Source organism: Natrix helvetica (assembly GCF_964273705.1).
Source record: "Natrix helvetica genome assembly, chromosome: 1".
Classification (NCBI taxonomy): Eukaryota; Metazoa; Chordata; class Lepidosauria; order Squamata; family Natricidae; genus Natrix; species Natrix helvetica.
Window position 1 is genome coordinate 26,604,042 of NC_138548.1, and position 288,358 is coordinate 26,892,399.

The 288,358-nt window shown below is 40.7% G+C and overlaps 11 protein-coding genes across 22 annotated transcripts; 6 read left to right on the forward strand and 5 right to left on the reverse strand.

Annotated features, from left to right (window-relative positions):
• Positions 1-69,203: 69,203 nt before the first annotated feature.
• LOC309384725 (small ribosomal subunit protein uS14) lies at positions 69,204-70,773 on the forward strand. The gene is made up of 3 exons (XM_081938462.1): positions 69,204-69,357; positions 69,619-69,718; positions 70,491-70,773. The coding sequence occupies exons 1-3, from the start codon at positions 69,296-69,298 to the stop codon at positions 70,497-70,499; spliced, it is 171 nt and encodes a 56-aa protein (XP_081794588.1). The 5' UTR covers positions 69,204-69,295; the 3' UTR covers positions 70,500-70,773.
• A 2,847-nt stretch (positions 70,774-73,620) lies between these two features.
• LOC309385007 (uncharacterized protein) lies at positions 73,621-80,342 on the reverse strand. Of its 5 annotated transcripts, none has more exons than XM_081939039.1 (4): positions 80,127-80,342; positions 78,438-79,342; positions 77,499-77,619; positions 73,621-75,456 (listed from the first exon to the last, which is right to left on the reverse strand). In XM_081939039.1, the coding sequence occupies exons 2-4, from the start codon at positions 79,233-79,235 to the stop codon at positions 74,750-74,752; spliced, it is 1,626 nt and encodes a 541-aa protein (XP_081795165.1). In that variant the 5' UTR covers positions 79,236-79,342; positions 80,127-80,342; the 3' UTR covers positions 73,621-74,749. The 5 variants fall into 5 exon arrangements, with proteins under 5 accessions (XP_081795165.1, XP_081795161.1, XP_081795162.1 ...); XM_081939035.1 differs by having other exon boundaries at positions 73,621-75,459; positions 80,127-80,341; XM_081939036.1 differs by having other exon boundaries at positions 73,621-75,459; positions 78,438-79,259; positions 80,127-80,340.
• A 3,744-nt stretch (positions 80,343-84,086) lies between these two features.
• Positions 84,087-86,509, reverse strand: LOC309385009 (small ribosomal subunit protein uS14). Its single transcript, XM_081939041.1, has 3 exons — positions 86,351-86,509; positions 86,004-86,103; positions 84,087-84,335 (listed from the first exon to the last, which is right to left on the reverse strand). Exons 1-3 carry the CDS (start codon positions 86,410-86,412, stop codon positions 84,327-84,329), a joined length of 171 nt encoding a protein of 56 aa, XP_081795167.1. The 5' UTR covers positions 86,413-86,509; the 3' UTR covers positions 84,087-84,326.
• A 9,343-nt stretch (positions 86,510-95,852) lies between these two features.
• LRR1 (leucine rich repeat protein 1) lies at positions 95,853-106,421 on the forward strand. The gene is made up of 4 exons (XM_081937868.1): positions 95,853-96,167; positions 101,971-102,069; positions 102,857-103,584; positions 105,764-106,421. Exons 1-4 carry the CDS (start codon positions 95,994-95,996, stop codon positions 106,014-106,016), a joined length of 1,254 nt encoding a protein of 417 aa, XP_081793994.1. The 5' UTR covers positions 95,853-95,993; the 3' UTR covers positions 106,017-106,421.
• Positions 106,422-107,755: 1,334 nt separating this feature from the next.
• Positions 107,756-109,643, forward strand: MGAT2 (alpha-1,6-mannosyl-glycoprotein 2-beta-N-acetylglucosaminyltransferase). Its single transcript, XM_081937867.1, has one exon. The coding sequence runs from the start codon at positions 108,084-108,086 to the stop codon at positions 109,452-109,454; it is 1,371 nt and encodes a 456-aa protein (XP_081793993.1). The 5' UTR covers positions 107,756-108,083; the 3' UTR covers positions 109,455-109,643.
• Positions 109,644-109,784: 141 nt separating this feature from the next.
• On the reverse strand, positions 109,785-129,903 carry DNAAF2 (dynein axonemal assembly factor 2). Of its 2 annotated transcripts, none has more exons than XM_081937865.1 (3): positions 125,752-129,903; positions 115,621-115,764; positions 109,785-112,650 (listed from the first exon to the last, which is right to left on the reverse strand). In XM_081937865.1, exons 1-3 carry the CDS (start codon positions 128,401-128,403, stop codon positions 112,165-112,167), a joined length of 3,282 nt encoding a protein of 1,093 aa, XP_081793991.1. In that variant the 5' UTR covers positions 128,404-129,903; the 3' UTR covers positions 109,785-112,164. The 2 variants fall into 2 exon arrangements, with proteins under 2 accessions (XP_081793991.1, XP_081793990.1); XM_081937864.1 differs by having other exon boundaries at positions 109,785-112,653.
• A 106-nt stretch (positions 129,904-130,009) lies between these two features.
• Positions 130,010-153,166, reverse strand: POLE2 (DNA polymerase epsilon 2, accessory subunit). The gene is made up of 19 exons (XM_081937866.1): positions 152,761-153,166; positions 149,891-149,991; positions 148,013-148,088; positions 147,350-147,427; positions 147,088-147,181; positions 145,410-145,481; positions 144,826-144,909; positions 144,455-144,511; positions 144,101-144,149; positions 138,492-138,564; positions 137,193-137,365; positions 135,443-135,532; positions 135,155-135,209; positions 134,493-134,552; positions 134,302-134,379; positions 133,528-133,636; positions 132,707-132,883; positions 132,167-132,234; positions 130,010-130,182 (listed from the first exon to the last, which is right to left on the reverse strand). Exons 1-19 carry the CDS (start codon positions 152,826-152,828, stop codon positions 130,164-130,166), a joined length of 1,581 nt encoding a protein of 526 aa, XP_081793992.1. The 5' UTR covers positions 152,829-153,166; the 3' UTR covers positions 130,010-130,163.
• Positions 152,458-168,907, forward strand: KLHDC1 (kelch domain containing 1). Of its 2 annotated transcripts, none has more exons than XM_081937875.1 (13): positions 152,458-152,612; positions 156,601-156,671; positions 157,408-157,525; positions 158,941-159,059; positions 159,464-159,542; positions 159,656-159,739; positions 159,842-159,925; positions 160,685-160,743; positions 161,603-161,715; positions 162,662-162,734; positions 166,426-166,510; positions 167,384-167,436; positions 168,303-168,907. In XM_081937875.1, exons 1-13 carry the CDS (start codon positions 152,601-152,603, stop codon positions 168,460-168,462), a joined length of 1,110 nt encoding a protein of 369 aa, XP_081794001.1. In that variant the 5' UTR covers positions 152,458-152,600; the 3' UTR covers positions 168,463-168,907. The 2 variants fall into 2 exon arrangements, with proteins under 2 accessions (XP_081794001.1, XP_081794000.1); XM_081937874.1 differs by lacking the exon at positions 152,458-152,612 and adding an exon at positions 154,201-154,431.
• A 1,945-nt stretch (positions 168,908-170,852) lies between these two features.
• KLHDC2 (kelch domain containing 2) lies at positions 170,853-186,771 on the forward strand. 4 transcript variants are annotated; one of them, XM_081937870.1, is made up of 15 exons: positions 170,930-171,002; positions 172,312-172,366; positions 173,024-173,196; positions 173,748-173,827; positions 175,352-175,469; positions 178,190-178,305; positions 179,581-179,662; positions 180,794-180,877; positions 181,845-181,925; positions 182,009-182,067; positions 182,616-182,725; positions 183,920-183,992; positions 184,719-184,806; positions 185,953-186,005; positions 186,421-186,771. In XM_081937870.1, exons 3-15 carry the CDS (start codon positions 173,044-173,046, stop codon positions 186,542-186,544), a joined length of 1,221 nt encoding a protein of 406 aa, XP_081793996.1. In that variant the 5' UTR covers positions 170,930-171,002; positions 172,312-172,366; positions 173,024-173,043; the 3' UTR covers positions 186,545-186,771. The 4 variants fall into 4 exon arrangements, with proteins under 4 accessions (XP_081793995.1, XP_081793996.1, XP_081793997.1 ...); XM_081937871.1 differs by lacking the exon at positions 170,930-171,002 and adding an exon at positions 171,122-171,277; XM_081937872.1 differs by lacking the exon at positions 170,930-171,002 and adding an exon at positions 171,145-171,162.
• Positions 186,772-187,582: 811 nt separating this feature from the next.
• On the reverse strand, positions 187,583-221,105 carry NEMF (nuclear export mediator factor). Its single transcript, XM_081934175.1, has 33 exons — positions 220,901-221,105; positions 219,689-219,757; positions 218,855-218,957; positions 216,937-217,062; positions 215,959-216,107; positions 214,692-214,759; positions 214,336-214,419; positions 213,685-213,758; positions 212,318-212,388; positions 212,159-212,234; positions 211,699-211,761; positions 210,573-210,650; positions 209,489-209,697; positions 208,773-208,955; positions 208,468-208,531; positions 207,467-207,555; positions 205,268-205,371; positions 204,694-204,756; positions 202,597-202,709; positions 200,158-200,215; positions 199,916-199,974; positions 197,714-197,834; positions 197,107-197,365; positions 195,244-195,286; positions 195,088-195,137; positions 194,437-194,584; positions 192,389-192,466; positions 192,117-192,296; positions 191,971-192,003; positions 190,379-190,485; positions 190,248-190,291; positions 188,971-189,050; positions 187,583-187,797 (listed from the first exon to the last, which is right to left on the reverse strand). The coding sequence occupies exons 1-33, from the start codon at positions 220,957-220,959 to the stop codon at positions 187,720-187,722; spliced, it is 3,183 nt and encodes a 1,060-aa protein (XP_081790301.1). The 5' UTR covers positions 220,960-221,105; the 3' UTR covers positions 187,583-187,719.
• Positions 221,106-229,400: 8,295 nt separating this feature from the next.
• ARF6 (ARF GTPase 6) lies at positions 229,401-232,078 on the forward strand. 3 transcript variants are annotated; one of them, XM_081939485.1, is made up of 2 exons: positions 229,401-229,814; positions 229,935-232,078. In XM_081939485.1, the coding sequence occupies exon 2, from the start codon at positions 230,406-230,408 to the stop codon at positions 230,931-230,933; it is 528 nt and encodes a 175-aa protein (XP_081795611.1). In that variant the 5' UTR covers positions 229,401-229,814; positions 229,935-230,405; the 3' UTR covers positions 230,934-232,078. The 3 variants fall into 3 exon arrangements, with proteins under 3 accessions (XP_081795611.1, XP_081795612.1, XP_081795610.1); XM_081939486.1 differs by having other exon boundaries at positions 229,401-229,808; XM_081939484.1 differs by having other exon boundaries at positions 229,401-229,735.
• Positions 232,079-288,358: the final 56,280 nt, after the last annotated feature.

Here is a 288,358-nt window from a genome sequence, read left to right on the forward strand (position 1 = left end):
TCTTTCTCCCAGCTTGGAACTGAACCCAGATGGCCATTTCTCCCAACTATTTCCTATGTCCAAAAGAAGAGTTTTGTTATAAGCCATGATTCAGAGTCTGACTCTGCCCTGGACTATGGGAATGTTGCTCCAGCTGAGCCTGTACTTCAGGATGGTCAGCTGCAGAACTTAGAAAGCCAAAATTCAATGGCAGCTGATCAGCCACAGGCATCTCCTATTCAAATGGAACAGTCTGATGACAAGGCACCAATCCCCAAGCTCGAGTCTAGGCAAATCCAGAGGTGAGCAGACCAACGTTCCTTAATGAGTTTTCTCACTTAGCAAAGGGCGAGGTATATGGAATTGCAGCCAGCTGGCTGCAGAGATTTAGCTAGCCTCTTAGCTTGCTGTCTTGGTTGGAGACCACTGTTTGACTTCTTAGTGTTTGCTGCTTATTCCTGCTTCTTGTTTGTGACTTTTGACTATTTGACCATCCAATTAACCAATTTGGCATCCTGTGACTCTTGGACTATGCTATGTTTCTTGGATCGTATTCAACTCTGTTCAAGTGAGCTCTCTTGATAGGCATTTGACATGCATTGTTATCGGCTGTTATCTGCCTTAAAAGTGCAATAAATATGCCAGCTTTGAATACAGTGTCTGTCAACAACCTTGAAGCAGAACAAGCTTTCTGACTTGGGCCAGTTCAAGATGTCTGCCTGCTTCAGCTACTGGGCTTCATTTCATTGTAGACGGCTCCCTACAATCCAATTAACTATTACACAGCAAGGCAGGACTGTCCCTCCCAGGGGTGAAAAATATCACAGAAACCTGGGGTGAAAAGTGGGGTGAAAATTTTTTTGTGGGTTTTTTTACATCTTCAATGATAGAGCAATGAAACATGTTTAATTACTTAGTTTTATACAGGTGAAATTCACAAGATTTCTGCCACTTTCCCTTTCCACCCCAAGTGACAGAATAAAAAAATACTGTTTCCTTTTCTTTAATTTTTCTTCAAATTGATCCAGGAGGGGTAAAGAAGCAAGAGAATCTCCTGGTCAGGAGACTTAGTAAATACAGTCTGGATCAAAAATGGGCAACTATTGGCAAATTTATGATCTCCGGGGTTCAACTTCCTGGGCATTTTCGGTTGGTGCCATCACACCAGGGATGGGTTCCTGTTGGAATTACTACCGGTTCGGCGCACAAAAAATCCGTGCACATGTGCATTTTCATCTAAAACAGTCAGCACATGTGCACAGCATTAGAAAAGGGAAAAAATTACATTTTTTTCAATGAAGATTGCTCTGCGCATGAGCAGTACCAAAAATCAAGATGGCGGTCCCGAGGATAGAATTGGTTCAGGCTCGTGTCCGGCTGAGTTACTACCTATTTGGTCCAACTAGTCCGGACCAGTAGGAACCCACCTCTGCATCACACCCTCTTCCTTCTCTCCCAAATTATTCTACTTCGGGCATTGGGAGGGTCTGATTCTTTCAAATGGTTTGCTTCCCCTAACCAACTGATCCACGAACCAAACTACACCTCAAAACTTTCAATAAGCCTGCACAGTAACTGACCACCTGCTGTGAGGGTGTCACACTGAGGGGGAGAAATGATAAAAGAAGATTGAATCTATGAACATGGCTATTTTTAATGCTTCTTCGTGGTACAGCTCTCCTGTCCACGTGGCAAAACTCACTTCTTTCCTCAGCTTCTATTAAGTGGTGTTTGATGGAAATTTTCAGCCAAGCCAAGTGGTAGTAAAATATAGAAACCCAGTTCAGTTTTCTGCTGGTTCAAGGACTGGGGTTCAGTATTTTAACTCAGTCATGAGCTAAACATTTAGGAGCCATTCAAGTTGATAGCTCATCGGGCCAATGTAATATGAAATTCAGAGTTGAAAAGTTACACACACCTATACAGATCTACATCTGGCATTCCATGAATCTACAAGGAACTAAGCCCTGTTTAATTAGTGTTGAATGGATTTCCAGAGAAAAATTGCAGACTACAGGAATATTTGCTCTACTCAGATGAATCTCCAAGTGGCCTCAACAGCTCTCTAAAAAAGGATGCAAATTACCAGCTGCCTGCAAGGAATATAAACGCTTTCATTCCTCACCAGTCAGAGCTGAAGAAGCTTCTTGGATGAGAAGTGAAACGTCGTCAAAAAAAAACAAGAAAAAGTCCAGTTGCCTCCTGGAAAAGCACCTTTGGGGCAACCATGACCTGGATGACTGAGAATCTCCATAGACTTCTTATTCTACAAATTTATGTCCTGATCTTCAAGTATTATGTAATGCAAAACCAGAAGTGATACAAATCTAAAGAATCAAAAGAACAGATAATAGATGGCAAATTATTATAAATGAACACATAAAATATCAAGTAATGTGAACATCCATATTAGATAAAAATCACCATTTATAATGTCTGAGGAAGTAAGAGATCTTCCTTCTGAACTGAATTTGCCTTCAGTATGCTTCATTGGGACAAAATATGTCACCATTAGAACATGGTGAATGCTCATCTCATGGTTATACCATGATTTCAAAACCAACCCATCTGTGATAAAAGCAGCATCCAAAGAGCCGCTAATGATTTCAGGAGAAGCCTGTCATGGAAATAGTCCACCTTTCACATAATTTGTTCTCAAGTTGCTTTAACAGAATCATAGGATTTTCTTGAAAACCTCCAGTGATGTAGCACCCACAGCTTCAGGAGGCAAACTGGACAATTGATTAATTGTTCCAAAAGTCAGGAAGTTCCTCCTTAATTCCAGGTTGGATCTCTCTTTAAGAAGTTTCCAGACGTTGCTTCTTGTCCTGCCTTCAGGCCAAGGGTGGGTTCCTACCAGTAGTGGGTTTCAAATTTTTTTAGAACCTCTTCTGTAGGTGTGGCCTGCTTTGTGGGAGTGGCTTGCTGACCATGTGACTGGGTGGGAGTGGCTTCCCTGCTATGTGACTGAGTGGGAGTGGCTTGGCAGTCATGTGACTGGGTGGGCGTAGCCAACTTGTAAAATGTGGTGAAACTCACTTAATAACGCTCTTGCTTAGCAACCAAAACGTTGGCTCAGAAACTCTGGCATTTGAAGCACGCAAGTCTTAAAGCTGTCAAGTTACAAGACCCTTGCACCCCTAACCCTTTAGAAAAAAAAACCCAGGGATGTTCAAACTTGACAGCTTTAAAACTTTAAGGTTTAGATAGGACTCTTAGTGGTGGGTGGGGCGATTGGTGAGCCAGCCAATCAGTGAGCAGCAGCTGGGGCAAACGTGGTGCAGATGGGTGGGGGGAGGGAGCTGGAACTGGTTCTAAACCTCACAGTAGATTTGTGGAACCTCTTCTATAGAAGAGGTTAGAACTGGCAGGAACTCACCCCTGGTTCCTACTGGCTGAACAACTAGTTCACTTCATGCATGCCCGACGCATGCTGTGCTCCTGTGCACAGTTCAGCAAAAATTGAAGTTCCGCATTGCAAACAAGGAAAGGAACAAGGAAAACAGCTGAGGAGCAGCAATTCAATCTGCCACCACTGATCAGCAGGGTTTTGGAAGCAGAAATAAAAGTCAGTATAACCCGGGGTGGGCGGGCGGGCCCACTTTCACACAAACAGAGAACTGGTTCACTCTCAGCTTTGGGCAAACCAGTCGGAACCAGTAGGAACCCACCACTGTTTTAGGAGCTTTGAAGAATAGGTCAGCCCCTCGCTTCTCTGTGGCATTCCCTCATATACAGGAAGACAGTTACCATGTCACCGCTTATTCTTACAATAATACAATACAATACAATAGTAGAGTTGGAAGGGACCTTGGAGGTCTTCTAGTCCAACCCCCTGCCTAGGCAGGAAACCCTATACCATTTCAGACAGATGGCTATCCAACATCTTCTTAAAGACTTCCAGTGTTGGGGCATTCAAAACTTCTGGAGGCAAGCTGTCTTCTCTTTGTTAGGCTAGATATAATCTAATTCCCTTAACCATTCCTCATACAATTTTTACTACAGACTCCGTATCTTCTTGGTTACTCTTCACTGAACTCTTTCTAAGGCAGGGGTGTCAAACTGGATTTTTTCGAGGGCCGGATCAGCATTGTATTTCTCCTCTGCGGGCCAGCTGGTGGGGAGACAGGATGGATGCCTCCTGCAGCACTCTGCCAGCCAAAATGGGGCACAGGGAGGATGCCTGTGGCCCTCAGGTGCCCCGTTTTCAACCTGGAAAGCCTCCTTCAGCAATTTGCCAGCCAAAACGGGGCCCAGGGGTCCATGTGTGGCCCTCCTGTGCCCCATTTGGCTGCCAGAGGCACCATTGACCAGACATTTGCTATTTTCAGGCCAGCCCCGCAGGCCAGATTTAAGCACCCCGCGGGCTGGATCCAGCCTGCGGGCCTTGAGTTTGACACACCTTTTCAGGGGTGGGTTCCAGCTTCTTTTAATGGCGGTTCACTCCGGGATGTGCTTCGGGCACAGGTGCACTTTGGGCATGCATGCACTTTCTGTGCGCATGCACTTGATGCAAGCTACATGCGCATGCAGAAAAGTAAACAAATTGGAAGCAAAAAACAAGATAGCGGCATCTACAGCACCCCAATAGAACCGGTTCAGGCACATGGCCAGCCGAGTTACTACCTACTCGTCCGAACTGGTCCGAACCGGTAGGAACCCACCTCTGCCCCTGTTCTAGGGTTTTCTGTTTTTTGGTGGTGGTAGTGGTGGTGGTGGTGGTGATAGTAGTGCTTAATTTAGTATTAGAAATGTTTTGCCATTCTCCAAATTATGCAGCAATTTCTCAATTCATTCCAATCTATCTCACTGCTCTATCCTGTTTATTTTATCCTTGCTAGATTTGCCTACCATTAAACCATGAAATTCGCTCTTTTCAAGTATGTGAATTTTATCTGAAGGCTCTCCTTGAGCATGGGTGCAGGTTTTCAGAAAGAGCTCTTTAGGTCAACTTTTGAGACAGATGTTTTGTGCCTTCTAGACCCCCATTCGTACTCAGCGTAATGAGATCTTGCATCCTTTCATGTCTTTCTTTGAAACTCACTTCCTATTTAGCATTTTTAATTAAATCGGTTTGCATCTTCTTGGACAAACTATTATATCCACAGATATTGCATTTCACTCAAGTAGATGAAATTAGATTTAATTAATTTCTACTAATTGAAATTCAAGTAGGATTTGAAGGAAGTTGAGGCACAGCAAGGCTTCCTGTTCAAAAAAACATTTGGGATGAAGAGGATTGTAAATATTATACGCTTCCTGTGCATTTTCATTCACGGCAAAAGGGAAAGGTGTCGAATCTCATCTGAAAACAATCAGATTTAGTAAATGGATGATAAACCCATGTTTGAAAAATATTGAAGTTGTTCCCTTTGCAATAAAAGTCCTCTGATGTGGATGATTCATTTTTAGATGAGTCAATTCAGTGAAAAAGTTGGAACAAGCATGGCTTTCAAGCAAATGAAACCATTGTTCCAAATTACATGATTTTAGGAAACAGAGAAAGTTGCACAGCAATTATACACTTAGCATTGTTTCTACTAAAAAGTAGCATTCTTCCAGGTTATCTTCTAAGACAGGAGTCGGTTCCGGCAGTCACTACTACCTGTTCACTTGTTGCTGCGCCTTGTGTGGATGCCCACTTCTTGCGCACTGTGCGCGCATGCGCAGTACAATAAAAATTGCTCTGCACATGCGCAGAAGCAAAAAACAAGATGGCAGTGCCGTAGGCGCCACCAGGAGAACCGGTTTGGGGGCATGGTAGGCCTGGGTCGCTGCCGGTTCCAGCAACCCAGACCGTCAAACCACTACTAGTTCGACCGAACCAGTCCGAACCGGTAGGAATCCATCACTGTTTTAAGATAACTATTCACAGAGGGTTCCACATGGAATCAAAAAAGGCAAGATGATGTCTGCCACTACATGATCAAAGGATGTTGTTTTTTGTGTACATATGATGCTTGGTGCTGCTACCACCTCTTACATTTTTTAGCCTCTTCTGTGAATGCCCCTGTAGTTTTCTGTCCACACATCTGAGACCATGTCCCATTTACACCTAACCCAAACATAAATATGTCCTGGAAACCATAACACTGTTAAAGTACAGGTAATCCTCGACTTAAAACAATTCATTTGGTGACTGTTCAAAGTTACAACAGCACTGAAAAAAGTGACTTATGACCATTTTTCACAGTTACGACCTTTCCAGCATTCCCATGATCACATGATCGAAGTTCAGATGCTTGGCAACTGGCTCATATTTCCGACTGTTGCTGTGTCCCAAAATGTGGTCACCTTTTGCGACCCTCTGATGGACAAGCGAAGTCAATGGGGAAGCTAGATTTGCTTAACAACCGGGTTACTAATTTATCAACTGCAGTGATTTGCTTAACAACTGAGGGACAAAAGGTCATAAACTGGGGCAAAACTCACTTAACAAATGTCTCACTCAACACAGAAATTTTGGGCTCAATTGTGGTCATAAGTTGAGGACTATCTGTAGTATCCATCTTAGGTCAGCTTCAAAGAGTGTAAAATTTGTGGATTTCCTCACTCACCACCTTCTCAACTATTACCTCTGATTATGGGCAGTGATTGAGGACAGAGGAGTAGAGAGAGGAGTAGAAAGGAGTAGAAAGGCTGCAAATGTAATGTAAACATAACCTTCTATTGACTCTGGGACATTTGTATAGTAATTTGACCCAGCAGTGAGGAAACCACATCAAAATTCTGCATTCCTAGGACTTCCAGTTCCGGCGGCTGACAGCGACGGGCAACTTGTTGCTCGCTCCGGCTCCCCGGTGGGCTTCCCCACTTCTTGGGGGGCACAGGACACCCCGCAGAGGCGTCCTGCCGGAGGGGCAGCATTGCAGGAGATCCCTGCATCGGCGGCGGCCAGCGGGAGGTCCCCCACGCGCCCAAGGTACCGGGGAGCAGATCAGAGGACGCGTGGGCGTCTTCGCTGAGAGGCTGTTCTGAGTGAAAAAAGAAAGCTGAAGGATGCGGCGGCGGAGCGGTGAGGTGTAGACTTCCTTCATTCCTATTACCAACTTTAAAATCTGTCAGCTGTGCAAATTTGAACTTTTGGCTTGATTTGGAGAGGTGTGGCTGGAGGGGAGGGGGATTTCCCCCCCCCTTGGACAAGCAGCTGGAAACAAGTGAGCTCTCGGCCCCAAGGGAAGGAGGATGGGGAGAGCCAAACCAAAGATGTCACACCCCTTCTAAACGGATTTTCAGATTTAAACTTTTAAGTTTTAAGACAATGAGATCTGGAAGCCCTGGGAACTTTGAACTTTGAAAACTTTATTTGTTGCCTCAATATCCGAAGCTGGCAGGGCAAGATGGCACACTTCCGTTGTCTTCATGAAATGTGAAACTTGACTCCACCTTTTAGCTTCAGGCTTCCGGTCTTTGTCTCCGTGCTACCTGGATAATTCTCTTGTGGATTGTTTGCTTCTGAACCTCCTGGAGTGAAAAATGTCTGCTCTTTTGCCAGGGTGATTAGAAAACTCCCCTGTGCCTGGACTTTCTGTCTCCTGGACTCTCTTGGCTGGTCTACCCCTCTGACTGATCCTTCTTTATACTGACTGGACTCTTTACTTTATAAACAATGGCATCTAAAAGACCACCTCCTGGAAAGTCAGGCTTTGCTGCCTCTGCCCCAACATCTGCAACCTCCAGTCCTAGCACACAATCAACGTTAACAGCCTTCAAGCAACCTAAATCTACGGACCTGGAGTTTCATCAAATGTTTCAACAAATTCTACAGGGACAAGAGGAAATAAAGAGACAATTGAAGGAGATGAAAGAAGAAATTAAAGAGAACCAAGATAAAATTAATAAGAACTCACAGAGACTGGATCTTTTGGAGGATGGGGCGGCTGAGATGAGGGAGGGATAGAGGGCGTGCAGAGGGGAAACAAAGAACTTGACACCCAACAAATGAAAATAGAGTTTGAGAGAATGTCTTTTTATCTTAGATTTCAGAATGTGATGGAGACAGATGATGAAAACATAAGGGACATCATGACAACCATTTTGGCTGAGTATATTCAGAAGGAAAAACAACAGATGGGGTGGGAAATAGACCTGGCTTATAGAGTGAACTCAGCGTATGCTAGAACACACAATGTCCCCAGGGAGGTACACATTAAATTTCTTAGGAAAAGCACAAGAGATGAAATCCTGAATGCACAAAGGGGGCAAGCCTTGACATACAAAGATAAGGAGATAACCATTCTGAAACAGATCCCCAAGAAAGTGAGGGAGAAAAGAAAATCTTATTCGCAATTGGCGAATAAACTATACCAGAAGGGGGTGTGGTTTCAATGGTTACTGCCTGAAGGTATGCTAATATTCTGGGAGGAGACAAGAGTTAGAATTAATACACCCATAGAGGCGCAGGCCTTTATGGAAAAAAATAAACTACTCCTAGAAAAACCAGAAGACACTTCAGTAGATATACAAGACACGGGAGGGGCCGGAGCACTGCCAACGGGGGGAGATGGGGCGACACTAAGAAAGCTCAGATCACACAAATGAGTAAGAAAATCCACGTGATATAAACTGACCGAAATTACCAATTGAATTTACCACACTGACTATATGCTATTATGTAATATTTGAACTTTATGCAAATGTATACTATGAGTCTGGAGGGAGGTGCACCTACTGCATTTCGCGGCTGCCAAAATTTGTAATCTTTCCCATACCTTTTCCCTTTGTAAAATATTAAAAAACCAATAAAACTTTGTTTAAAAAAAAATTCTGCATTCCTACTTCCTTCCTCCATCTTTCTCAACAGCAAATCCATGAGCTGGTTTAAATATGAAATATTTCTTAATATCTTAATCACCAACCCAAACTTGTGAATGTAGATTGCATGCCAGACGAAGGACTGCAGATACGTATTACTCACTTGTTCACATAGCTTAGTTTTTCTCAACCTTGGCATCTTTATGAGGGGAAGACTTTAACGCTCAGAATCCACCAGCCAGCAAGGAATTCCGGAAGTTGAAGTCCACCTTTCTTAAAGCTTCCAAGGTTGAGAACACTGACACGGTTGCTCTGCCATAATTTGCTTCCATCTCAAGGGCAGGTAGAAATCATGTCAGGATAAATCATGTTCTTCCATAATTTGTTAACAGAATAGGGTCATGCTGTGCTGCTGTCCGCCCAACTCCTCCACACTACAGTGTAAGAGCAGCAATTGGCAATTTTCCTAGGCTGAAATTCAAGCATCCTGAGCTGTGGGATGAGCCACCTCTACACTATACAGAAAAAGTATCAGAGTCATACTTGTACATTCTGGAATGTCCTGCCCAACCTTTATTTTCCTTTTGTTTTTTGTTGTCTATCAAAGGCCTGTTAAGCTAAAACTGAACATTAGGGTTGAACTTAATGACCACTAAATACTGGTAGCAGCAAAAATGTAAATACCTTATATTCCGCCGTATAAGGCGACTGGGCGTATAAGACGACCTCCTAATTTCAGGTGCCCACGAGCCGGCTGAAGGCCTCTGCGCTTCTGGGCTTTTGTAGTTTGAGCTCAGCACCTTCCTCCTCCAGACCACCAGCCAGACCTAATAAGCCATCCCAGGGCTGATCCATCCACGTGCCCAGGCGAGGAGCGCCGCGGTTAATGATTGAAAGGCTGGCATCTGCACTGGTGGCAGCGCGGATTTTTGCTTGGCGGCATTGCTTTTTCTTTTGTTTTGGTTTTTGGGTATGGCCTTTGTTATACCCGGCGTATAAGACGACACCTGATTTTTGAAATAATTTTTGGGGGTTAAAAAGTCATCTTATACGCCGGAAAATACGGTAATGCTACCTATATTTGGCCAGTACAATACTCCTAATTAAGCATTCTTGGCACTGGAATTCAAGAAAGGGATTTAGATGTGTGTGAGTGTCATAAGAATACCCAACTTGGTGTAGTAGTTAAAGCATTCATCTAGAAACTGGGAGAGTGTGAATTCTAGTCCTGCCTCAGGCACAAAGCCAACTGGGTGACCTTGGCCAGTCACTCCTGCTCAGCCCTGGGAAGCAAGTAATCGCAAACCACTTCTGAAATCTTGCCAAGAAAACTTGTTAGATGGCTGCCAGGATTCTCCAAAACAACTAACAGGTATAAGTTGTGTATCAAAGTATCAAAAACGTTCAGGGACAGGGTACTATGAGGTATATTCATACAGCTTCTCCAAAATGATTATTGACTTTTGACTGACTAACAAACCTCAGGTTCAGCAAAAAAAATCAATACTTGTTTCTCTGAATTCCCTTTTATCAATTGTCCAAATGTATGCAGCTGCTGGATAAATGTTGAAAATGAAGTTTGAGAAATCACGTTGCTTATTCTTATGTAAAATCACAGTATGTATACACCTCTGTCATCCAAAAGAATAGGAGAGAGGGTGGGGGGGAATGTCTTATTTCCTTTGGAAATTAGTTCATCTGACATATATTTTGTAGCAGAAAATTCCATAAATTACTTATGTGAAACATCTTCCTGAATGAAGAGCCAATTAATTTATTCCGATTACCTGAAATTCTGGTCTTATTAGAAAAGGAGAACAATTGTTGCTATCTATTTTTGCTGTATTATACATATTTTAAACTTTAATCAAGTGCACTAATAATTTCCTTAGGGATAAAATACATGATATATTAAATATGTAACACAAAACTGCCATTGTGAATTTTCATTATGCTACAAAAGGAATACTGTAACCTGATCTGGATTAAAATCAGTGAAGGGGGAAGCAGGTTAAAATCAATATTCGTTTTCTATTTAAATCTCTGCACAGCTTAAGGAATTTTATAAACCTTCTAGCAAATTAATTAATTAATATATTAAGTTCCTGAAGACTTGCAGAGTGATCTAAATTCAGATTTTCTTTATATTAGCTTACGCTGGATGCCAAGAACTCAATGTATAAGCATCCCTTAATTATTTAGTTGATTTATGTCACATTTTCCCCTTAGGGCCTGGCCTAGATAATAATACCCTCCCTCCAATTTTATCAACAATCTGGTAAAGTATTTTAAGTAGAAAGAGTGAGTGATTGGCCCAAGTTACTACTCAACTTCCACACTGAGTTTGGCTTTAGTAGAGACCCTAATTAAGTTTGTCTGATCACTTGGCAGAAAACATTGCCAGGAAAAAAAAAAATTCAGTAACTGGACAAGACCTGCACTAAGATTAAACCAAAGCAGTTCCACCTAATTCGGCATTTTATTAAGAGAAGCAGATGGCTTGAAGCTACTTACTATTAGCTATCATGGGTAGATTTGTTCTGAAATAAATCATTTTCAGTCAGGACTGAAAATTAAAGAAGGGACCATTGGCTGAGATCATTGAAATAGAGTAAAATGTAGGAATTTTGGGTTCCATTGGGATTTCTTCACAGAAAAAAATCTAGCTTTAGACAGTGCGATAGTCAGAATTCAGCAAGAAGTTATTCAATGACTCATGGTTATTATATCTTGTGAGGAGTTATAAGGAGTGTTTTCTGCTCAACAGCCATTTTGTCTTGCTCACTTATTGTAGATGTATTTCTTTCTTTCAGCAAACCACCACAATGAATAAAGTGAGACCATTCGTAAAGCAATATTAACAGAACAAAGCCATTCGAAGAACAGTGAAATCGATCAAACACAGACATAAACAGCATTGAGAGAACAAAACAGAAAAGCTTTCCCTTTTTAAGGCCAATAGAGAGAACAGATTTCAGGAAAAAGGGACATTTCGGGCCCAAGAAGGCCCTAACTCCAAGTCTCAGAGATCCAACAGAAACAAAGGCCACCAGAAGGGGAAAAGATAGGCAACTGCATTGTGACACTGCAGTGCAAACCATGTAACAAAAGTATTTCCATCTAATGTTGGGATATAGGTAAGAAAAACTGCAGCTTGCGTTATGATCTTGTAATGCACATTTCATTATTTTTGCATCGCGGTTTGTATCAGATGCCTAATTGCTGTGGCCCAGCAGGAGCCGTTGGAGCTGCCACCAGACTCCGACAGCGTGGGTCCCTATGAGTCGGCTCTGGAGGATGTGGAGGACCCTGGACATGGTTCCGACTCCGAGCAGAGATCAGAGAGGCTGGTTGGCCACCAGGAGGCGCCTGAGGCATGGAGCAGTGGTGAAAGCCAAAGGGAGTGTGCTCCTGACGGCATGCCTTGGAGCAGTGGGGAGGAGACAAGGGAGTGGTTTCTGGATGCCCGGCAACGGAGAGCTGATAGACGTAGAGAACAGCTACGCAGTTACAAAAGATGATTGGACTCAGGTGATCGTAATCAGGCTCCTCTCAAGCCTATTTAAGGAAGGACTTTCCGAAAGCTGTTTTTGCAGGAATCAACTTATCATTAGAGTTGGAGACGCTCTCAAATCTGTGTCGTACCTCAGCAGGCTGGATTGCTGCCAAGGTGTTATCTGTACCTCGGCAGGCTGGATTGCTGCCAAGGCGTTATCTGTACCTGGATTGCTGCCAAGGTTTAAACTGTATGTAAGTAAAACATCTTGCAGAGACCTTGTTTCAGAGTGCTTTGGTATACGAGAAGGGGGGGGGGTCAGAACACCTAATCATCCAAAATATCTAATGCAGAATGGAAATCCAGTGAATGAAGAAATCTTCACTAAGGTATCTTTCCCAATCCATTGCTCTGGAGAACCAGGTGAAATGAAATCCAACAGAAATGTTCAGCATTACATTGGGGTTATGGTCCCTCTGAGGTCTATCCTACAACGTAAAAGTAAAAGTAAAGTTTCCCTGTCCAGTCGTGTCCAATTCTGAGATGCAGTGCTCCATCTGTTTCTTGGCCAAGGGAGCCAGCATTGTCCGAAGACATTTCCCATGATCATGTGGCCAGGATGACTGTACATCAAAGGTGCACAGAACACTGTTAGCTTCCCACCAAAATGGTATCTATTAACCTACTCACATTTGCATGCTTTTGAACTGAAAGGTGAGCAGGAGACTATGACACAACTGTACACCAAAGGCCAAAGATATGGCTGCAAAATCTATCTGCAGAAATCCAGACAAGAATTCCATGGCACCAAAGAACCGCATTATCTTTGCTCCTTGTGGTTTTCCAAATCTTTGCATTCCAGGAATGGTTGCCATACCAAAGTAAACTTTATACAGAGCTCCATATCATAGTAACTTTCGTAGAAAGCGGTGAGGTGAGGAGTTAACACTGTGTTTTAATCAAAATCATCTCTGGTTTAGATTTGGTGAAATATAAGTGAGACTCCAGGCACTAAAACTGTTTTTAAAAGAAAGATGAAAAACCTCTGCCCACAGGTAGACACACAGGTAGGAGAAGGGGGTATTTTTCCCAATCCTAGCCCTGGCCAAAGGTAGTGTTGAGCCATTGAAGAAATTGATCTTAATCCTCTCTCTTGTAATAATATTTTTGCTCAGAAATACTCTCCCCTAAGTTACATATCTTTATTTGCAAGATAAATTATACAGGATCCCTCTATTTTTATTTTTCACAATGGTTGGCAAAGAATTGCAGAAAAGAATTGAGTCTTGTCATGAACTGGATGAATGCTACCAGATTCTTTCTGACTTTCGACTACCATAAATTAACACAGCTCTCCTCCCCCAGTGAGTTCTACACAAATGTTTTCCAATTTGGCACTCTTCAAATGTGTTAGGTAACAGCTTTTTTCAAGAATACCAGGCTGGGAAGGAGCTTTATCATTATGTCTGATACAGTCCTTCATCACATCTACCATGCCAAAACACCTAAACAACATAGACCGAAGTGCTCTGAAATCAACAAAAGAACTGTTAGCTGATTTACGGAATGATTAATTTGTTTGCCATGATGAAATCAGGATATGCAATTAAAGAACAAATTCATTGTTACAATGTGTTATTTTGTTTAGGATTAAAAGCAATTTTGCACACTGAGTGCTTAGTGAGACAGATGTCTCAGGAACAGCAGCTCTGGTGATTTATTTCAGCAACCTCCTGATCAGATGTGAAATGTGGATAAAACAATGAATAAAAAGACTCAGGCAAGGAAAATAGGTAATTAGCTATGCTGCATCTTTCTTGCATTGCTACACATTTCAAATGGATTGATTGATTTGTGTGTTTATATTTAGGCACTGCCCAGCTCCAAACTGACTCTGGGCTGCTCACAATATAATAAATAGTAAAAACATAACACAAAGCAAATAAACAAAATGGGATCCAGTTGCTCAATACAAAAAAATTAAGAAAAATACATCCATTAAGAGATTCCAACCACTCAATGGAGGAAAGAAATAAGAATCCTAGGCGATAAGTAAGTAGAATGTGGTAGCTCCTATAGATGGTTGTCGGTTTTAAAATGTTTATTCGTTGGATAATATAAATATGAATGATTCTAGATAAAAGTACTTTCAAACAAATATAGTTAAATGAGAATGTTGGTATATTGACGGTATAAAGATTTTTGATTTAAAATGCACAATTCAATTTGAATGAAATATAAAGAATGATTGTAGTAATGCACGGAATTTAATTGTAACCAATTGACATGCTTGCTGGAAGATGTATTGAAGAGTGTTTTTTGTGTGTGTTTTCTGTCTAATTAAAACAATATTTTTTTTAAAAAAAAGAGAGATTCCAACCACTCTAATGCCAGGCCTGGGGTTTATATAAAAACAATTTTTATACCAGTCTTTTAAAACAACAGGGGGAGAAATTGTAAAAAGAAGCATTTAATAATTTCCTCAAACATCAGGTTGCATAATATACTCTAAAGCATGTCCACTTGCAAAAAATATTCTGAAATTTGACATGGGATTTCAGCATTATTCATGAAGTTTCATGTGCAAAGGTTCATGAAATCTCAACCAAAATTGCCGCAACCATGGGACTTTACAATCCTATAAGATTTGGGCCCGTTTTATTTTTTAAAAAATAAATATTTGTTTTTTGTGAATTAGTTTGGTGTAATGGCATCAAGCTAGAAACTGGGAGACTATGAGTTCTAGTCCCATCATAGTTATGAAGTAGTGGTGGGATTCAACCAGTTCGCACCTATTCGGGAGAACCAGTTGTTAACTTTCTAAGCAGTTCGGAGAATCGGTTGTTGGAAGAAATCTCATTTTGTTTTTGTTTTTCATTTTACAGGGCTAATCCTGTAAGGAAGGCAGGAAGGAAACATTCTGGTGTTGTTTCTAGCCTAATCTTTATTACCCTGCTTACAGAAACTGCCTCTCCGGTTAACCCTTATTACATTGTTCACAGCTAATGTGAAGCGCCCATCAATGTGAGTGACATTGAGTTGGCCACACCCACCCAATCCATGACCACTGAGCCATGCCTACCCAGCTGGTCATTAGGGCAGAGGACCAGTTGTTAAATTATTTGAATCCCACCACTTTATAAAGCCATCTGGGTGATTTTGGGCCAGTCATTCTCTCTCAGCCTTAGGAAATAGTAGATAATGGCACATCATTTCCAAAAATATGGCTATGGAAACAACATGAACTTGTCCAAATACTCATAAGGAGTTGAAGGGATCAATCAAAATTACTTTTTTAAAGAAAAAATGAATGTAGAGGGAAATTGTAGGCACCATCTTGGAAAACAGTAGGTACCCTGATAGCCAATAAAATGATGCTCCTTTCCCTCAAGGCAAGCTTGTACACTCAGAAAGTTGGTCTTTGGGTTGAGGGTGGGGATGGGGGGGACATAATATTTTCAAGATCGGTTTGTTTCTAAACACAGGGAACATCTACCACCAAACCCTGTTTTGTCAAGTATTCAGTTTTTGTCTTTCAGGTCTTCCTCCAGACCATTTTCAAATCCAGACACAAAATTCACATTTTGAGCATCTTCTCTGACTTTGAAAGCAAGACGAAATGCAGCAAGGGTGCAGATATTTTCAAAAGCTGAACAGCATCTTCAGAATGTGCCTATTAAAAACTGTAATATGCTTCTGTTATGGAAACCCGTTTTACATATTTAAGAGAAAGATGAAAACTTCTAACTGGTTTAAAGCCTCCAGCTGATTTCTTCCCTGTCATCCACCATTGAAAGAAATGTCTTTAGCAGGGAATACAAAAGAGTAGAGATGACTGCTAAATAACTTTTCGAAAGAGTTAATAACTCAGCCATTCATGCTAAGCAGATTTCGTGGAAGGGGTGGATTGAAGTTTCTGCAATTCTCTGCGTGTTCACCACTACAGCAAGTAACTAAATCTTAGTAACAGATATACTGTTGAGACATTATTCTGAACTGCCAGAAAATGAATTTTTGGAGTTGGGAGAGTTTTGAAACCCCAGATAAAGATTTCAGCGCTGGTGAACCAAGGTGCAATTGTTCTCTGCCTATAAGCAAAAGAACGAAAGGATATGGTCACATTTAATATGCAGCTTTTTCTGGACCTTATGACCACAGAGGGAACTTAGCAAATACCTTGGGCAGAGCCTTGTCAAATGGCTTGGCAAACATACCAAGCTGGTTTGGTATAATAATGCTATGTGAGACAGATCAGTGGAAACTAAGAATTGCAGACTAGACAATGTCATGCAAAGGGTAGTCTTAGCGCACAGAAACAGAAGCGGTGTAGGGCCCACAAGGTTCTGTAACTGTAATCTTGACAGCCAGCTTGCTGTAGTGGTTAAGGTACGAAGCTAGAAACTGGGAAACTCTGAGTTCTAGTTCCACTGTAGGAAGTTAGCACCCACCCTCTCCTAGAAGAATGAAATATCCTAGGCATCTGGAAACTCAATCTTGGCCCCATGGGAGTCTTACAACCAATCAGAATACATTTCTAACACAGGAACAGGAAACAGAGAGGTGGGGCCGAACAGAGAGTATAAAGCCAGGAACTTTCAGCTCTTCACTCTTTTTCTTCTTCTTTACCCAACATTGAAGCATGTCACCTTTTCTGTTCAGGACTCAAGCCATGTGGTCCTGTCCACCATTAAACCATCTTTCCAAACAGCCTCCATGTCTCCTTAGTTCTTAGTTGCTTCTCTCCTTGATTAATTTCCACCCATTGCCTCTTGTTCTACCCTCAGGTGCCTTGGAGAATAGTTTGACTCCGTCTTCTTTGTGGCAACCCTGGAGATATTGGAACACTGCTATCATGTCTCCCCTAGTCCTTCTTTCTCTTAAGCTAGACATACCTAGTTCCTGCAACCGTTCTTCATGTTTTAGTCTCCAGTCCCCTAATCATCTTTGTTGCTCTTCTCTGCACTCTTTCTAGAGTCTCCACATCTTTTTTACATCGTGGCGACCAAAACGGAATGTAGTATTCCAAGTGTGGCCTTACCAAGGCATTATAAAGTGGTATTAACACTTCACGTGATCTTGATTCTATCCCTCTGTTGATGCAGCCTAGAACTGTGTTGGCTTTTTTGGCAGCTGCTGCACACTGCTGGCTCATATTTAAATGGTTGTCCACTAGGACTCCAAGATCCCTCTCACAAATGGACTTGCACAAATGGACCTGCACATGTGCATATGCTCATCTGCCACTCACACGGGACCATCCCCGTCACACACACCCCAAGTCCACAAAGCCGGAAAGGTTGGAGAACGCTGAATTTGACCACTGAATTTGCCTAGTATCACTCCTTCTGTTAGTATTCCTCAAGATACTGACTCAGGATACTGCATGTTCTTTTTTTTTCTTTTTTTTTGTGCAGAAGCAGATAGGCTCACTTTGGAACTTAAAAATAAAGGGGAATCAGAATATTTTGAGGTATGGAATAGATTTTATGACTGGTATAAGTTAAGATGACAAGACTGGAATAAACGTATATATGGCGATCGAACAGAAGGATAGACAATGTATTAAACAGAATAACTGTTAATGGTTGAAACTAGCTGTACATAATGTGAATATATGATCACCCTGACCCCGCAGCATTGCATTGTTTTAAATGTAAAAACAATAAAAATATATATTAAAATAATAATTTAAAAAAAAGGATACTGCATGTTCTATTGGTAATGACTCTTGAAAGGTTCAGACAAAGGAGGGTTTTTTCTAGCTGGGATGACCATAGATAATGGGCTGTGAAAATAATATTAAGGAACAGGAGGAAGAGCTGCAAGCAAGACAATATTTAGATAAATGAAATCTGAGTCCAAAATAGAAATGTAATTTGAGAAAAAGTTTCAGGTAGGGAGTGGACATACAAACATTCAAATTTTAAAATTCTGGTACTATTACCCTATAATAGCAGTAATATTAATATTCATAACTTTGGTTTCCTAGTCTTGTCTACTTGTCTACTACTACTATAGTGCTAGTATAGAACTTACTTTATAGGAAACCGGTATCACTCTATTTGAACTAGTGGCATTCAGAAAAATATTCTGGCATTTTTAAACCAAGTCTCATTCAGTGTGATGATAAGGAATCTTCTTTGAGCAAGTCTTTTTTTTAAAAAAAAAAGATTTTTGGTAAAATGCTCTTGAGTAAAGTACAGATAGTCCTCCACTTGCAACCATTCATTCAGCAACTATTCAAAGTTATGACAATGCTGAAAAAAGTGACTTATGATCATTGCAACGACCTTGCAATCACGTGATCAAAATGCAAGCTGGGCAACCTGCATGATTTTAATATTGTTGCAGTATCCTGGGATCATGTGATCGCCACTTGCAATTTTACCACCCATCTTCTTGCAAGCAAAATCAATGGGGAAGTTGGATTCCCTTAACAACCATGTGATTTATTTAATGACCATGTTGATTTGTTTAATGACTGTGGGGGGGAGTGTAAAATCAGGTGCAATTTACTTAACAACTGCCTCACTTAAGAACTGAAAATTGTAACTCAAGGATTACCTGTATGCTGCTGTTACGCATATTTAAGTACAGAGTAAAGTGTCTTGGCTTTTATTACTCAATGCAGCAAAAGGAAACAATGACTCCCAACTTCATTTGTAGCGAAAGGAATTCTTTTACTAAAACCCAAGTGGTTACGTAAGGCAAAGCTGGATCTGAAGTTTTGCAGTCAAACCCCCTGGTAAACTTTTCCTTTCTCCCCACACTTCCTTTAGTTATCTTTAACTGTCTAATTGCATTCAAAGAAATAGTTTTGGTACCAGTCCCTAACTGGATGGCATCACATTCCATTACATGACCTTGAAACTACCAGAAGCTCACATGGGATGGCAGAAAGAATAGTTTCAATATCCCCTTATCTCAGCCTCCCTTCTACCTCCCCACAGCTCCCTCTGTGGGCAATTCAGAATGACAAAAAGTTTTTTTTTTTTAAATAAGCAACCAAGAACAAAATTTGGTACTATTAAAAAATCCAAAAGGATTTTTTTCAGACATTCAGATATTAAAGCATTTTTCTCAAGGAAGGAAACCTTTCCCATCTCTGGAGCATCCTCCTGCCTCAAGAACTTAATGAGCTCCCTCTGTTGGCTTTGTAGAAGTTGGTTAAAGAGGAACATTTCCAGAGAGAATTTAACAGCTATTTGGGGTTGTTTTATTGCTCTCTGTCATTTATTGATTTTACTATTGACATTTCAATATTATATATTTACTTCAGACTTTTTTTTAATTTGCTATTAACTGCTGGGAATCGTTTGAGATTATAGCAGTATTGATTGATTATTTACTATCAAGTCATTGTCGACTCCAAGTAACCACATAGATAGGGACAGATCACCAGGAAGGAAACCTAACGTAGTCTTTCAGGTCTTCCAACAGTTCACTCATTGCAATGAACCTGAACCTGTACACCTTGCTGCTGGTTGTCCTCTTTTCTTCCTTTTCTTCCACCTTTCCCAGCATTAGTACAATATTTCTTTAAGTCTTTGCACTAGCAGTGAGCAATCTGCTCTTCTTGTCTGCAATAAAAGTTCTAATCTAGCCAAGCATTTTCAGCCAAATCAAGCTGTGAAGTGTCAGAAGATCTATGATTTAATTCCAAAGCCAGGTCAGGAAGCCTAACACGATGGAACTATTACCTCCTGTACTCTGGATGCTGCTCTGGTTCTATTAATGAAGCCCCAAGACTGCATAAGCCTCTTTAATTGCTGGACCTATTGCTTGTTCATGTTCAACTGGGGATCCACTAGTATTCCTAGATCCTTCTGTTACCCACCGGACTTCACAAAACTATTCCTTTTTTTCCGAAAAGTTTTTTTATTTTTTATTCTCTTACCCACAATTATAGGTATACATTCATATAGTTATTCTTCTTCTTTACATTTGTCATTCTTATACCTTTATTATTCCATTTAAAAGATTATAATATACAGTTTGGGTTGCTTTATTTACCATCCCACCCGTCTGTTTTAACACCACCTTATTTTCCCTTTCTTTTCTCCCTCCCTCCTGTCTCTACTTTCTTCCTTCCTCCTCTCCTTTCCCTTCCTTCTTCCCTTACCTCTCCCCTACTCCTACTCTTCTTCTTCCCCTTCCTACCCTCTCTCCTTCTCTTTCTCTCCCTTCCACCCATCTCTCCTTACCTCTTTCTTCCTTCCCTCCTCTTCCTCTCCTCCTCTCTCCCTTTCTTCTGTTGCTATACATGTCTCTTTCAAATCTCAATTTATGTTTTCTTGGGATGGTATTTCCGCAAACCCAAATATGGTTTAGTATCATTTCTTATTCCCTTCTTTTCGCTAATCTATCCTAACTGTTTTTCCCCTTTCTATCTCACTCTTGAATATATACTTGTATATTTAGTACTTTCTTTTCTGTTTTCCCCCTCTTCCCCCCCTTTCCCATTCAATAGTGTATATCGTACTATACACTATTACATTACACTATACACTATATAAAGGTAAAAAAACCTTTACTTTTTTCATTTGATTTTTCCTATCCAGAAACAGCACCTTACACTTGTATGTCTATGGAGATTCTCAGTCATCCAAGTCATGGTTGTCCCAAAGATGCTTTTTTCAAGAGACAACTGGACTTTCTGGCTTTTCTTTGAAGACGTTTCGCTTCTCATCCAAGAAGCTTCTTCAGCTCTGACTGGATGGTGGGGAATGGAAGAAAAAGGAGAAGAACCAGAAAGTCCAGTTGCCTCTTGAAAAAAGCACCCTTGTGTTTACACTTATATATTAAATATCTTTCTGTTGGATTTGCCCAGCATCCAAGCCTGTCAAAATAATTTTGTCCTACAAGATATTCACCAACCCCCACGCCTGGCCCCCACCCTCACCCCAGGTTTGTGACATCTGAAAAAGTTTCAGCCTCGAAGATGAACTTAGATGATTCCACAAATAAATTGAATGAGGATTGTGAAAATATCTCAATCTGTCATCTTTTTCTTTGTTGAATGCAAGACATTTGAGTTATTTTCCTACTAATTTTTTCTTTGCACACTGGAACACAGCACAGGGGGTGACAAACTCACATTCACTCTGAAATTCATATTGAAGTTCATTGATTTTCACCATATTCCTGCCAGTCACAGCCGTTCCTGGATATTACATAAATGCTTTGTGTTCCTTCAAATTATTTCAACTGACTTCTGACCCTGAGGTCAATTGCATTTGTTTCGCAATTATTTGTCACTCAATAACAAGGGGAATTGTTTCCATTGCTGCGGCATAGTTTCTAGAGAAGGCTGGTTTTGCACCTGCATTTGGCATTTCAGAACTTACATTCGGGTACAAGCCATGTCAAGTAGTATTCAAAAATATTATATTTATGTGTATCTATAAATAAACATGCATATTCCAAAATACCCGTGGATTTCTAAGAATGGGATGGGATGGGATGGGATGGGATGGGATAGAATAGAATAGAATAGAATAGAATAGAATAGAATAGAATAGAATAGAATAGAATAGAATAGTGTCATTAGACACACAACGAATTAGTCCTTGATAGGGAAGCTCTTGGTGTACATGCAAAGCAATTAAATAAAAATAATCATAATAATGATACCAATAAGAGGAGGTAGATGAGAAGGATAATAATAGTACTACAGCCATACAACATGGGTGAATATACTTAGACATAAGATGTCATTCCAAAAGTTTTCAAGTCTGAAAAGCACCATAGCAGTAGTATTAGGGAGTACACAACAATAGAAATGTGTATCACCCCAACTAAGTAGCGGTGATATTCATTTGTATTTCCAATTTCTAGCCACCCAGCTCTAAGCACTCAGGTCATCTGATCATATAAGGAGGCAAAAGTCATTAGAAAACCCCAAAGATACCTTCATCCAAAAGGAACAACAACCCACTCTTTTCCTTACCCACAGAGATAAAAACACAACACAAGCCCCACCACCACCATATCACACTAACTCAAAATCTGGGGCGTGAGCCACATTTTTAATGGCCAGGAAGATGAGGCCATGCACGTCCCCAGGGAGGGAGATGCTGTTCCAAAGGGCTATGAGTTTCTCCACCCCACCAAAATAAGCTAGCAGTTTGTTTTGTGCTGCTGCTTCTTTGCTGTGCCCCGAAGAGTTCGCAGATATAGAAAACTCACTCTGAATGGATTCCCTCCCTGTGTGCAGAAGCAGCATTTTGTGCCCAATATGACCATTAATGAGAGGACACTCGCTTTCCTCGTAGCACAGATGCGGGGAGGAGGGGGGGCTGTCATTGAATTTTTATAATCACTCACAGCATCCTGGCTAAATTTACTTTGCCTCTCAGAGCCTAATTATAGAAAATAACTCTTGCCATCATCAAGAGCTGTTGGGGACCAGAATCAAGGTAAAATGAGATTTTAGCATGTAGGAAAGATGTTTGGGCATAGAGCTCTTTGCCTTGTGTTTGCTGTGGAGGGGATGGGGCTTGCTTAAGCTGTTCCCTTAGGACCATGATGGCGAACCTATGGCACACATGCCACAGGTGGCACACGGAGACATATTTGTCAGCTTGGCAGTCCTCAGTTCTGGCACGCATGTGCCAGCTGATTTTTGGCCTTCCGGAGGGCCAGGGGAGGCCATTTTTGCCTTCCCCAGGCTTCAGGAAAGCCTCCGGAGCCTGGAGAAGGTGAAAAATGGCCCAACGGGTAAACCGGAAATTTGTTCATTTCTGAACTTCCAGTTGGCCCTTTGGGCCTGTTTTTCGCCTTCCCTAGGCTTCAGGAAAGCCTCCATAGCCTGGGGAGGATGAAAATTCCTGGGGAGGATGAAAATTCCCTCCCCGTGCGGAGGTCACCCGCACATGCACAGGTGGGGGGGTCACTCACGCATGCACATAGTTTGGGCACACCTTTAGAAAAAGGTTAGCCATCATTCCCTTAGAGAAACAGAGGCATTTCACCTGGTTTATGACCATGGGTTATGAAGTTCACAGAAGCCAGTACAGGGACTTCTCTGGAGTAGGGTCCAAAAAGTCAAGATGGCAACTGAATCTGAACATGTGGTGCACATTTTGAAAGGGGCAGAGCATCAATCATGTGTCCCTAAGCACCATTTTGATTGCTTTGAATCCCTCCCCCCAACCACCATGGTTGTCCCTACTCCCTTGCCCTCCAAACCAAAGGTTGGAGTCTCACATTACATTTAAACTGCTCACTCGGTCAGCCTATTTTCTGGGTCTGAGCAATACCTTAGCTTAGAACAGGGGTATCAAACTTGATTTCATTGAGGGCCACATCAGGGTTGTGTCTGAGCTCGGGGGGGCAGCGGGCATAGCCAGCATGATGTCACTTGTGTTGGGGGGGCACCTGTGATGGGCCGAGCGTTCTACCAGCAAAAACGGATTCCCAAGCTCTGTTTTCAGCTGTGACAGCCTCCTGCAACGCTCTGCCAGTAAAAACGGAGCTTGGGGGGGGGGCTTGCGCGGCCCTTGCAAGCTCTATTTTCACTGGCAGATGTACCGCAGGCTGGTCCTTCGCTATTTCCAGAGCAGCCCCGCGGGCCAGATCTAAGCACTCCATGGGACAGATCAGGCCCCTGGGCCTTGAGTTTGACAGCCCTGGCTTAGAACATAAACTAAACTAGCTTTGGGGAAGATCCTCTCTTTCCAAAATGAGGTTGTCTCCATTCCTGTTGATTTACTGGAAATCTTTTAAAACGTAGTTATGCCATCAAGCCTTGGGGCCCGGCGTGGTACTGAGGTGACTCCATTGTTGTTAATATCTACTGTCCTCTCTTAGTGCATTTTAATTTTTTAACAATAATTACTAAACTATATATTATCTGTTTTATAATCTTGTTGTAAGCGACCAGAATCTTTTTTTCATGAGATGGGCAGCCATATAAACGTGATGAATGAATAAATGAATAAATTTGCCTAACACACTAGCTTTAAAAAATAAAAAAAATCCCTCACTGTTAGCATTTAACAAGCTGCCAAAGTGTGCCAAAGCATCTGAATTTACCTGACTTGATTAAGGGTTGTTATGAACACAGTCAAGGAGGAGGTTAACTTTGGAGTGAATAGGCATTACTGATTTATATTGCTTATTTCTCAGTAAATAATCACGGGCAAGATGATAGCAATCTGGCTGAATTATACTGATTTCAAAAAACTGAAGCAGGATTGCAACCGGTTAGTAATTCAGCCTGTCAGATGGACTAGGACAGTGGTGGGCAACCTTTTTTTTCAACTGAGCCAAATCTCGCCAAAACCACGATTGAAATTTACTTTGAGAGCCACATTTTTAAAAACGAAAATACATAGGATGGTACACTGTTTTTAGTTTCAATAAGTTTTTATTGAGAATATTCTGCATGCAAGTATCCACATAGGTCGGGAGGATACAAATAACACAACTAATAAAACAAAAACTTTAGAACGATATTATCGATAACGTTAAATTCCGTAAAATTTGCCTTACAATGTAGAGAAAATTACATCCTGACAATGGCTGACAAAGTCACAACCACTAATGTGAACATTGGCCTTGCATTTCCTTGGATAGTTTGAGTAAGTCAGGTTTGTATGTTGTTGTTTTTAATTTCATCTCTCTCTCCCACTTTCTTTCTTTTTTTCTTTTTCTTTCTCTCTCTCTCTCTGGCTCTTTGTCTCTCTCTCCCTCCCTCCCCCATCTCTGTCACTTTGTGTGTGTGTGTGTCTGTCTGTCTCTCACTCACTCTGTGTGTGTGTGTGTCTGTCTCTGTCTCTCCCTCTGTCTCTCTCCCCTCCCTTCCTCTCTCTCTGTCACTCTGTGTATGTGGGTGTGTCTGTCTCTCATTCATTCACTTAATCACTCACTCTGTGTGTGTCTCTCTGTCTGTCTCTCTTTCTCTCCCTCCCTCCCCCTCTCTGTCTCTCTCTGTCTGTGTGTGTGTATGTGTCTGTCTGTCAGTCTCTCTCTGATTCCCTCCCTCACTCCCTCTCTCTGTTCCTCTCTCTGTCTGTCTTTCTCACTCACACACACACACACACACTGTGGTCACCTTGTTGAGTGTTCCAATCACATTTGAAACACTCAACAACTGGCTTGCATTTATGGTATTTTACAGCATTCTGCAGTCATAGGACCAAAATTGGGTGTCATTCGCCCGGGCTTTTGCAGAAGCTTCCCTCCGAAGCCCGAGAGGAGGGAGGGGAGCGGGCACCCGGCACACAGAAGAGCCGCATTAAAGGGTGTAAAGAGCCGCATGTGGCTCCCGAGCCGCGGGTTGCCCACCACTGGACTAGGACAACCCAAAAGAAAGCAATGCACAATTGTGTCCATATTATTTTACTTGTCCTTGAGATAAATAACCAAGCGGGATGGAGCTCATTAAACGGCTCGTGTGAGGTGCTGATGAGCGGTGATATAATGTAATATATAATATAATATAATAATGATTTTATTATATTAATTTATTATATGACTTTTCTTTTATTAGTTTTATTTTTTATATGAGGTTCTATATTCTTTAAGCCGCCTTGAGTCGCCATATGCAAATAGGTGGCTAAATAAATAAATAAGTAAATAAATAAATAAATAAATAAATAAATAAATAAATAAATAAATAAATAAATAAATATCAACTCAAAGGAGATTTTACATAACCATATTAGCTGGGCAAATGGAGGATACCAGGCTGGAAATGCTATCTTAATTACATGTATTCAGCCCATTTTCTCTTAATATTAACATTGGGCCATCATTAATATATTGGCACATGCCAAAGTGGTCATTTAGCGTGTGCCAATTTCAACCTAAATAAAAGATTAATCAGTAATCAGTCCTCAAGCTAATCATATCTACACCATTTCAAAACCTTTCCTGCTATCAGAATAAAATATGCAACTTTGTCAGTTGCATATGATTAAATTCAAATCAATGTACCATCAAGCTTTCCTTTCCCCTACTCTTAATTGTGGCAATTTTAGCAAAGATGAAACAAACTGCTCTCCTGTTGAGAAGATTTCTAGTATTCTTGATTTCTGTGTTTATGTAGTTTATTTATTTGATTAGGATTTAGACACCCACCGATTTTATCTGATACGGAGACCAAAATCTCCTCCTGGGAATCTCCCCAAATGAAGCCACTTTCTGCTTCAAGCAATATTTTAAAAGAGATCCGTGGCTTGCTCATGGTTTATTCCCTTGCAGCTGGGAAAAGCCTTTGTCCCAAAGTTTACAGATGAAAACCTCATTATCCACAGTTCAAATGTAGTCAGTGAATAGTCGGATTTAGTGCAGCTGCTCTTCTGAAGACTTCCCAAATAGATATGTCTCGGCGTGTAAAATGAATTCATACAAGCCCATTTTCTCCTACGCATGGAAGTTTTCTTCCTGTGTGATAAATAGGAAGCAGGTGGGCTGGGTTTGTTACACTGGCAGGGACAGATAGCGCTGATCAATTATGGTTCAGCATTCCAGTTTTTAGTGTCTTTTCTGATTTATCACACTTAGATCAGACCCGCAGCTGGCATTTCTCCCTTGCACTTTTTTATGTATTCTCAGCAGGCAAAGCAAAAAAATTTCTTGTTGCTTTTTTTCCCCAAAGACCTCATTTAGGCAATCCCAGCTTTTTAGTAAAATGATTTCATTATTTCTAGTTCTTTGGGGGTTTTGGGGTGGTGATTTAATAAATATTGTAAAGAAAAGTACTTTTAAAAGCTCATCTCAGTATGATTGCCTTATCAGAAACAGGTTGGTAAACAGATCAATAGCATCTATTTGATCTGTTATTATGTACCCCCCAAATGGCCAAAGCTGAAACACGAACACATCTGGAAGGCACCAGAGTTCTGTAGAGTTATACATGTAAAACTCTGAAGTCCTAAACGTAATGCTAACCCTTTGTCAGCTCTTACTACAGTCTGGCTTTAAGAGTTCAGGAACTGTGTTGGGAAAAATGGGTTCAAACCCCAGATAACCCTGGGACTTGCTTGTGTAGGAAGTTAGAACCCATCCCTCTCCTAGGAAAATGAAATATTCTAGGAAATATTAAAAAGGCAGAATATTGCATTTTCCCTAAAGGAAAAACATGTTTCTAAAGACAAACTCAAAGCCTCAGCTCCCTGCCACCACCACTCCAGCAGATATTTTGGTGCCAACCTATCTACAAGATAAAGACTGGGCCAGCTTATCTACAAAACAAAAGACGGCCCTCTGGACATGATAGAATTAGCCCTCACTCAAGATCCAAACCAGGACAAATCCATTAAGCCATAAAAGGAATTGCTCAAAGCCCCTTCATTACATCATTACCCAGCATGTTTCACCCTGGGACTCAAGACAACCTACAAAGTTACCCTGCATGGCCCCATGGGAGTCTGACAACCAATCAGAATACATTTCTTACACAGGAAAAGGAAGCTCCAAGGTGGGGCCAAGAGAGGGAATAAATCTCTCTCTCTCTCTCTCTCTCTTTCCCACCCATGTGCTCTTTTTGTCCCGGACCTCAAACCATGTGGTCCTGTCCACCATTAAACCATCTTTCCAAATAGCCTCCATGTTTCCAGTGTCTTTCTCCCCACTTGGAACTGAACCCAGATGGACATTTCTTCCAACAATTGTGAGTCACAGGCTCAAAAAGATAGATTGGCTTTGCTGAATCAGGCCAAAACCCATCTTGACCATTCCCCTGGTTCTAGAATTAGAGTTAAATGCAAGAGAAAGATTGAATATTGCAGACAAATAATGGTTACTAACCTAAAAAGCCTGATTCTGTGAATTCTAGTATACAAGAGCATTTAACTGGGAGAATGTCTATAGAGATTCTCAATCATCCAGGTCATGGTAGTTCCATCTTTGGGTTAACTGGGAATGTTTCAAAGAGACAAGACCTCTTATCAGCTATCAGCTATCACCTCATGAGCAGATGTTATGGTATAGGTGGATAGTGGCCACAGTCTTGAAGCTACTCCTCTCTGGATGTTGTAGCGGAGTATAGAGATGGCTTGGAAGAAGTAATTCACTCTTAAGTGATTTCCAACTTGGCCATGGAAGAAACTCTTGATTGCCCTGCCTTGATTCTATTTCAGATTTCAGTGATCTACTTTGAAGGGCTGCCACTACCGGATACATTCCTAAGCAAACATGCTGCCCAGAAGTGCACTGAAGAATGTTCTTAATTCTGAAGTAAGATCTACTCAGCTTTTGTAGATAAACAAGGAGATATCATCTTGATCTTTGCCTAAATGCTTTGAGTCAATCCTGGTTCCAAAGTTACTGCAACTAATCTCCCAGTTTGGCGAGTTTCCTTTTATTGAGTTCCTTCAGCCTTTCTGCTCTGGGTGGAGTTTATGCTTAGATTCCAAAATCTCTTTCAGCCACCTACTATTCTTGGAGATGTCAAACATAAGCCAACCTTCTTGTATTTGAACAGCATTAGCAAGATATGGAATCATGTCTCAAAGTTCGCAGGCTAATGATGTGAATGAGAGCTTCCCATTCTATGGGAAGAATGCTGGGATAGATGGACCATTGATATGATATAATAGAATCTTTGTGGTGTTTTGTTTTTTTTAATTCTTAATATTGTAAAGGACTCATTACAAATTCTACTAATTATTACATCATTCAACATGAATTATGTAAAAATTCATGACAGTTAGTATTAAAGTTTCACATTTCTAATTTTACAGCACTCTGGTCCCTTCCAGATGTGTTTGTATTTCAGTTTTGGTCATTTTGAGGGTACATCATAGAATATCAAATAGGCTCTATCAATCTGTTTACCAACTTGTTCCTGATAAGGCAATCATACTAAGATGAGCTTTTAAAAGTTACTTTTTTTGCAGTGTTTGTTAATTCACAATCACAAAACCTCACAATCACAAAACCTCCAAAGAACTATCCCATTTCAGTGAGATGCAATATGCAAATATTAAGAAATACATACTGTTAAACGCTTGAAGAGGCCATTTCAGCTATGTTTACAGTAAGAGATTGATGGTACAAGTCAACATTATTATTCACATGAATTGCTTCTGGATAATCTCAAAGATTTTTTTTCAAGTATATAATAATAATGTCAGAAAGTAGCTTAGGAATCTTGTTGAAAAGGAGTTCAAGTTAAAATTTAGAGCAGTTGTAAAGCATTTTTCTATGTGAGCTGAAAGGAAAAAAATGAATAGCCCATTATTTCATCTACAAAATAGGTGATGTTCTTCAACAGGAGCAAAGCAAATACATCCAGAGCAATGACGCAACTGCAGCCTTGGTGATTGATTCTGATTGAATCAGTCAATCAAGATGGAGGACCAATGCTCTACCACGTTTCATTTAATCTTTAAAACAGGGGTGTCCAACCTTGGCAACTTTAAGACTTATGGATTTCAACTCCCAGAATTCCCCAGCCAGCTATGCTAATCACGGAAACTGAAAAGTTTCACATCACTTCCTTCATGCCATAATCCATCATTGATACGGCATTCCTTCTTCCAAATGTACACTACTGGAGTGGAAAGGAAATACCTTTACAGTATTGTTGGATTTATTATTTATTTGTTTATTTACTCAATTTATATGAGTATAATTAATACACTACTTGGCAAAGAATAATTAAAACATCGGTTCTTATTGTGTCCCTAAAACTTTGATAAAGATCAGGCAAGATCAAGCAAAATAACAGACGTTCATAGAACCATGGTCCCTAAATGTTGTGACCTGAGGTAATTTCCAGGCATATGATATATGTAAAAATAAAAAAAGGATTTTGAGGCTTGGAAAAAGACATCCAGGAGCAAGAATCCAATAAAAAGAATTGCCAACCTTGCTTACTCAGGGTGCTTTTAGATTGTTTCATTCATTTGATTTTCTTCTAGATTTATGATACTGTAGAAATACATAAGAAGGATGAAAATACAGTGACCACAAGTTTAAAACCTCACCTGTATATTAGGTGACAGGTGCACAGCTTCAGAAATGTGAACAAAATTGGAATGTATGTATTTATTTATAAAATGTATCAGCTCAAGGCTTATAAAATGAACAAAACAAAATACAAAGGACCACATCTAACCAAGAAAATCCAGAGAAGCAACACCAACTAAAAAGTGAAAGTGTCACCCATTCTAATATAGGAATATCCACAGAGTGTAATTTAAGAACTCAAGATGGTTGGCCATGTTGATGCAATTGAATTTCTGAAATGTATGTGTATTTATGTGTTACATTTGTTTATGTATATCGCACTGTCACAGCTGCCATCTGGTCTTTTTTGACAACACCCTACTGACGTAGGGTGGAAAAGCCAGAATTTGAGGGCTCATTTAAATAGAATCAAGGTTGGGCCATATGTCATCTGCACCTCTATAACTGTATGGTTTGGTTCTGCAACCCAACAAAACAGGCACAGACTTCCGAGGATAGTCAGAATTGCAGAAAAAACAATTACTGCCAATCTGCCTTCCATTGAGGACCTGTACACTGCACGAGTCAAAAAGGGGGCAGTGAAAATATTTATAGACCCCTCACAACCTGGACATAAATTATTTCAACTCCTACCCTCAAAATGACACTATAGAGCACCACATACCAAGACAACTAGACACAATAACATTTTTTCCCCAAACGCCATCACTCTGCTAAACAAATAATTCCCTCACCACTGTCAAACTATTCATTAAGACTGCATTACTATTACTATTAGTCTTCTCATCGTTCCTATCACCTACCTCCTCCCACTTATGACTGCAGGACTGTAACTTTGTTGCTTGTATCCTTACGATTTATATTGATATTGATTGTTTCCTGGTTGCTTATTTGTACCCTACGACTATCATTAAGTGTTGTACCTTATGATTCTTCATGAATGTACCTTGTCTTTTTATGTACACTGAGAGCATATGCACCAAAGAAAAATTCCTTGTGTGTCCAATCACACTGGCCCAATAAAGAATTCTATTCTATTTTATTTATGAATCCCAGGAGGAATTTTGCTCCAGAGGCCTCCTTCTTAGGTCTCACCAGATAGCACTGTTGACTTGATGGGACCCAAGGCCTGCTATAATAAATAAAGAAGCAATGACATTCAATCTGGATAGAAAGAATTATCTTGTGTTTTCCTCTTTCTTTCTTTTTCCTTTTGTTAATTAAAATTTTAATTAAATTATGACAAATATAAGCAAGATTTCTGTAATAAACGTGGCTCATCTTCTGAAAAGGAATAAAGCTGACGTTTTTATAGGACAAGAAACGAATGACTGAAGAATGAAGCCAGATGCTTACCTTTCCATGTAGACGAAACACGAAGAAACATTTCCATAATCACTGCTTTCAAAGACATTTATTATTGTTCAGAACCCATAAAGAAAGATACTTAGGCATTAGAAAATTTAGAAAACAGATGACAGACTTTTGGAGAATATGTTTATGGGATCTACCTCACCAATTTGGTTGTAATGTGGGAGCAATTGGAATTGCTTTATTTGCATTGAAAAAAACAGCAGATTTTAAAAATCAGGTATCTTTTATTAAAATATACATCTCCAGATGCTAAATTCCCTGCACACCATGCCTACTGCTTAACTTCCCACCTCACTGTATAACATGAGACCTGTTTAACTTTCTATAACATTTCAACCTCTTCTCTCTATGATACCATCAGGTCCTTACTTCAGGGGAGAAGCTAAAAGTCAGTGTGGCCTAATCAATGCTAAAGGAACAAGAGATAATAGGGAGCAGAGGTGCATTCAGTGATGCAAACCAAAGTTTAAGCATAATACAAAGGTCTTGAATTCTTGAAAGTTTCCATTTGGATTGCCAGAGAGGGATGGATGGAAGGCGGGAGAGCAGGATGGAGGGATGGATGCATACATGGAAATGTTGTTAGAAAGAGGAAAAGTTTGTTGAAGCAGTGAATAACACCATGGAGTAATGTGCCTAAATGCATTATATAGGGCAGCAGCCCCCAACGTTTTGGGCATCAGGGACAGGTTCCACAAAGAGAGGTTTGGTTTCGTGTGCTGCACTTTGTAGAAAATCAGTAAAAACACAAAAGCTTGTGAATATCAGAAAAAAAGTGGACTCCCTTTTCTTAAAAAATTGAGGCGGTCCATTCAGATGAAGCTCACTCTTAGATAGAAGAAAAGCAGGAGAGTCTTTGCCCTGTCTGTCAGTGGCATTTGTGTCCCAAATATTTTGGCAATCTTCTTTAATTATAAATATTTGTATTCAATAAAAAGGTAGCTTTGATTGGATTTTTAAATAATTATTAAGTATGTCCAGCCATTGTCCAGCCATGCTCTCTTTTCGTTATACAAGGGCATAAGATTTTGCGTAGGGATTGTTTCCTTTTAAGGGGCTCTGAGAGTCCAGGAGGGATTCTTGGGAGCTGCTCATTTTCATTGCCTGTCCTAGTTCAGTTCCTTCTCAACGAGGAAATGTTGCTACGCCACCAGTTTGCCATGACTGTGCTTCTCTCGTGGAGGAAGCCTCCACAGGGACTTGCTCCAAGACGGCTGGGCGCTTCAAAGTTTGGCTTTTTTGAGGTTCCAGGCAGGTCTGTTCCAAGTCTCTGCTAGTGCCTGGAACAACTCAGTTTAACAAACAGTCCATCCAAAGATATGGTGGCAAATGCATGAGGTTACCTGTTTGCACAGCCCAGTTTCTGGCATGCCACAGACTGGTGCCAGTCCACAGACCAGGGGTTGGAGACCCCTTATATAGGGAACCTATTTACAAACAGTGCATAAGACAAATCTGCAAGAAAAAAATAATTACTGTCTGCATCAAAGTACAATTTCTGCGAGGATTTTTTTTAAAAAATACTTAAATCTGATGTACTCAGCTTGACAAGATATGCATACAGAAGAAACTTAAGAGAAACCAAAATTGCCAAAATTAGCTTCACTATTGGAAGAAGTTGCTTTTAATTTAAATATATTTGATGAGGAATATGGGTGCAGAAATCCTACTTCGGTTCGTGGCCATTGTGGAAAACAGAACATTAGATCCAACCGTGGGGTTTTCCTTATGTTACTATCAACTCTAGCAAGCCATTGCATAATTTCCTGCCCAATAATGATTTTCATGAATCACACATTTGCAATGCATAATTAATTTGCGTTCATGGTTATTTCTTTTCTATAAAACTGTGTCATTAAACATTCTGCAATTTTCAGCATTCTTACCATTTTAGAGAACTCATGCTTCCTTGGCAGAAAAGATAAATTTGCATGTAATATAAATATATATTTTTAAGAAAACCACCTGCATGAGAAAAGATGGGGGGAAACGGTGAGATTCAGGATTTTTCATAGTGGAAGAAAGCGATTATCTCTTTACTGGACCATAGACTTCCAATGTGGCAACCCCAGACTGGGATGGAATCATTTTTCAAGTGATAATCTTAGACATACATATAGATTTATATTTAGTCAGCTTAATTTGCCACTTAAAGCTGGAAGAATCCATTTTTCTGGGAGGCCGGAAAGTCAAGTTCTCCCAAATGTACTTGCCTCTGTTGATTTCTTATTTCAAACTCTTGTTGGTTTTTGTTTTCCAGAATTTCAGGAGGCATTTCAAAGTTTTTCTTTGTTTTCCAGATACATTTAGCTTATTTCACAGCTAATACACTCGTTTGAATGTGCTTATGCACCAGGCCTGGTAGAAAATCCTTTCAGAACACACAATATTTAAGGAATCAAGACTAAAAAGATCTCCAGGGCCATAAAAATGTGATTGGAGATCACATTTGTGATTCAAATCCACCCAACTTTCTATCCTTAGTCTTTTGCCTCTCAATGTGGGATCTGGGATTATTATTTTTTCACCAACAGGTTTTGTAGCCTGGAAAAGTTTGGAATTGAAACCCACCTAAGAAATAACAGATTACATGATGCTGTCCAGATTTTCTGTAAATTATACAGTTACTTTATCTTTAGTCTTGTTTCCATAACACAACAAACAAAACAAACTCCATTGAGACTCCATCTCACCAGTTGCTCATAACATCTTTTACTGTTTTCCAACAATTGCATGCTGATCTAACACTAAAGGTAGTCCTTGACTTACAACCTTTTGTTTAGTAAACACTAGCTGATAACCCGGCGTTCCCCGGGTATTTATTTATAGGGAGGAAATGTCTGGACCAAACGTAACTTCGAATGTTGAATTTTCCCCCATACCAGAGGGAGCCCCCTTGTGGAATACTGTGAAACCGTTACCATGGCAACTCCACTGCACTGTACAGTAGAAGCCATTTACAGTGGTACAGTAGAAGCCATTTAAGGCACAACAGGCTATATCTTAACAGAACACACACACACACCCCAAGAGGTTTTAGGTCTATCTTACCCCCACAATATTTTTTCCATAGAGTAAGTCATCTGTGTACCAGGTTTGGTTGAAATTGCTCGAGACGTTCCAGAGTTGTGCTGAAACACACACACATACACACACACACACACACACACACACAGAGGGAGAGAGAGGGAGAGGGAGAGAGAAAGAGATTTATATATGTATATAGATTTGACATTACAACAGCACTGAAAAAATGACTTCTCATTTTTCACACTTACACATTGTAGCATCCCCACGGTCACATGATCAAAATTCAGACGCTTGCCAACGGTCCTGTATTTATGATGGTTGCAGGGCCCAAGATCAAGTGATCACTTTTGACAAGCAAAGTCAATTAGAAAATCAGATTCACTTAACAACCGTGCTACTAAACACTGCAATGATTCACTTAACAACCATGGCAAGAAAGATGGTAAGATAGGCCAAAATTCACTTAACAGTTGTCTCACTTAGCTACAGAAATTTGGGCTCAATTGTGGTCATAAATCGAGGACTACCTACCTGTAATGTATATCATCTCAGCAATGGCTGGGTAACACTGGAAGTCTTTAAGAAGATGTTGGATAGCTATTTGTCTGAAACGGTATAGGGTTTCCTGCCTAGGCAGGGGGTTGGACTAGAAGACCTCCAAGGTCCCTTCCAACTCTACTATTGTATTGTATTATTATTGTATTGTATTGTAATACTAGAAGACCCTATAAATCCTTAGAGGGGATGTGGCCTTCAAAAACTCCTATAAATTCTGAGCACTTACATTCTGTCCAAGGTTGTCCCACTCATAACTGTGTTCAGAACTCATGCACACACAAATACAAACTCACACAGCTCAGCGAAATCCATTTCTCCAAGCTCCATTCAGGAAGAGACCTGGAGTTTTAGACTAAGGGGAAGGGTTTCATTTAAAATAGAAAAGCATCCAGGGACAAAAAAAATGAGGCTAAATCTAGCTGAAAAGGCCAGATAAAGCATTCCTTGCATGCCAGAGTCTTCCCTACTCTGATTAATTGGAAACTGTTTGTTGGCTGTCACTAAATTTTATGGGAGAAATTAGCTATTTGAGTGGCTGTATATCTGCTACGAGATGAAAAGAACTCACCTGATGCATTATTAGGCAGCATTAATCCTTCTGGGCTTCAGAGACGAAACAAGAATATGAAGGCAGAAATCAGTCCATCGTGTATTCATGCAGTTTTATTGTGAAGTCTGGGATGGTTAATTTGATCTGCCATATTTCTTTCACCCACTATCTAAAAGGTAACAAACTGGTCACACAAAAAGGAATCTGGACAAAATACAGTTTAAGAAAACGCTGAATATTTTTTTCGTCAACATGGATTCTCTAGTCCAGACTAAGATTCGTCCCTCAAAAGGTAAAATTTCAGATTCAGCACCAAGCGAGACTACACATCCTGGAGGCATAGCAAGAAAGAATTTGAATGCCTGAACCAAGGTGTTTATTACAAGGGAAGTGCTCCTTCCACCCTTGGTAAAGGTAAAGGAGTCAGTGTGGATTTTACTCCTCTAGTCATTGCTGACTATAGGGGTTAATGCTCATCTCCATTTCAAAGGCCATTGAGCCAGTGCTGCCTGAAGACATTTCCGTGGTCATGTGGCCAGCATGATGTCATGGAGCGCTATTATTTTCCCACTGAAGTATCTATTTATCTACTCGCATTTGCATGCTTTCACACTGCTAGCTGGATAGGAGCTAGGTGAACACGGGCGCTCATTCCCTCATGCAATGCAGAGGTCTCGAACCTGGGCTGTCGGCTTTCCAGCCAACAAACCCAGGATCTTCACTGCTGAGCCATTGCACTGCTCCACATTCCACCACTGAAAAGGGGCAAATAAAACTCCAGATTCATGGAATTGCAAAGGCCAGTAAAACAACTATACCAACTTCCTGGTCAGTTTAGGAATCTAAATTTTAACCAATGGTCCCCACCTGTCTGAGATGGAGATGTATAACTGAGTATCATCAGCATGATGATGATACTGTACTCCATACTGGTGAATGAGGTCACACAGTGTTTCCGTGCACCCTCAGCAGCAACTGAAAATGGCCATGAAAAAGCAGAAGAGCCACCACAAAACAGTGTCTCCCATTTATGCAAGTCAATGAATCAGTGTTTCATGGGAGACTATGTTGTGCCTGATGGAAAAATCCACTTTCCTGCCAGATCACTTTGAATTGGCTGAAGTCTACTGCGAAATGAAGGCGGTGTTGTGAGGACACGTCTTCAACAAAAGGTTGACAGAGGCAAGGAAGGTACGTGGATGAAATCTCTGTCTTCATAGGACTTATGTTTCACAGTAGTCCCTTGGTGACTTCAATTGCCCTTCTTTGACTCAGTTCCATTTTTTAAAATTATTCTCCCGGTGGACAGGACTGGACACAATACACAAGGCAGGAACTGATCAAAGCAGAATAAATAAAACAATTACTCTCTGTGATTTGAAAACTGTTCAATTGCATCATACATTTGTGTTTGCTTTTTTTTCAACCGCAGCACAGTCCAGATTCATTTCCAATGTGCAATCAGCTACTATTCCAAGATCTTTTTTTACAAATACCATTATCAGATTCTTCATTCTATACCTGTATGATTGATTTTTCTCTCCAAGTGCAAAGCTGTGCCTTTCCCTGTGTTAAATTTCATTCTGTTATTTTCCGTCCATTATTCTAACCTATCAACTGTTGTTTTCAGGCAGATTTTATAGCTAAATTTTTAATACAATCTGTTAATTATAGCAGTCCCTTCACTGGCTTTGCTCACCTAAGTATGACTGTGAAGAGTTCAATGCCCAGCAAGCCTTTTCACTTCCTAGATGGCTGACTTTAGGTTAAACAATCCTGTTTGTATTTTGAGGGTTTCTTTAAGAAGTGTTGCGTCAAAATACCATTGCAGTTTCATTTTAAACTACAAGGGCAGATAAATTGTAGATAAAACATGCAATGTTTTATTAAAGCAAGAGTATCTCCAATGGGCATATGTGGGTTGTTAAGAGACTCCTATGGATGCTCTCACAACATGGATTTCTGGCTACATCACTCCTCTAGCTCACCAGGATGCTGTCTACCTTCTCGACCTACCTGCTTTCCTGTGCAGATGGGCCCACTTTTAAACAAAGCCCTAGGTGCAGCTACTGTATTTTCCTAGGCATCCAGAAGGACACAAAGAGTCTACCAGTGAAAAGCACTTGTCCCCAAAGACCCATCCAATGGAAAAGTAAATGATTGGTGCTTACAGGTACTTCTCTGGCATGGAGGAAAGCAATGAAGAGTTAGCAGACCCACCAGCTGGAGGTTACTATAATTTCTATCCAGAGGGAACATCAATGCTGAAGAAATAGCAGACAGAAAAATGGGGTATAGGACAATCTTGTTGCAATGAATTCAGTGTGCCTTAACCTTGATAGGTTGTGTGGACTTCAATTCCCAGAATTCCTTGCCCAGCCATGCTAATTGGGGAATTCTGGGAGTTGAAGTCCATGCATTTCAAAGTTGCCAAAATTGAGAACACTAATAGCTGTTAAGTACAACAAAAGATGTGCAGAACAACCCTTAAATCCCAGGTCTTTTATTAAATCTTCCATTTTGGCATGCACTGGCCAAACTGATGACGAAGCAACCAAATCAGTTTTTCAAGAGGAAGAGAAGAAAGAATTTACCTAGCAACCCCAAAATCACTGTGAATAATTAACTTCAAAATTATATATTTTTCAACATCAAGCATCACTTCTCCAGAAGAAGGAAATTGCGAGGGGAAATGTTACAAAGCCTGATCCCAGTGAATGTGTCTATGGCAGCTGTAAATAGTTTGCTCCTTACAAACAAATTGAATTTGACATTTCTATTATCCTGGATTAGTTGTGACCACTGATGTTAACAGGCACTTGTCATTTATGTCTCATTTAATGGAGGATTTGTGTCATTCCCAACCAGAGTATTAATACATCAAGACTGAGCCAGTTTTTGAAAGGTGGGAGTATTTGGAAGGATAGTAAGAAAAGAAGCCTCCCCATAGGCCCTATATCTTGAGTGAATGGGTCAGGTCAGTCCAGATCTAGCACTATACAAGTGTAATAAATAAATATCCATCAAATGGCAGCAAACGTCTCCAGCCCACTGCTCTACGACTCCTATTCCATCTCCCAACAACCCTGGCCTGTGGGATTATTTACCCAAAAAAAGAATGCATAATGCCACAAATATTTTCAAGAATCTAAGTGCATTCATATAGTATGTATGTACTCATGGTATGTATTCATATACATATTGTAGGAAGTTAAAACCCATCTCTCTACTAGAAAATGAAATATTTTAGGAAATATTAAAAGGGCAGAATATTTCCTCTAAAAGGGAGGCCTGAACCAGTCTGTTCTACATAAAAAAGATCTATCCCCTTCAGGCAGACCCATCTAGCAAACAGAAACTCCCCACAAGGCACCTGGGGAAATTACATCAGCCAACAAGGCAAACAAGCTTGGGTTTCGGGACAGCCTACAAAGCTAGCTGACCCCCCGCCCCCGGGAAACTGACAACCAATCAGAATGCATTTCTTACACAGGAAGGGGAAGGTCGGGTGGGGCCCAGAGAGGGCATAAAACCAGGGCACTCTCTGCATCTCCTCCCTCTTCTGTTCAGGAGCTCAAGCCATGTGATCCTGTCTACCATTAAACCATCTTTCCAAGCAGCCTCCATGTTTTCCATGTCTTTTTCCTCACTAGGGACTGAACCCAGAAGGACATTTCTTCCAACAATATAAAACAAAAAGTTAGAAAAACCAGTTTGTTGCAATTTATAACTTTCACTATTATATGCAATTTTCTACACAAGCTTATACATACTTAGGAAACTAATAATTGTGGGTTGGGTGGGAGGACTATTAAATGCAGAAATTGTAATCAGGGATTATTCATCAAGTGTTCCTATTCAAGCTGGAATGAAACATTGAATGGAAAGCTGTAAGATAGCAGGTATTCTAGAATATAGATATAAAATTCAAAATCTGGGAAATGGAGTGAAAATGGAAAAATGAAATTTAAAAGTGACCAATTCAACGTTCTTTGCTTAGTAAATAGAAATCAAGTGTCCAGGAATAGAAAAGATGATAATGGCTTGATAACAACTTATGGAAAAGATCTTGGATTTGCATATCAAATATGAGTGCACAATATGATGTGCCTGCAAAAACGCCAATGCAATTGCAGGTTGCATCAACAGAAATATAGTTCCCATATCCTAGGGAATAATTGTTATCCTTGGGGCTAAGAAATATATCATGGTTTAGACTACCCATTTTAAAAAGGATTCAGGCCAGTTATAACAGGTTCAGAGGGAGAACAATAAAGATGATTGGCAGATTAAAAACTCTGAATAGACACTGGAAGGCAGAAAGACTAAAGGGGAAGCTAATTGTGCTTGCATTTAAGTTACAAAAAGGCAGATTCCCAGTGAATGTTAGAAAGAATTTCTCACTAAAACAGTTTGACAGAGGAACAAATTACATTTAAAAAGTACTTGGTTCTCCTTTGTTCGATATGTTCAGGAGGTGTCAGGCACCCAAGAACCTAGAACCACATATGGCATTACATAAGAGTAATTTCCTTTATTGTTCTTCACCCATGGACAGAATCCTGCCAGACTAAAGAAACAATTTGCATAACTGTACTGTTTCTCTGAAAATAAGACCTCCCTGGATAATAAGCCCGGGTTTTTGAACACATGCACTAAAATAAGCCCTCCCTGAAAATATTGTAACACAGTAGTAGCCATGAGGTGGCCATGCTTGCCACCTCCTGCACCTCAAAAATAATAAGACCTCCCCGAAAATAAGGGCAAATGTTTATTTCGGGGGTCAAAAGAAAATAAGATCCTGTCTTATTTTCGGGGAAAAGCTAGGGAGGAGCCTCTTTCTGCTCACCAAATTTCCATGCTCCGCTGCCTCTTTGCCTTTGGGAAAGTGGGAATTCAGACTACATTCCACCACATCAGGCTTATCAACCATCTCTGGAAGACTTTCATTTGGATTCCAGCACCGATCAGGGGGTTTCATTCGGGAGTTTCAATTGTCCCCGTCCCCCCCCATAATTCCTGATTGTGCATTTTTTTAAATACAACGCTAAAATATGTTTTTCTAGATAAAACTATCTCCAACACAGCCTCTTTTATATGAAACTTCCCAAAATCCATCCTTTTTTAAAGGAATCTTTCCTAAAGAAATAGCATTTGCGTGAACCGGTAGCTGTGACGATCAGGTGGGAGAGAACCAGTTCTCTCCGGCAATCAGGTAGGTCCACCCGTCCTTGCGCTTTACTGACCTGTATCTTCTCAGTTGATTCGCACAGCAGAGCGAATTGCTGCGCCCAGGGATGGGTTGCTGCTGGCATTACTGCCGGTTCAGTGCCTCAAAAATTTTGCTCGTGCATTTGCATGTAAAAAGATCTGTGAATGCATAAAACCTTAAAAATGAAAACAAAATTATTTTTTTTGCACTGAAAATTGTTCTGTGCATGCGCACAACCGAAAAATAAGATGGCGGCGCCATAGGATAACCGGTTCAGGGGCATGGCGGGCCTGGGTCACTGCCAGTTCCAGCAACCCAAGCAGCCAAGTTACTACCGGTTCGACTGAATCAGTCCAAACTGGTAAGAACCCACCTCTGGCTGCGCCTCAGCTGTGTTACTCTCCAGCAGTAACGCAGAAGGTACGTTTTCTTAAAGCTGCACGCGGGCGAAACATGCGATCACCAAACAGGTTGTTAAACCGGCAGGATCCCACCACTGGTTATAGGCCTGCCCTTTGAGGCTACGTAAAACAAGTCCACTCCTTTTATACAGTATGATAACCTTTAATTATAATTCACACTGATTTCAGGGACAGCTCTGTCTCTCCTCCCTGCTCCCCCCTTCTCCCCCAAGAGAGAAATACCGAAGAGAGCGTGTGATGATCCCACATACTACCCAGACTGCCTCATTCCATGGCACTGTCAGTTGGAATTATCTCCCTGTTTATGTGCTGATTTAATGAATTGCCCGCAAGGCAAGGTTTTATCAGCTTTAACATATCATTATAACATTCAAATGCTATCAGCTGATATTGGAAAGCATCCAGGAACCAAATGTGCTTTATAAACTCTTTATCCTTCTGCCTCTCATCAGGTGTTTGAAGCATATGGAACCTTGGTTAGCCTTCAGGGCCATATTCAATGTCAGGGATTTATTCTCATTTCATATAATATCTGCTGTTTATAAATATAAGCCGTGTTAGAATATTTATCAAACAATAAATATATTCTTTGCTCAAGATTTTACTACCACCACCCCAGTTGTCCTCCTTTGAATGTCTGGATACTGGAAGGAGAAAATAACCATCTTGCCGTTTCCACTTGGAATAGCTTAGCTCTTTCTTCCTAAGATATAGGAACCCAGAGCGAGATGGACTCCATTAAATGGCTTGGGTGATCTGCTGTCACTGGGGTGGGGGGTGATTGTATTGTATTGTATTGTATTTTTATTAGTGTTATTGTTTTAAATGAGATTTTGTATTCTGTACGCCACTTTTGAGTTGCCATGTGCGAATAGGCGGCAATATAAATTTTATATATATTACAACCCCTAGTATGCCCAAATATGGGAGGGAGCTCACTACTCCCTCTTTCTGTCCTTCGGCTCATTACAGAAGGCCATTCAGGCAGAAAACCATATTTTTTTATTTTTAATGTTGCCTTTTTATATTTGTGTTGTATTTGTGTTGATAAATAAATAAAGGGAGACTAGTATAGATCTATTTCAAGCTATTTATTTATCAGCAAAAATACAACACACACACACACACACACACACACACACACACACACACACACACACACATATATATATATATATATATATATATATATATATATATATATATATATATATAAAATGATTATAGATTATATATATAAATCTTTCTAAATTAGAGTCAAGCTGCAACAAATATAATAGAACAGAATGAGCTGGAAGGGAACTTTGAGCAGGAGACCCTATACCAGTGATGCAAACCTTTTTTGGCTGCCATGCCAAAAGCAGGGGGAGCACCAGGGCGTAGTGCGCCAGCATGCCACATGCATGTGATAATGCTATGTGCATGCCCCCTCCCAGCATGCACACATGCATGTGATCAGCAACAACACCCGCTTTTGCCATGTTTTTTTTTTTTTGCCTTCCCCAGGCCTCAGAGGCTTTCAAGGAGTTTGGGGAGGGTGAAAATAGCCCCCCCGCCCCCTCCCGGACACCCTCCGGAGGTCTCAGAAGCCTCCGGAGGCCGAAAAACAGACCTACGGGGAACTCGGAAGTTCAGGAATGGCGACTTCCGGTTTTCTCCCTAGGGCCGATTTTCAACCTCCGGAGCCTTCAGGGGCCTTCAGGAGGCTTCCCTGAAGGCTCCAGAGGGGAAAATACACTCCTATGAGCAAACCAGAAGTCCATTCCTGAACTTATGCCTTTCCCGTAGGGCCGGTTTTTCACACTTTGGAGGCTTCAGGGAATCCTCCGGAGGGCGAAAAGCGGCCCCAAAAGAAGGCCGAAGTCATTGCCTCGCGTGCCCTGTCAAATGGCTCCATGTGCCGCCTGTGGCCCGCGTGCCATAGGTTCGCCATCACGGCCCTATACCATTCCAGACAGATAGCTGTCCAGTCTCTTCTTAAAATCATCCAGTGATGGAGCACCCATAAGTTTGCACGATGGCTGACACTGAAGTCAAGCTATTCCCCTGATTAATTGAACTCTCTGTTAGGAACTTTTTCCTTAATTCCAGGTTGTATCTCTCTTTTATTAGCTTCTAACCATTGCTTCTTGTCCTGCCCTCTGCAAACTGGCAGTAATGCCTGCTGGAACCCACCCCTGCATGTCACCCATATTTAAGCAAAAAGTGTTTTCCCTACTTCTGCAGTGACCCATCTAAGCCTCAGACATGTAGCTCAAGCACTTTATTTACAATGAATACCTTTTCATTTCTCTTAGTTCATATTGGCACGATTCCTTTACTTACCTGTGTTTGTTTAAAATGCAAATCAAGCAGCTCTAGCCCCACTGAATACAACCATAGGACTTTTTTTAAAGCGCCTGAACTGTGGAGATCAACCTGAAGGAGATGGCTGACATGTAAAATTGTGGAGAATCTACGCCACCAAGTGGTGGAGGCAGGTACATTACAAGTAAACTTGGAATATTTTGAAGTAGCTTACAATTTGTGTTTGATTGTAATTGTGCCAATGCTTTAAAGCATACTTTCTATTCTGTTGTTTGATAGTTATGTTGAAATTCCATCTCCTGGGCTTTTTAGCCAGCATCCTGTACAGTTACCCTTCTGTTATATATTCTGGTGTGTGTGTGTGTGTGTGTGTGTGTGTGTGTGTGTGTGTGTTCAAGTATAAAAGTATGGTACCCCACCTAGAACATTAAATTAGATCAGAAGCTATATCTAGAGAACTGAAAAATGAATCCTTTCCCCGGTTCTTTTGTTAAGAAAAAGAAATCAATTCTATACCAACACAGAATTTTTTAAAAAATCATTACTTGATTTTCTATGAGCCAGCAGTGTGCAGCAGCTGCCAAAAAAGCTAACACAGTTCTAGGCTGCATCAACAGAGGGATAGAATCAAGATCACGTGAAGTGTTAATGCCACTTTATAATGCCTTGGTAAGGCCACACTTGGAATACTGCATTCAGTTCTGATCGCCACAATGTAAAAAAGATGTGGAGACCCTAGAAAGAGTGCAGAGAAGAGCAACAAAGATGATTAGGGGACTGGAGACTAAAATATATGAAGAACGGTTGCAGGAACTAGGTATGTCTAGCTTAAGAGAAAGAAGGACTAGAGGAGACATGATAGCATTGTTCCAATATCTTAGGGGTTGCCACAAAGAAGAGGGAGTCAAACTATTCTCCAAGCCACCTGAGGGTAGAACAAGAAGCAATGGGTGGAAACTAATCAAGGAGAGAAGCAACTTAGAACTGAGGAGAAATTTCCTGACAGTTAGAACAATTAATCAGTGGAACAGCTTGCCTCCAGAAGTTGTGAATGTCCCAACACCAGAAGTCTTTAAGAAGATGTTGGATAGCTATTTGTCTGAAACGGTATAGGGTTTCTTGCCTAGGCAGGGGGTTGGACTAGAAGATCTCCAAGGTCCCTTCCAACTCTACTATTGTATTGTATTGTATTGTATTATTGTATTGTATTGTACTGTATTACTTCCAATGAAAAAATATTATTTTAACAAAATTCTAAGCAAAGGAAAGGAGGGAAAGGATTAGGTACGGTATGTCCCATCCTATGACTCTGATCCACATCTGTCCAAATCCAGAAGAGCTATTCTCCACTATGTATTGTAGGTATTTTGTCTTGCTTAATCTTCAGTTAGTCAATATTTACATATTGACTGACTAACACATTACCTTTCTCTTTGTGGGAGGATGTCTTCTTCCTTTCAGCCCGTAGTAATCCTTTCAGTCTGTAGTAATCCTTTGCTGGGCTTTTTTTAGGACTTAAATGACAAAATATTTGCATTGCAGGTAGTCCTCGACTTACAACTGTTTATTTAGTGGCCATTCGAAGTTACAACAGCACTAAAAAAAGTGACTTATGACCGTTTTTCACACTTACAACCATTGCAGCATTCCTGTGTTCAAGTGATCAAAATTCGAATATTTGGCCCCATGACCCATATTTATGATTGTTGCAGTATCCCAGGGTCATGTGATCACTTTTTGCCTACTTTTGGCAAGCCAATGGTGAAGCCAGATTCACTTAACAATTGTGTTACTAATTTAATAACTTTCTTTCCTTTGCAGGACATCACTTATCAACTGTGGCAAGAAAAGTCATAAAATGGGGCAAAACTCACTTAACAAATGTCTCATTTAACAACAGAAATGTTGGGCTCAATTGTGTTCATAAGTTGAGGACTGCCTTTATCGGCCTTCCAGGCTAAAATTATATCTAAGATAGAGTTTTGCTGTTATTGTAGCATCTTGGTCTGGCTTATCTGTTGTTAATTAAAAATTACTTTTTATAATGAAAAATAACAACCAAAAGAAAACAAGAGAAAAGAGGAAAACAACAATGAAGAGTCAAAAAGATTTTCAATAAGAATAATGCTTAATCAAAACACATGTTTTTGTGACATCCTTAGATTGTTGTATTCTCAAGAAGTCTATACTCAATTATTGAGACAAGACTTTAAAACAGATCATGCCAGACTAATCTTATTGCATTCTTTGACAAAGAGACAAAATTAGTGGATCAGAGAAATGCCGTCCATATAGGACTTCAGTAAGGCATTTGATAAGGTAGACCATAACCTACTACTAGATAAAGTAGAAGAATGTGGGTTAGACAGCATCACCACCAGATGGATTCATAACTGGCTGACCAACCACACTCAACGTGTAGTCCTCAATGGAACTGCATCTACATGAAGGGAAGTATGCAGTGGAGTCCCCCAAGGCTCTGTTTTAGGCCCAGTACTCTTCAACATCTTCATCAATGATTTGGATGAGGGAATAAATGGGGAACTCATCAAATTTGCAGATTACACCAAGCTGGCAGGAATAGCCAACCCTCCAGAAGATACGCTTAAGATACAGAAGGATCTTGACAAACTTGAACATTGGGCACTAGCTAATAAAATGAAATTCAATGGTGAAAAAAGTAAGGTTCTACATTTAGGCAACAAAAACGAAATGCACAGGTACAGTATAGGTGGTACCTTGCTCAATAGTAGTAACTGTGAAAGGGATCTTGGAGTCCTAGTGGACAACCATTTAAATATGAGCCAGCAGTGTGCAGCAGCTGCCAAAAAAGCCAACACAGTTCTAGGCTACATAAACAGAGGAATAGAATCAAGATCACGTGAAGTGTTAATGCCACTTTATAATGCCTTGGTAAGGCCACACTTGGAATACTGCATTCAGGTTTGGTCGCTACGATGTAGAAAACATGTAGAGACTCTAGAAAGAGTGCAGAGAAGAGCAACAAAGATGATTAGGGGATTGGAGACTAAAACATATGAAGAATGGTTGCAGGAACTGGCTATGTCTAGTTTAATGAAAAGAAGGAGTAGGGGAGACATGATAACAGTGTTCCAATATCTCAGGGGTTGCCACAAAGAAGAGGGAGTCAAATTATTCTTCAAGCCACCTGAGGGCAGAACAAGAAGCAATGGGTGGGAACTAATCAAGGAGAGAAGCAACTTAGAACTGAGGAGAAATTTCCTGACAGTTAGAACAATTAATCGGTGGAACAGCTTGCCTCCAGAAGTTGTGAATGTCCCAACACCAGAAGTCTTTAAGAAAATGTTGGATAGCTATTTGTCTGAAACGGTATAGGGTTTCTTGCCTAGGCAGGGGGTTGGACTAGAAGATCTCCAAGGTCCCTTCCAACTCTACTATTGTATTGTATTGTATTGTATTATTGTATTGTATTGTACTGTATTACTTCCAATGAAAAAATATTATTTTAACAAAATTCTAAGCAAAGGAAAGGAGGGAAAGGATTAGGTACGGTATGTCCCATCCTATGACTCTGATCCACATCTGTCCAAATCCAGAAGAGCTATTCTCCACTATGTATTGTAGGTATTTTGTCTTGCTTAATCTTCAGTTAGTCAATATTTACATATTGACTGACTAACACATTACCTTTCTCTTTGTGGGAGGATGTCTTCTTCCTTTCAGCCCGTAGTAATCCTTTCAGTCTGTAGTAATCCTTTGCTGGGCTTTTTTTAGGACTTAAATGACAAAATATTTGCATTGCAGGTAGTCCTCGACTTACAACTGTTTATTTAGTGGCCATTCGAAGTTACAACAGCACTAAAAAAAGTGACTTATGACCGTTTTTCACACTTACAACCATTGCAGCATTCCTGTGTTCAAGTGATCAAAATTCGAATATTTGGCCCCATGACCCATGTTTATGATTGTTGCAGTATCCCAGGGTCATGTGATCACTTTTTGCCTACTTTTGGCAAGCCAATGGTGAAGCCAGATTCACTTAACAATTGTGTTACTAATTTAATAACTTTCTTTCCTTTGCAGGACATCACTTATCAACTGTGGCAAGAAAAGTCATAAAATGGGGCAAAACTCACTTAACAAATGTCTCATTTAACAACAGAAATGTTGGGCTCAATTGTGTTCATAAGTTGAGGACTGCCTTTATCGGCCTTCCAGGCTAAAATTATATCTAAGATAGAGTTTTGCTGTTATTGTAGCATCTTGGTCTGGCTTATCTGTTGTTAATTAAAAATTACTTTTTATAATGAAAAATAACAACCAAAAGAAAACAAGAGAAAAGAGGAAAACAACAATGAAGAGTCAAAAAGATTTTCAATAAGAATAATGCTTAATCAAAACACATGTTTTTGTGACATCCTTAGATTGTTGTATTCTCAAGAAGTCTATACTCAATTATTGAGACAAGACTTTAAAACAGATCATGCCAGACTAATCTTATTGCATTCTTTGACAAAGAGACAAAATTAGTGGATCAGAGAAATGCCGTCCATATAGGACTTCAGTAAGGCATTTGATAAGGTAGACCATAACCTACTACTAGATAAAGTAGAAGAATGTGGGTTAGACAGCATCACCACCAGATGGATTCATAACTGGCTGACCAACCACACTCAACGTGTAGTCCTCAATGGAACTGCATCTACATGAAGGGAAGTATGCAGTGGAGTCCCCCAAGGCTCTGTTTTAGGCCCAGTACTCTTCAACATCTTCATCAATGATTTGGATGAGGGAATAAATGGGGAACTCATCAAATTTGCAGATTACACCAAGCTGGCAGGAATAGCCAACCCTCCAGAAGATACGCTTAAGATACAGAAGGATCTTGACAAACTTGAACATTGGGCACTAGCTAATAAAATGAAATTCAATGGTGAAAAAAGTAAGGTTCTACATTTAGGCAACAAAAACGAAATGCACAGGTACAGTATAGGTGGTACCTTGCTCAATAGTAGTAACTGTGAAAGGGATCTTGGAGTCCTAGTGGACAACCATTTAAATATGAGCCAGCAGTGTGCAGCAGCTGCCAAAAAAGCCAACACAGTTCTAGGCTACATAAACAGAGGAATAGAATCAAGATCACGTGAAGTGTTAATGCCACTTTATAATGCCTTGGTAAGGCCACACTTGGAATACTGCATTCAGGTTTGGTCGCTACGATGTAGAAAACATGTAGAGACTCTAGAAAGAGTGCAGAGAAGAGCAACAAAGATGATTAGGGGATTGGAGACTAAAACATATGAAGAATGGTTGCAGGAACTGGCTATGTCTAGTTTAATGAAAAGAAGGAGTAGGGGAGACATGATAGCAGTGTTCCAATATCTCAGGGGTTGCCACAAAGAAGAGGGAGTCAAATTATTCTTCAAGCCACCTGAGGGCAGAACAAGAAGCAATGGGTGGGAACTAATCAAGGAGAGAAGCAACTTAGAACTGAGGAGAAATTTCCTGACAGTTAGAACAATTAATCAGTGGAACAGCTTGCCTCCAGAAGTTGTGAATGCCCCAACACTAGAAGTCTTTAAGAAGATGTTTGGATAGCCATTTGTCTGAAACAGTATAGGGTTTCCTGCCTAGGCAGGGGGTTGGAATAGAAGACCTCCAAGGTCCCTTCCAACTCTGCTATTGTATTATTGTATATTGGCAGGCACCCGTAATCATTTGAATTATAATCTTTGACCTATTACATGGAAATTGACAATTTAGCAACACAATGGATGCTCTGCACCCTTTTTATTGCTAAGGAACGTCATTCGAAAAATAAATTTAAGTCCTAATTCCTTGGTGGCTTGAAGATCCGTGTTACCCTGTGGCATCTGAACAAGTTACACACTGATGTGTGGATTGTGTATGGACAATATAATGAAATATAGTCATCATTTATTGCAAAATCTTGTAAACATGTATGAGAGGCCCCGATATATAATATTTTTGTGTTTCTTTTGGTTTTTAATTCTTGGCATCATGCAACAAAGGCAGGGGTGGGCTGCCACAGGTTCGCCCAGGTTCGGGAGAACCTGTAGCTAACATTATGGCCAGTTTGGAGAACCTCCAAATCCAACCCCTGGCTGCCCATGGCACCCCGCCCCTACCAGGAGTCTCCACACGGCCCGTTTTGGATGCGAGGTAAGTGCCCGGCCCACACGGAGGCTCAGGGAGGGGGGAAAACAGGCCTCCCAGAAGCCCAGGGGAGGCAGTTTTCGCCCTCCCAGAGGCTCGAGGAAAGCCTCTGGTGCCTGGGGAAGGCTAAAACGCTGACTAGGAGGCCGATTACGCCATACACACCATGGCACACGCCCACCCAGCAACCAGGCAGAGAACCCGTTTTCAGTCCCAAACAGTCAGATTCCTTGTTGCAATGCCTCCAATTTGAAATTGTTTGCAGCAGAGCAGAACATTTTACAATCCCCCTAAATTGCTACTGTAATCATCGGTATTGTCTGTATCTGTATTGTTCACTTGAGAGAGCCCTATATATTGGTTGCATTCAGAAAGTAACTACAAACTAGTTAAGGTTTATACGGGTCATATAAATCTTGTTGAGATATTAGATTTGGAGAATCCTTCCCCTTCCAGAAATAAAGCTCTAACAATGACAGAGAAAATATCATACAAAACAACCAGTACAAGAATAAGGAAATCAATTTAATTCCCCTGCATGTATTTAGCCATGACTTGAGACTGTTGAGAGAAAGAGAAAATAGCAGTGTTATGATACCATGGGCAGAATAAAAGGGGAATGTTAAATTCACTATTATAGCTCACGACTTTGTTGCAGAAGAAAAAAGGGGAATGGGAAAATCCTATTGTTGCAGAAAATCAGGAGACTCGGACTGCAAGATCAAGAAAAGCTTTATTTGGCCAAATAGTTCAGATAGAGATAGCAATTTCTAACATCTGAGCAGCGTTCTGATCGCAACACGCATTCTTATAGTGTGTTCAAAGCATCAAAAACACGGAAATAAGTTAAAGCATTTCTATTGGCTGAGTTCCTTATTGCTGAGCAGAGAAGCAGATTATATTGTGATGCCCTTTCATGTCTAGGCTACAGTTGGCATGCAGGAAGCACAAGTTTCATACTGACTTGTGTGGTTAAGCTCTACGTCTGACTCGCAAGCAAGAACTCCAACTGACTTGGCCTACTTACAGCAGGTGTTGCGGTTTGACATTTGAATTCCCTGAGTTCAAGTTTCCTGGTCTTCTTCAAGACTAGAAACTGTATAACGAGATAGAAGGGATAAATGGGGAGCCCAGGAGATCCTCTAGTCTGACCCCGTTTCATGTTCACTCTTATGTCCAAATCTCGCTTTATGTCCTGCCTTACTATTCTTATTAAAGGAATCCCTACAGATTTTATTCCACTATTTGTTGCCGACTATAAGGGGCAGTGCTCATCTCTGTTTCCAGACCGTTGAGCCTGCACTGTCCAAAGACATTTCTACAGTCATATGGCCAGCATGACATCACGGAGCTCTGTTATCTTCCCACCAAAGTGGTACCTATTTATCTACTTGCATTTGCATGCTTTTAAACAGATAGAGAAGTGGGGCCAGAGGTGGGTCACTCCCGGTTTGGCCAAACCGGTACTGGAATTCAGGCCTGGGTTGCAGAACCGGCAGCAACCCAGGCCTGCCATGCCTCTGAACCAGTTCCCCCGCCACCTCTGGGCTGCCACCATTTTGGTTTTTCATGACTGTACGTGCACAGTTCACTATAAATTGTTGTGCGCATGCACAAAGAACAATTTACATTGAACAGTGCACACATGCACAGCGTGCGTCCGGCGCACGGGGGTTTCGAACCAGTAGTAAAACCGGCAGCAACCCACACCTGTGCAGGACCTAGGGCAAGTAATGGGAGCTCACCCCATCATGCGGTGCTCCAGGGTCTTGAACCTGTCAGCTTCCCAGCTGACAAGCCCAGCATCTTAACTGCTGAGCCACCGCACTGCCCTATTCTTATTGCTACCACTTTAAGGAAAGAGAAATCTTTTTCTTAAAGACCTCACCTCAAACAACCCGTCACCTTTTCCTCTCTTTTAAAAGCCAGTACTGATGCCATCACCTTGACAATTCTAATCCTATTAAGATTCAAAAGGAAAGCTTCATAATGTATGCTAGCACATTCCAAGCTCTTCTCGGAGCATGTAAATCCCACAGGAGCTCTTTCAAAACTGCCTCCAGTTTGCTGTATGTATGTTTACAGGCACAGACCTCATTTGTCTTATGACTCTTATGGCAAAGTGGTATCCACAAATACCAGAGAGGACAAAATGTGCAAACCCAGCATAAAACACACTCAGATTTCCTTTCTTAACTCCCAACCCTAACCCAAGCTCCTTTTTTTTCATTCTGGCTTATTCTTGTGTGCATTAGGTAAAAGCTGAATTCATGTGTTGGAAGTTAAAACACACCCCTCTCCTAGAAAAATGAAATATTTTAGGATATACTAAAAAGGCAGGATATTTCCCCTAAAAGAGAAATAGAAACTCAGAGAAGCAGAAACTCAGTTGCCCCCACCTTTGTGAATGGGCCATTAAGGCCTGATCCAGTCTATTCTACATAACAAAGATCTCCCCCTTCAGGGAGACCCATCTAGCAAACAGAAACTCAACACATGCCACCTGAGAAGATTACATCAGCCAGCAAGGCAAACAAGCTTGGGTCTCAGGACAGACTACAAAGTTAGCTAAGACCCCCACCCCACCCCCTGGGAGTCTGGCGACCAATCAGAATAACATTTCTTACACGGGAACAGGCAACAGAGAGATGGGGCCCCAGAGAGGGCATAAAGCCCAGGGACTCTCAGCATCTCTGCCCTTTTCTGCTCAGGAACTCAAGTCATGTGATCCTGCCCATCATCTTTCCAAACAGCCTCCATGTTTCCAGTGTCTTTTTTCCCCACTTGGAACTGAACCCAGATTTCTTCCAACAATTGTAAGAATTTTTGGTAAAGATTTTTCCTCATAGAACTGCTTCTATCAGTTTCCGCAAGACTCAAGGCACAGAAAAGGAGGTTGAATTATTCTCCAAAGCACCAGAGAGCAGGACAAGAAAGAAAGGACAATAACTAATCAAGGAGAGAAGCAACCTTGAATTAAGGAGAAACTTCCTAACAGTGAGGAGAACTAACCAGTGGAACAGCTTGCCTTCAGAAGTTGTAGGTGCTTCATCACTGGAGGCTTTTAAGAAAAGACTGAACAGCCACTTGTCTGAAATGGTATAGGCCAGGGTTTCCTGCTTGAACAAGGGGTTAGACTAAAAGACCTCCAAGGTCCCTTCAAGCGCTATTCTGAATTTGAATTTGACTCTAGCCACATTTACTTATAGGAAGAATTCAGGACTACCTGTCCTGAAAGCTGAGTAGACCCTGGGCAATTTCCATTTTGTAATTTTCCTCTCTATGAATTAGAAATAGTTCATTGGTTGGAGTTGAATCTTTCCAATTTACATGCCTACTCTATATAGAAACCAAAATGCAATCATCTTTCTACCTTTTCCCTTTTTTATACGTAATGCAATTTCCAAAGAAAAACAATACTGTATGTGTATATTTGAGAAATGCAGGAAACAAATGTATAAATTGGCAAAAAGAATATTTAAGAAGTCTTAGAGGAAATCACTTGAGAAAATGCTTGTAAAGAGAAACAAAAAACTGTAAAACAATAAAAGAAATATGCAAGATTATTTCTGCTAACATTTATTTTCTTTTAATGGAAACTGACAAAAGAAATAGAGTGGAATATACTTAAGCATAAAAAGACAAATGAAATCAAACGTTGTTTGTTTTCTATTTAATATGTGCAAATATTAGATCAAAGGTGACAGGTGACATTTAAATATCTAAAATGAAGTTGGAAGGTAGATCACTTAAGAATGAAATGATCGTGCAAATTAAATTTACTTAATCAATGAGCAATCTCCAATTCACAGTGTTCAATTCAAAAGATACTTTATTTTGCTCTACTTAATGTTCATTTGAATGATATATTGATATTAACCTGTATTGCAGGGTTCATTGAATGTAGAGTCTTAAAGTCAAAAAGTATTTTTTTTATTCCATGCTCATGCTTCCAAACCAGCACACTAATGTGAAGAAGAAAATTGATCATAGTCTAAAACAACATTAGTGTCAATATGTCTATAACTAACTCTTTCCCAAAAGGAATATGACAATTTTCTAGTTCTTTATACTCTTGAAATATAGTTTCTCGTTTCCAATCATTGTCGATCATTTGCCACTAATGTTTTAGAAGTATTAACAATTAACTAGAATTTCTTCACCTGCACTTATGTATGAGAAATTGAAAAAGAGACAGACAGACAGACAGACAGACAGACAGACAGACAGACAGACAGACAGACAGACAGACATTTATGAACACATTCGATTATTTTAAAGGAGAAAAAAATGTGTCATATGTACAGGATGTTTTAGAACAGAGGTCTTCAAACTTGGCAACTTTAAGACTTGTGGACTTCAACTCTAGGAATTGAAGTCCACAAGTCTTAAAGTTGCCAAGTTTGGGGGGGTCCTGTTTTAGAATCTTATGACATGAAAGATCCCACAGAGAAATGAGACTAAAAAGCTGATCACTTAAATCTCTCAAGGAGTTGGTTTCTCTAACGAATTATTGGATTTGCAGTAAAGCAGATAAAAGGCATATAAAAGCAATGGTCACATTTATTTTTAAGAGACGCACACAGCAAATTGACTTCATAATGTATATGTCCTCTTGAAATGCACTTACTTTTCTTCGAAGAAAGATTAAGGTTGAGTAACTATACAGCTTTGCATATACAATACAATGCAATACAATAGTAGAGTTGGAAGGGACCTTGGAGGTCTTCTAGTCCAACCCGCTGCCTAGGCAGGAAACCCTATACCATTTCAGACAAATGGCTATCCAACATCTTCTTAAAGACTTCCAGTGTTGGGGCATTCACAACTTCTGGAGGCAAGCTGTTCCACTGATTAATTGTTCTAACTGTCAGGAAATTTCTCCTGAGTTCTAAGTTGCTTCTCTCCTTGATTAATTTCCACCCATTGCTTCTTGTTCTACCCTCAGGAGTTATATATCCGGTTCTTGTGATTCCCCCCCCCTTTTTTTTTCCCTCTCATCACTGCATTTTCTATTAGAAGCACTTTGTGGCAGGGATCTTATTTTTCCATATTATTGTACTCGTTATTAATGAAAGATTATGTAAAAAGCTTGGAGATTTATTTGATATTCATTTTTGTGAATGAAGCTGATTTTTAAAAACAAAAATTGAGGTCTCATTCTCCTGAAGATTCCTTATGGTTATCATGTCCATCTGCATGAATATATATGACTCTGACCACTTGGGAGTTGCTGATACTAATTCCTATGACTTCATGTTGGCCCAATTGCTATGTGGGATCCAGAGCTTCATACTGCCTGATTTGCTCTAGGGGGCAAAATGCCTCAACTACCTGGGAGATACCAAGGAAATATATAATAGACATCATCGTCAATGCTATTGCTGACATATCGTCTCAAAGCTCAGGGGTATCAAACACAAGGTCGGCGGGCAGGACCCGGCCTGCGGGGTGCTTAGATGCGGCCCATGGGGCCACCCTGAAAACAGCTAAGGATCGGCCCACAATACCCCTGCCAGCGAAAATGGAGATTGAGGGGCCCGCGCATAGCCCCGCGAGCTCCATTTTCACCCACAACAGCTTCCTGCAGCCGTCTAGCAGCAAAAATGGAGCCTGGGGGGCGAACTCCATTTTCGCTGGCAGAGGGCTGCAGGAGGCCTTTGCGACCAAAAATGGGGCCATGACGTCAAGCTGGCCACGCGCACCCTGGCACCGCCCCCCCTTCTCCTCCTCCCCGAGGTCAGACACAACCCTGGTGCAGCACTCAATGAAATTGAGTTTGACACCCCTGTCATAGCTGAATCATGTTATTATGGCTAGACAGTGTTAACTTCTGTGATTGACAATCATTGCTCAGGAAACAGAATTGCAGGCCTCATTTTACATCAGATGAGTAGCTGTTATATTCATGAACTACAAAGAGGTCCTGGAATTGTTGTTGTTGTTCAGTTGCTAAGTCATTGCCCAACTCTGCGCAATCTCATAGACCACAGCACAACAGGATCCCGTGTCCTCCCCCATCTCCTGGAGACTGCCCAATCTCATGCCCACTGAGTTAATGACACAACCTAAGCATCTTCTACCAATCCCTTCTCCTTTTGCCTTCAATCTTTCCCAACATCCACCTCAGGGTCTCATTTTTCAATGGGTCCTCTCTTATCATTTGATGGCCAAAGTATCTGAGCTTCAGCTTCAGTATGTCTCCTTCCAAAGAATAATCAAGGTTGATTTTCTTTAGAGTTGGAATCAATGCAGAAGAGAACAATAATTACAGCACCATCATATTAAGCAACTGATTTCTCACTGAGCGTCAGTCCATTTCTGCCAAATCTGTCTAGGGGGGAAAGTCAAAAGTGCAGGAAGCAAATACCATAAGAAATGTTCCTCAAATGCAAGAGTTGTCCATAAAGAGTAGAATCACAGGAACAGGAGAATAGCAGAGCAGGATGGTCCTTGAGCTGGATATGAAAATCTAGGTGACTTACTTTCCCTGGATATCTCCATTGAACAGTTAGTAGTTTACAGCAGGGGTGTCAAACTGAATTTCTTCAAGGGCTGGATCAGCATTGTAGTTCTCCTCCATGGGCTGGCCAGGAGGGGGAGGGGGGAGACAGGATGGATGCCTCCTGCAGCCCCCTGCCAGCCAAAACGGGGTGCAGGGGGCCCACACAGGGCTTCCCCGTGCCCCATTTTGGTCAGCAGAGTGGTCCAGGAGACCGTCCAGGCCGAAAACGGGGACGGTCCTTTGCTATTTCCAAGCAGGGTCCGTGGGCAAGATTTAAGCACTTTAAGCCTTGAGTTTGACACCCCTGGTTTACAGTGTTATAATGAATGTCGGCCTTTGCCTACTTTTGGGGTGCTCTGTTGTAAAGTATATAGAACAGCCTCATAGTTCAATGCTCATTGCAGTTCCTAAGGATGCAAAGCCAACATATTGTAAGGAACTCGACAGCTGAAATTGAATCCTCTGCAATTACAGTTTTGTTCATTAGAGGCATGGTTGTTGCTCTTGAAGCTCCAACTTGTCAAAAGAATTTATTCTATTCTGGATTCACTGTTTTAACAGAATAATCGGGTACATGATTCTGAGTTCCTTTTGCCGTTAAAATATTTCTTTCATCTATACCATCTGATGTTGAATGAATGTCATTTCCTGTTGTTAAGGGAGGCATTTGTTAAGTAAGTTTTGACCTACTTTATGACTTTTCTTGCCACAGTTGTTAAGTAAATCACTGCAGTTGATAGGTTGGCAGCCAGGTTGTTAAGTGAATCTGGCTTCCCCATTGACTTTGCTTGTCAGAAGGTCACAAAAGGTGACCACATGACCTTGGGGCATGGCAAAGGTCATAACTATGAATCAGTTGCCAAATATCTGAACTTAGATCACATGATCATGGGGGGATGCTGCAAAGGTTGTAACTATGAAAAACACTCGTAAGTCACATTTTACAGTGTTGTTGTAACTTTGAACGATCACTAAATGAACTGTTGTAAGTCAACTACCTGTACCTCGTTGTCTTGTTGGCTTGGCTAGATATCTGGACTCCTCAACATGATGTCACAGAAATTCATATTCTATGTGTAGCTCAGTTCACAGCTGCCCTTGTGATGAAATTTCTGCAGTGCTGACCTTCAATCTGCAGGAAGCAACTATTCATACTAGCTGGGGATGATGAGACTTGTAGGGAACACCTCCAGGAGGTAGTAGGTTGGGACAGCTATTCTAGACTATTTCTAGCCATTCTTGGTGAAAAACTGAACAGTAACCTGAATTAGATAAAACTAAAAATTGCCTAAATCCCAGTGTAGAAATACACTATAAACATCACTACCTAGTCAAAACAGGCTTTTGAATAATATATATATTGCTTTCTTTATTCGCTATGAAACACATATCCTCAGGGTCATGAATATCTGAATTATCTTTTGCATTTATTTTTATTATTTATTATCTAAATATTCATTTTCAAGTTATTGGTACTAGTTTATCTTTGGTTCCTACAAAGGTCAGGCAAAGACTTTAATGGCATCATTATATTTTGATGAGATAGATGAATAATTCAAATAATCAGAAGCAAATAATTCCTTTAGTCTTGTCTATGTTAATTAGAATTAATTACACTTTATAATATTACTCCAAACTAAGTGAAATGAAACATAAAATTAAGATGGTGATTAATGGAAACCACACAATATGTGGCAAATAGTTTTAAAGCTACATCCAATGATAGCTGAGGTATAACAGTCTGGTGTAGTTGTTAAAGTGCTGGCCTAGATACTAGGAGACTGTGAATTCTAGTTTTGCATTAGGCATGAGAGCCAGCTGGGTGATTTTGGGCCAATTACTCTGTCTCTCAGCCCAAAACACCTCACAAGGTTGTTACTGTGGGGAAAACAGGAGGAGGAAGGAGTATTGTATATGTTTGTTGCAGGGGTGGGTTCCAGCTGCTGCTACTGCTGATTTGATCAGGGATGTGCCGTGTATGCTTGATGCGCGCTACACACGCATATGCAGTATTCTGCGCATGCGCAGAAGCAAAAAACAAGATGGCGGCAGCCTACAGTGCATCCGAGAGAACCAGTTCAGGGGCATGTCAGACCGAGTTACTACCTACTCAGCTGAACTGGTCCAAACCAGTAGGAACCCACCTCTGGTTTGTTGCTTTGAGTTATGTATAAATTAATAAAGGCAGGATAAAAATCTAATAAAAATAAATAAGAGTCCTAAGTGACTGAGAATCTGAAGGAATATTTAATGCCTAATTTCAAATATACATTGAATTAATGTTGTTTGCTGGGAACCATAGTATTATGTATTCCTTGATTGGGATCATATGCTGTCTTGTTTTAATCATGCTATATTGATCATGATTAGCTGAGTTCACATATCATGTCAAGCCAACCCCAAGCAAATCAGAGTGTAGTATAATTCACTGTGTGATCCAGGCTACCATCCCTCTAATGCACGAAAAATAATAGTTGTGATTATTCCAAAATAAAAATTCTAAAAATAGTGTGATTAGACTTGATCATCATTTTTCTGCATTAATGACAGTTGGATTACTCTAAAGATACTATGTAAATCTTTGGAAACCACTTTGAAATTTTATCCAATGAGTCTGATGATGTTTGTCTGAGGTAAAGACTCCCCTCCATATGACTTTTATATTGCAATGCAATGCAATACAATACAATACAATACAATACAATACAATACAATACAATACAATACAATACAATACAATACAATACAATACAATACAATACAATAGCAGAGTTGGAAGGGACCTTGGAGGTCTTCTAATCCAACCCCCTGCCTAGGCAGGAAACCCTATACCGTTTCAGACAAATGGCTATCCAACATCTTCTTAAAGACTTCCAGTGTTGGGGCATTCACAACTTCTGGAGGCAAGCTGTTCCACTGATTAATTGTTCTAACTATCAGGAAGTTTCTCCTCAGTTCTAAGTTGCTTCTCTCCTTGATTAGTTTCCACCCATTGCTTCTTTTTCTAGTCTCAGGTGCCTTGGAGAATAGTTTGACTCCCTCTTCTTTATGGCAACGCCTGAGATATTGGAACCCCTGAGATATCATGTCTCCCCTAGTCCTTCTTTCTCTTAAGCTAAACATACCCAGTTCCTGCAACCGTTCTTCATGTTTTAGCCTCCAGTCCCCTAATCATCTTTGTTGCTCTTCTCTGCACTCTTTCTAGAGTCTCCACATCTTTTCTACATCGTGGTGATCAAAACTGAATGCAGTATTCCAAGTGTGGCCTTACCAAGGCATTATAAAATGGTATTAACACTTCACGTTATCTTGATTCTATCCCTCTGTTTACACAGCCTAGAACTGTGTTGGCTTTTTGGCAGCTGCTGCACACTGCTGGCTCATATTTAAATAGTTGTCCACTAGGACTCCAAGATTCCTCTCACAGTTACTACTATTGAGCAAGGTACCACCTATACTGTACCTGTGCATTTCGTTTTTCTTGCCTAAATGTGGAACCTTACTCTTTTCACCATTGAATTTCATTTTATTAGATAGTGCCCAATGTTCAAGTTTGTCAAGATCCTTCTGTATCTTAAGCAGGAGGGAGAATTATAAAAGCTAAGAAGCAAAGCTGATAGAGAAACCTGTAAAATTATTGTATATTGTTTGTATGTTCTGTGTTTTGTTTTGTCTTACTGTGTTTTTTTTCTTTGCTGTGTTTTTCCTATTGTTTTTAAAGATCAAAACATTTAATAAAAATTATTTATTTAAAAAAAATAAAAAAAGATCCTTCTGTATCTTAAGCCTGTCTTCTGGAGTGTTGGCTATTCCTGCCACCTTGGTATCATCTGCAAATTTGATGAGTTCCCCATTTATTCCTTCATCCAAATCATTGATGAAGATGTTGAAGAGTCCTGGGCCTAAAACAGAGCCTTGGGTATTTCACTGCATACTTCCCTCCATGTAGATGCAGTTCCATTGAGGACTACACGTTGACTGCGGTTGGTCAGCCAGTTACGTATCCATCTGGTGGTGATGCTGTCCCACCCACATTCTTCTACTTTATCTAGTTTATCTATTTTATTAGTCTTCCTCAATGGCACCACAACGTGTGTGAATTTTCTTGCCTCTTGAGATCAGAGATTCTTTATTTATGAGCCTGTCGCATGTTGGAGATTTGTGTCCCCTAGCTTGTTGTTATAAGGCTTCGGGATTGGAACTAATGAGTCAAGTTCACAAGAATCCAAGAAAATGCTATCATCGGTTGTGGAGTCATTCTTCACTGACTGCATGAGAATTAATACTTCAAATCCATTTTCTAATCCACTGATCTGATCCTTTCCTGCATGCCGATTCCAAGGAAGGAAAGTGAATGGGTGAGCATCATGGCAGCATGTGACTGGAGGGTCCAATCAAATAACAATAGCACTTAGACCAGACGTGGTATTCTGCTGGTTTGCCCCGGTTTGGGCGAATTGGTAGCCATGGCGGGAGGCTCCGCCCACCCACACAGAAGTCATCATGGATGCTCTGCGCATGCGCAGAAGCGCCACGCATGAACTCCTGATTCCAAACTAGTAGCGAAGGTAAGAGAAAACCATTACTGACTTAGACGTATAGACCGCTCCATAGTGCTTTACAGTGTTTAAGCCAGGGGTGTCCAAACTTGGGAACTTTAAGACTTGTGGACTTCAACTCCCAGAATTTCCCAGCCAGCCATGCTGGCTGGGGAATTCTGGGAGTTGAAGTCCACAAGTCTTAAAGTTCCCAAGTTTGGACACCCCTGGTTTAAGCAATTTACAGAGTCAGCATATTGCTCCCAACAATCTGGGTCCTCATTTTACTTCATTTTTTACCTATCCTCATTTTACTGACTTTGGAAGGATGAAAGACTGAGTCAACTTTGACTCAATCAGAATCGAACTCCTGGCAGTCAGCAGAATTAGCCTGCAATACTGCATTCTAACCACTGCCCACCACAACTCTTCACTAATCCTTTCTGTTTCCTCTCATCTTGTTTCTTTACCTGTAGGCAGGATGCTTTGGCAAAAGTGTGCTGTTTCAACCTCAAAAAATTGTTTTGGACTGAGCTGAAGTGTAATAAACAATACAGAGATCACTCAAGCACATCATCAAATTAGCAACAACAGTGCAGCACACTGAAGGATTGAGAAAACATTTCAATGAGTTAGGATCAAAAGGCTACCTGCAAGTTGAAACTTTTTAAACAAGCATTTGACTCTGCTGCTTAAATGTTGTTTATATCTTGCTTTTTGCTGCCATGTTAAACTTGGTGATATATTTTTATTGCTTTTTCCATCTTTGTGTTGCGAGTTGAACAAAGTGCCAGGTCACTTTCTACTTTCCACTTTCTATACTCAGGTTCCTCCATGAGGATAGATGAGAGGTTAGGAATTTTTCGAAAAACTGAAAAATAAATCAGTGGTTCAAAAGCATTTGTTAAACAGGCCTCTGGGAGAAGATGCACAGAAAATGTTTTGCTTAATGTTGAATTTATGTTCTAAGTCCTTTTCCCATGCCTCCTACTTGATAACTGTTTTTCCTCTCCCAACCCTTCTCAAGATTAGAGCTAAATTCCTCTGCAGAAATGGAGGTAATAAAATTGGGTACCTGAAGGTAGACTACTCTGGGGTATGGATGTTCTACTAAAGACAAAATACAATGGAGCAAATATGACCAATTTACGCACATCACTGAGCATATTCCTGACTCCCTTTGCGCTGCAGAATTTACTGCATCAATTTGATTTCCAGTTTGTTTAAAGACAATTTCAATCCCTGACAAATAAACATTTACATAAAGGGAGTGAAGCTTTTCTTTTTCAGTTTAATCAAGGAGCAGCATCCATTCAAAACTGCCATAAATATTCAGTTATGGTAATGATGAGATTTTAAGCAGATTTTCATACATGCCATAAATAAATGTCGGAGATGAACACATTCTTTCAAGCTACCAGCACGCACTAAAGACCCAATAATGTCTGCTGATAATACGAAAAGCAAAATGCATTCTACATTGCCCACACAGAGAGACAAAAGACAGCTTGGCGTTTTCGAATCTCGCTCTCAGCTTCTTATCCAGGTCCTTCAAGGCAAGGTTTCTTTCCTGGGAAAAAGACTGAAAGAGGCAGGTTTGATTATAATTATGAGATTTTATTAGATTTGGAGGCTGCCCAACTCCCATTTGACTCCGCCGGGTTTACATCCAAGGACAAGAAACAAAAACATAATGCATATCTGGAAAAAAATACAACATGCACATACACACAAAAACACCCCAAAAGGAATTGTCAGGGATTCAACAATTAGGCCTGGAAAAGATCTACAGAACAACTGAAGGGCAGAAGCCCTACAGATCTCTCTCCAGGGGGACACTGTTCCAGTATCCACCACTCACAGAAATGGAGTGCGTTCACACAAGTTAGTTCGCTGCTCACTCAAGTGGGATGCATGCACCTACACACACACACCACTTCTGTGGCCTGGTTCCAAAAGGCTCAAGGCCTAATAGTGGGACACAGCCTAGGGGTTGGGGACCCCTGTTCCAGAGGACAGATGGCATGAGAAGCATGCTTTCTGGGTCCCAATAAATGACACAGTTTCATCATAGGGGCATGGAGTCTACCCATTCCTGTCAATCTTAATGGACAGTGTGGTTGTACTTTGCACACAGGTGAGCTGCATCTTCTACCAACCCTAGGAATCATATCCCAAAGATATTTTTGTGTTGAATTTATATTTACTGACAAAGAAATAAAGGGAGACTAGTATAGATCTATTTCAACACAAAAATAGTTTGTCATGGCTGCGTAGTATGCTCCGACAAATATTTGGATAGACCAGTTGCCAATCTCACCGGAAAAAACATCCCAAAGATAGTACAGTTGGCACCCGGACTTAGTAGGAAGGGAGAAGGTCACATTTGTCTAAAACCAGAGGTGGGATTCAGCCAGTTTGCACCACTTCGGGAGAAGTGGTGCGAACTGACTGAATCCTTAACTTTCTGAGCAGTTTGGTGGTTGTTTGAAGAAATCATTAGGGCAGAGAACCGGTTGTTAAATTATTTGAATCCCACCACTGTCTAAAACATCCCAATGATATGCTGTAATTAACACTTTTTCTTTACTTTACTTTTCCTTCCCTTGTCTTTGTAATGTAATGGGCCAAAGGTATAACCTATGATTCTGCTTTTCTTCAGGACTTCTCAGCAAGCAGTCCATGCTTTGCTGGGAATGGTGCACTATTGTTATTTACATGTTTAATACATTTCCTGTATATCAGTGATGGCGAACCTTTGGCATGCGTGCCACCGGTAGCACACGGAGCCATTTGACAGGGCACACGAGGCGCTGCCCTGTCAGCTGGCCAGTGCGCATGCGCGTGCTGGCCAGCTGAGTTCACCCTTTTTTAAAGCCATTTTCCCCCTCCCCAGGCTCCAGAGGCTTTATAGGAGCCTGGGGAGGGCGAAAAGAGCCTCCCGGCCCCCCTGGAGGCCTTCCGGAGGCTTCATGAGCTTCCCTGAAGCCTCCGGAGCACAAAAATCCGGCCTTACGGGCAAACCGGGAGTTCGGGAACGGATATCCTGTTTGCTCGGAGGGTCGTTTTGACTGCTCTGGAGGCTTCAGGGAAGCTTCCTGAAGGTCCCTGAAGCCTTCGGAGCGCTCAGAGGGTCGTTTTGAGCACTCCGAAGGCTTCAGGGAAGCCGCCTGAAGGTCCCTGAAGCCTTCAGAGCGCTTAAAACGACCCTCTGAGCAAACTGGTTTGCTCAGAGGGTCGTTTTGACTGCATCGGAGGCTTCAGGGAAGCCTCCTGAAGGTCCCTGAAGCCTCCAGAGGGCTTCCGGGGGGGGGGAGGCTGTTTTCGCCGTCCCCATGCTCCTCTAAAGCCTCTGGAGCCTGAGGAGAGCAAAAAAAGCATGCAAAAATGTGGGGGTTGCATCTGTAGTGCACTCATGCACACTGGGGGGGTCGTGCATAATTATTTGGCTGCTTAAGGTAAAACAGGTTTTGGCCACAATAGTAGAAGGAACATAGGAAATCACCTCAAATAACAAGGCTATTTGCCACAGCCTATATCAGTGATGGCGAACTTTTTTCACCTTGGGTGCCAAAAGCATGAACGCGCCTACCCCCATAATTTAATCCCCTTTCAGAGGCTACTCAATTAATCAGAATCACTGCCTGGTATGATAGCCAATGGCAGGGGAGACACTAGATTGGCCCTATAGAGCAGTGATGGCGAACCTATGGCACGCGTGCCACAAGTGGCACGCGGAGCCATTTATCAGGGCACGCGAGGCGCTGCTCTGTCAGCTGGCCAGTGCGCATGCGCGTGCTGGCCAGCTGAGTTCATCTTTTTAAAAGCTATTTTTCGCCTTCCCCAGGCTCCAGAGCTTTATAGGAGCCTGGGGAGGACGAAAAGAGCCTCCTCCGCCACCCCGGAGGCTTCAGGGACCGTCCGGAGGCTTACCTGAAGCCTTCGGAACGCTTAAAACCACCCTCCGAGCAAACCGGAAGTCACTTCTGGGTTGCTCGGAGGGTGGTTTTAAGCATTCCGAAGTCTTCAGGTAAGCCTCCGGACGGTCCCTGAAGCCTCAGGAGGGCCTCCGGGGGGGGCGGGGGAGGCTCTTTTCGCCCTCCCCAGGCTCCTATAAAGCCTCAGGAGCCTGGGGAGGGTGAAAAAAGCATGTAAAAATGGGGGGGGTCGCGCATTGAGCACGCATGCGCACTGGGGAGGTCGTGCATTGCATTATGGGTGCGGCACGGCCGCACACGACCCCCCCTGCGCTCCCCCCACTTGTGGCACACGAGCCAAAAAAGGTTCGCCATCGCTGCTATAGAGGAAAGCATCCATTTTTCATAGGAAAAGAAGAGCAAGTCCAGAGTTGACAAGACTACTTGGTACTCATACAACATGACAGCAACAAGTACACAGGTGCCCACAATGGCAAGCAAGAATTTCCTTCAGGCAAAATTCAATTGCTGATATCATCACATATATCAGCATGTTGGCAAAAAATACACAGAAATGGGCCGGAGGTGGTATTCAGCAAGTTCTGACCAGTTCTGGAGAACCAGTAGCAGAAATTTTTAGTAGTTCAGAGAACCAGTAAATACCACCTCTGACTGGCCCCGCCCCCATCTATTCTCTGCCTCCCGAGTCCCAGCTGATCAGCAGGGAATGGGGATTTTGCATCAACTGTCCCCTGGAGTGGGGAGGGGATGGAGATTTTACAGTATCCTTCCCCTGCCATGCCCACCAAGCCACGCCCACAGAACTGGTAGTAAAAAAAAATGAATCCCACCACTGAAATGGGTGGGTTGGGTTCTTCCAACATATATTTCTCAACTTCCTAGGCTAACTTTTTATAGGTTATAATTTCCTCCCCAAAAGGATTATCATGCATTCTGCACTGAGTCGCCTTTGGCTCTAGTCTTGAAACTTCAGTGTCTAATTCAGCAGCCAGGTTGGTTCTGAAGATGGTCAAGATCTCTTCCTGTGGGCCACCCCATCCCTCAAACCCCCAGTAAGATCAACAACTGGCGTTTACCTGCAGGCACTCCAGATCTTTATAATGTGGCTTTATAACAACTTCTTCACCACACTTTTACCATTTCATTTTGAAAAATGTCTTACTACTGGTTTTAGCTTCCCTTTTATTTATTTTATTGAAAACTACCAGGGTACAACTGTACATGACAACATTATGTATGTAATAAACAAATGCATCCAAGGAACCTTTTAGCAGCCTCTTTAGCAGTCGTGAAATTGCCACAAAACATCAGTCATGAAACTGGAGCATCCCCACCTAACATTCCCAGCCACCATCCAAATTCTCAGCCTGCAAATCCTCTTATCCCTAGGCTCCTTCTGCCACCTAGCTTCCAAAGAGAAATATGAAATATATTTTTAAAAAAATTACAAATCTCATTTAATTTCAGCGCAGCATTGGCATCCCTGGGAATACGAACTCAGCATGCCATGCTTGCAGAATATTTATTGCCATGGGTAAGAAAGTTTTTTTTCCCGTTTTAAATTTAAAATAGCGATTTGAGCATCATCTCCGAATCTCTTTGCACTGAATATCAGTTCCGCAGTTGAAAATAATTTACAAAGCACGGGAAGAGGTGAGGTTGCTAAGCCAAGTGGTCATTAAAATGCAGGGGGGAGGGGGGCTCTCATGTTCTGCGTCTCGCAAAGTGTCCCTTGGCTCCAATGCTTGACTGGCAAAAGGAAAAAGAACAAATAATACAAATAACACAATAGCAGAGTTGGAAGGGACCTTGGAGGTCTTCTAGTCCAACCCCCTGCCTAGGCAGGAAACCCTATACCGTTTCAGACAAATGGCTATCCAACATCTTCTTAAAGACTTCCAGTGTTGGGGCATTCACAACTTCTGGAGGCAAGCTGAATGATGGCAGAAAGTGTACAGAATAGAACCTTGCAGCTTTTTTTTACAATCCTGCAAACAATTCCCGCTTTCCCTTTTCTCCTGCCTCTCCTCTTCACTCACTGGTCCCTTGCATTTGACTGACTGAAGCTAGTATTGAAAGAGCAAGCAGATATTGACTGGGTTCCTCCTTGGAACTAGAAAATCCTCGAGTTGTGATTCCAAAGTTGAAAGAAGGCAACAATAGAAATAGAGGCACACACAGAGGTGGTATTCAGCCAGTTTTCCAGTTCTGGAAAACCTATAGCGGAAATTTTGAGTACTTCGGAGAACTGGCAAATAGGCTGGCCCCAACCCCGCTTGCCTCCCAGCTGATCTTCTTTTATTGCCCTCAACCGGAGAACTGAGCTGGAAAGCAGGTTAATGGGGCGGGGAGGGAATGGAGACTTTGCAGCAGCCTTCCCCTGCCACACCCACAAAGCCACGCCCACAGAACCGATAATAAAAAATGAAAAACCTGGTGAGAATCATTCTCATTCAAGTAGGTCTCTTTAGGACAGGTCCAAAAAGGATCCCAAGCCTTTTATAATCTAAACCCCCGGCTTGCTGCACCACTATTTAGATCCAAGCTGGCTGGAGAATTCTGGGAGTTGAACTCCACAAGTCTTAAAGTTGCCAAGTTTGGGGACCCCTGATTTAGATTGTCTAACCCCCACCCACCCCCCACTCATGATGACTGCACCAGACTTCTGCCAGCAAGTAGGAGAAATAGCACTTTTCCTACCTGAATTTCTTTAGCTTCCCAGACACCAAAATTTGCCTTCCGAGCTAGATTTGTGATATTCTTTCACCTGTTGGCTATCAGTGTGCACCACAACCTGTCTGGCCAACAACTTTCAGGCCAGTAAGGCAGGCCATCCCCATCTCTTTGCTTTCTAATGATAGAGTCACTCCCCACCCACTCCAATCCCTCCTGGTAGGAGCAACCTCTGCATTGCTGTGCTACCCAGAACTGGGACACAATCAGCAACACGGATGTCACCTGAGGATGCTACCTTTGCAGGGACCTCCGCTCAAAAAGTAGAGATGGAGGCTGCATCTTCAATTAAATAGAAGATAGGATCTCCACTCCATTGTATACCCTGCCATTTAGCTAAGGTTATATTTATTGCCCTACTGGTTAATCGTTTACAATTATGGTTTTATCGGATTGTAAGCAAGACAGCGAAATGGACTGTATATAAATTGAACAAATCACTAAAATTGATATATGAATTAAAGATGTGCCTCTTTTGAAGGATATCGTGTTTTGTGCTATTGGGAAAAAGGCCGAACTTGGATCGCGGGGTCACACACACACACACCCCGTCTCAACCTTGTTTGCGTCCCACCGGCACTTCTGCTGCCTTCGAGGGAGACGTTCCCTCCACCCCCTCCGAAGAGGCAGCTGGTTCCCACGAAGCACAAAACCGCAAGTTTACATTCGCCACTCCCGGGCAATATACCGAGCCGCGTTTTCTTGCGGCTGACTAGTGTTCTTCTCCGCATGACAACGCGGAGGATCGCCTGGTTCCCACGAAGCACAAACCCGCAACTTGACACCCAAGGGGCATTTGCAATACCCCGAGCGGCGTTTTCTTGCTGCTGACTGTCCAACTGGTGTTTTTCTTTCGATTGGCACTGAAACGTGCAATTCCTTTCGCTTTCTTCCCCCGCCTGGCGATTCAGTCCCAGGAGGGAGAAAAAGCGGTCAGTAAAAGCTTTTTGGCACTTCCTCGCTCGGTTCATCGCTCTCGGCTCCCGCAACGGCCTCGAGAGTCACAAACTCGGCGCAAAGAGCAGCCCGGCTTGGCGCTTCGCGATCCTCCTCACCCCGCGTGTGAAGGGGATGGTAGGCAGAGGATCGCGAAAAGGTCGATTGGCGTAGTAGAGCGACTCCTGCTGGGGAAAGTGGGGAATCGGCGGCGGCGGGAGCAGCGATTGGTGTCCGCTTCCGCTAGGAGGTGCTGCGGGAGTCGCGAAATGCAACGCGGGAAGCAGAGCGAACAGAAAGGCAACCCGGCTGGTGGGAGGGGGAGCAACCTCCGCGACCCCCCCATCGCCCTCCATCCTAATCGGGGGGTGGCGGGGGGAAAAAAGGGGGTGATTTAGTGGCGGGTGCAAAAGAGTCTGGGTCTCGCTGTCTTGCTCAGGCTACGCTGCAGCGGCTATTCACAGGCGCTATCCCACTACTGATCGGCACGGGAGTTTTGACCTGCTCCGTCTCCGACCTGGGCCGGTTCACCCCTCCTTAGGCAACCTGGTGGCCCTCGGCTCCCCGGGGATCACCATATTGATGCCGAACTTAGTGCGGACACCCGATCGGCATAGCCCACTGCAGCCCAGAACTCCTGAGCTCAAGCGATCCGCCAGCCTCAGCCTCCAGGAGTAGCTGGATTACAGGCTCGCGCCACCGCGCCCGGCTGCTGCTGCCGCCCGCCCGAGTTTACTAGAGACGCTTCGCTCCGTGACGTCACATGAGGGGGGGAAGGAGGAGGAGAGTGGGCGGCTCCCTCCCACCCTCCCTTTCTCTGCTGCGCCTGCGCCCTTCGCCCTTTCCTTTCCTTCTCGGCGTCCGAGACACGCGATTGCCGCCATGGGACACCAGCAGCTCTACTGGAGCCACCCCAGGAAGTTCGGACAGGGATCGCGCTCCTGGTGGGTCTCCGCGCCTCCCCGGCCTCTCAGCCACCATTCCCTCGGGCCCACGACGGCCTCTCTGCACCAGGGGCAGCCGGGACCGGCAGGAAGCTGCGGGAAGCAGGGAGGGGGGGAGGGAAGGGGGGGAGGGGGAGGGCGAAGGGGCGCCCGGTGGCGGAGAGGGGAGAGGGTGGGTGGGGGGAGGTTGTTGCTTCTGGGACGAGGGGAGCCAGGAAGCGCCAGGCCCGCCTCAACCGCCCTCTTTCCTTTCTTCCGCAGCCGCGTCTGCTCCAACCGGCACGGACTCATCCGCAAATACGGCCTCAACATGTGTCGCCAGTGCTTCCGCCAGTACGCCAAGGACATCGGCTTCATTAAGGTGAGGGGGGGCTGCCACGCAACGATCAATCAACGGAGCAGCTCCCCCCCCCCCAGTTATGGGGACTCCCATCACTGGAGGTTTCCAAAAATAGATTGCACAAACCGCTTGACTTGGTGTGGTATATAAAGTCTCTTGCTTTAAACGGGGGCTGGACTAGATGACTTCCGAGGCCCCTTCCACCTCTGTGATTTTATGTTCATACACTTCTGGAAGGGTTGCCCCTCAATGCCCATGACTCCTCATCGCTATCCCGACTCCAAGCGCTGTTAAAAATGTAATGGAAAAAGTACAGGTGGTCCTCGACTTACAACAGTTAGTTTAATGACCATTCAAAGTTACAAAGGTATAGAAAAATGCAACATGACCCTTTTTCACAGTTAACGACCTTTGCAGCATCTCCAGGATCATGTGATCAAAATTCAGATGCTTGGCAGCAGCCTCATATTTATGACCATTGCTGTGTCTCAGTGTCCTGTGATTCCCTTTTGCGACCTTATGGGGAAGTCAGATTCACTTAACAAACAGATTGCTAATTTACCAACTGCAGCGATTCAGTTAACAACTGTGGCAAGAAATGTTGTAAAATGTGGCAAAAATCACTTAACAAATGTCTCACTTAACAGCAGAAATTGTGGACTCAATTGTGGTCATACGTTGAGGACTACCTGTATTGTAAAAGTTCAAATGAGCACAGATAACAAGGAGATGTAGAATTGTAGCCTCTGAAGAAGGAATATTAAATGTGATTGTTTCTTTTATCTCCTTTTAGTTGGATTAATTCTACAGTAATAATTGAAGATGGCTTGAAAACACATAGGAAGCGGTTGGCATTCCTGGAAGAGTTGGCTGGATAAGAGTCTCTCATCAAGACTTCTACTGTGCAACTGTATACAATAGAAGTACTAGGCTTTGTTTTATTCCAATTATGGCAGTGTTTCCTATTAATATGTTACAATCACCATAATTCTAGCCATGTGGACATGTCATCTGTTGCATATGTATGAGAATCTATTTTGGGGGGTTCTGAAATTAAAAAAAAGTTAAAATCCAAAGTTGTGTTTGCTGAATGAATCTGTGACCTAAAGGGCATAATATAAAGATGACACTATAATTAGATGTTAGTAGTATTAGAAGTTTTTAAAATCAAAATCTGAAAATCAAGTGTAAACTCACTATCCCCATTGGTTTATCCCTAAAAGTTTGCTTCAATGAGAATGAAGGGCCACTGCATTTGGTTGAATTCCTTATGTACAGATATGTGTAACTTTTACTTGTCTCATAATTATTGATTCTTCCAGAGATAATGCACCATTTTCTTCTTCTTGAACCTTGTTGCGTAGCCATTCTCAATTTAAACCGTCTTAGTAATGGTGGACTGTAGTCCACCATGTTTCGATTTAGAGAATCTAGCATGTATGGCTATTGTATGGTTTAGTGTATTGCACCAGTACTTATAAACTCTGAGGACTTTTGTGTCATTTGCATCCTATTACTAACCTGTGAATAGAAGTTTGTCCTGCTCATTGTCAACCTATTTCATGTTTTTATACAACCTGGTAGACCTCTTTATTTCTCTTGAGGATGTTACTTGAGTTCAGGTAATTGGCTGCTGTGTTGGAAACAAGAGTATTCTTCAGCCAGGATGAAAGGAAGAAAGCCATACTCTAATGCTTAAAAGAAGGAGCAAATCATAATGGTTCGTTAGCTTGCATTAATCTGATTTCAAATGACATATTGGAATATAGTTCAACTAACAAAAATTAAACCATGGTTATATGGTGGCATGACATGCCAATTCAGGATTAATTTAAATATCACTTATCTGTGTTAGAACAAACCCTACAAATTGAGTTAAATATAAACTAACTCTCCTGGATGGGTTGCAGAATATGTCAGATTAAAATGTGGTTTCTTGTTGGTGGGTTGGCATGTCTTGTGAACGCAGCCATTGATTTAAGTTGTCAACTTAGTCTGACTTACGATTTGGATTTAAACACTACAGTAAGCAAATCATAGTATGATTTAGTGCAAAGTTGATGAATTTAAAATTTTCGGGCTATGTATAACGCACTCCCCCCCCCAACTTCTAATAGTTATTATCAAATTGCATATGTTATTGTAAACGATTTCTCTTAGCTTTTGATTTTTAAAATTGATAATTTTTTATGCTTTCACATAATGCATTCAAACAATGATTCTTTAAGGTGGAGCCCCACAATGAACAGGGAGATGATTTCACTGGGCAAAATGACTTTCTTTTTAATTTCATGCTCCTTTAAATGTTTGTTCCTGTGTCATACCAGCTACATATACAATATAAAATAACTGAAAAATGTGCAGGAGAGTCTCAACTTCCTATTTATATAATCTGATGATGAATAATTCATGACAATAAAGAAACCTGCCGGGCATTATTTATCAAACCACAATTGCATCTACTTTGGCGACTCCTGTCACTATTCTGGCTTTTAGTATACAGGGGAAACTTGAAAAATTAGAATATCGTGCAAAAGTTCATTTATTTCAGTAATGGAACTTAAAAGGTGAAACTAATATATAAGATAGATTCATTACATGCAAAGCAAGATAGTTCAAGCCGTGATTTTGTCATAATTGTGATGATTATGGCTTACAACTCATGAAAACCCCAAATCCACAATCTCAGAAAATTAGAATATTGTGAAAAGGTGCAATATTCTAGGCTCAAAGTGTCCCACTTTAATCAGCTAATGCTCTCTCAGTCTGGTTCAGTAGGAATCACAATCATGGGAAAGACTGCTGACCCGAGTCCCTTTGGGGAGAGGGGGCGGTATAAAAATTGAAAATAAAGGTAAAGGTAAAGACCTGACAGTTGTGCAGAAAACCATCATTGACACCCTCCATAAGGAGGGAAAGCCTCAAAAGGTAATTGCCAAAGAAGTGGGATGTTCCCAAAGTGCTGTATCAAAGCACATTAATAGAAAGTTATGTGGAAGGGAAAAGTGTGGAAGAAAAAGGTGCACAAGCAGCAGGGATGACCGCAGCCTAGAGAGGATTGTCAGGAAAAGGCCATTCAAAAGTGTTTGGGACTTTCACAAGGACTGGACTGAGGCTGGAGTCAGTGCATCAAGAGCCACCACACACAGACAGATCCTGGACATTGGCTTCAAATGTCGTATTCCTCTTGTCAAGCCGCTCCTGAACAAACAACGTCAGAAGCGTCTTACCTGGGCTAAAGAAAAGCAGATCTGGTTTGTTGCTCAGCGATCCAAAGTCCTTTTCTGATGAGAGCAACTTTTGCATCTCATTTGGAAACCAAAAACCCAGAGTATGGAGGAAGAATGGAGAGGCACACACTGCAAGATGCTTGAAGTCCAGTGTGAAGTTTCCACAATCTGTGTTGATTTGGGGAGCCATGTCATCTGCTGGTGTTGGTCCGTTGTGCTTCATTAAGTCCAGGGTCAATGCAGCCATCTACCAGGAGATTTTGGAGCACTTCATGCTTCCTTTTGCAGACAAGCTTTATGGGGATGCTGACTTCATTTTCCAGCAGGACTTGGCACCTGCCCACACTGCCAAAAGCACCAAAACCTGGTTCAATGACCGTGGAGCTCGCCTGACCTGAACCCCATAGAGAATCTATGGGGCGTTGCCAAGAGAAAAATGAGAAACATGACACCGAACAATGCAGAAGAGCTGAAGGCTGCTATTGAAGCATCCTGGTCTTACATAAAACTCAGCAATCCCACAGGCTGATAGCTTCCATGCCACGGCGCATTGAGGCAGTAATTGCTACAAAAGGGGCCCAAACCAAGTACTGAGTACATATGCATGCTTATACTTTTCAGAGGTCCAATATTGTTCTATGTACAATCCTTGTTTTATTGATTGCATGTAATATACTAATTTTCTGAGATTGTGGATTTGGGGTTTTCATGAGCTGTAAGCCATAATCATCACAATTATGACAAATCACGGCTTGAACTATCTTGCTTTGCTTGTAATTAGTCTATCTCATATATTAGTTTCACCTTTAAGTTGCATTACTGAAATAAATGAACTTTTGCACGGTATTCTAATTTTCCGAGTTTCACCTGTATATTGTATCCCTTTTATCTCAAAAATGCAAATGAACTTGGACATATTTCTGGAGTGGAGAAAAAGAAACAGCATAAATACCTTAACATTTGTGTTAAGCAGGAATGATGCCTCTAATTCCATATAAGTTCTATTTAGAATTATTTTATTTTTATACCTATGGTATAAACACAGCACCATCATAAAACAACCCATTTAAAACCATGTTCCTCCTTAAATAATGAACATCCTAGAGCCGTGATGGCAAACATGGCACACGTGCTGAAAGTAGCACACAGACCCATCTCTCCAGCCACACGAGCCGTCGGCCGTTGCTCTTCCGGGTTCCAGGGCGTCGGCCAGCTGGTCTTCACGCATGCGGGAGCGCTGAAACTGGAAGAGCAGTCGCCTGGTGCACATGCATGCGCCGGGAAGATGATCTGGTTTGCGGCATATGCATGCGCTCTGGCCAGCTGGTCTTTATGCGCATAAGCATGCCAGAAACCGGAAGACCAGGTGGCCGGTGGACATGCATGTACCGGAAACCGGAAGATCATGTTCTGCTCTTCCAGTTTCCGGCAAACCCTCCCCCTCCCCATTTTGGCACTTGGTGCTGAAAAAGTTCGCCAATACTTTCGTAGAGCTTAACATCCAGAACAAGGTCTTGTTCCATATGGGAATGATGCACCTAATTGCACAGAATGTACAGAAAGTCATGACAAAGATACTAGAATTCTATCTTTTCCCAGTCCAAACATTCAATCATTGAAAATTTGTCAGTACCAGACCAGAGAGTTGTGGCTTTAGAAGCCTCCATCTCTTTCCGCAATCCTTCACTTCATCAAAGCCATCAGAAGCCCAAAGAGATTCTTATGGCTGGCACATCAATTGAGTACTCCGATTTCCCCCAAGTGTCCTTTCATAATCCAGTTTTTTTTACCCGGTTCTCTCTCATGACATTGTAGTGAGGTTTCAGCTCATACTAAAATGCTCCCCACTTGTCCCTTTTACAGAATGAATTTTATAATGCTTATTAAGGGCGCCCTTCTGAATAAAGCTTTTCCCACAATCTGAGCATTCAAATGGTTTCTCCCCAGTGTGGATCTTCTGATGTCGGTTAAGATTTGAACCACTACCGAATCTTCTCCCGCAGACAGGACATTTGTGCGGCTTCTCTCCTGTGTGGACTCTTTGATGACGGTAAAGTACTGAAGTGGACTGGAAGGTTTTGCCACAAGCAGCACATTCATATGGCTTCTCCCCAGTGTGGGTCCTCTGGTGAATGATGAGCTTGGAGCTAGAAAGAAAGAATTTCCCACAGACCAAGCACTTATGTCCTTTTCCTCCTGTATGACGGTTCTTAACCACTGTGGAGCCCCGATTCAAATTTCTGCCATAAGCTTGGGAGGCATTTTGCTTCTTACCAGTGTCATTTCCTGTCTGGATTGTGGCTACAATGATAGCTTTGTAGTCTCCCACATAAGGGACAGGTGCATCAGCTTCACCTCCTGCTAATGTGCTCTCTGGACCTTCCAGTCTCTTCTGATTAATTGAAGGCTTTTCCTGCACACAACAGTGAGGAACAATCTCTTCTGCTTTCCAGAGGGACACCTCACAGGGCCCTGCTTTTGTGGAATCTTCAGCCACACCTGTCTCGTGTATAGTCATCCCGTCCTTACCTGCTGGAGAAATTAAGAAAACTCCAATAATTCACACATTGAACTTGAGAAAAACATAACTTGAAAACAGGGAAGATTATAGATAGTTAAGAAAAACTAGCTTCTTTGTTAAGATCTCATTCAGAAGGAAAAATAGAAAGACATCACAGGACACTGAAGAAGCCTGGCATTTGCATATTTCTAACAACCTTCTATTGAGCAAAATTGAACAGACAGTGCTAGGATCCTAGTTTAATTTAACATATATATTTATGAGCCAAATTTAGTATCTCACAATGCTTCTCCCATAGAACCACGTTTCCCTGATTCCTTGTCATGTTTCAACTTCTCATGTTCAAATCCAAGACAAACCATGCTCTCCTGGGAGGGGGGGTTATTGAGAGTGACTTGCTAGCATCCTATCTGAGGAAGAATCTCACAATTGACATGTTGATCCATCTTACTGAGCCCAAATGAGAAGCCTGTTGGGTCACATGCAGCCTCTGAATTCTTTTTTAATGACCCTAGAGGCTCCTTGGATCACACCATTGAATAAATTGGAGTGGCTTCCTACTTTTTGAAGCATGAAGGACTCATGCAGTAGCCAATCACCTGAAAAAAGTGGAACACTTAAAACCAAAACAGAATCATCTCAATAAAAAACCAAGACAGAAAATCTCTGTTTATGTGCATGGTACATCACTATCCTGCCCAAGAGTAGGTCTGCCAGAAACAATTAAATGCCAGTCTTAAGCATTTTTGTAACTATAAAGAACTGGATTAAGAAACAAGGCTTTCCAGGACTTCAAGGTTTCTACCTCCAAATGTTGAGATCCACTTCCTCTGACAGGCAACTTTGACTATCTTCCCTTTTTTTTTCGTGGTCAAACCTCCCTCTATTACATATCAGCCTATTGCCTCTCAGGACTGATGGAAGATGGTACCACTGAAGCTAACAGCCAAGTTGGGGAGGTATCTATTTAATGCAGAGTGGGAAGTATTCAGATCAATCTGGTGCTCTTAAGGCCACACAGAATGCTTTGAAGTGTGTTTCCAACATCATTTGGAAGACTGCATAGAAAAGGAAACAAAGGGTTGCCACAAAGAAGAGGGAGTCAAACTGTTCTCCAAGGCACCTGAGGGTAGAACAAGAAGCAATGGGTGGAAACTAATCAAGGAGAGAAGCAACTTAGAACTGAGGAGAAACTTCCTGACAGTTAGAACAATTAATCAGTGGAACAGCTTGCCTCCAGAAGTTGTGAATGCCCCAACACTGGAAGTCTTTAAGAAGATGTTGGATAGCTATTTGTCTGAAATGGTATAGGGTTTTCTGCCTAGGCATGGGGCTGGATTAGAAGACCTCCAAGGTCCCTTCCAACTCTGCTATTGTATTATTATTGAAAGTCCAAGAGAAAAACGTTGTAGGATCAATTTGCCAAACCTCAAGACCATTCCTTAGATTCCCCCCTACATCATCATTTTCTTAGAAAGTGATAGAGAAGTTACTAAATGCCAAATCTTTATAGTAACAATTAGGACTGGAGAAAAACATCCAAGGAACAATCTCTATGATCTCAAATTAATATGATTTATTAGGAAGAGGTTGAAGTAGGAGTACAAGAATTCTGGCAAGTAACCTTGCTGTCAAATATGGAGGGTAAAGAAGGAGTAGGGTTGTTGCAAAATATGATGGAGATGTGGGGTGGCATGAAAGTGATCCCAATTGTGTTTTTTTATATTTTTAAGCAGATTGTGATAAATGCTAGAAGTTAACAGATAAATGTTAATCGTATTTATGAGAATGTGTATTTGTGAAAGTATATGGAAAGGAAAAAATAAAACTTTTTATTAAAAAAAGATAGGCAATTCAAAGATGTTAGATTCTCCCAGTGTAACCACTCTCTTCTTAGAAGACAGGCCAGGCTATACTTGAGTTTAATTTACTTACTAGTTCCTAGTTATATGATCAGTGTGGGAATCCTCTCTTCCATCAAGCTCTCTGAAAAGAAACCTTATCAGAAAGTAGTCCAGCAGGAATTCAGATTCAAGACATTAATCCTTACCAAATGGGCCAGCATCACACTCATCTTCCTGCTTGGATCCTTGGTAGAGCTGCTTCTGTTGAGTATCAGCTGCAGCCAATTCTACCTCAGAGAAATTCGCAGCCACTTTCTCAAAAGCGCCCTGCAACAAAAACGAATTTTGAAAGTGTAGGACTAATTTTACAACCGTTTTTACCACTGTTAAGCAAACCACTGCAGATACTAAGTGAATCATGCAGTTGTTAAGTGAATCCAATTTCCTCCGTTCGTTTTGCTTGTCAGAAGCCAGCTGAGAAAGTTGCAAATGGCAATAACATGATCCTGGGGCACTGCAGCCATCCTAAATACATCTGATTGCCAAGCACCCACATTTTGATCAGAAAGACACTGAGGATGCTGCGATCAGACATAAGTCACTTTTTTCAGTGAGATTGTAACTTTGAATGGTCATTGTAATGGTTGTAAGTCAAGGACGGCCTCTACAATCAAGTTAAAAAGCACTTGTTCCAACACAGGTTTTTAAGAAATTCTACTCTTATTCCTCTCCACTGAGGAGTAATTTTATTCCTGTGTCAGGTAATGAGGATATGAACCCCAGCTGATGTAAGGTTGTAAGCTGTAAACTGTAAGCTGATGCAATGAGGATGACACAGCAATACAGGTATAGCCCATTTAAGAATCTGGTGGGGTCCACACAAGTCATTTACTGTTTTAAGAGGTGTCTATATATATAGGTGGCCCTTAGAGGGCGTTTCTCTGGTCGTGTATCTCATTTCTCTCCTTGTGTCCGTAGCTGAGTGGTAAGTGATTTATCTACCATGTATATGTCTGTATATATGTATATATAAACCACTATTAATTTTCTAAAGGCTCTGTGTGCTGTGTGCTGTGTGCTGTGTTTTTGCTCCTGAGTTTATCTCATAATAGTCATGCTGCCAAAACTCTGACAAAAGGCCTCACCTGGTTTGCATGTCTTTCAGGCTCCTGCTGTTTATACAGAAAATCCTCAGCAAGACTTACAGCCTGAGCACAAGTTTCTGGGCCATGCTGCCTCAACCAGCTCTGGATTTCTGGAGGCAGGATCATCAGGAACTGTTCCAGGACCAGCAGTTCTAAGATCTGCTCCTTTGTGTGTCTCTCAACCTTCAGCCATTGATGACAAAGTTCTTGGAGTTGGCCATAAACTGCCCTTGGACCCTCGGCCTCCAAGTAGCAGAAACATCTGAAGTGCTGGCGACTTTTCTCTCTGCTGACAGCATCCCCTCTCAATAGGGCTGCCTTGACCTTTCCATAATCTCCTCGGTCTTTGCCTTCCAAGGCATTGAAGGCCATCTCAGCTTCTCCACTGAGAGCTGGCAGGAGTTGAATCACCCATTCTTCTTTGGGCCACTTACAGGCTTTGGCCACTTGCTCAAAGGAAACTAAAAAAGCTTTGGTGTCATTCCAAGGTGTGGATGCTTCAGACAATTGAAGGATTTTCAACCCAGAGGAAGGAAATTCCACTGTTTGCAGAAACTCTTGCCACTGGGCTTCCCAGTGAGAGGCCAAATAGTCTTCTGGTTCTTCTTTTACTTGATGAGGAATTGCCCTTGTGGCACATCCTCCATTACATACAGACTGAATGGCTTCTGGGCATTGATTTCCTCGCTCTATGCCCGGTTTACAATCTAGAGCATCCTGGAGAATATTAAAGGCTTTTTCTGTTCCTGTGGATTCCAGCCTTTGTGGATTGCCTGTGGCTTGCTGTTCCATTTTCATCCTTGGGCACGCTTACAAAGATAGCTGTGGGATGGTGGGAAACAAGCCTTTTGCAGGTAAATGTAGTAATATGGGCAGTTATGCTAAGCTTTTGCCCAGAAATAAAGCTGGAAACAGTAAGAAAAAAATGAATGGCCCAGGTGCTACTATTGTTGATACTGACTATAGAATAAATACATTTTAAAATTATATAAAAATTTATTTTTAGAGCTCATAAGTTTATTTCATGCTTTAAGTATGGAATTTTTAAAGCATGGACAATATATATTCAGTATACCAATCCAGTTGCAGGCTACTACATGACAGATTAGCAGTGCCATCTTCTAGACCAGGGGTCTCCAACCTTGGCAACTTTAACTTTAAGGCTTGGGGCGTTCCTTAGCCAATGAAGCCCTAATATAGTTTACATTATCATTTAAATAATTTAAAACATTAAAATCAACAGAAACTCACAGTAACACCATTCAAATGCATGAAACCACCTTAAAAGCTCAATGAATTAAGTAGCCAGAAAAGCATGGATAGAATATGAAACAAGCATTACTGTACGTTTTACACGCTCTAGCAGCTTTTCTCAATCTTAGTAAATTTAAGGTGGATGGACTTCAACTCCCAGAATTCCCCAGTTAGTCCATCCATCTTAAACTTGTTGAAAAATACTGCGCTAGACAGACAGACATCGTCGGTCCTCCTCTCACCCAAACCCTCTCATTGCAAACCGCCAATGCAAACCAAAGAGTTGCTGAAAAGGTTGGGGTAGAGAGGTCTTCCTTGCTCAGTATAAGGAGCTTGAGGAAGCGTCGCTGCCCTAGACAGGGAGGTGAGTGAGGGGGCTGGGTCTCTCCTTTTCTCTCCTCCTCCTCCTCTTGGAAGGCAATTCTTTCCGCTCACCTCTCCGCTCTACCGCCTCATTCAGATCTTCCTCGTCTGTTGCTCATTTTCAGACAAGACCCTGACAGCTCTTTGAAGCTTTTTTTTTTCAATGAAAGGGCATTCGCTGGTGAACATAGAGATAGGAAAAAGATAAGAGTCACCAAAACAGAACTTGCCATTAAATTTCCGGTTTGCTATACACGTCTTTTCCTTAACTTCATCAAGGGCGGAAGTAGAGACTGCATACTCTACTTTCAAGGTAGATTCAACGGATTTTTTCCGTTGGTGATGGGTTAAAATTAAAACAGGTTCTCATGTACTGTTATCGCGTTAATCTTAATTTTCCTTGTTATGTTTGATTTTCCAGTAATTTAATAATTTGCATTTTTAATCAGTGAAGTCCTTGGTGCTCTCTGAGATTGGTTGTTTGCTTGGAAAGATTTCATTGCCCAACAAGGTAACAGCATCAATGCCCATGTAACTAATCAGTACACTTATTTTTTTTTATATTGCAGGGATTTGGATTGTACAGCATCACTGACTGGACTACAGCATGCTCATACAGGAACACAAAAGTATGGGGAAAATAACCGTTAATGCTTTTAATAACCACATATTAATTTTACCCGAAATTTATCAATAACTGTTGATCATTATTATAAAGTATAATTAACAATTGTATTGATAGCAAGTGGTTAATAATTGATTTAATATTAATGTTATTTGCTCAAAGATTAAAACATGGTGCAAGAAAAAAATAGGCTTTCATCAAAAGCTTCATAAGAAGTGAGAAGAGAATACCAAGTAAAACTAACAGTATTAGAATGGCCGCATTGAATCCTACTGAGCAGCTAATGTACTTTGGGAGAAAAAATAAGAGTGGCCTTAGCTGAACCAGAACCAGATGTAGGCACTGTACAGGTCCTGAGTACTAATCTGAAGACAATTTAACAGTGTAGACTTTTGCTTATGTAGGAATCAGAGATGAGTCTGAGTTGGATATAGCTCCCCATTCAATTTTTGACTAGTTTTGACACCCCCTTCAGCCCAAATCCAATTATCATTCTTCATGAGCTCTCATTTGTGCATTTTGTGCTTTTAAATGCAGACTCTTAAGAAAATTATCAAGTTATGGTGAGCAGATCTTTATCCCCTGGACATTTTCTAAATTACCAGGTAGCCAGATCAGAGGTGATAGATGTTCATTTTGCCCTCTTTCATTTAAATAAAGCAAACTTTGAATACATGGAAAAGCACGGTGGCATTATTTTCATATTTATATTCTTAATTTGCATGCACTTCTCATTAGGAAAGGATGAAGACTTTCAAATTAAACTCAAACTATTCTGTGGATAAGTCAAAGATTTTTCAATAAATTGTTCCTTCAACTTTTATTGGCCTTTCCAATATTTTGTCATTTATTTTTAACAAATATTGAGCAAGACGAGATAAGGTTTGTCATTCTCATAAAAAACAGAATTTTAATATTACAATTTTAACATATAATCTAACTTCTTTATCATCTTCAAAGCGCTCCATGGCACAGGACCTAGCTATCTGCGGGATCGCATTCTGCCCCATACATCCCTGCGACCAATTCGCTCTCACAGAGAGGGACTCCTCCGGGTGCCGTCCACCAGGCAGTGTCAGAGGGCGGCGCCCAGGAATAGGGCCTTCTCTGTGATGGGCACAGCCCTTTGGACAACGACCAATCTCCGCTCCTTCCGCACGAAACTCAAGACCCACCTGTTCCAACTAGCCGGCCTGGCTTAACTAGAACTTTCTAACCTCCCTGGCAATTTTAATATTTTAATATTTTATACGTAAATTTTGGGGTTTTTAACTGTTTTAATTGTTTTAATTTATTGTTATTTATTTGAACCTAGTGGCTTCCATTTGTATTTGACTGTTAAATATTGATGTCACCTCCTCCATGCCACACTTGTATTTTGATTTAATTGTACATCGCCCCGAGTCCCTTTGCGGAGAAGGGGCGACTGATAAATCGAAATAAATAAATAAATAAATAAATTTATATTTTTTGAACACATGTTTAGATACAGGGCCACATTCAATTTCCAATTTCACTTTAAGATGGCTATGACAGAAATTAGCGAATTTAGAAATATGGAATCTGTAATTTCTATTGCCAATTTTTGCATACTTTGCCAGGCCAACTGGATCTATGGGAATCTATAGCTCTGCCATATCTGGAGGGCAAGTTTCTCATCCTGCTTTACATACTGAATACTACTGAAATAAATCACACACTTTGAAACCAACATCACTGAATAATATTAAACAGGACACACTCCAATTTTCTGTTTGGACTAATCTTTTGAAATAGTGCGTCCCGGAGATGCTGAACTTCAACTCTTTTGGTGATGGGAGAGATAATGAGAACTTAAGACCAACACTAAGATATCACATTAAGGGTGATAAGTTTTTATAAACTCACTAAAGTCTGAATTTAAAACCAGCTCTTGTTCGCTCTATCTCTAAAAGTCGAAACTGGCATGAGTTGTGGACTATAGCAACTTGTTTTTTTCTTGTGAATTTATCAAGATTTAGAAGGCATGTGGCCCCAGTAACATAATATGAATAAAAGACTGAAATTCAATACAAGAGGAATAATTTTTCATTTAAAGAGAAAAAGACTTACAAAGATCCCTTTAAGTAAAAGAAAAAATCTTTATGAAGCTAATTTAATTGTTGTTAGACTGGGATGCAAAAAGTGATTATGGGGGAGTTTTGACCACCATGTTGTGGAGAAAATGCTCGCTTTACACAAGGAACTGAAATGTTTGAAGATAAATGAAATGCAATGTTTTTAATTGGCCTGCACTTGAACATTGGGCTTCTGGCCAAGAGATCTGCTATAAGCAGATTATGGGCTATATAACTGAGTCGTTACATAAATTTAAAAAGGGTTTTGTAAATCATATTGTGAGCTTTATAGTGAATGAAGCATCTGATAAAAACATAGGTTGACACTATGGTCTGAGCCTGAGGCATTGCCTTTAAATGCTACATCCGTGTAAGAGCTCCAAATCATCCACTTCTGATATTAGCAACTTCTAACAGTTTTCTTTATTGTACCCATGTATTCTCTCCTTTCACATCTGGGGAAGGGCAGCTATCTGGTTTCTGTTATCTAGCCGTTTCCTTTTCAGATCATCAGTTTATTTCAGTTCTGATTTGCCTATATTTCAGAACTCCAAAGGAAGGGTGAAAAGTTATTTGTTCCCCATCATCCTGAGCAGAAATATTTTATCCCAAACCCTTGTTGATCCAAGGTTCAAGGTCTGGGATAAAACATTTCTCAAAACTCTTTTGCAAGTATTTAATGTGTTTATAAATGGCTATATTCAAAATATATGATCAGGGGGTGCAAATGGGTATAGAAAATATTGCCCTAATATTTCTTGAAAAAATACATTTATTGTAGGTAACCTAGCCATGTATACATTTTCATCCACAACTACCAAATAAACTAATGGCTTATACTAGTGTGTCAGCTTCTTTTATTACCCCTCAGAACTAAGTTTCAAAAGAGGTAGCCAGTTTATCAAAGCAGACAACCAATATGTACAAGAAAGGAACTAGAATCTGTCCCATCTATTTCAAGATCTGAGCATTCAATTATTTGTAAATGGATGCTAAAAGGTGTTTCTTATTCCCATAAACATTGATCATAACCACTGAAGCAATCAAATGTCCAATCATTTCTGTAAAACTTTCTAAAATATACTTTTTTAAATGAAATGATCATACAGTATTTGCTGTTCAAAAATAAGTACGTACTTGAAGTAACTCCTTCACGGTTACTAGATATTTACAATGATTGTAAATGTAAATGTAGAGGAGCATTTAATGATAGTTCAGTAAAAATATAGGTCTCCAAAAATATTTTACTCTTCTGTTTCTGTGCTCTAATTAAATGATACTATACAAAGACTACACTGGTTTCTTCTCAAATACATTTGAGGAGGACTGCTTTTTATTAAAGAATCAAAGGAAACCAAACAAGCTTCAGATATCAAGCTGTGTTAAATATGACTGTCACATAATTAACACTTCAGCATTAACAAATAGAAACAACAATATTTGAGAGTCTGAGTGGACAACTCTCCATGATGGTAAGGATAGCAAGAACAGTTCATCCAGCCACATATTCCAGCTTGCCAGTTGCCTCAAACCACTTCTGTAGACAGGTATTTAATCCAACTGAAATGACAAAAAAGCTGTCAATGTGACATGTGATAAGCTTACCAACATACCTTACTCAGAACATACAGCTGCTCCTCTTTTATATCACAGCTATTTTGTATAAACAAGCATCAGTTGTTCATTCCTCTTTTAAGAGCTCCATCCCTTTTTAAGCTACAATGGCTGCCATTGCACTCTCATCTGTGAAAACTTGTCAGTGTGTCAGTTTTCCCCCACCTCAGCACACATATACCGGCATTTCCTAGAATTCCATAGGCACCACTGGCATTCCTGAGAGTATTGGGAGTTGAAGTCCTGATCTATGGAGCAGTCTCAGCTTATATATGCCAACCTTTTTCAGTCGTTGTTAAAATGCAAGCCCCAGCAGCAAAAATAATTTAATTCACCGCTTTGCATACTGTTATCAAGAACGGTTTTCCATGATGGGTGGGGGAAATCCTTTTAAGTTTATTTATGAAGACCAGTAGTTTAGCAAGCACAGGAATCATGGCTTCAAATATGAACAAACACTAAAAAAAAGTAATAATTTTCATTCTTTACTATTTTAGACACACGAAGTGGTCCTTTCCACCCTCACAGACCATTTCCCTATTTATTTACTACTACTGAACATCCAAAATACACTATTTAATCATATATATATATTTTCTCTTACTTGGAAAAACACACCCAGAACCCACTTTCTTCCACACATTTAACTATAACTTCTGTACATTAGATCATCACATGCACCATAACAGAGGTGGGTTGCTAATTTTTTTACTACCAGTTTGGGTGTGCTCCCACGTGCATGCAAGGTTTCTGCGCATGCACAGAAGTGTCCTGGCAGATAGGCAGAGCCTTCCACTGCCGCTACTACTGGTTCGCCCGATCCAGGCCAAACCGGCAGCCACCTACCTCTGCACCATCAGATTTACTTCCCTAGCCTGCACATGACTGTTAAAGGCAGAAGATGTTGTGGGCATTGCCAGGGAACTCTCTGCAATGAAGGGGGCATCAACCAGCAGTGGGCAACCAAAACCGCATAGCATCCCATGGCTGGGAACTACAGAGCTGCCCTCTGCCTTCCCTTAACGAAGCTGATGGGCTATGCCCCATTTCTTGCCACAGTTGTTAACTGAATCACTGCAGTTGGTAAATTAGCAATCTGGTTGTTAAGTGAATCTGACTTCCCCATAAGGTCGCAAAAGGGAATCACATGACACTGAGACACAGCAATGGTCATAAATATGAGGCCGCTGCCAAGCATCTGAATTTTGATCACATGATCCTGGAGATGCTGCAAAGGTCATTATCATTGTGAAAAATGGTCATGTCCCATTTTTCTATACCTTTGTAACTTTGGATGGTCAGTAAACTAACTGTTGTAAGTCGAGGACCACCTGTACTTTTTCCATTACATTTTTAACAGCGCTTGGAGTCGGGATAGCGACGAGGAGTCATGGGCATTGAGGGGCAACCCTTCCAGAAGTGCATGAACATAAAATCACAGAGCTGGAAGGGACCTCGGAAGTCATCTAGTCCAGTCCCCGTTTAAAGCAAGAGACCAAGTCAAACGATTTGTGCAATCTATTTTTGGAAACCTCCAGTGATGGGAGTCCCCATAACTGGGGGGGGGGGGAAGCTGCTCCGTTGATTGATCGTTGCGTGGCAGCCCCCCCTCACCTTAATGAAGCCGATGTCCTTGGCGTACTGGCGGAAGCACTGGCGACACATGTTGAGGCCGTATTTGCGGATGAGTCCGTGCCGGTTGGAGCAGACGCGGCTGCGGGAGAAAGGAAAGAGGGCGGTTGAGGCGGGCCTGGCGCTTCCCGGCTCCCCTCGTCCCAGAAGCAACAACCTCCCCCCACCACCCACCCTCTCCCCTCTCTGCCACTGGGCGCCCATTCTCCCTCCCCCACCCTCCCTGCTTCCCGCAGCTTCCTGCCGGTCCCGGCTGCCCCTGGTGCAGAGAGGCCGTCGTGGGCCCGAGGGAATGGTGGCTGAGAGGCCGGGGAGGCGCGGAGACCCACCAGGAGCGCGATCCCTGTCCGAACTTCCTGGGGTGGCTCCAGTAGAGCTGCTGGTGTCCCATGGCGGCAATCGCGTGTCTCGGAAGCCGAAAGGGAGAAGGAAAGGAAAGGGCGAAGGGCGCAGGCGCAGCAGAGAAAGGGATGGAGGGAGGGAGCCGCCCACTCTCCTCCTCCTTCCCCCCCTCGTGTGACGTCACGGAGCGAAGCGTCTCTAGTAAACTCGGGCGGGCGGCAGCAGCAGCCGGGCGCGGTGGCGCGAGCCTGTAATCCAGCTACTCCTGGAGGCTGAGGCTGGCGGATCGCTTGAGCTCAGGAGTTCTGGGCTGCAGTGGGCTATGCCGATCGGGTGTCCGCACTAAGTTCGGCATCAATATGGTGATCCCCGGGGAGCCGAGGGCCACCAGGTTGCCTAAGGAGGGGTGAACCGGCCCAGGTCGGAGACGGAGCAGGTCAAAACTCCCGTGCCGATCAGTAGTGGGATAGCGCCTGTGAATAGCCGCTGCAGCGTAGCCTGAGCAAGACAGCGAGACCCAGACTCTTTTGCACCCGCCACTAAATCACCCCCTTTTTTTTTCCCCGCCACCCCCTGATTAGAATGGGGGGTGATGGGGGGGTCGCGGAGGTTCCCCCCCTCCCACCAACCTGGGTGCCCTTCTGTTCGCTCTGTTTCCCGCGTTCCATTTCGCGACTCCCGCAGCACCTCCTAGCGGAAGCGGACGCCAATCGCTGCTCCCGCCGCCGCCGATTCCACACTTTCCCCAGCAGGAGTCGCTCTATTACGCCATCTCGACTTTTTCGCGATCCTCTGCCTACCATCCCCTTCACACGCGGGGTGAGGAGGATCGCGAAGCGCCAAGCCGGGCTGCTCTTTGCGCCGAGTTTCAGACTCTCGAGGCCGTTGTGGGAGCCGAGAGCGATGAACCGAGCGAGGAAGTGCCAAAAAGCTTTTACTGTCCGCTTTTTCTCCCTCCTGGGACTGAATCGCCAAGCGGGGGAAGGAAGCGAGCCTTTTAATTCGAATCAGGAAAGGAATTGCACGTTTCAAAACACCAGTTGGACAGTCAGCAGCAAGAAAACGCTGTTCGGGATATGGCCAATATGCAAGTGCCCCTTGCGGGTTTGTGCTCCGTGGGAACCGGGCGCCTCTCCGCAGAGTATGGAGGGAGCGTCTCCCTCTAAGTCGAAGGGCAGCAGGTCCGCCAGTAGATGCAAACAACATTGGTGTGTGTGTGTGTGTGTGTGTGTAGAAAAATACTAAAATGGGGAGAGGAATACAGTGGAGTGGGGGATGTTATTTTCTATTTAATAGGAAGATTACGGCCTCCATCCTCACTTTGTGACACCCATGTGCAAAGGTAGCCCATTGCTTTGTAGAGCTGCAAAGACAACTGATCCCTTTGTGCAGTGCCTTGCACTCAGGTGACATCTGTGTTGCTGTTCCTGTCCCCATTGTGGGTGACACAGCCATGCCGGAGCTGCTCCTCCTTGGAGAGGTCGTGAACAACTCCATCATTACAAAGCCAGTACCTGGATGATGTGAAGATTGTGCGCCAGGCAGAGGTTGTGGTGCACTGATAGCCAAGAGATGGATGAATGTCCCCTGCTTAGCCTGGAAGGCAGATTTTGTGCCTGGGAACCTAGAGAAGTTCAGCTAGGACAAATGAGGAAGTACTGGTGGCACATGGTGGCAGACTTGCTGGCAGAACTCAGGTGCAGTCATGGAGGGCTAGACAGTGGTTTAAATGGTGGTGCATCTGGGAGATTGGAACCCTTTGGGGACAAGATGGACCTATCCTAAAGAGACACACGCCACTTGAATGAGAATGATGCCTAGCAAATCTTTGGGTTATTAATTCCTGTCAGGTCCAACCAGGATGAGATCTGTGGTTTTGCTATGGGAAAAGGTGAGTCTAGAGTAATCTGGCAGCAGCAATTGAGATTACTTCCAGCAAGTGTTCCAGGTTTTAAGGGCCAAAAGCGGGGGAAGGGGGGGAGCATCTTTTGAGAAAGAAGGACACCATCTGCGGAGGAAGGTTCAAGATCAAGTCTCCTTGGAATCAAGCTGGCTTCCTGATGACTTCTCAAGAAACTCCCTGTAGGTTGTTGGGTTTTTTTCACATGCAGGGTGTGTGCTTGTGTTTTTATTGCTGCATTCTTTCAATTCTTGGCTCACAACCTAAGGATTTTCTAGTAAAACCCAACCAATCTCTGCTTACTTTTTCAACATCAACTGAAGTCAGTCAAACACAAGGGACCAGTGAATGAAGGGGAGAGGCAGAGACTTGCTGGAGGAACAAAGGAGAAATGGCAATTGTTTGCAGGCCTATAAAAGAGCTGCAAGGTTGCATTCCGTCCATTCTCTGCTATTACTATTTTTTTCTTTTGCCTCTGGAGCATCTGGGCCTAGAAGCATTCTGGAAGATGAGAACACTTTTATTTTAAGGACCACTTGGCCCAGCAACCTCACTTCTTCCTGTTGTTTGAGTTCTGTTCAACCACAGAATTGGTATTCAGTGCAAATACATTAAGATCAGTGGTGGGATTCAAAAACCTTTACTACCGGTTCTGTGGGAGTGGTTTGGTGGGCCTGGCAGGGAAAGGATACTGTAAAATCTCCATTCCCACCCTACTCCAGGGGAAGGTTACTGCAAAATCTCCACTTCCTCCCGATCAGCTGGGACTCGGGAGGCAGAGAATAGATGGGGGTGGAGCCAGTTAGAGGTGGTATTTACTGGTTCTCCAAACTACTCAAAATTTCCACTACCGGTTCTCCATAACTGGTCAGAATCTGCTGAATACCACCTCTGATTAAGATGATGCTCAAATCACTGTTTTAATTTAAAACCAGGGAATGGGAGGCGTCTCTTATCCATGGCAGTAAATATTCTGCATCCAAGGGATGCTGGGTTCATACAGGAATGCCAGTGCTGCACTGACATTAAATGCAATTTGGAGATTTCTTCAACCTTTACTGTTTCTCTTTGGAAGCTAGGTGGCAGAAGGAACTCAAGAATAAAGGACTTTGCAGCCTGAGAATTTCTTGGGTGGCTGGAAATGTGATGCTAGGATGCTTATTAGTTGGTAATTCATTGCCATTACTTTTTTAAAGGTTCTCTTTTTTTTATTCTGAAGTTGGAACGCTGCAAAGTAAAACCCAAGCTTCTAGTATTTTTATTTGCAGTGGTGCTTTTAAGTCACAAAAATATCCCTTTGGAATGGTAAACATCCTGGGTAGACTACCAGTTTATGTCAGTTTGCAAATAGTTCTGCCTGTTTTGGCAGCAATTTGGGGCCTATGCTCACTCCATGTCTTGAAATGAGTCCCTGGATCAAAAAAGGTGGCCTGCTTCTCCCTTAGTTGTGTGCAAATACAGTATGTTCATCACATGATTGAGGGAATCAATCATGTGATGTCATCACTCAGCCAGTATTGGTGAAAATAAGAAATTTGGACTCCGTTTTTCTGTTCTTCACCCTGGATTCATACAACAGACTAAATCAGAACTATACTTGGTAAGTTTAGTCTCTGGCCGCTCCCAGTTAGAAAATATAAAAATCATCAAAACAACACAACCTTAAAACAACACAACTCCATGCTTATAAGGAGTTCTGCCATCTTCTTTGCCTGGTGGGAGAGAGAATAGAGATTACCTGGACCAAGAGGAAGAGGTGTGGACATACACACACACACCACACACATACCAGAGCTGTGTAAGGAGCTGAGCTGCTCCTGCCTCCTTTGGACCCCCTTGATTGTGCCCCTATCGCTATGAGTGCTGAAATCTAGCAAATCAAAGGTCCCTAGACTGGATCTAGACTTGATATTGCTTTGTCCAATGTTTCTTAAACTTTTTATTACAACCTGTTGCCACTTGTAAAAATTATTGGAAGACCCTCAAAGACCCTTTTGTTTGTATGGATTACATTTATCAATATTTCCCATATTAAGAAGTAAAACAGAGGCACTGCTTCTCATGATTGTTTGATAGAATTTTAATATTGTGCTATTTTTCAACATAAACTAGCCAATCATTTTGATTATGGGGACCCCTAGGAGGGACATGGAGGATTCCAATTCTCCCTACCCTCACACCCTTGGACCACATTTTAAGAAACATTTATTTAGACCAGGGGTGTCAAACTCAAGGCCTGGGGGGCGGATCCGACCCTTGAGGTGCTTAGATCTAGCCCGCGGAGCCACCCTGGAAACAGCAAAGGACTGGCCCATGGTGCCTCCACCAGCAAAAATGGAGCTCGGGAGGGCTGCATGCAGCCCTCCCGAGCTCTGTTTTTGATGGCAGAGGGTTGCAGGAGGTCGTTACAACCCAAAAATGGAGTTCGAGAGCCCATTTTCTCTGGCAGATCACTCAGGCCACCACAGGTGCCCCCGACATGAGTGACGTCAAGCTGGCCTTGCCCATCCTGGCCATGCCCTCCCCGACCCCCAAGGTCAAACATAACTCTGATGCGGCCCTCAATGAAATCAAGTTTGACACCCCTGCTTTAGGCTAAGCAATACAGTAATTGATTTGTGGCATAGTTGTGGCCACATTTGAATAAAGCTCATTGGCATCAATACACTGGGAAATATACTTAAACATGAACTCTTTAGTTTGAACCCAACTCCTGGTGACTTTATGAATACATATGTGAAATCCAGTTCTTTTGTTGATAAAAAGGAGGCATCCCAAAATAATCAATAGTTGCCGTCTGCCTGTCCTTCATGAAAAAGACAGAATTCCTTCCCTATGTACCAAACAAAGCATGAAAAACAGAATGTTACTACTGATGGGCTGGCTGCTAAAGCAAGGTCATGGCACACACTTGATAGTAAATCAGGAAGACTGTAAATGGTGCGTGTGTCTGTCTGTCTGGCAAGAACAAAGAATGCTTATCAACAGGAAATATGCATGTGTAAAGCTTGTAGCGATTATGGGTAGCTAGAAAGTTGATAAAAGTAACAAGAATTAGACAGCTTGCAGACCTCAGCCAAAAGTTAGCAACGGGAATGGCCTGCAGCAAATGAAATGTCTATTAGATAACTCCTCGAGCATTCATTAGCCAAGGCTTTGGAATGGGACAGCTACAGACCAATAGAACAAATTGTAGAATTATTGCTAAAGTGTTTATTAGAGGATATTTCTTATTCTTTCACCTTGTCCCGTCTCCTCCTTTAGGGAAAATGCATCAAGCTTTCTTAATCCTTTGTTCTTGGTTCTTGGCCTTTTGATCAGGAACCCTTTTCCTTGGAGTACGCCAATAAAAATCAATCAGAAAACCTGCACCTCGTGTCTGGCGTCCATCATTGGCTTCTGCACCAGGCTCAGACCCGAATTGGGGACAACACTTCCTTAAAACATCTGTAATTTCTCATTTGAATATGAAATACTTGCAGGAATTCCCGTGCTGCATGCTTAACCCTTAAGCATAATTAGTCAGAGGGCAGAGAGACCTGTTTCTTATAACAAGAAACAAAAAAAAAATTCATTTTCCATGGCAACAGTAAGTTAATGTTGTGACATCACCTTTTCCAGAACTGCTCAGTCTTGCCCTTAAATAATAAGTTTCCTGGTAACTTGAATACTAATTTGCTCAGCTTTTTCCAAGATCAACCAGCTCTTGGCAGAGGAAATATAGCAATCTCTAAAAGTCTCGTCGTTCAAACCCTCTGAAAAACAAACCAAGCAGAAATAAAGATGGGTTTCCTTAACACTGTTAGGTAGAAAATGCGGGATAGGAAAAGATTGAAAGATGGCCCGGGTAGAAATATTATTGCAAGAAAAAAATATCAATATTGTACCTCTGTTTTATAAATGTATGGCAACTCTCCAGCTTCTATATTGTCATTTTTCAGTTCAGGGTTTAAATCAAGGCCTCTAAATCCATTATAATCTTTTAGTGGACATTCATTATTTACAGTTATCAGCCAGCCTAGGATCTAGGCGTCTTTCCAGTATTTTCTCAACCTGACAACAAGCATTTGTGGGAACCCTTGTTAATTTTTTTTGTTAATAGATTCTGTTTATTGATCTAGGAGCCATTTAAAAATAGACGTAACTAATTGAGAACAAGGGGCCTTAAACTCACATCAGCATAAATGTTACACAAAAGGCTATGACACAGACGCTGTGTTGACCATTGCTTCCAAAATCTCCAATGAATCAAAATAGAAGGAAATGAAGTGCATCAGAGTATTTCATTAAACATAAAATTTACTATGAAATAAAACCACAGGTAATCCTCAACCTATGACTACAATTGAGTCCAAAATTTATATTGCCAAGTGAAAAATTTATTGAGTGAGATTTACCCCATTTTATGACTTTTCATGCTACATTTTGTTAAGTGAACCATTTCAGTTGTTACATTGTAATACAGTTGTTAAGTGAATCTGGCTTCCCCATTGACTTGTCAGAAGGTCGCAAAAGTGGATCATATGGCCCTGGGTCATATCATAAGTATGAACCACTTGTCAAGCATCCGAATGCAAATCACGTGACCATGAAGATGCTGCAATGATCTTAAGTGTGAAAAATTGCCATATGTCTTAACTCCTGAACAGAAAAGGGGGATCACATGCTTCAAGATGTTGGGTGAAGAAAAAAAGAGACAGAGATGAGGAAAGAGACCAGAGATCCCTGGTTTTATGCCCTCTCTGGCCTTTGACCTTGAGCTTGTATTCTGATTGGTTGTCAGACTCCCATGGGGCCATGCAGGGGCAACTCTGTAGGCTGTGTTTTGAGTACAAGTTTGGTTGAGCATTCCTTCTTCCCAGGTGCCATATGGTGAGATGGGTAAAGGGTTAATACTATCATGCCTTAATCCCACCACCCTGGAGCTGAAGGGGGAAATCTTTGTTATGTAGAATAGACTGGCTCATGCCTTTTAATGGCCCATTGACAAAGGTGGGGGCTATTAAGAGTGAGTCTGTTTCCTGCCTAAAAACATGTTTCTCCATTTCTTAACCAGGGAAATATAATATTCTGCCTTTTCAATATTTCCCAGGATATTTCATTTTTCTAGGAGAGGGTGGGTTTTAACTTCCTACACATGATAACCCAGTAATGGCCCTTAGCTACTTCATAACCTGTTCTGTATTGATGCTGGCCTAGATTTGTAGATAGCAAAGTTTCTAAAGGAATATATTCCGTGTCTACCCATTCCATCCATCAGTGTCCATTTTTGGTAAACGGTAAATTTGTCAAGCAGCAGCTTACTTATACCTTCCCAAATATAAAATTTGTGGCTTTCCATACTTCTTAAACTTCTTTGGGATCATTGTTATTTTGTTCCTAATGTGAAAACCCAGGGATGGATTTTTGAAATATTGTTATGATGATACAAATAGAATGGTGAGAAAGAGAGGACAGTAGTGATGGGGAAACTGTACAGTGCCTAGATATAATGTACTGAATGTACATGTTCTTTATTAATTTTTATTTCAACATACTTATTCCTTTTTTTGTTCCTGTGTAAAATAGTTGAGAGAATATAGATATTTTTTGTGACACGAAGGAAAAGCCACCATAAGGTTGAAAGAATCAGAAATGGGTATCTGTCTCAGCAAGGCAATGGATCAATCTTAGGAAATGGCTAGTTTTATAAATGCCCATTATTTTAATTCTGTAAGGATCAGAGGGGTTCAAACATTCCCCTATAAAACAACCAATCTGCTGTTAAGTTGTATTTGAAAGCAGACAGGAAAGAATCTCACCACTGTGTTTTCTAACATTTGTGTGTGCACATACAGACACACAGTTTATATCTGTGATGGCAAACCTATGGCATGCATGCCAGAGGTAGCATGCAGAGCCTCTCTGTGGGCACGTGTGCTGTTGCCCCAGCTCAGCCAGCTGATCGTCAGGTTTCCAAGGCCTGCATGTGCACCGGCCAGCTGGTCGTTGGGATTCCGGTGTTCTGGTGCACATGTGCGCATGCATGCGCCCACACACGCACCTCCAGGTTTGGGCACCCGGTGCCTAAAAGGTTTGCCAACACTGGCTTATATGGAAGTGAATCAACTGAAGTCCATATTCAATTCATTTCTCACAAGTTTCCCACTCTTGAAAGTTAGTCACATTGATATGCTCGAACGACCCTTTCACAGGAATGTCCTAAGACCATCGGAAAACACATATTTTCGATGGACTTAGGAACTGAGACACCAATTATATGGTTGGGGGTCACCACAACACGAGGAACTGTATTAAAGCGTCACGGCATTGGGAAGGTTGAGAACCACTGCTCTAGTCTAATGGCTGAAAAAATTGAGAAACTAAACTGCTAAGCCCTATCAGGGATCATGCGTGCCTTTATATGCCAAATGTCAGCACCATGCAAAATGTGAGGCTCACTATAAACGAGGCTTCCAGAAAAACTCCAAGCAGCTCCTCTACAAAAGCACCGTTGCAGGTTCTTTTTTGAATCCAAATAATCAGATTGATCCAGATTCCAGACTCAATAAAGACACAAAGCACTGGAAAGCTGGACTGTTGGTTATTGCTGTTTTCTATCTCTCTTAAATGGCTGGGGGACACTTGTATTTTACAAAAAAAGGACAATCGTTTGCCCTTTAAAAAAAGGAGTTGAAAATTATAAATACCTTCAACTATTTCAGAAACTAATACCAGTATCTTATTAAAGTAAGCACTAAAATTGCTGCCTGGGGAATTCTGGGAATTGGAGTCCACATCTCTTAGTTTTACCATTTTCAGCTATAATGAACCGGATGACATTATAGTCCTCACTGTAAATTCATATCCAACTCTGCATGAATTAGGGAAATAACCCGATCAGAACAATCCAATTCTGAATCCCAGTAACAATAATTAGTTTGTGCTATATTTATACCTATAAAAATATTAGCTGCTTGGGGCAGTTCTTTCTCTCCTATCAGAATTAGAAACTATTAGGGACAATCCAATAGGGCTTGATTTCACCATATTTTATTTTTGGGTAGGATATTAATTGATTTTGAAATGCAGTAGGAAAATAATTTAGTGACAGCTGTATGCTTAAGAAAACAATTGTGATTTTGTTTATTGTGTAACTGTGATTTTAATGTTTAAAAAATGTTGAATAAAAAGTATTTTTTTAAAAAGAAAACAAATTGAGGAGTCTGAAAGGTAAGTCTTGCTCTTCCAAGGAAAGAGGATCCTGGCTATGCTATGGCGTTTACTTCAACCGCCTGTCATTTTTTCCTTATTTAATTCTAGTGAGATCAATCCATGTTACACTTCCCCAATTTACGCCGTTTGCGTAAGATAGGAATTACGCAATAAGCCCTTGAACTTAAGACCGAACTCAGTTCAGGACAATTCTTCACAAGGCCGCCGTGAATCGACGTCGACTTAACGGTAAAGAACCACAATACTCCCAGCACAGTTAAGAAAAAAAGGAGGAAAAAAACCCCCTCGCATTCAGAATGCGTCGGCGCGGAGGCTGAAAGAAACCGGGCACAGAGACGCGCCATCAAGTAAGCAGATTTGCTCAAGTTCCGCGCAAGCGTGGAAGAGATGGAAGAAGAAAGGCTCCGCCTCCTCCTCCTCCGAGGGTTGCGCGCGCAGGGGGCGGGAAGCGCCTTCCTCTCAGCCGGTCTGTTTTGAAAGAGTTGGCGAGGCGCTTGTGTCGGAGCTCGTCTGAAATGCGCCTCCCGTGCGACGTGGTGGTGGTGAGTCGCCTCCTGCCCTCAGCTGGGATACGCGCCCCGGGACGCGCTGCCAGGGCTCTGCTCGCCCTGGGGAAGCCAACCGGAGGAGACGGAGACGTCTGCCTTCTGGTCAGCACTGCCCGCCACCGCCCTGGAGCCAAATACCAGGTGAGGAACCGCGGAGAGGGAAGGTGGGTGGGGGTCGTCGGTGTCTCTTGCTCTTTTCCTCGGTCTTGGGTCCTCCATGCCTAATCCGAAGTCTGCACGGTCCTTTTAACGCCCGTAGGTATTTTATTTGAGTTTGATCCCTCTTAAGAAACGATAGCAATAATTCACAATCTTATTCAGCTGCTACTTGCATCTAGCTAGCTAGCATGCATGCATGCATCCATCCATCCATCCATCCATCCATCCATCCATCCATCCATCCATCTAGCATCTATCTGTCATTTTGCCCCATCTTTTGTTTATATGCAGTTCAAGACAGAACATAACAACACACTCTTCCCTTTTCTACCCTAACAGCAACCCTGTGAGATGAGTTGGGCTGTGAGAGAGTGTCTGGCCCAAAGTTACCCAGCCTGTTTTTCATGCTTAAAGTAAGACCAGAATTCAGTTTACTGGTTTCTAAATCAGCATCTTCATTTATTCGATTTATATAGCCACCCATCTCACAACATGACCCTGTTTTTACAACAAGTTGTAAACAAGTTGTAAAAACAAGGTAAAAGAAATATGTAGAATAGAACAGCGGTTTATTACAGTCACCAGCTGGAAATAAAATGCATAATAAAAGCACATAGCCCCTGGGCATCAACCATCAGCAAAGCCAGTGGACTTTATCACTCTTCCAGAGCCCCCCAGGCTCAGAAACAAAGCCAAGGTTTTAAAGGTCTTGCGAAAGGCAAGGATAAAAACTAACCTAATCTCAATTGGAATAATGTTTGACAAAGCAGATACTACAGGCAAGGATAAGAACTAACCTAATCTCAGTTGGAATGATGTTTGACAAAGCAGATACTACAGCAGAAAAAGCTCTCTCCCTGGGCCCCATGAGCCAACACAAATAGCCAGAATATGTCCTATTGGAGAGTACACTTCCAAAAAAAGCAGATAGTCTTTAAAAATTTATACACTAAGCAACAATGAAAGCAAGAGCTTGGAGATGATGATCATGATCTAAAGAGAACAAAAATGAACTGTGAGCAGCAAGTATTGTCAGGAGATCTGAGATGAGATCACAGATGGATGAGTATAGAAGAGAGTTAAAACAGAAAAGTATCCTAATGAGAAAATGCATTCCTTGAATTAGATATATACTGTATATCTAACTCAAGGAATGCATTTATTTCATTCCAGTATATCACAGAAGTGAGTACACCCCCTCACATTTTGTAAATATTTAAGTATATCTTTTCATGTGACAACACTGAAGAAATGACATTTGGCTACAATGTAAAGTAGTGAGCATACAGCTTGTATAACTGTAAATGTGCTGTTCCTTCAAAATAATGCAACACATAGCCATTAATGTCTAAACTGCTGGCAACAAAAGTGAGTACACCCCTAAATGATAATGTCCTGTAGGTTTATTATATGTGGAATGGATGCACTGTTTTATTTGCATGAAACATGGTAAACTGTACTCAATCCAGAAAAGAATAAAGAAGTTGCAAAAATTATGAGAAATCAAGACCAGATTGCATTTATCAATTTTCAAGAACATTGTCAAACAGGAATTCTTGTACAGACTTCAACCACAAAGTATCAATAATAAAACAAGTTTTGATTTAGTCACATATAATAAATAAGATTTCAAAAGTGTAATAATATTGGGAGGCGGTGCTTGATGTCGCTACAACACGACATGCAATCTTGAAGCTCCAGGATTGCTGTCGATATCTCTGTTGCTGGACGATCCTTTTTGGATCTAAATCGTTCTGAAGAAACAGTGATAGAGGAGGGCATGTCCTGCTGATCTCAGGGGCATCGCAAAGCCTCTGATTGATCCAGGGAAAGCTCTTTTTGCCGGCTACAAGAGAAGCAGCCAAAATGGCTGCAGAAGGTTGGGACAAGCCCCTAAAACGGAAGCAGAATAGGAGAAACAGTGTGTTGAAATGGTGAGAAAAATCTTTATTATTAGAGAAGAGAAAACCCAAAAGACTTAGAGTTAAAATAAAATTGAAGACAGAAGGAAGCAAGCGGCGGATTAACCCTGGTTTAAAACTATCGTGTTATCTTTTCCATTTTAATTTTGTTTGTTTTCTATGGATGGACTTTTTACAAATGCCTCTTACTTTTAAACTGGACTGGTCTTTTTTTCCTTCTTCCTCTATACTTTTCCCATTTTTTGTATTTGTGGATTAAAAGCCTCTTTCCTCGCAAGGTTCGGCCGGATCGTAATCTTTAAACATTTTTTTTTCTCTTCCGGAGTTTGGAGCTTAGAAAAGAGAGGCAAAAACATAGGGAAAAGATGTAACACTGCCATCTAAAGCTAGAGGCTTGGCAACATCTGATATTACAAAGTTATTGACTTTGTTTAAACCTAGCAAAAGCCTTGGCTGTTTTAGTGGCAGTGTTTATAATTTGGAAAAATAGCACAATATGAAGAAGAAAAGGAACTAACATTGCAAAAAATTATGTTAGAAATTCAAAAAGTCTTGATAATCATAGAGAATATTGAAAAGAGACTTGAAATTATAGATCAAAATAGAGAAAGTACGGAGGGAAGAGTTGAGAATCCTTATAAAACAATGATGAAATTTGAGGACAGAGTTCAAAAAAAATCACAGAAACATATGAAAGTGATAAGAAAATTGTTGACAATGACAGCAAATCGAGTGCAGAGGGAAATGATAAGTGCGAAATACGGAAAGGAGAGATCGATGAACTGGAACTCTATCTCAGATGTCAAAACATAGATGAAGAAAGGGGAGAAAATTTGGCAGAAACAATGTGAGTAATTTGGGCAAAAGCACCAGTGATAACAAAAGTCAAGCTGATGAAAGGAACAGATGGTGGGTTTCGAATCCTTATAAGATATGCAATGAACAACAAGTGGTCAAGAGAAGTCCACCTAAGACTTATCAAGAAAACACTTAGAATACAGATTCTACAAATGGCAAGAGATATTGGACTGCACTATTTCTGGAAGGATACAGGATGATGAAATGAAATGTCACAATAAAATTTAGTTAAATGTAGTTAAACTTTTGAGTACTACCGTGTTTCCCCAAAAGTAAGACAGGGTCTTATTTTCTTATGCCCCTTGAAATATGGCCTTGGGCTTATTATAAGGGGGGGCTTTTTGTTTTGGGGTTGCCGAGCAGCTGCTCCCTTGCGAACTGGCTCCCGGAGAGCCAGGCACAGTCTCAGGGGCGAAGCAACCATGAGGTGACCACGCTCATGAGCAGGCCCCTGGCAAACCCCCTCTCCAGCCGGGCAGAGTGCCATTCACTGACCAAGAGGGTATCCCTAAGGCGCCAAGGCATGTGGCGCTCTGCCCCCTCTCCCCCCAGTTCCTGCAGCTTGGCACATTCGGGATACCACCTAGGTCAGTGCATGGAACTCTGCCCGGCTGGAGAAGGGGGTTGCGCGAGCATCTGTTCAGCCCCCAGCAAGCATGCCTCCCAGCCTCACCATGCCCTGGCCCAGCTCTCCCTGCAGCGCCAGGGTGCCACCGCCGCAACGGCACTCCGAGTATAACTTCTTCTTCGGCTTCCAAACTCCAAAACCTGGATGCTGAGTCTTCCAGCAGCGGCCGCTCTAGGAGTGCGCTCTATGGTTGTGGGCTGGCTGCCAGACACAGAGTCTTCCGGACAGAGTCTTCCAGCAGCCATCCCACAACCATAGAGTGCACTCCTAGAGCGGCCGCTGCTGGAAGACTCGGCATCCAGGTTTTGGAGTTTGGAAGCCGGAGAAGAAGTATGCTCGGAGCGCCGCCGCAGCACCCTGGCCCTGCAAGGAGCCCCCTGGACAACTCCCCCCTCTGGCCAGGCAGAACGCCACTCCCCAACCTAGCGGTACCCCGGAAGCAGCAAGCAACATGAGCGCCTTCCCTCCCCCCTGGCTCCTGCGGCTTGGCATCTTTGGGATACCGCTAGGTCAGTGAGCGGTGCTCTGCCTAGCCGGAGGGGGGGGGTTGTCCAGGGGGCTTATTTTCGGGGTGGGCTTATATTTTTTCCCATGCGAAAAATATGACAAGGCGTTAGACAGGTCGTATTTTCGGGGAAACACAGTATGTATAAGACAAAGTAATAGCTATAGTCAAATAAATGATCAATAATGATAATAAAGCATTTATATATACCAGATTGATAATATGAAATTTTATACAAACTGTAAGTGAGGATGATGGAGATGATGTTGAAAAGCCTTTTTATAAAAGATAAATAATTTTATACAGAATAGACTATAAAGATGTAATATCATTGGATGATTTCAGGATGATGTAATAAAATGGCATAATATAAATTTATTTCAAATTTAATATGCCTCATATAAAAAGGACGTAATAATAGCTATGCTTAATGGATGTTTAACAATTATAACAATTTGTATACATGTATATTAGATTGATGATACTAATAACGGTAAAAACATGGAATTGAAAATTATTAGAGAATGTTATCAATGCTAAAATAATAGAATGATTTAGAATAGGATATAAAAAAATTATTGGATATATTGAAGATGATATAATGAATCATTATAATATAAATGGATACATATTTAGAATAACTTGTTTAAAATGAGAAACAGTAGTGATAATCAGACAAATGAAGTATAATAATAATGTATACAAAAATATTTGATTGACATTATGTAATTTTTGATAAAACTTAAGTGATGACTATGGAAAGAACGCAGAAAGACCTTGTAACTAATCGACACACTGTATGCAGTTGAAGAGGTTTTTATGTTAAATGTTTTGTGTGTTTGTGTTTGAAAATAAAAATTTTATTTTAAAAAGTGTAATAATATTGGGATTAAAAAGCTTGCATCAGTGGCATTCAATATTTTTCAGGTTGTGAAACTTGTTGGATTAAAAAAAACTGAAAAAACTAACCAGGGCTCTAGTCTAAAGTCCTTTAAATTTTACAATATGTATTAAAACAAATTTTACAATCACTTGGGATGTTAACAGGGTGGATTTGATTTAAATCAACTTGATTTAAATCACTAGTAAAAAGCTTGATTTAAATCTACTTGATTTAAATCATTTTTAAAGAGCCACTGTCAGCTCTGTCCCCCTCTTCTGACCTGCTGTTGACTCACCAACAGTCCCAATATTGCAGAATATAGCCTCATGCTACATAACTAAGGTCAGTTTCATGCTGAATAAACTAAATTATTAATGTATCTTAAATAGAAAACTATCTTTAGATACATTTTTACTACAAAAGCACTTTATGAAAATAAATTTGATTTTTAAAAATCCAATTTAAAATTTAAAAATCTAATATTTTTATTTTTTAAATCATCTATTTTTATCCACCCTGGATGTTAATATTTTAAACAAGAAAATCAATGGTTTGGATGTGATTACTTCTCCATAGAAAAAATGCTATAGGCTTCTGTGGGTGTTTAGGTGAACTTTTTAGATATATTTTTGCCCTTAAAACCACCAAGCTTTTTCTCTTTGAAATCTAGGGTTCTGCAAAACAGAGTTTGAAAATTCTAGATTAGATACAATAATATTTAAGATTATGAACATCTTTAATATTTGATATTATAAGATTTTGCACATTTAAAAATATTTAAGATGGGGATTCTGCACTGTGTCAGACTTGCACCAATATTGCTGGTGATTTATTTGGCTATATAGTTAAAAAAATAATTTGAATAATGAAGGGGATTGTGAAACTGTTCTCTTTTCTTGGTCTCAACATCTGGTCCTATGAAGACACAGTTTTAAAATTCAGCATAGATTACTTGCTTACGGTTCTACCATTTGTTTCTTTAAAAACAGTTGAAAGAAAACATAGATCAGCTTTTTACCAAGTTCGTGGATGAAGGAAAAGCCACCGTAAGGCTAAAAGAACCAGCTGTGGATATTTGTCTTAGCAAGGTATGAAATCAACTCTAGAGGCAAGTAAACTAAGTCACATATTTTTTGCCTTTAAAATGAAAGAAAACTCAAAGGGAGGTATTTTGGCAGTTCCCTTTGAAGTGGAGGAGCGAGTGGAGGAGGAGGAGGGATGTTCAAGCATTTTGAAGTAGAATAACCGCAGTTGAAGTTTATATACAATAGTTTGGAGGCAGCAAGAAAAAAAACCTTCACTAATGAATTTTCTGACACTACAAATTTAAGAAATTACAGTTGGCAGCTTTTGAATTTCTAATCTAAAGGGCATATCAATATATCTGTTTCAAAGTAATGACCAAATTAAAGTGTATAGTATCTTTCACTAGTAGTGATATTTGGTGCAGTTTTCATTTGACTTGTTTTTGACAGGTAAAATATAAATAAAAAACAATTCTACTTTTCAATGTTTTCAATATGTTTTAATGAGTGTACACAAAAGCATTTAAGAAATCCAAATATAATAAAAGCTGAAACAATGATGACCATGTCTTTGAACAGATGTTGGGGGGGGGGGTCTTTTATATAATTATATGTTGTGAGATCAGTCTTGTTTTTTTCAAGCTATGGTCACAATACTGATTATTGTAATCAAATAATAATGCCATACAAACTGCTGTGTTTTCTCTTTTGCTTCCCAAGAATGGGAATAACTTCTTGCTGCCTCAGTGCATTTATTTCATAATTTAGAAAATTAGTACTTCTCCTCCTAAAGAAACCCAAACCCAAGTGAATTCTACATGTTTATCTTTGTGCACCATTTTCCTCGCAGGCAAATGTCAGTGAGCTGAGGACTTTCCTTTATGCAGTGAAATTGGCTCATCAAGGCACCAAAGAGGAAACTTTACCACTTTCTAGGCTGGTGTCACCAAAGGCCTCTGAAGTTGAAAAACCAAAAACCAAGATGAGCATAACATCAAAGAAGGATTATCCTTTAACTCGGAATTTCCCATACTCTCTGGAGTATCTCCAAGCGTCCTATTGCAAATTAGCCCGTATAGATATGCGTATGCTTTGCCTGAGAAGCCTTCGGAAACTGGACTTGAGCCACAATAGTATTAAACAGCTGCCAGCAACTATTGGGGACCTTGTTTGCCTCCAGGAGCTCAACCTACAGGACAATCACTTGGAGTCATTCAATGTGGCTCTATGCAACTCCACTCTCAAAAAATCACTTCAGTCTCTGGATCTCAGCCAGAATAAGATCAAAGCGCTGCCTGCACAGTTTTGCTACTTGCAGAAACTCATACAATTGAAGTTAGATGATAATAATTTGATTAGATTGCCATTCAAGATTGGTCAGCTATCGCATCTCCGCTTCTTATCTGTGGCTCGTAATAAACTCCCGTTTTTGCCCAGTGAATTTGCTAAACTCTCACTTGAAAGCCTGGATTTATTTGGCAATCCTTTTGAGCAGCCGAAGCCACTTGTTCCTGATATACACTTAAAAATACCATTGACTTTACTAGAATATTCTGCAAGGGCAACCATCAATTACAGGTAAAAGGGGCAGGCTCTTATTTTAAATTCTTTTTTAAAAAAAAATCAATTTCCTAATTTAACATTGGCAAGAGGAATCCTGAGAAGGGTGATGGGTAATTTTTTTTTAATGGCAAAGTGTTCATTGGTTTGTATGTAAATCATCTGGTTTGCTTGCTATGGGCTCCAGGGTCTATGGAGTGGGTTCAGTTGCACCCTGAGGAAGGCAAATACATGCTTTACGTAGAGTGTCGCAGAGCAAGATCTTGACTTACACCGGTGATCTGGTAAACATATCAGTCTGAGAATATTGGAAATAATATGTATGTATTTGATTGAAAAGGTAAATTTTAACATACTGCTTTATTAGCATATTATATTGTTAGCATTACCAGGAAACTACAATGCTAGTTCAGATTAGTAGCAGTTTCAGAGCTGGCTTTCTAACTTCTGGATGGAGGGGCAGAAGCTGAGATGAGTGATGGGAGCTCACCTGCCATGCAGTGCTTGGGCTCGAACTGCTGGTGCAAAGATTCCATTTCTCCAATATCATTAAGCCACTGAGCCACCACGCCTCTCTTATTGTTTAATAAAATTTATTCACAATAATCAAACAGTAAAACCAATATTCCTAAATAATGTAAATAGTTAACGACCTCAGTACAAGTGCTCTTATTGTAGTTCCTCACTGAAAATGCTCAAATTATGCAATTTGTGTCTCATGCAGTGGCAAGATAGGCCTGTGTTCATTTCCTTGTTGCAAATGGGGGATTTGTCAAGGTTGTGGCTCCCTATCATTTTATGTACAGGTAGTCCTTAGCTTAAAACCACGATTGAGCCCAAAATTTCTGTTGCTAAGCAAGATAGTTAAGTGGGTTTTCTTGACACACTTAAGTAAATCACTGCAGTTAAGCTAGTAACATGGTTGTTAAGTGAAATTGATTTCCCCACTGATGTTGATTGTCAGGTCACAAAAGGTGTTCACATGACTCTGAGACTCTCCAACCATCATAAATATGAACCAGTTGCCAAGCATCCGAATCTTGATTACATGACCTTTGGGGATGCTGCAACAGCCATAAAATCACTTTTTTCAGTGCCTTATTTTGAATGGTCACTAAATGAATGGCTGTAAGTCAAGACTACCTGTGTTATCGTAATTTCAGTTGTTTACTATTCTTGGTTTGCCCTTCTTTTAGGGCACCCTTGTGATTTGCTTTCATTAGTAAGCTGTAAGTAAAGTTATAATGCCTTGGTAAGGCCACACTTGGAATACTGCATTCAGTTTTGGTCACCACGATGTAGAAAAGATGTGGAGACTCTAGAAAGAGCGCAGAGAAGAGCAACAAAGATGATTAGGGGACTGGAGACTAAAACATATGAAGAACGGTTGCAGGAACTGGGTATGTCTAGTTTAATAGAAAGAAGGACCAGGGGAGACATGATAGCAGTGTTCCAATATCTCAGGGGTTGCCACAAAGAAGAGGGAAGTCAAACTATTCTCCAAGGCACCTTAGGGTAGAACAAGAAGCAATGGGTGGAAACTAATCAAGGAGAGAAGCAACTTAGAACTGAGGAGAAACTTCTTGACAGTTAGAACAATTAATCAGTGGAACAACTTTCCTCCAGAAGTTGTGAATGCCCAACACTGGAAGTCTTTAAGAAGATGTTGGATAGCCATTTGTCTGAAACGGTATAGGGTTTCCTGCCTAGGCAGGGGGTTGGACTAGAAGACCTCCAAGGTCCCTTCCAACTCTGCTATTGTATTGTATTGTATTGTATTGTATTGTATATGTGTCTATTAGCTAGAAATACTTCTAGACCAGTAAAATATGAAAGTGTTGCATAGTATTAGATTTCCCAATTTTCAATCAAGATAGCATACATAGCACTCCATTCTTCTGTGTCTCCCATAATAATCACCCTATGAGGTAGACAGGCTTGATAAAGTTATTTGTTCAAGGTCATCAGTAAACTAATTTGGCTAAAAGTGCCTCAATTTATAATCCTACATTAAATCATTATACCTCAGTTCAAACTGTCTTGAGATGGATTTTAGAAAAAATGTATTATATCTAAAATATATTTCCAATTTTTAAAAAATTGTGTCTCATTCCAATAACTTCTTCACATAGCACATTTTACTAATGTTTTAGGGAAGTAAGTCTATTTAATATGAATGTCATTTTCTTTTTTGTAGGATCCCATATGATTGCCACATTCTTCCTTATCACCTTTGTGATGATCTTCACATGTCAAAAACTTGTCAATGTGGACGGGCTTGTGTGACCTGCTTCATTCAAACAACAGTGACTATGAATCTGCATAGTGTGGCCCACACAGTTGTTCTTGTGGATAATATGGGAGGCACAGAGGCCCCCATTCTTTGCTATTTCTGCTCTCTCACATGCTATTCTCAGTTTCTCGATAGACATTTGCAAAGTGTGAGGTGATCAGATTATAATCTGAGAAGTTTTATTCAGCAAATGCTAACGTGTTTTTTATTATCCGAAAACTTTAAAGTGTTAGATATTATCACTGATGCCAGGTGCAAGTTCCTTCCTAACTCCTGTTTAATGCTGTGGGTGGAATAGCCAGCGCTCACATCCTCTCAACTGGGAAAAAAATGCTTTTCTACTCGTTTTAGCACTATTTTTATAAAATCATTAGTAATGTTTTTCAGGATAAAAACAGAAATTTTCAGAGATGGGGTAAAACATGCAGTGTTTTGAATGCAGTGTTTGCAATCATTTTTGAAAAAAATCTTAATTTATAAACTATTCTTTGAAAATGAGAAATGCTGAACTCATGACAGTATTTGATATTCATTTTTAAAAATAAATGCATATTTTGTGCAATTTAATGTCTATCAAAGGAAAGTTTGTTACACCAATCATGTACAAACATTTTGATTCAGAATGGTAGTATTTTTAAAGTTGTTTACTGTAAAGATCACATATTAGTTTGTATACAATAATTTATTGACTACAAAGTACAATTTACAGTGTTTTTATAACATTGTAGGCAATAATTTCCAGACATCCGTTGAGATTTTAAAATCAGCATGACAATATTTATTACCAGGTCAGATGAAAATTGTGCTTAGAATAAAACATGGTGCTTTAGCTACATCATGAATCTAGAAATTTGTTTCCAGCCTCAGAGAAAAATACAGAAGTTCTCTTGTTACTTCAGGAAATAAAATTTAATTTTAATGCTTTAAAAGTCTAGAAATCAGAAAATAGATTTCTAGTCCCACTTTAGGCAAGAAAAACTAGTTGGGTGACTTTGAGCAGTCTCTCAGCACATTTCACCTCACGCACATAATCGATGTACTAAAAATCGCATGGATATAACTAATGTAAAATACCATTGTTATGCTTTGGGGTAAAGATGAGCTCCCAAGGAAAGAGATATGAATTGTGAGTAAGTTGACTGCTTTTTCAAGGAAGACCAGGTAGGAAATTAGAAAAAGTTCTTCACACAGATCTTTGGTAATCCAGAGCACATTCATACTGTACATGTGATTAACTGATTGTAGACTATCAAGTCATTGTCAATTCTTAGGATGACCTGTTCCTAACCTGGTTTTTCAGGTGTTATCTATTCACTACCCTATGGGGAACAAGTTGGGATAGTTAGAAAAACTGGCTGGAGAGAATAAATTGCCCATTGTCTATGGCAGAGGTCTTCAAACTTGGCAACTTTAAGACTTGTGGACTTCAACTCCCAGAAGCTGGCTGAAGAATTCTGGGAATTGAAGTCCAGAAGTCTTAAAGTTGCCAAGTTTGGGGACCCCTGGTTTACGAAAACAATGAAAGTTTGGGGGTCCTTGGTGATTCTTTTGCAGCGGGTTCATTACCCAATTAGGTAACCATCTGCAAGTAAACAACCAAACTCAGAGAGCACGAAGGAACCCCACAGTTCAATCCTGAGCTGCAAATATTCTCTTCTATGGCTTCAATTTTAAAAAAAAGTTACTTAAAAAGCCCAGAAAATTTGGACAGCGGAATATTTGCTCCTTTTTTTGCCTCCTACCAATCAGATTCATTCCGGGAACGTCAGCGCGAAGCGACGCCTTTTTTCCAAGAGCGCCTCTAACCAAACACAAAAATTGCTCAGCCCAGATTCCGGCCTCTCCAGCGAACGAAAGAAGCGGGTAGTCCGGATCCGGAAGCCGCGCCTGGAGAGGGAGGTCCTGGGGTTGCTGCAGCCCCGACGGAGGTAGCGTGGCCGGCTCTGGTGCGTCCGGGGCGGAGCCGCTGGGGTCCTTCCTTCCCTCGCTCGTTCGCTCTTCCTCCGCCCGCGCCGCCTCTTTCGTCTCCGGCCAAAGGAAAAGAGGGAGAGAGGATGCGCGCGCGGCGGCGGCGGACCGAGCAGTCGGGCACCCTGGAGCCCCGGGGCGCTCGGTTGTACCGCTGATGCGCGCCAAGGGCCAGGGGGCCGCGCCAGGCCCGGCTGGAAGCCGCAGCAAGTGAGGGACGAGGAAGGGCGCAGGAGAACCGGAAACCTGCCGGACCATGAGACTCCGCATCTACAAGCGCAAAGTGGTGGCGCTGCTGCTGGTCTTGGCCGCCGCCGCCTGTGCCTTAGTGCTTTGGGGAGGGACAAGCGAGGCCGGCGCCAGCAGCAGCAGCAACAAACGGGAAGAAGTCGCGTCTCCGCCGCCGCTCCCGGGAGACCGACCGTTGCCACCGGCGGTTACCAGCAGCAGCCTTCCAGGGAATAACGGGCGTCACGCCAATTCTTCTTCGGTGTCGCGGGAAGAAGAGGCGCCGCCGGGACAGAATCGCACCTTGCACTACCGGTCTCTGGTCTACCGACTCAACTTCGACCAGCCGGTTCGTAACGAAGCGCGCTGGCGGCCTGGCGGCGCCGGCTCCGGAGAGGTGGCCGTGGCGCTGGTGGTGCAGGTGCATGAGCGCGCCGAGCACCTCCGGATCCTGTTGGACTCGCTGCGACGCGCGCCCGGCGTGGAGAAAGTGCTCCTAGTGCTCAGCCACGACGTGTGGTCCGCCGACTTGAATGCGCTGGCCGCTTCCGTGGATTTCTGCGCCGTCCTGCAGATTTTCTTCCCTTTCAGCTTGCAGCTCTACCCGGGCGAATTCCCAGGCACGGACCCGCGCGATTGTCCACGTGACGTGGGCCAAGCGGCAGCGCTGCGCGCGGGCTGCCTCAATGCTCACTACCCGGATGCCTTTGGCCATTATCGTGAGTCGAGCTTCACCCAAACCAAACACCACTGGTGGTGGAAGCTTCACTTTGTGTGGGAGAGGGTGCGTGCTCTGCGGGAACACCCGGGCTTGGTGGTCTTCTTGGAGGAGGACCACTACCTGGCACCTGACTTCTACCATGTCTTGCAACGCCTTTGGGCCCTGAGACAGCGTGACTGCCCTGAGTGCCAGTTGCTGTCCTTGGGCACTTATGCCACTGTGCGGGGCAGCTTTGCCGGCCGGGCTGACAAGGTGGAATTGAAGACATGGAAGTCCACAGAGCACAACATGGGCATGGTGTTTGCTAGGGACACATACCAACAACTGATTGCCTGCACTGATGCCTTCTGCACCTATGATGACTATAACTGGGACTGGACTCTGCAGCATTTGACTGTAGGATGCCTTCCTCATTTCTGGAAGGTGCTGGTTCCAGAGATCCCCCGAATCTTCCACACTGGTGACTGTGGCATGCACCACAAAAAATCTTGCCAACCCTCTGTTCAGAGTGCCAAAATTGACTCGCTGTTAAATAGCAATCAACAATACTTATTTCCTGAAACCATAACTATTAGCAAGCGGTACTCAATGACACCTTTGAGCCCCCATGTAAAAAACGGGGGTTGGGGTGATATTCGGGACCACGAACTCTGTAAAAGTTACCGAAGATTACAGTGAAAGAAAGAACATTGAGTCTTTGTCTCTATTGGACTGACTAGTCTTTTAAAATAGCAAACATAAAATATTTGGAAATTGCTTCTAGTTTAATATGGACAGCAATGGTTGCAGAAGATGTCATTTGGTAATTAATTTTGGACATTGAATAATTATGTGGAGCAATTCTCAAAATAAAAAACTATAAATGTCTACTTGTTTACTGGAAATAAGAGAGATTTTATTTACAACAGATCTAGTCCCTTTTATAAGGTAGTCCCAACATCTTCAAACTTGTTTTTAACAAAGACAAATATTGTAGATGCAATTTTATCTATGGGCCCCCCATCAGTCTTTTGCTATTCAATGTCCATGAGTTTTCAAAAGTTAGGTTTTAAGTTTGTTTTGTAATTTACTCTCTCCCCCTCCCTTTAGGTTTACAGTATGATCTTTTGCTCACTCAGTATTCCATTTCTATAACCTTTTACTGGCTTGCTTGAAATTTGATACCTTAATACCTGCAAAAAGCATTTATCTTATTTTCTATGTGCTGATATGAGAAAAATGAAATTGGTTTCTTTTGATGTAGAATTATGCAGCTTTTTTAATTATGCCAAAATAAAAAATCATGTTTTTGTAATACAAATTTCAATGTTTTGATAGGATCCATTTTATTTGAATTTAAATATCACAAATTAAAAATTTCAATACAGAAATGTTTAGCATACAGTGCTAAAAAAAGACATGTAAAGAGCTCTTTTAAAAAATACATTATTTACTTCCTATTGAAATAGTTTTAACTTTTAGATTTGATAGCCTAATATGAGAGCATTGAGTATAGAATTTGAATGTTAGAAAAATAATTAGAACACTCTAAAATATCTCAATATGTGTTAGGCTTAATACCCTAAAAAACCTTGCTTGTGAGAAGTCACAATTTAATTAAACTATATACTCAGCTCTACGATAGAATTTGTCTCAAATTTCTTCTAGGCAACCCACCATAAACGTTCATTATGCCAACAACTATCCTAAAATACATGCTTAGTTTTCAACAAAAAAAATCCAAAATGTATTATTTGTCCAGATAACCAATTTCGTTGTATTAAAGTACAATGACAATAAAGATTATACTATACTAAATAATTGGGACAAACTAGCTTAGTCTTAAAAATATATTTTTGATAAATTCAAATTTAAAAATGACATCCACTTACTAGGAGGAATTAACAGAAAAATTACAATAGTTTTCCATATCTTTTTTTTTTGCCTTTCTGAAATAAATACTTTTAAAATTACAAAAGGAAAGGTTTATTAGATTTTATAAAATCTCTTACTAGTTTCATTTGAAGATGTAGGCAGAACTTTTAAGTTAAATAGATGAAAGACTGCAAACTATTATAAATCATTCTTATTTGGAAGGGAATTTTGTTAAAATTTCTGGCTTGTAATATCTTCAAAATGGAACAGTCCAATTAAAATTAAGCATAGCTAGGAGCCACATAAGTCACTGATGAAAGTTCATTTACTTCATGGAAACTTTAATCTAGACTTTGTAGTGTTTGCTCTGTGCAATGTCGCTTGCTAATTTCCAGCAAACTATCAACAGCACCAAAGGCCATTTTCCACCTAATGGATAATTCTGGGGCATAATTAGAAGTTGGCTTAAGCAAGGAAATTTAATTAAGTTGACATTTAGAACAGTTCTCTGTTATTGCATAGTGTAGTTTTGGATATAATGATAGTTTAACTGGATTTCAATAAGACAGTTTTAATGTTGTGATCTGCATATTCAAAAGGATAACAATTTCAAATACGTACAGTATTATCTAAGAATATATTTTTATGGAGGTACCTACCGTATTGTTTGCATAGGCAGGTGTTCTCATGACTATTTAATGACATTACTTACACTTATATGACTTACACTTAACAAAACAGACTCAACCTGCCACTAATTGTTGTGTCAAAATACCAATGTCTTTAAATTAAGCTTTTAAATTCTTTGAAAATTTAAGTAAATGAAATTGGCAGTCCGGAAGCATCAGAATCCTAGCCATGTTACAAATAAATCCATTTGGTTTCAATTGTTTCATTCTAGTTACCACTTTTTCATACCACTTGAAGAATTTCCCCAATGTGGCTGAGACATTAAAAGGCTCCCAAAAGACTAAAAAAGTTTGCAAACCAGACAGTAATTAATTGTTAATAATCTTTATTCTCTTCTTTATCTGTAGGATGCTAGATAGCGTGAGAACACTCCAGCTGTGTAAATACACAGTTGAAAGCACTAACAGCAAAGGCTGTGTGTAAAATGTCATCTAATTTTGGAGAATGTTTACTGAGTTATTATTTGCGATTTGGCTGAGAACTGGAGAAAACAGAAGAATGGGATATTAAAAAACATGTTTACAGTTTACTTATAAGTCAAGGTGTTTACAGATTTTTGCACAATCTGCATGCTTGCCTAACTTGTGCCATCTAATTCGGATCAGGACATGCCTGAGAAATCTGTACAGCTTTAATGAACTGCCTACATTTCTTTTTGAAATTCAGAAAGAAATTGGTCACATCCAAATCTTTGAACTAAATGAAAGAACAAGCAGTTTCTGTTCCCTTTTTTTCCCATCACTTGAATTTCAATTTCTGTATAGCTTTGACTTTTTGTATGCTTCACAGTAAGTGCAGAATTTGAGGTAGCTGCAGACTCAAGTATGGGTCTTATGAAACTGATTTAATCCAGTTCATACAGCAAAGCATTTTCAAAGGAGACTGCACACTGTGTTCTGTGACAGCTTGTATACTCCACACTACCATCTTGCATGTTAGTTTCCTTTAACACAGTGGGAGCTAACCTGTCCAACTCTTTGTTCTGTGAGGACTTCTTAAGTTCGATCACTTCCCCTCCCTCCTGAAGCTTAGCTTGTACTGAGGATGTGGCTCTTTTGCTTGTTGCAAGAGTAAGTCCTGACTCATGTAATTTATTTATCTGCAACTTCCCCAGAATCCTCCCACTGGGATCACCAGGGTCAAGTTCCATACAATAGCTTGATCGCTTGCCAACTTTCCCCATTGTTTGCATAGCTACAAATGAACCTGAAACACTCTTGGTTTGTTCAGAGCAATTTTCTTCATCTGTTAAAAGTTTGCCATGTTCTTGTTCTTGTTCACTGCTCTCTCTTTTTTCTCTTCTGCCGAGTTCCAGGCTACCATTCTCTATCTGCTGAGAGAAAGAGGCAGAAAACATTTCACTGTTTCAACCTAAAGAACAAACTCATTAACCAAACCAGAACTACTTGTATTTCCTCCTTGCCTGGTCTTATCACACACACATCTGTGCTCCTATCTTTTGGCTGCACTTCCTGTAAACATTAGAGTGTTCCCTAACCCTGACAGCAGAATATAACTACCAAGGCAATGGGGCCTTACTTAGAGGCAATGTTTCATTATATCAGACATGTGATTGGTATGTATTTAACAAAAAAAAAAGAATAATGATTAATGTACACAAAATGTCTTTTGCCTATTCAATACCATATGGACTTTGTATGTTCCTGGAGAAATGTTATGATTCTAGATGTAGTAGTTCAGCCTCTAATGTGCCATTTGGACCTACTTTGTTAATTATTTAAATATTAAATGGCTATATTGACAGCCCTAGCTCAATGAGAAATTTGATATGCTTAGGATGCTTATGAGGAGGACAACTGGGAAGGAAAAGATGGACAAATATGCTTCAAAATCCAGTTTACCAAGAAGTAAGTTAATCATTCTCACCCAACAATGTTCATAAGCCTCCAATTATTATTTGCTAGCATCCTTCAATGCTACATTCAAATTCTTATCAGTCAAATCAAGTTGCTGTACTGCTTGAAATATTTCAGACTTAGATTAGGGTAGTTTTCCCTGTCCAGTCATGTCCAACTGTGTGTGTGTGGGGGGGGGTTAGTGCTCAGGGTTTTCCGAAGACATTTTCTATATAGACAGCATGACTATATGCCAAAGGTGAACAGAATATTGTTATCTTCCCATCGAAGTGATGCTTATTTATGTACTCTAGAGCCATGGTGGCACAGTGATTAGAAGGTAGTACTGCAGGGCTAATTCACGACTAACTCCAGGAGTTCAATTCTGAGTGGCTGAAGGTTGACACAGCCTTCCATCCTTCCGAGATTGGTAAAATGAGGACCCAGATTGTTGGGGGCAATATGCTGATTGTAAGCCGCTTAGAGAGGGCTGAAAGCACTGAAGTGGTATATAAGTGTAAGTACTATTGCTATTGCTACTCATATCTGCATCTTTTTGAACTGCTAGGTAGACAGGAGCTGGGGCAAGTAACAAGAACTCACTGTGTTGACCTAGGCTAGCGGTGTCAAACACATGGCCCATGGGCTAATCCGGCACACAATGTGGTCGGATCCAGCCCGCGGGGCCGTCCTGGAAAATGTAAGAGGATGGCCCCATCGCTTTGGCCCAGTCTACCCAATGTGAAGAGGAAACATCAGGCCACCATGCCTTCAGCCCAATCTACCCAGTGTGAAGAGGAAACGTGAGCAGTTTGAGGAGTGGCATCAAGCTGGCCACTCCCACCCAATTGGCCACACCTGCCAAGCCCCCCCCCCCCCGAGTTCAACCACAGCCTTGATTCAGCCCTCAATGAAATTGAGTTTGACACACCTGACCTAGGCTGTCGGCTATCTTGCTGACAAGCTTGGCGTCTTAGCCACTGAACCATCAGACACCCCCACATTTCAGATTTAATTTCACTTTTATGGCCAAATAAAGTACTGCATCTTAAACAATGTCACCAACCATAATAATAATTAAGCGATGAGCCTCATGTGATTATTTGAATAGATAATTCCACTCTAGTACAATCCGCTAGAATTTTTGATACAACTGACTTTAGCTGGCAAAATATAAAGGCAGTATAATTTGTAAATGTTTGAAGAAAAAGAAAATATAACAGTTGTGAAACTATAATATATAATAGCAGAATCTGAAGTATTTTTATAAAATAAAATAAAAATCAGAGCTAGGATTCAAATGCAGTTGTTTACTCTTCTAATTTTTTACTGCAGGACTACTCTACACCAGTCTCAGTCAAGGAGCAAAGTCCAAAATGCAGCCTGGACTTTTCCAGTCTGATTTAAGATAAAAACTGACTAATATAAGGAGAATCTAAACAACACCCGCAAATATAATTTCAGTGTCATACAAAATTCAATGTATATTTCAGATAGAATACTATATAGTTCTTGCTGGCTTCTTTCACTATTTCATTTACAATTTGAGTATTGATTTACATTATAGAAATTATGTTTCAGAGTGATAGGCTCTACCAAGAAAGCCTGAGAAACCTGTGCATTGTTCAAAGTAATAGGTGGCAGACCTAGAAAAAAATCTAGCAAGAGGATACATACAATATAACTATTTTGAGATATCTTGATACACAAGTAATTAATCATAATTTAGAAGGAACATTTAATCACCCTCAGTAACCCTATCTTTTTATTAGCATCTTGAATTCTACTGTACAAATAAATCTCGCATCACTGTTCAATTATTATTCGCCTTATGGTTTTCTTTAAAATCTTATCTATACAGAATGTGTGTATATATACAGTGTGTATATATACAGTGTGTGTGTGTGTGTGTGTGTGTGTGTGTGTGTGTATCTCCTGTCACAAACTAAAATCTATACAATACATAGCAGACATATTCTTGTTTGGGGAGATGTAATGAGTTTAATTTAGCAGAGAAAAGGAAAATGGTAAATCAATTCTTATTAGGCCTGTGTAACATTCTGGAGTGTGCATGGATATATACGTAGCATCAATTGACTCTTCCCTAAATCAAAATCACCTTTTCTTAAGCGTGTGCAACAAGTGTGTAGGGTAGCCACGTAATGCCAAGAAAAGAGAATTGTTTTAAGGAATTGTTTAAGAAGATAGCTGGTATGTGTTCTGAAACGTCTTTTACCCATTTGAATCTAAGGTGCTGTGCACAACCCTAGGTGCTTTATTTCTGAACAGTGCATACTGTACAATATTCTACTTTCCAAATCACTATTTATCATACACAGAATAAAACTTCAAGAACATTAAGCGAGACTGGTGAGAGTAACCATAGTGATAGATCCCCTCAGTTTCAGAAACAGATAACAGACATATGCTAAATAACCATTTACCTTTAATCTGATCTGGCTTTTGCCCTCAGAGACATCCAATACTTCAATTAATGGCTTGTGTTCCTTCTCTGATTGACTGGAGCAGCACATCCCTGGGTGACTGAGAAACGTATCAACATTGTTTTCGGTGATAAACCACCTTTCCTAAAGGTAAAACAGATATGGAAGGGTTTAAATTTCATTTCAAATTAAAAACATTCGTTCTGAAGACACCACAACCACTATAACCTTAAGTTTCTTTTTTTAATTTTTCTTCTGCTGGAAGAAATGTCCTTCTGAGTTCAGCTCCAAGTGGGGAAAAAGACACTGGAGACATGGAGGCTGCTTGGAAAGATGGTTTAATGGTGGACGGGACCAAATGGCTTGAGTCCTGAACAGAAAAGGTGATCACATGCTTCAATGTTGGGTGAAGAAGAAGAAAGAGAGTGAAGAGCTGAAAGTTCCTGGTTTTATACTCTATTCAGCCCCACATTTCTGTTTCCTGTTCCTGTGTAAGAAATGTATTCTGATTGGTTGTCAGACTCCCATGGGGCCAAGTTTGAGTTTCCAGATGCCATGTGGTGAGTTTCTGTGGAAGGTTAATAATATCATGCCTTAATCCCATCACCCTGGAGCTGAAGGGAAGAACTCTTTGTTATGTAGAATAGACTGGCTTGGGCATTTTAATGGCCCATTAAGAAAAGTGGAGACTATTAAGAGTGAATCTGTTTCCTGCTGAAAAACATGTTTCTCCATTTCTGATCCAGGGAAATATAATATTCTGCCTTTTCAATATTTCCCAGGATATTTCATATTTTTAGCAGAGGGATGGGTTTTAACTTCCTACACTTCAAGGAGACCTTCAAGATGCAGGGAACCTTAGAGGGAAAAAAGGACTCAATAGTTTTTTCTCCTACAATTGCCATACATTCTGAAGCAGCTTCTTTAATCTGCAGCTCTCCAGATGTGAAGGACTATAACTCTTAACATGATCTTTGACACCAAATTGGGAATGCATGCTCTGAAAGCAATCAATTGCACTGTCTTTGGTAAAAATGGGAATGCGGTGGCCAGGATTTAGCGAACATTCATGATATGTCACGTGACAATGCCATGACGATACAAATTTGACACCCCTGGCATACGACAAGCATGGTGCAATAGTCAAGGAGCTGGGCTGTCACCAAGGAGCCAACCCTCATCCACAGAAGTTCACTTGGGGACTTTGGGAAACTCTCCCCCCACCCTCTCTCAGCCCAGCCTAACTCACAAGATTTGGAGAGAGGATAGAAAACAGGAACACAACGTAGGGTTATTTTAGCTCCTAAGCCATATAAATAAAATCAGATAATAAAGTAGCACTCTGAGAAAAGAAAACTGTTGGACATCATGTACTTATGAACAGAACATGTACCAGAATACTATGCTGCAATTATTGCTAAATGGCTTTTTAAACAAGCTATTTTTAAAAAAGTAACTTCCAAAAATAAAATAAGGTTGCCAGCACGGTAATAATGGCTTTTACAGCAGTTTCAGAAGCCATATCTTTTCAAAGAACCTCCTTGCCATGTAGGCGAGATTTTAGACACTTTTCCAATAAAAGATGTTAAAACAACCACATAAAAGTATAGCACTAGTTCAGTTCTAGTTTCAATTCTCAAGAATATTTCTGTACTAAAAATACTAAGACGTAGGGAGGTAGAATCTATAGATTCTACTTCCATACTTTTTAGTATTTTTAAGCAATATTATATGCTAAGTTATGGATAATTTTTTTTAATATTTTAAAGTGGCTACAAAAATATTCCTGAGAATTGAAGCTAGTAACGAAGAAGTAGTAAGGATTATATACATCTTTAGGGTCTTATGTTATTCAAAAAAGAGGTAGTGTTCTTATTTGCGTAGATTTTATAACTTTTGGAATACTGTGATTTTTTTTAATGCATTGATTTATTTACTGTACATGCATCAGAAATAAATTATTACAAACACTTCAAGCAGAAATTGGTTCAAGCATATGCAAAACATTGTAGATGCCGGTAGCACAAAGCTGCAAATAAAACAAATTCTAAACTGACTATACAACCTTTGTCAGAAATGTATACCTTTGCTCTGCTTTTCCTCACCATTACATCTTGATGCTAAAAAACGCTATATTTATTTATTTGTACCCTGCCTTCATTATTTTTACAAATAACTCAAGGTGGCAAACGCATCCGACACCCCTTCTTATTCTGAATCCAGATGTGACATTATCACATTTCCACTTTTTCCTCAGACTGAATATCCCATATTCCTTCCATTTGTTTTCAAAGAACATATCCACAAGTACATCCCCTTTATCACCCTCTTCTGATCTTTCAATATCCTTCTGGAAATGTGTCCAGAACTGTACCCACAAGTTTCACCATAAGCATCTTTGATACAGTAATTTTCTAATGCAACCGAGAATTGCATTATCTAGTATCAAATTAAATATTTCTCCCGAGGAGACTGCAGGCATTTAAAATTAGGACATATAGAGGGATTTAATTTAAATCACTTCACTGTCAAATTAAGACAGCAGGTTGAAAAGGAATGAAGATCTGAAGATCTCAAGGGCTTTTGTCAATCTTGATACATAGAAATTCAACTCTCCCAAGCAATGCAAAATGAAGTGTTTCTAGAAGTTTCCCTGAGACAATAGCACTGGTTAAAATGATAGTAGCCCCAAGAGGCAATCCCAAAAAAAGCTTTTAACAACTTGATCAGGAGATCATCAATACACTTTTTCTAAACAAAGAAAGGGGGGTGTGCCCCTTAAATATTAGTAGCTCTTCCACAAGGAGGCTCTGTTTTGTCAGTAGTTAAGACAGCAACATTTTAAAGAAAATAGATTTTTCCAAAAATGATCTGCTATTTATTCAGGATTCTTGTGATATATCAAAAGAAACACATACTTGCTAACCTTTGCAATTAATTGTTCAGGATTTAATCTTAACATTTGTATTTTCAAATATTATGTACATAACGGTATGCATCTATAATGCTGTTCCGTTTGGAGTAATCAATGTTTACTTAAAAAAGAAAAATACACTATGCAAGAGAATAAAAAGCATTCACTTTTTCTCCATATCTTTCTATCCTAGCAAATTCTTGATTCTGTGGGAAGCCACCACCACCCCACCCACCCTGCCCAGAAGAATGAACTATTTTGAAGAATATTAAAAGAGGGGGTGGGAGGCAGGATAAAATATTTCCCCTTAAAAGAGAAATAAAACAATCTTCAGGGAGACTGAAACTCAGAGACATACTCACCAGCAATTGAAAAATAATTAGTAACAACTGCATGTATTTCTGATTTCTGCCTTTCACCTATACATGTCTCCACTTATTCTTTTTTTGTTTTAAAGATCCGGGGGGGGGGGGGGTTGCTATTACTTTGATTGGGATTTTTAAAAAAAACTAATATGACAATCTTATTTATTCAAAAGTAAGTTTCACTATGTTTGACTTACAGTATTCAAAAATCACAGTCAGCTACTATGATTTTTAAACTATAATTTATTACTAATCATCCATTCAAGAATCAATGGCTGAACAACTGTGGTTTAGCATTGATATAAAAAAAGGCCTAACTGGCGAAGTTAGTTTGTTTCATTAAACTGTAATTAAGACTAATCATTTTAAAACATTTATATGCTATTTATATTATTTTTATAAATAACTCAAGACAGCGAACATTAACAAATATAGCTAATATTCCTTCCTCCTCCTATCTTCCCCACTACAACACTGTGAGGTGAATTGGGCTGACAGAGAATGGCCCAAAATCACTCAGTTGGCTTTCATGCTTAAGGCAAGACTCAGTTTCCTTATTTTTAGCCTGCTGCCTTCATCAATAGACAAAAAAAGGCTCTTCTTCTTTTTTTCATTATTTTGTCCAGGTTCTATAAACAATTCATCAATACCTCATGACTTCAACAAGAGCAGAGGAACAAGTTGCACAAATTCAAGGCTCATTCCCATAATAAATCTGTTCTAATTTTTTGCTTATTAGATGTAACATGGTTTTACTACTATTTCATCTAAGCAAGTATGGCTGCACCACAATATAGGACAGTATGTTCTGTCAAAAAGCAGGAAAAATAATTTTGCTATAATGTGAAAAGTGATTTAGAGGATATAGAGAAAATTAGTTTTTCAGGCCTGTGTGCAATTATTTCAAGCCCAAATACAAACTTTTGTTATTTATTTTTTCTTATGGGCCACCATTAAATCGGTACAGTTTACCTTTGATTTCTTGGTGTTCAGTGCAGCTAACTGAAAATGCACTGTACTGCTCATTGTAATTTTTCATTCTTTATCATTGTTAAAGATGTTGTGTTTTTTTAAGCCTTCAGAAGCTTAAGTGAAATATCTAAGAAATACTGAGAGAATTCGTTCAAGTTCTTTGATTGCAACTTAGCTGGTTACAGTATTGGTACTCCTTTTCTTATGATCAAAATTGAGCCCAAAATTTCTGTTGTTAAGCAAGACAGATTGAGTTTTTCTCCAATTTTTCAATCTTTCTTGACACAGTTGTTAAGTGAATCACTACAGTTTTAAGTTAGTAATGTGGTTCTTAAGTGAATCTGGCTTTCCCATTGACTTTGCTTATCAGATTGTCGCAAAAGAGAATCACAGAATCCTGGGGCATTGCAACTGTCATAAATATGAGTCAATTGCCAAGTATCTGAATTTTGATCACAGGACCATTGTGATGCTGCAAAGGTCATAAGTGTAAAAAATGGTCATGTTGCTTTTTTCGGTGTCATTGTAACTTCGAATGGTCACTAAATAGATTGTTGTAAGTTGAGGACAACCTATACTATGATTTCTGCATGAAGGAATAAACTTGTTTTCCCATGCAGGCTGAAAATGCACAAATGTCAACATAATGCCAGCTATAATGAAGTAAGATATAACCATTTGGATTAATTTTCTCAAATGAGAACTAGAAATATTTGCAGTGTTCAAAAAGTATTTAAAATGCTACATTAAATCTCAATCTATTATATCAATCAAATAAGCTTTTTAAAAAATTATAACAAATATATGTCAATAAAATCAGCAACATCAATCATAAGTAGAATTATCTATTGCAATATGTCAAATTGACTATGTAAAATAGTTATTTTCAGAAAATCTTTGTTAATTTATACAATTCATTTTGTCCATATAGACAGAGCCCTCATGGCAGCTTATGTGTATGTATATATATGGTGTGTGTGTGAGAGAGAGAGAGTGCTGCTATATGAATTACTTATAGTAGAACAACAAATCCTCTGCCAAGTATTTGCTTCATCAGATAGCAAATCCAACATTCCCTGTTCCTTCATAAGAATTCTATTTTATGCAGCTATACTTTAAGCTTATTTGGACTCTCTGCTTGTCTTTGCTTCTACCTGTCTGCTTCTACAATATATAAATCCAAAGTTAAGATTGTAAATTCCTATACAAAAAAGGGCAGAATTGATATAATATCAGCCAATAGTACAACACCGCATTTTTCCTAAATTATTACATGTTCCAATAATGTAGTAATATTGATGGGACAGGATACATTTCTAAATTCAATCATTTTTCTTTATACATAGAAAGTTTGAATAGACAAAAAAACAGCCATAAGCAACAAAGTTAAAAATAGTAGGAGATGTATAGGTCAACCATTACTTCATGTCTCGGGAAACAATTATCCAGCTCACACAAGCTTTGGGTGTTTTAATATTAGCAATAAACGGCATGGACATATGAGCCTACCCCAATCTCTATATGGTTCCACATGCTGAAAATCTTACCTGACTTCAGTGAAGTGAAGACAGTTATTTGTAAGTTTATCTTCATTGTGGAATTCTCATACCAATGGCAATGTTTGTAATAAATTCATAGGTTCAGTAAACCATTAAATTAATGACTTTGCAGCAGCCTCTGATAAAAACACCAGAGTTATTTGTGTACCTCCCTGTCATCACTGATCCGTACCGAAAAAGGAAGTTATTTGTGTACCTCCCTGTCACCACTGATCCGTACTGAAGAAGATAATAAAATGAGCAGATTTTTTTTATTCAAAAGAACACTTGACTTTTGAAACTTCATTTAACAAATTAGTAACCTTTGAGTAGATGAAAAATTACATTGCCTCTCCAGTAGACACAGCATTTACAGAAGTTTACAGAGCAAACTTTGTCATTATACAGAACTCTCTCAAAAAAATTAATCAATTTTCCAAACTAATGGGTACATACTGAATGATGAGACAAAAGTTCAACAAGTCATGGAACTAATTACTATTACAAGAAAAAAAAACTTTTCCACAGTGGTTGGCAAAATCGAGCATGTGGAAGGAATGGGAGAGAAATCCGGCCAGTCTTCGGTAATAACACAATAAAAATAAGTGTCAGGGTTCCAACTAAAATCCAAAAGTAAATCAAAGTCCAAGGCAAAGTATTGCTCCAAGTTCCAATTTATTAAGAGAGTCATGTTAGCACATCTGGGAAAACCCAAATCTGAAAGCTTCCCGGTTTTCCCCTCCCAGTTGAAAGTTCAAGATCTTGCCCCCACACCCACATGTCCATCACATAGTCCAATCTTCCACTGCCACGCTGGATCATGGGACATGTGGGTGCTGGGCAGGGACTTAAACTTTTTTGGGGGTGGGGAAAACCTGGAAGCTTTCAGATTCAGGTTTTCCCAGATGTGCCAATATGACATCTCTATTAAAATGGAACTTTGAGGAAACTCAAACCTCAGTCTTCTTTCGTTAGGGGTGTTACTTGGAACCCTGACACAGAAATCATAATAACAAAGAAGCATGTCAAATGTTGCAGAATAACAACATATGTCACATCATATGAAAAAAAATCCTGCAAATAGCCCTAGAAAATTGGCTGTATATTTATAAATCTATCTTTTTTGTGTCTTTTATAGGACTCTTCTCTTAGGGCAGTGATGGCGAACCTATGGCACGTGTGCCACAGGTGGCACACGGAGCTATTTGTCAGGGCACGCAAGGTGCGCGCGCTGGCCAGCTAAGTTCACCCTTTTTTAAAGCCATTTTTGTGACTTCCAGTTTGTTCGGAGGGTCGTTTTGAGCACTCCAAAGGCTTCAGGGACTATCCGGAGGCTTCCCTGATGCCTCCGGAGGGCATCCGGATGGGCGGGGGAGGCTGTTTTCACCCTCCCCAGGCTCCTATAAAGCCTCTGGAGCCTGGGGAGGGTGAAAAAAGCATGTAAAATGGGGGGTCGCGCCTGTAGTGTGTGCATGCGCACTGGGGGTAGTGCATTGCATTATGGGTGCTGCACGCCCGCACACGACCCCCCTGTGCTCCCCCCACTTATGGCACGCGAGCCAAAAAAGGTTCGCCATCGCTGTCTTAGGGTAATTACTCCTTCTGAAATTTTCAGTCCATATGATCTCCGTATCATGCAATGAACTTGAGTATTCAAATATTGGTTAAAATTGGGAATCTTTCCCAAGTTTGATTGGTGAGTCAGTAGCATCTGTTTGCATAGATTAAGCAACCGTAACTGATCTTAACATCTCTATGAAACTATTATAAGTAATGACTTTTATGTGTCAACTAGTCTGCAAAGCTGCAGCTGGACTGATGGAAAAAGTACAGGCAGTTCTCAACTTACAAAAATTCATTTAGTGACCGTTCAAAGTTGTAACATTACTGAAAAAAGTGACTTACAACAATTTTTCACACTTATGACCTTTATAGCATCCCCCATGGTCATGTGATCAAAATTCAGACACTTGGCAACTGACTCATATTTATAATGGTCTTTGGGGGGGGGGGTTTGTATGATCACCTTTTGCGATATTCTGACAAACAAAATCAATGAGGAAGCCAGGTTTACTTAACAATCATTTACTAATTTAAAAACTATAATGATTCACTAAACAACTGTGACAAGAAAAGGAGCAAGTTCATTTAACAATTATCGCAATTAACAACAGAAATCTTGGGCTCAATTGTGGTTTAAACAGAGGACTACCAAATTTTTCGGAGTATAAGATGCACCAGAGTATAAGACGCACCAAGATTTTGAAGAGGTACATTTTTTAAAAAAGTTTTTGCACTCTGCAAACCTCCCAAACCCTCTGCACGCCTCATTTTTTGTGAAAAACGGGACATGCAGAGAGTTTGAGAGGCCTGCAAAGTGCTCCTGGGGGCTGCCCCCCCAAAAAACAAGCATAAAACGTTCCATTTTTCACTCGTTTCTGCCCTCCCCAGCCCCCAGGAGTACTTTGCAGGCCTCCCAAACCCTCTGCAAGTCCATTTTTGTGAAGGGGGGGGGCGTGGTTTCGGGAGGCCAAAAATGCTGTATTCAGTGTATAAGATGTACCCAGATTTTCACCCTCTTTTGGGGGGAAAAGATGTGCCTTATACTCTGAAAAATACGGTATTTGTAGTTATCAGAAGTATGTATTTCATTAATTAAAACAATTTCACTGGTGTTTGCACCACTTTTTTTAACTTAATATAAAGGACTGGTCAGTAACCTTGAAATCCTAAATGACTTGAAACAACTAAACATGACTATAGTATATCTTACATACTAGCCATCCATATACTTAGATCCCTTAGATCAGGGGTCCCCAACCTCTGGTCCATGGATCAGTACTAGTCCACGACCTATGGGGGACTGGTCTGAGCAAGCGGCAGATGAGTTCGCGAAGCTCCAATTGTGGAAGTGGCGGGGATGCATGCAAAACCATCCCTTCCACCCTTGCCAGCACCATTGGGCCATAGAGCCAGAAAGATTGAGGACTACTGCCTTAGATGTTCTCCTAACTGCATGACAATTGGCTGGAATTGCAGTTGCTATTCCTAGACTTTAAAATTCTCTTTCTATAGAGCTACATCGCGTTATTCATAGTGAATTTTCCAATAAAATGAAAAATCAAGTTTGTGCTATATCTAGTTTATATCTTCAAAATGAACAAAATCTCTTATTAGTTTTTTATTTTGTGAACATATAACTATAAATATATTATATATTTGAAAATAGATATTGCTGAACAAAAAGATCAAGCCCTCAATTGTTTTTCATTGTCATTTAGCAAAAGCATAATTTATTTTAAACTGTAATTCCTATTTCACATATAGTATGAAACCAAGAATCTTATAAGCTAGATTTGATTTTATTTCTCCTCCATCCCATAGGCGACGGTGAAAAGGGAGAATGTTTGAGCCAGGTGCTTTATATAGGCATCTTCTGCTGGCAATGATTTAGCATTACATGAAAAGTGTACCAAGACATAGAGCTGCTACAATCTAGAACTTTTTTATCAGTGATCTTGTGAGTGATTCAATGTTCAGATTATTTGACAGAAAAGGCAGATAAGAGTTAAGAATGGGACAGTATACCACAGAATATCAGTGTAAAGAGAGCAATGTATTAAAATCAGTATTCTTTTTATTTTAACAAATCCTTGTCCCAAATGAAGATATTCTAGATTTCTAAACTCTACCTTGAAAATCGGTACAGATTACATAGTCAATGAATAATGCTGCAAAAGGGAGAAGATGAATAGGAAGAACCTTATAACTTTCTAACTACGGCCATCAAGTAATAACCTTCATATCCAACTACAATATTAACATAGCTGAACAGTTAAAGAAAAACAGCAAGAGGAAACCACTGTTCCCTCAGGCAGTGGCATAACTGTCTCTCCTTCCAATAGTCCAGTATTCTGACACATCTTATTTCTAAAGAGTCCTAACTATGATTTCCATTCACAGGACATCAAGCCACTATCAAAAATATCAGAAATGCACAGTAATTAAGCAATTACATATTTACTGCAGCAAGTAAATCTACAACCTAAAATAGAGCTATGAGAACTTGTTTTGGAGTATATTTGCTATGCTAACTTTCATACTGTGATAACAAAATAGCAAACAAGTGTACATTTGGATCAATCACTAATTTATTATCTCAAACAATTGCTGAAAGAATTAAATTACTGGGCAAATTAGATAAAATCTACTACCCCACATTCTGTACAGAAAGAATGAAATACATGAACAATTTTGAACTATCATGTGTATTTCCAAATTATAAATAACTTAAATACTGTAGTCTATAGGAGATAACATAAAAATCTAAAAAGTAATTTACCTGTAAATTGTCATAATTTGAACCAAAATAGAACTTTGTCCAAATTCCAGTGGTTTCGGGTGATTTGGTGAGGATAATGACAACATTATTAGGTGAAACGTTAATTTCACTTTCTGGAGAAGATAATTTATTTTCAGGAAGAAACTGCAAGAGGAAATGGAAGGAAATAGAGTCTCTATTTGCAAAATTCACCCAGTAGTAATTTGTCCCCACTTCCCCTTGGAAACTCAGGGGAACAATGTCTGGAATCTGTAACAGGATCACCAAAGACTTTTCATCTTGAGTACAATTAAAAGGAGGACACAGAGTGCTGGGGGAAGATATTGAAGGATCAGGACTGCAAGTAGAGGTTATTTGAGTATCTACAGCATCTTCAAGCTTTTGTGAAGGCTGAACAGAAGAAACAATGGGTCTCTTTCCAGGATACAAAACAGAATGTTCCACATGGTTAGTAGTAGTGGGGTTTGCTGTATCTGAGTTTCCAGAAAACTCTGGACTCTGATCTAGATTGTCAGTTGACAAAATTGTCTCCAAATGATCCAAATTTACAAAGGGACATTTACACGGGATTGTGCTGTTATCTGCACACAATGGGAGTTCAACATTAGCGATGTTGGGACTTTTATTAAGTTCCATGTCGGTACAGAGATGCTCCTGATTTAAAGAAACGGCAGGATCTGTAGGGAGCTTCCAAGTGTGGTCAGTATGCAGAGTGGGGGAAAGGGAATCTAAGCCGGTACCTTCAGGCTGTGCCCCCAAGACCACGTTTTTACTGCTTCTGGTTAACCCCGGATCCGCTTCACTCCCTTCACCGTTGTTCTCGTTGCAGGCGGGAAGTGCAGCACTAAATTCAGAAGCACAAGAAACGAGGGGATTCTCTTCTCCCGCATGCATCGAAAAATCCAGATTGTCACATGTAGTGCGTTCGTGGGCACTGAGCGGAACCGGGCCGTTCAAGTCAGAAAGTAAAGCAGCATCCGCAGCATCATTGGTTGTAGCAATAGCCAAAGAGGGTGTCGGAGTTCTTTCTACGTCGGACGCCAGAACGGGAAGCGCCTGCTCAGAATAGCTCGTCTTTTGACACACTTCCGCACCGTCCTTATCCGGGCTGATGCCGCTGTCTTCTGGCAGCTGCTCCTCGTTTTCTGGCGAGGCCTCGATTTGCTCCTGCGCAGTTTGACCGCTGAAAGCAAGGCCCGGGTCAGGCTTCCGCAAAACCGGCAGGACGACCACCAGTTGTTTCTTGGCTTTGTTGAACGTGGCCCGGCCACGGCTCTCGTCCACTGCGTAGGGCAACGGGACGCGCAGATGATAGGCGGCAGGCCGCTGCGAGTCCAGCTGGAGTTCCTGGCCACGGATCTCCAGCTGGGCCTGGGCGGCAGAGCTGAGCAACGGCAGTTCAATGGTCATCACCAACTCGCGGGGGATCGGGCTAGGCGCGGAGTCCCGGGTGTTGCGATAATCCTGAAGGTCCACGTAGGACCGATGCCGGAGGGTCCATTGCGGAGTGGTGGCAAGCGGGGGTGGCTTGGGCGGAGAGGGCCTCGGAGCTTCGTACTGCGGGCTGGGCGGCGGGTAGGTGTAGGGCGAAGGGAAAGGCGGCAAGGGGGAGTCGTCTGGCTCTCCAGATTCTTCTGGGGACGGTCGAGCTCCTGCGGCCAGCGGCGTCCGGAGCAGCGTGGCCTGCGGGACGCCCTTATACTTGATGCGGTTGAGGGGGACGGCGTTCGTGCGGTCCAGTTGCGGGGAGAAATTTTTCTCTATCGCCTCCAAGGCCGTGTCGTTCACCAGGCGGCGGAATTGGGTCATGCGGCCGGCCAAGCGCAGGGTGCTCGGGTGGAAGACGACGTCGTAGACCAGACGTCGAGGTCCACGCGGCTCTTTGCGGCTCAGTTCCTCACGGCCCGGCGCTAAGGAGTGTGGCAGGAACCAGCAGGAACCTCCAGGCGCTGGCCGAGACTCCGGCCTCCCGATTAGCTGGTTGCTGCAGATGTTAATGTAACAGCGCCGGCTACCAGCCTGGCTCGTGCGCAGGACCCAGCCCGGGGTTGGGTGGAGGAAGCGGGCTTCGACGCCCCGCTGCCGCTCCATAGCTATCACTTCGGCCTCATAAATGGCCCTTTGTTCGGGATCGTTCAGTTCGGCCACGTACTCCGCGAAAAGAGTGCGGAATCCGTCGTCCTTGAAAGCGTTTGTCAGGCGCTCGGCTTCTTCTCCTGTCAGATTCAAGTCCTCCAGGCCTAAATGGTCCGTCATGTCTGCGATATGCGGGCTTCGTTTCCTTTGCTCAGCCGGCTCGACAGATAGTTGCACAAAGGGAGACGTCCCGGTCCCTGTAGATACTAAATCAAAAGATGTGGCGGCTATCGCTCGCGCGTGGTTTTGTTGCCATGGAAACATTTCTACCAATATGGCGGGGCTGGTGTGTTGCCATAGCGACCACAGTAAACGGAATGGCGGCTCATCCCTTTTTGGGACACAAAATGGGCCAAGCGCTCTTGAGAACGTGGACCTCTTTATGGCAAAGGAATCTTTGCCAGAAACTATAAGAAACAGGATCAGAGCCAAGTTATGACAGATAATTGGCAACATATTAGAAGTCTTCCAAATAACTGCCAAGCTAAAGTAGGAAAACAACTCAGCACCAGGCATAAACTTGCCTGTCTTTATTAAGTTTAAGAAGTCTTTTTAGAATCCAAGCATCATTAGGTTTTGCTACCCCTGAACGTTTTTGGGACAGTCCAGCAGAGTAGACCCAGCCCTCAGTTCCCTTGTATGCCCATAAGGCAAGGAATAAGCTGCTGGTATCAGGAACAGCTACTGTATCTGCTTTCTTTTAGATACCTTCTTTCCTTGGCTGGCACAATGATGGTGGTCATACTCACAGGGCCGAGGCAGGAAAGAATAAATATATGTATTGACTAATTCTGTAAGCAGTAGATAATAACTTTTACTGGCTAATCATGCCTTATCTCAAGTGTGCCATTACAGCTATCACACCTGTTGTGATGGCCAAAAGCAGACTGCTGGCAAGTTGGAGAGGATCATACCCAAGTTCCATCAATCGTATTTCTCATATCAAACATGAAATCATTTTTTCAGTGTATGACTTAACATTTGTTCAGGTCTTATATAGCTTACTAGACAACCCATGATTCGGTCAACATTACATATTTTTCTACCACATTTGTCAATGCTTTTGAATGATGGCAGAGGTTTTAATATATTGGAAACACTTTTTACAAATTCCAGGGAGATACTCACAGATGTACCTTCTTTGAACTATATAGCAGCCAAACATAGCAATTGATCACAGGAATAAAATATTTTATAAAAAATGCCAAATTTCAATTCCATGGGAAGCATGGGTCCAGGATTTCAAATGCATTCCATAAATTAGCCATCTGAAGTACCTTGTTTGAAAATGTTTGATGCGCTGTTTCGCCCAGCTGAAGGTTACAGGAACAAGAGTTTTAGTAGTATATAGATGTATTCAAGGTAACCTTCAAGCCATTAACGTTTAAAAATAACTTAAGACTTCCATTTTGTGTGATCCTTTCTAAAGCCTATATCACAATTCCTGAAACTTGCTGTTGGTGTGTACAAGTAACTTGTGGGCAATATCCTCTTTCATTTAAAAGAAAAAAAGTAAGTTTCTAACATTTTCCCTTTTAAGACATTGTTAATGCTTAGCAACACGAATCAAGAGTCTTTATTGCTCTTCTAAATTCAGGACAGTTGCAGATTTTAGCCTTTTTACTGTACTTTGAGTCATGTTGCCTTTAAATTCTGGGAGTTTTAGTTCTAACTAAATTGGAGGCATTGGAGTTTGGGATAGCTGCTTTAATAGTTAAGGAATTACACTAGTTCTGTAGTTCATAAAGGAGAAAAAATTGAGCCACTAAAATTGTTAAAATACTATAGTGAACAATTTCTATGCAGGCATCTTAAAAAGTTATAAAACCAGTGATAGTTGATTTCCCCCCGAATTTTAGATATTTCATCTTGATTACTTAACAGAGATTGGGTATATTTTAATTTGGTCATTTTTAAGGGCCAGTATTTCCTCCCATACTGTATATAGTCTTGTTTAAACTTATATATTTGTTCTAAAGAATATTCAGGTTATTTGCTTATTACTAATCAGAAGAAAGTTAAATAGATTTTTGCTTTGAATATTGTGGAAGTGAGCAATAGAAAAGATTTCTTTTTGTAAGAGTAAAAAAGTATTTGAAATATAAAATATGACACGTGGATATCCTTATATAAAATGTATTTACAAGATATATAATACATATGATATATTAGCTATTAACATGAGGTTACAATCATGATCCTAAATTTTAAGAAACAGTTGTAGTTCTTCAGTCATTTTAAGGCCAGAAACTTTGGCTTATTCTTCTGATTGAGATTTAGAGACCATGGAGTTTGCTGAAAATTTAAAACAAAAAAACAATGTTAACATTACTTGTATCTACATTGGCAGTCTTCAAACCAACATAGTACTTCTTTTCTTGAAGTACCGGTATTTAGAGTGCGTTTACTTCTTTATCCTCTGCACTACTACATCAAAGATTAAGACTTGATATCATTAATGTTATTAATTTATATACCTGACTGAATTATTCATATATATACTCTGTCTTGGAACGTAACTTTCACAACTCAGATAACAATATTTAAAAATCTCTACAGAAACAAATCTACAATATTAAATTCAATTGCTCAAGTCCAATAGAAGGAAAGGCAATCTGGACATTTTCAAAAAAAAACCTTCAACATTTATACACTAAGGCCACTTCTTTTTTTAAGGTACGAGGTTCACTACATAAGAAACCTGTGGGGAAAATCATAATATCCAATTGGGTCTGTGTAATAATACTCTAAAATGGCTCCAAACTATTAAGATTGTAAAACTCAAGCCCAGCATTTCATAACTGCTACAGAATTAGTGTTCCGTGTTTTACAATAATACAATACAATAGTAGAGTTGGAAGGGACCTTGGAGGTCTTCTAGTCCAACCCCCTGCCTAGGCAGGAAACCCTATACCGTTTCAGACAAATAGCTATCCAACATCTTCTTAAAGACTTCCAGTGTTGGGGCATTCACAACTTCTGGAGGCAAGCTGTTCCACTGATTAATTGTTCTCACTGTCAGGAAATTTCTCCTCAGTTCTAAGTTGCTTCTCTCCTTGATTAGTTTCCACCCATTGCTTCTTGTTCTACCCTCAGGTGCTTTGGAGAATAGTTTGACTCCCTCTTCTTTGTGGCAACCTCTGAGATATTGGAATAATGCTATCATGTCTCCCCTAGTCCTTCTTTCTCTTAAGCTAAACATACCCAGTTCCTGCAACCGTTCTTCATATGTTTTAGTCTCCAGTCCCCTAATCATCTTTGTTGCTCTTCTCTGCACTCTTTCTAGAGTCTCCACATCTTTTTTACATCGTGGCGACCAGAACTGAATGCAGTATTCCAAGTGTGGCCTTACCAAGGCATTATAAAGTGGTATTAACACTTCACGTGATCTTGATTCTATCCCTCTGTTGATGCAGCCTAGAACTGTGTTGGCTTTTTTGGCAGCTGCTGCACACTGCTGGCTCATATTTAAATGGTTGTCCACTAGGACTCCAAGATCCCTTTCACAGTTACTACTACTGAGTAAGGTATCACCTATACTGTACCTGTGCACTCCGTTTTTGTTGCCTAAATGTAGAACCTTACTCTTTTCACCATTGAATTTCATTTTATTAGATAGTGCCCAATGTTCAAGTTTGTCAAGATCCTTCTGATTGGTTGCTTTCAACCAATTTGTCAAGAAAATTCTGTATCTTTCTAAAGCAGTCACATAGTATGCCTAATCTGGGTATAGTTAGAAATCATTAATCATGCCAAAATAAACTTTCTCTCAGGTATCTCGCAAAAGGACACTATTAATCTTGTTTATCAGCTGACATTCTGTGGATGTAACAACTGCTTCCATATTATCAAATCTGCATTTATTTATAGCATTTTCAAATATAAACTGAAGACGGGCTACCTTTACTACTGAGCACAGACACCATGCAGTTTGAAAGGAGAGCCAGCAAAAGATTTCTCATTACCTTACCCTTGTCAGAGCTGTGCCCTTCAGCACAATAACAACTCCTTCATGTTACTGTTCTAATTATTTATTACTTCTACGGTCTTATTAATTCCATATTATATCTCTATAAAAAGCACATATTTATTTTATATAATTAATAGTGATATAGCTGGAGATACAAAATAAAAATAGTGATAATTTATTTTGTCAAGCTATATTTATTCAATAACTCTACAACTATCAAGTTATATCTGTTTTTATCAGACAGCATGAAGAACAGTATATTAGATGTTCTTATATACTCAGTAATTTTTCTTTAATAAGTGACCTTACCTGTCTTCAACAGTTTTGCTAGAGGGGTAGAATACTTTGAATGAAAAGCCACTTCTTGGAAAAGATCCCTGGTATTTAAGAAAAACAGCATTAAAAAAAATCATCCATGTCATCTTCTTCAATATACGTCTCTTCTTTAGGCATAATTTTAAAATACATACTTAACATCTCTAAATATAATTTCAAATACACCATGCCCTAAGTCTTTATTAGTGAAAATATGGCAGAAGTAGTCATTTCAAATATAATTTTTTTCTTTTATTTTGTCTTCAAGAAATATTTTTAGCCTATCTTAAAACATTTGAAAGTAAAATGGATGCTCAGAAAGATTATTTTTAATAACAGAAGATGCTACTATGCTTCTTAATGCTGAAGATAATATCTAATATGAACAACAACAACAAAAATAGTCCACAACAAATATGTGGAGAATTTGTTAGTCTGGGATATGAGCAGCTTTGTTATTTCTAATATATTTTGCTTGTTAGAAACATGTTTTCATCATTATTTGAGAATGGAAAAATATAAGCAAGATCTTACCGGATTTATACAAAGGCAATCGGTGTTGGTTACAGTGAATGGGTCATATTTGTCAGCAAAAACAATTAGATCTGGCAAAGGATAGGTTCTCAAGGTGTAGTCATATGCCCAATAGACAGGACTGACATTAAGAGGCAATGGAGTCAGATGTCCTTGTGATAAAATAGTTTTTACAAACTGAAAGATGAAAAACAGTGCTATTAAATTACACATGAAGGTAAACTGATGTTGCAATTCTTTCCAAACATAGAACCCCTTAGTTCAGCATGAATTATTGCAAATAAATAACTAGAGATTTCAAAATTGATTTTGCCCTGTTTGTTGGTCAGTAAAATATGTTTGTTAACAGACCTGATTGGTTTACCAGATTGTGGAACCAGATCTAGGATGTTTTAATTCCCTCAGTTTTGAAGGAACTTGAGAACACTATTCTGAGCAATACTGTGAAATTCCCTTAAAATTACACCATCTAAAGTAGAGTGATCATCATGCAGAGCTGGTGAATAGCTGCAGAAGATTTCAATGAACCATTCTTTGCTAGGAAAATTAATCTCCATTGTAGTTACTTAATCCATATTATCTTTTAATATAGTTATTCCACTAAATTACATGTTTCATTCTGTCTCTCATTGTCTCTGCATTGTTTCCTGCACAAAATCTTTGTAAATTGTTTGATGTTATCGGCCTAAACCGTAACCAAATCAGTAAGAACTTCAAGCAAGGGAAATACCTTATTCCTATACTCTCTTCAATTTCTTAGCCAATTAAAATCCCTCAACCCAAACTTTAATTCAAAATAGTGAATGCTTTTTTGAACTTACATGATTAGGAATATCTAAACTACTGTTAGGGAAACGGACACAGTTACGGCACATCTTGTTTACCAAGTCTTCCCGAAAGATTATTATTTCCTGTGTACAGTACTGGACTCTGAAAGTAACAAATGCAACATTTATCTCTTCTGAGGATTCACCAAAAACCAAAGAGAATTTACCATTAAGACAAATATGCCAGCAGCTCTGTCCCAAATTTTTGTATAGATTTGTTGCTAAGTAATAGAGATAAGTGATCTCTATGTACCTGCAACCTGACAAATACTTCAACATTGTTGAACTCCTAAATTACCTAATGCACTCTCAAATAGCAGTTTCAGCTCATTTTTTGTGGTTTTGGAGGGAGGATATGAAAGTGGAAGGGGGATTTCTGTAAATCCATTTCTGGCAACAAACATAGCACAAATTTCCACTAAGAGGTGTTTGGGGCTCTTAATAGGTTAGGGATAGCATAAGGCTGAGGATCAAAAACATTTGGCTTTCAAAGGCCTCTTACCCTCTAAATGGGATAAAATAATTGTAACCTGGCCTTTCTGGTGATGGCTCACCAGATTGCTTCCAGTGGTCCTCTGAAGGGTCAGAACGTAATTTTATTCCATAGCAAAGTTTGCTATACAATTTCAGCTATCATGGAATGCCAATGTTTTTATAACATCACCAAAATAAATAAATAAAATAGGAACACATTGATGACCATTATTCTAATCCTGTGCCTGGTGCAGAAATCCACTATTATTAAATGGTCATATGAGGAACACATACCTGCAAGGATTTGTTGTGAAAACTGAAAATGGCACCTGTTGTCTGAATTCTTCAGTAATGTTTTCAGTAAGTGGTGGCCTAAAAAAAGTATACGTGTATGTGTATACATGCATACATACATACATACAAATGAAAAACACTACAGATTCTCAATGACATAATCTTATTACATATATTAGGTTAAAATATACCTTGGTAAAATGGAGCCAGGACCAGGGTCTTCAGAACCAGGAACAAATACAAATCGACTTCTACAAATAATGAATACATTCGATTTAGTATTACTGGTGGATATAAAATGAAATGTTCATTAAAATTTAGTGTAATGTTATTAAAGATAATTAGGGTTTAAGAAGCTGAGGCAAGTAATATATGGTTTGAACTAGGCAATTTCTCGGGAGTTTTCATCTGTAGAACCAGCCCTTCCAAAATAAAGTAAGGACTTAAACTGAATGCCACTTCCAGTAGCAGCATTTACAATAAATCATGACACTAAAATGTTGACATGCATCTAGATGTCACAAATCCATTCCAAGTATGTAGCTTAGGACTCTTGTATGATGTCACACATATTTTTATCATTTGTTACCCACGATGTGCACTTGTGGCCTCTAAGTCTGACACATAAAAAGACACAATACCTCTGGATTTTGTAGCTTCAGTTCCCAGCTAACACAATATTCATTAGACTTGAGTAGAATTTTTAGCTAATTTACAAATATATTAAGCTCAATTTAAGTGTCTTTTTTTACAGCTGAAATAAATTTCGACATGGGGATGATTTCTATGTGATTAATGTGGGAAACAGGTGTTCTATAAAGATATTTCACCAAGCAAATAATATGGAACATACCTTTCATGGATACTGGGGTATTCACATATTATATCTGCTAGGGCTTTCAAAGAATCTAAAGACATAAAAAAGTACTGTAGTTATTTTCTCTCCCTCTTGTCAGTCTTCATTTCATAATTAGAAAACAAGACCAGAAAAGTAAAAAGCCCGATGGGGTTAACGCAAATACAAACAATATTTTTATAGAGAATATACATTATTGTCTTGAAATATATACATTTTATTTATATAAAATATAATATATTTTATTTATTTAAAAAAAACAGGAAGGTGATGGATTCCAAGTACCTTTTAGTGACTGAATTTGATTTTTTCCATATGGAGTAGAAGAAAAATTCCCACAGAAAAAAAAACAAGTTGGAGGCATTGCCGAATAACCTAGATGGAGAAACGAGGACTATTATATCTATTTGGTTTGTAGGAAAGCTCTTCTCCATTGAAAATATAATGCATCACTAAAGACAAATCAAAACTTGTATCAATCTCACATATCGAAACAATATTTACCATTATTCTGATGGTAAATATATTTATGCCTGTCATTTCATCTCATTCACCCTTGCATCTGAGATCAGTTTGTTCTATTCAGCCTTGAACTGAGAAAACCAGGAAACTTATATTAACCTGGACAAATTAATACTTCCTAAGGAAGGGCAACAAAATACATAATTCTTGAGACTGAAATATGTTTTTCTTTACTTGTGCAAAACATTTATTAAAAGTTTTAGGCTGACAGCTTAGCTATTACCCTGTTTCCCTAAAAAATAAGACCTCCCCAGATAAAAAGCACAATCGAACTTTTGAGCACATGCACTAATAAGCCCTACCCCGAAAATAAGCCCTACTGGAAAATATTGCAACACAGGAGCAGCCATGAGATGACCACGCTCGCCACCCCCTGCACCTCAAAAATAATAAGACCTCCCCGAAAATAAGGTCAAGTGCTTATTTCGGGGGTCAAAAGAAAATAAGACCCTGTCTTATTTTCGGGGAATCATGGTAAGAGTTCTGCTGAATCACAAGCCCCTAACCTTAACCACCATTTTTAGAAAATATTAAAACATATTGACAATAATTCTTTATTGCTTTTGCCTCCAGGCAATTGTTTTTTAATAATTTACTACCTCTGTACATTAAGGTTCTACGTGACCATCATATTTAATGGTTGTTAATGTGGCTCTTTGCTTTGTGAACTAATTTTTCTTGAGAACTATGTAAAAGAGGCTGTCAGTTCACAAATGGAAAATGAACAGTGATTCACAGGTATTCTTTTAATTGTGGAGCTGAGGGTAAACCCATAATTTGTGTGCATTCCTAAGTGTTGCCCAATTACGGAACGAATGTCTCCTTTCTTGGAAACCTCAAATGTCAAAAAGGCAGCCATCCTCACCCACTTCCAAACCTGAAGCTAGAGATAAGAGCAAAGCATTTTCCACAGCTTTAGAGTTGCAGCACAACTTTATAAAAACAAAACAAAACTAGGCAGTCATGGTAATTAAATATTCTGAGATAATTATCAGAAAGAATCAAAACGTGTGGCATGCTAATCATATCATGGAGCAAGTTCTATAAATGTATTATGTGATGATCTGCTCTACAAGATAAAAATCCTTGCCCGATTCTACTAACCAACAGATATCAGTGAAAGATTAAATTCTATATCCGTAGTTAACCTTTTTGGTGCTGAGTGCCCAAAGCGTGAGTGTGTGTGAAACCTCAACATGCAATGTGAGCGCTTCTCCCGTGCATGTGCCCTGCCCCCCACGCATGCCAGGCAAAGACCTGAAGACTAGCTGGCCGGCGGGAGGCCCACACACATGCACGGTGTAGATGGCTGGGGCAACGGCTGGTGTGCCCATAGAGAGGGGTCTACGTGCCACCTGTGACACGTGTGTCATAGATTCGCCATCACGGTTCTATGTTATAAACTTGAGTAACATTTTTTCTTAAATTGCTTCATTGCATAACTGAACAGCTTAGAATACTTTGGCCTTTCCTTGCAGAAATCCAGTACATATATGTGGAGCAACAGGATTACCTGAAAACATAATGCGGAGATTTTCTAAAACTTCTGCTTGGTCCAGCCAAACATCTGAAAGGAACACGAACATGGCATCCTCATTTTCTTCCTCCATTTGTTTCAGTTTTGCAGAAGATTTTACAGAGGTTGAAGAAGGTCCTCCAAAAAAGTTAATGATGCCATAATATGCCCTGCAACATAAACAAACATTTACAGGCTGCACAGAAGCTCATACGTCTCTAAAATCATGAAGCATGTAGAGGTAATAATCAAATTATGGTCACAATTGAGCCCAACATTCCTTTTGCTAAGCAAGAGTTCTGCCCCATTTTATAACCTTTCTTGCCACAATTATTAAGTGAATCACCATAGTTGTTAAGTTAGTAACATGGTGGTTAAGTGAATCTGGCTTCCCCATTGACATTTCATGTCAAGTCATAAGAGGTTATCCTACTGCTTAACAATTGTTTTAAACTTTGTCAAATCTGAAGTAATAAAGTTGCCAGGCTCTTTCAATCCATTTCAAACTTGTGGCATTCAATATGAACCACATTACAATCTGTCATAAACCAACTGCTGCCACAAGAGACACCTTGTGTGGAGATGAACAGCAAATAAATTTAACAAATAAAATAAAATAAAATTTCCAGATTAAAAAAGGGCAATATATACTATTTGCATTATAACTGCTCTAATAGTTATTTTAAAATGTTTTAACTCCAAAATTAAAAAGCAGGAACTTTTTGCATCAAACTTATTTTTAGGGGAATAATAGGGTACAGTTATTCATATCCAATTTTAATGATACTACAATCTCAAATTTCCCAAATGGGCAACTCTCAGTTTTGAATCTGGAAATTTTAAAAAATTATCCCAAGGGTGCTTTTTTGAAAAAGCAAATGGACTTTTGTTTTTCCTTGAAGACATTTCACTTCTCATCCAGGGAGTTTCTTCAGTTCTGACCAAGAAATTTCTACTCAATATAAACACAGCATGCCAATCCAATAAACTTCTTTCTACTGTATAACTTATCTGTTTCTATTTCTCTCTTTTTTTATATAGCATATTGTAATCCATTCCCCCTTTAACTCATATGGTTTTTAAAAAAATTCTCAATCAGTATTCTGTCCTCCTGAATAATTATGGGACTTTCTTTTTTTTAAGATCACTTCCTCCTTAAAGTTTCTTTTGTAAATATTTTTGTAAACCTTGGGATTTTTTTACCCCACAATCATTCCATTTTCATGTCCATAGCTGCTGACTTTTTTCTTCCATAAGCACAGATCATCCTGAGGTTATTGGAAATATGAAAAATACCTAGTAGTAGCAGAAGGTTCTGTAGGTGGAAATCCAAAAGCAGTGACATGAAATACTTCATCTTCGTACCAACCTGTGGAATAAAGTAAGCAAAATTCCTGGTATGTTTGTCATCATTTCAAAAGGAGAAATGATACCTATAACCACAGTGTCAATCTAAATATCACACTTTTTTTGAAACTCAAATGAAATCAGAATATTTTGAAAGCAGTTGCTCAAAACCAGTTAGTCAAGTGTTCCTTCAGTTGAAAACTCATCAAAAATACACTGTTTTTGCTTCTAAGATTTCATGGTAGAAATATAGTAATTAATAGGAACATTCACATACCATACTTATCCATTAAATGATTAAGTAGTGAATATTCTTCTAAAGCCTTGTGAACTGACAAAGCAATATTACCTATAAACGGTTCCCTGTAATTTGCAAAATGATTTTCATAACCAAATGCACGATATTGTTTCCAGCTTACTAGAATCCAGTGTACAGTCATGACTGGCAGTAACTCAGTCTCAAGCAGTGGTTCTCAAACATTTTGATCTCAGAACCCCTTTACATTCTTAGAAACAATTTGAGGACCCCAGAGCATTGGTTTAGGTGGGCTGTATCTGTATTAAAAATTAAAATGGATACATTTTAAAATACTTGCTCATTTCAATTTGCATAACCTAGAAAAAGGTTTCAGGGACCCTAATTTTGCAAACCACAGAAAACAGTTTGTGAACAGTATCCTAAGCATTACTAAGCATGAGTGAACTGGTCAGTGGTGAAAAGGACCAATATCAAAAAACAAAGTAAAACCACTATAAGCAGTCTGATTTCAGTGAGGCATCTGTCACAGGATTTTTTTAAAAAAACAAAATTAACCTTAGCATTAAATATCAGGACATTTTTTCCCCAAAAATTATATAGCCGGAATATGTAATTATTAAAAATGAAAGTGCAGCATGGTGGCTTAGTGGTGAAGACGCTCGCCTTCCATTCAGAAGGTTGAGCAATTCAGTCGCTCCAACTCTATCCTCAATTAAAGGACTACAGGGGTGTAAAAGGGGGGGAAAAGGAAGAGAAATTTAAAAAATGGCTCACAAAACTTTTATATTCTTATAACGTTTTAATGTTACTATCATATTGGATTTGCCATTTTCCTCACAAAGGAAATGTAATATAGTACAGAACGTGTGTTCTTGAACTAGGGTAGTTACATAAACTCTCTAAGGAAGGACTATTTAAGGAGAATGCTCCAGACCCGGAGCTCATTCCGGTCCCTGATCTGTTCATGGATGTCGTGCAGCGCCAGTGGGCGCAGCCGGGGACGTTGGCCGATCCCAGTGGGGGAGACAAGACCTTGTATTCCTTAGTCTAACATGGAGGATATATTGAAATTGCCAGAGGTGGATGCCCCGGTGGTCTCCTTGACCTCCAACTCGGCTCTTCTAGCAGACCTTTCAGAGGGTCAAAAGGACGAAAGGTCTGAAAAGGCCTGTCATAAGACACATCAGGCGACCACCAGGGCCATTAAGGCATCTACATCTGCCTCTTTCTTCATAAGGGCGTCCTTACTCTGGTTGTGACAGTTGAGATCAAAAAAAACCTCGAAGGCATCTCGCTGGCATCATGATCTCAATAAGATCATGACAGCTGTGGAACATTCCGCGGATGCTTCCTTGAAAGCGGCGAAATTCGCCTCTAGAGCGTTGGCTTCCAATGTGACCTCACGCCGCCTGCTATGGTTCCAACACTGGCAGGCGGACATGAAGGCCAAGTGGAAGCTGGCCTCAGCCCCATTCAAAAGGGGGCACCTTTTCGGGAATCCCTTAGAGAAGTTTTTGATAGAGACGAAGGATAAACGAAAAATCCTCCCCTCTACTTTTAAAAAGAGTGAGAAGGGCTCTGGTTCCTTCAGGAAGCAGACCTTTCGGGGCCAGGATAACGCCCAGGCGTCTACCTCCTTTTCTTATCAGAGGTCATACAATCAACGTAGTGATAGAGGCCAGGACAGGAACAACTTTGGGTCCCGGGGCAGGCAACAGAACCAGGGATCCTTTCGGAAGCCATTTCGTAGTGGCTCCAACAACCGTCAGTTCAGGCGTGGCAAGTGACCACCAGAGCGACCCTCCCATCAGGGGCCGCCTGCAACTTTATACAGACCGATAGGAGGAGATTACCATGGACACGTGGATCCTGAAAACCATCAGGAGGGGGCTGACGCTGGAGTTTCTAATGTTCCCTCCACAAACGTTCGTTCGTTGCCCCTGTCCAAACCCCCCCTCAAAAGATCCCTCATGCAAGCAGAAATCGACCATCTTCTGCAAATAAATGCCATAGAGCCAGTTCCTCCGGACCAGGAGGGGAAGGGATTTTATTCCATTCTCTTCCTGGTCCCCAAGAGCTCAGGGGGGTGGAGGGCCATCTTAGACTTGAAGTGCCTGAACCAGCATATGGCCTACAAACGCTTCAAGATGCAGTCCCTCCAATCCATCCTGGACTGCATAAGGCAAGGGGACCTGCTCACGTCCATTGATCTAAAAGAAGCTTATCTGCATGTGCCCATCCACGCATCGCATAGAAAGTTCCTCCGGTTTCACTACAATGGGAGGCACTATCAGTACAGTGCTCTGCCCTTCAGCCTCTCCTCCGCCCCAGGACTTTTACCAAGCTTCTTGCAGCGGTGGCGGCTCACCTTCACGCCCGTCCCATACACCTGGAATGTTACCTAGACGACATCATCATTCATTCAACGACTTGCCGCCAGGCTCTAAGACACGTACAAATCACCATACGCACCCTAGAGAACCACGGGTTTTTAGTGAATCGGAAGAAAAACCACCTTGACCCGGTGACTCACATTCAGCACCTTGGCACCATAATAGACTCATGCCAGGTATTTCTGTCATCAGACCGGCTACGCAATCTCAGGAACAGAATCCGTCAGTGCTGCTGGGTCAGATTCTTGCCGATTGTTCAACTCTCGCAGCTTCTTGGCATCATGATATCTTGTCTAAACGTAGTTCCCTGGGCTAGGCTGCATGCCAGGGAATTACAGTGGTTCTTACTGCCGATGCAGAGATCAAAGGCAGCAACCCGCCCAGAAAGGTTTGGCTCCCGTTGAAGGTGATTCGCTCCCTGAGGTAGTGGCAGTCGACAGCAGTAGAGAAGGGTTGTCTATTCAAGGAACCCAGCAGGGTCGTGGTCACCTTGGATGCCAGTCTCTACGGCTGGGGGGCACATTGCCAAGGTCAACTGGCACAAGACAGATGGTTGCGGGCAGAGGCAGCTCGAAGCATCAATTGGCTGGAGCTGAGAGCAGCCAGACTTGTCCTAAGACAGTTCTCAGCCCAACTGGTGGGTCGCCATGTTCTGTTACTCACAGACAACATTGCAACAAAGGCCCATATAAATCGGCAGGGCGGCACTCATTCCAGGAGACTCATGGCAGAGGCCCTGGGCGGAACAACACCTAGCATCAATAAGAGCGGATCACATATCCGGCACCAGCAATGTGGGGACAGACTGGCTGAACTGACAGACGATCGACAACTCCAAGTGGCGTCTACATCCAACTCTGTTCTGGCAGATAGTGCGGCGGTTCGGGCAGCCACAAGTCAATCTGTTCGCCACTGCGATCAACACGCAGCTCCCGAGATTCTTCTGACGCTACCACTCACCCCAGGCAGAGGGGACAGATGCGCTGAGGTCCAGGTGGCCCCCAGGTCTCCTGTATGCCCTCCCACCCCTGCCGCTCATCCCGCAGGTAATAAACAAGTTCCTGGCGGAGGCGGAACTCATACTGGTAGCTCCGCAATGGCCCAGGAAGTCCTGGTATGTGGATCTGGTCAATCTGTCCACAGAGAAGCTGTGGAGAATTCCTCAGGAGCAGATCTCCCTCAGCCAGGGGGCCATCAGTCATCCAGAGCCCCAGTGGCTCCAACTAGCTGTATGGCACTTGAGGCGGAGCTCCTGAGGAAACAAAACCTATCCAACAAGGTCATCCAGACCATTCAAGCGTCCAGAAGACCATCTACAACATGCATCTACGATGCGATCTGGGCCGCGTTCTCCACTTGGTGTAAGTGACGTGACATTGTAGACGTTTCAGGGTCCATACCTCAACTTCTGGACTTCCTTCAGGAGGGGTTGGACAAAGACTTGGCGTCCAACACCCTCTGTCGCCAGGTTGCGGCCTTGTCAACTATACTGGCTAGAGACACTCATCAGTCCTTGAGTCAACACCCTCAGGTCATAAGTTTCTTGAAGGGTGCGATCAATATTCGACCTCAGGCGATACACAGTTACCCATCCTGAACTTACTGTATGTTCTGTGAGCCCTAACCACTGCACCATTTGAACCGATGAGAACTGCCAGTCTTTGGCCCTTGACTCTTAAACGTCCTTCTTAGTAGCAATTACTTCTGCTAGGAGGGTGTCAGAAATTGCAGCGTTCTCTGTCAGGGAGGAACTGTGTATCGTCCATATGATCGGGTCATCCTGTTTCTCAATCCCTCCTTCATACCAAAAGTGAATTCTCACTTTCACAGATCTCAGGATGTGATCCTCCCAAACTTTTGCCCCAGGCCTAAGCACCCCAAGGAACGCCCCTAGCACAAGCTGGATATTCGACGAGCAATCCACATATATATGAAAAGGACTAAGGACTTCAGACATTCAGAGTCATTCTTTGTGTCATTTCAACCTGGGTCGTTGGGTTGTAAAGTCTCATCCTTAACCATTGGGCGTTGGCAGCAGACCTGCATCAAAATGGTTTATGAACATCAGGGCAGGATCATGCCAGGTCATGTGACGGCACACTCCACAAGGAGTGCCACAACTACAGCAGCCTGGGCAACCCAAGCGTCCATCATTGACATTTGCAGAGCTGCTACGTGGGCATCCCCCACAGCTTTCATCAGAAATTATAAAATTGACACCTTTGCCTCGGCCAAAGCCTCCTTTGGAAGACGTATTTTGCAGCAAGTTGTCTCGGCTCCGGACAATCTGGACACGACTTCGGCCCTCCCTGGGACAAAATAGGTGTGTCCCATGCTTGGATTCTCCAAGCAGCGCACAGGAGAATGACCGTTAGCTTACCTGAGAGTCCAAACCCGCCCAGGGTTTATTGCAAGGTCCAAGGTTTGGCATTACGATTAGGATACATGAAGGGCGTCCTACAGCGGACAAGACTTCGTTTTTAAACTGACCTCAAGAAGGCAAAGGAGGTGTGACCAAAGAAAAATCTACTCAGTCCTAGGGCAGATAGGCTGTGTTAACCCATGCTTGGACTCTCCCGCAGCGCCCAAAGAATGATCGTTTAGGTAAGCCAACAGTCATTTTATTTCATTTTTATTGTTAAACTAGAACATGTTTACAGACAGACAGACAGATCTTAAACACTGGAAGTCTTTAAGAAGATGTTGGATAGCCATTTGTCTGAAATGGTATAGTTTCCTGCTTAGGCAGGGGGTTGGACTAGAAGACCTCCAAGGTCCCTACCAACTCTGCTATTGTATTGTATTGTATTGTATTGTATTGATAGATAGATAGATAGATAGATAGATGATAGATAGAAAGATAGATGATAGATAGATAGATAGATAATCCATTACAGAATTCTTACCTTCTGTTAAAACAAAACATGACTCTGTATATAAACCACTGTGGAACTGGTATTAATAGTTAAGGGTAATATTTATTAGACAAGAGTATAAACTAAGTTTGAAACAATCATTTGTAATAAATTAATTGTGGAACAGCACAAAATTGATAGGCAAAAATTAAGATTTCATAAAAATAAGTTGCTATTTATCCCAATGTAATATTAAAAATAGAACTCTTATCACCATGAATCGTAACTTATCATTTGACATCTAATTAGATGAAAATCTTAAGCTGCCACATTGCAAAACATGCTAATTTAATTTAAATAAAAGATAAAGCTCCTGTTCATATTGTATATACAGATAAAGGATATTGCTTTGCTAAGGTCTAATAGCACTACTCCAGTAGGATCTTCCAAGAAAAACTTCCCCTTGAAAGGATTGGAAAAAAAACCCATTAAAACTGTTTTAGTAATTGCTCACTAGGTAAAATCATATTTCTACCTTTTCCCAAACATCTACTTAACAATAATTAATTTGGTCAGTTTGGTCTAGTGGCTAAGGCACCAGACCTGACATGTTTGCTGCCTTGAATTATTTGTAAAAATCATAGATAGGAAACAAGAAAACAAACAAATAATGTTAATATTTAGAAATAATTTTCTTCTCATTCCTAGTCAACTGAACATAAATTCTGTTACCATCAGAATATAGCACAGCAGATCACTGCTACCATAGAACTTACCTCTTTAAGCTGGGTGATCATGCCAAGAACAATCACTTCTCCCATTTTGGCAGAGCTGCCCAAAAGAGTTTCTACAGTTTTGAGCTGGATCAAGAGACACCAGATTAGTAAGAACTACATTAGAGGTAGCTCACTTGTGATCTTTAAGACACTTTTTGTGGCCCTTGGAAACCAACCCTCTCCCCCATGATTCCCAAAAACTGGAAGCAACACCTCCCATTTTAGTGAGATACAATTAAAATAGATCACTCCAAGAATAGCCCCAACCACTTGTGGTCCCAACTCCTATGCAGTCCTCAGCTACTCCCCAATGATGTGTGGCCCACAAGCATCAAAAGATTGTCCATCTATTTCAAAGCCTTCAATAGATCTTGGCAGGTACAAAACATCTCCCAGTTCAAAAGCAGCTTTCTCCAACCCTAACCCTTCAATCAAATGCCCTCCCAAAGGGTTGAATTCACTCACCAATTATTTCCACATTGGCTTAAATTTATGGGAAATACAGTCCGACATCTTACAGGGAAGATTACTTTGAAGGATTGAGGCCAATTTAGTTGTATGTGTCATTAGCATTTTGATTTTACCTGAAATTTACTTTTGCTTTCATCTGTTTGTGTGCCAATAGATGGTGTGAACAATTCATGCCTATGGGTTCTCTGCACAATAATAAATATGAGTCAATTTAAAAGAAAAACAACATTAAATTATGATTCTAGCAATTTTTTTCAGGCAGGACTACTCTCAAATTCTTATTCAACAATAATATTTAGAAAAAGTGATTTCATGGCTTTTAGACTTCATCAAACTTCAAACATAAAGGGCAGCAGAGAAAGACTGTTGAATAAGCCCTACTGTGACTATCCCATCCCAGTAGAAGAAACCCGAATGATTGTGGAATATTACAGCTACTCTTTAGAAATCAGTAACTGATTTCTAAACTGGTTCTAAACCAGTTTCTAACCAATGAACCCTACCCAGAAATTGATCTATATTCATAAGCCACATCTAAGACTTAGCGTCTAGCAAGGGTATTTAGAACCATAATAATAATTTATAAATACCAGAATAAAAGTCTTCCTTGAAGTAAGCTACTGTGTTTCCCCGAAAATACAACCTGTCCTAAAACTAAGGCCTTGCAATATTTTTCGCATGGGCAAAAATATAACCCCCTCTGAAAATAAGCCCCTGGACAACCCCCCCTCCAGCCAGGAAGAGCACCGCTCACCGACCTAGCGGTATCACGAAGGCGCCAAGCCGCAGGAGCCGGGGGGGGGGGGGGGGGAGAATGGTGCTCACATTGCTTGCTGCCTTCGGGATACCACTAGGTTGGGGAGTGGCGTTCTGCCTGGTCAGAGGGGGGAGTTGCCGGGCGGCTGTTCCCTTGCGAGCGGGCTCCCAAAGAGCCGGGCACAGCCCCAGGGGTGAAGCAGCCATGAGGTGACCACGCTCACAAGCAGCCATCCGGCAAACCCCCTCTCCAGCCGGGCAGAGCGCCATTCACTGACCTAGGGAGTATCCCTAAGGCGCCAAGCCACATGGCGCTCTGCCCACCCATATGGCAGCAGGCCCACAACCATAGAGCGTACTCCTAGAGCAGCCGTTGCTGGAAGAATTGGAAGCCGAGTTCTGGAGTTTGGAAGCCGGAGAAGAAGTTATGCTCGAAGCACGGCAGCGGCAAAAGCGGCGCCAGTGCCCTGGCCCAGCAGGGAGAGCTGGGCCAGGGCATGGTGAGGCTGGGAAGCATGCAAGCTGGGGGTGGAACAGGTGCTCGCGCAACCAGTCTCTCCAGCCAGGCAGAGCTCCATGCACTGACCTAGGTGGTATCCCGAATGTGCCAAGTTGCGGGAGCTAGGGAGCAGGCAGAGCGCCATGTAGCTTGGCACCTTAGGGATACCCCCTAGGACAGTGAATGGCGCTCTGCCCGGCTGGAGAGGGGGTTTGCCGGGCGGCTGCTCGTGAGCGTGGTCACCTCATGTTTGCTTCACCAGAGGTTGTGTTCAGCTCTTCGGGAGCCTGGTTGCAAGGGAGCAGCCGCCTGGCAACCCCAAAACAATAAGCCCTCCCCTGATAATAAGGCCCAAGCCATATTTTGTGGGTCAAAAGAAAATAAGACCCTGTCTTATTTTCGGGGAAACACGGTAGATTCTCAGTGACTCGTTCTCTCAAACTAAACAGTTTCGTAGTATACATATTTTCTCAATAAACCTTTTGTGTTATGATTAAGCACTAAATGAACTTAAAAATTCTTTCCATTTTTCCTACCTGTTGCAAAATGATATAACGTTCACGAAACAATTCTGCTTTATCCCTGGCAGAGCCAAATAAATTAGGTGTAGAGTGGTCGGTCATAGAAAGACTGAAATAAATTTAGACTTGGGTTAAAAAATGTATTTTTGAAAGGAAATAAAAGACTGTTTAAAATAAAACTTTCTTCTAAAGGAATAGGAAATAAATTTTACATAACTTTAAAATTTGAAAGTAGCTGAAATTTAAACCGTTTAACAATTATATAATAAAAACTTACGGGAGAAACTTTTTTCGTTCAGAATTGTAAATATATCGTGGAATATCAAAAGCTCCAATAATGTTGAAAATATGTTCTCTGCAAAAAAAATATGCATCCTTTGAAAAATTCTATCCTAGCATAATCTGTTTTTACATTTATAAATAAATTGTTTTGCATTCTGTTTTAACTAGATATTATTTCAAGTATTTTAAAGTGTTTATATAGCTCTCTTGTAAATTAATGAATAATTTATTTGGTCCTTTTGCCAGTTCAAGAAATGACCTCAGACTCTTTGTAGCAACTTAAAAATATTATGCTACAATATGTAACATAGCATCATACCTCTTGTAAAGTCCCTAAGCAAACGAAATCATTTGTGGTACAAAAAAGCACATTTACATTCACAAAGTTATAGATTCTTCTAAAACAATTTCCTTTAAAAATGCTATTATCTATAATCCCTGGTTTAAGCTATAATGCTTCTAGACATGGCATATTAATATTAGAAACATTTTAAAGTTAAAACTCTCTAGGAGATCTATTTACCAGAGGAAAAATCTGAATGTTAATGAGTTTTAAATCCAAATATCAATAGGGGAAGACAGACACAGGACAATTAACAATATCACTGCAAAAAAACTCCTGGTGGTATTTGTTTTAAAATAAAGGAGGCTAACATACATTGTTTCATCTATTGATCTGCTGCACTCCAAGACTGCTGCTTCCACCATGGACCTTTCAATCATGTTGCATGACACTGAAAAGAACATTCCAAAATATTGAACTGGTAGTCTATGCAATTAGAGACAGAAAAATAATTTTAAATTGTATTAAATCTCTTCAAAGTAAATGATAGGTGGAATTGCATACATTTAGAACGCATGACCTCCAATGCTCAAAATAAAGTTAGCAATAGCACTTACATACCACTTCATAGTGCTTCTACAGCCCTCTCTAAGCGGTTTACAGTGACAGCATATTGCCCCAAACAATCTGGGTCCTCATTTTACCCACTTTGGAAGGATGGAAGGCTAAGTCAACCTTGAGCTGGTGAGACTCAAACTGCCAAACTGCTGGCAGCTGGCAGTCAGCAGAAGTAGCCTATGTCAGCCTGGTGCTCACAGTGGCTCGGGGCTGCCATGCTGTTGGTGGGCAGTTCGTGGAAGGGACTGATACTTTACCTGCTCACCTGTTCCCCTCTCTTCCATGATGGATGTGTGCAGAGGTTTTGGGACTAGCTGTTCCTGTCGTCTTCGGATCCTGGCCATGTATGGGCTGCCGGTGCCAACTAGCAGCTGATGGTCGGCCTGGCGCGCGCGCTGTGGGGCTGCGGCATTTTTGATGAGGAGGAGCATGGAGCACAAGGCAGTGCAGATGCATGTGCAGGACTGTAAGCCAACATGGCTTGTGACGCAGTGAGGGCGTATCGGGCGGGCTTGGGCAGTTTACAAAAGGGTTTAAATAGTAGAGGGAATGATCAGGCTGCAGCCTTGACTATCTCACCATTGTTATTTACTGTGTGTTGGTCAGAAAGTACCAGAGTGGGATTATAAAGATTAACAATACAAAGAACAGCAGTTCTGCATTCTAACCACTGCGTCCCCATGGCTATAAATTATGCATATAGAATACCCTAATCAAGGGACATCCAAAGAGAAAACCACACCTCCACCAATGTGACAGGACAAATTACTACGGTATACATAAACAGAGAGCAAATCGGTATCACTATGTCCTTTCTGATAGGGCCTGAAGATCTGGCTCTGCCAACTGGTGTGGGGCTCCAATGGGGCCGTCTCATTCTGGAAGTGACTAATGTACTAAAAGCCCATCTTCTTCCTGGGTGATCTTGCTTCCTTCCTTCCTGTCTTGTCAATTTTAAAACAATTTTAGTTCTAATACTTGTTTTAAAGTTTTGTGTTTTTATGATTATGAGCCTCTAAGCGATGGGCAGCATATAAATTTAATAAGTAAATAAAATAAAATTGTATTCTGCAGGATTGTTTGCCTGGTTGCTTTGTCCTTGATTTATCTGGCTGCTGGAGAGGATGTGTCCTGGTCTTTTTGTTTCCTACTTAGAGTTTTTATTGTCTCTCTTGAATGTTGTGTAAGTATAGCTTATTTCTATGTGCCTATTGATGACTGAATTGTTTTTCATGCCAAGCTTCCAGGAAATCCCTAACATTTCTGGAGTTGGCTTGGACTAGAATGTTCAGTTTGAGTTGACATTGTGATTGAATTGTGAGATTAAGGCGTTTTCACCATATTTTCTGACTGTTTATTGGTGCTCAGGGATGCACACAAACCATATAAAATCTTCCAGAACATCTTAAATAAACCAAAAGATGCAAAAGCCCAAAGGGAGAAGAAAAGTAGGAGTCATCTGCAATATATAGTATAAAGACTGTAAGAGCCCCTATGTAGGACAGACAGGCCAGCAGCTTTCGTTGTGATACATACCACACATTATGACGAACATCAGTTCTACAGTGCTACTTCCAACAATTAAGAGAATTTTTATTATTTTTCAAACATTAAGAAAACTGAAAATTTACTTACAAGATTGTTTTTCAACAGCATCAATTATATTTTCTATCATGTCTTCTAGTTCCACTTCATTACTTGCTTGAAGAGCTTCTGTGAGATACTTGGTAGCCTCCCTGATGATTAGTAACAAATATTCAGATTAAATCCTCCAAAACATCTGATGTACACTTATCAAAAAGTAAAATATTAATATGAAACTTGCCGGATCAAACATCTGGAGTATTTTTCTAGCCATTCAGATAAACTTGGTGTGTTTCCTAGATAGTCACAGCTTAATATTCTCTACAGTAAATATGGATAAGATGCTGCAGTGGTCAGATCAATTCAGATGGAATACTAATCAGGACTTTCTATTTGCACAAAGCTTTGATAGCTTTGATAGTAGCTGCAGTTTAGAAAATGGCTAATACCTAAAGAAGTTGTTTCAATTTCTCAAAGATAAATGTGAGAGCAATTATTTGTCAAGCTGCAAGTATAACAGGATCATTAAAGATAAGTTAGTATCATTGCCTAGATAAGAGCTGTTCAATGCTTTCTGATTTCAGACCTGTGTTTATTTGTATCCCCATCTTTATTATTTTTACAGATAACTCAGGGGGCAAATATATCCAACATACCTTTCTCCTATTTTCCTCCCAATAACAACCCTCTGAGGTGAGCTGGGCTGAGAGAGTAACTGGCCCAAGGTCACACAGTTGGCTTTCATGGCTAAGGTGAGACTAGAACTCACAGTCTCTGCTTTCTTCTAGCACGGTGTCTTAACTACTACACCAAACTGGTTTACAAAGAAATGCATTCCATACAACGCTCTGCACATATATAAATATTTGTATCCAACAGGATTTAGTTCTATGTTGTAGACATTTTCTTAATGTATGGCAGTTCTCATGTACAATTATTATGAATCATTGGCTTTCATGCAGAAAGTATAAACTTCTTTGATTTAAGGAGATATCATTTACCTACAAGGCCACAATATCTAACTCACAGGCACTTATGATATGAAACATTTAGTTTTTGAAGCAGCATTTTCTAAAGTGCAGGTATATATTTGGTTTACTGACCGAGGTCTGGAAAGTAGTTACTATATTCAAAACTCAATATCAATAACAGCATATTTGTGTTTTCTTTTTCTCCATTTGCGTTCTGCACTTTTTTTGTTGCAATTCCCATTGCAGCTCCAACCAAGTCAGCTGTGAACTTCACTGCCAATGTTAATAAAGATTGTAGTTTAACCCAGCAGCCCCCAACCTTTTGGGTACCAGTGACCGATCCCATGATGAGAGGTTTTTCTGAGGACTGGAGGGGGCTTGGTTTTGTGGGCTATCTGCATCCTGCAGATGGGGCTTCGCTTGTTTGCACAGCTCGGTTTCTGGTGTCGTGCCCGGTACTGGTCCATAGACAGGGGTTGGGGACCCATGGTTTAACATACAGATGTTGTACATAGTCCTCAAATTACAACCACAATTGAGCCCAAAAATTAAGTTGCTTAGTGAGACAGTTGAGTTTTACCCCATTGTATAACTTTTCTTCCACAGTTAAGTGAATCATTTCAGCTGTTAAGTTAGTAACATGATTGTTAAATGAATCTGGCTTCCCCATTGACTTTGCTTGTCAGGTTGCAAAAGGTAAACACATGACCCTGTGATATGCAACCGTCATAAATATGAATCAGTTGCCAAGCATCTGCATTTTGATCATGTGACCACAGGGATACAGCAATGGTCTTCAGAAAAATAAGTCACTTGTCACTTTTTTCAGTGCTGTTGTAACCTTGAAGAAACTAAATGAACTGTTGTAAGTGGAGGACTACCTTATTTGTATAACATGCTAAACACTAGTTGCCATCATAATTTAACTTGACATGAGGCATTAGGTAAAATGGGTTACATTATAGTCAATGTGTCATGTTAGTCTGGGCAACTGGTCTTTGTGAACCAGTTAAATTAACTCTGGGTAAAATATATTATGTGCATGTAACCAAACTTTACTATAGCAAACAAGGTAAGATATATTTGGAAAATTAAATCTTGAACTTCTAGATATTTTTATTACCAAATTCTTATGGTTGTGTTTACAAAATATGCTTACCATTTTTTTACTGAACTATGATTAAGTCAGTGGACCCAATGTCAAAGATCACACAACAAACTTTTTATTTGTGCTGGGTTCAAACCACTATGCTATCCTACATTGTATTTAAGAGGTTTGTGTCCACTATTAAGTGGCTTATTTTTTATTAAACATACAACTGAAGTATGCAAAAAGGAACTTACGCTCAGCAACATCTTGAAAGATGTAATCAAATGCATTAACTTAGAATAAGTCTATTAAGTGCAAATAAACCTATTGTACCTGTCAGTGTTTCTCAAAACATGACTTTAAGTGGATAGGGAATTCTGGTAGTTAAAGCACATACATCTGAAAGTTATCCAGTTTGGGAAACAATACGTACTTATATATAATGTGATTGCTGTATTCCTTTAACTAAAAATAGTTCCTTCTAAACACATTTCCAATCCACTTGGTCTGTTGCGCTTGTCAGTTTCTATTTTATTTTTAAATTTTTAATTTGACTGTTGGGAGCTGCCCAGTCATTGGGAGTCAGGCAACATACAAGTTTAATTATTGCATTTGAGAAGTTAAAGCTTGCATTAGCACACGTTATACCGTAAAGCAAGATTGACAAGCCACAGTGGTCAAAGAAGCAGCAAAGCGAAAGATGGTTTATCAGGTGAGCCTGGTTCAGTCAACACATTAATCGGGCGATTTGATTTTGGTTTAGCCATCGTGTTTTGTTTATAGCTTCCTTACGCAGAAATAGCCATTCAGAGTGTTCAGATTAAAGATTTTTAGGGATTTGTTTATTTTTTACTACTCACGCGCGGAGGACCAAGCCGTGCATTTTGAAAGCAGCGCCCACTTTACTTCTCAGCTTCTCCGCAGCCATCTTGAACGGTTCGCGCCACAACGCGACTCCTCCCTCTGAGCTCCAGCCCCAAGAGCTCCCGCCAAGCCGGTGATTAAAGCAGCTCTACCGCCGCGGTTCTTCGGCGTTCAGCAAAGGCAGCCTTGCTACCATTGACGGGTTTTATTACCCGGAGAATTATTCTCTTCCCCCCACAAACCCTGTGAATTGTAATCAGTTTATTGGCTGGTGATGGTATCTGGAGGGCACCAACCCTAGGCGCTGGATTTTAGGACTATGGGGCAATGCAGAATCCTCCACTTCTTTTCCCAAAGGTGCTTTTTTCAGGAAGCAACTTGACTTTCTTGGTTTTTCTTTTTTTTTCCTTTGAAGACGTTTCGCTTCTCACCCAAGAAGCTCTTTACATTCCCCACTGTCCTGTCAGAGCTGAAGCAGCTTTGAAGGAAAGAGTTTCATCTGATTTACAACTGACATAAAGGAGGAGCATGCAGAAAACAAAGGTCTCTCCTCCCCCCCCCCCCCCGGCAATTCCTTCCTAATCTGTTTTTTGTTAATTAAATACGTTTATCCCTCTTTCAGAAGAACCACCTTTTAAAATAGCCTGACAGGAGCTGACAGGTAGTAGTGCTGAGGGAATACTTTTGAGTACAGGTTTCTTCTATTTCTCCCTGCAACTTACCCAGTACCTGTCAGCTGTTTTTGAAGCTTCACCAACAGGTGGTGGAGGTGGGAAGCTGAATTATGATGTTCTTGGAAGAAGAGGCAGAGACAAAAAAAGAGCTGCTGATTACAGTATAAAGTTTATTAAATATGTAATGCAATTTTTATTTGGTGTGTTTATTATCAAGGTACTGATGTTCAGGACTATATTACGCATATTTTTAATTCAAAAGTACTGTATGGATGAGGAGAAATGAATATGGACCACGGGAGAGTTCTACTTAGGATCAATTACATTTCTTCTAATGCTTAAATTATCCCATCATAATCATACAATAATCCATGAGGGTGTGAAGATGTGCCAGGGGAAAAATTAGTTCACAGAAGGTTTTAGGAGTGATGACCACAATTGAAAATGTACATTTTTCATTCACCAGCCACCTGACTTATTATCCAAACCAAACCATAATGCAAAGGCAATGCTCACAGCCTGGCTGGGAATATCTTCGATTTACTTTCTTATAGGGACTCATGCATCGTGCAGATGAACAATGTATTCGTTCTTGTTCAGCCTATTGTTCAAATCCAAAAAACTAAGTCCGTAATTTGAATAGCTGCGCACTTGGAAGGATAGGAAAACGTCTCTGCTCCAATCCCCCATTCTCAGCCAGCCGAGGCCTCCGCTCTCCTTGCGTGTTTCTCTGCCAACGGCAGGGGGCGTTGTCAGCAACGGACCCGCGCTCGTCCGGCGTTCTAAGCGAGGGGGCGGCGGCTGCAGACGCGGTTGCTGAGGGGGCTGCTACGGCGACGGCGTCTGGGCTTATTAGCTTCATTCCCTCCTAATCCATCCCGCGCTAAGATGGCGGCGGATCCTCCTCCTGAAGAGTTCGGCGTGGCCGAGGAACGGAGCGGGCATTGCGCCGTGGTCGATGGGAATTGTCTTTATGTGTGGGGGGGATATGTGGTAAGGAAATTAGGGTCGACGGGGAAGCCGAATGGTTGGACAAATACGTGTGGGAAAGAAAGAAAAAAGCAGCCTCGTATTAAAACCGCGCAATGGAAGAAACCACGGGGGAGGGGCGAGAAAAGGAGTTTGCTTTATCTCGCCTTACCCCCCTCCCCCTCCGCCGTGTTATTTTAAAGAGAAAGTTCGCTGTCGCTCCTCCTTCAAGAGCGAAATGGGCGGGAAAGAAAAAGGGGCACGCGCCGCTTTTGGATGTGATGAGGGGGGAGGTTAGGTGTTTATCTCAGCTGTTTACCTGATTGGACGGTGGCGCCTCGTGAGACAGCAGGTGGCCCGCCTCTTCCCGCCTCCAGGAGGCTGAATTACAATAATGTATTTGAGCGCCAGAATCTCGTGGCGCCTTAGAAGCTTGACAACCTGATGTTGTGTCAGATAGTTTGCTTTAATAAACTCGCCTTTGTCTTAAAAGTGTGGCACTATTCTTTTCCTTGTCTGGGAAGGCAGATTTGCAAGCCTAGGAGCTATTAATAATGTCTCTTGTGATGTCTTGAGTTCCCACTTGCAGATCGTCCTCGAGTTCAGACCGCAGTTGGGACCAGAATTTCCATTGTTAAGTAAGGTGTTAAATGCATCGCACTCAACTTTACAATCTTTTGCTAAGATTGTTAAGTGAATCACAGGGTCATTAAGCAAATCTGGCTTCCTCCATTGATTTTGCTTGTGGAAAGCCAGATGGAAAGAATGCATCCCAGGATACAGCAACCCAAATTTTGCTGTGCCCCCCCCCCCGCCAGGGGGTGTGCTGCAATGGTTGAGGACCAGTTATCGCTTTTTTTCAGAGCCATTGTAACTGAACAGTTGCTAAAGGAATGGTTGTAAATCGAGGATTGCTTGTATAATGAATCCTTAAAAGTTTGTGTTTGGGCTAACCATGTTTATAATCTCATGGGTTTAAAGTCGTGGCTAGGCTTGGTTTAGTGTTAGATTGGAACCCAGCCATTCTGATGTAATCAAGAGTGAAGCAAGTGAGTACTGTGTGCTTCCATTGACTTGATTGGTTTCTATGCCAAATGGCTGGTTGGTCAAGACGATAACAATTAGTGCATCTTCAAGCAAATGAGAGTTTCAAATTATCTCAATCCCATTTGTAGATGAACACTATGATCATTGATGACATATCACATTTTTCTTTGTGACCATCAGTCGGAGCTGTCTTGACTTGGTCTCCTGTTTCAGGATAGCAGACAATGTAAACTTGTCCAGTTAATTTCAATTATTTTTAGTCTTCAGATATTGAGAATATAGCATGATGGGAGGAGATCTGAGGTCTATCATATGTTATTTAAGTGTTAACAGCCAGGATGTGACTGGCTTATAGATAAGGGAGATGATCAATATGGCTAGGTTGTGTTTTTCCCCATTTGTACAAGCTACTCATGACCAAACTATCAAGTCATCAGACTTTTCCTGCCCTTCAAGAAAAAGAAAATACAATCTCTATTTATTCCCCTAAATATATTGCCTTTATTATTATTGTAATTCATTGTAAAATAAAGGATTTCCTTTGCTGATTTCATGAGCATTATTTCATTAGAGTTAATTTGGAATAACGACATCTATTACCATCACTATTGGATTGTGGTATTCTAGAAATGGCAAAATATACAGGACCAATAATGATAATCGGTGTCATAAATGCAAAGCTTTCTATATTTATGGGATAAATGTCTTAGTTCTGCTGGGATTAGTTCTGCTGGGATATTGGCAATACTTGCACTGAGATTATAATAATTTTCAACAAATTCTTTATATACTACTTTTCTGTCAACATATATTTAAATCTTGCCAGCATAAATTATGGTATATATAATATACTACCAAGTACCTTTAAAATGTGCTAAGATCTGCAGTGTCACTTTCTATGCTTTCACTTTGCCACTTGAAATTTCCTTTCCAACAGAAGGCTAATGAATGGCACACTGAGTTATACATGTAATTGATAGTAAATGAAAGGAAAATAATGTGTGTGTTTTATGATTACTAAAACAATGCTCCAGCAGGCTAAGTTATCTATTATAGAGCTAGAAATTGAAATGGAAAGTATTCAGAAATTCATGTGGCTTTTTGAAAATAAGAATTATGTTAGAACTACTGTTTTTTTCTGCATAGTCTATTGAAGAAAATGAAGTTTATTTACCAAATGATGAACTTTGGATCTATGAAATTGACAGTGGATTATGGTAAGTTACATTATTTTACTGTACTGCTAATTTATCAGAAGATACTTTATATGAGAAACTTTATTTGTTGAAATTATTACTTTAGCTAAATAAGCTTTTCTTTCCTTGTTCTTTTAGTTAATTTAGGATTGAAAAAGAAATGTAGTGTTAAGGCTAGATTTCCATACCAGAATACATTGAAATATGACTAGCTAGTTCTAGGTCAGAGCAAGTATAATTTATGGTTCAGTATTTTGTGAAAATTCAGGTAACTTGATTAACTGGACAAACCAATTCTAGATTTCCTACATTGTATAAAAGAGCCCTGTTAATTTTTATGCGATTTTTATGCATTTGGAAATGGATATCAGTGATAATTCTTTCCCTTCTCAGAGGCTATTGTAACTAGAAGGTTCTGTTCTCATTTAGGAATGAGTCAGAAAGTATTGGACTAACCAGTAAGAACGTTGCTATTGTTTCTAGTGTATTTACCTCATTGTGATGATATAATTCCCCCAACCTACTTATACCTTACGTTGCCTGAAAATAATGACATGTAATGATCATACCTGGTGGGCATCAAGTTGGGGAATACTAATGTATACTGACTGGAAGAAAATGACATAGATTGAGGTAGATAACATTTTTCGGCAAAATTATTAAGTGTTATTTCAAAGTACTTAAAGTATTATTTCTTTTATCTGTTTCTCATACTCTGAGCAAAGTTAAAGTATATTCTGTATTGCCTGAATTGCAGGTCAATGCATCTAATGAAAGGAGAGTTACCTCCATCTATGTCTGGAAGCTGTGGAGCTTGCATTAATGGGAAGCTCTATATCTTTGGAGGATTTGATGAGAAAGGATACAGCAATCGGGTACTGGATTCCTTTCATTGTTAAAAACTTTCCCAACAAAATAAGAATTTTTTTTAAATGGTGAAAAATATGGTTCAATTTATTTAAAACTGAACTGTATATTTTTATATATTTATAATTATTCCATGTTTTTATGTATTAACCTTTTTGTGTTTCACATTTATGTTTTTATGATTCATTGTTGCAGCTATATTAAAACTTAAAAATATATAGTGGTAAGAATTTCTAATAATCAAGAAATGCAAAGAATAAGATCTGAATTTGGGATTTTTCAGAGATAGAGCTTATGAGACTAATCAGCACTCAGATAATAATTTTGAGATATCTAGGTGCTTGAATACCTCATATGGCATAGTTTATTTTTCATTGGACAGTAGAATCTTTTTCGTATATGACATAAATGCTGTATTGGAAATAAAAATCACACATCTCACAGAATGAATATATTTAGCATTGTTAATTCTTGTATGCTATATGTAAGTTCTACCAATATTAATTACATCTTGATATCACTTCCAGGTGAATGATGATCAACAGAACTACCGTATGATAGCAGTGGAACTTTATTGACAAATATGCTTAGGAGAGAGCCAGTGTAGTGTAGTAGTTAAGGCATCAGACACAACATCAGCTGGATGAACTTGGGCTGGTCACTCTTTTAGCCCTAGGAAGCAGGCAATGGCAAACCACTTCTGAAAAACCTTGTGAAGAAAACTGTAGAGACTTGTCCAGACAATCTAAGACGGGAATCAAAGTCGTAGTATCACATTGCCTTCATAGGATGCTTCACAATGTTTTTTCCCTTTGTGAAGCTGGGGTGGACATGGCCTGCACATGAAGCATCTGGCCCTGACGCCGCCAGTTTGACACCCCTGATCTAAGGATCAGACATGACTGAACGGAATAAAAAATATTTAGAAGCATCATAAAACATTTCTAAGGCTTTAACCTAAGGCCCTTTAAGGCCATCAGGTCTTCATACTTCAAATTAGAATATATTAGTTTGGGATATCTTGGTTTCACTAACATTATTTGAAAGACCAGTAACTTGTTTCTGTAGTCCATGCAGTGAGGAAAATTTAGTTTCCAATATCAGTTTTTTCTAAAAACAAAACAAAACATGGACATTACATTTGCAGCTAGTTTCATTTTAGTGAAACTACTAAGCATTTTCGTTACTAGAATTTGGCCTGAAAGGGAGCATCATTTCAAAAACAGATCATAATTTCACAATTAGAAAATGCCTGAATGTTGTTAGCACAAAAGCTTATTTAAATATTGGAATTAAGAGAATTTAATCCATTTCATTAAAATAGTAATGGTATATTGATTCTTCTATTCACTATCTTTTTCCATTAGCACTTATGTTTATAGAATAATATTGTGTATTTAAAGTATTTTAATTTCTTTTAAAGCTCTATCATGTTAATTTGCGAACAAAAAATGGAATTTATATATGGAAGCAAATCACAGACTTTAAAGGTCAGCCTCCTACACCACGTGACAAGCTTGCTTGCTGGGTGTATAAAGACAGGTAATTCTATAAATGATTTCATAAATGGGGAGGAAAGTGATGGCTAATGAAAAAATATCTAGTAATTTAATGGTTTGATAACATTTATCAGTGTGATATACTACTACAAACAACACTGACATAAATAAATAACAATAGACTAATATTTAGGATTTTTTAAAAGATAAAATGTTTTGAATATTGAATTTGTTTTTCTCGATATTGACAGTGCATTGCTGACAGAAAAGTAAAATACTTGGGATGTCTTTCTTATTTATGTAGAGTTAGAAATACATATAAAGCAAATAAACAGATTACTACAGGTGACATTTGAGAAGTCTTGTGGAAATGAAAGGGCAGAACTATAGTATTCTTAGGATTATTGCAGAGAAATTAATTAATAATTTTAATTCCAATTATTTCAGGTTAATCTACTTTGGTGGTTATGGCTGTAGGAAACAAAATGAGCTAAGTGACTGTTTTGATGTTCATGATGCATTTTGGGTAAGAAAAGATTTAATTCCAAGCAAAAAATAGAAGCTGATTTATTATTAGTGCTTTTATTGTGTTTCTTAAAATTATTATTACTACAACTTCTAATGTCTTACTTTTTTTAGGAAGGTCAAATATTCTGGGGATGGCACAATGATGTTCATGTTTTTGATACAAGTACTCAAACTTGGTATCAGCCAAAAATTAAAGTAAGCGTTGTACCTCTGTGTATAGACATATCCAGGTGCATTGGTGACACAACATATTTGTTGTAGGCAAATTCTGATTACTGTTATTTCTCTTGCTTGCAGCGTGGAATTGCACCTCAGCCTCGAGCAGCTCACTCATGTGCAGTCATAGGAAATACAGGCTATGTTTTTGGAGGACGGGTTTTGGTTTGTACTTAGTGCCCACTTATTTTTTTATGAGAAGGATGCTTTAGTGCATGAAAGGATATATATATAGTAGAAAGAGACTGTTAAAATGTTGATATGAGGCATTTTCTCCCTCACTTTTCCGCTGGCTATAGCTTGATTCCAAAATTTAGTCTTCAAAGACTTAAAAGGGCTTATTGAAGAATAGGGAAGTAGAATTTTCACTATATTAAATGAGACCGTTGTCCATTTAGCCTAATATTTTTACATGTAGAAGTGTCCAGCAGCTGTTAAATGGGTTAAAAGTGTTCCTGCTGCTCATTCAGGATAATGGCAGCAAATAATCATGCACCAGAAAAGGAAGGAGTATCTGTTTGAAAGGCTTCAACAGAGAAAGATGAAGCCCTTCAGTCCAAAACCAGAGATTCTAAAATACTTTACCTGTGTGTTCTGAAAAATACTGTAAATGGAATTTGACCACACATACATCTAGTCTAGTAATAATTAGTTGAGTTGGTGTGAATAGTCACTTGGTACTTTGTGCTGAATAGTTTAATTTGATTTGATTGAAAATCAAATCACATAATTCAAATGAACATAACAGAATGGAAATAGTAGGAGGGTAGTTACATAATAATACTATTTTTTTCTTCATGTTCTTGTTAACCATATATACATAATCTCAATTGATAGTAAATTTTCTTAAATGAGGAATTTGTAAACTGAAATTGATACTATATTTTATTTTAAAATAAAATGGATGTTGTATTTTTTAAATAGCAAACAAGGATGAATGATTTACATTCTCTGAATTTAGACACCTGGGTTTGGTCAGGAAAGTAAGTTTTTTTCTTTGATGTCATTTTTTTCTGTTGTATGTAAATACTCTAGTTAAATGCAATTTAGTTTTGAACATTTTCTTTGCTTTTTGATAATTGCTACTATTTCAAATTTAAAATTTATAGACGGATTTCTGCATATTATGTGGGTGAAATTTTCAGAGGATAAAAGACTAACTTAAATATAAATGCAAAAACACTTATATTTAAGGTTCCTCCCACACAATATCAAGGCTGATTTTGCTATGATCTATCCTTTTGCTGTTGTAGACTGCTTTAATTTAAAATAAAGGTTTTTTTAAATTTTAAATTGTAAAATTTAAAAGTAAAGAAAATATCTAGGTCAACCAAACATGATTTTATTAAACTGCAAGGATTTCTTAGATGAAGCTTCTAAGAATTTTTACAGAGAAATGATTTGTTTTTAGTTATATATTATATTGTTAGGCTGACAATTCATATTAACCAATATATATAGATTTAGTTGGATATGAGATGGGTGGCAAATAAATTTTCTAAATAAATATATAAATAAATGAAGAGAAACCTCTCTCTTTGTGTGTGTGTGTTACTTGTAAATTGCAGATTAGAAACTGGTGATTATAACATGGCCCCTTGCTTCCTGGTTTAGTTGAGTTGTCAACCGAAGAAGGCTCAGAGGAGGAGCTTAAATCCTAGTTGTTTTGAATCTGTAAAACTCAGTTTCAGCAGTTAATGAAATAAGCAATTTATATGGCATAAGCTGCCTTGGGAAATACTTCCTCACACACACACACACCCATGATGTAGTATTCATTAATTATTTGGGATTTGTTTGAATTATATAAGCAGTTGTGCTTTTGGTTGCTCTTCTACTTAGAATTGCTACAAATGGAGAAAAACCAAGAGACAGATCATGGCACACGTTGACTCCTGTGGCAGATGGGAAACTTTTCCTATTTGGTGGGCTGAGTTCAGACAATGTACCCTTAAGTAAGTAGCATTTGTCCTGAAATGTTGAGATTGTGGCTGGTATTTGAGTTACAGTGGCAATTGGGACTGGGATTGCCACCACTAAGGGATGCAATTATAAAGTACAAAGTCTGCATTGCTTGCCAATATCTGTCACAATTATTGTTGTAGTCCCAAGACGTACAGGTACTTAAGTGGGAAGAAGTAGAATCCCAGGTAGGGAGAATGAGTTGTAGGGAGGCAGGAAAGGGCTGGTGCAGGCTGTATGGGAGGCCAGACGAGGGTTGGCCCAGGCTATATGCAAGTCATGGGAAGCCAGGAGGAGGTCTGGAAGGGCCCACAGAGCCTGAACATGGCTTGTGATCTTCCCTGATAACTTCTCCATTGAGTTTGCTTATGGAAAGCTGCCAGGTAAGGTTGCAAATGGTGATTATACAACTGCGGCTCCCTGCAATGTTACACAGTAAGGGTGAGGCAGAAACATAAGTGCCTGGATCTCAATTAGTGTCCATTAGCAGCGTGACTTTGAACAGTGCCATTAATGTTCTCCTCAAACTGGTTTTCAGCAAACAAAAGGAGAAACCGGTAATAAACTGAGCTGCTTAATTAATCTAAACAGAATGACTTATAGTCCATGCAGAAAAGTCAAATGTTCTGAAATGAAGATTCAGGTCACTTAAAAGAGCGTAGATTGCTTTTTTTTAGGAAAATAGGTGATGCTACCCTTCCCAGCTACTTGTAAAACTGAGGTGAGCTAGGTGAAAAAAGGAAGAAAGGTACTGTAGTCAAAGAACAATGTAGAAACCTACTAAACTATGACCTGCTTCTCTTTTAAGTCCTGGTCAAGATAGCACTTGTTTTTCATGCTGAAAATCATTCACCTACATCACAAAACAATTTGTTACATGATTTCTTGTCATTTTTAAATAAAAGCAATAGCACTAATCTTTTTATCTCTTATTTTCAGGTGATGGTTGGATTTATGATGTTGCAACAAATGAATGGCAACAACTTACATATTTACCACAGACTAGACCTAGGTATAATATGCTAGTCACCTCCTGAAATTGAAGAACATATGACTTTGTAATTTTGAGAATTCAAATATAGATTTTGATCTAATGTTGAGGTATCCTTGGTGCTCTCTGAGCTTGGTTATTTTCTTGTAGACGTTTTATTACCCAAACTAGGTAACATCATCAGTGTAGTGATGATGTTACCTAGTTTGGGTAATGAAACATCTGCAAGAACGCAATCAAGCTCAGAGAGCACCAAGGACTCCTCAGTTCAATTCTGATCTACAAATATTCTCCTTTACTGATCTAATTTTGCCTTATAAGTAGAAAGGAACATCTATTCATGTAGTCATGGCTGACAGTTTCTCCAGGCTCCCATTTTCCCAGTCATAGGCTGCTTGTCATATCTATTTACTGTTTCAAAGAGTCCTATAGCCCTCAGAAGTCATTTTGCATGGTATTGTAATGGGAATAAAAAACAGGAAAGCTGTGTAACAATTCAAATTTATTTATAATTCACATGATTCAACTCATTAACTTAAAAACATGACTTAAATTGCATAGTACAAATTCTAATTTTATCATTTTAGCAGATTTGACTGCTTAAATACTTCCTATAGCTATCAGTAAAGTTGTTAAAAATAATTTTAGTTTTGATAATGTAAAAAAGTCTCATATCATAGTTTCACCTGCAGAATCTTCACTTAAACGTATCCCATGCTGTTTTCTCTGTTTTCTCCATGCTTAATAATGCAATCCTAAAATAGCTTCAAGCTGGGGTCCGTTGAAGCCAGTGCAGGCCTCCATAAAATTGTGTTAAGTTTTTAAAACTGGATTGATGCTTCTCTGAAAGCAGGAAAAAGCTGCTTTATTCAACCTGTGGAGGTCAGGAACTAATGGTCCTTTACATGCACTTCTCTATCCTAGTGGGCAAAAGCCTAAATAAGTCTGCCATTATCAGAAAAACCCCGTAAATCATAAGGATACTTATTTGGTTTTCAGGCTTCCTTTCTAGTGCATTTATTTGAGGAAAGTGGCACAGGAATTTCTACAAATATTGCTTCATAGTACCTGAAGTTAGGAAAGCAAATATTGCCCCCTTAGCCTATCTTTTCAAAAATATGTGTATGAGAAGGAAACACATAAGTACAGAAGTAAGATCATACACCCATGTTATATCTGTATGTCCATAGTCACTATTTAGTCATAAGAGTAAAAATAACTACAAGTAGTCCTAAGATAGTAGTGGTAATTGGGACTGAATGCTCTATTTTTAAGCAGTGGTCCTATGTCAAAAAGTTTGCACTGCTTAGCGCCACTTCCAGCAGTTCCATTTGTTGTCATTAAGCAAGAACAATGCAGGTCACTAAGTGAGGGCTTCAAGTGATCCAGACTTGTGACTTCCTGCCAGCTTCTCCATTGGCCTTGGTTGTTGGTACCGGAAGCTGGCAGGAAAGGCAGCAAATGAATAAGAGACCTTGTCCTTTTGACCTCTGAAAATTTTTCATTTTATAGTAAGATTGTTAAATATAATTTGAATTCTGTTATTTTACAATGCTTTTATATTTTGTAGATTTTAGATAATTATATTTGTTATATTGACATTTGTATTTTTTGCTCTGATAATATGAAGATTATGAAGAGAGATAAGTTCTCTTCAGAACTTCATAATTTAATATTGAATGTAACAGTACAATTCACCAAAATATTATTTTTATTGGGGAAAGGGAAACCAGTATACAAAAACTTAATAGTATTAATCTATACTTATCCATTAACATTACAACAAACAAGCTGATAAATATTGCTCCCTTATCCTGCTATTCAAATAAGAATACTAAAGATCAGATTTACAACATCTGACTTTTGAGGGGTAATTTTTTACCTTATGTACCTTATTATGTACTACGAATCTCCCATTTTCTGGTTTAGATGCTAGCCCTGTTAGCTATGTGTACAATTCAGTTATAATGTGGTATATATGAATTAAAAGAGATACTGTAGTTTTTGACAAGGTTTTGTTTAAACAGATGATGTTAATTTAGTTGATTAATAATGCAAATAACATGCTTTATTAGAATATCTAGGTGCTAAGTTAGAGCAGCTGTGAGAGGACATAAACTCTGTCAGTCAATAGAAAAAGCCTCAGGTTTCAAGCTAGGAGTCAAGGCCCAGAGTGAAGGCAGGAAAGGCATTCCAGTGTTCTGCGATGATCGAGTCCAGGCCAGAGTTTTCCTAATGCAGATAAGACAGAGGCAGAGCTATCAACAGGTATGAGGAAGAGAACAGGTGGGATACAGTTTAGTGTAAGGAGAATGGTATATAATTGCTGAAATAAATGAAGTAAGGTGTTTTACAGTAATCTTGCACATACAGTATTTTCTACATAAATAAAAGGGAACTAATCTCACAATCCTATTACCCAGTGAGTTTCATCTGTTAATTTAATTTCCAGAAAATGACTTCACACACAGTGAAGCTGTCCTAACACAGTTATTGCAGTGATCCTATACAAATGAGTTGCATTCTCAACAGTCTATAATCTGTGTCTATTTATTTATAATGAAAATTTCTATGCCACCAAACACATAATTCTGGCAGTTTAACATATCCAAACAGTGGGGGCACATGTGGGGGGCCCAAAAGCAATGCCACACATCAGTTTGTTTACTTTGCACTAGTGTGTGCAAAATAACACCCACCTTTTGTAGGATGCAAAGGAAGAATGGGAGAAAGAATGCCCTATTTACTTTGGTTCCCAATCATGTTCATGGTTCATAGTGAAGCAAAAAGATGGAACTATTACAGCTCAGGTAATACTCGTAGGAAACTGCATGTCTTTTTAGTCAAATAGATCTCATCTCTGTTCTTGCCTGTTTCCTTGATTTTTTAAAAAAGAAAGACACATCACACTTCCAACGTGTTATTAACACACCTATTTCCTTTCTACTCAACCCACTGCCAGCCTATATAGTGATAGAAAACAATGTTGGTCCATATGATTTATTTCTCCAGTTAATGCAGGCAGACAATTAATGTTAAAGAAGATTATACTAAAGAAAGAAGAGATGATCCTAATCCAGCAGCATTTTCGCAGCTTTCATGCCTTGTAAAAAGAAATACAAATTCTAATGAAAAATGACTAGAGTTGCCTTAAATTAATGCAATGACTGGAAAAATAAAATCTTTCAGATAGCTGAGTTTCTAAGTGATACCATCTTGAATACTCATACTTTGGTATTCATGCCAACATATTTCAGGATATTATGGCTTATGAATATCAAAAGATTTTTTACATATTTTCATGATTAGTATAAGACAAGTTTAAATTGTACTTAGATAAATATTATATAATCTATTTTATAGAGACAGAATAAGCTGTTTTGATATTTAAACCTGTCTCATCAGTGCAATTTTTAAGCTTGGATCAAATGCATTACTATTTTTTTAAATTCTTCCTGTTCTTGTTAAGAAATTAAATCCGCTAATAGTAAACAGGAAAACATCAGTAAAATTGAAATTTCTTCATTCAATACTAACATTCAAAATATTCTAAAGAATTGAGTAATCACTCCAAGACAATATAGGTATTATATGTTGGAGATTAAGTAAAAGGTCCTGTAATGTTGATATAATATGCACCTCAGAACATGTAAGTAAATGCTTCTCAAAAATCATTTATTTGAGCATTCATTCTAAGTATAATACATTTTAGGTTATGGCATACAGCCTGTGCTGGCAAAGAAGGTGAAGTATTAGTCTTTGGAGGAAGTAAAGATGATTTGCATTTCCTGGATAGGGTAAGTACCTTAAAATATCTAATTGTTTTTTATATATTTTAAAGAAAATGCACATTCCGCATTTTTATGGCAGAATAAGGAGAGAAGATAATTTGGAATCAGTTTTGTTTCTTCCTAATGATAGTGGCATTGGAAAACCCAAAAAATAGCTTGCTTTAGATGTTAATATCCCACCTTTATTTTTGTATAGTCTGGCTTCCATCAATGCCTTAAGGGATGATCTAGCACTCAATCACTTTTTCTGCCCTGAATAAGCCAGAGCAAGATTCCACTTTGTTTTAACATCCCCTCCCTAGCTTCAAAGATTGGGAGTAAAATTTGATACTTGTTATTTTTTAACACTGGAGCCTTGGGAACAATATATTTTGGGCTGGATGAGGGTGAAAAAACAATAGAATTCTCTGGAGGGAAAACTCTAGGATTTGCGACTCAGCATATATTTGTTTCCATCAGTAGGATAACGCTACAAAAAGTGAACAAAACAGGATCTGAATTGATGTGGCAGGAGCCAGTAACAACAACAAAAAAATGATTAATTCCAGCTGGATACTGTGGTGGGGGGAAAACAATCAGAAAAACATTCCCCAGCGCATTTCTAAGGGAGAATCAGTTTTGCAACAGTTTGAAATGTGTCAGGCTGCTCTATTTTTAATCCTTCTTTCACTTGGTCACATGACATAGGCTAGATAGGTCTACTATTAAGAATTTCAAAAGAATTCCAGAAGCCACACCACCATGCTTGTTTTGATTTGCTGCATTTTTTGGTTTAACAACAGGCAGCTTTGACACTTTTAAATTGTGTATATTGCTTTCTATACTTTTGTAGGAAAGAGAACTGCACATATTTGAAATCATTGTTTTTCTCTTTCTTAGGGACATTGCAGTGATTTATTGATTTTTCAAACGCAACCATATTCGCTACTCAGGTGAGTTGAAAAAACCCATAACTAATAATATTGTAACACCTCCGGAATAGTATACTTCAGCAAATATTAATAACAACTATTACAGGAATAATTATCCTGATACAACAACTCCAGTGTGCAGAGCCATTTAAAGGACCTCTGGCATGTGGAAACCTAAATATGTAACAGCCACGATGCTTTTTCAAGAGGCATCTGGACTTTCTGGTTTTTCTTTGAAGATGTTTCACTTCTCATTGAAGAAGCTTCTTCAGCTCTGACTGGATGGTGGGGAATGGAAGGATTTATATACCAGCTGTCTAAAAGGAATATAAAAACTTCCATTCCTCATCATCCAGTCAAAGCTGAAGAAGCTTCTTGGATGAGAACCGAAACGTCTTCAAAGAGAAACCAGAAAATCCAGTTGCCTCTTGAAAAAGCATCTTTGGGACAATCATGACCTGGACGACAGAATCTCCATAGACATTTAAATATGTAACAGTTGTCCTATTGTTTTGGGAGTCAAGTAATGCTGTGTACACATGAGGGCTGTTTTTCATTAGTGAAAGGATATTTTTTTCTTATAGAAATTTTTAATACATTTTGCATTTTTAATATAAACTCTCTTGTGTCATTCTTATATGGCAGCTGCTTAAGAGAAATCCATAATCTGTTATTCAAGCAAATCATAGATAGAATGATGTTTCAGTAAAATCCTAATAAAGAATAGATTATTTTCAGTAATAGTTGTCTAATGAAAGAGCTGAGGTATTAAGATTGGGAACATTGCTGTGGGAGTGCATATTGCCATACTTAGATGCTTTAACTAGTTTACTACTATGTAATTTATAGAAAGCAAAACTTGATAACCTTCATACTGTTTCTTTTAGATTGAGTCTTGATTGTATTGGTAAAAATGCTGTCCTCTTGGAGAAACAAATACCATGGTTGCCATCTAGACTTCTGGAAGAAGTTATGGATAAGATAACTTTTTGGGTTGCTGTTAATCATCGTCAGAAAAAAAAAGCCAAAGCAGAAGACCACGAGTAGATTAATGTCCTTTAAACAACAGTTCCATTATCATTTTAAAACAAACAACACTGACCATTATTGGTAAATTGTTTGAACTAAATTCTACATTTCTGGATGCACAAGAAAACTTTCAAAGGTTATCAGTGTCATAACAGCTCCAGTTCAAGGAGCTGAAGATTAAAAATATTCTTGGACTTAAGAGCAATTTGATCCAATTATTGTTATTAAAGATAATGGGGTTCTAAGCAATGAAAATGGTGTTTGGCCATATTAGGTAGTTTACCTTGTGCTGATATTTGAAAAGGATATTTTTTTTAAAAAACAAGTTGAATTGTGTTTAAAAAATTGTACAAACTCAAAATCCTTTCACAATGTTTTGACAAAGTTGCCTATTCTGTTGATTGTATTTTCTTTGTATTTAACAGTTGAAAATATGTCCTTAATTTATTGTAAAAAGTGTTTATAAAATACTGTTTTCTATTCCTTTTGAGTTTGTGATTAACACTTGTCGAGTCTGAATGTTATTTACTGAACATCCTTTAGTCTCTTGCATTGTGCCATTTTGAACAAAGCCTTAAAAATAGTTCTACCCCTAAAATTTAATTATAGCAATAATTAAGCTCATATAAAGCTAAAACATTTCAGTAGATTATGGCATATAAAATACTCTTTATATCACAATGTCATATATCCCTTTAAGGAGATTTTTGATAATAGAATATCAATAGACAACATATAAATGATATTTGCTGCCTTATAGTTAGTGCAGAAATATTTTAGACATTAAAAAAGGAATGTAAGGTTTCCTTCTCTGGGTAGCTTACCAAATGGTTGAATTATAATATCTGGCTAAATGACAATTACTAAAAATGTTCATCTGGTAATAAAGGGGTTTCTTTAAATATAAGAATAGGTCTAAAAGCTATGCTAAAAATTATTGAGGTGAATTTTTTTCCTGAGATAAAAATATACAGGGATGCTCCAGTATTTGCTAATTTCAGGTTTGTTTTGATGATTTTGATTTTAAATAGATTCAACAGGTATTGAAAAGAGTATCAAAGTGGAAAATGCTAAACAGTGTTCTTTCAAGCTAAAATCAATTTTAAAAGGAGATTGGCTTTGAATACTGTGCAGAGACGTTATAGTGTCCTTATTTCTTCCTGTAAATATTAGGAAAAGCTTGAAGGATTCTGCAAAAAAGCATGTTGAAAAGGAAAGATGGAATCCTAGGAACAGTCATTTAAGAAAATTTGAAGGGAGAATTGAAAAGTGCCTAAAAAAGAGCAAGCCTCTGAATAGGAGCACTCAATTGCAGCATTTTATTTCATGTTTCATTTTTCCCCTTCAGTCGGACTGATCCTATTGCTGGTGCGGATAAGGACCTCAAGTGCAATGTCACTGAATACAGCAAAGTAGGCAAAAGTGCATTCTCTGGTTCACACTTAACTTATTGCCTCTGAACATCATTGATAAATTATTGGTATAATTTCTCACCATTTTGAGGGAAGCATCTTAAAACTAATGCAAATCAAGAAAATTCGGCTGAATTATTTCTGATGTCGTAGTCACATACATGCACTTTTCTTAGCATGGATAAAAGAGTTTGCATTGCTTCTGAATGGTTTTTTCAGTTTACTAATCTAAGGAGTTGCTTGTGCTTTTGCATGCAAATATTAACCAGATCCACTCTTGTTTTTGTTTACATTAACCAAGAACCAGACCTTCTATTGTAACTCCTAAGTTTCCCCAATTGGGATGGACTAAATTCTGCTTTCCAATAATTCCAATATGACTTTTAGTAATATCAATAATCTCAAATTTTTATGGCTAGATGTTAAGAGAAGTCATAGATGTATGTGTTGTAAAAGTTTGGCCACAGCTAACATGCATTTCCTGGAATGTAGCTTGAGATTGCCCAAAAAATTAAAATTATTACAATGATCTTGTTTTGTACAATTGACAAACCTCCGCAGTTCAGAATAATTTTCAGCCAAGTGTATACAGTTGCTCGTATTTTATGCATTTCAGCTCTGCAGCCGGATTCACTCATATTAATAAGCAGTTTGATGTTGAAAAGCAAAAGGCTCCCCTCTGCAGGGCATGGTACCTAATAACACAAGCTGGCAAAATGATTTTGGACCACAAGGCAGAAATAACAATAAAACAAATTAACAATCCATTCACTTACACTACTACTAACATCACTAATAATCTGCCGCCAGCCCAGAACTAATACAGCCGCATCTTTCTACCTAATGTTGGGGACGCCAAATTAATTCGCCAAATCCCGCGAAAAATCCTAGAAGCTGGCTTTTGGGATTAACGTGAGACGCCGATTCCCGTTTAGACCACCGCGCTGTCACAGAAATCAGAAATCCGGGCTTGCCTAAAACCACGGATAAACATCTCACAGGAACACCTCCAGGGAAGCAATTCCACGCCCGGCCTGAAGAGGGAGGAAAAGCGGAAGGCCAGAGGGGCGGGGCCTCTGACAATGGGTGTGGCGGATGTCTGCTCTGCGTCGGCGAATGTTGACAGTCTGAAAGACCCGGCATACAGTAAGGCGGAGGGCTGGGGAAGGGATTCTTCCTCCACTTCACCTTAAATTGAGGGGAGGGAAATGGGGTGGGGGCAGTCGTGAAATCAGTGAGCTGATAAAGCGGTTGACGTTTAACGGCGTCCCGCTCTTTAAAGCTCGCTCCGCAGAAGAACGAGGAGGTGGAGATACTAGTCAAAGCAGGGAGGGAAAGTGGCGCCTTAGGGAACAGTCCCCATTTTAAGAAGGAGCCCAACGTGACCCTAAAACATGAGCCCCGTGAAGGGAAACGTAACGGTTGTTCCTTCATTTTGGGTTTAGGGAGGAAGGGTATCCATGAAAATACACCATAGAAGAGGCTGTGTTTAAGGTCGTGTCAACATCAAAGATTTCATGGCTGCTTGGGTTGTGCTTTTGTTTCATCGACGCACAACCTTTCAGTTTTCAGGCTGACAACGATGGTGGGAAACTCAGGTTTCTTTCATGACTAGAAAAACAAAATAGTTGAAAACCAGCTTTTCCTTTCCCCCTCACCTGCTTTCCATCTTTTTCTGGCCCAAGGTTGATTTTTCTATTGAAAGCATTGGTAACAGCCTCGGTTGTTAAGCAGATGAAGGTTTTTAGAGCATCTCTGATTAATCGTATTCTGTATTTTCTCATTGTTTCTGCTTTCTTCCTGATGATGCCCACTGTGGTTTACAAGAGAAGTCCTGAATAAGAATCTCAGCATAATTAAATTATTATTATTATTATTATTATTATTATTATTATTATTATTATTATTATTATTATTATTATTATTATTATTATTATTATTATTATTAATAATAATTATTATTATTGTGGGATGCAGAAGAGCTGCGTGGGTGACTTTGTGTTAATTCAGTTTTGATAAAGATTCCCTATTGGAAGTTAAAGAATTCTGAATGTGCATTCTCTTGGGATTGTATATCTTGGTCATGCATGAAAATTCTTATGGACTATTTTTCTTTTCTTTTCGTAATCTTCACTGTTTTGAGACATATTTTATCTTTACATGGAACAAACATAACAAGTTGAGGAAATTACCCCAGGACCCAATGGATTGAGACAATTTTTGCCTAATTGCCAACATTCCATCCCTAGTGAAGGTTGTTGAGAAAATAATTGGTTTATAGTTCCAGACCATCCAGGAAGAATTGGATTATTTGGCCCCCTTTCAGTCAGGATTCAGGCCTGGTTGTAGTATCAAGACTATTGTAATATGTTCAATCTGGTGCTGCACTTAAAAGACAAGTCTTTTAAAAATCAGTCTAATTCAAAACTGTCGTGGTGTTTTTTTTCTTGTACAGTGCCTATGCAGTCTGCAAAGTTGGAAAAGCAAATGCAGTTCTAAAGTGCATACAGGTAGTCCCTGACTCATGACCACAATAAGAACTGGAAAATTCATTGTTTAGCTGTGCATGTTAAAAGAGACATTACATGACTGCACCCTATATTGCAACCTTTTTACCATAGTCATTAAGCGATACATCGCATGACCACAATTGCAACCTCCTGCTAACTTCCCCATTGACTTTGCTTGTCAGAAACTGGCTGGGAAGGTCACAAATGGCGATCATAGGTTGCTGTTATGGTTGTAAATGTGTGATGTTGCCAAGCACCCAAATCACAATTGTATGATTGTGGGGATGCTATGACTGTTGTAAGTAACTTTTTTCAGTGCTGTCATAACTTTCAATAATCACTAAAAAAATGGTTATTAAGCCAGTACTACCTTTAGACTAAACTATAGCAGGCTTTGGTCCTGCTGATGTAAAAAAAAATCTGGTTTCTCAAGATAAGCAATCTCTACCAACCCTAGGAAATTTGAAAGTTATTACGTACAAGAAAAGCAGGTGAAAGTTAGTTTTCTGGGACTCCTGAAAACATTTTTCAATTTACAGTGTCATATCTTAGTACAGATGGAGGAAATAGCTTTGAGAAGGTTTTTTTCTGCTAACTTTTTGTTAAGCATATTTGAAATTACCACAATCCATTCCTCCTTTCTGTCTGTTTTTGAAGGATAATATCCTATTATCAGTATGGCAGATGACAATGAAGAATTGCCAGCAGAGGAAGATCTGCCTGAATCAGAGGAAAATTTGGAACAGCTGAACATGGGCAGCCCACCTGAACGGAGTGGTCATGTGGCTGTTACTGATGGAAAATGCATGTTTGTTTGGGGCGGATATAAGGTGAGGGATAAAAAAGAACTCTAGCTTTCTTATGAAATGTAACATTAGACAATAATGGAGGTGGAGTCATGCAATGGTGTCCAGGAGGACAGTGCGATTATGCTTCATTGATAAAAGGTGCAAGACATCGAAGGTGGATTTTGGTAATATGCAAATTGGTGCAATCCCTGTTGCATGCTGATACAGAAATACATTTCAAATGTATTTATTTTTTTAATCTTAATTTTAAACTGCTTCCGTCTTCTAAAATAAGAGTTATCCCACCATTTTGTGTGTTTGCATTTGATAAGCATTCCCTTCATTTTGTCTTGGCTAAAAATTGTAAGCTATATTTTGATATGTTGAGATGAAAATAAAAAGCCAGGTATAAATGATTTGAGGGAATAGGACTGGCATTTCCTATAGCCCAGAAATGATATGCTTCTCAATATATATTTGAGGGTAAGGGATAAGTAGTCTGTGTGCTGTAACTAGCATAAAAAGTTTGGGATGCTTCTCCGTTGCTATATTTTATTAAGCTGCAGTGTCTTCTTCTTTCCTTCCTGATTCAGAATGCTCAAGTGAGGGGCATTTATGACTTCTATCTGCCAAGAGATGAAATCTGGATCTATAACATGGAAACTGAACGATGGTAAGGCACTTGAATGACTTCCATGGGTACCCTTCACTTCTTCGATCAGAGGATGGAATTGTGTAGACAGATATTGTCATGCAATTACTGATTTTTAGAAGGAGTCAGAGAAACGTTTCACAAGATTAATGACAGTTGTCTTTCTACCCTAGTTCTGGGTAGGAAATGGAGGGATTCAGTTGCAAAACATGGGCATGAGAAAGGATGCCATATCAACAGCAGAGGCCAGGGAAAAAGAGAAGCTTTGCCGGTGGAAACCTACTTGAAACAATATAACAACAGCTTTTTTTCTTTCTTTCAAAATTATTTCAATTCAATTTTATAAAGTCTTTAATTTAAAAATACATTACAGGTAGTCCTCGACTATCAAATTAAGCTCAAAATTTCTATTGCTAAGCGAAGCATTTGTTAAGTGAATTTTGCCCCATTTTTACAACCTTTCTTGCCGCCGTTGTTGCATGAATCAGTGCAGTTGTCAATCTTGTAAGACGATTGTTGAGTGAATCTGGATTCCCCACTGACTTTGCTTGTCAGAAGGTTGCAGTAGCTGATCACATGACCCCAAGGCACTGTAACTGTCATAAATATGAGTCAGTTGCCAAGCATCTGAATTTTGATCATGTGACCACAGGGATGTTGCAGGGGTCGCAAGTGTGAAAAATGGTCATGAGTCACTTTTTTTCAGTGTTGATGTAACTTTGAACAATCAGTAAATGCTGTTGTAAATTGAGGACTACTTGTATCTCCTTCCATTGCTTATCAACTTTAATGCTTCATAGAAAAAGATTTTATGAGGGGCTTGCTTTCAAATTCCTTGGGGGTGGGGTGCAGGCATGGAGAAAGTATTCCACCCTGCAGGGATCTTACAAGAGAAGGGCTGCCATATCAGCCAGAGTTTGCAGATTCACTAGATCCTTGCTCGGTGAAGAGACCGGATGGGCAGATTCAGTTCTCATAAGGTTATTGCCTGATGGATTTGTTTAAAGTCCTTTGTGGCTTGATACCAAAGCACCCAAGGACTCCTTCAGTCTACTTTTCCTACCCAGGTATACTTGCTATATAAAGTGGTCTGTGGCAGAGAGCATTTTTATAGTGTCATAATTGTAGAATTCATTCCCCCAAAGAGTTTGCTTGGAACCTAGCTTTATTTCCTTTAATATCAGAAATACATTCCCCCCCCCCAATGTTTTAATTCTGTTTAAAACCAATCTAATCATACTTTGCTTATGCTGTGTTTGTTCTCTGTTAATTACATTTGAATTTTAAAAGATGTGATTTCTGTTCATATGGCATCCTGAAAAATAATATTGTTACCGAGGCACCTATCGCAAAATGATAAGCTGGGACAAAAAGCCCTGTATTTTGGGGAAGGCAGGTGCTGCTGGGCCAGACTAGCTTCTAATCAGTATGTGCTAAATAAGCAGTGTATCAAATTGATTCCCAATGTTGTGAAGGACAGCTAAACATTGAAGATAAAAAGTTGTCTGATTCAAGCTCATTTTTTTTTTGCCTCTTCCATCTAAGGACAAAACACAGAACCACGGGAGATGTGCCTCCATCTATGTCAGGAAGCTGTGCTGTCTGCATGGACAGGGTTTTTTATCTGTTCGGAGGGCACCATGATTGTGGCAACACAAATAAGGTGAGTGACTGGGAAGGTCTCAAACTCTCTGATCCATCTGTGAATGTTCTATTTTTCTTTCCGATTTCCCCACAAAAAATCCCTGCAATTTTGCCCCAAATGGCAATCTCTTATCAAGTGTTTAGAATGTGTTAAAGAACCATATGCAAATTGAAAGAGAATTCATTGCCCCATTTTGGGGTGGCTGATTGTTTTTTTGTGTGTATTATGAATACATCCTGAGGGTATCAGTACAGTGGTGCCTTGATATTCATTTGCTTTGAAATGTATTGAATTTGGTACTCAATACATTTTGACGTGAAAATTTTGTCCCGGTACTCGGGCCTCATTTCTTTAGTACTCAACGCACAAGCTAGAATTTGTCAGTGTCAGCTGCCTTGTGACTCACTACATTATTCTTTATGGGGAAAAATTGTTTGGGCCTCATTGCTTTTGATACTCATTGCATGTCCCAGAACCACTGTACATTGTAAGTACCTCTGTGATTTCATTATATTTATGTTATACAGCTATTGTTGCAAGGTGGATAACCATAGAAATCAAATAAATACATAGATTAATGGTATGCTGCTTACCCCATGGACTCTAGGGATTTATGGGCATAAAGACACACCAATCAATTATAAACCTATCATAATAGCATTGGAAATTCTTGGCCTGCTATCTTCACAGTTAAAAGTTTTTCTATTCCAAAGAGCCTAATTCTCACTGCCTCTCTGAACATTAATAGGGTGGCAGCTATCTTCATCTCTGTAAGAAGCAAGTTACTCCTGAGTCAGGGTTTTGCCACCTGTCCTGATCTCCACCCCCTTAACTTCTTGAGGGTGGGAGCCCACAAGATACACTAGCATGTATTAGGTGGGCAGATTGCACCTGGACTAGATAGTCTCAAGATACTGCAGACCCCAGCCATAAAAGTTTTAGAAATAATGACCAGGATCTCTACCTGAGCCAAGAAGCGGGGAATTGTGTGGTCCACTGTGGCAATACGTCTTCATTGAAAGAAGCAAAAATGGCTGGGAATAAGAGTGTGCTGGTATCCATATTGTTATGTGGAAGAGAAAAATAAATATCTCAGGAGAGGCATAAAAATAAGATGAATTCAGTGAGCATGTAGAAAGCCAGTTTGGTATAGAGGTGAAGGTATCAGGCTAAAAAGCAGGAGACCATAATTCAAGTCCCACCTTAGCCAGGGGTGTCCAAACTTGGCAACTTTAAGACTTGTGGACTTCAATTCCCAGAATTCCCCAGCCAGCTGGCTGGGGAATTCTGGGAATTGAAGTCCACAAGTCTTAAAGTTGCCAAGTTTGGACACCCCTGACCTTAGCCATGAAAGCCAGCTGGGGGTCTTTGGGTCAGTCACTTTCTCTCAGTCCAACCTACCTCACGGGGTTGTTGTTGTGGGAGAAATAGGAGAAAAAAGGTGTGTTGGATATTTTCGCTGCCTTGAATTATTTGTAAAATAATAAAGGCAGCATACAAATAAATACGTGTAATAAAACAAGAAGATACGATGTTAAGAATGGATGGGCATTGGGAGTGACCGCTAGGAAGGTGTACATTGAGTTGGTTTGGCCCCATGGAGAGAATGAGTTAGGACTGAAACACCGAACACGTAGATATAAGAAGAGGCAAAGGGTTGATAGCAAAGTAAAGATTAAGGATGTTGTAGTTGAGTGGTGATCTCCAAAAAGAGAGACGAGAAATGAAAAGAACAAAGTGGTATACAGATGTGGTTGAAGCAAGGGTGTTGTACAAAGATAGAAATGGAGAAGAAGAACGAATGGTTTTGTCTAATCAAATGTATTTTTTTCTCTCATGCCTTTAATTTATTTGTTCTATTTCTTATTTCCTTTCTGTGGTTTGCATAATGTTACTAATGATACTATATGCCATACCTGAAAGGGAACAGCATGATGGATATATTAGATAAATAAATAAATGTAAACCCAAAAAGAGTTCTGATCAAATGGGCTTTGGGGATCTTTAGAGAAAGTTGTATTGTATATTTATTTATTTATTTATTTGTATTTTGCATTTTTTTCTTCAAGTTAAATTGTTGAAAGTTTTTCATCTGATCTATCAGATACAATTCAGACTGTATAGTAGTCTAATGAAATCAAGATTATTTTTCATACAAAGATTTTCTTCTACATATTCTGAGAGTTTCTTGGTGAGAGTTATCACATGTTTGTCCTCAAACAAGTTTCATAATAATAAAATATGTTCCAGTAGTAAAGTAGTAATAAAACTCTTTCCAAATGTTATTACAGTTTTTAAGATGGATTGCACATCTCTGACGTTTTAGCTGCCTGTCATTTTCTATTTCCTGTCTCCCCAAAATATATTCCCTAAACCTAATCTCTTTCTATCCATAACCCTTTTTTCTATTGCTTTTGTCAGAGGAAATGCTCCTCTTCGTGTTTGGCTTCTTGTAAACTTACTTGTCCTTTGTACATATTTGGGAAATTGATTCACAGACTTCTACTTCTTTTGCCAGCTGGATTGGGTTTTGGGAAGGAAGGTTTGATGCAGAAGTTAACAGCCTCAGTATGAAATGAAGTTTACTGCTACAAATTAATAAATTCATCATATCTGTTGAGTTTGGGGGCTTTGAGAATTAGGAGCTCTAAATTGATTTGACATAATCCAACAGAGATGAGACTTCATTTTTGCCATGGAATTGGAAGTCCAAGATCTGTCTCTTTATTTCTTTGCAGTTCTACATGCTAAATTCCAGATCAAATGACGGAGTGTTGCAGTGGGTCAGAGTGGACTGCCAGGGTATTCCTCCATCATCAAAAGACAAGCTCGGAGTATGGGTTTATAGAAATAAGTAAGCACCAAGTAAATACATCAAGTAAATGGAATGAAGAGTGGGAAGTAGAGGAGAGAGGTAAGGGAAGAAGAGAGGGATAGGAGAGAAGGCAAGGGGTGGGGAGAGGAAAGAGAAATGAGGAGTGGAAAGGGGAGAGAGGAAGGGGAAGTAGAGAAGGGAAAGATGACAGAGGGAAGAAAGGAAGTAGGGAGGGGGAGGAGAGAGGAAGAACAAAGTGATGGGTAAGGTACAAATACGGTGTATGGAGAGCAGAAGAGCCAATAATTGTTTTTGGGAGTTGATGGTAAGATGAATTGATGTAAACATTAATAATACAATATGATGTTGGCTATGTAATAGTATACATGTGATTATATGTTATGAAAATGAAAAAAATAAAAAAAAAACTTTATAAAAAAAGAAAGAAGCAACCATCAACTATTCCAAAATCTGTTATTTTTCTTGGAAACATTTGTGTGTTATATTCTGCTACTTAAATTTTTTAAAAAATATCAGAAAAATGAACTTTTATATTATGTTTAAACGTTGGAATGAAAATGGAAATGCTTTGCTCATTTTTCTCAGTTTATTCTTGTAATTGGATCATTTTGTATGTAACAATTTCTAAGTGGTGACAGGGGTTCTAATGTAAACATAAATCTAAAAACCAATACAGCTTACCAATATTTGAGAATAATTTAAATGTTGGAGTTACTGATAGGAAAGAGTCATCTAAAACAACACATTAATTAAAACTATCAGCACAAATTGAAACTATCAGCACAAATGCGTACATTGCATAGGTTTCATTTCACTTATAGAATTAATCTAAACCGCTGAGAATTTTTGATATCGAAAAAGGTAGCATGTAATATGTCCTGCCCAATTTCTCTGTTAGAAGCCATTTATGAAGATTAAAAAGACTATTGCAATCTTGAACGTCTTTTTGAAATATGTAAAAAAAAATCTGAAAAACTGCATTTGAAATATCATTCTCATACTTTTAGGTGTATTGTACTGCAACTGCCATAAACCCCAGTAGTCATACTCACTAACAATTATATAGGATAACTTGTCAAACAAATTTGGAAAGATGAAATCATCTAATCTCATAGTTAGTCATTTGGATTCCCTTCCCTATTCCCTTTGTTTATTCACAAAACATGGACCAAAAATGGTTCTTCTAATTTAAATGCAAAATCTCTACTGAATATAAAATATTATAATGACAGTAATCTATCATGATAGTTTATTGTTGTGGTTGATTTTTTTCCCTTATATCTTTTTGAACAGGCTTATATTCTTTGGTGGCTATGGCTATTACCCTGATGTGGAGCAGATTGGAACATTTGAGTTTGACGAAACCTCTTTTTGGGTAATTCATTTTATTTTTCTGAGCTGGATTTTTTAAAACAGAAAGTTGGAACTCAGGCACGACTTGGCAAAGATGTGTTTCTCCTTACCATCTTTGTGTTCATGAAATCGTTTGGAAAGAATTACATCTCAACAATAAATGCAGGCTTTGTTTTTAAGTCAGCTTGCTGGTTACATTTTGCATGTATTTGAGAAAAGGAGATTCCTTTTCAAAGGGGCCCAAAAGGTTCTAAGTAACAGGAAGACCAAATTTATCCCCCAAAGGATTTTGCCTAGGAACTATTCAGAATTTAATCTCTGCTAAAATGAAGGATTCGAAAGACTTTGAGAAATTGCTGCCTGCATTGCTGCCTTCCTAGTCCTGATTTTAGCAAATAAGAAAAACTTGTCATCTAAGACAGTGCGGTTATTCAAGAATTCTGTTCGTAGAAGCGAATTCAGTTTTGTTTCATTTGGGGGGTTATCTTAAACTGTCTAGAAATGTTGATATGCAGTGAGACAGCATGTCCTCCCCAGAGGTGGGATGCTGCCGGTTTAACAACCGGTTCAGTGAGTGCATATTTTGCACGCGTACGCACCTAAAGCGCTTGCGCGCAGCACTAAAAATGGAGCATTTAGAAGCTCTGCTGCTTACCTTCCAAGTCAGCAATGGTAAGTAGAAGGGCGAATGGGGGGAAATCAGCTGTGCCGCATGATTGAGATGAGCTAGAAAGCAGGAAATAAAGGACAGGATAGGCGGTGGCGGGTGGGCGGGGCCAACTGATCGTCAGCGCTACTGGTCTGCCCGAACCGGTCCAAACCAGCTGAATACCACCTCTGCTCCTCCCTCACTTCCTTCTAGATGCAGCTAACCATGATTAAAAACATCTATGATTTTGAAAGCAAATTGCTTCCATACTAGGCCAGGTGTTAAAACCCCCACAAAATTACAAAAAGAACCGAATGTACCCTCAGGCAGCATTTTTCATTCAGCTTGACGGCCTTTCTGCCAATTTGAATATCTGCAATACAACTCACAAGTCAAGAAAAAGGAATGATTTAAAAATAATTCTAGATATGCTACTTTAGTTAGAAAGGTTGAAATGTTTGGCTGTAGAAAACATGATAACTTTGTGTCCATTTCTGGGTCTAGAATTCCGGTCTTCCCAGAGGGTGGAACAATCACGTACATGTCCTAGATACGGAGTCATTTACTTGGAGCCAGCCTGTGACTACGGTAACCCTCAAATAAATTTCTCTGGGGCAGCTTTAATCTGCCAAATGTCCAGGATCCTGCCATTCTCCCAATGTGGATCACCTGGGCACCAATCTTCCTGTTGGTGTATATTTAAAGTGCTCCAATGGTGTGGTAATTAACAGTAACAGTCCCAGTTCAACTCTTACCTTTGCTTCTAGTAGATTTATATCAGCAATGCTTTCTCAATCCCGTCCCGTCCCGTCCCCCCGGCTGGTTTTTTGTTATTGTGTTGTTAATTATAAAAATGGTACCATTTCCCTGTTTGCTGGTTTATCTCTCAGGGCTCCTGCAGAGATAAAACTATGTTATATGTGGAAGAGGTATTTTTCTGTTAGTGGCCTGAGAAACAAAGGGGAGACAGACACAATTTTATACCAAGGAGGTCCATCTTAACTTTGAACGATCAGTAAGCAATCGGCCACAAATTGAGGACTACCTTTTGACTCCCTGTGTCTTCCCTAACCTAGCCCTCTCCAGATGTGTTAAACTGAAACTCCATTGGTCGTTTTTAGTATGAGTGGTGGAAGTTTTAGTTCTATATATGTTGAGAACATCAGATTGAAGAAAACTGATCTAAAGAGTACATTTGGGACAATGTTATATTCCAGGGGTTCCCAACCTCTGGGCCGGTGGCCCACCACTAGGCCGTGAGCTGTTTGCAACCGGGCCATGGAGGCAGTGGGCGAACGCACACCCATGCGCATCTCCACTTGCATGAACAGTGGATGAGCGCGTGCAAGCGTGCTCCATTTGCATGACAGGCGTGCATGCGTGCATGTCACTCATGGAAATGGAGCTGTGCATGCTTGCCAGCTGCACATGCACAGAGCCATCCCTTCCCTCTTCCGTCCCACCGTTGCGCAAAGCCAGAAAGGTTGAGGAATTCTGTTATATTCCCTTTTCTCAATTGCCTTCAGAATAATATTTTCTGGAATTCCCCTCCCAGGGTAAATCACCATCACCCCGAGCAGCCCATGCATGTGCTACAGTTGGAAACAGAGGATATGTCTTTGGAGGCAGATATCGAGTGAGTAGGAATGCAGAATGGAGGTACAGTTTCCCCTTGGAGGACCAACTGCACTAAACCCACATCTCTCCCTCTCTTCTCAGGAATCTAGAATGAACGATCTTTATTTTCTTAATCTGGAAACATGGGAATGGCAGGAGATGTAAGTAGGTCTTTCTTCCCTTTCCTAATTGTGCTTCCTTTCAACATGGAATGTTTCATTTTACAAGATTTATATCCTGCCCTTCTAGGTAATTTCTAAGGTTTTGGCCATTTCTCCCATTAGACTTTTTGGGGATGACAGCTAGGACCTTTCCAGGGAAATATTTTCTGTACTTTTTTTTTCTTGAAAACGGTTCCAGGGCTCCATTTGCAGCATCACACAGTTTTAGACGAATCACAGCATACGGAATTTTCTTCGAAAACCTAACTACGTCCAGAAAAGTATTTGGGTTTCAGGAATTTCCACAATGTAGATGTTCCTCACCTTTATCTTGATGGATCTCTCTCTCGATCTATGAATTGCCCTTGGTTTTCTTACTTCAGGGGTGTCCAAACTTGGGAACTTTAAGACTTGTGGACTTCAATTCCCAGAATTCCACAGCCAGCCATGCTGGCTGGGGAATTCTGGGAATTGAAGTCCACAAGTCTTAAAGTTCTCAAGTTTGGACACCCCTGTCTTACTTGGTGTGTTCTTCTCCACCCCCATAGAGTTGTGCAGGGCATTTGCCCTGTTGGACGATCTTGGCATTCTTTAACCACCATTTCCTCAGATCATCTCTTCCTCTTTGGTGGCTTCACAACTGACAAGCAGCCACTAAGTAAGTAAATTTTAGAAGCGTAGATACCAGCTTCAATTTCTGAGATTATTGGGTTTTGGGGAGAAGAATCCTTAATCCTATGCCTTGGATTTATTTTTGCTTCCATCTGATGATTTCACAAGTCCCTTTAAATCATTCATCTTCTTTTAACGACCCCATAATCCCTTGCGGGGTGGAGTCTGGGCAATTGAATGGAGCTAACAGAGTGTTTTAATGGCCGGATGCTCTTCCTGTCGCCAATGTGGAGTTTTGTTCAGCAGATACATTCTCAGTGTGCCCAGAGAGAGAAACAACTGGCTCTAGCTAGGATTGAACTCACAGCCTCCTGATTGCGAGAAGAAAAATCCAAACCTCAGCATTGGCGACAGGAAGGACCTCCAGCCAGTAAACACTAAGCTCCATTCAGTTGCCTAGACACCACCCTGCAAGGGATTATGGGGTTGTTAAAAGAGGATGATGATTTCATGGTAATTTCTTTGCTAGGGAGGAGGATTCCAAATTATTTAAGAAATAAATTAAATTAATGAGAGGAATATAGTTACATGAGGCATCTTGTAGTTGGCCTTCAAATACTGTATTTTGTGGAATATAAGATGCATCAAGATTTTGAATTTAAAAAAAAAAGTTTTTGCACTCTGCAGACCTTCCAAACCCTCTGCACGCTTCATTTTTTGTGAAAAACAGGACATGCAGAGAGTTTGAGAGGCCTGCAAAGTGCTCCTGGAGGCTGGGAGGGGGCAAAAATGAGCAAAAAACAGCAAAGTGCTCCTGGGGGCTGGGAGGGGGCAAAAATGAGCAAAAAATGGCCTGTTTTTGCTTGTTTTTGCCCTCCCCAGCCCCCAGAAGCACTTTGCAGGCCTCCCAAACCCTTTGCACGCCTCCAAAACCCTCTGCACGTCCCCTTTGGTGAAGGGGATGGGGTTTGGGGAGGCCACAAATGCCGTATTCAGTGTATAAGACGCACCCAGATTTTCACCCTCTCTTTTGGGGGGGGAAAGGTGCATCTTATACTCTGAAAAATACGATATGTAGCCCTTGAGCCCTGTGCTAGCAGTGGTAGGTCCTCTCATGAGAGCCCAGAGTCTCAGGTAATACCTCTTAAATCTGTACTTTAGACCATCTTGTGACCAACCTAGTTCCTTTGGGCAGCACTGAAAACATGCCTTCTCAATTAAAAGTCTCTCTGCATTGCAGGTGATGCCTGGATCTATTGCATCAGTAAAAATGAATGGATACAGTTTGAACACAACTACTTAGAGAAACCCCGGTAAGACAGTAGCAAAAGTATTGCATTTCTACATCCCAAATTCACTACAGCAACCTTCCCCCAGCTTCATGTGTCCAACTGTCATGCATCTTGTCTTCAGTCAACAAAAAGTTGTTACAGTACAGCAGCGTTTTTTCAAACTTGGTAACTTAAATTCGTGTGGCCTGGGAATTCTTGGAATTGAAGCCCACATATCTTAAATTTGGCGAGTTTGAAAAATGCTGCAATGTATTAACCTTCAGAAAAATGTTTTGTTGGTTTACCTGTCTTATATTTTTGCCACCCCGAGCAGCATCTTTTGCAGCATAACTGGGGAGAATGGTTGAGAATATTAAGCTTTTTCCACAATTCTATGTTTTCAAAGTCCCTACTACTATCGAATGCAAGAGAGGTTTTTTAAAAATGAAATATTGTGAAGCAGTTATGGCACACTGCTGCAAAAAAACCAAATTATGCATTTTCTTGGTTTATTATTTATCATTTGTGAGCAGAATATAAGAACCTATAGAAAAATGGAATCTAATACAGTAAATTCCAGTTGCTATCACTGTACATTTGATGGTGGTGTTGATGTACCCCCCCAATCCAATTTTAATTAGCTTGTAGTTTGCAACGGAAGCTGTAGTTACTGCTGTGATTTGTGAATAGTCTCACAGACTCTTGTGCCCTTGACTCCTTTGTATTTGTCCTGTTGCATTCTCAATGCTGCAAATGTTCTGTTTACAGACTCTGGCACACTGCTTGTGCAAGCGATGAGGGAGAAGTGATCGTCTTTGGGGGCTGTGCTAGCAATTTACTTGCCCATCACAAAGCAGTAAGTTCTTTTTTTCAAGTCTATGTGATTTTTTTTCAGTTCTGAGCTTTGACTGAGTGTAGAGCACAAAGCAGCTGATAAGAATAGCAATATATGAAACTCTCTGGCCCATTTTTACTAAGGGATGATTCCACCAATCTGTTGCAGTGCATTCAGGCCTGAGTTCAAGGCAGCCTGCCCATTTCTTTCCATCTAGCAGTGCAATCATAAGAGCAGAAAAAGGCAACACTTCAGCCACTGTTTTATTTAGCATATGACATCAGCCACCATAAATGTTCTCCTTAACCTGTTAACAGTGGGGATCAGGTTCAAGTTGGATGACTTCCTGAAGGTACTTAATTGATGATCTTTTTTATTAGACTGTGTTGTTTCTATGTGTCATATATGTGGGTATATGCATAATTTTGTACTTATTTTGCTATTGTGTAGTGTATATTGGAGGTGGTGATCTTTTGAGAACTGTATGCAATGAAATTTCATTTTAATGTATGCCGATTAGTGTACAAAGTGACAATAAAGCTATTCTGTTCTGTTCTGTTCTATTCTATTCTGTTCATAAATTCTGTTTGATACAGAGCCGTAGTTGCATGGCTATTTCCTCCCATCAATGTTCTTTCATACTAAGACTTCTGTCCTAGACTATCTTGCTGAAACTGTATTTGTGTTTCATGAAAGCACCGAGGATGCATTATCTAAGAGGATAAGTGTTGCTTCTTAGCTATAGAAATCATGGAAATAAATCTTTGCATACATACCAATTGATGTGGGAGAGTTGGCAGCTGGTGGCCACAATGTGAGCCTGAGTGGAAGACTGAACTGCAGTATATGTGAAAGTGTTTGAGTTCCAAAGACTATAACCATTGCTCATTAGCATTTTTCACTTACTGAGTCACAGAGATTTACAATAAATAACCCAATTCTTCATTGATTCCCTTCTTTTATTCTGCCTTTTGTGCAGGAAGTCTGAGCATCATAATTTATTGTCTTCATGCACCTTGTGAGGTAACTTATTTGAGAAGCTATCTAAAGGCTAGGATTTAAACTTTCTGATCCAGGTTCAGCATTCCGTTCTCTTCTTTGTGAATTGTAGATTGAGCTTCTCAGTCATGAAATTTCCGTTCTAATTGATTGTTTCTTTGCTTTCAGGCACATAGTAATGAGATACTTGTGTTTTCTCTTCAACCCAAATCCCTGGCAAGGTATTTTTAATACACTTTAAACTGCTCTTTCCTTTGATAAATATGCAAAATGAGAATTTGAGGCTATAAATCTGGCACTATGACAACAATAATAAATGCTTTATTTATTTTGGCAGGAAGCTGACAGATCTCTTGAGAAAATTTCTAGTCTAGGCCAGTTCCCTAAAACTTGTGCCTTCTACAAATTCATGAAGCAGACCATTGAGTAGATGATGTGTTTTTCTATTCAGTCTAAGATTGCTTGTATCTGTTGCCTTAAGAAACCTTCAGTGTTCAACAAATACAATAAAATTCAATAGAAATTGATAGCTTTTCTTATCACACTTGACCGTGCATTTGTATGACATTAAGTAGGAATCAGAAAAACAACAATTTGTCTGAAATTTTAAGTTTCTTTTCATTTACTTCTCTCCAGATTGTGTTTAGAGACTGTTATGTGCTTCAAAGAAATCCTGGCCAATTCCTGGCACTGCCTTCCCAAGCACCTGCTCCACAGACTCAACCAACGCTTTGGTAGTAACAACACATCTGGATCATAGGGAGAATCTTCACTGGTCATACTGTATATAGATGGCCTTTCTATAAAAAGATGTAATAATTTTACCATCCCTGAATGACAAAATGAAATTTGTATAGATTAAATGTTCTTGTGTTGTAATTAGTGGCCACATTGCTTTGATGTCTTTTGACTGCATGTGAATAGCTTAGAAAGAGAACCTATTTTTGTGTAAAATTTGGTTGCAATAAATGATATTATTTAATGAAACTGTGGAGAGACTCGCTATTTCTTCTACACTGGTACCAGAAGCCTTGTGTAAGATCGCATTTTATTCCATATAACACAACCCCATGTTTATGAAATCTAGGGTCCGGGATCTTCAACGCAGCATTGCCTTACATGCAAAATTAACAGTTTGCCCCACAATTAATTGTTTCTATTACTCCTGATTTCTGAGAAAGGGTAAAGAATACTGTTTTGGCATCCAGTGCCTCCAATACTAAGAAGCATATTCTGGAATGGGACTTCGGGAGAATGGTGGTTTGAAGTTTCTAATCACAATGGAAAGTATGGAACCTAAGCCAATAATTAATTTTCTTTTAAACATGTATTAAATGCATCATCCAAGTTCATGCTAAATTTTTAAAATTATCCACATGGTCTCCTAATACGGGGGTCCCCAACCCCCGGTCCACGGACCAGTGCCGCCAGGTACTTGACCAAAGTGAGCAAAGCCTCATCTGTGCATGTGCAGGAGCATATGACACCATGCCTTCCTGGTCCGTGGGAAAATCGCTGTCTATGGAAGCCATCCCTGGTACCCAAAAGATTGGAGGCCGCTTTCTAATACAATAAAGACAATCAATCATCTAAAGACAATCTAGCAAAAGAAGATGAAGTGAAAAAAATCAGCTCTATGCTGTAGCAAGAGTACAAAAATGAAATGTAACACGGAGCCCAGTTGGTCACAAAGAATCAAGGGTTGTAACAGGCTGAACCATAAGCACTTCCCAAAATTTACTTTCTAGGAAGAAACTGAAGTTACCTTAAAACACAGGAGGGAGCAAAAGCACAGCAATTGTAATCATTTGATCAGTAGTAGATTTTATTAACAAAACAGAAAGGTGCTCCAGTGATGATGTATCCTGTCATTGCTCCCATCATTGGGCAACATAATCCAAAGATGCAAGCTTTTGAAGTTGTCCATAGTTCATATCATTTCTTTTTCAAATTTTGGAGATTAGGGGCCGACACCTTCACTTTGCCTGGAATATTCCGGGATAGGTCAGTATCCTATGCAAAAGAATCACATGTCCCTCTTGATTAGCTATGATCTTACAGTACTCTTACATCATTTTTCTAGCAGCAGGAAAGCCAGGTGCTAAAACAAGCAGCAAATACCAGGCAAACTTCTTTATAGTTGACAAAAAATTTAAGGAACTTAAAATTATAGGCCCATTGGCCTATGAATTTTCCTAATCTGGAAGGCTATTGTGGATTTCCTAATCCATAAAGAGGAATATCTTAAATATATCCCTACTGCTGGTGTCAAATGAAGAATTTCTAAGTGCTCCTACTTGAACTTGAGATCCAGTTAACTTTCTAAGGCAGGTAGGATCTCTTCCTTATCGCTAATCCCAACTGTAGTTTTCCAAAACAATCTTACATAACTTTTTTTTCCCTATGAAGACACTTCTGAGATGAAATTGTATTCTCATTTAGGAGGGATGGGCTAGTCCAGGAGTCAGCAATCTACGGCTCTGGAGCCGCATGTGGCACTTTCATCCCTCTGCTGTGGCTCCCTGTCGCCAGTGGGCTCCACAATTTGATAGGGCTTTCAGTTAGGACAGGTAGAGGAAAAAGTGTGCCACACTAGGAGGAGACTCTGGTGGGGGAACCAGACTTCCAGTCAGCAGAGGAAAAAAGACGCCGTGCTAGGAGGAGACTCTATGGTGGGGGAACAGACTTCTGGTCAGCAGAAGAAAAAGGATGCCATGCTAGGAGGAGACTCTATGGTGGGGAAACTGGACTTCTGGTCAGCAGAGGAAAAAAGATGCCATGCTAGGAGGAGACTCTATGGTGGGGAAACTAGTCTTCTGGTCAGCAGAGGAAAAAGGACACTATGCTAGGAGACGACTCTATGGTGAGGGAACCAGACTTCCGGTCGGCTCCAGAATTGAACAGGGGGGCTTCCGGTTAGAACCCTTGTGGCTTTTTGAGTGTTAAGGTTGCCGACCCCTGGGCTAGTCTTAACAGCCCGCCACTCACACCCAATCCCAATGTTTTCGGCAAGATATCATTCATTCCCCTAATTTTCAACTTTAAAAAAACAAGAGTCTCAATCGGGTAGTTTACAACCGATTTTTCTTTCCTTTTGTTCCCACAACCCTCGCTTTACAAGCAAATATTGCCCACTCTCATGCACGACCGTAGATTAGCGCTGTGCCTGCAAAAGCAAGATTTTACCTTCACACTGCGGAAGAGATCCTTCTCCCTTGTAGTCGATTCCTTGGACTGCATGAAATTATGCAAAGCAGTCTTTGCAGCTGTTATGACAGAAAACAACACAAGGCAGATAAGCAGTTTATCTTTTGAGAGGAATTCTTGCAAACATCCCCATAGGTTTTCTATACCTTCTCAGCTCAGAAGACAGCATCAGATGCATCTTGGGGGAAAGCAGTTTTTGTTTTTTTTAAAATTATGTTAATGTTTAATTTGAGTAGAAAGACAGAACATTGTATGTATCCATGTAAATAAAACAGAATTTAAGAGGAAAGGAGATACTGTCAACAGGTCAATAGCAGAGAGAAAATGTGTGAAAGCAAATTATTAATGGACAAGCTAAAATACACATTTGCTGATCAGCACTTCTACTAAAGGGCTTTAATAATTAACCAGCCAATGTTTCAAATATATTTTCTTACCAGGTTCCTCAATGCTTTCATTGTAAAGTACTTGAAAACTTTTTAAAATTTCAGGAAGATATTCAGAAACCTACCTGCTTTGAAAAGTCAATCTATGTTGAACTGTATAGCACTGTCAAACATCAGGAGTTGACTACAGGAATGTTTTATGACATTCTGTATTACTTTTTACCTCATAAAATGGTTTTTAAAATTTGCCAAATGTCAACTTTGTTAAGTAATTAAGCTCCCCGTTAGGAGAGTATGCAGAGAAGCGTAATGAGAGTGATATGGAATAACACGCACAAACCAGCTTACAGAGACACTGAATAGTATAAAAATATAGTAGTTTACTATGTAGAAATATAGAGGTATTCAGAGTCCGGTTAACAGTCCAGGTCATACACGGTTCAGTAATCCAGTTATCAAAATAGTCAGTCTAACACACAAAGTATAGCTAAACAGTAGCAAACCACAATACCTCAGTATACACCAATCAGCTTCTAACAAAACAGAGAGCTAACAGCCATTCTGGCTCCCTCTTATGACTGCTTGAGGTAACAAACCAATTACATCTCTTAAGCAGTTAAAGTAACAGTAATCATAGCTTATATACATTGCCAAGCCAAGCCTAGGGTTACATCCCTAACAAACTTCATGGAAGCCATGGGTTCCATATTTTCAACGCAGTCTATGAGTTATCCCCTTTGAGGTACCCAGATGGAAAACTAATTGTCCTATAAACACTTTCACCCAATTAAAGGTTATGAGAGAATGAGTTTTCGTACTATACAGCTAGGACAAATGACTGAAACGCCCACAAGAAGGAATATATATTACCTTTCCCTTTCTTTTGAGTGCCTGGTGTCAGCTTGACTTTATATCTTAAGAGAAAAAAACAAGCATGATTTTAATAGGAAGATAGCTTTCTCTGGGCAGGTACACCCATGCCAATAGTTGATGACACTCACTTGTAACCGGCCATGGCAGTGTAAGGTGCACAGACTGGAACAGCAAAGAGGAGGATGTCTTCCTGGTGAGGCTGCCCAGTCAGAGAATCAAACAGAGCTGTCCCCTCCTGGATGCAGCAAAGGATGAACATGGTGAAATCATACAAAGGGAAGCCGGAGACTAACTGTGGATGTTCAGCTGCTCTCACTACAACAGGGTGTGCTTATTTTGCAAAGAGGTGTTATTGTCCATTAATATTGCAACTGATTGGACTGCAAAGCAATGCGGCATTGGTGAGTCATGGTGGCGCAGTAGTTACTAGAGTACTGCAGGCTATTTCTGCTGCCAGAAGTTTGGCAGTTCGAATCTCACCGGCTCAAGGTTGACTCGACCTTCCATCCTTCCGAGGTGGGTAAAATGAGGACCCAGATAGTTGGGGGCAATATGCTGACATTGTAAACCGCTTAGAGAGGGCTGTAAAGCACTGTGAAGCGGTATATAAGTCTAAGTGCTATAGCTATTCATGTCTTTTTTGTACTAATTTATCTCACAAGCCCAGAAATCCAAACATTAGACAAAGATGGCTGGAAACAAATTAGACTTTCCTTCCCTCACACGTTCAACGTTTCCATTCAGATGACGCTCCACGATATTTTTAAGCTAACAGTGAAACATCAATTGATTGGGATCCCTACAACTGAACAGGATCCAGAAATATGGAATTAGCTGCCTAATTCTTTGAGTCTTTCTTTAAAGAAATGAGGAGGAAGGGAGGGGGGGGGGAGAATGCAGCATCAGCATCTCCTGGCTCTGACACCTTTTGCAAAGATGTGCTTGAAGGCACATGGGCAAGGACAGATAGAACTGCAGAAGTCAGGCAGAGCAGGATGGAAGATTTCTTTAGGCTGAGGTCAAACCTTCCTTGCCCTGCAAGTCATACTGACTTTCTCCATTGCTGGTGTAGCACTAAAGACTTTGGAAGGATGTCAAAAATAGACATTCCACCACCAGCTCTTTTCTACTTGAGATGAGTCATTTTTAAGTGATCACAGAGAGCAGGTACATTCAGCAGAGAACCGGATACAACCTTTAGAGCAGGGGTGTCAAACTCAAGGCCCGCAGGCAGGATACGGCCCATGGGGTGACTAGAACTGGCCCACAGACCCTCTGCCGGTGAAAAGGGACTCGGGAAGGCTGCGCCCGACCCTCCCTGGCTCTAATTTCGACTGTGACGGCCTCCTGGAGCCCTCTGCCAGCAAAAATGGAGTCCAGGGAGGCTGCATGCGGGCTCTGTTTTTGCTGGCAGAGGGCTCCAGGAGGCTGTCACAGCCAAAAACGAAGCCTCAATGGGTGACCTCGAGCTGGCCATGGACCCCTCCCAAAGTCAAACACTACTCTGATGCAGCCCTCAGTGAAATCGAGTTTAACCCCCCTGTTTTAGAATAAACAAGGCACCATCAACTAGGAGAGGGGGAGGTTTTCACAAAAACAGAAAAGCCATGTTCACCCCCCAGGCTACGATGCCCTCCCATCAAATAAAGAAATCTGAGAATATCCAACATCCTTTCTCCCCCCCACTAAATAAAAAAGAAATAAAGCAGCTCAAATTTACCTCATTTATGTTTTGGTCTTGGTCCTGCTCCTCCTGGAAGAGGCAAAGAAAACAAAACATCAAACTCGAGCCAAGACCAAGAGAAAGGGAGGAACCCCGTTCAATTTCATTTTAAGGACCCGTGATTGCTTCATTATTCATTCTACCTTGTCATCTAAATGTTCCTCCAAAGGGGCACCCTCTAACTCAGGGATTAATTCTTCTATCCTGGCACCCTGGGCAGCCTTCGGGTCCCTCCTCTGTTTCTGGGGCTGTTTCTTGGCGGGTTCTTGATTCGTTTTTCCTTTTTTGGTTTTCTTGGGTTTCTCCTCGTTTGACCCTGCAGACTGGATATGGCAGACCAAAAGGATCAGAAGACAAATTTCACACTATGTTTAAAAGAGGGGGGCGAGAGGGGTCAACTCTATTTTTGCCTTACTCCCAACAGCTTCATGATCAACTCCCGGTCCTCGTCATCCTGATCCTTGTATTTCTCTTTGATTTTTCTCAGCTTGTTCTGCGGGCAAAAACAGAAGGGAGTGCAATTGAAAAGTCTCCTCGCAAACTGCCTTTAACCTGACATGTTACTCTTCAACCACAACAATCCACAGATCTACATGGGGCTGCCCTTGAAGAGCACCCGGAGGCTTCAGCTGGTCCAGAATGCGGCCGCGCAGGTTGTCATGGGGGTACCTAGGTGCTCCCATGTTACACCCCTTTTAAGCGGCCTGCACTGGTTGCTGGTTGTTTTCCGGATGCGATTCAAGGTATTATGACCTTTAAAGCGCTCCATGGCTTAGGCCCAGGGTACCTGCAAGACCACCTACTGCCACCAGTAGCCTCCCACCGTCCAGTACGATCCCATAGGCCAGGCAGTGTCGGCTGGTGACCCCCAGGGGGAGAGCCTTCTCTGTGGGAGCGCCTTCCCTCTGGAATGAGCTGCCCCCGGAGCTTCGCATAATCCCTGACCTCCGGTCCTTCCGACGCACCCTAAAAAGTTGGCTTTTCCAGCAAGCCGGCCTGGCCTGTTAATTTTTAACTTATTTTAAATGTATTGTCTTTTAAATTCGGTTTGTTTTTTTGGAAATGTATTTAATTTCTTTTTAACTTTTGGGATGTATGTTTTTTAATGTTGTACGCCGCCCTGAGTCCTTTTGGAGAAGGGCGGCATATAAATCCAAATAAACAAACAAACAAAGATAATATAGCTTTCTGTATTTGTGATATATCTACTACAGCACAAAAACATTGTGGTCTGTCCTCTGATACCACTAGATGACATTGCTAAGGCTCACTGCCTTAGAACAGTGAGGAAAATCCTCAGGGACGACTCTCACCCTGGTCAGCCTTTCTTTATTCTCCTGCCATTTGGAAAGAGATATAGGAGCATGGGCAACCATGCAAACAGGCTGAAGAACAGTTTTTATCCGTGGACTGTCAGACTCCTGAATGAAAAATAACCCTACAACAACATAGTGCAATTGGCTTGCGGGGCTGGCGCAATGTGCCATAAGTTCACATGGTGCAATAGGACTGGATGTTTGTTAGTAGGATTCACTGGGCTAGAGAATTTTTTTTTGTCTTTCACTGTGAGTTGCATTGTGTTGGGGGGGTGCACGAAGAGAGGCTCAGCCAATCTCATTGTACACATGTTGTACTCTGACAATAAAGGTTGAATTGAATTGAATACAGTCCTCGCACTGTGAACTGCAGACATTCTCAAGGAGGTCTGACTGATATAAGCATTGAAGAAAGGCTTGATCTGAGGTTTTCCAGGCAGCCTGGAAACAGGCACAGTTTGCCTGCATCCACAGAGTACTCAGAAGGGTTCAAGGTGCAGTGATATCTGAAACATTCAGGTAAAAGGTCAGGTGACCCTGCAGAATTGCACCATTAAGAGGAATAAAGAGCTTTGCATCCCAGTGCACACAAATTCCAAACAGCCTGAATTGGCTGTCCCCATCATGACTCCCTTGGATTGCAAGCCGATCAAACAGTCAGTCCTAAAGGAGATCAATCCTGACTGCTCTTTAGAAGGCCAGATCCTGAAGATGAAACTCAAGTACTTTGGCCACCTAATGAGAAGGAAGGACTCACTGGAGGAGAGCCTGATGCTGGAAAAGATTGAGGGCAAAAGAAGAAGGGGACGACAGAGAATGAGGTGGCTGGATGGAATCACCGAAGCAGTAGGTATGAGCTTAAATAGACTCCAGAGGATGGTAGAGGGCAGGAAGGCCTGGAGGAATGTCATCCACGGGTCGTGATGGGTCGGACACAACTTTACAACTAACGACAACAATCATGAGGCCTTCCAGGTGAGGCCCAAATGTTTGGAACTATATGTCTATCATATTTGGGTGATGTTGGATTGTAGACATGTGGCATGGTTTCTTGCTGAACTCTCAGTGGTCCAAGAATCTCTAGCTTTGCCCACCTGACTGATCAGGTTACCTGAGGAGTACCCAATATGCACACAGTTCAGCTTACCTTTTGTCTCCTCTTCACTGGCTGCTGCATGCCAGCACCCTTACAATCATTGGGAGAAAGCTGGAGCTGAGGAGAATTATCTTCATCCTTCCCTTTTGCAAGATCAGAATCATCCTGGTCGCTTGGTGGCTTCTTTTTCTTCAGCTCCCTAAGAGGAAGCAGAATTCCATACAATTTCTGCCAGCTAGCTAATTTATTTCAAAATATCAAGGATACTAACCCAAGTCTTAGAAGAGAGGGAAAGGCAGAGATCTCAGGCTGGCAACAGCAGCCGCAAAAACTGTAGTAAGCAATATAACTACATACAATAGGAACTGTAGCTTATGTAGTATGGAGTCCACAACTAACTTTCTTGTTTGTGGGCCTCCATAGTACATAAACCTCTTTGGGAAGGCAAAAAAGCAAGATAAAGGAATCTAAGGGGTCATTTAGGGTTAAGAATGCATCTTGCAATAGCTGTAACTACCCAGGCAGATGCAAAACTATCACTTAGATTTAAATGTAAATAAGTATATCTCAATTGTAGCAACTTTGAGATGTATAGTCTTCAACTCCCTTGCTGGCTAAGGAATTCTGGGAGTTGAAGTCCATACTTCTTAAATTGCCAAGATGGAAAAACACTCATCTAAATGTCCCAGCTGGCCTCCTCACCTCCTCTCCTTGGCTGAGAGATGTCTTCGCCCCTGAGACTTGCTGTCACCCTACAAAAAAAAAACAAAAAAAAACAAAGAGAGAGTTAGACTGTGGTTATTTCATCAGGATGAGCTGCAGCCAAGTCATTTGATTTGATATCAACAAAGAGCTTACCAAACTTGAGATGTTGTCTTTCAAAGCAATTTTCAGCTGCGATCTACAATAGAACAAAGTTGGGTTGTTGTTTTTACAAGAACAGCCTAGTGAGAAGCAAGTTTATTTATTTTTTAAATACATTTATACAGCCACCTGTTTACCAAAAGGAGCTGAATGGGAAACAAAAATACTATATGGTACAATTATTTAAAAGAATAAATTAGGCTGAAGTCCTGATAAAACTCACATCCACCCACCAACCAATCCATGTCAACTCTGTCAACCAATTGGCCACAGAATGTGGAAGAAAAATCAGGTCGTTGCCAAAAACGGCTAGAACCAAATGCAAGCAAGAGACCCATGTTTCCTACATGAAAGCTGAGTCAGATGGCAGCTGACTCCTAATATTTACATAAGAAGGCAGAAGATAGCTTCTCAACTTACATTTATATTAACTTCCCTTACAGTTCTTTGTATACTTCCATAACAAAATATAGATCCTGATGCCCATTCTATCAGTTAGCATACTAAAGCTCTTATCACCTAGTTACTTGCGGGATCGTATTCTGCCCCATACATCCCTGCGACCAATTCGCTCGCACAGAGAGGGGCTCCTCCAGGTGCCGTCCGCTAGACAATGTCGTGGGGCGGCGCCTAGGAGTAGAGCCTTCTCTGTGGCGGGCCCAGCCCTGTGGAATGACCTCCCTCCGGATATTAGGAATACCTCTGACCTCCGCTCCTTCCGTATTAAGCTTAAGACCCACCTTTTCCAAGCAGCTGGCCTGGCTCAACTTTGATTTAACCATATCGCTCCTGACGGGTTTTTAACTGGGTATTTTAATTATATTTAATTTCTAGGGGTTTTAAATACAGTATTTTAATTGTTTTTATCAATCGATCTCCTCCTTATGTATGTATGTATGTTTTAGTGTACCTTTGTTATATGTTTGTTTTGTTTACATATTTATTTCGAATGTTTCGTTGTACGCCGCCCCGAGTCCTTCGGGAGAGGGTGCGGCTAAGAAATAAATATATTATTATTATTATTATTATGCTCTTAGAAAATGAGATTCGGCCACCAGAGGGCCTGTATACTCTTGACAGACATTGTTTCCCATCCTTTACTGTAACATTCTTTCAGATTTTTTTTTACTTATGTAGTATGCCCCACATTTCACAAAAGGGACTCTGGGCAGTGTGTAATAGTTGAAAACGGCAATTTAACAGTAACTAAAGTAAAGGTAAAGGTTCCCTCACATATGTGTGCTAATTTCTGGCTCTAGGGGCTGGTGCTCATCTCCGTGTCTAAGCTGAAGAGCGAAGCGCTGTCCGAAGACGTCTCCATGGTCATGACCAACGCCGAAGGCGCGCGGAGCGCTGTTACCTTGCCACAAAAGGTGGTTCCTATTTTTCTACTTACATTTTTACATGCTTTCCAATTGCTAGGTTGGCAGAAGCTGGGAGAAGTAACGGGAGCTCACCCCGGTTACACAGCGCTAGGGATTCAAACCGCTAACTGCTGACCTTCTTAACCACTGAGTCTTAACCACTGAGCCACTGTGTCCCTTAACAGTAACTAGAATGCCCCAAATCACAAACGTAACTGAAATCATTTTTTTTAAATCCAACCTTTACCAACATTAGTTCCAAATTGTTAAACTATTTAAATAGCTTGTTTTTTTAAAAAAATATACAGATATTATGCTCATTACACTCCTATTCATCCTGAACAAGAAGCAAAATTATTAAGCAAAGGTATCTGGGAAGTATTGGCAAAAAGTTTCAGGAGAGAAGTGACAAAGACTAATGCTCAAATCTTACACTTGTATTTGGCGCATATTCCAAAGATGGTTTTGCAAATATAGTCCTGCTTTCTATTACCTTTGGGACTGAAGATGTGAAAGATCAATGGTTGTGTCTGGAAAAAGTATCTCTGAAGCATTGCTTGTTGGTTCCTCCTCTTCTTCTTCCTCCAAAATGTCATTCTCTTCCTCAGATGATTCTTCCATGGCCAAGGCATCTCCTGCCCCGTTCCCATTACGCTCTTCATCTTGTAAATGTTCTTCGTTCTCAGGTTTCTCTTGGCTCTCCTCTTTATGAGCATCGTCATCACTGCTACTTTCATCTCCCTCTGGTGCATCTTGGTATAAAGCCAAAGAAGGAAGGAACAGACATTCAATTGCACTCATCATGACTTAAGGGAGGCAAGCAAACAGTCCTTGGAATTTAAAAGGAAGAAAAACTTATTGACTGAAGAGGAGGACAAGATTTGCCTGAGAGGATCAAGAGGGGATCAAGATGTCAAAGGAAGAGACCCCATCTAAGGAAACTTTCAATTTAGAGGAATCAATAGAGCTTACTGATCTCATCATTCTAGCAATCCAGAGTCATGAAAAGAGTCTCAGCAGAAGAAATGGCACCCTATGGAAATGGAAGCTCAGACTCGAGAAATGTAACTTTCTTTGGCAGCACTAGGTTAAAGCATTACCCAAGGGCTCCGTTTCTTCTGCTGCCAGCTCACTGGTGGCACTGGTCACCGTCTCCATGTCTTCATCTTGCACTTTGATTTTCCGCTCACCCCGGTGTCTCCAAACACAGGATTCGTCCACCTGGAGACGGATAAAGAAAGTCAGGTTTTCCTTGGATGCAGGCAGAGCTCTCAGCACTCAACTGGCTACCTCACGGGGGGGGGGGGGGGGGGAGAAAGGAAGAAATACCTGGACCAGAAACTCCAATTGACCAACTAAGACCATGTCTTTTGAGAAGAGACTGGAGAAACATTTGTCTAAAATGGTATAGAGCACGTAGGTATCAAACTCGCGGTGTCATTTTGCTGTCACGTGACATTTAACAATGTTTTTCCCGGGGTGGGTGTGGCCTGTGCATGATGCATCCGGCCCATGGGCCACCTGTTTGACACCCCTGGTGTAGGGTTTTCTGCTTCAGCAGGGGATCAGGTTAGAAGACCTTAAAAGGATCTTAAATTTCAGTTTTACCATAAAGTGAAGTGTATTTTGTGTCTGAAAAGTATAGATTTTGAGAGAGGAGACTGGACTAGCTTTTCCTTCTCAAAAAAAAGTAATTAATAAAACATCACGGACACAAAACTGTTAGGAAGTGATGGACGGAGGCTACTTTAAAGCCTCATTACCATCAAAAGAGTTTTAATCAGGTTCTGCTGACTGATCCTCCCCTCCCCAACAGTTCTTTTGAAAAAATCTTCCTTCAATCCACACAACATGGTCAGATTTCAAAACAGGCCCCACTAATATTAACAAAGGCTATTTTAAAATTCATTGTAGTCGGGAGTGAGTGAGTAAGTGTGTGTGTGTGTGTGTGTGTGTGTGTTGTGCACACACACACTTTTACAAAATGTTATAAACCCACTAATATTAAGAAAAGGCTATTTTAAAACTTATTGCAGTCTGGTGTGTGTGTGTGCGCATACGTGCATGTGCACCCACACAATAAAATACAATAGCAGAATTGGAAGGGACCTTGGAGGCCTTCTAGTCCAACCCCCTGCCTACGCAGGAAACCCTATACCGTTTCAGACAAATGGCTATCCAACATCTTCTTAAAGACTTCCAGTGTCGGGGCATTCACAACTTCTGGAGGCACGTCCATCCACTGATTAATTGTTCTAACTGTCAGGAAGTTTCTCCTCAGTTCTAAGTTGCTTCTCTCCTGGATTAGTTTCCACCCATTGCTTCTTGTTCTGCCCTCAGGTGCCTTGGAGAATAGTTTGATTCCCTCTTCTTTGTGGCAACCCCTGAGATATTGGAAGACTGCTATCATGTCTCCCCTACTCCTTCTTTTCATTAAACTAGACATACCCAGTTCCTGCAACCGTTCTTCATATGTTTTAGTCTCCAGTCCCCTAATCATCTTTGTGAGATGATAGAGATAGCGATAGAAGAGAGAGATAGAAATACAACAAACAGAACAGAACAGACACATGTAGATGAATCTGGCAGCAGATTTGGACAGTGAGGAGGTTGGGGAGGAACATGGGCAGTCCTGGAGTCTGGGGAAGGCTCTGATGAGGGCTCTGTGTTGGAGGTAGAGATGGGGCCAGAGCCGTATGCCAGTTATCGGCTGCCTTCGGAGTCAGACATCAGTGAGGCAGACAAACAGCTGGAGCCTGTTCCTAATGTGCGCATGCGCAGAGTTGCCAGATGAAGGGAACAGTTAAGGGACAAGGGTTGACGGGAGTAAGGCCACAGGTGGACAGTGAATGGCCCCTCCCATAGGGAATAAAAGAGGAGCGAAAGGGTAGGGGTGTTTGCAAGAGACAATTAGTTCGCTTAATTGGTTCATGACTCTCCCAGACTCCTTGCCAAGTTTTGACGATATCGGCCTGTCAGCTCTCCAAGCCAGATAAGGTCTGTGACTGTAAATCCTTCCTCGAAAGACTTTGCTGGATGTGAATGAGAGGAATTCACGGTAACTTAATAAAAAGGGATTTTTGTTGGGACAAGGAGTTTGCTTCATGGTTTAGGGAAGCCAAGGTCAGAACACAAGTAAGAGCTGCTAGGATTTCCCAACTTCACTTTCCTCGACCAGAAAATATCCTTTCTCCCAAAATCAACCTAGTAAACAGTAAAGTCGAATACTTGGAAGATCTCATCTTGCACTTCATTTTTATACATCCCTAAAGAAGAAACAATAACTTAAGGACACACAGTACCTTAAATAAGAAACTGAAGCCCATCAAAAGATAAGAAGGGGGAAGAAAATTCTTTTTTCCTGGAAGAAAAAAAAAAGTAATTAGATCACAGAGGTTTCCATAAAAAAGCAAATTCAGCTTCCTTAGAACATGAATATGAAGTCTGGTTCATAATTTCCCCTTCTCACTGAACTGGGTTATTAGCACCACAGCCATCCTGGGTTGGGAAATGAACTCAGGAAATGTCTCCTTGGAGATCTTACCTCTGATCATGAAGCTTCCAGTTGTCAGATATTCTCCAGTGGGGGCAGTTTTAGACACCTGCATGGAGGTTACCCAGATGAATAAACACGAATAACATCATACGCATCAAAGGTTACCTTATCATAAAAGAAGTGGGCATGAGGGTTGGATATGTAGCAGAAATGAAAGCCAGAGTTTTTGGAACAACAAAAGGTAACAGATTCACTGGTAGTCGCCATATAATGCGCTGGGACCGGAGAAGGGGGAACTAATTAAGCAACTATAATACAATACAATAGTAGAGTTGGAAGGGACCTTGGAGGTCTTCTAGTCCAACCCCCTGCCTAGGCAGGAAACCCTATACCGTTTCAGACAAATGGCTATCCAAACATCTTCTTAAAGACTTCCAGTGTTGGGGCATTCACAACTTCTGGAGGCAAGCTGTTCCACTGATTAATTGTTCTAACTGTCAGAAAGTTTCTCCTCAGTTCTAAGTTGCTTCTCTCCTTGATTAGTTTCCACTCATTGCTTCTTGTTCTACCCTCAGGTGCCTTGGAGAATAGCTTGACTCCCTCTTCTTTGTGGCAACCCCTGAGATATTGGAACACTGCTATCATGTCTCCCCTAGTCCTTCTTTCTCTTAAGCTAAACATACCCAGTTCCTGCAACCGTTCTTCATATGTTTTAGTCTCCAATCCCCTAATCATCTTTGTTGCTCTTCTCTGCACTCTTTCTAGACTCGCCACATCTTTTCTACATCGTGGCGACCAGAACTGAATGCAGTAGAACTTTTAACCTAGAACTTTCAACTAGAACTTTCATCCCTGGCGATTTCCAACAAGTCCGTAGCTTTCAGGGAAAAAACCCACAAATGTGGAAAAACTTGTATGAAAATCTTTTTATTTCTGTGACCAGTATTAGAGGAGCAACACAATTAAGTCTGTTGCCACTTGTCTCGGTAAGATAATGTTCTCAGTGTTTTGGACTATTTATTCCTTTATTATTTCATTTACATTCTGTCTTTCCTTTGGAAGTAGATCAGAGGTCTCCAATCTTGGCAACTTTAGGACTTGTGGACTTCAACTTCCAGAATTCCTCAGCCCGCCATTCTGGCTGAGGAATTCTGGAAGTTGAAGTCCACAAGGCTTATATTTGCCAAGGTTGGAGAACCCTGATGTAGATGACACTATATCAGGTGGGAGGGTCTCCCTTAATAATATCCCACAAACTGCCACCCTATGAAGTAGGATAGGCAAGAAAGAGAGAAGACATCTGTGAAATTGGCCCAAAGTCAGTCAATGAGCTACGATATTGAATGAATATTTGAATATAGTCTCCCCTACCTAAATTTAACCCTTAATTGTATGCTGCTTGGAGGATGACTGGAACTTGTACATTAGCATCTTTGGGAAAGGCTTCCGATTGAAAAAGGGGCAAGCACCATATTATTCTATGGCTCTGAGCAGCCATCCCAGAAGGCTCATGGAACAGAGGCTACTTAATCATCTGCACATTGACTTAGATGCACAGTCCTCTTGTCTGTGAAAAAGGAAAACGAAGCAAATTCCTTGTGTAACGGGAAGAGCACAAAACAATTTAACCATCACAGTGTCGAAAAGCCTTGACTAGATCTGTATGCCAGCACAGGAGAGGAGGAATGTATGATAAAGAACTGGACCCCAAAAAGCCACAAACTGTAAAAGCAATTACTGTGGGAAGCAGTGACGTGCGGTGAGGTTTATGGCTGGTGACGTCATCAAATGATCATCATGAAGGGAGGACTGTGACAACTTTGATCTTTGCAAGCGTGTAAGCAAAATACCCCAGGATCACCGTGGCGGGGACAGCAACTCCTTCCGCTGCGCTGCGGAGAAGAGTCACGCTGTGCAGGAGGCTCCTCAGCGCTAGCCTCAGATCAGCACGAACCGCGGTCCCCTTCATATTGACTCAGGAAGGAGGGGAATGGGACCGCGTGTGCAGGAAGCTCCTCAGCGCCAGCCTCAGATCAGGGCAAGCCGCAGTCCCCCTCTCCTGCACACACGGTCCCATTCCCCTCCTTCCTGAGCCAACATGAAGGGGACCGCGGTTCGTGCTGATCTGAGGCTAGTGCTGAGGAGCACAGTGTGGCTCTTCTCCGCAGCGCAGCGGAAGGAGTTGCTGTCCCCGCCACCGTGATCCTGGGGTATTTTGCTTGCACGCGAAAGAAAGAGATGAAAGAGAAAAGGGGAGAATTTTTTTTCTTTTTTTTTTTCTTTTCCTGATGAGAGCGGTGAGTCTCTGCCTCCCCTGCCTCCCCTGACTGCACGTCACTGGTGGGAAGTCATAGTAGCCTTGCAATTATTCAGTGTTAAAAAATATGATGTTAGGTTCCAAAACAAGGCCTCTGTAGAATCATCAGTAAAATGTTTCATTTCTTAAAACTATGCCAGAGATAGGGAAGCTCCCAGTGATTTCATTACCTGATTATGGTAGACCCACCAGGCGCTAGTGATGACCCGGGCATCCCAGGCTGCGCTGTAACACAGGGCCATTGTGCCTGCCTCAGTGAGGGTCCGTGGAGGGATACGATCTCCTGAAACAGCAGAAACAAAAATTGGCCATTATTACAGACGTTCATCACCAACTTGACTTTAAGCTGCTTTTGTGTGCTAAATCCCACAGTAGTCAGGCAAAAGGGGGAGCGGGGGGGGGGACATGTGCTAGAAACTGTACTTGTTTTTAAACTGCAGTTAAAAAAAAATAAGACAGTAATTTGACTGAGGAAATCTGCCTTCTGGAAAGCAGAGCAGAAAATAAACCTAGAACACAGAGCCCATTATATGATAATATTTGGGATAAGAAACATTTAGGTGTTTCTATCATGGGTATCTAAGGTAGGGGAGACTATATTCAAATATTCATTCAATATCGTAGCTCATTGACTGACTTTGGGCCAATTTCACAGATGTGGCTCAGTGGCTAAGACGTTGAGCTTGTCGATCAGAAAGGTTGGCAGTTCAGCAGTACGAATCCCTAGTGCCGCATAATGGAGTGAGCTCCCATTACTTGTCCCAGCTTCCGCCAACCAGGCAGTTCGAAATAAAGCATGTAAAAAATGCAAGTAGAAAAATAGGGACCACTTTGGTGGGAAAGTAACAGCGCTCCAGGCGCTTTCGGCATTTAGTCATACTGGCCACATGACCACAGAGAAATCCTTGGACCATGTTGGTTTTTCGGCTTAGAAACGGAGATGAACACCGCCCCATGTGTGTGGGAACCTTTCTCTCTATCATGGATATATTAAAATCCATGATAAGTCAGAAAAAGTGGCATCCACTAAAGGCCAGGCCATTGTTTGTTTGTTTGTTTTTTGTTTTGTCTTGCTTTTGACCACAGCAAATGGTCCGGAATATTGGCCCCAGTTTAACATATTCTTTGCTTGCTATCATATCTTAGAGCAGTGTTTCTCAACCTTGGCGACTTTAAGTCCTGTGGACTTCAACTCCCAGAATTCCCTAGCCAGCTGGCTGGGGGATTCTGGGAGTTGAAGTCCACAGGAATTAAAGTCGCCAAGGTTGAGAAACACTGTCTTAGAGGATGAAGAACCAGCTTGGATGAAAAGTCTGACCATATGCTTCAGGGACACTCAATAAGCAGTATACAAAACCCAACTCCTACTAGTGTCCTCTAGTAACTGATATTCAGTTGTTGTTGTTTTTTAAGCGTGCACACACATTGTACAAAGCTGCACTGATTTTGTCAGAAGGAACATTAGGAAATAACAGGATAAAGAAAATGTCACCTCCTTTCAGCTTTCCCTATCCTGATACTCTTCTAATGTGTTTGTCTACAATTCCCATCACTCAGAATGAATTGTTGGGGGGGGGGGGACAGACGACTTCCCCACTAGGAACCTGATGTTTCCTGATCATCTGAGTCCATACTCCAAAGATTAGGAACATAGAAAAGCTCTGAATGTAGCAGGCTTCTCAGAGAAGGGAAGTTTTTCAACTACATGCATCATTTATGAAGAAAACAGAATTTAAGTTCAATTTGTATCAACTCCAATGCAACCAAGCATTACTCTCAAAAGTACAAGCATGTTGTTTTTTTAAAAGAAATTACTTGTTGGATAACCTCAATCAGGAATAGACCAGTTTTAAACAATCCCTCAGCCCACAATCCATTGCCCCAATGTAAACATTAACAGTCACCCACAGTTTTTGAAAGCAGTTAAGTGTTCTCAATCTTTAATGGGCCATTTTCTCTAAACCAGAGGTCCCCAATTCCAAGGACACAGCCCATTACCAGGCCACGGCCCATTCAGAACCGGGACACAGAAGTGGCAGGCAAGTGCGCATGTGTAACCAATACCACTTGTGTGTACAGCATGGAAGCACATGCTTGTAGCTCTACTTGTCCGAGCAGTGGAGCACGTGCCTGCTGCTGCACAAATAGAGCTGTGCACACTCACCCATCCCTCGCATGGAACCATCCCCCCCCCCCCCCCCCCCAGGTCTGCAAAGCCGGGAAGGTTGGAGACCACTGCCCTAAACACTGTTCCCTAAAACCATTACCTGATGGATTCTTAATGACACAACTGGTTGCTCCATGGAGATCAGCATGGACATAAATGTCCCCTTATATGGAAGAAACAGGAAAGATCAGTTATGATGACAGAATAAAAAACAGGCGCTGACTAAAGTTGTGTATTTTCTGGCTTAGTTGTAACAAGATATATTGTAACATTAAAGGGATTACAAAGTTTGTGCGTTCTCCACCCTATAAAAAAATTATTCCACTGCATTGCGATTCCACTAGTTCATCAGGAACCCCATCCAGAGTTCCGCAATTAGCAGAAAACATGTTATTAATATGACTGTAATCTTATAAGAGCCACTTCATTCAATGGCTTTACTTTTGCATGACATGCCTTTTGTTTCTTCCTTGTTCTCTAAACTACAACAAATAACAAACACTGAGCAGCAAATAATCATTACCTCATTATATTAAATACACATCAATACCATAGAAAGGAATGTCAGGGCTGCCTTTAGCGCCCTTAAATAAATACTTAAACATCACACGGGATTATATATAAATTAACGATATTCATTAGTACTCTGGGTTATTGTGAACCAAGTCACTCACCTGGATTTAAGTATCGCTTGACAATCATTTCATTTTGTTGTTGGTCTCTTCCAGCTATAACAAGGTAATTTTCAGAGCTAACGAACCACAGGAATTTCTCAAACCTGTGGGATTACAACAAGCCAAAGGATAATATTGACCTAAAGGATGCTTGGAAGGTCTTCAGTATAAGGAACATTTAGCCCACCATTTACTAACCTCAATATCACACTCAGATGCAAAATGTGGAACAAAAGTGTTAGTGCAGAATCATATTTCAGAAACTCTAAACCAGTGATGGCGAACCTTTTTTGGCTCCCGTGCCAAAAGCGGGGGGAGCGCAGGAGGGTTGTGCACCCATAATACTATGCACACAACCCACCCACCCCGCTGACTTCTGGCTTGTCCGTAGGGCCAGTTTTTGCCCTCCGGAGCCTTCAGGAAAGCCTCCTGAAGGGCCCTGAAAGCTCCGGAGGGCGAAAAACAGCCTTAAAAGAAGGCCGAAGTCAGCTGGCCAGCACGCACATGTGCACTGCCAGCTGACAGGGCAACGCCTTGCGTGCCATGACAAATGGCTCCATGTGCCATAGGTTTACCCTCACAGCTCTAAACTCTTATCTGCAGTGAATTCTGCTTTTGCAGAGATGCAAAACAACTGCAAAGTGAAGAAAAAAATCTAGCAAAATAGCAGCAGCCTTTTCAAATCTAGGATTTTACTCCTTCCCAACTGACTGTATCTTAGATTAAAAACATATTTATTTCTGGGAGCAGTGTCACCAACCTTCCATCACTGGAATAGTTTTAAAATATTGATAAATCGTTTATCATAATTTAAAGAATCCACATTTTAAACCCATATTTTAAAAAACATTTGTATGTTAAAGAATCATTTAAAGTACTTTAAAATGGAGTATAGTAGTTAAGATATAGGAATAGTAGCAGAAAGTTTCTATTTTCTAGCTCACTGAGTGATTTGTGGTCAGTCACTTTCTTTCAGTCCAATGTAATTCAGAGGGTTTTATTGTGAGGGTGGGGGGAAGTAGAGAGTATACATATACCCCTTTGAGTTTCTGAATCAAAGACAAAATATAAATTGCACACGAATAATATCAGAGGAACGGGTACATATGAATACAAGTTGCACTTTTGAAAAGTGTTTTAAATGATAGCTATGGGATCAATCTATCTAAAACATCTCCAGTTTATGTCCTTCAAAAGTATTGGGGCTATCACTGGTCATGCTGGCTGTCAATCTTTTTAGCTGACAGATATCAGCGTAAGGAACTTGGTTCTAAAATATAGCAAAGGAAGGAAAATGCTCAATTTCATCCTCTGGCCAAAAATGAAATAAAAAAGAAGTTGTAATTACTATACTTTCTCTGTACTAGGCACATACTTACAGCCTCTAAAGTCATAGAACAATGCTATATAACTTCCTTCAGCTTGAGGAACATTAGCAAGGGTAGTACAGCATATTGGGAACTATACTTCAAAACTATGCGGGGTCAAATCCTGCTTTCTAGGAGGGGATGCAGGAATTTTAAGAGATGAATGGATACCTTAAATAACTGCAAGGTTTTAAAACACCCATTTTTGCTTCTTAGCATCAATCCTGTCAAATGTAAAAAATGTTGAGCCGAACCAATCAAGGCAGGGTGCTATGGACTTCAGAAGTGATGTCTGCAGGTCACATACAGCATCAACCTACATTTTGTTGCACCCTTACTCTAGTATCATAAATTCTTGAATGACTGAATATTCAGTCAATGCTATATCACATCTGCTTTCAACCGCCTGTCTTTGTCAGGGGAAATTTCACCCTGAGCTAACGAGGTCTAGAATCGATGGCTTTCCAAACAGCATATCTTCAGAAAAAGCGAAAAATAAAAACCCGAGAACATGTTCTAATTAAAAACAGAACTTTTAATATAAAAATAAGAAAAATAAACAAATCTAATTGTTACATTTTGGCAAGAGCAATTGTCGCCCACCTTCTTGGCAGACGAACAGAAGATCAAAAGTAAAGAAGTCTCTGGAATGTGTGATGTATTAAGAAACGTGTTAAGAAGCATGCACAGTAAATCATTGCTGATAATGGCCTATGACCTGCGCAGTATATCTCAGTTCAGCTAGCAAACAATTAACGCAGTGACAGTCTTCTCCCTCAAATATGTAAGGCACTCAATGGGTGTTTTCTTATTTCTATTGAAGGAAACTCACCAGTAAACCTTTCTAGCCTTCTGAATGGTAGTAACTGTTTGGACCTCTTTCAGGGTTTGCTTGGTCTTCTTTTCTGCTGATTTGAAAGCCTATGTAGATGAACAAAACAAAACCATCCACCACAGTTTTTTTTAAAAGAAGCAACCCAATCTACACCCATCAATAATTTGGAACATGAATCAAACAAAGCTGTCCAAAAGAATAGCCTTCTTCTAGAATAATACCAATGTATTATTATTCTCCTACTAACTGCAATCCAGGTTATTTTTCTGAATTTCCTTAGGCCCTAATTCTGCTACAATAATAGTATTTTTGATCACTTTTGTGAGTCTGCCTATATTTTAGTACAAGCTCTCCTCTTGCACAACTTATATCTTGAATTTGCAACATGCTGTCTATGGGCATCTATGAGTCCACTAACAGTTCTACCAGTCCTGTTAATTAATTTTTAAGGGTCATGTGATTAACAATGTGCTGAAAAACAAATGAAAAACCTCCAACATTATCTTGATTCCCAAAGGGCTCAAAAGTCTGCCACATGATAAAAATGAGAACCAGTTTCAGATCAGTGCTTTGGTTAAAAATGTGCCCATTTGCTCAGGAAAAAAATACAAAGATCAAATGGGAAATGGAAGACTATATATTGGAAGGCTAGTGAATAAATGTGGAGCATTCTTCACTAGTAGGCCTTCTGGTAAAGGAGTGTTTGATAATGGGCCACACTTACTGCAATAGCAACCCACCAAATGCATCAACCAGCCAAACAAGCGTAGATAATTCCTGGTTTAACCCAAGTTAAACTTTAAATCCCTTGATTTTATCCACAGCTTGTCAGTAGTTCCAGTGAACTAAATAATTTTGCAAAGCCATCTCCTTCAGCACGTTCAATGTGCCACTGCATAAAAATGGTGCAGCTGGTTAAATCAAAGGCACAGAGTTTCAGGAAAACTGAAATTGTATTAGTCTGAGTAGAGATTATGAAGGGTGCTGTTCTAATGTACCTTTTCTGCTGCTTCCACCGTTTTCTGGGTTTTTCTGGCTGCGTGTCTCTTGTGATCATAATATCTGAAAAACATGAAAGCATGTCATATCTCTAGGCCAATCCCTTCCAAATGAAGAGCACATTTCAGGATAGATGCAAGGTATCATATTTACCCATCTTGCATGACTTGATTAACATTAACTGGGAAGAAAATAGCAGATTTAAATGGAACGCTAATGGTGGCCTCCCTTTAATTCTTCAACCAATCCATCCCAAAGGCCCCGCTTTTAAAGGTATGCCAGCCAATTCTTACCCTTTTCTTACTTTTTGGCATTTGCGTAAGCTGACAAGCTGAGATCCACATCCACCAGCATAGGCTGATTCTTCAGAGGCTTCTGGACTTGTTTGACTTTCTTCTTCTTTTTCTTTCCCTTTGATTCTTCTACTTTAGGTTTTTCCTCCTCCTCGTCCACCTCCTCCTCCTCTTCTGAGATCACATACGGGTTTCTAACGTAGCAAAAAAAAAACATTTTGCTCACCAAAAGCATCTCTTTTAATAATAATTTTAAACAATTAATGTATTTCATATTCAGGAGGATAGCTGAGTAAATTTGATCACCATTTTTCATTCTGGTTCTGTTCTACATTCCTGAAGATATACAGTAAAAATGTTCACGGTTAACACAATTTAATGATTTTGGGGGGGTGGGGGGTATTTTTGCCTTGATCTTTCATTTCCATGTAGCTTCAAAGCCTGGAAATATTTTTTTCAAAGTTAACACAGCCATTTTCAGAATAGTGAGTTATACAAATATAATTTCGATTCAACAATCGTCATCTGTTCCTGATCTTGAAATTACTGGGCTACGTCTCCCAGGATCCCTAAGGCATGATCATTCTAACTGATCTTGATAAGAACCGAAGCCTAATACCTGGATGTCAACAGATTCCCTTCCATTATATGAAAATACAATATTGCCTTGATAGGCCAAAGCCTTGCTCCATTCCAGGGCACTCCTCCCATCTGCTTGGTAACTTACTTTAGGAGCATTGTGATATGGTTTGAATGCAGCTTCAATTCTTTGATGGCACTTGCTACTGGGTCTCCTTGGGCCTGGGCTTCTTTGACAATGACTCCAATCTCTGTCCAATCAATCTGATTGGCTAAGGCACTGCGGACCACCTGGATGGCTCGATCAACTATCTCCAGGTTCATTTCCACAAGCTCACCTTTCACCTTGTCAATTTCCTTTGGAAAGTAAAGGAGACAGTCACTGTTGAGACACCGCTTTTCCCTTTATCTATCACAAAGATTTTAAAAATTAGAGCTTGCAAAAGACTTCAGAGCTGAATGTACCGAGACTTGGTATTTGGATGTTGGTTATGCTATGAGTATTGTGCTATAGGAACACAAGCAAATTGTTAAGAATTGATAGAAAACCATTGCTCAAATATAACTGATCAACTGAAATAACAAATTATGGGATTTAAAAGGGGGGAAGTTGGGGGGGAGGGAAGAAAGACAGGTATTGCAATTGTGCAGATCAAGGGCAAGAAATGGTTTTGTTTATCTGGAAACATAAAATGGCTTTGCCCGATTTAATAAACTGGGAAGTGGGTGCACTCCTGATCACAATTGATCTTTGTGAAAAATAGGCTCTCCCTAGACCAAGGGCAAGGTTAGCAGATTTATTGATTACATGTATCACCAATCCTCATTCACAAAATTTTCAGTGGTTTACAATCTGCAGAGATATTTAGCCGTTTGCTGTAGAAAACCACTATGCACGACTACATGTTCTACCGGTAATAGTTCTGAGGGGAAGGTGTGCATGCGTGCGTGTTTATTTAAGTGAATATACAAACATGACAGAAACACACAAAAAAGATGTACACCCTGATGTTCTTCCGAATATCTGAAGCTGAAAATTGTTTGCTCATTTAGCCTAGCATTTCCACTCCAGCAAGCATTACCTTTCTTCCCCTTTGTAATTTTAAGATTTATTCCAGCATGAACATATTATTTTACCAAAACTAGGCTAGAATTCCTTGAACGAGACAGAGCATCTGAGAGTGTGCAATAATGCTGCCTTCCACTGAACTTAAAGGAAGCAATGTTTCTACCTGAGCTTGATGAAGAGCTTCTAATCTGTATTCGTGGTCCTTCCGCACATTTTCCAGTTTCTTCAGTGCTTGTTTTTCCTTTCAAGAAAAAACACAGAAGTGGCAGAAGAAGCATACTCATTTGAGCCTTTTCCTAACATAGACAGAGGAAGTGAAATGTAAAATGAGAAGAACGGAAGGCGATGGTAACTTTTGAACAGAGGGCAAAAAGTAACATTAGTTTATTTTAAATTCTGAAATTGGGAAAAGTGTAGTATACCCCTCCTCCCTGTATACATATATAAACTTACCCTTTAAATCAATAGGGTAATGCAAAGGAGAGGAAATTATAGACACAATGACAGAATGACCATCTTGATGAGATTTAATGGTTCAAATTAATGATGATTAAGGTAATATTAGACGCAAGGGTTCACAATACTTTTCTTGTGATATAGGCACTTAACAAAACTCTTGAGCAGTATGAAAAGAATTTTTAAAAATACACTTGTACATGCTTAGTCTTACTGGCGCTTCATCTGAGAGACAGGTGGAGTAATTCTGAGGACATATCAGAATTATATTGAAAAAGCAGAGATGAAAATTCAAATGTAAAAGAACAAGAAGGGGGAAAAATATGGAGGTTAAACTTATCATTTTCTAAAACCAAAATAGCCATGAGTAAAAAATGGAAATGAGAAGAGAATTTTCTTCTTAAAACTACAGTAGCATAGAAGAATTAACAGAGAAATTATAAAGGAATATAAAATGTCCATAATAGTAACTTAGGATCAAGTAAAGTAGATCCCAGGTTGTTCAACCTAGCAAACTAGCTGTTATTGGTAACCATTCTGGTTGAATGATAAAAGGTAACTTCATCATTGCTTCTCCAGACAAGCCAGAACTTGGCTTATTGGCTAGATCAGGGCTGTCAAATTCCCGACCCGTGGGCCAGATGTCTCATGCATTGGCCACGCCCACACCATTTAGCAAAGGGGGGTGGGGAGTCCTGATACGTCCCATGATGCTGCCGGGATGACGTGAGTTTGACACCCCTGAGCTAGATTATAATATAATTCTTCCCAGGTGGAGTGCCCATTTTTCAGAAAAAACATAGTTCAAGACTTTGTTTTCACAAGATGAGTACCTGTTGCAATGCCTTTAAGTCTATCTTCTGGCTTTCCAGCTTAGAGTAAAATTCATCCACTGCCTTCCAAAACCATGAAGAAATACAAAACATAACAAGAAAAAGTAAGTTAGAATATTTGATTGCACCAGTACTCCTTACTTAGATGTACTTAAAATGGCCACTGGAAATTTGCAAAACTAATTTCAAACACAAAGGCCTCAGTAAAAGACATCTCTGTGCAATTTCATTCTGATCAGCTTTGCCACAAATGTTAATTACCCCCAAAAGCTAAGTAACATTCTCTCAAGATCAATCATTCAAAACCTTAATGTTCTCCTTAAATGTTCAGGAAGATAACCAAATCATTCTCATTAACAAACACAAGGAAGAATTCTTGTTCAGTGTAATTAATTACATTTCCAGCCCTTGATATGATAAAAATGACATATAACATCCAGAACCGAGCTTAACACTGTACCTTGTTGAAAGATTCAAATTCCACATAGGGACATTTTGAGTGTTGCGAAAACAAGAAAGGGTGAAATTCCTCATACCTGAAAGAAATGCTTTGCGTTAGTGTTGGCTAACCACCAGGGCACAGCACAGTCACAAAACCCACTTCTCTCAAGATACATACGTGAGGATTTCTTCAGGAGACTTGTTTGGTTCCAGACTTGGTTTTTTCTCCCTTTTTTGCATGATGTAGCCCTATTAAAAAGATGTAGGGAATGGAAAATCTATTACATCTATTTTCCACTGCTGGAAATTTAAGAATGTATCCTCTTCAGCCGCTGCAGGTCTTCAGTTCAATTAATGAGGCTCTTTGTTGCTGTTTTCTTTTACAGTGTGTGTGTGTGTGTGTGTGTTTCAGCAACCAACCAAACTTGGTACACAGATATGACTTACTCTCTGGAAACAAATACTGTGGGGTTAAGACACCCCTAATACTACTCAGGGTGTGTTCTGTTATGATACAGACTGTAGTGCCTTCAAATGGTTTCTATTGTACTGCTATAAAATGGCTTATACTGTACAGCGCAGTGGAGTTGCCAAGGTAACGGCTTCACAGTACTCCAAAAGGAGGTTCCCTCTGGTAAGGAGGAAAATCCAACGTTAGAAATTACGTTTGGTCCGGACATTTTCCCATATAAATAAATGCCCAGGCAACGCCAGGTTATCAGCTAGTATGATTGTTTAAAGTATAATCTTTATTGTCACTGTACTTAAAGACGACAAAATTGGTTGAGTGGGAGCAGCTCCTGTCAGCCTTCTGATGCGGAAGTATGAACCATTGAAGGGTCCTGCTATGGAACCTGGCCCACGGGACAACCCCGAAGCAAGATACCATCTTGCCCAAAACTTGGGAGAGAAGAAGAAGAGATGCCTTGCGGAGGCGCAGGACTTTCCTGACAATTTCCCTCAGACTGTGTATGCCTTCGCGAGGAGGGGGAGAGGTCTGAGCAGTTTGAATTTGCTGCTGATTTGGGGCCTTCTGAAATTCTTTTTCTAGGGCCTTCTGTCTGCGCTCTTCTGCTCTGGTAGCAGATTTAGAGGCCTTGAGGTTCACCCCTGAGGAAGGAGCATCTTTGGATGGTCTCTTCCTGCTGCTCTTTACTCCCGATGGCCCTGCCTCCTCTAAGCATGTTTATGATATAAACATTAGCAACGTGGCCTCAAGGTAGTAAGCCCAAGGCCAGAGTTTCTTGGGAAAAGAATTACGAAATGGCATGAAGCAACAGAAAACTCAACGTGTAATTCCTCTGCATAATATTTGTTACAGCATCTGTGGTGTTGAAAGCCAAATTTCCCTCACCTTCACCTCCCCAGCTTCTTTTGTTGATATAGTATTTCCAAAAGAACCAACCGCAGCCTTCGCTCTTAACTAGAAAGACTCAAGGTATCTCCCTTTTAGCAGTTGTGCTACTGCAAAGCTAGAAATGCTTTAAGCCATTGAGTGTGCCAGGTATAAAAATCAAAGCATTTGTCCTCAAATTATAAAACTACCTTGGCATTAAAGTTCTCGGTTTCTTCCATGCAGTCTTCAGCTTTTTGTAAAGCGGCTAGTACCTTTTCAATATCTAGAAGAAGAAATAGGTGTTGAAACTCAAGACATATAAAACTGCACATTCTTGCTATGCAGTGGTGGATTCTGGATCCCGATGCAACCAGTACGGTGCAACGGGGCCAGGTGTCGACCACATGAACACGCGCAGCGCACACACACGCAGCGTGCACATGCGTATTTACTACCCGTGCCACTCCACGATGCTCCAGCTGCTCAGCGGAGCGTAGCGCAGGCGCCATACGCTCCATGCACGGAAAGCCCAAAAACCTCAAATATCGGCAAGGAGCGCAGGCGGACGGGCGGGCGGGCTCTCCGGACCACCATACCGGAATGGTACCTGGTGCTCCCGGCAGGTACCGGTACGCCCGTACTGGGGAGTACAGGTCATAACCCACCACTGTTGCTATGGTACAGTATATCCTCTGTATGTTTGGACTTGTCAGAGAACAGGCTGCCCAGAAAATTACATGAACCCTAAGATCAAGATTTTTTTTTAAAGGGAAACAAGTTTTTAAATAACTATCACATAATATTATAGTACACAGGAAATGATGCTAGACATTAACACATTCAGACGTTTCAATACCTACCTTTACTTTCTATCTGCTCTACTTTGATGCTACCTGAAAATCCTGCTTCTATAAGGCAATGTTCAATCAGAGTGATCCCATAAGCTGTATTGGGGGGGGGGGGAGAAAGATAATAGTCATTAAAAAGCTAAAATTTGAGGAAAAGAGGTGTGGCTTCTTCCACATCATTTAGTGGAAATGCTATTTTTTAAGAGGGCCGATTTTGATTATTGTAAAGATACGTTTAGAATGAGAAGTCTCAAAATAGAATTGAACATTTCGATTTATACAACATATATGTTATTTCATACCCTCAAATAACATATGATCAAATCACCTTGTAATTTTCTAAAAAAATAGAAGAAATCGATACTTACGAAGGTGAGGATTTAGGACTCTCTTTAGTTGATCTCCCTTAGGTGCACTTGTTATTAATTCTGTTAACCTACAAAAGGAATGAAGAAATAATTAAAAAAGAATAAATTCTGATAATATACTGTTAACATGTACAATAAAGTTAAGCAAGGAATGTTTTCTTTGCTCAGAACACATCAATTGTTTTAAAAAAACAGATTATTCAAATTATACTCAAGCCTAGATAATGTACAGGAATTATTTGTATAACAGATCAAAAATAACTTCGTGTACAACTAACTCAAGATAAATACTGTTATTTCATGGATCTAATAAAGCAGACTCCAATGCATACATATGCAATCCATTTGTAAATCTTTAATATGGCTCAACGTTTTTCATTTAGAAGTAGTTTCATTCTGTATTCTTTAAAATGTTTATTTGCTTTCCCTATTGTAAAATAAGCTAATAAAATTTTTAGCAAGGAAAAAAAATCTCAGGAGAACTAAATATTACACACAACGTCATACTACAATACTATTTCTCTCACCACAAAGCATGAGGCCATCTTTTTTTAGGGCCAGAAAGCCTGTAAAATACCCTTCTGAGAATGTACATTATTTTATCAAAATACTCCTTCACATATTCCAATCACAAATTTCTGGAGGCAAGGATCCTTTTTTATGATAAAACTAGCTGATAACCTTGCATTGCCCAGGTATTTATTTATCCTAATCCATATATTTGTCCTCAAAAATAATCACGGCCCAAACCTAATTTCTAACATTGGATTTTCCCCCTTACCAGAAGGAGCCCCCTTGTGGAGTACTATGAAGCCATTACCATGGCAACTCCACTGCGCTGTACAGTAGAAGATTTTAAGGCAGTACGGTAGAATTCATTTTAAAGCACAACAGGCTGTATCTTAACAAAACACACACACCGAGAGGTGTTGGGGTGTCTTACCCCCACAGTATTTGTTTCCAGAGAGTAAGTAATCTGTGTACCAAGTTTGGTTGAAATTGCTTGAAGCATTCCAGAGTTAGGCTGGAACACACAGACGCACAGACGCACACACACAGCCATTTTTATATAGATAGATTAGAAGTATTACAAAAACCTACCAAACTACTTACAAACAAAAATGCAAAATGAGGGGAAAAAAGATGTAAGCAAAAATTTCCTACCTCCAGCTACTACGTCTCTTAAAACACGTACCGGTAATTTATGCTTATCTCTTAAAGCTTGAGTTTGCCCCAATTTTAAGCTCTGTATAAAATATAATAATACCTTTCTAAATTGGGCAATGATGTTGCAATTTTGGCATGATCAACTGGATAATGTTCCCGCACTGCAAATTTGACATCATCTGCATCATCTGTGCGAAATCTCAAGATATTCAAAATAAGGTACTCGTGGTCAGTAAGAACAATATTGCCCTGCAACAAATTCAGAACAATTTGTCATTAAAATGCAGATCTGAAACTTTTTCCACAGAAGCTGAGATTTTAATCTGTGTTGATTATAGAGCTTTAACCTGTGCAAGCTAGAGGGGATATCCAGGTAAAGTTTCTAGAATATTTCCAAAATACTGTAAGAAACTTTGAAAAACAGACAGCACCAGAAGTTAATTTGGAAGCCCTAAATAAATGTGGATATGATGAAAAGATAAATATTTCAGAGTTAGGGAAGACATGACATGAAGTTTCCTTTTCAACAATGGCAAGAATCAGCTCCGTAAACCATAACATCATCATCAGATATGAGGAAATAGAAAGTCATATATCCCTTCTTCCCAACTTTGGCATCCTTCTGAGATCTGAATTTTAAGATGAGCAGAGATTAACACCAAGATTAAAATTAGGCCAACAATCAAGGAGCAAACAATACCTCAATCAAGGAACACTCCAACAAGCTAACGGTAAACACTCCCACCAACATTGACAGGACAAGCTCTAGTATATAAAATGAAAGCAAATCCCACTCTCTTCTAGCACTGATGATGTTACCTAGTTTGAGTAATGAAACATCTGCAAATAAAACCAACCAAGTTCAAAGAGCATCAAGGGCCCCCATTGGAATGGTAGGTTTGTAATTCACCAACTCTACAGCCATGTCTAAACATTCTGTGACCTCATCCCCACATCTGACAGAATCAAGGTGGAGCAAATACCAGGAGATGAAACTTTGAAACCTTTTTTAGGAAGGCTTTTAGAGGAAAGAGATTGTCTCTAGGCACCTGTCTCAGACATTTCTTTTTTTACTTACTCTGTCATAAAGCTCTATAATCAAATGATATGCTGCTTCATCACTCCCAAACTGGAAATCGACTATTCTATCAATGCCAAGTTGTTTCACACTCACAAGTCTTCTGGACTTTAAATGTTTGCGACACTATTGATGAAAAAAGAACAAGGAAGTCTTAAAACAATGGCAGAGTTATGTGCATTCAATCAGGACAGAGTTGGCAACCTTTCCATATATAAGTATATAAGAACAAGACCATCCAACATACATTTAGGATCCTGGAACATTTAAAAACTTCTAACATGGTATGGAGTAACTAGCATACTAGCATTTGTTTTTGTCTTTAATTAAACAGAAAAAAGAAAAAAAAAGTATGTTCGTTTGTATGTGTATCTCATGTACATATATACATATGTATATGTATATGTGTATGTATGTATGTATGTATACGTACATACATATAGATAGATAGATAGATAGATAGAGAGAGAGAGAGAGAGAGAGAGAGTTTTCCATATATATAAGTATATTTGTGTTTCCATAAAAGAAGATTCAATTTCATTATTTTATCCTTATCAACTTTTTATTACAAAATCTTCCATTTTCACTGAAATGCCTTGGCTGAATTATAGTTTAGCCACAAATTATCTTGCTGCCCTTGGATGAGGAAAATAGTGTGTTTGTTATTAAATAAAATAAAATGATTATTAATAGTCTTCATATTAGTTCGAAAAACTCCATTGCATTTGACAGTGGGAAGCTAACAGAGTATAGTGGCTAGAAAGTACATGAAATACCCTGTAATGCATGCAAGTTTGGACTCCCATCATCTTTCAACATTGGCTACATCTGATAAGAGCTGGAGAACACTATTTCTAGAGGGCCACACATTGTCCACCCCTACTCTAAGAAATGGTATTGCTTGAACTCGGCTATGAAATCAGATGGCCAGTCTCACAACTCAGTTCATTTTAAGAAAGAATGTTAATATTCTCCTTTTGAAATTACACTCAGGGGAAAATGCACAGTTCAGCAGCTGTGTATATCCTTTGCATTTTGAAGGCAACAGGTTGAGTCTCTAATGTGCACAGACAAAATGATGAAATAATAATAATAATGATAGAAAAGATCCTTCCCTGCCTTAATCCAGAGACTGAGTAACAGAATAAGTGCTGAATCAGATTAGGACACTTTTATGACTTCCTGTTTTGTGTACTTAGAAAATACGATGTAGATTCTGAGGATGATGAGACTACAAACAATGGTTTATTTGGAAATATTTGTAAACAAATGTACTCTATACTGAACTTTATTGAACTAAATGGAATTGCAGGTCGTCCTCGACTTACGACCACTATGGAGCCCAACATTTCCATTGTCAAGTGAAACATTTGTTCAGTGAGTTTTGCCCTAATTTACAACTTTTCTTTCCACAGTTGTTACTTGAATTACAGAAATTGTTGTTAGTAACACGGTTGTTAAGTGAATCTGGCTTCCCCATTGACTTTGCTTGTCAGAAGGTGATTGCGTGACCCCAAGTCCCTGCAACCGTCATAAATATGAACCAGTTGCCAAGCATCCAAATCTTGATCACATGAACAGAGGGATGCTGCAAAGATCGTAAGTGTAAAAATGATCATAGGTCACTTTTTTCAACTTTTGAAGAGTCACTAAATGAACTGTTGCAAGTTGAGGACTACCTGTACTCATGCTCCTGCTGTTGAAGTAAACTAGCAGAATTTCTAATTGAGTCAGAGAAGAGACAACTGCCTTGTTGTTATCAATCTCGCAAAACTACATCTATGTATCTCCTTATTAACCCCAAAACAAATTCTGCCAAGCAAACTGGTATTTATAAAAGGAAAATCAACAATTACTAGCTTCAGTTTTCTCACCATTCTGCAAGGAATCTTTAATGAACAAAAGAAACTCAACTTACTTTCATTGCAAAACCAGATGGCATCATGTTTTTTGGCCACTCAAATTCTGTCATATGAATCCTAATGCCAGATTCCAGAAGAAGTGTAGCCTTGAAGTCTGGTCTAAAATACAATGCAAACAAAACAAAAAAAACCAACCTCTGATACAACAGTTATATTTTTTTCTAGAATCCTAATATATATAAATGTTAAACCTTCTTATCAAAACTTCCAGTTTGTTTTCCTTTTTCACTGAATTCAAAATCTTAATTTAGACAACTGAATCATAAATATTAATCTATAAAATCTGAATATATCTTTTATATTTTATATTCTGTAAACCGCCTTGAGTCACTATGTGCAAATAGGCGGCAATATAAATTCCATAGATAAATAAATAAATAAATATACCGGTCACTTGACTGAACACTCAAAGGTGGCATACAATCAAATTATTTGTGTCTTGGTCTTTAAAATATTATATAGTATGATAGATACAGCCCTAGATAATATAGACATTCTGGAAGATTTTCTTTAAAGAGGTCTCACTAAAGCTTTCTTAGAGGTCAAATGTTGTGGTTTATTTTTTAATTGCGAGTTTAAAAAAACATATTTGATACAGCTTATTTGCCAATTTTAAGATACTGAACACTGACATAAACATAAGCTGAACTACTGCTGTTCAAACTTCTCTTAATTTGTAAAATATTATTTAAAAAAAACACTGTACATTTCCTTTAAAAAGGCACTTGGTGTGTAAGTCAGCAAAAGATGTACTGAGGAGATGGGGACTTCAAAAATATAAATAAGCACCAACAGAAATAACCAAAAAAGAGAAGAAATTTTGTTCTTACTTTTGGAATCGGATTAGGTATGTCTTATTATCCACATCATAAACATTGTTTACCCTCATTCCCAACAAGCTGTAAAAAGAAAAGAAAAAAAAATCAATTTCCATATATTTCTGATCATCTTATGGGGAAAAAAAGAGTAATTTTTAATAAACTCTTTAGCAAATTATTTCATTAGTGGGTTTTGTCCCATTTTATGACTTTTCGTGCCACATTTGTTAAGTGAATCTGGCTTCCCCATTGATTTTGCTTGTGAGAAAAGGTCGCAAAAGATGATCCCCTGATCCCGGAGCACTGTAACCATCATAAATATTAATCAGTTGTCAAGCATCTGAATGTAAATCACATGACCATGGGGATGCTTCACCGGTTGTAAGTGTGAAAATGGTCATGTCACTTTTTCCCTATGCCATAGTAACTTCGAACAGTTACTAAACAATTTAAGTCGAGGACTACCTGTATTCAGTTAGATGGCAGCATGGTCAGGCATATTTAATCCTTGGAAGGGAGACCACAAGGAAATCCTAGGGCTGTAGGTTAGCTGGGAGGTTGACAAATCATACTCAAGCATACTCAAGATGGCAGCATGGTCAGGCATGGTTAGTCCTTGGAAGGGAGACCACAAGGAAATCCCAGGGCTGTAGGCTAGCTGGGAGGTCGACAAATCATACTCAAGCAAGACTATGACAAGCCTGACTAAGTGGCTCAGTGGCTAAGACACTGAGCTTATATATCAGAAAGGTTGGCAGTTCAAATCCAGGTCTCCTGCGTGAGCAGGGGGTTAGACTAGATGACCTCCAAGGTCCCTTCCAACTCTTACTGTTTACCTTTACTTCCAAATTAGTGCAACAAAAACCTATTTGGACATGTCCATGAAATCAGCAAGAATCAAGCTCAAATTGAAGGAGGCTTTATATCAACACTATTAATTAATTTTAAATAATAGTTCCCAAATTAAGCAAATTAGCAACTCTGAATAGTTCAGAGTATAGTTCAGAGTGGGAGAAGAGGCGCCTGAAGCCATCTGAAGGCACAGAGCGGACTTCCGCCAACAGCCATCATCAACCAACCAAAAGCCGGGAAAGCTAAAAAGGCACAAGGGACCACTTGCTTGGGAGCTACCTGTTGAGGGGGAGGGGCGTATCCCAAAGGGACTACTGGGCGGGGCCTGCAGTCATCGGGGCGTGGCTTCGAAAGACATCCGAAGACCCGTACCTGTGGCGCAGTTCTGCTATAACCGCCCTGATATCGACCGTGCTGAAACGGGACTTCATGGTGGGACGGAAAGGAGCCCCGCTCCGTCTACGCGGCTTCCCTAACAGTAGTTCCCAGGCGCTCCTCTGACAGGAGGCAACCGGGCCGCACGCCTGCGCACCGATTACGAAACTATGGCGAGACGGCGGGGCCAAACTTTTTTCTTTCGCGGAGGAAGGCGGAGCCAAAACTACTCGTTCCACTAGACCAGGGGTGTCCAAACTGGGAGTTGAAGTCCACAAGTCTTAAAGTTCCCAAGTTTGGACACCCCTGCACTAGACGGTTGTGCGGACTTTGGGATCTGAACTCTGTGTAATACTGTGAGGCTGCGTGTATTTGCACGAAGTTTTGGGAGCTACGTGCGCCGAAATTCAGCTATTCAAGCGGCGATATAGAAATCGGGGTGGGTGTTTTGTTTTGTTTTGCAAATCCTATGGAACTATTTGGGGAGAGAGATTAGTACTGCATACTTCTTTAGGCGTATTATATATTTTTGGTTTAACATCGTGTTATTTTTCCTCTTGGTTGAACAAGCAGGAAACATTCGCAAATAACGATGAAAAATAACAACTTTTATAGGTACACCTAACACTTGAAAATATTTCTTTTAAACTTGGAAACTATATTTTTATTCGTACTGCAATACTTATTAGCTCGCATTTTTAATTATTTTTCTAACTTGGACCTGAACATAAATGAAACATGACTTCCAAAGGTTGGTAAGGATGGGGAATCCAAAGTTCACAGACCAAGTCCAGCTGCTGCTCTTAAGACTCAATCTTCCAAGACTAACATTTACTTGGTTTATATTCTGGTCCAATCACTGATTCAAAGCAGCTTTTAACCTGCTGTGGGTAAACAGGATCCTTTAAAAAAAACACCATACATATTAACATCCATAAATGTAATAGAAAAATAACAAAAGTAAGCCTTGTATAGCTTTATTTTACTAGTTTATATTTTTTTACTCTGTGTGTGTGTGTAGAATCTCAATTCATCTGCCCTAGAGGATTACTGAAATAAATCCTGTGCCAATTATTGAGGCTAGTCAAACCTCTGAAAGTATGCTATTCCAGAGAAAGGGGATGGATGGATGGATGGATGGATGGATGGATGGATGGATGGATGGATGGATGGATGGATGGATACATACATACATACATACATACATACCAGTGGTGGGTTGCAGGTGGTACGTCCCTGTATGGGCGTACCGGTGCCTGCCTGGAGCACTGGATACCGTTCCAGTACGGTGGTCTGGAGGGCCTACCCGCCCGCCCGTCGTCCTTATCTGTCTTTAAACTCTTTGGCAGTTCCATGCACGCACATGGCGCATACAGTGCCTGCGCGATGCTCCGCCGAGCAGCTGGAGCGTCAGGAGGCTCGCAGAGGCGTTACTGGAGGGTAAGATGCATGCACGCACTGTGCGCATTCATGTGGAGGACGACGGGCCCACCACTGATACATACATACATTCTTCCTAATATAATTGAGTGGAGAAAGAGTACTCTGAGACCAGGTGGTGTTGATATCAGGTTTTAAACCACAAAGAGCTTCTGGTGTGACAAATAGCACCTTAAATTGCCTCCAGATACCAACCACACAGCTCTTTTATAACTTTTTGCATGCAAAAAAAATTACTTAATTTTTGATGACTTTATGGGCAGGTCCATGTAGTCATCTTGGAAAGAAGGGGGTATGTCTTTTTCAAGATCATTTATGCTTATTTTCAATGTTTTTAAATAGTATACTAAATGAAGATTCACTATTCTGCTGAGGCTGAAAAAAACTCTCCAAAGTTCCTCTCACAATCAGAATTAATTTGTGCTTACATGCGTAATCTTCAAGCAGAAGACATGGGCAGGTTCAGTATTTGGGACAGCAATACTTTAAAATTGTATTTAACTGAATGGCCATTTTTGTTTTGAATCACCTGGGAGGTACATTCTAGTGGGGAACAGAGTCAAAGATCAGATATTATTGCTGTGTATAATTATAAATATTTAAAATAAGTGTTTTGGACTGCTTTTAGGAATGATTAAACTTACTATGGGTCTTAAAACAGTGCCATCTTTTTCAGGCATGTGTGGAACTCTTTAAAAAGGTACTGAAATGAATAACAGAAGAGCTGTGCTTGTGCAAAATCCAGACTACTTCCAAATAATTTTTGAAGCAGACACACCTGTAGTAGATACGAGTTGCATCCCACTCAGAAGGTTGAGAGTTCAATCCAAGATAGTGGCAAATGTTTCTCTCTTAAGGCACAAAGAAAAAAATATCTGCTACAAACTCCACATAGGCATCAGGGAAGGCATTTGGCCAATAAATGCTCAGCTTCACCCAGTTGCCCCGATTCTATCCTGAATTAAGGACTAATTAAGGGACTAAAGTAAAAGTAGAAGTTCCCCTCGCATATATGTGCTAGTTGTTCCCGAGTCTAGGGGGCGGTGTTCATCTCCGTTTCTTAGCCGAAGAGCCAGCGCTGTCCGAAGACATCTCCGTGGTCATGTGGCCGGCATGACTAAACGCCAAAGGCGCATGAAACACTGTTACCTTCCCACCAAAGATGGTTCCTATTTTTCTACTTGCATTTTTACATGCTTTCGAACGGTTTGGTTGACAGAAGCTGGGACAAGTAACAGGAGCTCACTCCATTACGCGGCACTAGGGATTCGAACCACTGAACTGTCAACATTTCTGATCAACAAGCTCAGCATCTTAGCCACTGAGCCACCGCGTTCCCTGTGAATTAAGGGACTACATCCATGATGGCGAACCTATGGCATGCGTGCCACAGGTGATACGCAGGGCCATTTGTTAAGGCACGCGAGGCATTGCTCTGTCAGCTCCAGCGCGCAAGCGCACTCTGGCCAGCTGACTTTGGACTTCTTTTAAGCCTCCTGAAGGCTCCACGGGGCGAAAAATGGCCCTGCAGCCAAACCAGAAGTTTGTTCCTGAACTTCCAGATTGCCTGTAGGGCCAGTTTTTTGTGCTCTGGAAGCTTCCCTGAGGGCCTCGGCGGGGGTGGGGGTGGCTCTTTTCTCCCTCCCCACGCTCCTAGAAAGCCTCTGGAACCTGGGGAGAGTGAAAAACTGGTCCATCATGAGCCAAAAGTGGGAGGGAGGGTGGGGGTCACATGAATAGCATTATGAGTGTGGGAACCCCAGCGCACACACACCCTGCACTCCCCCCGCTTTTGGCACGTGATGGGGAGAAAGTTAGCATGGACTACATGGTGGTAAAAAAAAAAAAACATCTCTACTAGAAACCCAATTTTGTACCACAATAGATAATCCAATTCAGGAGCTGGGTTTCATTGGTATAGGCAATCCTTGACTAACAACCGATTGCTTAGTGATTGAAATGAAGACAAACCCTGCAAAAAGTACTTATGACCCGGTTCCAAGTGCTGCACACATACGCATGTGATCACCCAACTGCATTTTTGTGCTCTGGCATCCGGTGTACATTTACAGCTGTTTGCAGCTAGGAAATTGACAAAACATTCCAAAAGAAGCGAAGAAACAACCATATTGTTGCCAAGAAAATAATACAAATATGTCCAATAAGGATCCAAATTTAGCTTGAAGGGCACATTATCTTTTTTGTTTTGTTTACTTTGCTCTGCACGCAGAGGTTATACCGTAACTTGTCTAGACATTATATTAACTGTATGATTGGATCTTCAACCTCCTCTGCTTTTGATTTTTCTGTCAATTGTGTATCAATTTTATATTTGAGTAGGAACTTGTTTATTTTCCTAGGCTCAACTGATCCAGCAAACTTAGCTTCCCTGGGAGCTGGGATTACTGGCTGTTTGCTTCTTGCCTAATGGTTTATATCATTTCCTATCTGTCTGAAGGTGGGAGGTTTATATCATTTCCTATCAGCCTGAAGGTGGCAGCAAAGAACAGAATACTAAAATAGTATCACTATATGATACCAAATACCGAATCATACAGGAGAATAAGAATACTTTTTTCTGAAGTTCACCTATGCATAAGTTAAGTCAGAGGCAACTGTTCTTTACATATCCTTAAGTAGTCCAGGAGCGATAATCTTCATGCTGTTGCTGGCTGAGAAATTCTAGGAAGTGAAGTCCGCACATTTTCAATGTTAAAAAGCACTGCCATAAAGACTAGCGTTTATTCTGATCCAAATTAAGACAAGTAGGGGGTGGACAATCATATATAACTGTGATGGCGAACTTATGGCACGTGTGCCAGAGGTGGCTCACAGAGTCCTGTCTGTGGGCACGTGCACCATCAGCAGTTACTCTTCTGATTTCAGGTCTTCACGAGTGCCAGAAAACGGCCCGAAAATTGGCCTGAAAACGGACTGAAAAACACCCAAAAAACAGGCCAGTTGGTCTTTAGGTTTCCGGTGCTCCAGCACATGGGAAGTCCAGATGGCCAGCATGCATGCCGGAAACCCAAAGACCAGCTGCCCGGCGCACTCATGCACCCCGGCCAGCTGGCCTTTGGGTTTCCAGCGCTCCGGCGTGTGCACATTCACATGCATTCCAGTTTGGGCACTCGGTGCTGAAAAGGTTCACCATCACTGATCTATAAGCTGCTTCTTAAGTACATTTGTCAATTGTTTATTGTAGCATGGTTTCTTTTTGGCTTTGTTCTAATCAACAGATCTGGAATTCTATGTACTCTACTTGAGTCTCTTTTGTGGCTGAATGGCCAGTATTGATCAGGACTTTGTGGAGAATATTTCATAGTACATGCAGAATTTATTCTCTGCTTCTTGCAGACTTAAGAACCCTGGGAAACAAGTTTAAAGTAGCCTGAATGACTTCTGGGCATGAAGCGCAACTGTTTCCTCCTGATCTCACCATGACTTTCGTACAGTGCAGGATTTTTATACCATGATTTGCACAAAAAGCTTAATGGGTGGATGTACTCACACTAAATCAAAAATATGCAAACTATATTATAGCTAAACAGATGAGCGCTCTATGATTAATATGTAGTATTTAGCCATTTGGTTAATTATAATTAGTGTATTGTGTGAATACAACAAGCATCATAATCGCTTGCAGATTTCATAAAGCCATGCCTTCCGATGCAGGAAGTTTGGTCTACCTCATAGGGCTGTCACCCAAGAGGTTCTCGGTTTTCAGGCATTGGAACTAGTTGTTTAAAAAAAAATCCCAGAATCTTTGGTCAAGAGGCAAACTCAAGTGATAGAAACTTGCCTATATTCAAGTGATTGGCGGTGGGGGGTGTTGCCTTAGTTTTATAGAACCCCATCATGTTATGAAAAACCCTGTTCTATTCTTACTTCACTGAGGCCTTTTACATTTTTAATCCAGCCAAGTACTTAGATCAACTTGTGATTTCAAAATATCGTAAAATCTTATTTAGCTGTGTTTTGTTGTCGGAAATTTTGCAAGGTACATGGAGCTCATAACCTCCCAGCTAGAAACTGGGAGACTTCTATTACTACTTTAGGCATGAAGGCAGGTGTATAACCTTGGGCCAGTCAATCTCTCTCTGTCCTAGGAAATAGGGTTGGCAAATCACTTCTGAAAAACCTGCCAAGAAAACTGCATGGACTAGTTAAGACAATCATCAAGTACCAACACTGACTGAAGGCAAAAAAGGGGGGAGTTCTTTTGGTATATCTGTTCTTTTGGAATATCTGTTTCTAAAAACAGACTGACCAGTTTACCTCACTAATGACTTTAAACATTATCTAGCTACCACTATGCTGACAGAGCAGCAATGGGACCAGCTTTATACATTAGTGCCCTGATGGCATGAGAAGATTCTTCAAAGGAAATGTGACACTTGGCTTTCAATCAGGTTAGGATGATAGGGCCTAATATTTGGATTTTTTTTCCTGCAGCTAATATAGCCAGCTTTGATTATGTTACAATTTATATTTTTTTCCACTGAGGGCTCCTAATTTATGGCTATACATTTTAATACATCACTGTTTTTATCTTTAAATATATATTAATAATTTAATTCGGTATACTATATGCCATATAGTGGTAAGAAGTGGTAGGGAGGTTCAATATTCAAAATAAAGTAGCCTTAGAACCCAGAGGTTTTTGATTGGCCAACAAAGATTTAAAATTATCTGAATTAGAGCATACCTTTTTTTTCCAAATACTAAAGTTATCCAAATGAGTTTTTACTAATCTCTTTTATTAGCATATCATGAAAGTTCAAAGACAAAGCTCAACCTGAAGCCATCAAATGACCTAGCAAAATCTATCTGAACACTTCCTACTTCCCACGTTCTGCTATATAGTAAGGTGACCAACTGTCGTCCTTTAGGGAGGACAGTCCTTCTTTTGTAAGTTCTGTCCTCCCTCGAAAAGTGTCCTCCTACATGTCCTCCTTTTCGATATTTGAAGACTAATCTGTTGTGCGTTATGTGACGTATTTGTATTTGACATGACAATTCGTCAAGACTCGGTATAGTGCGGTATAAGACGTGATTATGAGACGCATGCGCTCCGCACAGGAGACCTTGAGAGAGAGCGCTGTGTGCATGTGGCTTTGTTTACTTCTTACCGAAACACAACACGGCACATACGCACGCAGTAGACTCACGGCACGTCGGCAATTGACTCACAGTCATTATTTCTTTCTCAGTGAATATTCAATTATACAGAGGTAAGTACAATTCACGTTTTATTAAACAGTTTTTAATGGTGGTTTTTTTACTTCATCACAAGTATATTGAACAGATATTGAATCTTGTGTTGAATCTTTATCTAAAGAAATGCTAGACATTAAAATAGACGACAATTGTCTCTTTGAAGAAATTAGAAGACAATGTATATTTAAATTCTGAAAAATTAATACAATGGGAAAATCAACATGTTGAAATTGATAAAAGATGGGTGGATATTTTCAGCCATTTCAAAAATGAACATATTCCATGTGAACATTTATTTATACTTGTTCAATTTACGTTGTGCTGCTCTGGAACTAATGCAGCAGTTGAAAGAGTTTTTTTCAATTGCCAATGATTTTTCGACAAGTGAGAAATCGAGATTGAATGTTGATACTCTAGCTGCAGCACAGGATATTTCTTGTTCAGATATTTCCAATATATTGTTAGAAGATGATACATTGACAAAAAATATTAATTCAATGGAAAAGTACTCATTTAAATAATAATTAACAGGCATGTAAGCATAATTACACTATAAAATGTTGCAAATGTTTTTATTATGCATATATCATATTTTAGTGTATTATTGTTTCTTTTATTTACGATATATTTTTTCCAATTTATTTGTCCTCCTTTTCATTGTAAAAAAGTTGGTCACCTTATATATAGAATAGATGAACTTTAAGTGAAAATTCTGTTTTAAAATAGTTTTTATTAAAATATTTACATATTTAATGAGAAATGTATTCAAAGAAAAAATATTGTAAATGAAGACACAAAGAAAAAAGGAGATAGAAAAAAACAGAAAGCATGAAAACATAGAAAAAAGTGCCTTTCAATCTTCTCTTAGCAGTTATATGTACAATTCTAATTCAATTTCTAAGATTACATGAGTCCCTTATTTCTATAACCTTTCTAATCAAAACCGTAAGTCCTCAAATCATTTTCTTTTTTACGTAAAAAAAAATCCATAAGAGGTTTCCAGTCCGCGGTTTCAATATTAGCTGTTGCGTGTTCCCACCCCTCCGCCCCCGTTTATGAGCCTCCAATCAACTCAAGCGTTGTGATATTTCGAATGGTCTAATAAGAATATTTTTATTTTATGGAGTTCGCAACGCTGCTGTAAGAAAACCAGTGCAGAAGAGGAGATGCAAAAATCATATGCACGGAAAAGAAAATCTCTTTTCAGGTACAAGTTTTCAGAAAACACAAAGCCGGGAAAAAGTTTCACGAAATCAGTTGCAAATCAAAGCGGAGAGAATTTTCAAACTTCAAACGCAACTATTAGATCTGGCGTGTGCCGCCAATGCAGTTCCAAAAAACCCAAATAAAATTATCAATCCCATCCCTATTCTTTGCGATCCTTACGCCACTTAATCCTTTTAAAATGAGTTTAGTGCGCAAGTCCTGACGCAGATTGTCTCACTTTAATTTGTACAGAGGTAGCCGTGTTTCCAATGTTACGCATACTCTTATCCCAAACCTATCTCAAACAGAATTTTCTACCAAGCATGCGCGCTATAGCAAGGCCACGCTAGGTTAATGACGATAGTGCGCTTGCGTAGTTTTATGTCGGGCAATTGAGGTGAATTCTGATCGTGTGTTTGTCTTGTCCTTCCACGATTGGCTGGGAATGCAACTGCGCAAAAAAAGGGGCAAGACAACGCACGCGCAGATGAAATTTCTGACAAGTGGTGGGGAGTGCCACGCATGCGGATTAGGGGAGGTTACCCCTTAAAAAAAGTTTAAGGCTCTTTGGTCTCTCTCGTTCTCCTGTAGCACTTGCGCAGTTGACTCCGGGCGGAATTTATTCTTTTGCGCATGTTCAAGAAAATTCTGGCGAGCCTGCGCATAACTAAGGTGAAGCCGGAAAACTTAATTGAGCAGTCTTTACGCATTCATTCCACGGAGCGGTGTAATGCCCTCTTTCCGCCCTCTTAGACGCGCCTTCCAGCCTGCGTCTGCTCATTCCCGTCGCCGCCGAGAGAAAAACTCGCGCGTGCGCAGTGCTTTCTAAATTCCCGGTAACCCTCCTCCCTCGCTTGTGGGCGGGGCCGCCTTTCGCAAGTATCGGTCGGCCGTGGTGCGCGCCTGCGTGTTGGAGACGGTCGCCGCGAATCAGTCAAGCCAGGCAGTGAGTTTGTGAAGGAAAGGGTAAGGCGGGCCTTTTTTCCCTTTCCGGAAAGGCGGGCGGGCGGACGGGCGGAGGAGCCGGCGCGGACTTGAGGTGACTGTACGTGAGGGGAGGGTTGGCGGCTTTCCTTTTTTTAAAAAAATTCAACGTTGCACCTCAGAGATCCTTCCTCTGACTGACTGTGTTGCCCCCCTTCCCCCCACCCTCGTCTCTTTACAGCCACCCACCGTCGCTCAAGGGAGTCTCGGAACTGGAAAAGAAGGGGGGAGACGCCCAGGCCCGCCCTGAGTGGGACTGACTGAAAGACGCCGGGCCCTCCCGCCCTTCCCCATGAAGCCCCGCCCCCTTCTGAGCCAGCTCCGCCCCGCTTCTCTCGGAGGGGTCTCCAGGAGGGTCCTTTCGCCCCTCCGGTGGCAGTAAACTGCATTAAATCCTCCCCACCTTCTCCTCCTTCCTGTTGGGGCCCGTCAGGGTGGTGCTTCCCCTTCGCCACCTTTTGTCCTCTCCCATCGCTTGCTCTCTTAGCTCAGATTGACTGGCTTCCTGGTAGTGATTGTAGTAAATACATTTCAGCTTGCATTTGGCTTCTATCCAGCAGCGTGGTGTGGCTCTTTTTTTTTTTTGTCACTGGGTGTAACCACAACCCTTCTCCATCTTCTTGTGGATGCCTGTCTCTCTACCGCTACCATCATGGGCAAGGTACTGTCCAAGATCTTTGGCAACAAGGAGATGCGGATCTTGATGCTTGGCTTGGATGCAGCAGGGAAGACCACCATCTTGTACAAACTGAAGCTAGGCCAAGCGGTCACCACCATCCCGACCGTGGGCTTCAATGTAGAAACAGTGACTTATAAAAATGTCAAGTTTAACGTGTGGGATGTTGGGGGCCAAGATAAAATCCGGCCTTTGTGGCGGCACTATTACACAGGCACCCAGGGCCTGATATTTGTGGTGGACTGCGCTGATCGGGACCGCATTGACGAGGCTCGTCAGGAATTGCACCGTATTATCAATGATCGAGAGATGCGGGATGCTATCATCCTTATCTTCGCCAACAAGCAGGACCTTCCTGATGCCATGAAGCCACATGAGATCCAAGAAAAACTGGGCCTGACCCGAATCAGGGATAGGAATTGGTATGTTCAGCCATCCTGTGCCACCTCGGGTGATGGACTCTATGAAGGGCTGACATGGTTAACATCTAACTATAAATCCTAATGATTATTTTAAACCATGACAAACTGTTACTAGTCATTAAGAGAGTTAGCACGCATAAGGAACACTGTGGCTTCCCAGAAAACAATGATTCTCTCTACTAAAAAGTTCAGAAATTAAGCATCCATAGGATTTTAATGATTGCTCACCTCTTCTCCAATTACCATTCATTCCTTCTGCACACTTGACTGCTTCCCAGTTAAATAAAAAAATTGCTTGGTGTTAAGAAATGCTCTAATCTTTAACTGTTAATGAACAGAAGCGTTAATTTCTGTGGCAAACTTCCAGCAATGTGGGTTGGGAGGGAAGACACACGTTATAGCTTTGCAAAATATTTTTTCTCAAATGTTGCAATGCTTTGACTTCATTTATTTGGGTTCTGGGGCTAAATGTATCATTTCTTTTAAATGTATGCTTTCGGGTTTGATAGTTTTCTCCCTCATTTATTTTTGCTGTAAATTTGCTTCTTTTTGCCATGATGCAGAATATGTTAGGTCTCTGTTATCTAGTAAAATGAAAACCACTGTTAATGAATTAACTGCATTCTGTCCTCTTTATGGCAAGAATCTAACTAAGAAAAGAAATAAAATTCTGAATTCTTTTGGCTATTGATAATAAAAGTAGCATTTGAACATATGGTTGCACATTAGAACCTGATATTAGGTTATCTGGCCAATAACTTCAGAATATTGAAAGTAAGTTGTTATATCATGCATGTTTAAAAATGCAAATAAGTTTCCATTCTAAATAGTAACCTTATGCAGGATATGAGAATGGTGTTAAACCGCAGTTCCTGTACTTTGCAATTTGTTAGCTTTTCAGCTGCAATATTAGGTAATTGCATTATTTTCCAGTTCTAGTGCAAAAAAAATCTCATTCCATGAAATGCAGCAATAATTTATAAGCATCGCTGTGACATGCAGTTTTTTAAAACACAAAACTTGAATGGTTAAACTATTCCTCTCAACAGTTGAGACAGGATGGCAGTATCACAATTGGACTTAAAAGCATCTCAAGTAATAAATATTTTTGGATCTTTAACTTGGCTTAATGCAGCTTTATGAACCTGAGAGGTTGGAAGGAACCATCATCTGCTTTTGTGTAATTGTTAAACTTAAATGCATCAAAATAAAAGAAGGATGTGAGTGGTTTGTGGATGCCACTAAATTAAGTGCAACAACTGAGTGGATTTGGAAAACTTGGCCCTTTGTACACAAAATCACGTTGAACATATGCAGGCAGATACAGGCAAGTTCTACCCTTTCATTCTGGCAGTACTTTTACTTTGTCTTTTGGATGTCTACATTTATAAATCCCTTTGGAAGGGTAGCTAATGATTGGGGTGGAGAGTGAGCAAATGACTATGAATGTAAACTTCCGTGTTATTTTTTTTTTAAAGCAATCATTATTTTGCCATATCTCAGCATTCAAATTACTGATTAGTTGTCAGGGGAGATTATTGTGAATTCAGGTTAGCATAAAAAATTCAATGAAGTATTAATACTGGGTGCAAAAATGTAACACAGCTGGTTTTTTATTCAGCCTTAAGGATTAATTTTGGATTTCCTCAAGGAGTAACACTCATCTGAGGAATTTTAGGAATGTATTGCTACAAACCCAGAAGAAAATTCCAATTTTCTAAAGGGTATCTGTTTAAATTGGGGCATTATACTACACTTCAGTGTTTTTTCTATTTAAATCGTGAGCTAAAGCTTGTACCAAAGATGTTTGAGGGATAAAATTATATTGAATTAGTTTCTTAAAACTCAATGCTTAGCATCACTCAACAGAAAATAAAGCCTAATTCTAGATGAATCTATAAACAATTTTATTATAAAATCAGTGAAATTAATCTCAATAGAAAATGCAGTATTCCTTCAGAAAATAATCTTTTAAAACATAAGATGAGAACAACGAACTAAATTATTACAGTATGATTGTGTTAAACACAGAAATGTCCATAAACAATTGACTGTCTTCTGGAATAGCTAAAGCCAAGCACAAAGTAGTTGCCTAAACTGGAAAACTTGAAGATCTGTTACTGGTTCTCAAACTTTCGTATAACTAATTGCAGTGAAATAGGTGGGTTTACCTTTGGTATAGAGTTTGTAGTACTTTTCTCCAAATGAGGCAGAATCAAATCTTCATACAAATGTATTAAGTTGGATACATAACTTGTGTATGTCATTTAATTTTGTTCCTCCGGGTATGCTGATTCTCTATGGTTGAAAAGAATACTTTCTGCTTTCCCCTTTAAATCAACAGTCTTGGATGAAAATCACAGGTGTTGAATGAAATATGTGGCAAATAGATCAAATAATTTTTGCTACTGAATAAAATGTACAAAAAATTATAAGCGTCCTTTTCCAAAGAAACAAGGTTGTGTCTTTTCTGTGGCTCAAAGTAGCCATAAAAATGGCTTTAGATATTTATCTGCAGCTTGCAAGATTAAATGCAATCTGCTAGAGTTCCACTCCTTTAAAAAATCAGTACATACAACTTCTGTGTTCATGTGACTTATAAAGTACAACTAAATACATTTTTGAATGGCGTTAACTATGTTTGATAAGTCTGTAGACTGTGATCTCCCTGAATAAAGTAAACAGGATTTTTGTGTCTGCAATATGGTTGTAGTGTTGGTAAAAGAACTAATAAGCAGAAAATAAAACAATTATACAGCACATTTTTTCTGTTATATTTCAATGGGGAAGAACATGTTTTTTAAATGCTTGCTTTTCAGGTTTTGTATGGTTTACGTTCAGAGTTGCCTATGAGTAAAGGCTGGTATTAGGGATTTGATTAATTAAAATGTAGCTTTTTCTGTTCTGGTTAAACAACTTAAAACATGGGAACCTAACCTTGCTTAGCAAGTAGCAACATAGGGGGAATCATGCTTGAGCTGGGAAGCTAAGCAATGTCAGGCTTGGTTAATAGTTGAATGCAAAACTACTAGAGATTACCAAGGCTGTAAATTACAATAGGAAGATGCAAAAAACATCCTGGAAGAATGGCAAACAACTTCCTTATTGTTGCAAAGTATCTCCTATAGTCCCTTGCTATTAAACTTATGTTTTGATGATAGATTTGTATCCAGAAGTCTGGAAATAACCAGGTTGACTATAACTATTCTGGAATTTAAGAAACCACATTTCACCAAGCCAGGCCATTAGCACATCTATTCATGGTTAATAATGGAGTATCGGCAGCAATGGCATCCATGATGTTGATGAAAAGTAAATGATATGTATGATGGTGTCACCATGGAAATGTCAAAAGTTATGTTCTTGTGTTCAACACTGCAATGCAAATTATTTTTGTATTGTCTTTGTGAAGTCACCATCAAAGTCTGCAGAGCATTCAGACAATATTTTTCCCCTGAGCTGTAGTTAGTCTGCTCTCAGCAATGCACATTTTCTGCCACTGAATTCACCCATTCATCTTTCTTGTTTTATCTTTAGGACAGTGGTTATGTTCTCATCAAATTAGGGTACTAAGACTATTAGTTTTAGAATTGTGCTCAAATATTAAAATAATGAAACAGTAATCATTGAAAGTATATTGGAAAATCAAAGATGGGTGAGTTACAATAGACCTAAAGGTGCTTTTTCAAGAGGCAACTGGATTTTCTGATTTTTCTTTGAAGATGTTTCGCTTCTCACCCAAGAAGCTTCTTCAACTCAGAGCTGAAGAAGTTTCTTGGATGAGAAGTGAAACGTCTTCACAGAAAAACCAGAAAGTCCAGTTGCCTCTTGAAAAAGCACCTTTGGACAACCATGACCTGGATGACTAAGAATCTCCATAGATATGAGTTACAATACTAACCAAGTAAAAGCAATTATTATACCAATTGTTCCTAAAACTAAAACTGCCTAGAATAGCCCCATAGTAAGATAGGCGGCAAATAAATTTAACAAATAATTAAAAACTAGGAGGAGACACATTGGTTGAAGAAGCTTCTAAAATAAGACACACAGCAAGACCCTGTGAATATTTACTAGTAATCTTCTGTGGAGCCTATCAAGGTATATGATTTTTTTAAAGGTAAATATATTGATGCTATGATAGCTAAATCAAATGAGATGAATAAATATAAATCAAAGTCAGTCTGGAGGGTTGTAATTAAGGATAATAATTCCAACAACAGGATTTATCTTTAAAAGTTAATATGTATGTTTATGTGTATGATTAAATGCTAAAGAATCTAAGGCTGCATAGTATGTTGAAAAGGAAGCATCTTAAATCAGTTGTGTATTGTTTTTGCCATGGTTTATGATAATTAAAATGCAACGAATACATACCTGAAATGGGATGACTATAGGTATTCTAGAATTACAATGTCTTAAGTGTATTTGGGTCTTGCCAAAAATAGAAATGATATGTAAATTAACATTACTTGGTTCAAAATCCTTTACTTGCATTAAATATTAGAATTTCTTTTGAATGAAAGTCATTGAAGATTCTAGTAAGAGACTGTTCTTGAAAATTTTAAAAATCTCAATGGATTTATTACAATATTTAAATGAGAGGGAGGTGGGAAAATCAGGTTTGTTGATTGAGGTTTGGTTCAGAAATTGTAACCATAATTGTTCATGTTGCATCTCATAAATTCTGAATTTTAAAATAGATTCTTAAACATATCCAATGTTGCACTGAAATTAAGCAGCACTTAATGAGTTTCAGCCAAGTCTATTATCTCAATTGAACTATTAGAGGCTCAGTGACTCCATGGCTTAATGACGTAGGAAGAGCTCTGGCAGTTTGAGCCCTAGCACTGTGTGGCAGGGTGAGCTCCTCTTACTCGCCTCAGCTTTTATCCACTAACTGTTCAAAAGCATGTTCTATGCAAGAAGATAGATAGGTACCACTTCAGTATGGAGGCGAGCTGGTGCTCTGTGCAGGCAGGCATATTCCTGATGGCTCTGAACCTTCCCAGTTGCGATTGCCTTCCTCCGAGGCAGCTCTGGCAAAGAACTTAGTGACGCAGCAGGAAGAGCCACTCATCTTTCTCTCTGGTGTGAAGCCAGTTCGCTTCCTGTGGCGCACTTTGGGAAGTGCACAAACATGTCCTATAACAGGATTGGTACATTGGCAAGCCAAATTTACTACTCTGTGACAGTATTGTGCTCTCCTGGGTACCATATGCTAATTATTATTATTATTATTATTATTATTATTATTATTATTATTATTATTATTATTATTGAACTATTTTGCAGTATGAGTGAATATTTGCAGCAATTACATTCTTATAGAGTGTTCAAATATTTATTAAATTTATACGCTGTCCATTTCAAATTGTGTGCCAGTTATAGCTTCCTAATATTCTTAAGTATACAGTGTGTTGCAGCAGTTCAGACCTGACTGACCAGGGCCTGATTGACTGAGTGCAAGGATTCACAATCCAGAAAAGGGCATAACTGACGTACAAGGCGTTACGGGGTAAACATGCAAGTGTAAATTGGCCCCTGACAATTCTATGACATTTATTTCAGTTGTGAATGGTGCAAGCTTCTGAAAAATCAGAGGAACACTGTGAAATAATTTTAATTCGTAAGCCATCATTTCCAGATCAGCGTTTTAATCGAATTGTTAGATTTATATCCAACTTTTCTTCCAGGAGTTCAAGACCTGCCTAGTTTTTCCCATAGCAAAAATGCAGGGAGAGAGAATGAGTTGAAAGAAGTCCATAATTACTCTTGAGTCTCATAATCTCCAACTATCATTGTAAATGATTTGCTGAGGATCTGTGACTCCTTTACTTTGCCATGGTATAATTTGTGACTTGAACATAAATTACAATTCTCCTTCCCCTCAAGGTTTAAATAATTCAAATATCTAATTTGGTTCTTTTGGGCTCTGAAGCATTTGAAATCTGAGAAAATTTGAGAACCTGGAAAATACCTTCATAGCCCAATTTCTGTGACTTTTTTTTGACAAGAGTTTAACATAAACAATGCCAGGATTTTATCTTTCTCTTGATTGCCTCAGCAATCTATGTGCAAAATGTTCCACAGAAGTGGTTAATCCAACCTTCCAGTCTTAAAAGCCCAGTGTCTTCCAAGCCAGGCTGTTCCTCTGAATTACAGCGAAATTGTTTTTCTATTTGGTTGATTCTCTAAGATGATTCATGTAGCTTCATGTAACTTTTTACCTCATTGTTTTTAAATTGCTTTCCAGTACTGTCTGATATTGCAGCCTTGTTACAATGTACATTTCAACTTCAGTTAGCTTTTTTTTCTGGGCTGGGGAGACTAAATGTGTTCAGGTCATGTTTATCATCCTTGTGGGAGGCTCTGTACCACATACCAAAAACTTCTTATGAAGGACATTGAATCTCAGTTTGAAGACTGAGATTGTTGAATTGTTTGCCCTCAATCTTTATGATAACATGTTCCTCAAAAGTACTGAGTTTTGAATATAAACTAGAAGGGAAGTCGTGTTATGGTAGAACAATATATAGTTGTCAGTAACTATTAAGCATAAGTCTTAAAATATCTCAAAGCCTAGAAAACTGTGGCCTTTGAAGTGCCACAGTTTTCTTTTTAGTACTTTCAGGTGCCAGCCAGAGCAAGCGATAAATGTTCTGCATTAGCTGGAGGCATGAAATTTAATCACATGACTTTAGATTATCTAAAAATGTGGTTCACTATATGTACAACAGTCTGTGAATAGAATGCCTCTGTTTCATTGTCATTTTTAGCTAGTTCAACTAAACATCTTCATGGGGATTATTAGAATAGACCTTGCAGTAATTTATTTTGTTTCCTTTTTTCACTGCTTGTTTACATTACAGACTTTTTTTTAAGAACTGAATCAAAAACCTGATTCGGTAGCTGCTATACTTCAGATTCTGATTTAGATACAGGGAGAAACTGGTTTATCTAACTAGAAGTTTTGCGTCAGTCAGAGCAAGACAACAAAAAAAGGGGAGGTAGACTATGCAAGTAGGTTCTTTCTTAGTGTTATAAATCCATTGTATCTGAACAGACTATTGTATGAAACATTAGGGCCTTAGAGATTCTGGAAAGGAATGCTGGTTTCCCCCTGTATTTAACACCAAAAGGGATATATTTCTACAAAATAGATATTTTGCAAATGTTACAGACATAGTATATAGATTACGCTCACACATTGTACTAAGGAAGAATATGGTTTGATTTCAGCATGGTATGTTGTGTGTATCTGGCCACTTTCCTCATTAATTGCAATGTAGAGCATTGTATGATTGGAGCTGGTTGTGGTTCTTTCAAACCATGATTAAAGAGACAATTTATTATAAGGTAGCCATTGCATCTTAAAACACAATTTATGTTTTGCTCAGAAATAATATCAGTTTCATTCAATAAAACATTTTCTTCGTTAAGTGTATATGATTGTCACATAACTAAATTTCTTTTAAGATTATATGTCTCCTGTAATAATGAACTGATATTTTTACTACATTATATAAGCCAGGGTTTCATTCTGAATCCTGTAATAGCATCATAAAAGCTTTGTTGGCATTTGAGTTCTCTGAAAATCAATACTGAAAATCTTATAGGTTTAACAATATATTCAACTAGTCTTCAATATTGTAGAGCAATTCACATTCTTTTGGCTTTGGAATGAAGTGCAATAAAATGGGTAGCCAACAGCTTCAGGTTTACTTTTCCTGAAAAGCAGGTTTGGGGTTTCTTGCATTAAAACTAAGTACAAGTATTCAACAAACAATAATATTCAATTAAATAATATGACTCTTGTCCGGGCAAGAAAGAATTAAAACACTGGGTTCAAATTTAAATCGAAAGCAGTCAGTCAGATGGCTGCAAGTGTTCATATACAAGGAATGAGAGAGTTTGTTTGGTTGAAGCATCCTTATATGTTAGGATTGCATTTAGCTGCCACTGTTAATAGTTCTTTTTAAAATCTAAAATGTAATGTAATAGAAAATCCTCCGCATTAGCCTTTATCATTCCCAATTTAACATTTTCCAGATATGTTAAGGCGGCAATTGCCAGAGATTCTAATCTGTATAGATGTTGTAAATTTTTGAGGGTTGCAATCCTAGGATATCCAGTTGCCAGTTGATGCAGAATGCATTTAATTTCCTGAGAGAGTGCAGATTGTTACTAAATCTATAAGAGAAAAATGTATCTAAATATTTAGTGTGTGTGTGTGTGTGTGTGTTTGTGTGTAAGAGACTCATTTTGATTCTTGGAATAGAATCCTCATAAGAATGGAAATGGAACTGACAGAATTGCAGATAGAATTGCAAAGCTATTCTCCCAAGAGAATGAAACATAATGATCATTTTCTTCTGTCAACAGGCTCTTTTAATTAAGCTGCTATAAATCTTACTCTGAGAAGAATCTTAGTCCTTGCATAGTATCTGGTGTCAGTTGGGGTCAGTAAGTTTATGAATCTTAATATTCCAAGTCAAAGCCTGAAGTACCCTCCCCATAGCAACCTTGCTAGTTTAAAACATGTGGGTCTGGTCAGATATGTATGAAGAAGCTGTTTAGTAACCGGTAGCTTGTAATAAACAAGAATAGTTACAAGCATTAAGATTGTGTTTCAATAGACTAGCCTAACTTCTTTGGGGATTTTGTATAATTGGGATATAATTGTTCAAACTGTGAATGAGCAATATATGACTGTAAAGGACCCTGCCCATTATTTTTTTTCTTATTGCAAAATTTTTATTGGTTTTAAAATATATAGGGAAGGGTAAAAGGGTGTACAGAAAATTTTTTGCAGCTTCCACACTGGTGGCAAAAATCCCCCCAAGAAACTCACAGATTTAACAATCTTAAAAATAAAATATAAAAGAAAGCATCAGAACAAATTTAACCAATATTATCAAACATGTGCTCTGCTATTTTTTCTGTTACTTTTTGTAGTATCAACAATTACAATTATTCCAAATACATTCATTTTTGTGATCTAAGCCTTTTCGATATTGCTTCTTCTTCCCTGCCCCCCGGAGGGGCCTCAGGGCCCCCCCCCTTATCTTGCGTCTTGCTGTCCTTTTCCCTACTCCCACTAAATTCCTCCTCTGGGGGGGAAAGATTCTTTTTAATAAAGGCTTCCGCCTCTTGAATTGTATTAATTCTGATCCTATTTCCCTCCCAGAAGACCATCATCCCCTCTGGTAACAACCACTTAAACCAGACCCCCATGTTGTATAATTTTTTTGATAAGGGGGAATATTTCCTCCTTCTCTCTCTTATTTTTTTGGGGATCTGTTTAAGAATGGTGACCTGTTCCTCTTTGTATTTCAATGGTCTCTCCCTTTGGGTCACAAGCACCTCATCCCTTGTGGATCTCCTGACAAATTTAACATGTACCTCTCTGGGAACGTTGTGACTTCTGGCATATGCTGAGTTTATCCTATATGCTAGATCAGTGGTGGGCAACCTTTTTTTTCAACTGAGCCAAATCTCGCCAAAACCACGATTGAAATTTATTTTGAGAGCCACATTTTTAAAACCGAAAATACATAGGATGGTACACTGTTTTTAGTTTCAATAAACTCTGGCATTTGAAGCACGCAAGTCTTAAAGCTGTCAAGTTACAAGATCCTTGCATCCCTAACCCTTTAGGAAAAAAACCCCAAGGGGTCTTCAAACCTGACAGCTTTAAGACTTGTGGACTTCAACTCCCAGAATTCCTCCTCCAGTCATGTTGGCTCAGAAACTCTGGCATTGAAGCATGCAAGTCTTAAAGCTGTCAAGTTGCAAGACCCTTGCACCCCTAACCCTTTAGAAAAAAAAACTCCAGGGGTCTTCAAACCTGACAGCTTTAAGACTTGTGGACTTCAACTCCCAGAATTCCTCCTCCAGTCATGTTGGCTCAGGAACTCTGGCATTGAAGCATGCAAGTCTTAAAGCTGTCAAGTTGCAAGACCCTTGCACCCCTAACCCTTTAGAAAAAAAACCCAGGGTCTTCAAACCTGACAGCTTGAAGACTTGTGGACTTCAACTCCCAGAATTCTGAGAATTGAAGTCCACCAAGGGCATCAATCATATTAGCCCAGGGATCTGCAAAATTGGCTCTTAAAACTGGTGGACTTCAACTCCCAGAATTCTGAGAATTGAAGTCCACCAGTCTTAAAAAAGCCAACTTTGCAGACCTCTGTGTTAGCCCAAAGCCTGGTGCTGGGCGGGCCTTGCTCCCCCATTGGTGGAGCCCCAAGAAGCGAGGAGGGAGAAAAAGAGACGGAGGCCAAGGAGCTTCCCCCCCGCCCCCTCCCAGCAAAAATCTAACCGGGGAGCCGGGCGGGCAGTAGCAAATTAGCCGATCATGCCGCGTGGGCAGTAGCAAATTAACCGATCACGCGGCGTGATCGGCTAATTTGCTACTGCCCGCCCGGCTCCCCGGTTAGATTTTTGCTGGGAGGGGGCGGGGGGGGGAAGCTCTTAGCCTCTGTTTCTTTTTCTGCCTCCTCGCTTCTCGTCCCCGCCCGACTTCAGGATCCTCCCTAATCATTGTGGGTCGAAAAGAAAAAAGGGAAAGGGGCGCTTGTTTTGAAGTGCCCGAGAGGAGGGAGGGGAGCGGGCGCCCGGCACACAGAAGAGCCGCATTAAAGTGAGTAAAGAGCCGCATGTGGCTCGCGAGCCACGGCTTGCTGACCACTGGCCTAGGCGAAGCTGGGAAAAACACCCCCACCGGCTGCCGCCACTGTGGGGGGTCCCAGCAAGCCGCCTTTCGGCAGGAGATCCTTTGTTCGAGTCTCCTGTGCTCCTTTCGGAGCCCGCCAAGGGAGCGATCGGCAGACTACACGTCCGTCGCCATTCGGTCCCAGAAGCAGAAGTCAAAGCCTTTGACCCTGCCCATTATTATTGCAGGGATAACAATGGAGACAAGTGGAGACAATTTTGCCTAACAACCTCCACCTCCTGCTCTCCCTTGTCATTAAGCGGAGCATAGGAGACCTTGCATAGGGAGGCCATGGAAGGCCTTGCACAGTCCCAGCCCTGCCTGCCCCAAGGTTCCCTGTGATACCTCATGTTCTGCTTCCTGCCTTTTGGGGTCCCCATAACTTGGGCCTAGGTCCATGCAAGTTCTGCCCCCATCAGGTCCCCACAAGACTTCCCCCACCATGTCCCCATAGGGGTTGGGCCTCCTCTCTCTTCACTCATTATATACTTAACTTTTGAAGATCTTCACAGTTCTAGACTTATCCTCAGCATTATACAGACCACATTACGGAAGCAGAACAGCTGTCCATTCCTGGGCTGGAGGTGGCTGCCATTTTGGCACAACTGCAAGGAATTGTCTGTGGGCTGAAAATGACCACTTCCAGGAGGCAGCAATGCAGCCCAGGAATGAGTGATATGTCCTCCTTCCCCAGCTGAGGTCCGGAGATCTTCAAAAGCTAAGTGTGCAATGGGTGACAGGAGTAGGGAGCAAGCCCGAGGCCTGTAGGGAGTTAACAAGGGAAGATGGCAGCAAGGAAAAGATGGCATGCAGCAGCCCTCTGGTCAGTTGTAAGGGCAAAATGGGGTTGTATCTTTTAGGGGCTCTGTCACAATTTGAACAGCTGTTAAGTGAGCTCCACCCCCTGTGATACTTCATGTTCTGCTTCCTGCTGGTGGCCAAAGCCTTGGTCCTACTCCCCTACCTTCAGGTCCCTGCAGTCCTTCCCCCCTTCATCAGATCCCCACAAAACTTCCCAATTACTTTTTCAACAGGAATTTTAAATAATCTGACTCTAATCCCTTTTCATGAACGCTTTTCAACTTTCAAGTCCAATCCATATTTTCATTATTGTGAACCCTATGAGACAGCATAGGTTGCTGAGAGGTCACTCAGCAGTCCATGAATTTGAACTAAATAAAAACTTGAAATGGATTCACTCATGCACAAAACATCAAAGTTTGCATCTTATGAACGGAGGTTTGACTGTCAGCATATTTCTGAAACTCCTGGTGCCAATTCTTCTGGCCTGACATATTTCCAATGTCAGATATGAAATCAGCTTCAGAGCAGATCTCCCTGTTTCTGGAGTAGATTTCAAAATGATGCAGCAATCCAAAGCAAATTCATGGCTCCTAATTTCTGAATATTTTATGCAACATTCACACTCCTTCTCAATCATTGTACTTGGATGATGTGGCAGAGCTAAGAAGAGTTGCATCATGAACAGACGTGGAGATGGTCTTCCAATTAGAATGGCCACAAACTACCAGTATCTTTGTGTGTTTCTAGGTTGCCATTGTTTGAACATGGTGTGATGATTTCTATATAGAAAAAGAGAAAGAACCTGTTAGGTACTAGTGCGATTAAGCACTAGCAATGAACCCCAGGTCGAGGTTATAACAGAGCAACCCTGTAAAGTATACGCAGCGTGCGATAGATAAAGCAACCACACTGAATAATGGATAGTAAAGTAACAAAATAAACTTTACTTTTTGAAGAATATAGCAAAATCCATAAACACAGCCAAAAAGTCATACACAGAAAAAAACAGTCCAATACTACCAAGATAACTTGGATACAAGTAGCAAATAACTTACACACAGTAAGTAGTAGCAACAGTAGTAACAGTTAGACAGCAGTTATCATACATCAATCAAGAGAGAGAGAGAGAGAGAGAGAGAGAGAGAGAGAGAGAGAGTGCAACAACATCAGCTGCAATTTAAATGCTGTAATCTACTAATTAGCAGAGCTCCTCTCTTAAAGATACATAACATGCCTTGTGCAATATATTGTCTACCCAACTTGTTGGTTACACCCTAACATTCTCCCCTTTGGGTAGATCAATATATCCACTCACAATGTAAAATGATAACCTTCACATGATGAGGTATGTTTCACTGAACTTTGTGCCTTAGTGAAGTTGTCTGCTAAATTGTCTTCAGTTGAACAATATTCCAACTTTATCAGGCCATCCTTAATGCTTTGTCGAACATTAAGATACCTCAAATCAGTATACTTCGATCTCGTCTTAATAGCTAAACTAGTCGCCATTTTTATTGCCGCCTGATTATCTTCATAAACAGTAAAAGGTTCATTGATACTTAATCCCATATCTATAAGCAACTGCTTATAATATATCAGCTCAGTACATGTTAACGACAAACATGAAAACTCAGCTTCCATTGTGGATAAGCTTATGTGTTTCTGTCGTATCGACTTCCATCCAATCAGTACACCACCTAGCATAAAGGCAATGCCGGAAGTTGACTTCCTATTATCTATAGCAGCTGCAAAATTCGCATCAGCATAAACAGTCAAAACTAAATCCCTATTCGGTTCTAAATACAATGCATAGTGGATAGTTTTCTTCAAATAACGCAGCACACGCTTTGCTGCTTGCCAATGCCTCTCTGAAGGACTATCATTGAATCTAGCCAGTTGGTTCACACTAAATGATATATCTGGTCTAGACCAATTACTTAGGTACATTAGGCTACCTATCAGAGATTGATAGATTCCCTTATCAAAACCAGTACCCTCAGTAACCTCAGGTTTAAACTCCAATGCCATTGGTGTCTTTGCAGTCTTACATAGCTCCATGCTATATTTCTTAAGTAAATGATTAATTTTACCAGCCTGCGACAGCTTAAAACCTTTACTGGTTCTAACCACGTCTAAGCCCAGATAATGCTTAATTTCACCCAAATTCCGGATTTTAAATTTACTCTCTAATTGTGAAACAATGTCAATAGCTTCCTGCTCAGACCTAGTAATAATAGCTATATCGTCCGTGAACAAAAGCAACAACGAGATCAAACCATTTTTCACCCGTCTAAATAAACAAGGATCAGCCAAACCTGGAATAAATCCCATAGCTTTTAGTTCATTTACTATGCATCTGTTCCACTCAAAACCGGACTGTTTTAAACCATAAAGGCTCTTTTTAAGTCTCCAACAACCAGTCTGGCCATTAGAATCCACACCTGGTGGCATCTTCATATAAATGGTATGCTGCAATGGAGCATGCAGATACGCTGTTTCAACATCAATATGGGTAACATTACACCGATACTTAGCAGCCCACACCAATGCTGCCCTCAACGTAGAGGCTTTCAAGCTCGGAGCAAAAACCTCATCGTAATCCCTCTCAGTTTGGGAAAACCCTTGAGCAACTAAACGAGCCTTATAAATAGCATTGCCAGCAGCATCGTTTTTAATTTTAAACACCCATCTACAGCCAATTGCACTCTCCCCTGAAGGGAGCCTAGCTACTTCATAAACCTTCAATTCCTGTAAGGATTTCAACTCCTTCTCCATAGCTGTTTTCCACAATTTCTTTTCCTTTTCAGGATACAGCCTTAACTCTGCAAAACTAGAAGGTTCTATGCTAACTTGCAATACTACACTGGCTTGGTATCTGTCGGGTGGATGCCTGTCCCTAGTAGACCTCCTAGGCAATACAGGACTTGCAGGATCATCCTGTTCCACCTCACGAGTAGATTCTACATCTACATCTTCCTCCCCTTTCAGAGTAATAGATGGACCATCCTGATTCTCTAACTGCTCATTTGGTGTATCATGATTAACCAAACGATCAACATCTATATCATCACAAACCTTGTGAAACTCTTGTTCTAGCTTCTCCCAACCAACATGTTCTGAAAATTTAGCACTAGCACTGTGCATAATTCTCCGAGTTCCAGGTTCCCAGAACCTAAACGATCTATGATTGGAATTGTACCCAACAAAAACCATCTTCCTAGCTCTGCTTTGATCCTTCCGTCTAGTCTGTGAGGGAATATGCACCCAAGCAGGGACACCAAATGTGTGTAAATAACTCAAATCAGGCTTCCTACCATGCCAAAGAGTATAAGGAATCTTACCAGTAGTTGAGTTAACTACTATGTTCAGAATATGGTTTGCACACATTATAGCTTCACCCCAAAGCTTTTCTGACAAACCATAATCAACCAGCATAGTTCTGGTCATAGCCTGCAATGATTGACCACGTCTTTCAATAAATGAATTATGTTCTGGCCTGTAGGGGGCAGAACACCTATGTTCTATACCAGCATTCTCCAACATTGATGTAAACCTATGATTAGTGAATTCAGACCCATTATCAGTGACTAGGCAAAGTACTTTTTTATCCATCTTACGTTCAACAAACTTTAACCATTTAGTAAAATGTTGGAAAGTTTCTGCCTTTGATTTCATTACATAACAGAAACCATACCTAGAATAATGGTCCATAATGCTGAGTATATAGCAGGCACCTCCTAAGCTAGGTTTCTTAGGGCCAATTAGGTCTGCAAACACTACATCCAGTGGTTTAGATGTCTTGAATCCTTGAAACCGGTTTGCAGGGGTAACCTTACTTTTAGCCTGGTTACAGGCATTACAGTTAAGATATTTTGAACAAGGTTTCAAATTGATTCCATTAGATAGAATAACAGTTTGACGTACCATTTTAAAATTTACATGGCCTAAACGTCTATGAAGTAGATGTGTACAGTTATCATGGGGCTGTTTATTCTTATAACCAGGTTCAGAACTCGCAATATTTAAAGAGTTCTCATGTAGAATAAATAAATTATTCTCCAAATTGGCAATAACACTATTACCTTCCTTTTCAATAATGCATCTATCATTCTTAAATGTTACTGTAAACCCACATTTCACAAGGTCTTTTACAGATAATAGGTTAAATTTCATTTTAGGTACATATAACATTTCCAATTTTTCATTAATACATGGACAATAAGCTGTACCTTCACCTGAAGCCTTAATTTTCCAACCATTTGCTAAGGAAATGTGCTGTTTGCTAGCCTTCATAGTAACAAACCTTTCTTTAACCTTAGTTATAGAATGGGATGCGCCACTGTCAACCACCCAGAAACTATGGTTTACAGCCTTATCTACCTTAGCTACAGTTACAGTAACATTGTTGCTTTTTCTTTTACTATTAGCAACACTCCTTTTCTTGCTATTTTTACAGTTCTTAGCAATATGCCCCTTACCACCACAAGAATAACATTTCTTAACAAAATTTACAGTTGAAAACTGTGTTTCTTCTTGTGATTGATTGTCTCTGAACTGAACTCTATCCTCTCTTCGTCTGGACTCTTCAAGCAATCTCCCGGTAACCTCAGATAATGTCAGTTCATCTCGTGAAAGAACTTCCAATGAGGAAACAAAAGAGTCGTAGCTTTCATCAAGCGATGATAGAATAATATACACCTGTTGAAGCTCAGAATAATCAACTCTTTTTCTTGCAAATCCTGCAAAGTTTTCTTCATGAAGTCTAAATGAGCCAACATATCACCACCTTTTTGCAAACCGGCTCTAAACAGTTTCCGTGTGAGATGAATATGAGCACCCACACTGTCCCGAACATAAATTCTCCGCAATGTGTTCCAACACCTAGCAGCAGACTCTTCGCCACGAATATGGACCAGTTGCTGGTCATTCAGTGTTAGTCCAATAATGCAGAGAGCTCTCTCATTGTCCCTGTTAAACTGCGCAATCTTCTTCGCATCCTCATTATCAGCAGGATCCCAATCTGTAACATCTGGTGGGTTCTGAACCACAGACCACAGTCCTTCTCTACGCAGAAGTAGGGAACACTTCAAGGACCAGGAAACATAGTTGGTTCCATCAAACCGGGTAATCATGGAGAGTGCAGCAGACTGTTCTTGTGCCATATTCACAAAAATAAACTATCCAAAAAGCGGTGCTTAAAAAAAATTAAAAATTATGGTTAAGGCAGGGCGTCTGGGCCCATAACCAATGTTAGGTACTGGTGCGATTAAGCACTAGCAATGAACCCCAGGTCGAGGTTATAACAGAGCAACCCTGTAAAGTATACGCAGCGTGCGATAGATAAAGCAACCACACTGAATAATGGATAGTAAAGTAACAAAATAAACTTTACTTTTTGAAGAATATAGCAAAATCCATAAACACAGCCAAAAAGTCATACACAGAAAAAAACAGTCCAATACTACCAAGATAACTTGGATACAAGTAGCAAATAACTTACACACAGTAAGTAGTAGCAACAGTAGTAACAGTTAGACAGCAGTTATCATACATCAATCAAGAGAGAGAGAGAGAGAGAGAGATAGAGAGTGCAACAACATCAGCTGCAATTTAAATGCTGTAATCTACTAATTAGCAGAGCTCCTCTCTTAAAGATACATAACATGCCTTGTGCAATATATTGTCTACCCAACTTGTTGGTTACACCCTAACAGAACCCATATTTTATTTTGTTTTAATGTTTCTCTTTTCTTCCACCTGCAAAAGGCCTTTGTAATATTTTCAATGACATGGGAACCCAAACTCACTGCGTGAACAGGGGATTGGACTAGAAGACCTTCCAACCCTATGATTCTACATGTCTTTTCACAGTTAAGCCATTGTTAGATGCCCTATAATCTGAATGCATCCCTTTACATTGTTTGACCTAGCACTATCAAATATTATTTAAGAAAGCAGGCAATTCTGTCAAGTACCTTTAACAGAAAGCAAATTGTATTGTCCATAATATCTAATAGTTTTGGCTACTCAGTGTTCATAATGGCTAAATATCTAGTTACTCTTTTAGCTGTAGAAATGCAATGATTCCAGCTTCATAAAGGTTGCCATATTATTTTGGAACAGTCCATCACTACTTATTAATAGTTGAGCAAATGGAATAACTTGAACTATATTTGTTTTCTTAACCCTGCTTCCCTGAATTATCCAAGTAAACCAACCAGTTTCTGTTTGCAAATTCTAATTACCAGCTGTTCAGACAAATAATTCTTACTATTACTAAATACTTATAGTAACATAAGCAAACTGGATTGACAATGAATTTTAATTGTTGCCATGATTAGTGTCTCAGTGGTTGTGTTCGTACAACTATGCTAATTCATAGTTAATATATCCATTCCACTTATTTAAACCAATTTTCTGGATAGTTAATATTGTATATCAAGCAAACTAGATAGTTATCATTCAAAATGACTGGGGAACTGCCAGAGAACTGGAAAAGAGCTGATGTGGTTCCCATCTTCAAAAAAAAAGAAAATGGTAAGCTGAAATTAAGTTAGTCCTCATCAGTGAGATACTAGCAAACATACTGTTTAAAACTGATCAATTATATGTATCTCCTCCTTCCATCCATTCCTTGTGTAACAGAGTTCTTGAATATGTCATACATTCCAGTTGTCTGGGAAAATCATGAGACAAGTTCCATAAATATTAATTTACAGGTTGTCCTCGCTTATGACCATTCATTCAGTGAAATGTTTCTGGGAGAGTAGGATTATCTGATGAGAAAAGTAAGGTCCCACAGGTAGGAAAAATTAAATGCAAAGGTATAGAATAGGCGGTACCTAGCTCAACAGTAGTAACATTGAGAGGGATATAGGTGTCTTGGTGGATCGTCGCCTGAGCCAGCAGTGTGCTGCAGTTGCCAAAAAAGCAAACACAGGTCTAGGTTGGATTAACAAATGGCTAGCATCAAAATCACCAGAAGCAATAGTACTGCTTTATACTGCACTAGTGAGGCCATACCTGGAATATTATGTCCCGTTCTGATCACCGCAATTCAAAAAAGATGCTGAGGCCTTAGAAAGAATGCAGAGAAGAGCAACAAAAATGATAAGAGATCTGGAGGCTAAATCAATGAACTAAGGGAGCTAGGTATCTTTAATCTCTGCATTCTGAGAAGGCTTAGGGAAGACATGATAGCAGTCTTCCAATACTTGAAGGGCTGTCACAGGAAAAAGGGCATTGGTTTATTCTCCATAGTATCTGAGGACAAGACAAGCAGCTGTGGGTGAAAGTTCCTCAGAGGAAAATTCAACCTGGAACTAAGGAGAAATTTTTTGACAGAGCAATAAATCAATGGAAGAGCTTGCTGCATCCCAAAATTATAGATACTCCATCACTGGAGTTTTTTTTTAAAAAAGATTGGACAACCATTTGTCCAGGATGGTATAAGGCAGGGGTGTCCAAACTTGGGAACTTTAAGACTTGTGGACTTCAACTCCCGGAATTCTGGGAGTTGAAGTCCACAAGTCTTAAAGTTCCCAAGTTTGGACACCCCTGGTATAAGGACTTCTGCCTTGGACAGGGGGCTGGACTAGAAGCTCTTCAAGGTCCCTTCCAGCTCTGTGATTCTCTGATTCCATGTGTCCAAGATATTGTTCATTTATGGCAACCTTAAGGATTTTCATCCTAATGCAAATAACTACCATATTTGAATTCTACTATACACTTTTTATCAGGAAATCATATGCCTACAGAACTATCTATCTGTGAAGGTGGATTAAAAATATCTGTATGCATGTTCAGAACAACTCAGGTGAAGACTGGAAGAATGGTGAATATGTCAGCCACCATCAAAGCCAAATGTGGCTACCTATGCAGCACTAAAACATAGTCTATGGCAATAATAGATACTTCCCTTGGTGTTGCCAGGCTCCATTGTCTCCTGCACCTAATTGTTTAAAGTACATTTTAATTAAAAAGTAAGTGGCAAAGATGAATGCCGCCAAGCAAAGCAGAGCACTCCAACATCATCTTCATTTTGGCCTCAGAGGCATTCTTAGAAAATAAAAATAGCAGGAGAGTGCAGACAGTGTTTTGTTTGGAAGTGTGCCCCCTTGCCCGGATCAAGTTAAACTAGTATACCAAATGATATCATGAGGTGAGGAGAACAGAACAATTACATGATTTTGCCTTTTTGTAAATGAGACTGGCCATTCTTACAGTGACAGTGATTTTGTGACTTGGCAAGAATGCACCATAATGTGTTTTAGGCATTTAAATCATGTTCCTGTTGTCCCTGGAGTCAAACCTCTGGAAGTGTTTCAGCACATTTCACACCATCTAAGCTGTTAAGTTTCCAAAAATATTCTCAGGCATAATATGCATTTAGCTTCAATATTAGTGCCATAGTTCAATTGCATTTACCAACATGTCAGTTTTCAGACTGAGATAAGGTGTACAGTATTCTTTCTCTGTTCCATTCTGGGCAGTATTCTTTCTCTGCTCCATAATCTGTCAAACCAGAAGACCTCTGCTTCACATTATCTGATAGGCATAAATTTTGTATACAGGTGCTGAAAAGTATTGCAGATCTGCTATTCAAGATTGTGATAACCAAAACACCCCTGCTTCGGACTTTGAAAGGATACTATTGGCCAATAGATAGTTCAAAGCTAGATTAATTAGTTGCACTGTGTCTTTTTGGAAACTACAGGAAAACAAGAAAAAAAAATCCTGATGTTAAAAGATAGACAGATTGAGAAGAACGAAGGAAGTTCTTTAAATAATTCAGTCCTAAACAGTTAAATATAATTTCATGAGACTGATAAGTATAATGTTCACTGAATCAGCCATGTAATGAACATGTCTATAGTTATTTCAAGACTATTTAAAAGCAAGATACGTAGTTCCCAAAGAAAAATAAAATAATGTTTTTATCAACTGAGGCAGTGTGGAGCTGCAGCTAAATTCTGCAGCAAAAGTCATTTAAAAGTGACTTTTTTAGGAAATGAGTACAGCTTCCTGAATGTGTTAAATGGTTTTGATTAAAAATACAGTAAATCTAGTCCTGTAGGACTGCAAGGTGGTGCTGAATTCTTGCTCAAAGCAAGTGTCTTCTGAGGTTCTGAAAGCTTATGAAGGGAGCTAAATAAGATATTCCTGTTGAGGATTGATCTGTGTTTTATTCTTCGTTGATTTAAAAAAAGCTAATTTACATTGAGTTATGGAAGTTGCAGGACTTGATTGCCTGCATTGAAAAACTTGTTTATTTGGCATGTTTGAACCATTGTGTCTGAAGATCAAGGCAAAGACTCATTCGGGTTGAATTCAATTCTTGCTGATGCCATGGCTGCAAAGTTAACCCTTTACAATGTTTTTTTAAAAATTTGCATTAAACACCAAGAAATCACTTGATAGTGGCATAGCAGAAATAGCTAATTGTGTCTTCTTTACAAGTTCAGTTTTCAGTAACAGCTTTTTGTTTAATGAGCTAGAAGACAGAGTAATGAGGTTGAGCCTCTTGATCCAAACAAAGGGTCTTTCTTCACAAGGGCAACAATCCTGTTGCATGTTACATTCCTTGTTATATTGACAGTTCTCTAAAGGGTTTGACAGTGAGAGCTGCTTTGTATCCAGTACTGTTTCATAGTTATGCCTCTACATACACTTGTTCTGTTAAGCATTCCAGTAAAAGTGCCATTATTGATATTATTAATATAAGGACAAAAAAGGTTATCCACTTGTTTCTAGCAATGCATAAATTGCCTAGGTTCTCTACAAGCAAACACCCGAGTAGCAACCTCTAAAAACGCATGCTTGGATTGTGGCTTGGTAGTGATAACTCTGAAGGGCTTTGTGATGAATTGTGCAGCAATTCCTATTGTAAAAATAAGAAGCATTTCACAGACGCTAAGATAGATTCTAAATTAAGGCTTTCCAACCATTTTGCTGATTTCTTCAACAGTAAATTAGGCCCTCGATCTGAATGTACAACTTTCTCTAAATTAGTTTCCAGCAGCTACTAAATAGATTGAAGACAAGTACTGTAAGTGTTGTGCCCTTTTTATAAAGCTGAATTACTACAATATTTTAAACATATTTCTATGCAGCACTTGGGGTAAAGCTTTTTTCTTTCCTCAAGAATCTTTCTACGGGATAATTATGCAAAAGGTCTCAATTTCAGAGATTTTTTGGTAGCTTTGGCCCTTGGGATAAATATTCCTCAATTCATCTCCCTCTAGCTCATTCTCTCCCTGCTGCCCAGCTCAATATTTGCCAGGTGTGTTGCTATATAACTTCCACAATTTGCAGGCAGGTTCAGCATATTTAGACAATGTTCTTTTAAAAGGTCTCCTTGACCCCAGGCACCTTCTGAACTCTTGAGCACTGCAAGAAGGGGAATGTTGTTTGTTTGGTTTCTTTGCCCAAAGCACCATAATATCTTAATTAACCTTTGCTTAATTCCCAGCCTGACGCAATGGTGTTTGCTGCAGGTGGGTCTGGCCTATTGTCACAGGCAGAACTGCCCTGTGGTATTTCTTGACTGAAATGAAATGCACTTTTTTTTTTGTTCCTCTTCGGAGTGTAGCCATTTGCATACACCCAGGCTAATCCTTAAATAGGAATCAATGTACACCCTGATAATCTTGTTCAATGCAAGCAACCCAGAAGGAACTTGAGCCAGTGGGATTGGGCAATGCAAACTGAGCTGCTTTGCTTTCTCCCGTGGAATCCCAGCATTTGCTCCAGTGTGGTAAGAAGAAAGAATGCAATTCAGTTTCATCCACTGCTCTGTCAATTAAAAGGAAGGCATTGATAGTACACTAGAAGAATTCATATTTTCCAGTTTTCTCTAGCTACAGATCTGAACTTCATAGCCACTGTCTGCTTAATTTAAATGTCATAGTTTCATAGCTGATCTTGTTTTGGCACGGGTTATGGTGGTTCAGTTTCACATTCTAATTTACTCCAATGTGTGCGCTATGTTCAGTGGAATAATTTGTGGTGATTTTACCAGCCTGAGATCTTGTAACAAATTTAACACTGAAGCTTCTATATTTATATATGTCATGTAAATAATACAAAACAGAGCATATATGCATTCGTTTGAATCGCTACCCACTTCATGTGTATTTCCTTTTTGAGAAAAACCTCTGTTTTCCTAATCTGATATAAATTTGCTGTGGTTTATTTGTCCACATTGGTTGTCTGCTTCTTCATATATCATCACCAAATGGTACAGCAGGTGTTGCACAGCTAAACCAATGTTGGTATAACTTGCATAGCAGCACGCCCTAATATATCACTAGGAGGAAAGTGATGCTGTTGCTATCCATTCAATTATATTCAATTCTCGACAATTCTATTGACTTATACTTTCCATATTTTCTGATCTTGTATGACTTATTTCAGTTGCCTTATGCCAGGGGTGTCCAAACTTGGGAACTTTAAGACTTGTGGACTTCAACTCCCAGAATTCCCCAGCCAGCCATGGACACCCCTGCCTTATGCTCTGACTGATGTCAGTTTTGATGTTGACCATCTGTATGTTTTTTGGCAGACTTGTTTCCTTTTACTGTTGATCGCTCCAAGCATAACTGCCTTTTCTTTTTTTTCCACATGTTTTTTTTATTTTTAAACATAAAAGACAACATTAAAACATTTTCATCCATTACATACAGCATGTCGTTTGGTTACAAGTGTTTTTGCATCCGTATTTTCGATTACATATACAATCACAGTTTTTCCATCCAATATAACCAAAAATCCCACTTTCATTGTACAGCATATGTTCAATTACGATTAATATTTCTTTCTTTTCAATAAGCTTAATTCTCTTACATTCTTGAATGTCTGCTTAACAAAAACATACCTTTATGCAATCATTGTCTCATTTTAAATATTCTTACATAACTGCCTTTTCCAGTGAGTTTGAATGCATGGCATGGCTGAAGTCAGTAAGGCAGAATGTTGTGATTTTGCCTTCCAGCAATATGTCTAGTTTTATGGTACTCTAGTACTTGCTTTTAGTAACCTCTGCTGCAACTGTTTGATGATACCCAATTTACTCTAGTTTATTCCTCAGACACTCCACATTGCTATCTGATGCATGTTTGTGCAGCACAAATCTTTGCTTTCATCAGTGTCTGCTTCAGCAATTGGGATTCCTGCTGGACTTGCCCCAGGCACATCATTAAAGCCTTGGCTACTCACCACAGGTCCTTGCGCTTTCTCAGATGCTCTTTGGATATCTTCTAGCCTGGGGTGGGGAGGGGTTTCCTACCACTGGGCACCACATCAGGTTCATTTGAGAGTATTTCCATACAATTTCCTTGGTGAGCTTTTTGCAAAATATGTCACCAGGACTTACCTCAGTCCTCCCCATTTATATAGGTTTGTGATCGGCATACAAATGCATGGATGGGTTTACTTCTAACTCCATTTAGCATGCAGTTAGGCTGCACACTTCTACTCACTTCTAATTCAGTTTTGTATATTTAGCAATAGCACTTAGACTTATATACTGCTTCATGGTGCTTTACAGCCCTCTCTAAGCTGTTTACATAGTCAGCATATTGCTCCCAACAATTTGGGTCCTCATTTTACTGACCTTGGAAGGATGGAAGACTGAGTCAACCTTGAGTCTGGTGAGATTTGAAATGCCAAATTGCAGGCAGCCGGCAGTCAGCAGAAGTAGCCTGCTCTACTGCGTTTTAACCACTATACCACCATGGCTCATATTTACTTGCATCCAACTGCATTTGCCTAAATTTGAGATTGTCCTTGTTAGATCTGGGCAACGAGAGACAGACTGCGGACACGACGTGACTTAACAGCTCTTTATTAGTAATAGTAGTGATCCAGCTTACTCTGTGGTCGGAGGGTTCCCCTTTTATAGGGATGAGGCACGCCCATTGACCAATCAGAGGAATACCTGTTTCCCGCTGTAGGAGCGGACCTGAGGGAAGACTTATCCCGATATATGCTAATATCTAACACCCCTCCCCTCCTAGATGGGACGTTGCGGTAGGTGACATAGTCCTTTAGGTAGGTGGGTGTTTGTCTTGCTCGGGAGGAACGTCGGAGTTCAGGTTGTGTTGAAGTACTTGCAGGATTGGTTTCCTGTTGGGTTGAAGTAGTTGCAGGATCGGGTGCTTTTTCTGTTTCTGGAGGTCTTGCGTTTTCGATGCTCTTTTCCCTGGTATCTTGTTCGGCTGCGATGACGGGGGTTTGCTCAGCGGCTGTGATGACGGGGGGTTGCTCAGCTGCGTGCGTGATGTCCTGTCCCCCGCTTAGCTCGCCGGTGTCGTCGTTTCCTGGGATGAAGTTTCCCTGCGGTTGTCTTTCTGTGGACAGGAAACTTTCGCCCTCATCCCTTAAGTTGGAGTGTGCTAGGCGACCTCGAAGCTGATCGATGTGCCTTCTCCAATTCCGCCCATCTTCAAGCTCTAACAAATACGATCGAGGGCCCATGATGCCAATGACCCTTGCCGGTATCCACAATGTCCCCCCTGTGTAATTTTGAGCATAAACAGTGTCTCCTTCTCTAAAAGATCTGACCTTACTTGTAGAGTCTGGGGGAGCCGAGGTAGAATAATTCGGGTGGAGCCTGTCCAGGTGAGATCGTAGGCGGCGACCCATTAGTAGTTCAGCGGGGCTTCTACCCGTCGTTGCGCTCGGGGTAATGTGTTGAATGAGGAGGTAATGGTCAATGCGTGTTTGCCAATCCCCCGGGCCCATCCTGGCGAGGGCCTCTTTCGCGAACCGCACCATTCTTTCTGCCTGACCATTGGACGCTGGATGGAATGGCGCGATGAGGGCGTGTCTGATTCCCAACCCTGCTAAAAATGTTTCGAACTGCATGGCCGTGAATTGGGGCCCGTTGTCCGATACTAACAGATCTGGTAGACCATGGGTGGCGAAAAGCCGCCTAAGAACCTTTATAACTGCCTCTGCCGTGGTTGATGTCATTAGGACTACATCCAACCATTTAGAATAAGCATCTACAACTATGAGGAAGGTTTGACCCTGGAATGGCCCTGCAAAATCAATATGAATGCGTGACCAGGGTGCCTTGGGTTTCTCCCATTCTGTGGCGGGCGCTTCCGGGGGTGCTGGTCTCGACTCCTGGCATGGATCGCAAGTGGCCACCCACTCCTCTATTTCTTTGTCCATATTGGGCCACCACACATAACTTCTCGCTAACGCTTTCATTCTCACGATCCCCGGATGCCCCATATGTAAAGCATTCAATACCTTTTTTCGTAGCGCAAAAGGAATAACAACTCGATCCCCCCACAACAAACATCCCTGTAACACGGAGAGTTCGTCCCGTTTAGACCAAAACATTTTGAATTCCGGGCCCACATTTCCCTTTGGCCACCCCCTCCATACCCAAGTTTGCACTTGTTTTATTAAATTGTCCTTCGAGGAGAACCTTGCAACGTCGTAAGAAGAAACCGGTCCCGAATCCAAACAGTCAATGAGCAATACCGGTACTTCTGGAGTGGGGTCTGGCAAAATGTCTGGTAATGGGCAACGGCTGAGCGCATCTGCGTGCCCTAGAGTGGAGCCCGGTCGATGAATTAACTTGTAAGAGTACGCAGCCAGGAAAACAGTCCACCTGGTCATACGTGGAGAAAGGGAGACCGGAGTGGGGCGATTTCCCGCCAAAAGTCCTAACAGCGGTTTGTGATCAGTAATGAGTTCAAAATCGCGGCCGTAGAGGTATTCATGGAAACGTTTCACACCTGCAACGGCAGCCAATGCTTCTCTGTCCATTTGGCTGTAGTTCCTTTCGGCCGATGAAAGAGTTCTGGAGTAGAAAGCAATGGGTGCTTCTTTCCCGTCGGGCATCCTGTGGCTGAGGACTGCTCCAACCCCGAACGGCGATGCGTCGCAGGTCAATACCAGCGGGAGGGTCTGACTGTATTGTACAAGTAGTGAGTCAGTGGTGAGCAGGCGCTTTACCCCGGCGAATGCTGCAGCTTCTGCTCGTCCCCATCTCCATGGTGCGTTCCTCTGGAGTAGACGGTGTAGTGGCTCAGCAACGGTCGCCTTCTGTCTCAGAAAAACGCTGTAGAAATTAAGTAGTCCGAGGAAGGCCTGCAACTCGGTTTGATTTCGTGGTGTGGGGGCGTCCTGGATCGCCTTAATTTTCTTTTCAGTGGGGTGAATTCCCTGACCATCAATTCTATAACCCAGGAATTCTACGCTAGGCACGTTAATTTGGCATTTTTCTTTTTTCAGGCGGAGACCCTTCTCTCTGATTCTGGCCAAAACCGATCTGACTCTTTTGTTTAGTTGCTCCTCGTTTGCAGCGGACACCAAGATATCGTCAAAATATGGGACGACTCCCGGTATCCCTTGCAACAGTCGTTCCATGACGCTCTGGAACAATCCTGGAGCAATACTTACGCCGAATTGTAGCCGGTTGCATTTAAACGCTCCTCTGTGCGTCACGATAGTCTGGGCCTCCGCTGTGGCGCTATCTACTGGCAGTTGCTGGTAAGCTTGTGCCATATCTAATTTAGCGAAAACTTTTCCTGGCCCCAATGAGTGCAATAGGTGCTGTACTACGGGCACCGGATATGCGCTCTGTTGTAGCGCGACATTAATTGTGCATTTATAGTCTGCGCACAAGCGGACTGATCCGTCTGACTTAACTGGGGTCACGATAGGTGTCTCCCAACGCGCGTGATCTACCGGCTCCAGGATTCCTTGTTCCACTAACTTATCTATCTCTTTATCTATTTTTGGGCGGAGTGCAAAAGGCACTCGTCTCGGTTTAAGCCGGATTGGCGCCACATTTGGATCTAAATTGAACGATATTGGTTTGCCCACATACTTACCAAGACCGGAGCTGAACACATCCTCGAACTCCTTAAAGATCTTTTCAGCGCTGCTGTTTCTCACGGCGTTGATTCCGGTGACTTCTAATCCCAGGGCTTCAAACCAATCAAGCCCCAGGAGGTTCTGCAATGGCGCGCTGGAGATGGTCACGGGCAGCTGGGCTTCGATGTCCTTAAACTGGATGTGGAATGTGCCTTGGCCCACGATGGGGACTTGGTTCCCCTGGTAGTCTCGTAGCAGGACGTCAGGAGCGCGCAGTTGGCTCTTTCTGAGGCTGGGAATGGCCTGTTTCATGGATGCCCATGAAATGATCGTCAGGGTTGATCCTGTGTCAACCTCCAGCTCGCAGGGTGAGCCCTCCAAGAGGACTGTGACTTTCAGCCTTTTGGGCCGCTTAGGGCGGACCTGATGTATCGTGGTGAGATACGTTCGCAACTCCTCTCTCTGGGTCAACTCTATCTCATCGTCTATATCCTGAAAATACTCTCGTTGAGCGTCTTGGTAGAACGCTCTTTCGGCTCTCTGTGTGAATTCTCTCTGGGGATACGCTCGCTCACTTTCTTGTGAGTAATCTCTCTGGGAATACGCTCGTTCAGCTCTTTGGGGAGTTTCTCTCTGGGTAAACACTTGTGGATTTTTCTCTGGGCGCCCTTTTTGATTTCGCCAAGCCCCTGGGTTGGGCTTCTGTTGGCGGTACATGGGTGGCTGCCGTGAGGCAGGGACTCCGCTCCGGCACACTCGTGCGATGTGCCCAAGTTTGTTGCAGTGCGAACAAACAACGTTCCTGAACCTGCAAGTAGACCTGGGGTGATTCCCTCCGCAGCTTGCGCAGGGCGGCAAACGGGATCCGGGTTTCCCCCCAGGCCTCCAGTGACTGCTCTGCATTAGGTGACTGTCCTCGAACTCGGGATCCACGTAGTCGGGGCTTGCGTCTTCGTAGTGGACTCTGGTTTGTCTCGGTGCTGGCTGGGTTTCGTTGACCCTTCGTTGTATGGTCACTGCTGATTTCTCCGCTGATTCCGACGCTCTTGCTTTGTTCAATGCTGACTGTAGGGTTAGATTCGGGTTGGCTAACAGTTTCTTTTGCAACGAAATGTCTCTTACCCCACAGATGAATTGCTCTAAGATATGCTCTTCCAAATCCCTGTATTCACAGTGGGCTGCTATTCTTCGTAGAGCTGCAACAAATTGGTTAATGGATTCTCCCGCCTTTTGAGTCCTCATGTTGAACTCTTTGCGGCTGACATGGCGGGACGGTTTTGGCGCGTAATGTGTTTCCAAGGCTTGTTTCAGCGTCGCCCATGGTACTGCTTGTATTGGAGTAGGCGCGGTGAGGTCTCTGGCCGTATTGAAGACTTCCTTTCCGCAGTAGCCGAGGAAGATATTTTTCTTTCTTGCATCGGTGATCCCCGTGTACTCATTTGCTTCGAGGAAACACTCGAAGCGAATCATGAAGGCTTCCCATTCGTCGGTTGCTGGGTCGAAAGGAGCGGGGGGAGCATGCATCGCCATCTTCTCAGTTTGAATTTGCCGCGCTGCGGTGATCTGAGATGGCTGCCGGAATTTCTGCCGAATTCCTGGGCTGGATCAAATCCGGAGATTCTTGAAGTAGCGTTCTTCGTCCTATCTGTCTCTCAATCCCACCTTCGTCGCCAATGTTAGATCTGGGCAACGAGAGACAGACTGCGGACACGACGTGACTTAACAGCTCTTTATTAGTAATAGTAGTGATCCAGCTTACTCTGTGGTCGGAGGGTTCCCCTTTTATAGGGATGAGGCACGCCCATTGACCAATCAGAGGAATACCTGTTTCCCGCTGTAGGAGCGGACCTGAGGGAAGACTTATCCCGATATATGCTAATATCTAACAGTCCTAGCATTTTAATTTATTAGACTAAAAGAGTATTATGCAGAAGGATAAACACAGTAGGGATATTTCTATTGGGATATTTCTTAAATGCAGGTTTAAGCCTCAATTATTTCAGTGTTTGAAAATGTGAATCTTATCCCAGTTAAGCAGCTTCAAACCAGTCAAGGGAAAAACTTCTGTGTGCCCAGTAATCATGATGATTGGGGCTTCAGAGGGGTGATTTATAGCAATAACAATCCCAAGTGGTTGTGACAGAAAGTTTTGGACCAATATGTGTATTTTGAACAGCTGACGGAATTAGAAAATCAAACAGATGTCTAAAGGAGTCAAATGTCCTGCCACCAAAACATGATCAGTTTGGCAACAAATTTCAGCAGTGCCATCTAAGAACTGCAGATGGGCCAAAAATTAGGGTGGTGGTGGTTTGAAAACAGCCAATAATCTCAAGGAAACAAGAATTTCCTCTATCATAGGGTAGAGCTGTTTGGCTTTGAAAGCTGTATAAGATTCCATTTTCACTACCTTAACATAGGTTTAATTCTGCAGCTAAAAGAACAGGAGGAAAAGAAGGAAATACATGTTAAAAAAACTGAAGAATTGGGTCCCAGATACAGTAATTCAGAATGATAACACTAACCTGCCTCTCTGAGTCTGCCAAAGCAATATAAACCTATGCTTTATGGTTCTTCCCTACAACAAATTTGTCTATTTTACCTTTAGATAGGAATCTCTTTAATTGTAGAGGGAGGGAAAGATCCACATACTTGATTACTTACTTCCTCCTCAGACTTTATACATAGAAAGCTTTACATAGCTCTTTAGAATCTGAGGGTTTTTTTCCCAATTGTGTGTTGAGTGACTTTTCCCACTCACCCTTAAATGAGATTTCTAGCATGCAATCCGCTGTCCCTGTTACCGCTTTTGTCTCTTCTTCAAGTCCCTCGCGTTACTCAATTTTCCTTGGAGGCATTGGATGACAAAGCCTAATACATTTTATAGGGATTGTCTTTGAGCTTGAGTCAGAATAAGAAGATGGGAATACCACTAACCAGTGAAGCTAATAATTATTTAAAATTGTATTTCCCAAGCTCAGGAGAAGGTGGACCAGTGTCAAGGGGAAAACAATGGGGGAAAAAAGATGGCATCCTTATATTATGTTTGGGTGCAAATTAAAAAAAAGCCAAAGAAAAGGGGTTTGTAATAACTCTTGTTCTATGCAAATGAAGCTACTTAGATTTCTAATCCTGGTTAGCAAAAATGTGCCAAACTTGGTTTGCTTTCTTCTCTCCAGCTTTGCTCACTTGCTTACCTACAATTGGATTCCATCCTCTATATACTTACTTTAGGATCAAATATTAAACTTGGACTGGGGAGCTTTTAACTCTCGCACCCTAACTGCTTATTACTTATTATTACATGCTTAGCTTTGTGCTGGGTCTGGAGCTGTGCAAACGCCACACTAAAAGTACCTCTCCCGTTTTCTTATTCAGAGCCTACATAGAAAGCTTATCTGCTGCCTTGGAGTGAAAAGCTGGAATCCCAGTGCTAATTAATGTCTGTTCAGCTTTAACCCAGCTGGCAAGGATGCTCATCTTGCAAACCAAGCAGGATAGTACAGCTCAGCTTCTTGCTGCCTCTTGCTTTTAATAGCATCAGCTTATTAGCATGACCTTGATAAGTGGTAAATCTTGGGTGAATCCCGCGAGCAAGGAGCATGGAAAAAGAGATAGCCAATGTCTTTTCTAAACATATGTAAGGGTATTTTTTGTCATTCAAGAGTTGATAAATATTGCTATCTATTAGGAAATCAAATGAGGAAGATAGCTCAGGTGTTCTGCAAAGGTTACCATTCTTCCACTCCAGTCCAGGTTTTTTTTCTGCATCAGATGAGAGTGATGCTTTTGATGCAAGTTTGCAGCTCCTCGAGGTAACGTTGAATATTTGAGGATGTGGTGGATGGAAAGAGGCTGTATTTCCAGGAAAGTTAGACCCATACTGGCACTATGCTATCTTTCCATGCCCACCATCAATTTCAAAAGAGTTGGATAGAAATGGGGAAAAGCTGCCTGTCTCATAGTTGAAGCTGTCTAAATCATTAAGAAAAAAATGACTGTGTGTTAAAGTAACCAATATCTGATGTCCTTCAGTTTGAATTCTGTGTCCTCTATAAATGTTTCAGAGTAAGCGCAGAGTGGGGGAAGCAACACAGATTAGTTTCTCTTCCTATATTCTGTACCTTGAATAACATAAGCAGGAAGGCAGGAGCCAAATAAAAATAAATAATATATTCTCATTATTTAAATGTGCTTTACAAGGGGCCTCTGAGACAGCCAATACAAAGCAGTGTAGACAAAGTAATAATGTACACAAAGCAGTGTAGACAAAGTAATAATGTACACAAAGAAGCATAATATGAATTATGTCATTTTGGTGTGCTATTGGCCATTGTGTTAAGAAGCCACATAGGAGGGAGCATTGCCTTCACTGCAATTGTATTGGCCTCCTGTTGGTTTTCTCATCCAATTCAAAATACTCAATAGTTTTCAAAAGCTCCTTTAAATACAGTATACAATTTGGTAGATGGCTAAATTTAGTTTCTGAATTCCCTCCCAGAAAAAATACAGCAAAATAATATTTATGTTGTGTTTTGTAAATTGTTTTACAATAATTTTAATTGTTTGCCCCATCCAGAGTCACTTGTGAAGATGAGTGGCTATGGAAATTAAATCAATAAAAACAAAAATATATTTAAAAAAATAACCTTGCAGGATCCTGGGACATGTATGTTCACCTTCCTTCGTGAAAAATAACCTTTCCCAAATCAATAAAGACTTCCCTTGCAATATAAATTGCTTTGTTATTAAATGTTGCTGAGGTGAATGGTGTTGAACAGTTATTCACATGATACTAAGCATTTTTAACACATAGTTTGAGGTTACTATGGAATTATACATATTGATTATTGCTCTGAATTAGGAAAGAATACAAGGATTATAACATTGATTCAAGCTTCAGTTGAGACATACATGCTCGCAAGTCATTGTTCTATACATTATATATTTGTTTAGGGCAGTTTATGACATAAGTGACATCACCCAGATTAGAATGTTATTTTGAAATGAAAGTTTTAAGTGTTTTTCCTTGTTGGTTGCCTTCAATTCAAATTATCCTGCAAAAGTTAGCAGCCCATATGGCCTGTGGGGAGCCATGAGCAAATATCATCCTTTTCTTACATGGTGAATTTGTGGTATTATTTTGGTTTTCAACTCTAAATTATACCATTTTTAAGCTTCTAGAAATCCACATAGATTCTGGTGGTAATACAGCAAGATAAACACATACTTTTTTGTTCAATTAAGCTGATTAGTATAAAATAGCCATGACTAAACCCTTTGAAGGAGTTTGAAGAATATCATTTTTCTCCATAATGAGGGGGGGAGTATCCGGGATGGGTTGACCTTGTCCTCTCATTGATTGAACTGAGTCAGATAAGCTCTTTGGGACATGCACCAGGTACTGCCCAGATATCGACTCAGTCCCTCAACTGGACGGTTTGCCATCCTGGATCTCCTGTAAGCTTGGAAAAATACTGAACTGAAATATGGAATTTGCCCCCCTGCCACATGATCACAGCCTCCTCAAGACTGAACTAACTCCCTGGTGGGTTGAAAGGATTGCCACAAGCCCTGAATGAGACCAGGGTCACTCAGTGAGGACCTCTGCCAGGCAAGCCAGAAAGCTAAAGGCACGAGCCTTACCAAGGCAAGCCTTGCCACGGAGGCGCTACCGACACCGGAGCGCTCCGCCGCTCCCCTCAAGGGTCGAGCGGCGAACCGTGGCTTCTCCAAGTGCTGCGGAGTGCCCATGCCGCTTCTACGTGGTCTGACTCAATGGAGAGGCCACAAGCAAGAGCCCGACTACAGCGGAGCCGGAAGGAGGCAGGAGGCAAGGAAACCCGGCGGCAAGGGCGCACAGCAGCTCCTTGGAGCACAAGCCGCTTGGGAAACCTTTTTTAAAGATAGCGCCCCTTGTCTTTGGTGCACAGCACCATTTTGAAGCTGGGAGGAACCACGTGACTTAAGATGGCGGCACCCAGCAGCTCCGAGGAAGCCGGCATGATCCAGGTAGCTGCATCTACGGCCAGCAGCCCCACCGGAGGGGCAGAGGAGCACCCATCCAGGTCAGTGGCCACCCTAGAGGCTGCCCAGAAGAGGGGGCACAAAGGCTAAAGCCAAGAAGAAGCACATTCCCCCCAGGGCAGAGTTAGAGACAGAGGGTGGCCCCAAGCCTTCCAAACCCACTCCAGAGATGGAAAAGCAAAGGCACAGGGCTTTGGAGCGGATCTGCAAGGAGGCCCGGGAACAGAGGAGAAGGCTTCAGGGATTTCCTCACCCAGCGGGGCCACAGAGGAGGACCCAGCTTTGCAAACAAGGATGCCTATTGACACCTCAGGCCTTTGGGGCTCTGCTCAGGGGTGGCAATCACTCTCCCCCACACTGCATCATTGGGGCCTGCCCTGCCCATGGGACTACTACCTCTGGGGTTTCCCCCTGCACAGGTGGGCATGGGCATCAGCCAGCAACCCCCCACAGGGGTACCCAACTTTCAGGACTTGATGATGTGTGCCTTCCAGCATTTCATGGCAGCGGCATTCCAACAGCCACAGATGCAGCCACAGGTGGCATCCCCTCCTCTGGTCCCAGAAGGCCTGGAAACCCAAAGGGAGGACCCCTCCAGCTCCCCGGCCTCATCCCAGGAGGACAGTGACCTGGAATGTGAGGAGGGCAAGATTAGAGAGGACAAACTGTCTGAAGACGAAGGCATGTCCCCTCCTAAGCCGAACCTTTTCCAGGTTATTCCAGCCCTCCTTGTACAAGTCACTTCTCTTCAAGGCTAAGACAGCCGCCAAGCTCGGCAACAGATCAGCAGAAGCACAGCCTCAACACCAGGGCTTCTCAGCAGAGACCATCTTTGATGAGCAGGCCATCAAGGCCGACACGGTGGCAGCTCCCAGGGCCTTCCTTGACCTGGTCAAGCGTCAATGGACATCTCCCACATGCCCACATCCACGGACAAGGCTTTCTTCAACGTGGATCAGGACATGGCTCAGGTGCTGTCGCAACTCACCATTGATGCACCTGTCACAGCTCTGCATACGCCTACCAACATGCCCGGGGAACCAGAGGATACTCTGAAACTGGAAGACAAGAAGGCGGACCTCACCCTGCAAAGGAGTCATCAAGCGGCCGCTTGGGTGGTGAAAGCAGCCACCACCGCCTTCCTCTTCAATCGGTCTTCTCTGCTGTGGCTACAGGATCTGCAGCAACGAATCCCCATATCTGATGTCAGATTGCACCAGGACATCAACAAACTGGTGGCAGCCATCCAATTTTCATCGGACACCACCTTGGCTGCAGCCAGGTTTGCCTCCAGGGCGATCGCCTCGTCCATAGCATCTCATAGGCTGCTGTGGCTGCGAGAGTGGAAGGCGGACATACGCCACAAGTGGCACCTGGCATCGGCCCCCTTCACAGAAACTCCCACTTTGGAATGGCTCTTGATCCCTACGTGGTTGAGAACAAGGACAAGCGGAAGGTACTTCCCACCGCTCCGAGGAAGGGCAACTTCAGGGCAGCTCCATAACCCAGATGCTCCTATTCCTAGGGACAAGACTTTGGGTCCTCCTTCTGGGGTCAGGATTCCTACCGGGGGGTCAGATGTGGGGTACTCAGGCTCCAGGCAGTACCAGGGAGGATTCTCTGCCAGGCAGAGATACGCAGATAGACAGCAGAGAGGCAGGCAGCAGAAGTGGCCTTTCGAGGGGGCAGAGGAGGCAGTTGGGGGCACCCCTTACACAAAAACTAGATCCAGACCTAGCTCACCCCCCATTGGGGGGTGCTTGGCATACTTCACCGACCGCTGGGACCTATCCTCCTCCGATAAGTGGGTACAGAACACCATCAGGTATGGCCTTTCATTTGAGTTCCTCTCCAGCCCCCCGAGCTTCTTTCGGATCTGCCCGGTCTCAAATAATCCGACCCAGGTTCGAATTCAATGTTATTTAGATGACCTGTTGTTGCAGTCATCTTCCTTTAAGGATGCCCTACAGGATCTAGACATCACGATGACAGTCCTAAGAGACCACAGTTTTTCGGTAAACCTGGCCAAAAGCCACCTTCACCCCTCCAATAGCCTGATCCACTTAGGAGTCCTGATAGATACCAAGGCAGGCACGGTCTCTCTGTCATCAGAAAGACAGCTCCCCTTCAGGCAGCTAGCCTCCCAGGTAGCCAGGGAGCGTAGGGTGTCCTTAGCCACTCTGACCAAACTGCTGGGCACCATGGTCTCCACCACTGGCATTGTACCTTGTGCTCGCCTCCACACCAGAGACCTCCAATGGTTCCTTTTGCCTTTCCAGCGAAGGCGCATGAGCTGCTCCCAGACCGAAGTCCTTCTCCCAGCAGAAGTCTCCTGCTCACTGATCTGGTGGATGTCCCCAGTGATAACCAAGGGAGAAGTCTTCAGAACGCCAGACCAAGTGACAGTAACAACGGACGCCAGCCTGCTCGGGTGGGGCGCCCATCTGTGGGCTCAGATGGCTCAAGGACAATGGAGCCAGGCGGAATTGACTCACAACATAACTGGTTGGAGCTCAGGGGGGGTCCACCTGGCCCTGTTACAATTTCATCGCTCTGTCAGGGGCAGTCACATCTTAGTCCTCATGGACAACATCACCACTAAGGCTCACATAAACAGACAGGGGGGGACCAAATCGAAGGTCCTCATGCGGGAGGTCAAAAGACTGGGGCAGTAAGCCAAAAGGAACCTTCTGTCATTGATTGCGGAACATATAGTGGGAGAGGACAACATCAGAGCCGACTGGCTCAGCTGGGCCGAAGTGAACAACTCGGAGTGGAGGCTGTAGCCACCTATCTTCGAGGAGGTAGCAGGGCACTTCAGACGCCCGGAGGTCGATTTATTTGCCACTCCCCTCAATGCCCAACTCCCGAGGTTCTACTCCAGGTACCAGACATGGGGGGGCGGAGGGGGTGGACACTCTCCAATGTCCATGGCCCTGGGGGCTCCTCTATGCCTATCCACCTTTGCCCCTGATTCCCAAGGGGATACAAAAAATCCTTCGGGAAGGGGTGGAGGTTGTGCTGATTGCCCCGCACTGGCCCCAGAGGCCGTGGTTTGCCGATCTCCAATCTCTCTTGGTGGACAGGCCCTGGAGGATCCCCCAAGAGAGGATCTCCCTCAGCCAGGGGTTGCTGGAGCACCCGCACCCTCAGTGGCTCCAGTTGACCACTTGGCGCTTGAGCGGAGCATCCTGAGGGAAGACTTCTTCTCCCCCAGGGTTATATAGACCATCCAGGCCGCCCGCAGATCCTCCACAGAGTGCATTTATGGCACAACATGGCGTGCCTTCTCTACATGGTGCACATCCAGGGGGCACGATCCGGTTAGGGCCACTGTTCCACAAGTTCTGGACTTTCTCCAGGAGGGCCTGGACAGAGGATTAGCTCCCAATACAATTAGGAGACAGGTCTTGGCCATCTCATCGGTACTTCTGTGCGGCAGGGCCCAGATCTTGACTCACCATCCCATGGTCAGGCGATTCCTCAAGGGGGATCCAACCTCAAGCTGCCCACGATACACAGGTACCCTTCCTGGGACTTGCACAAGGTATTGGACACTCTGACAGGCACTCCGTTTGAACCATTACGAACGGTTTCACTTAGGTTTTTGACTCTTAAGGTGGCCTTTCTAGTGGCCATCACCTTCGCCAGGCGGATATCCAAACTGCAAGCGCTGTCCACCAGGGAGGATCTCTGCGTGTTCCACTGGGACAGAGTGGTGCTACGGTTGGACCCCTCCTTCATACCCAAGGTGTGCTCCTGCTTCCATCGCTCGCAGGAGCTGATATTGTCCAATTTTTGTCCAGACCCTTCTCACCCATTAGAGAGGAAGAACCCGGCCGAACAGGAAATCCGAAGCCCTGTTTGTCTCCTTCCAGCCGGGGTCTCTGGGAAACAAGGTGACTTCCACCACCATAGGCAGGTGGTTGCGAACCTGTACTGCTACTGCCAACCAAACATGGAGCTTGCAAACACCGAGCCCTATTACAGCACACTCCACGCGAAGCACGGCCACTTCAACGGCCTGGGCCACGCAGGCCTTATTGACAGAGATCTGTAGGGCAGCCACGTGGTCTTCCCCCTCACCATTCGTGAGGAACTACAAGTTGGACTCCTTTGCCTCGGCAGAAGCATCATTCGATCGTAGGGTGTTACAGGCTGTTCACAGGGCGGGGGACACGCCTCACCAGGCATAACTTTGGGCAAGTTCTCTACATGTGTAACCCTCCCTAGGGACCTGTAGGCTTTGGTCCCATCCTGGATACTCCTGGTCCCATCCTGGATACTCCTCGCCTCACTATGGAGAAAGGGTGTTGGTACTTATCTGATACGCCTCTTCTCATAGTGGGGAAGGAGTATCCAGCCCCTCCCTGTTATGGTTATGTAGGAAAAGCATTATGTTTAGTTGTTAAATTGTTATGTTGAAGGAATAAATCAATAAAGGTTTGAAGCTAGAATAAAAGTCTGGAGTGGATGGCACAATGAGTCAGATAGAGTTCTTTGCTGATAACTGGGCAGCACCTGCTGACCAGTGACCAGGGCATGTCCCAAAGAGCTTATCTGACTCAGTCCAATCAACAAGAGGACAAGGTCAATCCATCCTGGATGCTCCTCCCCCACTATGAGAAGAGGCATATCAGGTAAGTACCAACGCCCTTTTTCTCTTGTTGAATTTCTCCAGTAGGCTACATGTTTTTTTCCCAGTTGAAAAGATGAGGTGCTTAGCAGAATTCTCTGCAGAAGACTATTTCTTTCTAGACTGGAGGGAATTTTTTTTATTCTTCATGGCTTACTGTTACATCTTCAGAGTATAAACTGGATCTTCATATTTTTGTGAATTCAGTTTAGAATAACAGAGTTGGAAGGGACATTGAAGATCTTCTAGTGCTTAGGCAGGAATCCCTACACAACTTCAGACAAATGGATATCCAACATCATCTTAAAAACATCCACGGTTGGAGCATTCACAACTTCTGGAGGTAAGTTGTTCCATTATTCCAACTGTCAGGAAATTTCTCCTTAATTCTAAGTTGCTTCTCTCCTTTATTAGTTTCCACCCATTGCTTCTTGTCCTACCCTCAGGTGCTCTGGAGAATAGTTTGACTCCCTCTTCTTTGTGACAACCCCTAAGATATTGGAACACTGCTATCATGTCTCCCCTAGTCCTCCTTTTCATTAAACTAGACATACCCAGTTCCTGCAACTGTTCTTCATATGTTTTAGCCTCCAGTCCCCTAATCATTTTTGTTGCTTTTCTCTGCACTCTTTCTAGAGTCTCCACATCTTTTCTACATCGTGGTGACCAAAACTGAATGCAGTATTCCAAGTGTGGCCTTACCAAGGCATTATAAAGTGGTATTAACACTTCATGTGATCTTGATTCTATCCCTCTGTTTATGCAGCCTAGAACTGTGTTGGCTTTTTTTAGCAGCTAGAGTTAAATTGCCAGATTTTCACTGCAATGTTAAGACCATTCCAGATACCCTTTACTAAGAGAGAAGATGACATTTTATAGGGTTATATAATGGCTAAGGAGGAGTACAATAGGACAGCTTATGAGTAAAACTTCTCTTACCTGGTATTCTGCCTAATAAAGGAATTCTACACTGGTCAGTGCTTCAGGCTTAATTTTGAGATTGGTAAATGCCAAAAGTAAACAATTAAATATATTATCTGTGATTTAGAAATGAAATATGGTGACTATAGCTGAATGATTGAACCTTTTGTCCATGTTTATTAAACCAGCAAAGAAGCCACTTTGATAGAAAACCTGCCTTGCATAGAAAATATCTCAATTTAAGCCTCAGGATTTTCCACACAGAGCCAGGAAAATTCTTGCCTAAAATCCTGAAAAGTAATTGCCATGGCAATCACAAATTATACCCAACAAAGGTTTTTTTAAATCTCTGGCACACAAATTACCCAGTTGCCCAATAGATTCATCTCTTCAGTTTTATATTGGAAACTTCCAGTTCTTGACACAGATACATATATACATATCACATCATTCCCTTCCAAGATAAACAATATTTTGCTGGGTGCAGAAAAGTTATGAGAAATAATCAAATAAATTTAAGGCAAGAAAAAGAGCAAATAGCCAAATCTAGTCTAGAACCAGCCTTGTTCACTCTACTTTTCCAAACTTTTCTGTCTTTCAAAACCATCTTTGTGTCATATATTGCTTCATGTATTACTTTCAGTCTTTATAGACTTTCAGTATTCTCTCTCTCAAAACTGCCTTGATGGATTAAATACCATTAAGCTGTTGTCGACTCTTAGCTATCACATAGATAGATTTTCTCCTATTATGATCTATTCCTAACTTGATCTTTCGCTCTTTCAACGGTGCTCCCATCATTACTATAACTGAATCTGTCCACCTTGATGTGGTCATCCTATTCTGCTCTTTACTTCCACCTTTCCCAGCATTAAAGCCTTTTCCAGAGAACTAAGCCTTCACATAATGTGGCCAAAAAAGAATAATTTGAACTTTGTCATTTGTTCCTCAAATGAGAACTCTTGGTTGATTTATTTAATGATCCATTTGCTTCTTTTTTCTTGGCTATCCATGATATTCTCAGGAGGGTTCTCCAACAGTAAAGTTTAAAAGTATCAATAATCTATCGTTCTTCGAAGTCTCATTTTTGCTTGTCACATGGATTATCATGTGTTGCACAATTCTGACCTTTGTAAGTATGGACATATCACAGCATTTGAGTATCTTTTCCACAAACTGCCTTGACTTCTGCCCAATTGTCATTAATTAGCTAGAGGTAGAAGACAGGCATAGAAATATCAGTAGCGTCTAGAAACTATGGCCCTATTTAAAAGTCTAGAAAGATGGAACAAAATTTAGTTTAGCTTTGCCCAATTTAACACCTTCCAGTTGCACCAACACCTTCAAATTACAATGACTACATGATTCAATTTGCATTATAAAGTCATGATGTAGATCCTAGCCTTTCACATTTGAATCACAAAGTCAGATGTGTGCACCTTGTAACATGATGTCACAATGCATGTTTTCAGCCTTCTCTCTCTCCAGTGGATAAGATTTATTGGAACACCATTGGGAATTATGAGTTGAAATCCTACACATTGATACAAATACTTTATATTCCGGACCCTGGAACTCCAGGATATGTTTTCAAGGTGTGTTTCTCTGTGAGTTGTGCTTTGTAAAACAAGACTTCTAATACATTTAGGATCAATCTCAGCATTATCTACTAACAGTGATAAATTGACCAGCACCTGTGCTAATAACATCTCCCTAAAGTTTTAAATCACAGCTGCTTCAGTGCAATTCTTCAAATCACTTTTCTGTTCAAATAACAGTTGAAGGGAATGGGTATATGTTACACAACTGAAATTCCATCCTGCAGTTCACTGTTTCATGTGCTAATCTTCCAAAAGTGCACGTATTCAATTCTACTTTCCAATTCACCCATGTATAGTTTGTTTTTGCTTGCACAGAGATGAATTGGCCACAGATGTTGTTGGCCTATAGTTCCAAGCATCTTTTGCCACTTGCCTATGATGGTGTGTGGCTGTAGTGCAGGAACACTGATTATCCGCATCACTACGGCTTTCATGTAAATTGCATTTTGCAGCAGAAGTTTCATTAAGTGGCAGTGGAAAAAAAGGGACACTGCCTCAAGGAACTTTGAGACTAGATTTGTACAATATGTTAACCTTTAGTTAAATGAAGCATCATTTATTGAAGGAACTCAATTGCCTGAAGTATAAACCAACTACAGTATGCAGTTTGGATTTGCACAAATAAGCTACAACATAGCCAGTCACATTTGAACTTTGATGTTTTATGTAAGTTCATCCATACCCTTCAGTTTTAGAGGTACTGGAATCAGTTGCCAGAGAAAAGAAGAACAAAGAACAAAATAAAGGTAAAACAAAAGCAAGCTGCAAGCTGAAATTTCTTTTGATAGATTTCTGATTACTGCATGGGGTGTACTAGTGGTGATTTGATGACATATTAAAGTGAGAAAGCTGTAATATCTGAATTTGTGAAGAATGCTGGGCAAGTGTTAAATACTGGAGAGACTTTATGTACTCCTTTTTATAATTCCTTCCCCAAAACTGGAAAAAAAAACGTATTAGAATATACAGTATCTCCGAGTTTCAGTGAAGAGTAACAAGAGCTGGAGAAATAGACTGCTTCTCTCTGGCTCAAGAGGTTGATAAAATTATTGGACCCAAATAATATCAGGCTGAGAATAAAGATGCAGTTATGGTGAACACAATCCATGCTACAAGAGTGAGGAACAGGAACAAGACCAGTTTAATTTTGCATTTATGTGGTGAATCTATTCCACAATCAATTAGCTTTCCTAAAAGAAAAAATGTTCATGTTTTAAGATTGGCCAAGTTCGGTTTTTCAGGACAGATATGGGTAGTCAGATCACCCAATGAAATATTGACAAGCTTCTCCTTTCTCAGAATTTTAGTGACCAATACTTTGTTCATCACCAACCTTCTATCTAGTGTCAAACTCGCCGTATCACTTTGCCGCCCCCTGACATTCCGTGACATTTTTCCCATTCACGGAGCTGGGTTAGGTGTGGCCTGAGCGTGACACATTCGGCCCATGGGCCACCAGTTTGACATCCCTGATTCTAGGCTGAACTGTACTGAGGCATGAAGTAATGGATAGCCATTACCTCTTCATTGTTGAAGCAAAGGCAAAATTTAAATGCTCCCCTATATTAAAAACCACTAGAATACTAATAAAGAAAGGAAAAAGTTACAAGTCCTAGGTGTATGTGTTTTAAAATTATATATTTGTAGGGAGTTGCTTATTTTGATTTCGTTTAATTTCAGAGAATGTTCAAAAGTGGAAAAACCCACCTTTAACCTGAATTAATGCAATCCATGGTAGAACATCTGCACTTTACTACTTATTTCACTTTGACCTGCTTGAACAATTCCTCTCTCTAAATTTATCTGCTGCTTGTTGTGGCCCAGAGAGAGTTACCTTCAAGATCTCCCATCACCAGAACTGCTTCCATGGCCACATATCTGTGTGTATTATGTTTTTCCGTTCCGTTAGATTCTTGGCATAAGGCTTCAAGGAATTTCTGTGGGGAGATGGAAATACTGAGCCAAGATTCTATGAGTAACTTAAAGGCATATACATGAATGAAAAAGGAGTTGCGGACACTGGCAAATCAAAGAAGTAATTTTATTCAAGCTCATTGAGTCTTTGCTACTAGGCCTGGAATTATTATGGGATGTATTATTATTTTTAGATCTTCTAATCTCTTTTGTGAGATCTGACCTGATAAAATGCCCAAGCTGTAAGGAGAAATTTGAGACTGTCTACCAAAGCAAGAATATAAAACCACCTGCTCCTTTTTCTAGGGGGAAATGTGATTCCAACTAAGCATTATTAGGTGAATTAATCGACTAAAACTTTGCTTGATGCAGTTGGATCAAGGCCAGCTTCAGCTGGAAGGCAGAAAGTTAAGTTCCAAGATGTGAATGATAGCCACAAATGTCTTAGCAAGCAAACACACACACACACACACACACACACACACATATTCCTAAAGGCAAAAGTATACCCCCTCAGCATTTTTTCATCTCTGTTCCAGTATTTCTTTTTAAAGTATTGCTTGAATGTTATCAATATGTTATTGAAAGGGTTACTAGAAGGGAAAGCATTCTTTAGAAGGTAAATAGCTGAATTACTAAACAAGTCTGAAGTTTCCCTGAAGTTTGGTAATTATTTCATTTGTTTCATTTGTTTCATTTACAAGTTTCATTTGTAATTATTTTAATGTACATATGAGACATTTTTGATTTGCCAACTTCATTATCTTAAATTTAAAGCATTTTGCATAACTGAACATATGTAGGGATTCGGAATACACAAATCTGACAGTTTGGGTTTTACTGAGTTTCTCTTGTTTTTGAAAATATTTGAGCCTGAATTATTAAGATCTGAAATGGGGGGGGGGGGAGAGTGTAGATACAGGCTGTCTCTGAAACAGCAAACCTAGTGCCAATTGGCTGGCATTTCCAAGATGTTTGTTCATTTAGCAGCTTCCGTGAACAGACAATTTGCAAAGTGCCTGGCAATTGCTGTGTCAGATGTCACGCTCAGATTGGCCCAATTGCTTGCTTAATGTCTGAAACCATCTGCAGTCCATATCAGAAAGGCAAAGAGCTTTAGCAGAGCAGGCAGCCAAGAAATAAAGGCAAAGGGTCTAAAATGGATTAACACCCATCAGGAGACAACATACTACCTTCTTACTGTCATAGAACTGCTTTGGAATGACTTAAGTCTAATTTATGTACTTTCCTCTGCAATTATACAATTAGTGATGTGAGCCACTGAATTTCCCAGAGAGGTTTCAGGCACTGGCTGCACACTTTAAAACTTATCTTTGGATTCATGAGGATGGGACCCTTGTTTTAAAAATGTAGTATTAAGTAAAAGGTAAGTGTCACAGTTAGCTTAAAATGTTCTGTGTCTGTGAAGTTTTGGATAAAACCATCAAGTGGGTGGAGGCATCTTATTAAATGGGTAGCTTTTAAACCAAGGTGAACAACTTTTTAGTAGTTAATGATCACTCTCAACATTGGTAGGTAGTGAAGGTCACTGTGGGTGGAACAATTATGCAATGTGTCATATACACTTGGGCAATGCAGGGATTGTTTGTACTTATGGGGAACTATTTATCTTTCTTCAGTTCCCTTTAGCTATTTTAGAACCCACATTATAGTTTGTGTGTGTTTCTCATGTGTACGTTAGAAGCCCAGACCACTAATTTTTGGCTGTTGCGGTTAGGAGAGACTTTGGATCCAACACAGAAAGACACTGAATCTCTGCATGCATCCTTGGTTGTATATCTCTGTTTTAAGTTGCTCTTGTGCTTTTTTGCTTTTTTCTTCTTTCTTAATTGAAAAATGTAGGCAGACAAATGGGCGATGTTAGAATAAACAGGCTTTTTCCCTAAGTAATACCTTCTATTGAGCTGGGCTTCAGAGTCCTTTTCGGGAGAGGGGGCGGTCTAGAAATTCGAAGAAAAATTCATTGATTATTACAGGATATGGTGGTGGCACCTCTCTTAACACCATAGCTGTAAAGAGATCAGGTAAGTTTCAGAAGAAGGTCCAGCAATGAAGCTCTAAGGATTTTCCAAGTACAGAGGCAATCCATCTCAGAACACTATTTTTATCCTGTCGTGTGTGTGTGTGTGTGTGTGTGTGTGTGTGTGTGTACTCCTCACTCTTGTGGGTGCTATGTGTCTTCCTCAGTCTCAGATCCTCTACCAACATGAGATCTGAGAGGATTGCTCAGTATCTTAGCTGTTCTTGCACTGTTCTGGGCAGAGAGCTCTGATGTCATTCCTGGGATCTGCTGGGACTCTTATCACAACCCCAAGTGCTCTTAATATCTTTGGGACCATTTTGGCCTTTATTTTCTACATCCTCTCTAGTTCTTCCTTCAGGCAGTGGTATTTCTCCAGCTTCCCCTGTCTGTTCAGATCTGGAAGTCCCACGGTATCTTAGCCCTCTTATTCTCCACAACCTTCTGTGGAATCTCCCATCTGGATTTGGGAGTGTCTATCTCAAAAATTCTACAGATGTTCCTGTACACAATGTTGGTGACTTGGTTGTACTGTTCAGTGTATGCTGTTCCTGCCTGCATCTTACATCTTGCCACTCTGTGTTGGACTGTCTTGAAGGTCTTTCTGCATCATCTGTATCTTGGGTCGTATCTAGTGTGGTAGAACCCTGCTCTTCTATGGATCTGGTTCTGGGTGCATTTTCTTGTGCTCCTGTGATCAGTGCCTAAGTGCTATCTTTTAATCCAGCCTTTTTCAGCCACTGGTTTATCAATGTCTACCATATCAGCTCTCTGTCGATGGTACATCCCATGCAGGGTCTTATCATGTAAAGGCACTTATTCTGCTTGATCTTTCTCCCATGTCTGCTGCTGCCCTAGGCATTCTCTCAGCAGTTTGGGTACCATGTTCTCCTGGATGCTCTCGGTTTCATTCATGATAGTGACTTTGATGTCACCAGACCCTGCCCTCCCTCTTTCCAGCTGTCCATCTCTGAATTTTGAACTTGGGATGGAAATCTCTGTACATTGTGAGAAGCTTCTGGGTCTTCACATCGGCAGCTGGTCTTTCTTTGGCCAGCTCACTATATTGTCAGGGTATCTGATGACTGGCAGGCATAAATGTTCAGGGCATAGTTCTTTTTTTTTTTCCCGTTCCAAAAGAATTTTATTGGTTTTTAAAGTTTTTTGGGGGAAAGGGTAGGTGGATATACAAAAAAAAATTGGGGGGGGGCAGCTCCATCATGCTAGAGGTAGGAATCTCTCCAATTCTCACAACTTTTTACAGAAAAAACAAAAACAAAAAATAAAAGATAAGCAGAAACAGCATCTTATTATACATTATATCAACCATGTGTTCAATCATCTCTTTTGCCACTTTCTAATATATCAACAATTAAAATGATATTCCAGATATATTTATTTTTGTGACCTGAGTCTTTCCTTTATTGTACCCTTCCCCTTGTCTCCAGGAGGAGCCGCAGCCCCACCCTCCTTCATGTCTTGTGTTTTGTCGCCTTTTTCACTACTTCTTATATTTCCGTCCTCTAGGAGGGCACTATGTTTTTTAATGAAGGCCTCTGCCTCCACAACTGTGTTAATTCTAATTCTGTTTCCCTCCCAGAAGATCAGCATTCCTTCTGGCAATAACCATCTAAACCAAATTCCCTTATTATATAATTTCTTTGATAAGGAGGAATACTTCCTCCTCTTATCTCTTATTTTTTTCGGAATTTGCTTAAGAATGGCAATTTCTTTATCTTTATATTTTAGTGGTCCCCCCTCTGAGCCCCTAAAATCTCATCCCTCGTGGTCTTCCTAAGAAATTTAACATGTACTCCCCTTGGAACATTATGTGTTCTGGCATATGCTGAATTAATCTTATAAACCATATCCATATTCCACCACAACTGTTCTTTATCTCTTTTAATATATTCTGCTAAAATTGTACTCATAATATCCTTAAAATCTTCATCTTCTGTCTCCGGTAGTTTCTGGAATCTGAGAAAGAAGGACATTCTTTCAAGTTCTATCTTTGCCATAAAATTTTCCAATTCTATATTCCCCTTCTAGACTGCCTTAACCTCCTCCCCCAGCCCAGCCGCGCCCTCCTCTAGCACCCCAATTCTCTGTTTATTTTCTGTTATTTGTTGCTGCACATTTTTAAGCTCATCTCTAAAATCTGCTACCTCCTTTTTCAACTCATTTTGACCCTGCATAATAGCTTGAAACATTTGAGTAACAGATAAATCCTTTGAACTTTCTCCAGTCTTTTCTTGTAAAAATGATGAAATTTTTGTCTGTTGAATCGTTGGACTGGATACAGTAGAAGTTGGTGCCGAGGCTGCTTTACCTGTAGGTGGTTTTTTGCGCCCCATTGTCTAAGTTTAGAAAGAGTAAATATCTTTTACAAAAGAAATGGCATATGTGACGCACGCAGCCGAATGAGTCCGAGAAGACAGGCAAATCCAAAAGTGAAAATTAACCCTCTGTCACAGTTCCAAGCCAGGAAGTCACTCAGAAAAAAAAAGGAAATCAAATAGTCCAAATCCAGAAAGACCACGTAATAGGAGAGGCTCCAAGAGTCCTTCAGGGGGGATAATATAAAGCCAGACTTTCTTCAAAGGTAGTTTCAAAAGGCAGACTTCATCTATAAGTGCGAAGAAGAAGGCCATCTTGGCTCCTACTTGGGACCAGGCACAGAACATTAAAAACTTCCATAAAACTTTCAAAATAACTCAGCTCTTGCAATTATGATATAAATCTTTTCACATAGTTAGTTCAAGTGGCTAATTCAATTTTTCCTCTCTATCTCCATTCCGAGATTGAGAGACAGTCCAAATGCCGCTTTGCCTGAGAGGGGTAGAAGAAATAAAAACAACCCCTTCCAATCTTCCTACTTCAAACAGATTGAATCCACAACTTGTAAAAAAAGCCACTACTCGTCAGTTGAAAGCAATTAAGGAGATTGGAGTGAATTTCTCACCTCTAGCACTTCAGCTGCTGCATGTAGTTAACTCTTTCCTTCCAGAATCCATTCAGCGAAGGTGCTGTTATGCACCCCCTACGCTCCCCAGCTCCTAAGGCGAAACTGGAGACCCCCCCATGGCTGCCGCCTATCCGGGGGGTTCCAGCAAGCCGCCCTACGGCAGGTGGTCCCTTCAAGACCCCCTGTGCTCCTAAAAGGAGCCCACCGGAGAAGTGAACAGTGGACCAACATCCGTCGCCTTCGGAAACCAGAAGTCCTCTCTTCAGGGCATAGTTCTTGTTCTTCCCATTGAGCTACCTCTTTAGGACCTATCTTATTCTTTGGTGGTATTTGGATATTGCTATTTTTCTTGTGTCCTTATTATGATTCCCAAGTGACCTTGGATATCAAGGTATTTAGCAGTATATTTGCTCTGTGGTCCACAGGTAGTTCTACCCCATCAATCTTAACTGCCTTCCCTCATGTGACTATCATCCATGCACTTCTCTGGTCCAAATCTCTCAAAATCTCTCTCTCTCTCTCTCTCTCTCTCTCTCTCTCTCTCTCTCTCTCTCTCTCTCTCTCTCTCACACACACACACACACACACACACACACACACACACCACCACCACCACCACCAGTTTAGTCCGATGGATAAGGCAACAGGAGATTGTGTGTGCTAGTCCCATCTTGGGCACAAAGCAACTGGGTGACCTTGGGCCAGTTCCTCTTTAAGTCACAGTCTCCTAATCTCTAGGCCAGAACCCTAACCACGACACCAAACATTGTCTCCTATGGTCCTTAGCCACCATAGAAAATATATTTGTTAATATAATGATTTCTAACTCCTTAATCACACTTAAAATATGATGAATACATGTAGGGAAGTGAAACTGCATTTAATTATAAAATTGCACAAGGACTACCTAAGGTTGCTAGGAGTCAAGACTGATTTGATGGTACATAATCAAAAGAACTGAAATGTGTGGCAGAAAGTATGAATTGAATTATGTAAGAGACTGTAGAGATGACCTTGGGACAGAGAAGAAAGCTGCTAAAGGAAAACTTTGAGAAAGTCTTTAGAAAAAGGAAGTTGAGAAAGAAACTCAGATTATTATTATTTTTAAATATGAAATGGGACAAAGAGAAACTTGGTCAGGCATTGTTTGTTATTCTACCATGGTTAAAAAGAAAAAAGAAAAGAAAGAAAAGGTTAAGGCTGGAATAACCAAAGGGACTGTTCTTTCGAAATATCCACAGTATTGTTTCCAATGGCTCTGGAAAGTTGTATGTACATAAATAAATAGATGATAGATAGATAGATGATAGATAGATAGATAGATAGATAGATAGATAGATAGATAGATAGATAGATAGATAGATAGATGATAGATAGATGATAGATATAGATAGATAGATAGATAGATAGATAGATAGATAGATAGATAGATGATAGATAGATATAGATATATAGATGATAGATATATAGATGAATATATACATCAGTGTAGCTGATGAGAGCTAAATAGCTTGAAATGGATCTATACTAGTCTCCCTTTATTTTATCAGCACAAATACAACACAAATATAAAAAGGCAACATTAAAAATAAAAATATGGTTTTCTGCCTGGATGGTTTTCTGTAATGAGCCGAAGGACAGAAAGAGGGAGTAGTGAGCTTCCTCCCATATTTGGGCATAGCAGGGGTTGAAACACAAATACATACATACATACATACATACATACATACATACATACATACATACATACATTCTTGCTTGTTTTTTTGTATCTCCCTGTTTTTCTCTGTGCTTTATCCTGTTTTGATAGTTAATCGATTTTGATATTTGCTGATGGTTAATAAATAAACATCAATTTATGTTTTTGCTAGCTAATAAGAACGGTGTGTGTGGCAGGGGGTGGGTTGCTGCCGGTGTTGCTGCCAGTTCGCTGCGCGCATGTCCACAGTTGACTGCAAATTGTTCTGCACATGCACAGAAGATGAAAAAATTAGTAAAAAACAAGCCGGCAATGGCAGCAGCAACTGGGAAACCGGTTCGGGGGCACGGCCAGATTGCTGTCCCTACCAGTTCGGCAACCCAGTCCCAATTTCCACTACTGGTTCGTGCGAATCAGTAGCAACCCACCTCTGGTGTGTGTGTGTGTGTGTGTGTTTGCTCTGATTTAGAGATAGGTAGTGTAAAGGGGCAAACTAAACTAGAAATTACCCAGGGTAATTTACTAGTATTAGGATCCATGCATGATACAGCCCTGCTTTGGTTTGTAGTGCTGTAGGGTTCCCAGAAGCCCCTGCTTTGCCATTGCAGGCATAGAATGGTGCACTAGAGAGCCCTCTGGTCTGATGCAGTGCACCGTTTCTGCTGTTATCAAATTCTTTGAATTTGCAGGCTGAAGAGATGGTCATGTAAATGTTGCAAGAAAACAATTGGGCTTTTTCTCACTAGCTGCATGTAGCATAGTGCAGATATTTTTCATGTTGCAATGTGTTTTTATTAAACCTTTTTATAAATCCACTATAATTACTAAGGTTTCGAAGGTACTCCTAATTTCCTCACCCATCATGGCAAGAAAACAAATTTGCCAGGAAGGTTATTTTAGCTGCTATCCTCAGTGAAAGCACTCTGCAGTGGTTGATAATGGCTGGCTTTCCAACAAATATGTTGGTTTTCTAATGTCTATAATTAATCTTTAAATTCATAGCCTGTTCAATCCTGAAGGCCCTGGGCAGGTTAACAGTACATTAATGCATCCATCAACCAGCCAATTTAAACTTACAAAGCAGAACAAAATGTTAAACTGCTGCCAGCAGCAGAAACAGCGAAGCAATCATTGCATGAATTCCGATTCTGGTAAAGATGAACCAGTTACTCATTACTCTCTCTATTATCACCCTAGAATTCAGTGTTTCACAATCAAATTTGAATAGAAGATGCAGGATGTCACATGGCTTCTTCAGAATTTAAGGCTATTCGGTTCATTGGCTTTGACGGCAGATGAGTTCAATTTGGGAAATTGAAGTCTGTCAGACCAATCCCTTTCCTGATAGTTTTAAATCTCTCATGTTCAAGAACAGTATAGTCTCTGGCCCTAGCCATATGTTCTTCAGTACATATATAAGAAGTTTTAAAAACTCACTTCTGCATTCCATTGGGGTTATTTTTCTTTGACACAGAAAACATGGCCTTGTATAACTTTTGTTTCTCAACTTGGAAGAGATTATTCCCCCCAGAACATTTGTTGTCAAAAGTATATCTTGCAGGGAGATTTCCTTTTCCAATTTGCTGGATCTCCAATTTGTCATTTTTTACACAGGAACAAAGAGTCAAAGATAGTCCTATGTTATTTCTTGATTCAAGTGAATTTAATATTATGATAAAAGGCACCAGTAACAACTGAGAAACTGAGTTTTACGCTGAGAGCTTTAGGCATGAAACCAGCTGGTTCCCTTTGGCCAGTCATCCGCTCTTACTCCTAAACAGGCAGTAACAGAAACCACTTCTGAGATTATAGTCACAAAAACTATGTGGGCTTCTCCAGATAGTTGCCAGAAGGCACGCGCCCAAAAATGATTCAAGTTAAGGCTTAGGTTCTCTACTAATACGAATACATTTCTCTATACAAACAACAAAAGGAATTGCAGAGGCTAATAATTATTGTAAATAAGTTAAGGACATATTAAAAACACCAACAGATAATGGCAAAGGAGACCAAGATTTTGGGAAAACCTTTTTCCATACATTTCATATCACGTACCCTGATTGCCAATGACTCTCCAAGGTTTTGGCTAAACAATGCCAGGGATTGAACCTGGATGTTTTCACATATAAACACGGTTTGTTGTTCATTTTGCCATTGCACGACTATCCCTTTCTTATCAGTCCTGCAACCTTCTTATTTATTTGTTTGTTTGTTAGTTTGTAAAATTTATTAGCTGTCCATCTTGCCACACAGCAACTCTGAGTGGCATACAATATTAAAAGATAAAATTGTATAGCTTATAATACTATCAATATAAATACTATAAAATCAACCTAGCTAAAAAAGTTGAGGGGAGGGAATATGAAGAGGAGAGGGGGGATGGGAATCTGTTAATCTATCAGCAGTCCCAATATAAAATCCCTCTGTTGGAGCCCAAGCCATGGCAGAGCCAAGTCTTTTAAGTCCTTATGGAAGATAAGAAGGGTTGGGGCCATCCTGGGGGCAGGATGTTTCAAAGGGCAGACACAATGGCAGAAAGAGCTCTTCTCTTAGACCCCCACCAGACAGACTACCCTGGCCGATGGGGCCCACAGCAAGCCTCCTCTGCTGGCACAGGTGGGGCAGGCTTTTTTCTTACTTAATAGAGGAAATTTTCAAACTGTGAGAGCAGCACTACCAGTTCCCTAGGGGTGGGTGGACTGAGCAGCTCATGCCAGCTCTATTATTTTAATGGGTGTTCATATACCCCTACTCTTAGCTATTACGATCACATCAAGCAGAACAAAAGAAGCAAATATCTAATCAGTTTTATAGCAGTTGGATTTTAAAGTAAAATGGAATTGCAAACCTAACTCAGAAAGTTGCTTTTACACTGTTAATTTTATAGTGCAATGATACAAGATGAATGAAATTGTTGCATGTGGTTAATGTTCTACAAGTAGCTTTTCCACACCTGGCCATTACCAAACTTCCTGCTGTGTTCCTAAACTTTTATTAGAACACCATCTCCCACTTAATTCACTTTTCATCTCTGGGCAAATTCAGAGAAGTTATATCTTGTTGAATCATAGCAAGCTTTTCCATCTGCCCCACCCACTTGCCCTTGTTTGTCTTTATCAATACTCAGGCAACTTCTCAGGCAGATGAGATCTCAGAACCTCTGAGCTATATCTTTCAGAGATCATGGAGCACCGGGGAACTGCCAGAAGACTGGAAAAGAGCTGATGTGGTTCCCATCTTCAAAAAAGGGGGAAAAAATAGATCCAGGAAACTACAGACCTATCAGCCTGACCTCAATACCAGGAAAGATTCTGGAAAAGATAATCAAGCAATGAATTAGCGAGCACCTAGAAGTAAACAGAGTAATAGCCAAAAGCAACATGGGTTTGTCAAAAACAGATCATGCCAAACTAATCTTATTGCATTCTTTGACAAAGTGACAAAATTAGTGGACCAGAGGAATGCCATCAATATAATTTACTTGGACTTCAGTAAGGCATTTGATAAGGTAGACCATAACCTACTACTAGATAAAGTAGAAGAATATGGGTTGGACAGCATCACCACCAGATGGATTCGTAACTGGCTGACCAACCGCACTCAACGTATAGTCCTCAATGGAGCTGCATCTACATGGAGGGAAGTATGCAGTGGAGTACCCCAAGGCTCTGTTTTAGGCCCAGTACTCTTCAACATTTTCATCAATGATTTGGTTGAGGGAATAAATGGGGAACTCATCAAATTTGCAGATGACACCAAGCTGGCAGGGATAGACAACACTCCAGAAGACAGGCTTAAGATACAGAAGGATCTTGACAAACTTGAACATTGGGCACTATCTAATAAAATGACATTCAATGGTAAAAAGAGTAAGGTTCTACATTTAGACAAGAAAAATGAAATGCACAGGTATAGTATAGGTCCGTGATGGCGAACCTATGGCACGCGTGCCACAAGGGGCACGCGGAGCCATTTATCAGGGCACGCGAGGTCACCTTTTTAAAAGCTATTTTTCGCCTTCCCCAGGCTCCAGAGGCTTTATAGGAGCCTGGGGAGGGCAAAAAGAGCCTCCCCGCCCCCCCCTGGAGGCTTCAGGGACCGTCCCTGAAGCCTTCGGAACGCTTAAAACCACCCTCTGAGCAAACCGGAAGTGACTTCCGGGTTGCTCGGAGGGTCGTTTTAAGCGTTCCGAAGGCTTCAGGGACCGTCCGAGGCTTCCCTGATGCCTTCGGAGCGCTTAAAACGACCCTCCGAGCAACCCGGAAGTCACTTCCGGTTTGCTCAGAGAGTGGTTTTAAGCGCTCTGAAGGCTTCAGGGACCGTCCGAGGCTTCCCTGATGCCTTCGGAGTGCTTAAAACGACCCTCCAAGCAACCCGGAAGTCACTTCCGGTTTGCTTGGAGGGTGGTTTTAAGCGCTCCGAAGGCTTCAGGGAAGCCTCCGTACAGTCCCTGAAGCCTCCGGAGGGTCTCCGGGGGGTCAGGGGAGGCTCTTTTCAACCTCCCCAGGCTCCTATAAAGCCCCTGGAGCCTGGGGAGGGCAAAAAAATGTAAAAATGGGGGGGTCGCGCATTGTGCGCGCATGCACACTGGGGGTGGTTGCACATTGCATTATGGGTGCGGTACGCCAGCACTCGGCCCCGCCCCCCGTGCTCCCCCCACTTGTGGCACACGAGCCAAAAAAGGTTCGCCATCACTGGTATAGGTGGTACCTTGCTCAATAGTAGTAACTGTGAGAGGAATCTTGGAGTCCTAGTGGACAACCATTTAAATATGAGCCAGCAGTGTGCAGCAGCTGCCAAAAAAGCCAACACAGTTCTAGGCTGCATCAACAGAGGGATAGAATCAAGATCACGTGAAGTGTTAATACCACTTTATAATGCCTTGGTAAGACCACACTTGGAATACTGCATTCAGGTTTGGTCGCCAAGATGTAGAAAAGATGTGGAGACTCTAGAAAGAATGCAGAGAAGAGCAACAAAGATGATTAGGGGACTGGAGACTAAAACATATGAAGAACGGTTGCAGGAACTGGGTATGTCTAGTTTAATAGAAAGAAGGACTAGGGGAGATATGATAGCAGTGTTCCATTATCTCAGGGGTTGCCACAAAGAAGAGGGAGTCAAACTATTCTCCAAGGCACCTGAGTGTAGAACAAGAAGCAATGGGTGGAAACTAATCAAGGAGAGAAGCAACTTAGAACTGAGGAGAAATTTCCTGACAGTGAGAACAATTAATCAGTGGAACAGCTTGCCTCCAGAAGTTGTGAATGCCCCAACACTGGAAGTCTTTAAGAAGATGTTGGATAGCCATTTGTCTGAAGTGGTATAGGGTTTCCTGCGTAGGCAGGGGGTTGGACTAGAAGACCTCCAAGGTCCCTTCCAACTCTGCTAATATATTGTATTTTATTGTATAACCTAATGCAGCTGTTTCTGACAGGGAACTGGAACAATATTGCACTGACAGCAAATTCCAGCTCAGACAAAATAGAATACTGTGCCATAAAGAAAAAAAGGCAACAAAATGCAAATGCCATAGGAAAAGAGAACCAGACTCAGCCTTGGCAGATCCAGGCCAATGATCCAGCTATCTCAGCATCCTGACAGCCAGACGCCAGCCAGATGCCTCAGACACAGTGAATACCTGCTGTTGATAGTACTACCATCACTGACAGCTCATACTGAAAATGAAAGCTGCATTTCGGAGAATGTAGACGATAGCAATCAAGAGTTGCGTCTTCCACATTCTAAGCCACTTCTCTCCCTCCTCCCTTCCTTATCCTGTTCACTAAAGTATACGTACTTTGGCCAAGGTATTGTTTTAGCAGTTTCCTAAGCCGGTTACATTGTGTATGATTCCTCAAATGTAAGTGGAAGAGAATTTAGTTGAACTTTGCTAATTTTGGAAGCTAAGCAGGATTGTTCCTGGTTAAAACCTGGAGAAGGATCACTTAGGAATTGTTGACTAAATTGGGCAGAACATCCAAGATGGAGTTAATGATAAACCTCTTCAATAAAATGCCAGGAAACGGCATACAAGGTGGATGTGACTATAGTTTGTCAATACTGTTTGTCTAGTGAATTCATGGGATTCTCAGAAGTCCCTCCACATCAATCTCATGGTGACCAGTGCAGAGGTCAGGACACAGTTAACAAGCAGGCCTGATTTTTCCAGTTCACCTTTAAAGCCCAAATACAAGGGCCACAGAGGGAGGGATTGTTGTGTGAAAATAGTGATTTTGGTAGAATTCCACTTAAGAAGTTCAGTTGTGTCAGAAGATAATTGGAAAAGTTCAAATCTATGGGTTAGAAATTTGCCTTGTAATGAACTTCACAGCTACATAGAGTCCTGAATTCACACTAGATGTGTCCCAGCATTAGCATTCCACACACTCAATGCGTTCCAGCATTAACATTCATGTCTATAGGAATGCTGTCTCTTGGGCTGTTTTGCTGATGTAACTAGATAAACGTGGGAAGAAGCTCTTTGTCATTTGCATCTTCACTGCCACAGAAATCTGCCCAAGTTTCTATCATGCCATGTTGCCTTCATCTGATTCTCCTGTCCTAGGTGGTTCTTAGGTGCACAAATACTGAAGGAATTGTCATTGTTGTTAGCCACTTAGTCGTGTCCGACCCTTGCCCTCTCTATGGACCAGCGCTCTCAATGCCCCTCTTTCTCACACCACCTCCAATGGATCTGCCATGGTCATCCTAGTGTCATCTTTTATAATGTCCAGCCAACGGGTACCCCTTCTCCTTTTTCTGTTGATCACTCCCAGCATGATTGACTTTTTGAGTGAGTCTGAGGGAATGTTTTCCTCCTTATTCCAATCATGATCATGCAAAGGACTGGAGCAAGAGGAACAAATGGCTATGTAATTATATACTGTATTTTTCGGAATATAAGATGCACCAAGATTTTGAAGAAGCAAATTTAAAAAGAAACGTTTTTGCATTCTGCAGACCTCCCAAAAACGGACCCGTTTTTTGTCAAAAAAAGGGTATGCATAGCCTTTAGGAGGTTTATAGTATGCTCCTGGGTCTTGGGGGGGGGAATTGAGCAAAAAACGGCCCATTTCTCACTCATTTCTGCTCTCCCCAGCCCCCAGGAGCACTCTGAAAGCCTCCTAAAAGTTATGCATGGCCATTTTGGTGAATGGGGCGGGGTTTCGGGAGGCAAAAAATGCTGTATTCAGTGTATAAGACACACCCAGATTTTCAGCCTCTTTTTTGAACTGATATACTCTTAAAAATATGGTACATGTGGAAATTTATGTTAAGATGTAAGTATATTTGTGTGATGATGTCACCATGCATATATCATTTAGGTATTATTGCAGCTAGCTCTAGATGCTGCTGATATAACACAGGTTTTAGTGTGGATATAGTGTGATATGCTTCACCAGCTCTCTGTTATTGCCATAGTCAGGGGACTTTTATGAATGAGATTAGCCTATTACAGTGATGGCGAACCTATGGCACGCGTGCCACAGGTGGCACGCGGAGCCATTTGTCAGGGCACGCGAGGCGCTGCCCTGTCAGTTGGCCAGTGCGCATGCGCGTGCTGGCCAGCTGAATTCACCTTTTTAAAAGCTATTTTTCGCCTTCCCCAGGCTACAGAGGCTTTATAGGAGCCTGGGGAGGGCGAAAAGAGCCTCCTCCGCCCCCCCGGAGGCTTCAGGGACCGTCCCTGAAGCCTTTGGAACGCTTAAAACCACCCTCCGAGGCCTCCCTGATGCCTTCGGAGCGCTTAAAACCACCCTCCGAGCAACCCGGAAGTCACTTCCGGTTTGCTTGGAGGGTGGTTTTAAGCGCTCCGAAGGCTTCAGGGACGGTCCCTGAAGCCTCCGGGGGGGTGGGGGAGGCTCTTTTCGCCCTCCCCAGGCTCCTATAAAGCCTCTGGAGCCTGGGGAGGGTGAAAAAAGCATGTACAAATGGGGGGGGTCGTGCGTTGTGTGTGCATGCGCACTGGGGGGGTCACACGTTGCATTATGGGTGCAGCACGCCCGCACTCAACCCCCCTGCACTCCCCCCACTTGTGGCATGCGAGCCAAAAAAGGTTCGCCATCACTGGCCTATTAGCTAAACCCATTTTAGGATGATACAGGTCATCTTTCTGCTCCAACACTTCCAGGCCTGTTTTGTTGTGAGGAGCAAGGACAAGATAGGACAGGACAGCATAGCTTTATTTGGCCGAGTGTGATTAGACACAGAAGGAATTTGTCTCTGGTGCAGAATTTCTCAGTATACATGCAAGCAATAGGGTAGAATAAGCCTAATAATAATGCCAGTAAGAGAGGGTAGTAAAGAAGGTAAGAAGGATAATAATACTACAGCCAAACAAC

What these genes read in the sequence shown, in the direction of transcription:
- POLE2 (XM_081937866.1), bottom strand. Translation starts at nt 152,828, where the DNA reads ATGGCTGCGGAGAAGCTGAGAAGTAAAGTGGGCGCTGCTTTCAAAATG. An exon ending in TGCTGTTGAAAAACAATCTT is followed by an intron (nt 148,089 to 149,890) that starts GTAAGTAAATTT and finishes TGTTCTTTTCAG; the next exon opens with TGTCATGCAACATGATTGAA. An exon ending in CCTGGCTCCATTTTACCAAG is followed by an intron (nt 134,380 to 134,492) that starts GTATATTTTAAC and finishes TACTTTTTTTAG; the next exon opens with GCCACCACTTACTGAAAACA.
- ARF6 (XM_081939485.1), top strand. Translation starts at nt 230,406, where the DNA reads ATGGGCAAGGTACTGTCCAAGATCTTTGGCAACAAGGAGATGCGGATC.
- MGAT2 (XM_081937867.1), top strand. Translation starts at nt 108,084, where the DNA reads ATGAGACTCCGCATCTACAAGCGCAAAGTGGTGGCGCTGCTGCTGGTC.
- DNAAF2 (XM_081937864.1), bottom strand. Translation starts at nt 128,403, where the DNA reads ATGCCTGGTGCTGAGTTGTTTTCCTACTTTAGCTTGGCAGTTATTTGG. An exon ending in CAAATTATGACAATTTACAG is followed by an intron (nt 115,765 to 125,751) that starts GTAAATTACTTT and finishes TTTTACCTTTAG; the next exon opens with GAAAGGTGGTTTATCACCGA. An exon ending in AAAGCCAGATCAGATTAAAG is followed by an intron (nt 112,654 to 115,620) that starts GTAAATGGTTAT and finishes TCTTTCTCTCAG; the next exon opens with CAGATAGAGAATGGTAGCCT.
- LOC309384725 (XM_081938462.1), top strand. Translation starts at nt 69,296, where the DNA reads ATGGGACACCAGCAGCTCTACTGGAGCCACCCCAGGAAGTTCGGACAG. An exon ending in GGACAGGGATCGCGCTCCTG is followed by an intron (nt 69,358 to 69,618) that starts GTGGGTCTCCGC and finishes TTTCTTCCGCAG; the next exon opens with CCGCGTCTGCTCCAACCGGC.
- KLHDC2 (XM_081937869.1), top strand. Translation starts at nt 173,044, where the DNA reads ATGGCAGATGACAATGAAGAATTGCCAGCAGAGGAAGATCTGCCTGAA. An exon ending in GGAGCCAGCCTGTGACTACG is followed by an intron (nt 180,878 to 181,844) that starts GTAACCCTCAAA and finishes TTCCCCTCCCAG; the next exon opens with GGTAAATCACCATCACCCCG. An exon ending in TACTTGCCCATCACAAAGCA is followed by an intron (nt 184,807 to 185,952) that starts GTAAGTTCTTTT and finishes CTTTGCTTTCAG; the next exon opens with GCACATAGTAATGAGATACT.
- LOC309385009 (XM_081939041.1), bottom strand. Translation starts at nt 86,412, where the DNA reads ATGGGACACCAGCAGCTCTACTGGAGCCACCCCAGGAAGTTCGGACAG. An exon ending in GGACAGGGATCGCGCTCCTG is followed by an intron (nt 86,104 to 86,350) that starts GTGGGTCTCCGC and finishes TTTCTCCCGCAG; the next exon opens with CCGCGTCTGCTCCAACCGGC.
- LRR1 (XM_081937868.1), top strand. Translation starts at nt 95,994, where the DNA reads ATGCGCCTCCCGTGCGACGTGGTGGTGGTGAGTCGCCTCCTGCCCTCA. An exon ending in GCCCTGGAGCCAAATACCAG is followed by an intron (nt 96,168 to 101,970) that starts GTGAGGAACCGC and finishes CTTTAAAAACAG; the next exon opens with TTGAAAGAAAACATAGATCA. An exon ending in AGGGCAACCATCAATTACAG is followed by an intron (nt 103,585 to 105,763) that starts GTAAAAGGGGCA and finishes TCTTTTTTGTAG; the next exon opens with GATCCCATATGATTGCCACA.
- KLHDC1 (XM_081937874.1), top strand. Translation starts at nt 154,327, where the DNA reads ATGGCGGCGGATCCTCCTCCTGAAGAGTTCGGCGTGGCCGAGGAACGG. An exon ending in TTCAGACAATGTACCCTTAA is followed by an intron (nt 161,716 to 162,661) that starts GTAAGTAGCATT and finishes TCTTATTTTCAG; the next exon opens with GTGATGGTTGGATTTATGAT. An exon ending in CAACCATATTCGCTACTCAG is followed by an intron (nt 167,437 to 168,302) that starts GTGAGTTGAAAA and finishes TGTTTCTTTTAG; the next exon opens with ATTGAGTCTTGATTGTATTG.
- NEMF (XM_081934175.1), bottom strand. Translation starts at nt 220,959, where the DNA reads ATGAAGTCCCGTTTCAGCACGGTCGATATCAGGGCGGTTATAGCAGAA. An exon ending in AGAGCAGATAGAAAGTAAAG is followed by an intron (nt 213,759 to 214,335) that starts GTAGGTATTGAA and finishes TTCTTCTTCTAG; the next exon opens with ATATTGAAAAGGTACTAGCC. An exon ending in ATCTCTTCCGCAGTGTGAAG is followed by an intron (nt 187,798 to 188,970) that starts GTAAAATCTTGC and finishes TCTTTTGCATAG; the next exon opens with GATACTGACCTATCCCGGAA.
- LOC309385007 (XM_081939035.1), bottom strand. Translation starts at nt 79,235, where the DNA reads ATGAAAATGGAACAGCAAGCCACAGGCAATCCACAAAGGCTGGAATCC. An exon ending in CTGAAAGACATGCAAACCAG is followed by an intron (nt 77,620 to 78,437) that starts GTGAGGCCTTTT and finishes TTTTTGTTGCAG; the next exon opens with GGCGCTTTTGAGAAAGTGGC. An exon ending in GTGTGATGCTGGCCCATTTG is followed by an intron (nt 75,460 to 77,498) that starts GTAAGGATTAAT and finishes TAATTTCTCCAG; the next exon opens with CAGGTAAGGACGGGATGACT.